The 288,358-nt window shown below is 37.4% G+C and overlaps 8 protein-coding genes and 3 long non-coding RNA genes across 25 annotated transcripts; 4 read left to right on the top strand and 7 right to left on the bottom strand.

Annotated features, from left to right (window-relative positions):
• Nucleotides 1-27,194: 27,194 nt before the first annotated feature.
• LOC141380924 (uncharacterized) lies at nucleotides 27,195-34,051 on the bottom strand. Of its 2 annotated transcripts, XR_015526324.1 has the most exons (5): nucleotides 34,007-34,051; nucleotides 32,356-32,436; nucleotides 31,707-31,791; nucleotides 27,571-30,742; nucleotides 27,195-27,301 (listed from the first exon to the last, which is right to left on the bottom strand). It is a non-coding gene; the product is annotated as an uncharacterized LOC141380924 (long non-coding RNA). The 2 variants fall into 2 exon arrangements; XR_015526323.1 differs by lacking the exon at nucleotides 27,195-27,301 and having other exon boundaries at nucleotides 27,444-30,742.
• A 32,996-nt stretch (nucleotides 34,052-67,047) lies between these two features.
• On the bottom strand, nucleotides 67,048-73,904 carry LOC141380922 (uncharacterized). Of its 2 annotated transcripts, XR_015526326.1 has the most exons (5): nucleotides 73,860-73,904; nucleotides 72,209-72,289; nucleotides 71,560-71,644; nucleotides 67,424-70,595; nucleotides 67,048-67,154 (listed from the first exon to the last, which is right to left on the bottom strand). It is a non-coding gene; the product is annotated as an uncharacterized LOC141380922 (long non-coding RNA). The 2 variants fall into 2 exon arrangements; XR_015526325.1 differs by lacking the exon at nucleotides 67,048-67,154 and having other exon boundaries at nucleotides 67,297-70,595.
• Nucleotides 73,905-114,207: 40,303 nt separating this feature from the next.
• Nucleotides 114,208-130,940, top strand: LOC147837662 (uncharacterized). Its single transcript, XR_015526339.1, has 3 exons — nucleotides 114,208-114,463; nucleotides 114,862-118,568; nucleotides 130,109-130,940. It is a non-coding gene; the product is annotated as an uncharacterized LOC147837662 (long non-coding RNA).
• A 1,051-nt stretch (nucleotides 130,941-131,991) lies between these two features.
• LOC147830827 (olfactomedin-4-like) lies at nucleotides 131,992-134,024 on the bottom strand. Its single transcript, XM_087312754.1, has 4 exons — nucleotides 134,011-134,024; nucleotides 133,479-133,656; nucleotides 133,017-133,170; nucleotides 131,992-132,936 (listed from the first exon to the last, which is right to left on the bottom strand). Exons 1-4 carry the CDS (start codon nucleotides 134,022-134,024, stop codon nucleotides 132,098-132,100), a joined length of 1,185 nt encoding a protein of 394 aa, XP_087168880.1. The 3' UTR covers nucleotides 131,992-132,097.
• On the bottom strand, nucleotides 133,961-139,916 carry LOC101883900 (olfactomedin-4-like). 3 transcript variants are annotated; one of them, XM_087310281.1, is made up of 6 exons: nucleotides 139,824-139,916; nucleotides 136,074-136,231; nucleotides 135,824-135,946; nucleotides 135,448-135,666; nucleotides 134,986-135,139; nucleotides 133,961-134,905 (listed from the first exon to the last, which is right to left on the bottom strand). In XM_087310281.1, the coding sequence occupies exons 1-6, from the start codon at nucleotides 139,897-139,899 to the stop codon at nucleotides 134,067-134,069; spliced, it is 1,569 nt and encodes a 522-aa protein (XP_087166407.1). In that variant the 5' UTR covers nucleotides 139,900-139,916; the 3' UTR covers nucleotides 133,961-134,066. The 3 variants fall into 3 exon arrangements, with proteins under 3 accessions (XP_087166407.1, XP_087166408.1, NP_001430394.1); XM_087310282.1 differs by lacking the exon at nucleotides 136,074-136,231; NM_001443465.1 differs by lacking the exon at nucleotides 139,824-139,916 and having other exon boundaries at nucleotides 133,968-134,905; nucleotides 136,074-136,169.
• On the top strand, nucleotides 138,917-143,553 carry si:ch211-194m7.4. The gene is made up of 5 exons (XM_087311960.1): nucleotides 138,917-139,884; nucleotides 139,994-140,152; nucleotides 140,285-140,497; nucleotides 140,608-140,740; nucleotides 142,529-143,553. The coding sequence occupies exons 1-5, from the start codon at nucleotides 139,852-139,854 to the stop codon at nucleotides 143,338-143,340; spliced, it is 1,350 nt and encodes a 449-aa protein (XP_087168086.1). The 5' UTR covers nucleotides 138,917-139,851; the 3' UTR covers nucleotides 143,341-143,553.
• A 3,789-nt stretch (nucleotides 143,554-147,342) lies between these two features.
• Nucleotides 147,343-150,626, bottom strand: olmf4l1 (olfactomedin 4-like 1). Its single transcript, XM_087311958.1, has 5 exons — nucleotides 150,522-150,626; nucleotides 150,280-150,402; nucleotides 149,930-150,148; nucleotides 148,417-148,570; nucleotides 147,343-148,330 (listed from the first exon to the last, which is right to left on the bottom strand). Exons 1-5 carry the CDS (start codon nucleotides 150,576-150,578, stop codon nucleotides 147,495-147,497), a joined length of 1,389 nt encoding a protein of 462 aa, XP_087168084.1. The 5' UTR covers nucleotides 150,579-150,626; the 3' UTR covers nucleotides 147,343-147,494.
• Nucleotides 150,627-153,362: 2,736 nt separating this feature from the next.
• On the top strand, nucleotides 153,363-158,532 carry olfm4l2 (olfactomedin 4-like 2). The gene is made up of 5 exons (XM_087311957.1): nucleotides 153,363-153,408; nucleotides 153,537-153,695; nucleotides 153,774-153,986; nucleotides 154,300-154,432; nucleotides 157,664-158,532. The coding sequence occupies exons 1-5, from the start codon at nucleotides 153,376-153,378 to the stop codon at nucleotides 158,473-158,475; spliced, it is 1,350 nt and encodes a 449-aa protein (XP_087168083.1). The 5' UTR covers nucleotides 153,363-153,375; the 3' UTR covers nucleotides 158,476-158,532.
• Nucleotides 158,533-158,539: 7 nt separating this feature from the next.
• On the bottom strand, nucleotides 158,540-184,807 carry si:dkeyp-50b9.1. Of its 3 annotated transcripts, none has more exons than XR_015526309.1 (13): nucleotides 184,734-184,807; nucleotides 183,340-183,476; nucleotides 176,142-176,277; nucleotides 175,852-176,038; nucleotides 172,659-172,823; nucleotides 167,717-167,804; nucleotides 167,102-167,226; nucleotides 164,650-164,711; nucleotides 164,506-164,572; nucleotides 164,053-164,331; nucleotides 161,860-163,411; nucleotides 161,330-161,398; nucleotides 158,540-158,875 (listed from the first exon to the last, which is right to left on the bottom strand). XR_015526309.1 is itself a non-coding variant. In XM_087311963.1 (13 exons), exons 2-13 carry the CDS (start codon nucleotides 183,457-183,459, stop codon nucleotides 158,778-158,780), a joined length of 1,278 nt encoding a protein of 425 aa, XP_087168089.1. In that variant the 5' UTR covers nucleotides 183,460-183,476; nucleotides 184,734-184,807; the 3' UTR covers nucleotides 158,540-158,777. The 3 variants fall into 3 exon arrangements, 2 of the variants coding, with proteins under 2 accessions (XP_087168089.1, XP_087168090.1); XM_087311963.1 differs by having other exon boundaries at nucleotides 161,860-161,935; nucleotides 164,247-164,331; XM_087311964.1 differs by lacking the exon at nucleotides 161,330-161,398 and having other exon boundaries at nucleotides 161,860-161,935; nucleotides 164,247-164,331.
• Nucleotides 172,661-277,940, top strand: smpd3 (sphingomyelin phosphodiesterase 3). Of its 5 annotated transcripts, none has more exons than XM_087311044.1 (9): nucleotides 172,661-172,843; nucleotides 221,865-221,923; nucleotides 236,482-238,179; nucleotides 256,884-256,959; nucleotides 264,935-265,096; nucleotides 266,437-266,526; nucleotides 269,223-269,286; nucleotides 272,121-272,283; nucleotides 274,025-277,940. In XM_087311044.1, the coding sequence occupies exons 3-9, from the start codon at nucleotides 236,782-236,784 to the stop codon at nucleotides 274,124-274,126; spliced, it is 2,055 nt and encodes a 684-aa protein (XP_087167170.1). In that variant the 5' UTR covers nucleotides 172,661-172,843; nucleotides 221,865-221,923; nucleotides 236,482-236,781; the 3' UTR covers nucleotides 274,127-277,940. The 5 variants fall into 5 exon arrangements, with proteins under 5 accessions (XP_087167170.1, XP_087167169.1, XP_087167167.1 ...); XM_087311043.1 differs by lacking the exon at nucleotides 172,661-172,843 and adding an exon at nucleotides 187,632-187,784; XM_087311041.1 differs by lacking the exons at nucleotides 172,661-172,843; nucleotides 221,865-221,923 and adding an exon at nucleotides 187,632-187,780.
• Nucleotides 223,297-230,119, bottom strand: LOC147830826 (uncharacterized). 5 transcript variants are annotated; one of them, XR_015526308.1, is made up of 5 exons: nucleotides 226,143-230,119; nucleotides 225,815-226,051; nucleotides 225,179-225,433; nucleotides 223,959-224,907; nucleotides 223,297-223,878 (listed from the first exon to the last, which is right to left on the bottom strand). XR_015526308.1 is itself a non-coding variant. In XM_087311947.1 (4 exons), exons 1-4 carry the CDS (start codon nucleotides 227,205-227,207, stop codon nucleotides 224,155-224,157), a joined length of 2,310 nt encoding a protein of 769 aa, XP_087168073.1. In that variant the 5' UTR covers nucleotides 227,208-230,119; the 3' UTR covers nucleotides 223,297-224,154. The 5 variants fall into 5 exon arrangements, 4 of the variants coding, with proteins under 4 accessions (XP_087168073.1, XP_087168074.1, XP_087168072.1 ...); XM_087311947.1 differs by having other exon boundaries at nucleotides 223,297-224,907; XM_087311948.1 differs by lacking the exon at nucleotides 225,815-226,051 and having other exon boundaries at nucleotides 223,297-224,853; nucleotides 225,098-225,641; nucleotides 226,351-230,119.
• Nucleotides 277,941-288,358: the final 10,418 nt, after the last annotated feature.

The following is a 288,358-nucleotide window of genomic DNA, read 5'->3' as shown; positions in this document are numbered from 1 at the left end:
GTTACAGCGCCACCTGCTGGCCACAGGAAATGACATGATTTACGGACTTATAAACTCCTCCCACAAATTTTATCGTATCAACACCAAAATTGAGTGGTGTTATCTGAAAGCTCTAGTGATGATATATTGTGAAGATCTAGAGTTTTCGCAGAGGGGCGTGTCCGTGGCGGTATGACAAACCTCAACGCTTCGCCATGGAACAGGAAGTCCTTATAACACAACCACACAATGTCCGATCTGCCTGAAACTTCACATGGTTGATAAACGTCATCTCTTGAACACATCCACATAACAATATTGAAGTGGGCGTGGCAAAATGACTCGACAGCGCCACCTAGAAAAATTAAACGGACGAGCCCCCGATCTACGAATCACACACATGCACAAAAATTGGCACACACCTCAAACATGGCAAAACATACGAAAAAGTCTCCTGGAGCCATATCTCAAACCCAACAGGAAGTCGGATATTTTTAACTTCCTGTGGCGAAAAAGTTGCGCTTTTGCCATTTTCAGGCGTTGTATTTTAACAAACTCCTCCTAGGGATTTTATCAGATAAACACCAAAATTGGGTTTTGTCATCTTAAAGCCTTGGTGATGTTAAATTGCGAAGCTTTAGAGTTTTCATCGATGGGCGTGTCCGTGGCGGCCTCGCAAACTTTGATGATTCGCCACAAAACAGGAAGTCTTTATAACTCAGGGATGCATTATTCAATCTGCCTCAAAATTCACTCATTTAATAACAGTCCTGACCTGATCAGGTTTACGTGCCGATATCCAGTTACAGTTATAGCGCCACCTGCTGGCCACAGGAAATGACATGTTTGACACTGTAACAAACTCCTCCCACAAACTCTCCCGTATCAGCACCAAAATAGAGTGGTGTCATCTGAAAGCTCTAGCGATGATATATTGTGAAGATCTAGAGTTTTTGCAGAAGGGCGTGTCTGTGGTGGCATGACAAACCTCAACGCTTCGCCATGGAACAGGAATTTCTTATAACTCAACCACACAATGTTTGATCTGCCTGAAACTTCACATGATTGATAAAATTCCTCTCCTGAACACATCCACATAACAATATTGAGTCATTCATAGTGCCACCTGCTGGCAGAAGGTAGTTTGGCTTGTAACTCTGCCACACAATGTCCGATCTGCCTGAAACTTCACATGGTTGATGAAAGTCCTCTCTTGAGCACATCTACATAGTAATATTGAGTCAGAGTCATAGCGCCACCTGCTGGCAGAAGGAATTTTGGCTTGTAACTCGGCCACACAATGTCAGATCTGCCTAAAATGTCACATGGTTGATGAAAGTCCTCTTCTAAACACATCTACATAATAATATTGAGTCTTTCATAGCGTGCTGGCAGAATGTAGTTTGTCTTAAAACACAATCTCCACACAATCTCTGATCTGCCTGAAACTTCACATGGTTAATAAAAGTCCGCTCCTGAACACATCCACATGACAATATTGAGTCAGTCATAACGCCACCTGCTGGCAGAAGGTAGTTTGGCTTATAACTCAGCCACACAATGTCCCATGTGCCTGAAACTTCACATGGTTGATAAGATTCCTCTCCGGAAGACATCTACATGCCAATCTTAAGTCACAGTTATAGCGCCACCTGCTGACAGGAGGAAGTTTGGCATAAATCTGTGATTTTCTTAGATTTTTTTTATATATTGGCTTAAATTATTATTGTTCGCTGTTCTCTGTCATCGTAAGGTCACCGGGCGGCGGTGAGCCCGGGTGCGAGGTCCCTATCATCGCTGCTTGCAGCTTTAATTAGGGACCGAGCACCGAAACGGTGCGTAGGCCCTATTGGAATTGCTCCGTTTATTATTATTATTATTATTATTATTATTATTATTATTATTCTCCTCCGGAATGAATCGCGGTTTTGAGGGGCTAAACATGCCCGAAAACTCACGCAACTTTGCACACGCCTCAGAAGTGGCGAAAATTTACGTTTATTATGGGCTTCGGAAAGGGGTGTGGCAAAATGACTCGACAGCGCCACCTAGAAAAATTAAACGGACGAGCCCCCGATCCACGAATCACGCACATGCACGAAAATTGGCACACATCTCAAACATGCCAAAACATACGAAAAAGTCTCTTGGAGCCATATCTCAAACCCAACAGGAAGTCGGATATTTTTAACTTCCTGCGGCGAAAAAGTGGCGTTTTTGCCATTTCCAGGCGTTGTATTTTAACGAACTCCTCCTAGGGATTTTATCCGATCGACACCAAAATTGGGTTTTGTCATCTAAAGGCCTTGGCGATGTTAAATTGCGAAGCTTTAGAGTTTTCATCGATGGGCGTGTCCGTGGCGGCCTCGCAAACTTTGACGATTCGCCACAAAAGAGGAAGTCGTTATAACTCAGGCATGCATTATCAGATCTGCCTCAAAATTCACACGCTTGATAAGCGTCCTGACCTGAACACGTTTACATGCCGATATCCAGATACAGTTACAGCGCCACCTGCTGGCCACAGGAAATGACATGATTTACGGAGTTATAAACTCCTCCCACAAATTTTATCGTATCAACACCAAAATTGAGTGGTGTCCTCTGAAAGCTCTAGCGATATTATATTGTGAAGATCTAGAGTTTTCGCAGAGGGGTGTGTCCATGGCGGTATGACAAACCTCAACGCTTCGCCATGGAACAGGAAGTCCTCATAACTCAACCACACAATGTCCGATCTGCCTGAAACTTCACATGGTTGATAAACGTCATCTCTTGAACACATCCACATAACAATATTGAAGTAGGCGTGGCAAAATGACTCGACAGCGCCACCTAGAAAAATTAAACAAACGAGCCCCCGACCTACGAATCACGCACATGCACGAAAATTGGCACACACCTCAAACATGGCAAAACATACGAAAAAGTCTCTTGGAGCCATATCTCAAACCCAACAGGAAGTCGGATATTTTTAACTTCCTGTGGCGAAAAAGTGGCCCTTTTGCCATTTCCAGGCGTTGTATTTTAACGAACTCCTCCTAGGGATTTTATCTGATAAACACCAAAATTGGGTTTTGTCATCTTAAAGCCTTGGTGATGTTAAATTGCGAAGCTTTAGAGTTTTCATCGATGGGTGTGTCCGTGGCGGCCTCGCAAACTTTGATGATTCGCCACAAAACAGGAAGTCTTTATAACTCTGGCATGCAATATTCGATCTGCCTCAAAATTCACACATTTAATAACAGTCCTGACCTGATCAGGTTTACGTGCCGATATCCAGTTACAGTTATAGCGCCACCTGCTGGCCACAGGAAATGACATGTTTGACACTGTAACAAACTCCTTCCACAAACTTTCCTGTATCAGCACCAAAATAGAGTGGTGTCATCTGAAAGCTCTAGCGATGATATATTGTAAAGATCTAGAGTTTTTGCAGAGGGGCGTGTCTGTGGTGGCATGACAAACCTCAACGCTTCGCCATGGAACAGGAAATGCTTATAACTCAACCACACAATGTCTGATCTGCCTGAAACTTCACATGGTTGATGAAAGTCCTCTCCTGAGCACTTCTACATAATAATATTGAGTCAGAGTCATAGCGCCACCTGCTGGCAGAATAAATTTTGGCTTGTAACTCGGCCACACAATGTCAGATCTGCCTAAAATGTCACATGGTTGATGAAAGTCCTCTCCTAAACACATCTACATAATAATATTGAGTCTTTCATAGCGCCACCTGCTGGCAGAAGGTAGTTTGGCTTATAACTCAGCCACACAATGTCCCATGTGCCTGAAACTTCACATGGTTGATAAGATTCCTCTCCGGAAGACATCTACATGCCAATCTTAAGTCACAGTTATAGCGCCACCTGCTGACAGAAGGAAGTTTGGCATAAATCTGTGATTTTCTTAGATCTTTTTTTATATATTGGCTTAAATTATTATTGTTCGCTGTTCTCTGTCATCGTAAGGTCACCGGGCGGCGGTGAGCCCGGGTGCGAGGTCCCTATCATCGCTGCTTGCAGCTTTAATTATTATTATTATTATTATTCTCCTCCGGAATGAATCGCGGTTTTGAGGGGCTAAACATGCCCGAAAACTCACGCAACTTTGCACACGCCTCAGAAGTGGCGAAAATTTACGTTTATTATGGGCTTCGGAAAGGGGTGTGGCAAAATGACTCGACAGCGCCACCTAGAAAAATTAAACGGACGAGCCCCCGATCCACGAATCACGCACATGCACGAAAATTGGCACACATCTCAAACATGCCAAAACATACGAAAAAGTCTCTTGGAGCCATATCTCAAACCCAACAGGAAGTCGGATATTTTTAACTTCCTGCGGCGAAAAAGTGGCGTTTTTGCCATTTCCAGGCGTTGTATTTTAACGAACTCCTCCTAGGGATTTTATCCGATCGACACCAAAATTGGGTTTTGTCATCTAAAGGCCTTGGCGATGTTAAATTGCGAAGCTTTAGAGTTTTCATCGATGGGCGTGTCCGTGGCGGCCTCGCAAACTTTGACGATTCGCCACAAAAGAGGAAGTCGTTATAACTCAGGCATGCATTATCAGATCTGCCTCAAAATTCACACGCTTGATAAGCGTCCTGACCTGAACACGTTTACATGCCGATATCCAGATACAGTTACAGCGCCACCTGCTGGCCACAGGAAATGACATGATTTACGGAGTTATAAACTCCTCCCACAAATTTTATCGTATCAACACCAAAATTGAGTGGTGTCCTCTGAAAGCTCTAGCGATATTATATTGTGAAGATCTAGAGTTTTCGCAGAGGGGTGTGTCCATGGCGGTATGACAAACCTCAACGCTTCGCCATGGAACAGGAAGTCCTCATAACTCAACCACACAATGTCCGATCTGCCTGAAACTTCACATGGTTGATAAACGTCATCTCTTGAACACATCCACATAACAATATTGAAGTAGGCGTGGCAAAATGACTCGACAGCGCCACCTAGAAAAATTAAACAAACGAGCCCCCGACCTACGAATCACGCACATGCACGAAAATTGGCACACACCTCAAACATGGCAAAACATACGAAAAAGTCTCTTGGAGCCATATCTCAAACCCAACAGGAAGTCGGATATTTTTAACTTCCTGTGGCGAAAAAGTGGCCCTTTTGCCATTTCCAGGCGTTGTATTTTAACGAACTCCTCCTAGGGATTTTATCTGATAAACACCAAAATTGGGTTTTGTCATCTTAAAGCCTTGGTGATGTTAAATTGCGAAGCTTTAGAGTTTTCATCGATGGGTGTGTCCGTGGCGGCCTCGCAAACTTTGATGATTCGCCACAAAACAGGAAGTCTTTATAACTCTGGCATGCAATATTCGATCTGCCTCAAAATTCACACATTTAATAACAGTCCTGACCTGATCAGGTTTACGTGCCGATATCCAGTTACAGTTATAGCGCCACCTGCTGGCCACAGGAAATGACATGTTTGACACTGTAACAAACTCCTTCCACAAACTTTCCTGTATCAGCACCAAAATAGAGTGGTGTCATCTGAAAGCTCTAGCGATGATATATTGTAAAGATCTAGAGTTTTTGCAGAGGGGCGTGTCTGTGGTGGCATGACAAACCTCAACGCTTCGCCATGGAACAGGAAATGCTTATAACTCAACCACACAATGTCTGATCTGCCTGAAACTTCACATGGTTGATGAAAGTCCTCTCCTGAGCACTTCTACATAATAATATTGAGTCAGAGTCATAGCGCCACCTGCTGGCAGAATAAATTTTGGCTTGTAACTCGGCCACACAATGTCAGATCTGCCTAAAATGTCACATGGTTGATGAAAGTCCTCTCCTAAACACATCTACATAATAATATTGAGTCTTTCATAGCGCCACCTGCTGGCAGAAGGTAGTTTGGCTTATAACTCAGCCACACAATGTCCCATGTGCCTGAAACTTCACATGGTTGATAAGATTCCTCTCCGGAAGACATCTACATGCCAATCTTAAGTCACAGTTATAGCGCCACCTGCTGACAGATGGTAGTTTGCAGTATAACTCAACCACACAAAGTCAGATCTGGCTGTAACTTCACAAGTTTGATAAAAGTCCTCTCCTGAACACATCTACATAACAACATTGAGTCTGTCATAGCGCCACCTGCTGACAAAAGGCAGTTTGGCTTATAACTCAGCCAAACAATGTCCGATCTGCCTGAAACTTTACATGATTGATAAGTTTCCTCTCCTGAAGACATCTACATGCCAATCTTGAGTCACAGTCATAGCGCCACCTGCTGACAGGAGGAAATTTGGCATAAATCTGTTATTTTCTCAGATTTTTTAAATATATCGGCTTAAATTATTACTGTTCGCTGTTCTCTGTCATCCTGAGGCCACCGGGCGGCGGTGAGCCCGGGTGCGAGGTCCCTATCATCGCTGCTTGCAGCTTTAATTATTATTATTATTATTCTCCTCCGGAATGAATCGCGATTTTGAGGGGCTAAACATGCCCGAAAACTCACGGAACTTTGCACACGCCTCAGAAGTGGCGAAAATTTATGTTTATTATGGGTCTCGGTAGTGGGTGTGGCAAAATGACTCGACAGCGCCACCTAGAAAAATTAAACGGACGAGCCCCCGATCTACGAATCACGCACATGCACGAAAAATGGCACACACCTCAAACATGCCAAAACATACGAAAAAGTCTCTTGGAGCCATATCTCAAACCCAACAGGAAGTCGGATATTTTTGACTTCCTGCGGCGAAAAAGTGGCGTTTTTGCCATTTCCAGGCGTTGTATTTTAACGAACTCCTCCTAGGGATTTTATCCGATCGACACCAAAATTGGTTTTTGTCATCTAAAGGCCTTGGCGATGTTAAATTGCGAAGCTTTAGAGTTTTCATCGATGGGCGTGTCCGTGGCGGCCTCGCAAAGTTTGACGATTCGCCACAAAACAGGAAGTCGATATAACTCAGGCATGCATTATCAGATCTGCCTCAAAATTCACACGCTTGATAAGAGTCCTGACCTGAACACGTTTACATGCCGATATCTATATACAGATATAGCGCCACCTGCTGGCCACAGGAAATGAAATGATTTACAGAGTAATAAACTCCTACCACAAATTTTTTCGTATCAGCACCAAATTTGGGTTGTGTTATCTGAAAGCTCTAGCGATGATATATTGTGAAGATCTACAGTTTTGGCAGAGGGGCGTGTCCGTGGCGGCATGACAAACCTCAACGCTTCGCCATGGAATAAGAAGACCTTATAACTCAACCACACAAAGTCCGATCTGCCTGAAACTTCACATGGTTGATAAAAGTCCTCTCCTGAACACATCCCCATAACAATAATGAAGTGGGCATGGCAAAATGACTCGACAGCGCCACCTAGAAAAATTAAACGGACAAGCCCCTGATCTACGAATCACGCACATGCACGAAAATTGTCACACACCTCAAACACGGCAAAACATACGAAAAAGTCTCTTGGAGCCATATCTCAAACCCAACAGGAAGTCGGATATTTTTAACTTCCTGCGGCAAATAAGTGGCATTTTTGCCATTTCCAGGCGTTGCATCTTAACGAACTCCTCCTAGGGATTTTATGCTATCGACACCAAAATTGGGTTTTGTCATCTAAAGGCATTGGCGATGTTAAATTGCGAAGCTTTAGAGTTTTTGTCGATGGGCGTGTCCGTGGCGGCCTCGCAAACTTTGATGATTCGCCACAAAACCGGAAGTCATTATAACTCAGGCATGCATTATCCGATCTGCCTTAAAATCCACAAGCTTAATAAGAGTCCAGACCAGAACACGTTCACATGCCAATATCCAGATACAGTTATAGCGCCACCTGCTGGCCACAGGAAATTACATGATTTACAGAGTAATAAACTCCTCCCACAAATTTTTTTCGTATCAGCACTAAATTTAATTGGTTTTTATCTGAAAGCTCAAGCGATGATATATATTGTGAAGATCTAGAGTTTTTGCGGAGGGGCGTGTATGTAGTGGCATGACAAACCTCAACGCTTCGCTATGAAACAGGAAGTCCTTATACCTCAACCACACAATGTCCGATCTGCCTGAAACTTCACATGGTTGATTAAATTCCCCTCTTGAACATATCCCCATACCTATATTGAGTCACAGTCATAGCGCCACCTGCTGACAGAAGGAATTTTACCTTATAACTTAACCACACAATGTCTGATCTGCCTGAAACTACACATGGTTGATTAAATTCCTCTTCTGAAGACATTTAAAAGCCAATATTGAATCTGTCATAGTGCCACCTGCTGGCAGATGGTAGTTTGGCTTATAACTCAGCCACACAATCTCTGATCTGCCTGAAACTTCAAATGGTTGATTAAATTCCTCTCCTGAACACATCCACATAACATAATTGAGTCAGTCATAGCGCCACCTGCTGGCAGAAGGTAGTTTGGCTTATAACTCAGCCAAACAATGTCCGATCTGCCTGAAAAATCACACGGTTGATAAGACTCTTTTACTGAAGGCATCTACATAACAATCTTTAGTCACAATTATAGCGCCACCTGCTGACAGGAGGACGTTCAGCATAAATCTGTAATTTTCTCTGGTTATTTATATATATCGGCTTAAATTAATGTTGTTCGCTGTTCTCTGTCATCCTGAGGCCACCGAGCGGCGGTGAGCCCGGGTGCGAGGTCCCTATCATCGCTGCTTGCAGCTTTAATTATTATTATTATTAGGGACCGAGCACCGAAACGGTGCGTAGGCCCTATTGGAATTGCTCCGTTTATTATTATTATTATTATTATTATTATTAGGGACCGAGCACCGAAACGGTGCGTAGGCCCTATTGGAATTGCTCCGTTTTTTATTATTATTATTATTATTATTATTATTATTATTATTATTATTCCGCCCCCTATCGGGGCACTTTTGAGGGTCTAAACATGCCCGAAAACTCATGAAAATTTGCACACACACCAAACCCGGTGTAAATAGCAGGTTGATATGGGTCTCGGAAGTGGGCGTGGCAAAATGACTCGACAGCGCCACCTAGAAAAATTAAACGGACGAGCCCCCGATCCACGAATCACACACATGCACGAAAATTGGCACACACCTCAAACACGCCAAAACATACGAAAAAGTCTCTTGGAGCCATATCTCAAACCCAACAGGAAGTCGGATATTTTTGACTTCCTGCGGCGAAAAAGTGGCATTTTTGCCATTTCCAGGCGTTGTATTTTAACGAACTCCTCCTAGGGATTTTATCCGATCAACACCAAAATTGGGTTTTGTCATCTAAAGGCCTTGGCGATGTTAAATTGCGAAGCTTTTGAGTTTTCGTTGATGGGCGTGTCCGTGGCGGCCTCGCAAACTTTGACGATTCGCCACAAAACAGGAAGTCGTTATAACTCAGGCATGCATTATCCGATCTGCCTCAAAATTCACACGTTTGATAAGAGTCCAGACCAGAACACGTTTACATGCCAATATCCAGATACAGAAATAGCGCCACCTACTGGCCACAGGAAATGACATGTTTTACACTGTAACAAACTCCTCCCACAAATTTTATGGCATCAGCACCAAAATTGAGTGGTGTCATCTGAAAGCTCTAGCGATGATATTTTGTAAAGATCTAGAGTTTTCGCAGAGGGGCGTGTCTGTGGCGGCATGACAAACCTCAACGCTTCGCCAAGGAACGGGAAGTCCTCATAACTCAACCACACAAAGTCTGATCAGCCTGAAACTTCATATGATTGATATACGTCATCTCTTGAACACATCCACATAACAATATTGAAGTGGGCGTGGCAAAATGACTCGACAGCGCCACCTAGAAAAATATAACGGACGAGCCCCTGATCTACGAATCACGCACATGCGTGAAAATTGGCACACACCTCAAACACGCCAAAACATACGAAAAAGTCTCTTGAAGCCATATCTCAAACCCAACAGGAAGTCGGATATTTTTAACTTCCTGCTGCAAATAAGTGGCATTTTTGCCATTTCCAGGCGTTGTATCTTAACGAACTCCTCCTAGGGATTTTATGCTATCGACACCAAAATAAGGTTTTGTCATCTAAAGGCCTTGGCGATGTTAAATTGCGGAGCTTTATAGTTTTTGTCGATGGGCGTGACCATGGCGGCCCCGCAAACTTTGACGATTCGCCACAAAACCGGAAGTCATTATAACTTAGGCATGCATTATCCGATCTGCCTCAAAATTCACATGTTTAATAAGAGTCCAGACCAGAACACGTTTACATGCCAATATCCAGATACAGTTATAGCGCCACCTGCTGGCCACAGGAAATGTCATGATTTACAGAGTAATAAACTCCTCCCACTATTTTTTTTTGTATCAGCACCAAGTTTGGTGGGTTGTTATCTGAAAGCTTAAGTGATGATATATTGTCAAGATCTAGAGTTTTTGCAGAGGGGCGTGTCTGTGGCGGCATGACAAACCTCAACACTTCGCCGTGGAACAGGAAGTCCTTATATCTCAACCACACAAAGTCAGATCAGCCTGAAACTTCACATGGCTCATAAAAGTCCTCTTCTGAACACATCCCCAAAACAGTAATGAGTCAGTCATAACGCCACCTGCTGGCAGAAGGTAGATAGGCTTATAACTCAGCCAAACAACATCCGATCTGCCTGAAACTTCACATGGTTGATTAAATTCCATTACTGAAGGCATCTACATGCCAATCTTAAGTCACAGTTATAGCGCCACCTGCTGGCAGATGGTAGTTTGCAATATAACTCAACCACACAAAGTCCGATCTGCCTGAAAGTTCACATGGTTGATAAAAGTCCTCTCCTGAACACATCTACATAACAACATTGAGTCACAGTCATAGCGCCACCTGCTGAGAGGAGGAGGTTTGGCATAAATCTGTGATTTTCTCCGATTTTTTTAAACATATCGGCTTAAATTATTACTGTTCGCTGTTCTCTGTCATCCTGAGGCCACCGGGTGGCGGTGAGCCCGGGTGCGAGGTCCCTATCATCGCTGCTTGCAGCTTTAATTATTATTATTATTCTTCTCTCCAATGAATCGCGATTTAGAGGGGCTAAACATGCCCGAAAACTCACGCAACTTTGCACACACCTCAGAAGTGGCGAAAATTTACGTTTGTTATGGGCTTCGGAAGTGGGCGTGGCAAAATGACTCGACAGCGCCACCTAGAAAATTGAAATGGACGAGCCCCCGATCCACGAATCACGCACACGCACGAAAATTGGCACACACCTCAAACATGCCAAAACAGACGAAAAAGTCTCTTGGAGCCATATCTCAAACCCAACAGGAAGTCGGATATTTTTGACTTCCTGCGGCGAAAAAGTGGCGTTTTTGCCATTTCCAGGCGTTGTATTTTAACGAACTCCTCTTAGGGATTTTATCCGATCGTCACCAGAATTGGGTTTTATCATCTAAAGGCCTTGGCGATGTTAAATTGCGAAGCTTTAGAGTTTTCGTCGATTGGCGTGTCCGTAGCGGCCTCGCAAACTTTGACGACTCGCCAGAAAACAGGAAGTCATTATAACTCAGACATGCATTATATGATCTGCCTCAAAATTCATAAGTTTGATAAGAGTCCTGACCTAAACACGTTTACATGCTCATATCCAGTTACAGTTATAGCGCCACCAACTGGCCACAGGAAATGACATGTTTTACAGAGTAACAAACTCCTCCCACAAATTTTATCGTATCAGCACCAAAATTGGGTAGTGTTATCTGAAAGCTCTAGCCATAATATATTGTGAAGATCTACAGTTTTCGGAGAGGGGCGTGTCCGTGGCGGCATGACAAACCTCAACGCTTCGCCATTGACCAGGAAGGCTTTATAACTCAACCAAACAATGTCTGATCTGCCTGAAACTTCACATGGTGGATAAAAGTCCTTTTCTGAACACATCTACATAACAATATTGAAGTGGGCGTGGCAAATAGACTCGACAGCGCCACCTACCAAAATTAATCGGACGAGCCCCTGATATACGAATCAAACACATGCACGAAAATTGGCACACACCTCAAACACACCAAAACATAGGAAAAAGTCTCTTGGAGCCATATCTCAAACTCAACAGGAAGTCAGATATTTTTAACTTCCTGCTGTAAAAAAGTGGTGTTTTTGCCATTCCCAGGCGTTGTATTTTAACAAACTCCTCCTATGGACTTTATCCGATCAACACCAAAATTTGGTTATGTCATCTAAAGGCCTTGGCGATGTTAAATTGCGAAGATTTAGAGTTTTCGTAGAGGGGCGTATCCGTGGTGGCATGACAAACCTCAACGCTTCGCCATTGACCAGGAAGTCCTTATAACTCAACCACACAATGTCCGATCTGCCTGAAACTACACATGATTGATAAAAGTCCTCTCCTAAACACATCCACATAACAATATTGAGTCAGTCATAGCGCCACCTGCTGGCAACCGGATATTTGGCTTATAACTCAGCCACACAATGTTTGACCTGCCTGAAAATTCACATGGTTTATTAAAATCCTCTCCTGAAGACATCTACAAGCCAATATTGAGTCACAGTCATAGCGCCACCTGCTGGCAATAGGAATTTACTTATAACTCAGCCAAACAATGTTCGATCTGCCTGAAAATTTACATGGTTGACAAGATTCCTTTACTGAAGGCATCTACATGCCAATATTGACTCACAGTCTTAGCGCAACCTGCTGACAGGAGGAAGTTTGGCATAAATCTGTGATTTTCTCAGGTTTTTTACATATACATTGGCTTAAATTAATATTGTTCGCTGTTCTCTGTCATCCTGAGGCCACCGGTCGGCGGTGAGCCCGGGTGCGAGGTCCCTATCATCGCTGCTTGCAGCTTTAATTAGGGACCGAGCACCGAACGGTGCAAGGCCCTATTGGAATTGCTCCGTTTCTTATTATTATTCTTTTCCGGAATGAATCGCGGTTTTGAGGGGCTAAACAGGCCCGAAAACTCATGCAACTTTCCACACGCCTCAGAAGTGGCGAAAATTTACGTTTGTTATGGGCTTCAGGAGGGGGCGTAGCAAAATGACTCGACAGCGCCACCTAGAAAAATTAAACGGACGAGCCCCCGATCCACAAATCACGCACATGCACGAAAATTGGCACACACCTCAAACATGCCAAAACATACGAAAAAGTCTCTTAGAGCCATATCTCAAACCCAACAGGAAGTCGAAAAATTTTGAATTCCTGCGGCAAAAAAGTTGCGTTTTTGCCATTTCCAGGCGTTGTATTTTAACGAACTCCTCCTAGGGATTTTATCCGATCAACACCAAAATTGGGTTTTGTCATCTAAAGGCCTTGGCGATGTTAAATTGCGAAGCTTTTGAGTTTTCGTCGATGGGCGTGTCCATGGCAGCCTCGCAAACTTTGATGATTCGCCACAAAACAGGAAGTCGTTATAACTCAGGCATGCATGATCAGATCTGCCTCAAAATTCACACGTTTGATAAGCGTCCTGACCTGAACATTTTTACATGCCAATATCCAGATACAGTTACAGCGCCACCTTCTGGCCACAGGAAATGACATGATTTACGGAGTAACAAACTCCTCCCACAAATTTTATCGAATCAGCACCAAAATTGTGTAGTGTTATCTGAAAGCTCTATCGGTGATATATTGTGAAGATCTAGAGTGTTCGCAAAGGGGCGTGTCCGTGGCGGTATGACAAACCTCAACGCTTCGCCATGGAACAGGAAGTCCTTATAACTCAACCACACAATGTCCGATCTACCTGAAACTTCACATGGTTGATAAAAGTCCCCTCCTGAACACATCCACATAACAATATTAAAGTGGGCGTGGCAAAACAACTCGACAGCGCCACCTAGAAAAATTAAACGGACAAGCCCCTGATCTACGAATCACGCACATGCACAAAAATTAGCACACACCTCAAACATGACAAAACATACGAAAAAGTCTCTTGGAGTCATATCTCAAACCCAACAGGAAGTCGGATATTTTTAACTTCCTGAGGCGAAAAAGTGGCGTTTTTGCCATTTTCAGGCGTTGTATCTTAACGAACTCCTCCTAGAGATTTTATCCGATCGACACCAAAATTGGGTTTTGTCATCTTAAAGCCTTGGTGATGTTGAATTGCGAAGCTTTAAAGTTTTCATCGATGGGCGTGTCCGTGGCGACCTCGCAAACTTTGATGATTCGCCACAAAACAGGAAGTCGTTATAACTCAGGCATACAATATTCGATCTGCCTCAAAACTCACACATTTAATAACAGTCCTGACCTGAACACGTTTATGTGCCGATATCCAGTTACAGTTATAGCGCCACCTGCTGGCCACAGGAAATGACATGTTTGACACTGTAACAAACTCCTTTCACAAACTTTCCCGTATCAGCACCAAAATAGAGTGGTGTCATCCGAAAGCTCTAGCGATGATATATTGTGAAGATTTAGAGTTTTCCCAGAGGGGCGTGTCCGTGGTGGCATGACAAACCTCAACGCTTCGCCATGGAACAGGAAGTTCTTATAACTCAACCACACATTGTCTGATCTGCCTAAAACTTCACGATTGATAAAAGACCTCTCCTGAGCACATCTACATAATAATATTAGGTCAGTCATAGCGCCACCTGCTGGCAGAATGTAGTTTGGCTTATAACTCAGCCAAACAACATCCAATCTGCCTGAAACTTCACATGGTTGATAAAAGTCCTCTCTTGAACTCATCCACATGACAATATTGAGTCAGTCATAGCGCCACCTGCTGGCAGAAGGTAGTTTGGCTTATAACTCAACCACACAAAGTCCGATCTGCCTGAAACTTCACATGGTTGATAAAAGTCCTCTCCTGAACACATCTACATAACAACATTGAGTCTGTCATAGCGCCACCTGCTGACAAAAGGCAGTTTGGCTTATAACTCAGCCAAACAATGTCCGATCTGCCTGAAACTTCACATGGTTGATAAGATTCCTCTCCTGGTGACATCTACATGCCAATCTTGAGTCACAGTTATAGCGCCACCTGCTGAGAGGAGGAGGTTTGGCATAAATCTGTGATTTTCTCAGATTTTTTAAATATATCGGCTTAAATTATTACTGTTCGCTGTTCTCTGTCATCCTGAGGCCCCCGGGCGGCGGTGAGCCCGGGTGCGAGGTCCCTATCATCGCTGCTTGCAGCTTTAATTAGGGACCGAGCACCGAAACGGTGCGTAGGCCCTATTGGAATTGCTCCGTTTTTTATTATTATTATTATTAGGGACCGAGCACCGAAACGGTGCGTAGGCCCTATTGGAATTGCTCCGTTTTTTATTATTATTATTATTATTATTATTATTCCGCCCCCAACCGGGGCACTTTTGAGGGTCTAAACATGCCCGAAAACTCACGAAAATTTGCACACACACCAAACGCGGTGTAAATGGCTGGGTTTTAGGGGTTTCGGAAGTGGGCGTGGCAAAATGACTCGACAGCGCCACCTAGAAAAATTAAACGGACGAGCCCCCGATCCACGAATCACGCACATGCACGAAAATTGGCACACACCTCAAACATGCCAAAACATACGAAAAAGTCTCTTGGAGCCATATCTCAAACCCAACAGGAAGTCGGATATTTTTGACTTCCTGCGGCGAAAAAGTGGCGTTTTTGCCATTTCCAGGCGTTGTATTTTAACGAACTCCTCCTAGGGATTTTATTCGATCGACACCAAAATTGGGTTTTGTCATCTAAAGGCCTTGGCGATGTTAAATTGCGAAGCTTTAGAGTTTTCGTCGATGGGCGTGTCCGTGGCGGCCTCGCAAACTTTGACGATTCGCCACAAAACAGGAAGTAGTTATAAGTCAGGCATGCATTATCAGATCTGCTTCAAATTTCACACGTTTGATAAGAGTCCTGCCCTGAACACGTTTACATGCCGATATCCAGATACAGTTATAGCGCCACCTGCTGGCCACAGGAAATGACATGTTTTACACTGTAACAAACTCCTCCCACAGATTTTATGGTATCAGCACCAAATTTGAGTGGTGTCATCTGAAAGCTCTATCGGTGATATATTGTGAAGATCTAGAGTTTTTGCAGAGGGGCGTGTCCGTGGCGGCATGACAAACCTCAACGCTTCGCCATGGAACAGGAAGTCCTCATAACTCAACCACACAAAGTCCGATCAGCCTGAAACTTCATATGGTTGATAAAAGTCCGTCCCTGAACACATCCACATAACAATATTGAAGTGGGCGTGGCAAAATGACTCGACAGCGCCACCTAGAAAAATTAAATGGATGAGCCCCCGATCCACGAATCACGCACATACTCGAAAATTGGCACGCACCTCAAACATGCCAAAACATACGAAAAAGTCTCTTGGAGCCATATCTCAAACCCAACAGGAAGTCGGATATTTTTAACTTCCTGCGGCAAAAAAGTGGCGATTTTGCCATTTCCAGGCGTTGTATTTTAACGAACTCCTCCTAGGGATTTTATCCGATCGACACCAAAATTGGGTTTTGTCATCTAAAGGCCTTGGCAATGTTAAATTGCGAAGCTTTGGAGTTTTCATCGATGGGCGTGTCCGTGGCGGCCTCGCAAACTTTGACGATTCGCCACAAAACAGGAAGTCGTTATAACTCAGGCATGCATTATCTGATCTGCTTCAAATTTCACACGTTTGATAAGAGTCCTGACCTGAACAGGTTTACATGCCGATATCCAGATATAGTTATAGCGCCACCTGCTGGCCTCAGGAAATGACATGATTTACAGAGTAACAAACTCCTCCCACAAATTTTATGGTATCAGCACCAAATTTGAGTTTTGTTATCTGAAAGCTCTAGCGATGATATATTGTGAAGATCTAGAGTTTTCGCGGAGGGGCGTGTCCGTGGCGGCATGACAAACCTCAACGCTTCGCCATGGAACAGGAAGTCCTCATAACTCAACCACACAAAGTTCGATCAGCCTGAAACTTCATATGGTTGATAAAAGTCCTCCCCTGAATACATCCACATAACAATATTGAAGTGGGCGTGGCAAAATGACTCGACAGCGCCACCTATAAAAATTAAACGGACGAGCCCCTGATCTACGAATCACGCACATGCATGAAAATTGGCACACACCTCAAACACGCCAAAACATACGAAAAAGTCTCTTGGAGCCATATCTCAAAACCAACAGGAAGTCGGATATTTTTAACTTCCTGCTGCAAAAAAAGTGGCTTTTTTGCCATTTCCAGGCGTTGTATTGTAACAAACTCCTCCTAGGGATTTTATGCTATCGACACCAAAATTGGGTTTTGTCATCTAAAGGCCTTGGCGATGTTAAATTGCGAAGCTTTATAGTTTTTGTTGATGGGCGTGTCCATGGCGGCCCCACAAACTTTGACGATTCGCCACAAAACAGGAAGTCATTATAACTCAGGCATGCATTATCAGATCTGCCTCAAAATTCACACGTTTGATAAGAGTCCTGACCTGAACTCCTTTACATGTTAATATCCAGTTACAGTTATAGTGCCACCTGCTGGCCACAGGAAATGACATGTTTTACACTGTAAAAAAACTCTTCTCACACATTTTTTCGTATCATCACCAAATTTGGGTGGTGTTATCTGACAGCTCTGGCGATTATATATTGTGATTATCTACAGTTTTTGCAGAAGGGCGTGTCCGTGGCAGCATTACAAATCTCAATGCTTCGCCATGGAACAGGAAGTCCTTAAAACTCAACCACACAATGTCCGATCTGCCTGAAACTTCACATGGTTGATAAAAGTCCACTCTTGAACACATCCACATAATAATATTGATTCAGTCATAGCGCCACCTGCTGGCAGATAGTAGTTTGGCTTACAATTCAGCCCCACAATGTCTGATCTGCCTGAAACTTCACATGGTTGATAAAAGTCCTCTCCTGAACACATATACATGCCAACATTGAGTCAGTCATAGCGCCACCTAGTGACAGAAGGAATTTGGGATAATAACTCAACCACACAATTTCCGATCAGCCTGAAACTTAACATTTTGGATAAAAGTCCTCTCCTGAACACATCTACATAAAAATATTGGGTCTGTTATAGCGCCACCTGCTGGAAAAAGGTAGTTTGGCTTAAAACTCAACCATACAATGTCCGATCAGCCTGAAACTTTACATGGTTGATAAAAGTCCTCTCCTGATCACATCTACATAATTATATTAAGTATGTCATTGCGCCACCTGCTGGCAGAAGGTTGTTTGGCTTATAACTCAGCCACACAATGTCTGAACAGCTTTAAACTTCACATGGTTGATTAAAAACCTCTCCTGAAGACATCTACATGCCAACATTGAATCACAGTCATAGCGCCACCTGCTGCCAGAAGGCAGTTTGGCTTATAACTCAGCCACACAATGTGACCTGCCTGAAACTTCACATGGTTGATTAAAGTCCTCTCTTGAACACATCTACATGCCAATATTGACTCGCAGTCGTAGCACCACCTGCTGGCAACAGGAAGTCACTTATAACTCATCCAAACAATGTCTAATCTGCCTGAAAATTTACAGGTTAGATAAGAGTCCACTCCTGAAGACATCTACATGCCAATATTGTGTCAGCCATAGCGCCACCTGCTGATAGAAGAAATTTTTGCTTATAACTCAGCCACACAATGTCCAATCTGCCCAAAACTTCACATGGTTGATAAAAATCCTCTCCTGAACACATATACATGCCAATATTGAGTCTGTCATAGCCCCACCTGCTGACAGAAGGAAGTTTGTCATAAATCTGTGATTTACTCATGGTTTATTTATATATATATATATATATATATATATATATATATATATATATATATATATATATATATATATATATATATATATATATATATATATTAAGGGTGGAGCCGAACCCGAATACGGTATTCGGAAAGGCACGAATAGCGTGTTTTTATGAATACTTATTTCGAACAAATACTTGAAAAATTATTTGTATTCGGGAGCAAGAAAAACATTATATCAAAAAGCAGCGTTTCCTCATGAGACCACAGTGCATGCCCGCGTGAGTGAGTGAGTGAGTGAGTGAGTGAGTGAGTGAGTGAGTGAGTGAGTGAGTGAGTGAGTGAGTGAGAGAGAGAGAGAGAGAGAGAGAGAGAGAGAGAGAGACGCTCAGTCAGAAGTCGGAGGGCGGGGCGGAGGTCTGGCACAAGCTTCTCCACAGATACAGACAGAGAAGGCTCGGCTGAGCGAAAAAAATACTTCACTGCATTACTATTTTTGTTAAATAGATTTTTGTACCTTAATTGGGTTCCAGATGCAGTTTATAAACTTGTAGCGGAGTTTGTTCGGGATTTTCCATTACGCTGCATTTTTGAAGTTTGCAATCGGGTGCTCTGTTTACGCAACATTAGCTCTGTTAGTGCGGTAATTTAGACAATAGACTGTTGACAGAGTAACAATAACATTCTTTTATAAAGGTTAAAACGATGCTATTGTGTCGAATAGTATGCCCTTATGGGAGTTATATGGTACGTCTACATTACTGTCTTTTGCAGACAGCAAGATATATGCTATAGGCTAGTTAACCTTAGCATAGCTTCCCGTCACTTTTTATTAACTTGAAACTCCTCAAATACATTTGGGCACCCGAATAGAAAAAGAGTGAGACTGCTTCTGAGCCATTTCTTGGTCCAACACCAGTCAAAAAAAAACAACAAAACTTGATGTTCTTTGTGGAAGAATTTTACAGTCAGTGGAGCTGCAGATAAAACAAACTGATACTGTATAATGTGTGCAAAAGTGAAATCAGCAGAGATATTAAACATCTGTCAACATCTTCTATGCATAATCATTCATTTCTTTTCGGCTACGTCCCTTTATCAATCTGGGGTTGCCACAGTGGAATGAACCACCAATTTATCCAGCATATGTTTTACGCAGTGGCTGCCCTTCCAGCTGCTACCCAGCACTGGGAAACATCCATACACTCTCTTTCACACACATACAATAGGGACAATTTAGCTTACCCAATTCACCTGTATTGCATGTGTTTGGACTGTGGGGGAAACCAGAGCACCCGGAGGAAACCCACGCCAACATGGGGAGAACCCAGTCAGGGCTCGAACCAGCAACCTTCTTGCTGTGAGGCGACAGTGCTACTCACTGTGCCACCGTGCAACCTTCTATGTAATGTATTATCACATGCACTAAAAGCATCCTCTCCTGATACTGTCTGTGAACCCCCCACAAGCATCAATCCCCTCAATCAGCACAGCTATGTTCTGCTAAATCCTCCACAAGCACCAAACCATCAACACAGCCACATTCTGCCCCAGCAAGTCAGTTTCAAACATAAAAACAAAACAAAAAAAAAACTTTGTGTCTGTTTTGTGGCTGGCAGATGACAATAGCAGGGCTGTATCTTTTAGTATTATATAGAATACTTTTGTTCTGCCAGATCTCCCGGGCAGGGTTTTATTTAGATTTATTTAGTTAATTTTAGTTTTTGGAATTCTAATAATAATAATAATAGAATGCATGTAGTTTTTATGACAAGCAAGGACACTGTAGGGAATTGAACCCCATCCCAGTAAACCAGGAGTACCATTACCAGTGTCTTTTGCTTTTTGAAACTACATATATGGTAAAGCAAAACCTGCATTAGCAACAACATTGCATTTGATACATTAACAATTTTTAGAGGAAAACTGTGACCTAAAAGGATGAATTTCAAAGCAAATTAATGATTAGATTAATGCTGAATTGTATTTGCAATTTTCTATTTCAGCTAAAATTCTGTAAGAAATAACACATTTCTTGTTTTTGCTGCAAAATAATGTTCATAAAAATGTATAGATATAATGCTATATTAAAATATAGAATATTTATTTGTATATTCAAAAGTAATTTATTTTAGACGTTTTGGTGCTAAATAACAATAACTAATATATATATATATATATATATATATATATATATATATATATATATATATATATATATATATATATATATATATAATTAATATAATAATTATTATTTTGTATAATATTATAGTCAATTGTTGATTATTTTATGTAAAGATTCATTTAAATCTTAGAAAAAGTATTTCCTATGTCTGTCAAGTTAGTGCTATCAAGTAATTATCTTTCATTTTTAGGTGCAAAATATCTACAACTAAATCTATTTCATAATATTTTGTGTCAAATGTCTGACAAACTAGTGCTCTATTTTTTTTTTTTTTTTTTTTTTTTTTTACTTTTAAGGGCAAAATATTGTGTGTGTAATTTTATATTCAAATGTTGGTTATGTTCCATATTTTTATTCTGAGAATTTAAAAGTCAAGGTGCCTTATGTAAATCATACACTGGACTTTTAGTCTCAAATATGTTTGAGTGCTAGGCTGTATTTCATACTGAATAAATCATATATATATTTTTTGAAGTAATAATACTAGTAGTGCAATTTAGAATAAGTACTAATTGAGACAAGTGAGACAATGATTAAACATTAAAATTTTAACATGTTGTTGCAATGCAGGAAAAAAAAACCATTACTGTAAAAGCTAAAGTTGTACTTCTAACATGTAAATTTCTGTTTACTTTCTATGTCTAATAAATGAGTTTAACTTGTCACATTTCTACCTTGCAGTGAAGAAAGCACTGCAATACCTGCAATATTTAGCTCGGCAGAGTCAACTCTGTATGCACTTTCTGCCTTATCTGCTTAATAAAGCAGAACAGCTAATCCAACAAGTGATCAAATTCTCCCTCATCAACATTAAAAGTATTAGGTGTAAACGAACATAAAATACCCTCATGATCACTAAAATGTGTCGGAAGCACAATTGCTTCAACATTGTAATGTGCTGTTTTTACATATACATGATCAATTAATGTGTCTTTTTCTGTTGTGGTTTGTGTGACATGTTGAACAAACCCTCTTTCTGTCATAAATTTGCAAATAGTTGAAGATTTAAATATGTTGTCATTGAAATCTCCCAAGACAACAATTGTACTGTTTATGAGTTCCAGAAAGTCCAGTAATTTGCCAAGATTTTCTTTAAACAGAGACATGGGATATGTTGGTGGCCGATAAATAACTGCTGTTAATATGTTGTATTTAATACAGTTACAGACTACACATTCCAAATTCACATTTGGTATCTGGATGATATTAAACAACAACTTGTTTGATGCATAAATACCAACACCACCATGTTGTTGAGTTTGTAATCCTGTTAATATTGGGTTAGTGGTATGATAAGACAAACTTCGCGGTTGACTATGAAAACTGTACTCATCAATGTGTACAGCTTCTGATAAGGTATCTGCAGGTAACCATGTTTCAGTTACAGCAATGCAATCAGGCTGCAAATGCTGAGTACGAAAAATCAAATCTGCTAAATGTTGTTTTAAATTTTGTACATTCATTAGAAATATGCTGAATGCTTGGGTATTCACTTTAGGGTATGATATATTTCTAATAAAGAATTTAGACATGCTTTGAATTGCATCCTTAATGCTATCTTTACAGTATATAGCCTTTTCTTCAAAATCTTCAATGATCAAACCTGACAAAGATCTAACACGGCTTAAAGCAACATATGCCTGTCCAGGTGCAAATATCTTTTTAAGACAGACTACTGCATTATCAACACTAATTCCTTGTACTTTATGTACTGTACAAGCCCAAGCAAGTTTTAGAGGAAATTGTCGTCGTAATGCACCTTTATTGTTTACTCTTTCCTCTTCTGGTTTGATACCTACAGAACCTATTTCAACTGCAGAAGCATATCCGGGGCATTTTCTCCTTTGTGCGCCAACCTGAATGTCATCAAACTTTACATAAACTGTTTGAGGGAACTTGTTGTCATTGCTCGGAAAAACTACATGTGTTACTGTGCCACACACCCCATTAACCAGGCCGTCCATTACATCTACATTTTTACTTAGCATAACACGAGCACCATCTCCTAAAAACAGTGTTTCTTCTAAGCATGTATTAAACGATTTGGCATGATGGCCATTTTTCAGCTCAAGTTTACCTGTCTTGTTATTATGTACAAAATCTTGAGCATCTATCTCAAAATGTTCAGGACAAGATTTAAATAGCTGCTGAAGATTATGTTCATTTACTTGTTTGTTTGTAGGATAAATATGCAGAGCTGTGCTGACTTCGCCTGTTTCACATTTTTTCAAAATATCAATGTCAGTCTTTAACATTGGAGTCATTTTTGTTCTAATTCGTATTCTATTTAATAACTTTGCAAATTTTTCATCTTTTTGTCTAACTATAGTTTTCAATTCTACAATTGAAAAAAGAGAAGACCACAGGTTAATACCTAGCATGTCATCAACATACAGGGGTTTCCCTCTCACTGGCGGTAACTGAAAAAAATCTCCAACAGCAATGATGCTTGTGTTCCCAAATGGGGAGAAGTCGCCAGTTTGTTTAATCTGCCTAAGTCTGCCATGAATATAAGCTAATAAATTGTGATCAACCATTGATATTTCATCAATTATTAAAATCTGTAGATCACAATATTTAGCACGCAGACAATTAAGCTTCTCTTCACCTAAAGGGGTGTATGGTAATCGAACATCTTTCCCAATGCTAAATGTGTTGTGAATGGTTGCTGCATGCAAATTATATGCTGCAATTCCAGTTGGAGCAGTTAACAAAACACTAATATTATCAGGATGACGACACACTGTAGACAGTATCCTCATTGCTTCATACTGAATAGCTTTAATTAAGTGGCTTTTTCCTGTCCCTGCACCACCAGTAATAAATAAATGCACTGGGCTTGGATTTTTGCCCATTACCTTATCTAAACACCATTGTCTTATTTCATAAAAAATAGATAACTGTGTATCGTTTAAAGATCTTATGAGGGCCAAGCCATCTCTTCTACACATTATGTTATTTTTCTTTTCTAAATGTGCAACCTTCTGATTAGCTTCTGATGCTAAATCTGGAATATGTTCCTCATGTTCTTCCACTTGCTGTAATTTGTCTTTCATTTCATCAATACAAAGTAAACGCTCTAACTCTTGCTCTGGGCACAACTCACACCAGCCATCTTCTATTACACCAGTACTATTAATTACATCTTCTACATCTTCCAGTTCATCTGCCTCCATTTCAAAGTTCTTTCTGTTTAAATCTACAACTGACTTGACTGAATGACTTGAGCCATCATTAAATGTCACATGACCATTTCTGTAAAACTCTTCAAATGTATTACAGTTTGGTGGCTTTAGCTGCAAATCTACACGGTATGGCAAAAACAACTGCAGAATACTTTGAAAAAATGCTTCTGGATTTTTTTCCTCAGAAAAACGCACATAACGAACCACCGCAGGTTGTGTTCGTGTTCTTTTTGTGATAAAACCACAACCATTCTTCAATTTAAGTGGACTTTGGGATTTTTCATTTTTACTTAAAATGCGATATTCTGATGCAAATGTTGCCATACATATATCATTTAAATCATCTGGTCTATTCTTATAGCGATCTAATATGCTTGTCATCCACATGTCTTTTGTTGTTAGGCTATTTGATTTAGCTTTATTCCTTAACACATTTAAAGGAAGGCTCATCTTAATTATATTATCGCCTGTTGGCACAAACACAACTTTCCTGGAACACTCCTTCAGATGCATGTTTGTTAACCTATATACTGATTCTTGAGCACACACATCTCTGTTATGTAAATAAGCACTGCCTAAATTTTTCAGTGCCTCTTTTGCACTAACATTTCCATCTTTACGTGCTTCCCTTTGAGCGTTACTCAACAACAATCCTATTTCTCTTTCTGACTTTGATATATAAGAAATTATATAAACCACACAAGCATATGCATCTACAACATACTGTATGTCTAAATTCGCATTCCAGCATTTTAACAGCGGCTTGCTATATTGATTGACCCACACTTCATTAACCTGTCTTTTCAACACAACTTGTGTATTACGACTATAAGTTTTGTATGCACGCTCAAAAGTTGCTTGATTTATACCCAGATGTTTAAATAAATGTTCCACATTGTTAAAGTTGCAATTCTCATCTGAAAGAGCCTTCTTGATGGCTAATAAAATGTCACCTGCCTGTTCTCGCTTCATTTTAAACTCTACTCTACCTTCATTTGCACATGCACATTCTTTTGTTAAATTATCTACCTTCTTATCTACCTTACACTTACACTTTTTCTTTGTATTAGTTTTACCTCGACATATAAATGTTCGTGAAGATGCTGGCCTAGGAAAATTAAAACGACAAACAGTATTTTTCTTTTTGCACGTTTTGGAATGTCGTTTTGAATGATGTTGCACAGTTTTCACAGTCTCTAATAATGAATCATCCTGTGACGGTAATTCACAAGTTACATATTTATCTATAAATTGAATTACCTCTTCGTCTGTATTTTTATCTATCACTGGGGCATTCTCAATCCAAAATAGGCAATGGACATGAGGTGAACCACGCTGCTGAAATTCAACTCTGTAAAAATAATCCTTAATTTTACCTATTGGATGGGATGCAGACATAAGTACTTCCCTTAAAAAACAATGCCACCGAAAATCAAACATTCTTGCTGCAGTGACAGGATTGCGGCGCAACAGCTCACATCTGTCTGCCCATTGTAATTCTTCAAGGGTCTGTGTTCTACCTTCCTGCTTCAAAATACTATACAGAAGATTGTTCCACCGCATATCAGCAGAAGAAAATGAACAAAACCAAGTAGGGATACCAAGCTGACGAACACAAGCCAAGAGGTCACGTTGTGCTGTCTGCCAAAAAGCTGGGGTACCTCGAATAGGTTTCAGGAAACGAAACCCATCATCAAATTCTAAGAGTTTCTTTAAAGATTCCTCATTGTTTAATAAATCTTCATTAACTTTTTTAGATGTACAACCGCTAATTCCCTTACGCAATGCAATTGATACATTTGACACTACCTGTTCAACCTCAGACATGTACTGGGCAAAAAATATATATTCAACATTTTGTGCAAACCGACCATCAGCATGCAAAATTCGGTTGTTAAAGTACCTGGACAACGTCAAACGTTTGTCTCGACTTTCACGGTATGTGTTACATCCAAGTGGAAATAATACTGGGAAGCATTTGGCTTCATTTGCAAAATCAGAAAGTAATTTAACAGGATTATTCCCTTCTGCTGGCGCCAGATTCACTATATCATCAAAATACTGATCTAGTGCTTCTTGACCAATATCAACAGGCATGAGACATGTGTCCTGAAACATGCAATGTTGTTGTCTGTCATGCAAGAGCTCATCTTCTCCATTATCAAGAGATGCTTCATTACTTTCAGCATGTGTATCACTCTCCTGGACTATAACATCATCGTCCTGTTCCCTACAAAACTCATTTAACCAAACTTCATTAAATTCTACATCTTTATAATGCACATTTATCTGTTTTAAACATTTTAATGCTTGTCTTATGTGCATAGTGTCAACATACTGATATTTATAATGACCTTTATAAGTTAACTTGCGTTTTAATTTTACTGGCAACAAAGATCCTTCCATACTTGAAAGGGGCAGCAAATTTGAAGTTTGCACAATATTTGCAGGAACACAGGTTACTGGACCATGGACACCATTTTGCCCTCCTTTTGGTAATGCTAGCATTTTCATAAACGGTATATGTAATGCAATCAAATGTTGTTCTAAACTATTCAAACATGACAATTCTTCTGGAACAGGATGAACTTTCAACTTGTTTGTTGCACATTCAGGTGGAATCTCACCTTTGTTAATCTTATAATGACATGTGTAACAAATCCACAGCTTGCCTCTAGGTGAATCCAACCACTGACATGGCATTACACAGGTACTATTACATTTGTGTAAATATTCCTCAGTTATACATTTATCATAAATCGAACCTATTGCTTTCCTGTTATAATAATCTCTGTTACAATGTAAAACCTGATGTCGAAACAACAATCGTTGGCAAACACAACACACAAAATCTGGCCCATCTTTTATCAAATCCAAAAAACGCTGCATAACAAAATCAAACTGTTTTGCTTTTTCTTTGATTTGTTCCCTTTTATGCTTCATACCTGCTTTAACACGCTTCTTATGCTCTGCATTTTCATGGTACTTTTTTTTATTAATAGCAATTACATTTTGCCTGTGCAACTGATTTAACTTATATTTTCTTTTACTCATTTCCTTTACTGTTTTCTTGTGTAGCATATTTTGCTGATACTTTAGTCTGCTCATGCACTTTACCTTCTCTTTATGCAAAGCATTCTGTTCATATTTCATTTTGCTCATGTTTTTTACTCTTTCTTTATGCAAAGAATTCTGTTCATATTTCATTTTGCTCATGTTTTTTACTCTTTCTTTATGCAAAGCATTCTGTTCATATTTCCTTTTGCTCATGTTTTTTACTCTTTCTTTATGCAAAGCATTCTGTTCATATTTCCTTTTGCTCATGTTTTTTACTCTTTCTTTATGCAAAGCATTCTGTTCATATTTCCTTTTGCTCATGTTTTTTACTCTTTCTTTATGCAAAGCATTCTGATCATATTTCCTTTTGCTCATGTTTTTTACTTTTTCTTTATGTAAAGCATTCACACAATACTTCGTTATACTAGCATTACGTTTTTTCTTCTTATACAACACATTTTTTTGATATCTTATTTTACAAGCATTGTTTTTCTTTTCTTTATACAAGACATCGAGATACCTACTTTTTCCCATGACCATTTTGCTTGAAGTATGCATATTTAACGTCACTATTCTCTGTCTGTTTGAATTCTTCCTACTCATATATTGTGTGTCAGACAAATTTCCCACTTTACACAAATCAAAACAATCATTCTTATCAACATGGTGGACACAAATTACAGGCTCAAAAATATTATTCTCACACTGTTTTAAATAAATACCTTCACTTCTCTTCATTGTATTAATGCAACTATATTTGACCCATTGTGCTCCATTAAATAGAAAAAGATTGACATCCAAAGCATTTGCTGTACATTGGAATTCTATGTCTGAAGCACACTGTCCAACATATTGCATCTGTGACTTTGAAATATATTCTGACATTGATGCAAATTCATTTCCTACTAAGTGACTGTGTTCTTTACTTTGATTTTCCATATACTTCACAACAGCAAGTCTAATTTTCCGATGGCTCTTTTCAGAACCATTAATAAATCTGGCTACTGCTCTGAAAAAACTATTACCATCCTTTACAACTTTACCTGTCTTACAAACAACACCCAAAGACCCATAAACAGTTGGTACTTGTATATTTTCTTTTTCAAAATTCAAATGTAATTTGTCACATAAAGTTTGTGCAGCTTCTGTAGACAGAGGATTATATGTCATCTGACCTGAATTTTCCACAACTTTAGCATTAGAATCTTCCACCATTCCCAGTTCACAACAAGTGTTATTGTGCATTGCTTTTAACATGCGATGCGATTGTTGTCCGGTCATGAACAGTGTTTCCCTATCAATAAGCTCTTTCTTGTTTTTTAGAGTGAGAACATTATTTTTGTCCATAATCTTTGCTCTAACACTGTATCCTTCAGTGAAACACGTACTGATCTTGCAGTAACCATAGCAACTTTGTACTTCAGGCTCATTAACACAAACTACAGTCTCGTAGTGGTTTTCGTTACAGTTTTCTAAGTAAATGCTATGTTTTGAAATAAGCTTACCACTGCAACTGTATTTCAACCAGTGACCATCATAAAATGTAAATACATCAATTCCTAAATAATCTGCTGTTGCTTGTATTTCAACCTCCGTAGCCCAGCTATTAACAAATCTCATTTTGGACCTGTTAATATACTCTGACACAGATGAATATTCTCTTCGTAAAATATTTCTATATTTTTCACAATTCTTTTCCAAATGCATCACAACAGCAAGCCGAATTTTTCTGTGATACTTTTGTGTACCAATAACTGCTTGGGAAATAGCTCTAAAGAAACAGTTCCCATCAGCCACAATACTCTCATTTTTGCATGGAACTCCTAATAAGCCAACATGGGAAAATACTGGAACATTTACTTTTTCACAATCCACCTTTAAACGGCTACACAAAGTTTGACAAACATGTTGACAAATAGGACTGAACATCATATTGTTCTTTTTTATATCACGAACAAATTCAACATCTGAATTAACTTCACGAACATCAAATCGTTTTACTTTCTTTGAAGAACTATTGCTTGCTGAAATGTTGCGCTTGGGTCTTGCATCATTGTTCACTACTAGATCTCTTCCAGAATCCTCATCAAACTCCATTTCAAATGTTTCGTCAGAGCCTTTACAACTGTCTGCCATTCTTCGAACGGTGACATGAACACCAGCTATTTCAAAAAGTTTTTGCTTCTCACTGAGCCCTTTAGATAAAAGGCAAATGTGACTGAACAAATCTTTAAGAGTGGAAAAGTATAAAACAACACTTTTTCCATTTCCATCAACCATACCAAGAGCACTTCGTGCATGAGAATCAACCAGTGCATACTGTCCATTGTGAGAAATGATTGCACATGTACTGCTACACAATGTCAGAAGACACCTGTCATACTGTGAAAACATGTTTTCCAATCCACTTGAAAGACTGCTGTAAGCACCACTCTCAATAAATTCACCATCAACAACATCTACATCACCACTGACAAAATTACCATATTCAAACAAAAAACTTTCTCCATCAATATTAGACTCCTTTGGCAAATCAGGGACACACAACAGATTTGATGAGTGGCTAATCCTATTGGTCTCTCGCAATCCGGTGTACAACTCATCTCCTAACACTACAACTTTGTCAAGGTCTTTGCTCTGCCATGAGAAGACACTATCCACTGTATGCTTTGCTAGGCTTACTAAAGCTATTGCCATACACTGGACTCCTCTGTATTTAAATTGCTCATTGCCCTGGTGAAATGATCCTCTTAAACTGTTTTCAGTGCTGACAGAAGTGGCATCCTCACACCCAGTTGCATCTTTACATCCAGCACTGACACCTTCGCATCTGACAGAACTGCTTGTCTGTTGATCATGATCATCTTGGGCTGCTTTTACAGAAATGCTACTAACAGCATACCACTGTGCATCTAAAGAGCTTCTAAGATTTCTGATATGAACCATCAGATCATTAAGGCATGTGTTGAAAACAACCACAGGCGTGCCAATATTAGATGCCAATCCAAACATATCTCGGATGCCAAAATCAGCCATCACAAAATAATTGTTGTGATGAATAATGACGCTTATTGCACTATTAAGGTTTAGGAAACACATTCCATCCCTCAACAAATATTCTTGCAGCTTTTCGTACATTACAGCCTCCTCTTCTAACATTTCAAAACCTCTGTACTCTGGCAAACCAATTTCTAATTTCCACTTTCTGCCAAACACATTGTGCTGTTCTATCAAAGTGCACAACTCTTTCTCTCTACAGTCTGTTTTCTGACTTGTCTCAGCTACATATGTGGCTAACTTACTTCCTTCCACACAAATGTCATCAACATCTGTTTGTACCCAAGTACAAACAGGAGCAATCACATGTTTGATTGCAGCCACAGCACAATATCCAGTCAATGAATTCACATCACAACTCAACGGTGCATCTCTTACATCACTACCAACAACAACAGGCCGCTGCAGTGTTTCTGTACATACACAAACTTTAGCATCGCTCTTACTTTTGATGCTTTTTGGTGTGCGCCGCATGCGAAAACCCTTTTTTCTCGGCATCCTGAAAGGAAAAAAACAACAGTAGTTATTAAAGCGTACTTGGTGTTTTCAAGATCATTGAAAATGCTTACGTATATAATTAATAAAATATTCAAATAAACATTATTATATCTTATTATTCAGCCATATATTAAAAGTTACTTTGCATGTTAATAAATGCTTTTTTAGATCAACTTCATCCAGTTTTGTGATCTAATCTAAAGTGAGGACTATGTATGCTTTATAAATTTATTATAAATGACAATTAAAGGTTCAGTTATATTCTAAACAGGAAAAAATAAAATAAACAACTTTATTTGTTTCTATTCATTTCAAAATACACAAATGAAACTGTATCAAATGAATAATAAATCTTTGCAATCTAAAATAAAATCAGTTTACAGTTTAAACATTGCCAAATAAAACTGAAATGTTGTATCATAATATATTGTTAAATTATTATATTGTTTTTCCCAGTAATGGGTTGCAGCTGTAAGAGCATTTGCTGTGTAAAACATTTGCTGATTAAGTTGTCGTTTCATTACCCTGTTGCGACCCCAGATTAATAAAGGGACTAACCCGAAAAGAAAATGAATGAATATTATATTGTTGTTGTAACTAATACTATATCCCTGCATAATAAAAATATACATTTTAATTTGAATAGTTTTCAATTATCTTTAAAAACCACCAACTATTCTTAAATAACTAGTTTGTAAATAATGAAATACTTAATTTGTGTGTTTAATGAAAACTTAAATAACCAACCTATGAAAATAGTCATTAAGCACAATATACATGTTATACATATATATAAGTCAAGAATATTTGTAGTACTGCTTACAAATATCTAATAATGTTAAGTTAATGCTTAACAAATAATGAGTTAACAATTTGCTAATGCTTAACAAATGATTCATAGTTTTCAATTATAATAAAGTGTTACTGCATTTAATTTTCAATGTTATCAACAAATAACAACTTACTTTGCTTCCCACCAAAATTCTTTGCTGAAATTCTCAGAGGGCCTTGCAATATGTAGGTGCCTCGATTGTTTAATTATGTGAAGAACTGTAAATAGAAAAAAACATATATATATAGTTCATTAGTGTCATAGTGTATACAAAAACATGAAAACACAATTACAGCAAAGCTCATGATTTTCAGGTAGTTGCCCTAAAATATTACTTGTTACTTTTATAATTTGCAATTTTATTACTTTTCTTTTATTAAATTTATTTACTGTTTAAAATTCTAATAAATGTTTTAGACAGACATGAACATATACAAAATCTGTAATATAACAGAGAGAAAACAAACAATAAAATAAATTTTAACTGAAAACAACTAGAATAACTAGCATAGTAGATCGTCACCTTGGAATTGTAAGGTTCTATCAATAATTTTAAAATATTGAGCTTTAAAATTTTTGCGTTCCATAGCAAACAGTATGTATGTAACATTTGTTTTTTAAATAAAAAGTCTTAAAAAGTAAAAACTTATCAAAAACATTCCATAATGTAAATAAGTTGTCATTTAATAAGAAAATGTCAATAACTCAATTTTGACAAAAATGTCAGCTAGAACCTTATAATTCTAAGGTGACGAGGTATTAAATAACAATTACAAACTTACTTTGATTCCCACAAAATTCTTTTGTTTTGCTCTGAAATTCTCAGAGAGTCTTAAAGTAATTGCCTTGTTCGTTAAATGATCCTTGAAAAAGAAACACAAAATAACAATGTTCACTTTAATCGTAGTGTGCAAACAAGCATGCATACAACAGAAAACTTGAACAACAGTTTCATATTCTTCATTCCCATTGAAATTACAATGCCCCCTGTTTTATTATTTTGCATTTTATTCATATTATTTACTGTTTAAATAACTATGAAATAATTGTTATCAGACAAACACATTAAGTCACTCCAACAAATATATTTAATTCAATTAACAAATGACAATAAAAACAATAGAAAAAGAACAATATGCAACCTTTAATTACCAACTTAACTGTTTTAATTTAGCAAACCTGTATATTCAAAAACTTTAAAAGTTCAATAATGAGAGTTTAAAATAAAAACAACAATTGCTCATTGACTGACAAGCATTATTCTTCATTCAAGCAGTCACATTCAATGCACAATATCAAACAGGAAAAATCACATCACATCACAAAGTCTTTCATTCAACAGTTTACACTGACCCCTCACAGCCTTTCAAATAATCAAAACCACAAAAATTCTTAAATGTAAAAAAAGCACAAAAGGATCTTACTACCAGTGCATTTTCTGAAACTACATTGGTACTTTGCATTTAAATTTTATCTCAATCTATAATTGATTTATATAAAATCCAATGATCAAGCCTTTTAACCAGCATATTTAAATTCCAAAAAATACACTATTCACACATTGTCAGTCCATCTGACCAATCCCACAATACATACATTATAAGCTACCTACAACAATCTGTATATCAGTAGCTACATTACTCAAAAACAAACCTTTTCCATAAAATAATAAAAAAAAATTACAGCAAAATTATAGACAATTAACAAACGTCAACACAAACAAAAATAATGTCATATTAAATATAATTTAATATAATGCAACAGATTTAGTCTTTTTACCTTTTACAACTTTCTTTATAATTATTCAGTGTTCAACTGAAAAAAAAAATCTTATACTATTTACTTTTAATGTAAAAGTAAATAGTAAGACCATTTACATTTTTTGGTGAACTGCCACTTTAACTTTTTTTACATTTTAAAAATTAACATTTGTAATAACTCTTTCATAATAACTGATTTATTTTGTCTTTAACATGATGACAGTATACATAATATTTGTCTAGTTATTTTGCAAAATACTAATTTTCTACTTAAAGCACTATTTACAGCTTAACTATAGGCTGAAAAAATGTTTGTCTTATAGCCAACAAAGGAAAAAAAAAGGAAATCAATAATACTGATCTAAAACAAAAATGTTTTAAAACTTAAACCTGCACAATGTTTTTTTTCCAACCATAAAGACTTTTTTTCTCCAAACAGATAAAGCTTTGTATAACATTTCTATCATAATGAACTTTCTTTCTTTGTTCAAACAGCCACTCACATCAAAAATCAGCACAACAAACTGTTTATCCACAACTAACCACTCAAGTCTTGAGCATAAAGATAGGCTAGAAATGTGACACTTATTTTACTAACATGTAGGTCTCATGAAACAAAATGTAAAACAATGTACATTCTGCCCACATTCACTGATATAAAAAAAAATCTTACCTGTGTGTGTGCTTAAGCTCCAGTTTAGTGCTCGTGACACAATGTAACACTGTCTATTTACAGTCCAATTTAAATGCCAATAGCACACCTCTCATTCACAGGTCAGCCCATAAGGTCATTCCCGCCCACAAGAAAGCTACTACTGAAAGCCAATGAAAAATAACTAGTCTAATATTATTTACTGTCATCATGACAAAAATAAAATAAATCAGTTATTGAATATTGAAGTAGAAATGAGTTATTAAAACTATTATGATTAGTAATGTGTTGAATCCTTTTCAAATCCTTTAAATTTGTGGAAAACATAAAAAGGGGGGCTAATAATTCAGCAGGGCTAATAATTCTGACTTAAACTGTATATATATATATATATATATATATATATATATATATATATATATATATATATATATATATATATATATATATATATATATATGTGTGTGTGTGTGTATATATATATATATATATATTTAATTTTTGGATTGTAGGGCCAACATTTTACATAATTTTGTTTTCTTAAAAAAATTAAATAACTACTTCTGTACTCAAAAAAAAAAAAAAACGTAATACTCCACATCATAATTTCACAGACATTCAAATTAAATTCCTCAGATTTGACGCAGATTCAGATGTTGCAGTACTACCAGCTAATTATAAATAACCTATTTAAACTGATGTATGAAAGCTCACAGTTTGAATGACAATTACGTATACTGATAAAAGTATACTGTTTTTATTATTACAATGGACAAAGAAATAAAGTAAAATTATATATATCAACTTAAAAAAATGCCCAAAGCATTTATCAAATGACCAAAAAATCAGGTTTACATTCCTTTTGTACATGTTTCAACAACAGTTTACCAAACAGTTGCTTAAAATTAACGAATTAATTAACTCACATGAATAAACAATAATCAATATTTTCATTTGCAAACTTTATTAATGTTAGTTTAACTGCTCTTGAAAATAAATACTTATCTTATGTCCAAATGCAAATACCTTGACATTAAAACTATACAAAATAAGAATTTGGGTAATTCAGGATTCACAATTTGAATGGAAAAGTTACAAAGACATTGTTTGATTCAAACTCAAGTTTTTGTGCTTAATTGGAGAGGTGTGGGAATGGGTTTGATGCACACCACTTTTATCACACCTTTGGTTTTATCTGTGAAAATCCCAGGCCCCATTTACACTGATGTGTTTGAGTTTCAAAACAGCAGGGGTGTGGGGCTGTGGACCCTGCCTAATCTAAAAGAAACTCTGATCAAAGAAACTTTGACAAAAGAAACTCTGACCAAAGAAACTTTTCCATTTAAGGCCCAAACAATAATTTGTTTGATACAATTTTTGCTAACTAAATTTTAAATAAATATGCTTTTATTCTTAAACTGTAAACTGCACATAATATTTTCAAAGACACTCAGTTCCTCGGATGTGACACTGCATAAATATTGCTTTGCTAACAAACTGGTAAAACTAAGCTCTTTAAACTGGATTCTGTATAATAAAAGTTTTTATTCTTTATTTTTAGGTACTGTTATTATTACAACAAAGAATGAATGTAACTGTACTTTAATAGTCATATATTTTTATATCTACTTAAAAATGTGCAGGTCTATGATTGTAACTCACATAAATAAACAACAGTCAATATTTATTCTACAAAGTTTATTAATGTTTGTTTGACTGCCTCTAAAAAATCTTATGTCTAAATGCAGATACATTGACATAAATAATCATACAAAACATCACTCCTGAAAATTTAGTGCATTTTTATTTAACTCTTATAACAACACTAAACATTTCTTAAACACACATTGTTGTCCCAACCCTAGACTAAAATCACACAAACTAAAAGTGGGGGGAAATACTTGAACATAAAAAATAAGTTGTACAAAAAAAACAATACTTGTTTTTCTGTGAAAAAAAAAAAAAAAATATATATATATATATATATATATATATATATATATATATATATATATATATATATATATATATATATATATATATATATATATATATATGAATATATATGAATATATGCATCCCATTTTGAAAATGAACATTTTTCTCCATTTTTTTTTAGTGAATATGGTTAATTTATGCTAGTGCATTTTAACAAAACAGATTTATGAAACAGATGAATTTATTTAAATAATATTTTAGTCACAAAACATCTTTAGAAATGGAAAGATAATACATATAAATTCATGCAAAATATTGCAAACAAATTTACAAACTACAAAATTTCTACTAAATTGTCTATATTTTTTGTTTCTCTTGATTTTTGTTATTTTTTAAAAATATTTGATATTTTTCCCTATCATATAAATTAGAGCTACTAATTTTTGAACCTTTATCATAAGTTATTTTGTTAGATTAGCTCCAGATTTGGCTTCAGGGCTGACTAATCTAATGTATATGCACAAATTTAATAATGTAAAGCGTCTTATAGAAAATATTCATGTAAATGAGAGATTTGTGGGGAGTGTAAAAATTGTATATGTATGTATAATTTTTAAATATTTTTTTATGGTACTAAGTAACCAGTCCAGTAGTCTAAAACCAGCAATGTGACTTTCCACACAACATGAAAAACAGATTAGTATGGATTTTCAATGACATTTGGGGGATGTATTTTAAGTCACATACTCCTCCTACAACAGTTGCAATGAATGCATTTGTTTTTATCATCTTAAATTAGCAGAATGTGCATCTAAACTTAAAATAAATCTTAAATCTTGATAAAATGTCATAATAAGAAATCATAAAATAATAAATGTCAATATATTTCAACAACACAACACTTTAAACAAGTTTTATAGTATAACAACATATAAAATAATAAATATATTGCAACAACACAACACAACACTTTATTTTACACAAAATATTTATTAAAGTTTACAAAACAAAAATCTAAATTTTCTTTATAGTAACCCACTGGTAAATTCACAAGTGCTGGTTGTGTAAACAAGACACAAGAATAGCTCTTTTTTCTCATATTTCCTGCAAGAAAATTTCCATGTCCTCTACTCTCTAAAAATTAACCAGAAGGGAGCCAGAATTTGTTCTCCATCCATTTCACCTTCATAAAACATGGTGTTTACGAACAAATCTTGCATTGTGATAGCCAACAAGGCATATATATATATATATATATATATATATATATATATATATATATATATATATATATATATATATATATATATAAATATAATTTAATTACATTTTTGGATTGTAGGGCCAACATTTACATAATTTTGTTTTCTTAAAAAAATTAAATAAATACTTCTGTACTTAAAAAAAAAAAAAAACGTAATACTCCACATCATAATTTCACAGACATTCAAATTAAATTCCTCAGATTTGACGCAGATTCAGATGTTGCAGTACTACCAGCTAATTATAAATAACCTATTTAAACTGATGTATGAAAGCTCACAGTTTGAATGACAATTAAGTATACTGATAAAAGTATACTGTTTTTATTATTACAATGGACAAAGAAATAAAGTAAAATTATATATATCAACTTAAAAAAATGCCCAAAGCATTTATCAAATGACCAAAAAATCAGGTTTACATTCCTTTTGTACATGTTTCAACAACAGTTTACCAAACAGTTGCTTAAAATTAACGAATTAATTAACTCACATGAATAAACAATAATCAATATTTTCATTTGCAAACTTTATTAATGTTAGTTTAACTGCTCTTGAAAATAAATACTTATCTTATGTCCAAATGCAAATACCTTGACATTAAAACTATACAAAATAAGAATTTGGGTAATTCAGGATTCACAATTTGAATGGAAAAGTTACAAAGACATTGTTTGATTCAAACTCAAGTTTTTGTGCTTAATTGGAGAGGTGTGGGAATGGGTTTGATGCACACCACTTTTATCACACCTTTGGTTTTATCTGTGAAAATCCCAGGCCCCATTTACACTGATGTGTTTGAGTTTCAAAACAGCAGGGGTGTGGGGCTGTGGGACTCTTGACCCGTTTTTCACACCTTTAGATGGCTCATCTTGGACCCCAAACCTGACTGTTTCCATTGATGTAGCACACTTTGATGAGATGCTTTCATCTTCAGTGGGACAGAGATGGGAGCTAAAATCAACCAAACTAAAAGTGGGGGGAAATACTTAAACATAAAAAATAAGTTGTACAAAAAAAAAACAATACTTGTTTTTCTGTGGGAAAAAAAAAAAAAAAAAAAAAAAAAAAAAAAAATATATATATATATATATATATATATATATATATATATATATATATATATATATATATATATATATCCCATTTTGAAAATGAACATTTTTCTCCATTTTTTTGTGAATATGTTTAATTTATGTTAGTGCATTTTAACAAAACATATTTATGAAACAAATACATTTATTTAAATAATATTTTAGTCACAAAACATCTTTAGAAATGGAAAGATAATACATATAAATTCATGCAAATTATTGCAAACAAATTTACAAACTACAAAATTTCAGCTAAATTGTCTATATTTTTTGTTTCTCTTGATTTTTGTTATTTTTAAAAAAATATTTTATATTTTTCCCCTATCACATAAATTTGAGCTACTAATTTTTGAACCTTTATCATAAGTTATTTTGTTAGATTAGCTCCAGGGGGGTATTCCAGAAAGCTGGGTTAACTTACCATCTGCTAAACCCTGAACTCTCGGTTGATTTACCCAAAACCTGCTTACCGCGAGTATGTTGGTTCCAAAACAGGTGACAAGAGTTAGTTAAATCAACCTCATGAAGATAACCGCGGGTTTATGCGCGTGCACGGCCCACACCTGAAGGCATTTTCAGTAGATCGCCGAATTCACGAGTCACCATAAAAAACACGGTGAGAAAAAAAGGGCAACACACTTTACAGAGGCAGAGCTGGAGGTTTTAAACACAGAGATTACAGATCTGCTTCAACGAAGGAAAGAAATATAGAATAAGAAATAGATAAGAAAAGAAAAAATAGATAATAAGAAAGTTTGTTAGTTCATTAAATTACACATGCCACCCTCCATTTTATTCATTGTAATAAACAAATAAACTTCTCTTTAACATCCTTTTGAGTATGTTGTGTAACCATTAATGCATTTATTTTTATTGCCATTAATTTCTTAAGGCCACAATATGTGTGTTGACTAATAAGGCTTATAGAAATTGTAATCTTTCTGGAGCTAGAACTCTGTCCAAAGTCATTAAACACAGAAACATTCTCCTAAAAGGTAATATTTAATTACTGGAGCTCTGTATTTAACACTCTAGAACAGTGGTTCTCAAACTGTGGTACCTATACCACTAGTGGTACGCAGCCTTCCTTCTAGTGGTACGCGGAGGAATGAAATATGTCATGTACATGCCATACACATTTCAAAATTGATCAAAAATGATGTATATAATATGTCAAATATGACATATAGCCTATATTTCTAATGTAATCTGCCATGTTTTTTAACTGCAGAGTTGTAGCTGCTTTACTGGGCCTACTACGCTATTGTATTTCAATACTGCTCATTTTGGTGGTACTTGGAGAGACAATTTTTTTCTGAGGTGGTACTTGATGAAAAACGTTTGAGAACCACTGCTCTAGAATATTCTTTCTGTCATGCAGCAAAAAGAAAGAGGCCTGTCTAACTGCTGTGGTCCACCAGTTAGAGGAGATGCTGTGTCCTATAATAAAGGCTCATCAGTGGTTGAGTTTTTGACTTAAACCACACAATATGTCACTGTTGTAAGTGATTGTTGTTAGGTAGCTTTAGGTTCTTTTTATGCTTTTTATTTTGCATGCAGACAAAGTTCCTTCTGCTTCAACTAACAAGCAGTGTAAGAATTTGTCTGCACTTTTCCATATTTGAATATTACTCTTGGATCACAAAATCTTATATATATATATATATATATATATATATATATATATATATATATATATATATATATATATATATATATATATATATATATATATATACAGTTGAAGTCAGAATTATTAGCCCCCCTGAATTATTAGCACCCCTGTTTATTTTTTTCCCCAATTTCTGTTCTGTTCTGGGAAGATTGTTTCAGCACATTTCTAAGCATAATATTTTTAAAAACTTATTTCTAATAACTGATTTATTTTATCTTTTCCATGATGACAGTAAATAATATTTTACTAGATATTTTTCAAGACACTTCTATTCAGCTTAAAGTGACATTTAAAGGCTTAACTAGGTTAATAAGGTGAACTACACAGGTTAGGGTAATTAGGCAAGTTATTGTACAATGATGGTTTGTTTTGTAGATTATCGAAAAAAATTAGCTTAAAAGGGCTAATAATTTTGACCTTAAAATAGTGTTTAAAAAAATTAATAACTGCTTTTGTTCTAGCCCAAATAAAACAAATAAGACTTACTCCAGAAGAAAAAATATATCAGACATACTGTGAAAATTTCATTGCTCTGTTAACAATCATTTCGGAAATATTTTAAAAAGAAAATTAAAATTAAAAGGGGGCTAATAATTCTGACTTCAACTGTATATGTATATATATATGTATATATATATATATGTATATATATATATATATATATATATATATATATATATATATATATATATATATATATATATATATATATATAAAATTTTAATTCTAAAGTAGCTGTATAAGGTCCATTTTCAAATATAAATAAAGTCACATGAGCATCACCTTAAGGTGAGAAATTTATATGAAAAGTATGTTACACGTTAAACGTGCGTGTATAAAGCAGTGTAAAAAAATCATTTATTTTATTTCAGGAAATTAAGAAATTAACAGACCAAAATATTTGATTAAACATAGTTTTTTGACAAATTATATTTCTAAGCACTCTTCTATCTCTTTTGTCTGCCTGGGTCACTGAGATTTCCTCTGGGTCATGCTGCAGGTAGGGTGTCATCGTATAAGGCAGAAAAGGGTATCTTTTGTCCTCCAGCAAGTAACAATGTAGTGCCTAGTAATGATTCTATTGTATAATACAAATATAATAAAAATAAACATTGTGTAAAGCAACATTTGCTTTATGTTTTTTTTTTTTTTACTATATTTGTGTTATACACTTGAATCATTACTTCCTGAAATTCAGCCATTTAGCCTCAACATATAGTGATGAGGTGGGGTCATTACATATGTGCTGGTAGGATGAAGCAGTAATGAGTTTAATAGTTGAAACACCAAAAGATTGAGGACAGAAAATTAAGTTGTACCTGCACATTTATACTATGGACAGATTTCATATTATCAGTGTCCTTTAGTGACTGATGGAGCTTTAAAATTGGCTGCAAATGCACACAAGCATTTGGAAACCCTGAAAAAAATATTATATTAAAAAATGTAGATGTATGTGCATGAATGTATACATATAAATGACGTCCTACATCTTAAATTATAGGTAGGCCTATATTTTCCTACTAGATTCGAACTCGCTCCGCTGTGAGCTCCGTTGTTCATTAACGACGAATTGTCCACTACACTATTGCCGTGCTCTGAATCAACTGTGCAATGATACGCAGCGATTTATGACCAAGGAACTGTACAAAAGTGTAAAAAACAGTTCAGTGCCAGGCGTACTGTACAGGTGGTCATACTGCCACATTGTACAGTTGCCTAAAATGCCCTGACGCAAATACAAAGAGCTGCACTTAATGTTTTTTATGGTAAGCGCAGACCCGCGGTTTGTCACATTTGATTTCAAAAAGGTTTGTTAAATACATTAACATTATGAATTTGGTTATGAAAAAAACTATGCACTTATAACCCTCTCAACAACGAAAAAACTTGTATCTGTGTGTCCACATCCATAAATATCTCATCAAAAGAGCACGCAATGCTCAGTAAACTCTCTGAAACAGACAAACTCTGGAACACAGCAACTTACTCTCTGAACATAACCTGCTCCGGAGCAGCTCATCTTCAGAGAGTAAGTTGCTATGGCTACTTAACATACCCAGAAGTTACCTCCGATTTTGGAACCAAAGCTGAGGTTATCTACCTACTTACTCTCAAACTTACCCGGGTCTGTCACATAACCTGCTTTCTGGAACAGCCCCCAGATTTGGCTTCAGGGCTGACTAATCTAATGTATATGCACAAATTTAATAATGTAAAGCGTCTTATAGAAAATATTCATTTAAATGAGAGATTTGTGGGGAGTGTAAAAATTGTATATGTATGTATAATTTTTAAATATTTTTTATGGTACTAAGTAACCAGTCCAGTAGTCTAAAACCAGCAATGCGACTTTCCACACTACATGAAAAACAGATTAGTATGGATTTTCAATGACATTTGGGGGATGTATTTTAAGTCACATACTTCTCTGTCCCACAACAGTTGCAATAAATGCTTTTGTTTTTATCATCTTAAATTAGCAGAATGTGCATCTAAACTTAAAATAAATCTTAAATCTTGATAAAATGTCATAATAAGAAATCATAAAATAATAAATGTCAATATATTTCAACAACACAACACTTTAAACAAGTTTTATAGTATAACAACATATAAAATAATAAATATATTGCAACAACACAACACAACACTTTATTTTACACAAAATATTTATTAAAGTTCACAAAACAAAAACCTAAATTTTCTTTATAGTAACCCACTGGTAAATTCACAAGTGCTGGTTGTGTAAACAAGACACAAGAATAGCTCTTTTTTCTCATATTTCCTGCAAGAAAATTTCCATGTCCTCTACTCTCTAAAAATTAACCAGAAGGGAGCCAGAATTTGTTCTCCATCCATTTCACCTTCATAAAACATGGTGTTTACGAACAAATCTTGCATTGTGATAGCCAACAAGGCATATTCCTCCTTCATCCTTAAGATCTTTGGCAGTTGAATCTTCACAGGAAAGTGGTGTTGGTTCTCCACCCAGTTACAGGCCAGGAAAATAATTTTCATCACTGCTCAGTCCTGTTTGCAATATAGAAGTTCCAACAATAATGTAATTAATTAAGTGCTGCTCATAAACACCCTAAACAAAGGTAAATCCATTAACAATTCAAGCATTACATAAACATTCTCTCTACATACGCAGATTCCTGGTGTTGGGGTTGGTTCTGTGGTTGGTTCTAGTGCTGCTGATGCTGATGTTGGGGATTGGGATGGTGGTGGTACTGATGCTGGGAATGGTGGTGCTGTTGATGCTGAGGATTGTAGTGCTGCTAATGCTTGTAATGGTTCCGGTGCTGCTGGGGATGGTGTTGGAGCAGCTGATGTTTCTGATGGTGCTAATACTGGTGATGGTTCAGGTGCTAATGATGCTGGTGATAGTGCGGCTGATGCTAAAGATAAAAGTGGTGCTGTTGATGCTGGGTATAGTGATTGTCCAGATGCAGAATTTGTACAAATTTTAATTAGTCACGTCTAATTACTGATTGATGTACAGTAACAGCAGTAAAAATGTGGTGATGGCCTGCACTAACTCTAATATCCGATCTGCCTGATAATTTACATGGTTGATAAAATTTATCTACTGAAGGCATCTACATAACAATCTTGAGTCACAGTTATAGCGCCACCAGCTGGCCACAGGAAATGACATGTTTTACATTGTAACATACTACTTCACCAAATTTTATTGTATCAGCACCAAAATTGGGTGTTGTCATCTGAAAGCTCTAGCGATGATATATTGTGAAGATCTACAGTTTTTGCAGAGGGGTGTGTCCGTGGCGGCATGACAAACCTCAACGCTTCGCCATGGAACAGGAAGTCCTTATAACTCAACCACACAATGTCCGATCTGCCTGAAACTTCACATGGTTGATAAAATTCCTCTCCTGAACACATCCATATAACAATATTGAGTCAGTCATAGCGCCACCTGCTGGCAGAAGGTAGTTTGGCTCATAACTTAGCCACACAATGTCTGACCTGCCTGAAACGTCACATGGTTGATTAAATTCTTCTACTGAAGGCATCTACATGCCAATCTTGAGTCACAGTTATAGCGCCACTTGCTGGCAGAAGGTAGTTTGCATTATAACTTAACCACATAATATCCGTTCAGCCTGAAACTTCACATGGTTGATGTAAGTACTCTCCCGTGCACATCTACATAATTATATTGAGTCTCTCATAGCGCCACCTGCTGGTAGAAGGTAGTTTGGCTTATAACTCAGCCACACAATGTCTGATCTGCCTGAAACTTCACATGGTTGATTCAATTCCTCTCCTGAAGACATCTACATGCCAATATGGAGTCACAGTCATAGCGCCACCTGCTGGCAACAGGAAATTAAATATAACTCAGCCAAACAATGTCTGATCTGGCTGAAAATTCACATGGTGGATAAGATTCCTCTACTGAAGGCATCTACATGCCAATCTTGAGTCACAGTTAAAGCGCCACCTGCTGGCAGAATGTAGTTTGCATTATAACTCAACCACACAAAATGTGATCAGCCTGAAACTTCACATGGTTGATAAAAGTCTCCTCCTGAACACATCCACATAACAAAATTAAATCATTCATAGCGCCACCTGCTGGCAGAAGGTAGTTTGGCTTATAACTCAGCCACAAAATGACTGATCTGCCTGAAAATTCACATGGTTGATAAGAATTCTCTCCTGAAGACATCTACATGCCAATCTTGAGTCACAGTCATAGCGCCACCTGGTGACAGGAGGAAGTTTGGCATAAATGTGTGATTTTCTCAGGTTCTTTATATACATCGGCTTAAATTAATATTGTTTGCTGTTCTCTGTCATCCTGAGGCCACCAGACGGCGGTGAGCCCGGGTGCGAGGTCCCTATCATCGCTGCTTGCAGCTTTAATTATTATTATTATTCCGCCCCCTATCGGGGCACTTTTGAGGGTCTGAACATGCCCGAAAACTCATGAAAATTTGCACACACACCAAACGCGGTGTAAATAGCAGGTTGATATGGGTCTCGGAAGTGGGCGTGGCAAAATGACTCAACAGCGCCACCTAGAAAAATTAAACGGACGAGCCCCCGATACACGAATCACGCACATGCATGAAAATTGGCACACACCTCAAACATGCCAAACCATACGAAAAAGTCTCTTGGAGCCATATCTCAAACCCAACAGGAAGTCGGATATTTTTAACTTCCTGCGGCGAAAAAGTGGCATTTTTGCCATTTCCAGGCGTTGTATTTTAACGAACTCCTCCTAGGGATTTTATCCGATCAACACCAAAATTGGGTTTTGTCATCTAAAGGCCTTGGCGATGTTAAATTGCGAAGCTTTAGAGTTTTCGTCGATGGGTGTGTCTGTGGCGGCCTCGCAAACTTTGATGATTCGCCACAAAACAGGAAGTCGTTATAACTCAGGCATGCATTATCAGATCTGCCTCAAAATTCACACGCTTGATAAGCGTCCTGACCTGAACACGTTTACATGCCAATATCCAGATATAGTTATAGCGCCACCTGCTGGCCACAGGAAATGACATGATTTACGGAGTAATAAACTCCTCCCACAAATTTTTTCGTATCAGCACCAAAATTGGGTGGTGTTATCTAAAAGCTCTAGCGATAATATATTGTGAAGATCAAGAGTTTTCGCAGAGGGGCGTGTCCGTGGCGGTATGACAAACCTCAACGCTTCGCCATGGAACAGGAAGTCCTTATAACACAACCACACAATGTCCGATCTGCCTGAAACTTCACATGGTTGATAAACGTCATCTCTTGAACATATCCACATAACAATATTGAAGTGGGCGTGGCAAAATGACTCGACAGCGCCACCTAGAAAAATTAAACGGACGAGCCCCCAAGCTACGAATCACGCACATGCACGAAAATTGGCACACACCTCAAACATGCCAAAACATACGAAAAAGTCTCTTGGAGCCATATCTCAAACCTAACAGAAAGTCAGATATTATTAACTTCCTGTGGCGAAAAAGTGGCATTTTTGCCATTTCCAGGCGTTGTATTTTAACGAACTCCTCCTAGGGATTTTATCCGATCGACACCAAAATTGGGTTTTATCATCTAAAGGCCTTGGCGATGTTAAATTGCGAAGCTTTAGAGTTTTCGTCGATGGGCGTGTCCGTGGCGGCCTCGCAAACTTTGATGATTCGCCACAAAACAGGAAGTCTTTATAACTCAGGGATGCATTATTCGATCTGCCTCAAAATTCACACATTTAATAACAGTCCTGACCTGATCAGGTTTACGAGCCGATATCCAGTTACAGTTATAGCGCCACCTGCTGGCCACAGGAAATGACATGTTTGACACTGTAACAAACTCCTCCCACAAACTTTCCCGTATCAGCACCAAAATAGAGTGGTGTCATCTGAAAGCTCTAGCGATGATATATTGTGAAGATCTAGAGTTTTTGCAGAGGGGCGTGTCTGTGGTGGCATGACAAACCTCAACGCTTCGCCATGGAACAGGAATTTCTTATAACTACACCACACAATGTCCGATCTGCCTGAAACTTCACATGATTGATAAAAGTCCTCTCCTGAACACATCCACATAACAATATTGAGTCAGTCATAGCGCCATCTGCTGGCAGGAGGTAGTTTGGCTTGTAACTCGGCCACACAATGTCAGATCTGCCTAAAATGTCACATGGTTTATGAAAGTCCTCTCCTAAACACATCTACATAATAATATTGAGTCTTTCATAGCGCCACCTGCTGGCAGAATGTAGTTTGTCTTAAAACACAATCTCCACACAATCTCTGATCTGCCTGAAACTTCACATGGTTGATAAAAGTCCGCTCCTGAACACATCCACATAACAATATTGAGTCAGTCATAACGCCACCTGCTGGCAGAAGGTAGTTTGGCTTATAACTCAGCCACACAATGTCCCATGTGCCTGAAACTTCACATGGTTGATAACATTCTTCTCCGGAAGACATCTACATGCCAATCTTAAGTCACAGTTATAGCGCCACCTGCTGACAGGAGGAAGTTTGGCATAAATCTGTGATTTTCTTAGATCTTTTTTTATATATTGGCTTAAATTATTATTGTTCGCTGTTCTCTGTCATCGTAACGTCACCGGGCGGCGGTGAGCCCGGGTGCGAGGTCCCTTTCATCGCTGCTTGCAGCTTTAATTATTATTATTATTATTCTCCTGCGGAATGAATCGCGGTTTTGAGGGGCTAAACATGCCCGAAAACTCACGCAACTTTGCACACGCCTCAGAAGTGGCGAAAATTTACGTTTGTTATGGGCTTCGGAAGTGGGCGTGGCAAAATGACTCGACAGCGCCACCTAGAAAAATTAAACGGACGAGCCCCCGATCCACGAATCACGCACATGCACGAAAATTGGCACACACCTCAAACATGCCAAAACATACGAAAAAGTCTCTTGGAGCCATATCTCAAACCCAACAGGAAGTCGGATATTTTTAACTTCCTGCGGCGAAAAAGTGGCGTTTTTGCCATTTCCAGGCATTGTATTTTAACGAACTCCTCCTAGGGATTTTATCCGATCGACACCAAAATTGGGTTTTATCATCTAAAGGCCTTGGCGATGTTAAATTGCGAAGCTTTAGAGTTTTCGTCGATGGGCGTGTCCGTGGCTGCCTCGCAAACTTTGACGATTTGCCACAAAACAGGAAGTCGTAATAACTCAGGCATGCATTATCAGATCTGCCTCAAAATTCACACGCTTGATAAGCGTCCTGACCTGAACACGTTTACATGCCGCTATCCAGATACAGTTACAGCGCCACCTGCTGGCCACAGGAAATGACATGATTTACGGAGTTATAAACTCCTCCCACAAATTTTATGGTATCAGCACCAAAATTGAGTGGTGTTATCTGAAAACTCTAGCGATGATATAGTGTGAAGATCTAGAGTTTTCGCAGAGGGGTGTGTCCGTGGCGGTATGACAAACCTCAACACTTCGCCATGGAACAGGAAGTCCTTATAACTCAACCACACAATGTCCGATCTGCCTGAAACTTCACATGGTTGATAAACGTCATCTCTTGAACACATCCACATAACAATATTGAAGTGGGCGTGGCAAAATGACTCGACAGCGCCACCTAGAAAAATTAAACGGACGAGCCCCCGATCTACGAATCACGCACATGCACAAAAATTGGCACACACCTCAAACATGGCAAAACATACGAAAAAGTCTCTTGGAACCATATCTCAAACCCAACAGGAAGTCGGATATTTTTAACTTCCTTCGGCGAATAAGTGGCATTTTTGCCATTTCCAGGCGTTGTATTTTAACGAACTCCACCTAGGGATTTTATCCTATCGACACCAAAATTGGGTTTTGTCATCTTAAAGCCTTGGCGATGTTAAATTGCGAAGCTTTAGAGTTTTCATCGATGGGCGTGTCCGTGGCGGCCTCGCAAACTTTGATGATTCGCCACAAAACAGGAAGTCTTTATAACTCTGGCATGCAATATTCGATCTGCCTCAAAATTCACACATTTAATAACAGTCCTGACCTGATCAGGTTTACGTGCCGATATCCAGTTACAAATATAGCGCCACCTGCTGGCCACAGGAAATGACATGTTTGACACTGTAACAAACTCCTCCCACAAACTTTCCCGTATCAGCACCAAAATAGATTGGTGTCATCTGAAAGCTCTAGCGATGATATATTGTGAAGATCTAGAGTTTTTGCAGAGGGGCGTGTCTGTGGTGGCATGACAAACCTCAACGCTTCGCCATGGAACAGGAATTTCTTATAACTCAACCACACAATGTCTGATCTGCCTGAAACTTCACATGATTGAAAAAAGTCCTCTCCTGAACACATCCACATAACAATATTGAGTCAGTCATTGCGCCACCTGCTGGCAGAAGGAATTTTGGCTTGTAACTCGGCCACACAATGTCAGATCTGCCTAAAATGTCACATGGTTGATGAAAGTCCTCTCCTGAGCACATCTACATAATAATATTGAGTCTTTCTTAGCGCCAAATGCTGGCAGAATGTAGTTTGTCTTAAAACACAATCTCCACACAATCTCTGATCTGCCTGAAACTTCACATGGTTGATAAAAGTCTGCTCCTGAACACATCCACATAACAATATTGAGTCAGTCATAACGCCACCTGCTGGCAGAAAGTAGTTTGGCTTATAACTCGGCCACACAATGTCCCATGTGCCTGAAACTTCACATGGTTGATAAGATTCCTCTCCGGAAGACATCTACATGCCAATCTTAAGTCACAGTAATAGCGCCACCTGCTGACAGGAGGAAGTTTGGCATAAATCTGTGATTTTCTTAGATTTTTTTTACATATTGGCTTAAATTAATATTGTTAGCTGTTCTCTGTCATCGTAAGGTCACCGGGCGGCGGTGAGCCCGGGTGCGAGGTCCCTATCATCGCTGCTTGCAGCTTTAATTAGGGACCGAGCACCGAAACGGTGCGTAGGCCCTATTGGAATTGCTCCGTTTTTTATTAGGGACCGAGCACCGAAACGGTGCGTAGGCCCTATTGGAATTGCTCCGTTTTTTATTATTATTATTATTAGGGACCGAGCACCGAAACGGTGCGTAGGCCCTATTGGAATTGCTCCGTTTTTTATTATTATTAGGGACCGAGCACCGAAACGGTGCGTAGGCCCTATTGGAATTGCTCTGTTTATTAGGGACCGAGCACCGAAACGGTGCGTAGGCCCTATTGGAATTGCTCCGTTTTTTATTATTATTATTAGGGACCGAGCACCGAAACGGTGCGTAGGCCCTATTGGAATTGCTCCGTTTTTTATTATTATTATTATTATTATTATTATTATTCCGCCCCCTATCGGGGCACTTTTGAGGGTCTAAACATGCCCGAAAACTCATGAAAATTTGCACACACACCAAACCCGGTGTAAATAGCAGGTTGATATGGGTCTCGGAAGTGGGCGTGGCAAAATGACTCGACAGCGCCACCTAGAAAAATTAAACGGACGAGCCCCCGATCCACGAATCACACACATGCACGAAAATTGGCACACACCTCAAACATGCCAAAACATACGAAAAAGTCTCTTGGAGCCATATCTCAAACCCAACAGGAAGTCGGATATTTTTGACTTCCTGCGGCGAAAAAGTGGCGTTTTTGCCATTTCCAGGCGTTGTGTTTTAACGAACTCCTCCTAGGGATTTTATCCGATCGACACCAAAATTGGGTTTTGTCATCTAAAGGCCTTGGCGATGTTAAATTGCGAAGCTTTAGAGTTTTCGTCGATGGGCGTGTCCGTGGCGGCCTCGCAAACTTTGACGATTCGCCACAAAACAGGAAGTCGTTATAACTCAGGCATGCATTATCCGATCTGCGTCAAAATTCACACGTTTGATAAGAGTCCTGACCTGAACACGATTACATGCCAATATCCAGATACAGAAATAGCGCCACCTACTGGCCACAGGAAATGACATGTTTTACACTGTAACAAACTCCTCCCACAAATTTTATGGTATCAGCACCAAAATTGAGTGGTGTCATCTGAAAGCTCTATCGGTGATATTTTGTAAAGATTTAGAGTTTTTGCAGAGGGGCGTGTCCGTGGCGGCATGACAAACCTCAACGCTTCGCCAAGGAACGGGAAGTCCTCATAACTCAACCACACAAAGTCTGATCAGCCTGAAACTTCATATGGTTGATATACGTCATCTCTTGAACACATCCACATAACAATATTGAAGTGGGCGTGGCAAAATGACTCGACAGCGCCACCTAGAAAAATATAACGGACGAGCCCCTGATCTACGAATCACGCACATGCGTGAAAATTGGCACACACCTCAAACACGCCAAAACATACGAAAAAGTCTCTTGGAGCCATATCTCAAACCCAACAGGAAGTCGGATATTTTTAACTTCCTGCTGCAAATAAGTGGCATTTTTGCCATTTCTAGCCGTTGTATTTTAACGAACTCCTCCTAGAGATTTTATCCGATTGACACCAAAATTGGGTTTTGTCATCTAAAGGCCTTGGCGATGTTAAATTGCGAAGCTTTAGAGTTTTTGTCGATGGGCGTGTCCGTGGCGGCCTCGCAAACTTTGACGATTCGCCACAAAACAGGAAGTCGTTATAACTCAGGCATGCATTATCCGATCTGCCTCAAAATTCACACGTTTGATAAGAGTCCAGACCTGAACAAGTTTACATGCCGATATCCAGATACAGTTATAGTGCCACCTGCTGGCCACAGGAAATGACATGTTTTACATCGTAACAAACTCCTCCCACAAATTTTTTCGTATCAGCACCAAATTTGGGTTGTGTTATCTGAAAGCTCTAGCGATGATATATTGTGAAGATCTAGAGTTTTCGGAGAGGGGCGTGTCCGTGGCGGCATGACAAACCTCAACGCTTCGCCATGGAACAGGAAGTCCTTATATCTCAAGCACACAATGTCCGATCTGCCTGAAACTTCACATGGTTGATAAAAGTCCTCTCCTGAACACATCCTCATAACAATAATGAAATGGGTGTGGCAAAATGACTCGACAGCGCCACCTATAAAAATTAAACGGACGAGCCCCTGATCTACGAATCACGCACATGCATGAAAATTGGCACACACCTTAAACACGCCAAAACATACGAAAAAGTCTCTTGGAGCCATATCTCAAACCAAACAGGAAGTCGGATATTTTTAACTTCCTGCGGCAAATAAGTTGCATTTTTGCCATTTCCAGGCTTTGTATCTTAACGAACTCCTCCTAGGGATTTTATCCTATCGACACCAAAATTGGGTTTTGTCATCTAAAGGCCTTGGCGATGTTAAATTGCGAAGCTTTAGAGTTTTCGTTGATGGGCGTGTCCGTGGCGGCCTCGCAAACTTTGACGATTTGCCACAAAACCGGAAGTCATTATAACTCAGGCATGCATTATCCGATCTGCCTCAAAATTCACATGTTTAATATAAGTCCAGACCAGAACAAGTTTACATGCCGATATCCAGATACAGTTATAGCGCCACCCGCTGGCCACAGAAAATGTCATGATTTACAAAGTAAAAAACTCATCCCACAAATTTTTTCATATCAGCGCCAAATTTGGGTGGTTGTGTATCTGAAAGCTCAAGCGATGATATATTGTGAAGATCTAGAGTTTTCGCAGAGGGGCGTGTCTGTGGTGGCATGACAAACCTCAACGCTTCGCCATGAAAAAGGAAGTCCTTATAACTCAACCACACAATGTCTGATATGCCTGAAACTTCACAGGATTGATAAAAGTCCACTCCTGAAGACATCTACATGCCAATATTGAGTCACAGTCATAGCGCCACCTGCTGGCAGAAGGTAGTTTGGCTCATAACTCAGCCACACAATGTCCGATCTGCCTGAAAGTTCACATGGTTGATAAAAGTCTTCTCCTGAACATATCTACATAACAATATTGAGTCAGTTATAGCGCCACCTGCTGGCAGAAGGTAGTTTGTATTATAACTCAGCCAAACAATGTCAGAACTGCTTGAAACTTCACATGGTTGATAAAATTATTCTCCTAAAGACATCTACATGACAATACTGAGTCACAGTCATAGCGCCACCTGCTGATAGGAGGAAGTTTGGCATAAATCTGTGGATTTTTAAAGTTTTTTATATATATCGGCTTAAATTGTTATTGTTCACTGTTCTCTGTCATCCTGAGGCCACCGGGCGGCGGTGAGCCCGGGTGCGAGGTCCCTATCATCGCTGCTTGCAGCTTTAATTATTATTATTCTTCTCTCCAATGAATCGCGATTTAGAGGGGCTAAACATGCCCGAAAACTCACGCAACTTTGCACACGCCTCAGAAGTGGCGAAAATTTACGTTTATTATGGGTCTCGGAAGTGGGTGTGGCAAAATGACTCGACAGCGCCACCTAGAAAAATTAAACGGATGAGCCCCCGATCTACGAATCACGCACATGCACGAAAATTGGCACACACCTCAAACATGCCAAAACATACGAAAAAGTCTCTTGGAGCCATATCTCAAACCCAACAGGAAGTCGGATATTTTTGACTTCCTGCAGCGAAAAAGTGGCGTTTTTGCCATTTCCAGGCGTTGTACTTTAACGAACTCCTCCTAGGGATTTTATCCGATCGACACCAAAATTGGCATTTGTCATCTAAAGGCCTTGGCAATGTTAAATTGCGAAGCTTTAGAGTTTTCGTCGATGGGCGTGTCCGTGGCGGCCTCGCAAAGTTTGACGATTCGCCACAAAACAGGAAGTCGTTATAACTCAGGCATGCATCATCCGATCTGCCTCAAAAATCACACGTTTAATAACAGTCCTGACCTGAACACGTTTACATGCCGATATCCAGATACAGTTACAGCGCCACCTGCTGGCCACAGGAAATGACATGTTTTTACAGAGTAACAAACTCCTCCCACAAATTTTATCGCATCAGCACCAAAATTGGGTAGTGTTATCTAAAAGCTCTAGCGATGATATATTGTGAAGATCTAGAGTTTTCGGAGAGGGGCGTGTCCGTGGCGGCATGACAAACCTCAACGCTTCGCCATTGACCAGGAAGGCTTTATAACTCAACCACACAATGTCCGATCTGCCTGAAACTTCACATGGTTGATAAAAGTCCTCTCCTGAACACATCCACATAACAATATTGAAGTGGGCGTGGCAAATAGACTCGACAGCGCCACCTAGAAAAATTAAACGAACGAGCCCCCGATATATGAATCACGCACATGCACGAAAATCGGCACACACCTCAAACAAGCCAAAACATACGAAAAAGTCTCTTGGAGCCATATCTCAAACCCAACAGGAAGTCTGATATTTTTAACTTCCTGCGGTGAAAAAGTGGCGTTTTTGCCATTTCCAGGCGTTGTATTTTAACGAACTCCTCCTAGGGATTTTATCCGATCGACACCAAAATTGGGTTTTGTCATCTAAAGGCCTTGGCGATGTTAAATTGCGAAGCTTTAGAGGTTTTGTCGATGGGCGTGTCCGTGGCGGCCTCACGAACTTTAACGATTCGCCACAAAACCGGAAGTCATTATAACTCAGGCATGCATTATACGATCTGCCTCAAAATTCAAATGTTTAATAAGAGTCCAGACCAGAACAAGTTTACATGCCGATATCCAGATACAGTTATAGCGCCACCTGCTGACCACAGAAAATGTCATGATTTACAAAGTAATAAACTCATCCCACAAATGTTTTCATATCAGCACCAAATTTGGTTGGTTGTGTATCTGAAAGCTCAAGCGATGATATATTGTGAAGATCTAGAGTTTTCGCGGAGGGGCGTGTATGTGGTGGCATGACAAACCTCAACGCTTCGCCATGAAAAAGGAAGTCCTTATAACTACACCACACAATGTCTGATCTGCCTCAAACTTCACATGGTTGATTAAATTTCTCTCCTGAAGACATCTAAATGCCAATATTGAGTCAGTCATAGCGCCACCTAGTGACAGAAGGTAGTTTTGCTTATAACTCAGCCACACAATGTCCAATCAGCCTGAAACTTCACAGGGTTGATAAAAGTCCTCTCCTGAAGACATCTACATGCCAATATTGAGTCACAGTCATAGCGCCACCTGCTGGAAACAGGTAGTTTGGCTTATAACTCAGCCACACAAAGTCTGACCAGCCTGAAAATTTACATGGTTGATTAAAATCCTCTCCTGAAGACATCTACATGCCAATATCGAGTCACAGTCATAGCGCCACCTGCTGGCAACAGGAAATTACATATAACTCAGCCAAACAATGTCCGATCTGGCTGAAAATTCACATGGTTGATAAGATTCCTCTACTGAAGGCATCTACATGCAAATCTTGAGTCAGAGTCATAACACCACCTGCTGACAAGAGAAAGTTTGGCATGAATGAGTGATTTTCTCAGGTTCTTTATATAAATCGGCTTAAATTAATATTGTTCGCTGTTCTCTGTCATCCTGAGGCCAACGGGCGGCGGTGAGCCCGGGTGCGAGGTCCCTATCATCGCTGCTTGCAGCTTTAATTAGGGACCGAGCACCGAAACGGTGCGTAGGCCCTATTGGAATTGCTCCGTTTTTTATTAGGGACCGAGCACCGAAACGGTGCGTAGGCCCTATTGGAATTGCTCCGTTTTTTATTAGGGACCGAGCACCGAAACGGTGCGTAGGCCCTATTGGAATTGCTCCGTTTTTTATTATTATTATTATTATTATTATTATTCCGCCCCCAACCGGGGCACTTTTGAGGGTCTAAACATGCCCGAAAACTCACGAAAATTTGCACACACACCAAACGCGGTGTAAATGGCTGGGTTTTAGGGGTTTCGGAAGTGGGCGTGGCAAAATGACTCGACAGCGCCACCTAGAAAAATTAAACGGACGAGCCCCCGATCCACGAATCACGCACATGCACGAAAATTGGCACACACCTCAAACATGCCAAAACATACGAAAAAGTCTCTTGGAGCCATATCTCAAACCCAACAGGAAGTCGGATATTTTTGACTTCCTGCGGCGAAAAAGTGGCGTTTTTGCCATTTCCAGGCGTTGTATTTTAACGAACTCCTCCTAGGGATTTTATTCGATCGACACCAAAATTGGGTTTTGTCATCTAAAGGCCTTGGCGATGTTAAATTGCGAAGCTTTAGAGTTTTCGTCGATGGGCGTGTCCGTGGCGGCCTCGCAAACTTTGACGATTCGCCACAAAACAGGAAGTAGTTATAAGTCAGGCATGCATTATCAGATCTGCTTCAAATTTCACACGTTTGATAAGAGTCCTGCCCTGAACACGTTTACATGCCGATATCCAGATACAGTTATAGCGCCACCTGCTGGCCACAGGAAATGACATGTTTTACACTGTAACAAACTCCTCCCACAGATTTTATGGTATCAGCACCAAATTTGAGTGGTGTCATCTGAAAGCTCTATCGGTGATATATTGTGAAGATCTAGAGTTTTTGCAGAGGGGCGTGTCCGTGGCGGCATGACAAACCTCAACGCTTCGCCATGGAACAGGAAGTCCTCATAACTCAACCACACAAAGTCCGATCAGCCTGAAACTTCATATGGTTGATAAAAGTCCGTCCCTGAACACATCCACATAACAATATTGAAGTGGGCGTGGCAAAATGACTCGACAGCGCCACCTAGAAAAATTAAATGGATGAGCCCCCGATCCACGAATCACGCACATACTCGAAAATTGGCACGCACCTCAAACATGCCAAAACATACGAAAAAGTCTCTTGGAGCCATATCTCAAACCCAACAGGAAGTCGGATATTTTTAACTTCCTGCGGCAAAAAAGTGGCGATTTTGCCATTTCCAGGCGTTGTATTTTAACGAACTCCTCCTAGGGATTTTATCCGATCGACACCAAAATTGGGTTTTGTCATCTAAAGGCCTTGGCAATGTTAAATTGCGAAGCTTTGGAGTTTTCATCGATGGGCGTGTCCGTGGCGGCCTCGCAAACTTTGACGATTCGCCACAAAACAGGAAGTCGTTATAACTCAGGCATGCATTATCTGATCTGCTTCAAATTTCACACGTTTGATAAGAGTCCTGACCTGAACAGGTTTACATGCCGATATCCAGATATAGTTATAGCGCCACCTGCTGGCCTCAGGAAATGACATGATTTACAGAGTAACAAACTCCTCCCACAAATTTTATGGTATCAGCACCAAATTTGAGTTTTGTTATCTGAAAGCTCTAGCGATGATATATTGTGAAGATCTAGAGTTTTCGCGGAGGGGCGTGTCCGTGGCGGCATGACAAACCTCAACGCTTCGCCATGGAACAGGAAGTCCTCATAACTCAACCACACAAAGTTCGATCAGCCTGAAACTTCATATGGTTGATAAAAGTCCTCCCCTGAATACATCCACATAACAATATTGAAGTGGGCGTGGCAAAATGACTCGACAGCGCCACCTATAAAAATTAAACGGACGAGCCCCTGATCTACGAATCACGCACATGCATGAAAATTGGCACACACCTCAAACACGCCAAAACATACGAAAAAGTCTCTTGGAGCCATATCTCAAAACCAACAGGAAGTCGGATATTTTTAACTTCCTGCTGCAAAAAAAGTGGCTTTTTTGCCATTTCCAGGCGTTGTATTGTAACAAACTCCTCCTAGGGATTTTATGCTATCGACACCAAAATTGGGTTTTGTCATCTAAAGGCCTTGGCGATGTTAAATTGCGAAGCTTTATAGTTTTTGTTGATGGGCGTGTCCATGGCGGCCCCACAAACTTTGACGATTCGCCACAAAACAGGAAGTCATTATAACTCAGGCATGCATTATCAGATCTGCCTCAAAATTCACACGTTTGATAAGAGTCCTGACCTGAACTCCTTTACATGTTAATATCCAGTTACAGTTATAGTGCCACCTGCTGGCCACAGGAAATGACATGTTTTACACTGTAAAAAAACTCTTCTCACACATTTTTTCGTATCATCACCAAATTTGGGTGGTGTTATCTGACAGCTCTGGCGATTATATATTGTGATTATCTACAGTTTTTGCAGAAGGGCGTGTCCGTGGCAGCATTACAAACCTCAATGCTTCGCCATGGAACAGGAAGTCCTTAAAACTCAACCACACAATGTCCGATCTGCCTGAAACTTCACATGGTTGATAAAAGTCCACTCTTGAACACATCCACATAATAATATTGATTCAGTCATAGCGCCACCTGCTGGCAGATAGTAGTTTGGCTTACAATTCAGCCCCACAATGTCTGATCTGCCTGAAACTTCACATGGTTGATAAAAGTCCTCTCCTGAACACATATACATGCCAACATTGAGTCAGTCATAGCGCCACCTAGTGACAGAAGGAATTTGGGATAATAACTCAACCACACAATTTCCGATCAGCCTGAAACTTAACATTTTGGATAAAAGTCCTCTCCTGAACACATCTACATAAAAATATTGGGTCTGTTATAGCGCCACCTGCTGGAAAAAGGTAGTTTGGCTTAAAACTCAACCATACAATGTCCGATCAGCCTGAAACTTTACATGGTTGATAAAAGTCCTCTCCTGATCACATCTACATAATTATATTAAGTATGTCATTGCGCCACCTGCTGGCAGAAGGTTGTTTGGCTTATAACTCAGCCACACAATGTCTGAACAGCTTTAAACTTCACATGGTTGATTAAAAACCTCTCCTGAAGACATCTACATGCCAACATTGAATCACAGTCATAGCGCCACCTGCTGCCAGAAGGCAGTTTGGCTTATAACTCAGCCACACAATGTGACCTGCCTGAAACTTCACATGGTTGATTAAAGTCCTCTCTTGAACACATCTACATGCCAATATTGACTCGCAGTCGTAGCACCACCTGCTGGCAACAGGAAGTCACTTATAACTCATCCAAACAATGTCTAATCTGCCTGAAAATTTACAGGTTAGATAAGAGTCCACTCCTGAAGACATCTACATGCCAATATTGTGTCAGCCATAGCGCCACCTGCTGATAGAAGAAATTTTTGCTTATAACTCAGCCACACAATGTCCAATCTGCCCAAAACTTCACATGGTTGATAAAAATCCTCTCCTGAACACATATACATGCCAATATTGAGTCTGTCATAGCCCCACCTGCTGACAGAAGGAAGTTTGTCATAAATCTGTGATTTACTCATGGTTTATTTATATATATATATATATATATATATATATATATATATATATATATATATATATATATATATATATATATATATATATATATATATTAAGGGTGGAGCCGAACCCGAATACGGTATTCGGAAAGGCACGAATAGCGTGTTTTTATGAATACTTATTTCGAACAAATACTTGAAAAATTATTTGTATTCGGGAGCAAGAAAAACATTATATCAAAAAGCAGCGTTTCCTCATGAGACCACAGTGCATGCCCGCGTGAGTGAGTGAGTGAGTGAGTGAGTGAGTGAGTGAGTGAGTGAGTGAGTGAGTGAGTGAGTGAGTGAGAGAGAGAGAGAGAGAGAGAGAGAGAGAGAGAGAGACGCTCAGTCAGAAGTCGGAGGGCGGGGCGGAGGTCTGGCACAAGCTTCTCCACAGATACAGACAGAGAAGGCTCGGCTGAGCGAAAAAAATACTTCACTGCATTACTATTTTTGTTAAATAGATTTTTGTACCTTAATTGGGTTCCAGATGCAGTTTATAAACTTGTAGCGGAGTTTGTTCGGGATTTTCCATTACGCTGCATTTTTGAAGTTTGCAATCGGGTGCTCTGTTTACGCAACATTAGCTCTGTTAGTGCGGTAATTTAGACAATAGACTGTTGACAGAGTAACAATAACATTCTTTTATAAAGGTTAAAACGATGCTATTGTGTCGAATAGTATGCCCTTATGGGAGTTATATGGTACGTCTACATTACTGTCTTTTGCAGACAGCAAGATATATGCTATAGGCTAGTTAACCTTAGCATAGCTTCCCGTCACTTTTTATTAACTTGAAACTCCTCAAATACATTTGGGCACCCGAATAGAAAAAGAGTGAGACTGCTTCTGAGCCATTTCTTGGTCCAACACCAGTCAAAAAAAAACAACAAAACTTGATGTTCTTTGTGGAAGAATTTTACAGTCAGTGGAGCTGCAGATAAAACAAACTGATACTGTATAATGTGTGCAAAAGTGAAATCAGCAGAGATATTAAACATCTGTCAACATCTTCTATGCATAATCATTCATTTCTTTTCGGCTACGTCCCTTTATCAATCTGGGGTTGCCACAGTGGAATGAACCACCAATTTATCCAGCATATGTTTTACGCAGTGGCTGCCCTTCCAGCTGCTACCCAGCACTGGGAAACATCCATACACTCTCTTTCACACACATACAATAGGGACAATTTAGCTTACCCAATTCACCTGTATTGCATGTGTTTGGACTGTGGGGGAAACCAGAGCACCCGGAGGAAACCCACGCCAACATGGGGAGAACCCAGTCAGGGCTCGAACCAGCAACCTTCTTGCTGTGAGGCGACAGTGCTACTCACTGTGCCACCGTGCAACCTTCTATGTAATGTATTATCACATGCACTAAAAGCATCCTCTCCTGATACTGTCTGTGAACCCCCCACAAGCATCAATCCCCTCAATCAGCACAGCTATGTTCTGCTAAATCCTCCACAAGCACCAAACCATCAACACAGCCACATTCTGCCCCAGCAAGTCAGTTTCAAACATAAAAACAAAACAAAAAAAAAACTTTGTGTCTGTTTTGTGGCTGGCAGATGACAATAGCAGGGCTGTATCTTTTAGTATTATATAGAATACTTTTGTTCTGCCAGATCTCCCGGGCAGGGTTTTATTTAGATTTATTTAGTTAATTTTAGTTTTTGGAATTCTAATAATAATAATAATAGAATGCATGTAGTTTTTATGACAAGCAAGGACACTGTAGGGAATTGAACCCCATCCCAGTAAACCAGGAGTACCATTACCAGTGTCTTTTGCTTTTTGAAACTACATATATGGTAAAGCAAAACCTGCATTAGCAACAACATTGCATTTGATACATTAACAATTTTTAGAGGAAAACTGTGACCTAAAAGGATGAATTTCAAAGCAAATTAATGATTAGATTAATGCTGAATTGTATTTGCAATTTTCTATTTCAGCTAAAATTCTGTAAGAAATAACACATTTCTTGTTTTTGCTGCAAAATAATGTTCATAAAAATGTATAGATATAATGCTATATTAAAATATAGAATATTTATTTGTATATTCAAAAGTAATTTATTTTAGACGTTTTGGTGCTAAATAACAATAACTAATATATATATATATATATATATATATATATATATATATATATATATATATATATATATATATATATATATATATATAATTAATATAATAATTATTATTTTGTATAATATTATAGTCAATTGTTGATTATTTTATGTAAAGATTCATTTAAATCTTAGAAAAAGTATTTCCTATGTCTGTCAAGTTAGTGCTATCAAGTAATTATCTTTCATTTTTAGGTGCAAAATATCTACAACTAAATCTATTTCATAATATTTTGTGTCAAATGTCTGACAAACTAGTGCTCTATTTTTTTTTTTTTTTTTTTTTTTTACTTTTAAGGGCAAAATATTGTGTGTGTAATTTTATATTCAAATGTTGGTTATGTTCCATATTTTTATTCTGAGAATTTAAAAGTCAAGGTGCCTTATGTAAATCATACACTGGACTTTTAGTCTCAAATATGTTTGAGTGCTAGGCTGTATTTCATACTGAATAAATCATATATATATTTTTTGAAGTAATAATACTAGTAGTGCAATTTAGAATAAGTACTAATTGAGACAAGTGAGACAATGATTAAACATTAAAATTTTAACATGTTGTTGCAATGCAGGAAAAAAAAACCATTACTGTAAAAGCTAAAGTTGTACTTCTAACATGTAAATTTCTGTTTACTTTCTATGTCTAATAAATGAGTTTAACTTGTCACATTTCTACCTTGCAGTGAAGAAAGCACTGCAATACCTGCAATATTTAGCTCGGCAGAGTCAACTCTGTATGCACTTTCTGCCTTATCTGCTTAATAAAGCAGAACAGCTAATCCAACAAGTGATCAAATTCTCCCTCATCAACATTAAAAGTATTAGGTGTAAACGAACATAAAATACCCTCATGATCACTAAAATGTGTCGGAAGCACAATTGCTTCAACATTGTAATGTGCTGTTTTTACATATACATGATCAATTAATGTGTCTTTTTCTGTTGTGGTTTGTGTGACATGTTGAACAAACCCTCTTTCTGTCATAAATTTGCAAATAGTTGAAGATTTAAATATGTTGTCATTGAAATCTCCCAAGACAACAATTGTACTGTTTATGAGTTCCAGAAAGTCCAGTAATTTGCCAAGATTTTCTTTAAACAGAGACATGGGATATGTTGGTGGCCGATAAATAACTGCTGTTAATATGTTGTATTTAATACAGTTACAGACTACACATTCCAAATTCACATTTGGTATCTGGATGATATTAAACAACAACTTGTTTGATGCATAAATACCAACACCACCATGTTGTTGAGTTTGTAATCCTGTTAATATTGGGTTAGTGGTATGATAAGACAAACTTCGCGGTTGACTATGAAAACTGTACTCATCAATGTGTACAGCTTCTGATAAGGTATCTGCAGGTAACCATGTTTCAGTTACAGCAATGCAATCAGGCTGCAAATGCTGAGTACGAAAAATCAAATCTGCTAAATGTTGTTTTAAATTTTGTACATTCATTAGAAATATGCTGAATGCTTGGGTATTCACTTTAGGGTATGATATATTTCTAATAAAGAATTTAGACATGCTTTGAATTGCATCCTTAATGCTATCTTTACAGTATATAGCCTTTTCTTCAAAATCTTCAATGATCAAACCTGACAAAGATCTAACACGGCTTAAAGCAACATATGCCTGTCCAGGTGCAAATATCTTTTTAAGACAGACTACTGCATTATCAACACTAATTCCTTGTACTTTATGTACTGTACAAGCCCAAGCAAGTTTTAGAGGAAATTGTCGTCGTAATGCACCTTTATTGTTTACTCTTTCCTCTTCTGGTTTGATACCTACAGAACCTATTTCAACTGCAGAAGCATATCCGGGGCATTTTCTCCTTTGTGCGCCAACCTGAATGTCATCAAACTTTACATAAACTGTTTGAGGGAACTTGTTGTCATTGCTCGGAAAAACTACATGTGTTACTGTGCCACACACCCCATTAACCAGGCCGTCCATTACATCTACATTTTTACTTAGCATAACACGAGCACCATCTCCTAAAAACAGTGTTTCTTCTAAGCATGTATTAAACGATTTGGCATGATGGCCATTTTTCAGCTCAAGTTTACCTGTCTTGTTATTATGTACAAAATCTTGAGCATCTATCTCAAAATGTTCAGGACAAGATTTAAATAGCTGCTGAAGATTATGTTCATTTACTTGTTTGTTTGTAGGATAAATATGCAGAGCTGTGCTGACTTCGCCTGTTTCACATTTTTTCAAAATATCAATGTCAGTCTTTAACATTGGAGTCATTTTTGTTCTAATTCGTATTCTATTTAATAACTTTGCAAATTTTTCATCTTTTTGTCTAACTATAGTTTTCAATTCTACAATTGAAAAAAGAGAAGACCACAGGTTAATACCTAGCATGTCATCAACATACAGGGGTTTCCCTCTCACTGGCGGTAACTGAAAAAAATCTCCAACAGCAATGATGCTTGTGTTCCCAAATGGGGAGAAGTCGCCAGTTTGTTTAATCTGCCTAAGTCTGCCATGAATATAAGCTAATAAATTGTGATCAACCATTGATATTTCATCAATTATTAAAATCTGTAGATCACAATATTTAGCACGCAGACAATTAAGCTTCTCTTCACCTAAAGGGGTGTATGGTAATCGAACATCTTTCCCAATGCTAAATGTGTTGTGAATGGTTGCTGCATGCAAATTATATGCTGCAATTCCAGTTGGAGCAGTTAACAAAACACTAATATTATCAGGATGACGACACACTGTAGACAGTATCCTCATTGCTTCATACTGAATAGCTTTAATTAAGTGGCTTTTTCCTGTCCCTGCACCACCAGTAATAAATAAATGCACTGGGCTTGGATTTTTGCCCATTACCTTATCTAAACACCATTGTCTTATTTCATAAAAAATAGATAACTGTGTATCGTTTAAAGATCTTATGAGGGCCAAGCCATCTCTTCTACACATTATGTTATTTTTCTTTTCTAAATGTGCAACCTTCTGATTAGCTTCTGATGCTAAATCTGGAATATGTTCCTCATGTTCTTCCACTTGCTGTAATTTGTCTTTCATTTCATCAATACAAAGTAAACGCTCTAACTCTTGCTCTGGGCACAACTCACACCAGCCATCTTCTATTACACCAGTACTATTAATTACATCTTCTACATCTTCCAGTTCATCTGCCTCCATTTCAAAGTTCTTTCTGTTTAAATCTACAACTGACTTGACTGAATGACTTGAGCCATCATTAAATGTCACATGACCATTTCTGTAAAACTCTTCAAATGTATTACAGTTTGGTGGCTTTAGCTGCAAATCTACACGGTATGGCAAAAACAACTGCAGAATACTTTGAAAAAATGCTTCTGGATTTTTTTCCTCAGAAAAACGCACATAACGAACCACCGCAGGTTGTGTTCGTGTTCTTTTTGTGATAAAACCACAACCATTCTTCAATTTAAGTGGACTTTGGGATTTTTCATTTTTACTTAAAATGCGATATTCTGATGCAAATGTTGCCATACATATATCATTTAAATCATCTGGTCTATTCTTATAGCGATCTAATATGCTTGTCATCCACATGTCTTTTGTTGTTAGGCTATTTGATTTAGCTTTATTCCTTAACACATTTAAAGGAAGGCTCATCTTAATTATATTATCGCCTGTTGGCACAAACACAACTTTCCTGGAACACTCCTTCAGATGCATGTTTGTTAACCTATATACTGATTCTTGAGCACACACATCTCTGTTATGTAAATAAGCACTGCCTAAATTTTTCAGTGCCTCTTTTGCACTAACATTTCCATCTTTACGTGCTTCCCTTTGAGCGTTACTCAACAACAATCCTATTTCTCTTTCTGACTTTGATATATAAGAAATTATATAAACCACACAAGCATATGCATCTACAACATACTGTATGTCTAAATTCGCATTCCAGCATTTTAACAGCGGCTTGCTATATTGATTGACCCACACTTCATTAACCTGTCTTTTCAACACAACTTGTGTATTACGACTATAAGTTTTGTATGCACGCTCAAAAGTTGCTTGATTTATACCCAGATGTTTAAATAAATGTTCCACATTGTTAAAGTTGCAATTCTCATCTGAAAGAGCCTTCTTGATGGCTAATAAAATGTCACCTGCCTGTTCTCGCTTCATTTTAAACTCTACTCTACCTTCATTTGCACATGCACATTCTTTTGTTAAATTATCTACCTTCTTATCTACCTTACACTTACACTTTTTCTTTGTATTAGTTTTACCTCGACATATAAATGTTCGTGAAGATGCTGGCCTAGGAAAATTAAAACGACAAACAGTATTTTTCTTTTTGCACGTTTTGGAATGTCGTTTTGAATGATGTTGCACAGTTTTCACAGTCTCTAATAATGAATCATCCTGTGACGGTAATTCACAAGTTACATATTTATCTATAAATTGAATTACCTCTTCGTCTGTATTTTTATCTATCACTGGGGCATTCTCAATCCAAAATAGGCAATGGACATGAGGTGAACCACGCTGCTGAAATTCAACTCTGTAAAAATAATCCTTAATTTTACCTATTGGATGGGATGCAGACATAAGTACTTCCCTTAAAAAACAATGCCACCGAAAATCAAACATTCTTGCTGCAGTGACAGGATTGCGGCGCAACAGCTCACATCTGTCTGCCCATTGTAATTCTTCAAGGGTCTGTGTTCTACCTTCCTGCTTCAAAATACTATACAGAAGATTGTTCCACCGCATATCAGCAGAAGAAAATGAACAAAACCAAGTAGGGATACCAAGCTGACGAACACAAGCCAAGAGGTCACGTTGTGCTGTCTGCCAAAAAGCTGGGGTACCTCGAATAGGTTTCAGGAAACGAAACCCATCATCAAATTCTAAGAGTTTCTTTAAAGATTCCTCATTGTTTAATAAATCTTCATTAACTTTTTTAGATGTACAACCGCTAATTCCCTTACGCAATGCAATTGATACATTTGACACTACCTGTTCAACCTCAGACATGTACTGGGCAAAAAATATATATTCAACATTTTGTGCAAACCGACCATCAGCATGCAAAATTCGGTTGTTAAAGTACCTGGACAACGTCAAACGTTTGTCTCGACTTTCACGGTATGTGTTACATCCAAGTGGAAATAATACTGGGAAGCATTTGGCTTCATTTGCAAAATCAGAAAGTAATTTAACAGGATTATTCCCTTCTGCTGGCGCCAGATTCACTATATCATCAAAATACTGATCTAGTGCTTCTTGACCAATATCAACAGGCATGAGACATGTGTCCTGAAACATGCAATGTTGTTGTCTGTCATGCAAGAGCTCATCTTCTCCATTATCAAGAGATGCTTCATTACTTTCAGCATGTGTATCACTCTCCTGGACTATAACATCATCGTCCTGTTCCCTACAAAACTCATTTAACCAAACTTCATTAAATTCTACATCTTTATAATGCACATTTATCTGTTTTAAACATTTTAATGCTTGTCTTATGTGCATAGTGTCAACATACTGATATTTATAATGACCTTTATAAGTTAACTTGCGTTTTAATTTTACTGGCAACAAAGATCCTTCCATACTTGAAAGGGGCAGCAAATTTGAAGTTTGCACAATATTTGCAGGAACACAGGTTACTGGACCATGGACACCATTTTGCCCTCCTTTTGGTAATGCTAGCATTTTCATAAACGGTATATGTAATGCAATCAAATGTTGTTCTAAACTATTCAAACATGACAATTCTTCTGGAACAGGATGAACTTTCAACTTGTTTGTTGCACATTCAGGTGGAATCTCACCTTTGTTAATCTTATAATGACATGTGTAACAAATCCACAGCTTGCCTCTAGGTGAATCCAACCACTGACATGGCATTACACAGGTACTATTACATTTGTGTAAATATTCCTCAGTTATACATTTATCATAAATCGAACCTATTGCTTTCCTGTTATAATAATCTCTGTTACAATGTAAAACCTGATGTCGAAACAACAATCGTTGGCAAACACAACACACAAAATCTGGCCCATCTTTTATCAAATCCAAAAAACGCTGCATAACAAAATCAAACTGTTTTGCTTTTTCTTTGATTTGTTCCCTTTTATGCTTCATACCTGCTTTAACACGCTTCTTATGCTCTGCATTTTCATGGTACTTTTTTTTATTAATAGCAATTACATTTTGCCTGTGCAACTGATTTAACTTATATTTTCTTTTACTCATTTCCTTTACTGTTTTCTTGTGTAGCATATTTTGCTGATACTTTAGTCTGCTCATGCACTTTACCTTCTCTTTATGCAAAGCATTCTGTTCATATTTCATTTTGCTCATGTTTTTTACTCTTTCTTTATGCAAAGAATTCTGTTCATATTTCATTTTGCTCATGTTTTTTACTCTTTCTTTATGCAAAGCATTCTGTTCATATTTCCTTTTGCTCATGTTTTTTACTCTTTCTTTATGCAAAGCATTCTGTTCATATTTCCTTTTGCTCATGTTTTTTACTCTTTCTTTATGCAAAGCATTCTGTTCATATTTCCTTTTGCTCATGTTTTTTACTCTTTCTTTATGCAAAGCATTCTGATCATATTTCCTTTTGCTCATGTTTTTTACTTTTTCTTTATGTAAAGCATTCACACAATACTTCGTTATACTAGCATTACGTTTTTTCTTCTTATACAACACATTTTTTTGATATCTTATTTTACAAGCATTGTTTTTCTTTTCTTTATACAAGACATCGAGATACCTACTTTTTCCCATGACCATTTTGCTTGAAGTATGCATATTTAACGTCACTATTCTCTGTCTGTTTGAATTCTTCCTACTCATATATTGTGTGTCAGACAAATTTCCCACTTTACACAAATCAAAACAATCATTCTTATCAACATGGTGGACACAAATTACAGGCTCAAAAATATTATTCTCACACTGTTTTAAATAAATACCTTCACTTCTCTTCATTGTATTAATGCAACTATATTTGACCCATTGTGCTCCATTAAATAGAAAAAGATTGACATCCAAAGCATTTGCTGTACATTGGAATTCTATGTCTGAAGCACACTGTCCAACATATTGCATCTGTGACTTTGAAATATATTCTGACATTGATGCAAATTCATTTCCTACTAAGTGACTGTGTTCTTTACTTTGATTTTCCATATACTTCACAACAGCAAGTCTAATTTTCCGATGGCTCTTTTCAGAACCATTAATAAATCTGGCTACTGCTCTGAAAAAACTATTACCATCCTTTACAACTTTACCTGTCTTACAAACAACACCCAAAGACCCATAAACAGTTGGTACTTGTATATTTTCTTTTTCAAAATTCAAATGTAATTTGTCACATAAAGTTTGTGCAGCTTCTGTAGACAGAGGATTATATGTCATCTGACCTGAATTTTCCACAACTTTAGCATTAGAATCTTCCACCATTCCCAGTTCACAACAAGTGTTATTGTGCATTGCTTTTAACATGCGATGCGATTGTTGTCCGGTCATGAACAGTGTTTCCCTATCAATAAGCTCTTTCTTGTTTTTTAGAGTGAGAACATTATTTTTGTCCATAATCTTTGCTCTAACACTGTATCCTTCAGTGAAACACGTACTGATCTTGCAGTAACCATAGCAACTTTGTACTTCAGGCTCATTAACACAAACTACAGTCTCGTAGTGGTTTTCGTTACAGTTTTCTAAGTAAATGCTATGTTTTGAAATAAGCTTACCACTGCAACTGTATTTCAACCAGTGACCATCATAAAATGTAAATACATCAATTCCTAAATAATCTGCTGTTGCTTGTATTTCAACCTCCGTAGCCCAGCTATTAACAAATCTCATTTTGGACCTGTTAATATACTCTGACACAGATGAATATTCTCTTCGTAAAATATTTCTATATTTTTCACAATTCTTTTCCAAATGCATCACAACAGCAAGCCGAATTTTTCTGTGATACTTTTGTGTACCAATAACTGCTTGGGAAATAGCTCTAAAGAAACAGTTCCCATCAGCCACAATACTCTCATTTTTGCATGGAACTCCTAATAAGCCAACATGGGAAAATACTGGAACATTTACTTTTTCACAATCCACCTTTAAACGGCTACACAAAGTTTGACAAACATGTTGACAAATAGGACTGAACATCATATTGTTCTTTTTTATATCACGAACAAATTCAACATCTGAATTAACTTCACGAACATCAAATCGTTTTACTTTCTTTGAAGAACTATTGCTTGCTGAAATGTTGCGCTTGGGTCTTGCATCATTGTTCACTACTAGATCTCTTCCAGAATCCTCATCAAACTCCATTTCAAATGTTTCGTCAGAGCCTTTACAACTGTCTGCCATTCTTCGAACGGTGACATGAACACCAGCTATTTCAAAAAGTTTTTGCTTCTCACTGAGCCCTTTAGATAAAAGGCAAATGTGACTGAACAAATCTTTAAGAGTGGAAAAGTATAAAACAACACTTTTTCCATTTCCATCAACCATACCAAGAGCACTTCGTGCATGAGAATCAACCAGTGCATACTGTCCATTGTGAGAAATGATTGCACATGTACTGCTACACAATGTCAGAAGACACCTGTCATACTGTGAAAACATGTTTTCCAATCCACTTGAAAGACTGCTGTAAGCACCACTCTCAATAAATTCACCATCAACAACATCTACATCACCACTGACAAAATTACCATATTCAAACAAAAAACTTTCTCCATCAATATTAGACTCCTTTGGCAAATCAGGGACACACAACAGATTTGATGAGTGGCTAATCCTATTGGTCTCTCGCAATCCGGTGTACAACTCATCTCCTAACACTACAACTTTGTCAAGGTCTTTGCTCTGCCATGAGAAGACACTATCCACTGTATGCTTTGCTAGGCTTACTAAAGCTATTGCCATACACTGGACTCCTCTGTATTTAAATTGCTCATTGCCCTGGTGAAATGATCCTCTTAAACTGTTTTCAGTGCTGACAGAAGTGGCATCCTCACACCCAGTTGCATCTTTACATCCAGCACTGACACCTTCGCATCTGACAGAACTGCTTGTCTGTTGATCATGATCATCTTGGGCTGCTTTTACAGAAATGCTACTAACAGCATACCACTGTGCATCTAAAGAGCTTCTAAGATTTCTGATATGAACCATCAGATCATTAAGGCATGTGTTGAAAACAACCACAGGCGTGCCAATATTAGATGCCAATCCAAACATATCTCGGATGCCAAAATCAGCCATCACAAAATAATTGTTGTGATGAATAATGACGCTTATTGCACTATTAAGGTTTAGGAAACACATTCCATCCCTCAACAAATATTCTTGCAGCTTTTCGTACATTACAGCCTCCTCTTCTAACATTTCAAAACCTCTGTACTCTGGCAAACCAATTTCTAATTTCCACTTTCTGCCAAACACATTGTGCTGTTCTATCAAAGTGCACAACTCTTTCTCTCTACAGTCTGTTTTCTGACTTGTCTCAGCTACATATGTGGCTAACTTACTTCCTTCCACACAAATGTCATCAACATCTGTTTGTACCCAAGTACAAACAGGAGCAATCACATGTTTGATTGCAGCCACAGCACAATATCCAGTCAATGAATTCACATCACAACTCAACGGTGCATCTCTTACATCACTACCAACAACAACAGGCCGCTGCAGTGTTTCTGTACATACACAAACTTTAGCATCGCTCTTACTTTTGATGCTTTTTGGTGTGCGCCGCATGCGAAAACCCTTTTTTCTCGGCATCCTGAAAGGAAAAAAACAACAGTAGTTATTAAAGCGTACTTGGTGTTTTCAAGATCATTGAAAATGCTTACGTATATAATTAATAAAATATTCAAATAAACATTATTATATCTTATTATTCAGCCATATATTAAAAGTTACTTTGCATGTTAATAAATGCTTTTTTAGATCAACTTCATCCAGTTTTGTGATCTAATCTAAAGTGAGGACTATGTATGCTTTATAAATTTATTATAAATGACAATTAAAGGTTCAGTTATATTCTAAACAGGAAAAAATAAAATAAACAACTTTATTTGTTTCTATTCATTTCAAAATACACAAATGAAACTGTATCAAATGAATAATAAATCTTTGCAATCTAAAATAAAATCAGTTTACAGTTTAAACATTGCCAAATAAAACTGAAATGTTGTATCATAATATATTGTTAAATTATTATATTGTTTTTCCCAGTAATGGGTTGCAGCTGTAAGAGCATTTGCTGTGTAAAACATTTGCTGATTAAGTTGTCGTTTCATTACCCTGTTGCGACCCCAGATTAATAAAGGGACTAACCCGAAAAGAAAATGAATGAATATTATATTGTTGTTGTAACTAATACTATATCCCTGCATAATAAAAATATACATTTTAATTTGAATAGTTTTCAATTATCTTTAAAAACCACCAACTATTCTTAAATAACTAGTTTGTAAATAATGAAATACTTAATTTGTGTGTTTAATGAAAACTTAAATAACCAACCTATGAAAATAGTCATTAAGCACAATATACATGTTATACATATATATAAGTCAAGAATATTTGTAGTACTGCTTACAAATATCTAATAATGTTAAGTTAATGCTTAACAAATAATGAGTTAACAATTTGCTAATGCTTAACAAATGATTCATAGTTTTCAATTATAATAAAGTGTTACTGCATTTAATTTTCAATGTTATCAACAAATAACAACTTACTTTGCTTCCCACCAAAATTCTTTGCTGAAATTCTCAGAGGGCCTTGCAATATGTAGGTGCCTCGATTGTTTAATTATGTGAAGAACTGTAAATAGAAAAAAACATATATATATAGTTCATTAGTGTCATAGTGTATACAAAAACATGAAAACACAATTACAGCAAAGCTCATGATTTTCAGGTAGTTGCCCTAAAATATTACTTGTTACTTTTATAATTTGCAATTTTATTACTTTTCTTTTATTAAATTTATTTACTGTTTAAAATTCTAATAAATGTTTTAGACAGACATGAACATATACAAAATCTGTAATATAACAGAGAGAAAACAAACAATAAAATAAATTTTAACTGAAAACAACTAGAATAACTAGCATAGTAGATCGTCACCTTGGAATTGTAAGGTTCTATCAATAATTTTAAAATATTGAGCTTTAAAATTTTTGCGTTCCATAGCAAACAGTATGTATGTAACATTTGTTTTTTAAATAAAAAGTCTTAAAAAGTAAAAACTTATCAAAAACATTCCATAATGTAAATAAGTTGTCATTTAATAAGAAAATGTCAATAACTCAATTTTGACAAAAATGTCAGCTAGAACCTTATAATTCTAAGGTGACGAGGTATTAAATAACAATTACAAACTTACTTTGATTCCCACAAAATTCTTTTGTTTTGCTCTGAAATTCTCAGAGAGTCTTAAAGTAATTGCCTTGTTCGTTAAATGATCCTTGAAAAAGAAACACAAAATAACAATGTTCACTTTAATCGTAGTGTGCAAACAAGCATGCATACAACAGAAAACTTGAACAACAGTTTCATATTCTTCATTCCCATTGAAATTACAATGCCCCCTGTTTTATTATTTTGCATTTTATTCATATTATTTACTGTTTAAATAACTATGAAATAATTGTTATCAGACAAACACATTAAGTCACTCCAACAAATATATTTAATTCAATTAACAAATGACAATAAAAACAATAGAAAAAGAACAATATGCAACCTTTAATTACCAACTTAACTGTTTTAATTTAGCAAACCTGTATATTCAAAAACTTTAAAAGTTCAATAATGAGAGTTTAAAATAAAAACAACAATTGCTCATTGACTGACAAGCATTATTCTTCATTCAAGCAGTCACATTCAATGCACAATATCAAACAGGAAAAATCACATCACATCACAAAGTCTTTCATTCAACAGTTTACACTGACCCCTCACAGCCTTTCAAATAATCAAAACCACAAAAATTCTTAAATGTAAAAAAAGCACAAAAGGATCTTACTACCAGTGCATTTTCTGAAACTACATTGGTACTTTGCATTTAAATTTTATCTCAATCTATAATTGATTTATATAAAATCCAATGATCAAGCCTTTTAACCAGCATATTTAAATTCCAAAAAATACACTATTCACACATTGTCAGTCCATCTGACCAATCCCACAATACATACATTATAAGCTACCTACAACAATCTGTATATCAGTAGCTACATTACTCAAAAACAAACCTTTTCCATAAAATAATAAAAAAAAATTACAGCAAAATTATAGACAATTAACAAACGTCAACACAAACAAAAATAATGTCATATTAAATATAATTTAATATAATGCAACAGATTTAGTCTTTTTACCTTTTACAACTTTCTTTATAATTATTCAGTGTTCAACTGAAAAAAAAAATCTTATACTATTTACTTTTAATGTAAAAGTAAATAGTAAGACCATTTACATTTTTTGGTGAACTGCCACTTTAACTTTTTTTACATTTTAAAAATTAACATTTGTAATAACTCTTTCATAATAACTGATTTATTTTGTCTTTAACATGATGACAGTATACATAATATTTGTCTAGTTATTTTGCAAAATACTAATTTTCTACTTAAAGCACTATTTACAGCTTAACTATAGGCTGAAAAAATGTTTGTCTTATAGCCAACAAAGGAAAAAAAAAGGAAATCAATAATACTGATCTAAAACAAAAATGTTTTAAAACTTAAACCTGCACAATGTTTTTTTTCCAACCATAAAGACTTTTTTTCTCCAAACAGATAAAGCTTTGTATAACATTTCTATCATAATGAACTTTCTTTCTTTGTTCAAACAGCCACTCACATCAAAAATCAGCACAACAAACTGTTTATCCACAACTAACCACTCAAGTCTTGAGCATAAAGATAGGCTAGAAATGTGACACTTATTTTACTAACATGTAGGTCTCATGAAACAAAATGTAAAACAATGTACATTCTGCCCACATTCACTGATATAAAAAAAAATCTTACCTGTGTGTGTGCTTAAGCTCCAGTTTAGTGCTCGTGACACAATGTAACACTGTCTATTTACAGTCCAATTTAAATGCCAATAGCACACCTCTCATTCACAGGTCAGCCCATAAGGTCATTCCCGCCCACAAGAAAGCTACTACTGAAAGCCAATGAAAAATAACTAGTCTAATATTATTTACTGTCATCATGACAAAAATAAAATAAATCAGTTATTGAATATTGAAGTAGAAATGAGTTATTAAAACTATTATGATTAGTAATGTGTTGAATCCTTTTCAAATCCTTTAAATTTGTGGAAAACATAAAAAGGGGGGCTAATAATTCAGCAGGGCTAATAATTCTGACTTAAACTGTATATATATATATATATATATATATATATATATATATATATATATATATATATATATATATATATATATATATATATATATATATATGTGTGTGTGTGTGTATATATATATATATATATTTAATTTTTGGATTGTAGGGCCAACATTTTACATAATTTTGTTTTCTTAAAAAAATTAAATAACTACTTCTGTACTCAAAAAAAAAAAAAAACGTAATACTCCACATCATAATTTCACAGACATTCAAATTAAATTCCTCAGATTTGACGCAGATTCAGATGTTGCAGTACTACCAGCTAATTATAAATAACCTATTTAAACTGATGTATGAAAGCTCACAGTTTGAATGACAATTACGTATACTGATAAAAGTATACTGTTTTTATTATTACAATGGACAAAGAAATAAAGTAAAATTATATATATCAACTTAAAAAAATGCCCAAAGCATTTATCAAATGACCAAAAAATCAGGTTTACATTCCTTTTGTACATGTTTCAACAACAGTTTACCAAACAGTTGCTTAAAATTAACGAATTAATTAACTCACATGAATAAACAATAATCAATATTTTCATTTGCAAACTTTATTAATGTTAGTTTAACTGCTCTTGAAAATAAATACTTATCTTATGTCCAAATGCAAATACCTTGACATTAAAACTATACAAAATAAGAATTTGGGTAATTCAGGATTCACAATTTGAATGGAAAAGTTACAAAGACATTGTTTGATTCAAACTCAAGTTTTTGTGCTTAATTGGAGAGGTGTGGGAATGGGTTTGATGCACACCACTTTTATCACACCTTTGGTTTTATCTGTGAAAATCCCAGGCCCCATTTACACTGATGTGTTTGAGTTTCAAAACAGCAGGGGTGTGGGGCTGTGGACCCTGCCTAATCTAAAAGAAACTCTGATCAAAGAAACTTTGACAAAAGAAACTCTGACCAAAGAAACTTTTCCATTTAAGGCCCAAACAATAATTTGTTTGATACAATTTTTGCTAACTAAATTTTAAATAAATATGCTTTTATTCTTAAACTGTAAACTGCACATAATATTTTCAAAGACACTCAGTTCCTCGGATGTGACACTGCATAAATATTGCTTTGCTAACAAACTGGTAAAACTAAGCTCTTTAAACTGGATTCTGTATAATAAAAGTTTTTATTCTTTATTTTTAGGTACTGTTATTATTACAACAAAGAATGAATGTAACTGTACTTTAATAGTCATATATTTTTATATCTACTTAAAAATGTGCAGGTCTATGATTGTAACTCACATAAATAAACAACAGTCAATATTTATTCTACAAAGTTTATTAATGTTTGTTTGACTGCCTCTAAAAAATCTTATGTCTAAATGCAGATACATTGACATAAATAATCATACAAAACATCACTCCTGAAAATTTAGTGCATTTTTATTTAACTCTTATAACAACACTAAACATTTCTTAAACACACATTGTTGTCCCAACCCTAGACTAAAATCACACAAACTAAAAGTGGGGGGAAATACTTGAACATAAAAAATAAGTTGTACAAAAAAAACAATACTTGTTTTTCTGTGAAAAAAAAAAAAAAAAAAAATATATATATATATATATATATATATATATATATATATATATATATATATATATATATATATATATATATATATATATATATATATGAATATATATGAATATATGCATCCCATTTTGAAAATGAACATTTTTCTCCATTTTTTTTTAGTGAATATGGTTAATTTATGCTAGTGCATTTTAACAAAACAGATTTATGAAACAGATGAATTTATTTAAATAATATTTTAGTCACAAAACATCTTTAGAAATGGAAAGATAATACATATAAATTCATGCAAAATATTGCAAACAAATTTACAAACTACAAAATTTCTACTAAATTGTCTATATTTTTTGTTTCTCTTGATTTTTGTTATTTTTTAAAAATATTTGATATTTTTCCCTATCATATAAATTAGAGCTACTAATTTTTGAACCTTTATCATAAGTTATTTTGTTAGATTAGCTCCAGATTTGGCTTCAGGGCTGACTAATCTAATGTATATGCACAAATTTAATAATGTAAAGCGTCTTATAGAAAATATTCATGTAAATGAGAGATTTGTGGGGAGTGTAAAAATTGTATATGTATGTATAATTTTTAAATATTTTTTTATGGTACTAAGTAACCAGTCCAGTAGTCTAAAACCAGCAATGTGACTTTCCACACAACATGAAAAACAGATTAGTATGGATTTTCAATGACATTTGGGGGATGTATTTTAAGTCACATACTCCTCCTACAACAGTTGCAATGAATGCATTTGTTTTTATCATCTTAAATTAGCAGAATGTGCATCTAAACTTAAAATAAATCTTAAATCTTGATAAAATGTCATAATAAGAAATCATAAAATAATAAATGTCAATATATTTCAACAACACAACACTTTAAACAAGTTTTATAGTATAACAACATATAAAATAATAAATATATTGCAACAACACAACACAACACTTTATTTTACACAAAATATTTATTAAAGTTTACAAAACAAAAATCTAAATTTTCTTTATAGTAACCCACTGGTAAATTCACAAGTGCTGGTTGTGTAAACAAGACACAAGAATAGCTCTTTTTTCTCATATTTCCTGCAAGAAAATTTCCATGTCCTCTACTCTCTAAAAATTAACCAGAAGGGAGCCAGAATTTGTTCTCCATCCATTTCACCTTCATAAAACATGGTGTTTACGAACAAATCTTGCATTGTGATAGCCAACAAGGCATATATATATATATATATATATATATATATATATATATATATATATATATATATATATATATATATATAAATATAATTTAATTACATTTTTGGATTGTAGGGCCAACATTTACATAATTTTGTTTTCTTAAAAAAATTAAATAAATACTTCTGTACTTAAAAAAAAAAAAAAACGTAATACTCCACATCATAATTTCACAGACATTCAAATTAAATTCCTCAGATTTGACGCAGATTCAGATGTTGCAGTACTACCAGCTAATTATAAATAACCTATTTAAACTGATGTATGAAAGCTCACAGTTTGAATGACAATTAAGTATACTGATAAAAGTATACTGTTTTTATTATTACAATGGACAAAGAAATAAAGTAAAATTATATATATCAACTTAAAAAAATGCCCAAAGCATTTATCAAATGACCAAAAAATCAGGTTTACATTCCTTTTGTACATGTTTCAACAACAGTTTACCAAACAGTTGCTTAAAATTAACGAATTAATTAACTCACATGAATAAACAATAATCAATATTTTCATTTGCAAACTTTATTAATGTTAGTTTAACTGCTCTTGAAAATAAATACTTATCTTATGTCCAAATGCAAATACCTTGACATTAAAACTATACAAAATAAGAATTTGGGTAATTCAGGATTCACAATTTGAATGGAAAAGTTACAAAGACATTGTTTGATTCAAACTCAAGTTTTTGTGCTTAATTGGAGAGGTGTGGGAATGGGTTTGATGCACACCACTTTTATCACACCTTTGGTTTTATCTGTGAAAATCCCAGGCCCCATTTACACTGATGTGTTTGAGTTTCAAAACAGCAGGGGTGTGGGGCTGTGGGACTCTTGACCCGTTTTTCACACCTTTAGATGGCTCATCTTGGACCCCAAACCTGACTGTTTCCATTGATGTAGCACACTTTGATGAGATGCTTTCATCTTCAGTGGGACAGAGATGGGAGCTAAAATCAACCAAACTAAAAGTGGGGGGAAATACTTAAACATAAAAAATAAGTTGTACAAAAAAAAAACAATACTTGTTTTTCTGTGGGAAAAAAAAAAAAAAAAAAAAAAAAAAAATATATATATATATATATATATATATATATATATATATATATATATATATATATATATATCCCATTTTGAAAATGAACATTTTTCTCCATTTTTTTGTGAATATGTTTAATTTATGTTAGTGCATTTTAACAAAACATATTTATGAAACAAATACATTTATTTAAATAATATTTTAGTCACAAAACATCTTTAGAAATGGAAAGATAATACATATAAATTCATGCAAATTATTGCAAACAAATTTACAAACTACAAAATTTCAGCTAAATTGTCTATATTTTTTGTTTCTCTTGATTTTTGTTATTTTTAAAAAAATATTTTATATTTTTCCCCTATCACATAAATTTGAGCTACTAATTTTTGAACCTTTATCATAAGTTATTTTGTTAGATTAGCTCCAGGGGGGTATTCCAGAAAGCTGGGTTAACTTACCATCTGCTAAACCCTGAACTCTCGGTTGATTTACCCAAAACCTGCTTACCGCGAGTATGTTGGTTCCAAAACAGGTGACAAGAGTTAGTTAAATCAACCTCATGAAGATAACCGCGGGTTTATGCGCGTGCACGGCCCACACCTGAAGGCATTTTCAGTAGATCGCCGAATTCACGAGTCACCATAAAAAACACGGTGAGAAAAAAAGGGCAACACACTTTACAGAGGCAGAGCTGGAGGTTTTAAACACAGAGATTACAGATCTGCTTCAACGAAGGAAAGAAATATAGAATAAGAAATAGATAAGAAAAGAAAAAATAGATAATAAGAAAGTTTGTTAGTTCATTAAATTACACATGCCACCCTCCATTTTATTCATTGTAATAAACAAATAAACTTCTCTTTAACATCCTTTTGAGTATGTTGTGTAACCATTAATGCATTTATTTTTATTGCCATTAATTTCTTAAGGCCACAATATGTGTGTTGACTAATAAGGCTTATAGAAATTGTAATCTTTCTGGAGCTAGAACTCTGTCCAAAGTCATTAAACACAGAAACATTCTCCTAAAAGGTAATATTTAATTACTGGAGCTCTGTATTTAACACTCTAGAACAGTGGTTCTCAAACTGTGGTACCTATACCACTAGTGGTACGCAGCCTTCCTTCTAGTGGTACGCGGAGGAATGAAATATGTCATGTACATGCCATACACATTTCAAAATTGATCAAAAATGATGTATATAATATGTCAAATATGACATATAGCCTATATTTCTAATGTAATCTGCCATGTTTTTTAACTGCAGAGTTGTAGCTGCTTTACTGGGCCTACTACGCTATTGTATTTCAATACTGCTCATTTTGGTGGTACTTGGAGAGACAATTTTTTTCTGAGGTGGTACTTGATGAAAAACGTTTGAGAACCACTGCTCTAGAATATTCTTTCTGTCATGCAGCAAAAAGAAAGAGGCCTGTCTAACTGCTGTGGTCCACCAGTTAGAGGAGATGCTGTGTCCTATAATAAAGGCTCATCAGTGGTTGAGTTTTTGACTTAAACCACACAATATGTCACTGTTGTAAGTGATTGTTGTTAGGTAGCTTTAGGTTCTTTTTATGCTTTTTATTTTGCATGCAGACAAAGTTCCTTCTGCTTCAACTAACAAGCAGTGTAAGAATTTGTCTGCACTTTTCCATATTTGAATATTACTCTTGGATCACAAAATCTTATATATATATATATATATATATATATATATATATATATATATATATATATATATATATATATATATATATATATATATATATATATACAGTTGAAGTCAGAATTATTAGCCCCCCTGAATTATTAGCACCCCTGTTTATTTTTTTCCCCAATTTCTGTTCTGTTCTGGGAAGATTGTTTCAGCACATTTCTAAGCATAATATTTTTAAAAACTTATTTCTAATAACTGATTTATTTTATCTTTTCCATGATGACAGTAAATAATATTTTACTAGATATTTTTCAAGACACTTCTATTCAGCTTAAAGTGACATTTAAAGGCTTAACTAGGTTAATAAGGTGAACTACACAGGTTAGGGTAATTAGGCAAGTTATTGTACAATGATGGTTTGTTTTGTAGATTATCGAAAAAAATTAGCTTAAAAGGGCTAATAATTTTGACCTTAAAATAGTGTTTAAAAAAATTAATAACTGCTTTTGTTCTAGCCCAAATAAAACAAATAAGACTTACTCCAGAAGAAAAAATATATCAGACATACTGTGAAAATTTCATTGCTCTGTTAACAATCATTTCGGAAATATTTTAAAAAGAAAATTAAAATTAAAAGGGGGCTAATAATTCTGACTTCAACTGTATATGTATATATATATGTATATATATATATATGTATATATATATATATATATATATATATATATATATATATATATATATATATATATATATATATATATATATATATATATATATATATATAAAATTTTAATTCTAAAGTAGCTGTATAAGGTCCATTTTCAAATATAAATAAAGTCACATGAGCATCACCTTAAGGTGAGAAATTTATATGAAAAGTATGTTACACGTTAAACGTGCGTGTATAAAGCAGTGTAAAAAAATCATTTATTTTATTTCAGGAAATTAAGAAATTAACAGACCAAAATATTTGATTAAACATAGTTTTTTGACAAATTATATTTCTAAGCACTCTTCTATCTCTTTTGTCTGCCTGGGTCACTGAGATTTCCTCTGGGTCATGCTGCAGGTAGGGTGTCATCGTATAAGGCAGAAAAGGGTATCTTTTGTCCTCCAGCAAGTAACAATGTAGTGCCTAGTAATGATTCTATTGTATAATACAAATATAATAAAAATAAACATTGTGTAAAGCAACATTTGCTTTATGTTTTTTTTTTTTTTACTATATTTGTGTTATACACTTGAATCATTACTTCCTGAAATTCAGCCATTTAGCCTCAACATATAGTGATGAGGTGGGGTCATTACATATGTGCTGGTAGGATGAAGCAGTAATGAGTTTAATAGTTGAAACACCAAAAGATTGAGGACAGAAAATTAAGTTGTACCTGCACATTTATACTATGGACAGATTTCATATTATCAGTGTCCTTTAGTGACTGATGGAGCTTTAAAATTGGCTGCAAATGCACACAAGCATTTGGAAACCCTGAAAAAAATATTATATTAAAAAATGTAGATGTATGTGCATGAATGTATACATATAAATGACGTCCTACATCTTAAATTATAGGTAGGCCTATATTTTCCTACTAGATTCGAACTCGCTCCGCTGTGAGCTCCGTTGTTCATTAACGACGAATTGTCCACTACACTATTGCCGTGCTCTGAATCAACTGTGCAATGATACGCAGCGATTTATGACCAAGGAACTGTACAAAAGTGTAAAAAACAGTTCAGTGCCAGGCGTACTGTACAGGTGGTCATACTGCCACATTGTACAGTTGCCTAAAATGCCCTGACGCAAATACAAAGAGCTGCACTTAATGTTTTTTATGGTAAGCGCAGACCCGCGGTTTGTCACATTTGATTTCAAAAAGGTTTGTTAAATACATTAACATTATGAATTTGGTTATGAAAAAAACTATGCACTTATAACCCTCTCAACAACGAAAAAACTTGTATCTGTGTGTCCACATCCATAAATATCTCATCAAAAGAGCACGCAATGCTCAGTAAACTCTCTGAAACAGACAAACTCTGGAACACAGCAACTTACTCTCTGAACATAACCTGCTCCGGAGCAGCTCATCTTCAGAGAGTAAGTTGCTATGGCTACTTAACATACCCAGAAGTTACCTCCGATTTTGGAACCAAAGCTGAGGTTATCTACCTACTTACTCTCAAACTTACCCGGGTCTGTCACATAACCTGCTTTCTGGAACAGCCCCCAGATTTGGCTTCAGGGCTGACTAATCTAATGTATATGCACAAATTTAATAATGTAAAGCGTCTTATAGAAAATATTCATTTAAATGAGAGATTTGTGGGGAGTGTAAAAATTGTATATGTATGTATAATTTTTAAATATTTTTTATGGTACTAAGTAACCAGTCCAGTAGTCTAAAACCAGCAATGCGACTTTCCACACTACATGAAAAACAGATTAGTATGGATTTTCAATGACATTTGGGGGATGTATTTTAAGTCACATACTTCTCTGTCCCACAACAGTTGCAATAAATGCTTTTGTTTTTATCATCTTAAATTAGCAGAATGTGCATCTAAACTTAAAATAAATCTTAAATCTTGATAAAATGTCATAATAAGAAATCATAAAATAATAAATGTCAATATATTTCAACAACACAACACTTTAAACAAGTTTTATAGTATAACAACATATAAAATAATAAATATATTGCAACAACACAACACAACACTTTATTTTACACAAAATATTTATTAAAGTTCACAAAACAAAAACCTAAATTTTCTTTATAGTAACCCACTGGTAAATTCACAAGTGCTGGTTGTGTAAACAAGACACAAGAATAGCTCTTTTTTCTCATATTTCCTGCAAGAAAATTTCCATGTCCTCTACTCTCTAAAAATTAACCAGAAGGGAGCCAGAATTTGTTCTCCATCCATTTCACCTTCATAAAACATGGTGTTTACGAACAAATCTTGCATTGTGATAGCCAACAAGGCATATTCCTCCTTCATCCTTAAGATCTTTGGCAGTTGAATCTTCACAGGAAAGTGGTGTTGGTTCTCCACCCAGTTACAGGCCAGGAAAATAATTTTCATCACTGCTCAGTCCTGTTTGCAATATAGAAGTTCCAACAATAATGTAATTAATTAAGTGCTGCTCATAAACACCCTAAACAAAGGTAAATCCATTAACAATTCAAGCATTACATAAACATTCTCTCTACATACGCAGATTCCTGGTGTTGGGGTTGGTTCTGTGGTTGGTTCTAGTGCTGCTGATGCTGATGTTGGGGATTGGGATGGTGGTGGTACTGATGCTGGGAATGGTGGTGCTGTTGATGCTGAGGATTGTAGTGCTGCTAATGCTTGTAATGGTTCCGGTGCTGCTGGGGATGGTGTTGGAGCAGCTGATGTTTCTGATGGTGCTAATACTGGTGATGGTTCAGGTGCTAATGATGCTGGTGATAGTGCGGCTGATGCTAAAGATAAAAGTGGTGCTGTTGATGCTGGGTATAGTGATTGTCCAGATGCAGAATTTGTACAAATTTTAATTAGTCACGTCTAATTACTGATTGATGTACAGTAACAGCAGTAAAAATGTGGTGATGGCCTGCACTAACTCTAATATCCGATCTGCCTGATAATTTACATGGTTGATAAAATTTATCTACTGAAGGCATCTACATAACAATCTTGAGTCACAGTTATAGCGCCACCAGCTGGCCACAGGAAATGACATGTTTTACATTGTAACATACTACTTCACCAAATTTTATTGTATCAGCACCAAAATTGGGTGTTGTCATCTGAAAGCTCTAGCGATGATATATTGTGAAGATCTACAGTTTTTGCAGAGGGGTGTGTCCGTGGCGGCATGACAAACCTCAACGCTTCGCCATGGAACAGGAAGTCCTTATAACTCAACCACACAATGTCCGATCTGCCTGAAACTTCACATGGTTGATAAAATTCCTCTCCTGAACACATCCATATAACAATATTGAGTCAGTCATAGCGCCACCTGCTGGCAGAAGGTAGTTTGGCTCATAACTTAGCCACACAATGTCTGACCTGCCTGAAACGTCACATGGTTGATTAAATTCTTCTACTGAAGGCATCTACATGCCAATCTTGAGTCACAGTTATAGCGCCACTTGCTGGCAGAAGGTAGTTTGCATTATAACTTAACCACATAATATCCGTTCAGCCTGAAACTTCACATGGTTGATGTAAGTACTCTCCCGTGCACATCTACATAATTATATTGAGTCTCTCATAGCGCCACCTGCTGGTAGAAGGTAGTTTGGCTTATAACTCAGCCACACAATGTCTGATCTGCCTGAAACTTCACATGGTTGATTCAATTCCTCTCCTGAAGACATCTACATGCCAATATGGAGTCACAGTCATAGCGCCACCTGCTGGCAACAGGAAATTAAATATAACTCAGCCAAACAATGTCTGATCTGGCTGAAAATTCACATGGTGGATAAGATTCCTCTACTGAAGGCATCTACATGCCAATCTTGAGTCACAGTTAAAGCGCCACCTGCTGGCAGAATGTAGTTTGCATTATAACTCAACCACACAAAATGTGATCAGCCTGAAACTTCACATGGTTGATAAAAGTCTCCTCCTGAACACATCCACATAACAAAATTAAATCATTCATAGCGCCACCTGCTGGCAGAAGGTAGTTTGGCTTATAACTCAGCCACAAAATGACTGATCTGCCTGAAAATTCACATGGTTGATAAGAATTCTCTCCTGAAGACATCTACATGCCAATCTTGAGTCACAGTCATAGCGCCACCTGGTGACAGGAGGAAGTTTGGCATAAATGTGTGATTTTCTCAGGTTCTTTATATACATCGGCTTAAATTAATATTGTTTGCTGTTCTCTGTCATCCTGAGGCCACCAGACGGCGGTGAGCCCGGGTGCGAGGTCCCTATCATCGCTGCTTGCAGCTTTAATTATTATTATTATTATTATTCCGCCCCCTATCGGGGCACTTTTGAGGGTCTAAACATGCCCGAAAACTCATGAAAATTTGCACACACACCAAACCCGGTGTAAATAGCAGGTTGATATGGGTCTCGGCAGTGGGCGTGGCAAAATGACTCGACAGCGCCACCTAGAAAAATTAAACGGATGAGCCCCCGATATATGAATCACGCACATGCACGAAAATCGGCACACACCTCAAACATGCCAAAACATACGAAAAAGTCTCTTGGAGCCATATCTCAAACCCAACAGGAAGTCAGATATTTTTAACTTCCTGCGGCGAAAAAGTGGCGTTTTTGCCATTTCCAGGCGTTGTATTTTAACGAACTCCTCCTAGGGATTTTATCCGATCGACACCAAAATTGGGTTTTGTCATCTAAAGGCCTTGGCGATGTTAAATTGCGAAGCTTTAGAGTTTTCGTCGATGGGCGTGTCCGTGGCGGCCTCGCAAACTTTGACGATTCGCCACAAAACAGGAAGTCGTTATAACTCAGGCATGCATTATCAGATCTGCCTTAAAATTCACACGCTTGATAAGCGTCCTGACCTGAACACGTTTACATGCCACTATCCAGATACAGTTACAGCGCCACCTGCTGGCCACAGGAAATGACATGATTTACGGAGTTATAAACTCCTCCCACAAATTTTATCGTATCAACACCAAAATTGAGTGGTGTTATCTGAAAGCTCTAGCGATGTTATATTGTGAAGATCTAGAGTTTTCGGAGAGGGGTGTGTCCGTGGCGGTATGACAAACCTCAACGCTTCGCCATGAAACATGAACTCCTTATAACACAACCACACAATGTCCGATCTGCCTGAAACTTCACATGGTTGATAAACGTCATCTCTTGAACACATCCACATAACAATATTGAAGTGGGCGTGGCAAAATGACTCGACAGCGCCACCTAGAAAAATTAAACGGACGAGCCCCCGATCTACGAATCACGCACATGCACAAAAATTGGCACACACCTCAAACATGGCAAAACATACGAAAAAGTCTCTTGGAGCCATATCTCAAACCCAACAGGAAGTCGGATATTTTTAACTTCCTGTGGCGAAAAAGTGGCGCTTTTGCCATTTTCAGGCGTTGTATTTTAACGAACTCCTCCTAAGGATTTTTTCTGATAAACACCAAAATTGGGTTTTGTCATCTTAAAGCCTTGGTGATGTTAAATTGCGAAGCTTTAGAGATTTCATAGATGGACGTGTCCGTGGCGGCCTCGCAAACTTTGATGAATCGCCACAAAACAGGAAGTCTTTATAACTCAGGGATGCATTATCCGATCTGCCTCAAAATTCACACATTTAATAACAGTCCTGACCTGATCAGGTTTACGTGCCGATATCCAGTTACAGTTATAGCGCCACCTGCTGGCCACAGGAAATGACATGTTTGACACTGTAACAAACTCCTCCCACAAACTTTCCCGTATCAGCACCAAAATAGAGTGGTGTCATCTGAAAGCTCTAGCGATGATATATTGTAAAGATCTAGAGATTTTGCAAAGGGGCGTGTCTGTGGTGGCATGACAAACCTCAACGCTTCGCCATGGAACAGGAATTTCTTATAACACAACCACACAATGTCTGATCTGCCTGAAACTTCACATGATTGATAAAAGTCCTCTCCTGAACACATCCACATAACAATATTGAGTCAGTCATAGCGCCACCTGCTGGCAGAATATAGTTTGGCTTGTAACTCGGCCACACAATGTCTGATCTGCCTGAAACTTCACATGGTTGATGAAAGTCCTCTCTTGAGCACATCTACATAGTAATATTAAGTCAGAGTCATAGCGCCACCTGCTGGCAGAAGGAATTTTGGCTTGTAACTCGGCCAAACAATGTCAGATCTGCCTAAAATGTCACATGGTGGATGAAAGTCCTCTCCTAAACACATCTACATAATAATATTGAGTCTTTCATAGCGCCACCTGCTGGCAGAATGTAGTTTGTCTTAAAACACAATCTCCACACAATCTCTGATCTGCCTGAAACTTCACATGGTTGATAAAAGTCCACTCCTGAACACATCCACATAACAATATTGAGTCAGTCATAACGCCACCTGCTGGCAAAAGGTATTTTGGCTTATAACTCAGCCACACAATGTCCCATGTGCCTAAAACTTCACATGGTTGATAAGATTCCTCTCCGGAAGACATCTACATGCCAATCTTAAGTCAGAGTTATAGCGCCACCTGCTGACAGGAGGAAGTTTGGCATAAATCTGTGATTTTCTTAGATTTTTTTAATATATTGGCTTAAATTAATATTGTTCGCTGTTCTCTGTCATTGTAAGGTCACCGGGCGGCGGTGAGCCCGGGTGCGAGGTCCCTATCATCGCTGCTTGCAGCTTTAATTATTATTATTATTATTCCGCCCCCTATCGGGGCACTTTTGAGGGTCTAAACATGCCCGAAAACTCATGAAAATTTGCACACACACCAAACCCGGTGTAAATAGCAGGTTGATATGGGTCTCGGAAATGGGCGTGGCAAAATGACTCGACAGCGCCACCTAGAAAAATTAAACGGACGAGCCCCCAATCCACGAATCACACACATGCACGAAAATTGGCACACACCTCAAACACGCCAAAACATACGAAAAAGTCTCTTGGAGCCATATCTCAAACCCAACAGGAAGTCGGATATTTTTGACTTCCTGCGGCGAAAAAGTGGCGTTTTTGCCATTTCCAGGCGTTGTATTTTAACGAACTCCACCCAGGGATTTTATCCGATCGACACCAAAATTGGGTTTTGTCATCTAAAGGCCTTGGCGATGTTAAATTGCGAAGCTTTAGAGTTTTTGTCGATGGGCGTGTCCATGGCGGCCTCGCAAACTTTGACAATTCGCCACAAAACAGGAAGTCGTTATAACTCAGTCATGCATTATCCGATCTGCCTCAAAATTCACACGCTTGATAAGAGTCCTGACCTGAACACGTTTACATGCCAATATCCAGATACAGTTATAGCGCCACCTGCTGGCCACAGGAAATGACATGTTTTACACTCTAACAAACTCCTCCCACAAATTTTTTCGAATCAGCACCAAATTTTGGTTGTGTTATCTGAAAGCTCTAGCAATGATATATTGTGAAGATCTAGAGTTTTCGGAGAGGGGCGTGTCCGTTGCGCCATGACAAACCTCAACGCTTCGCCATGGAAAAGGAAGTCCTCATAACTCAACCACACAAAGTCCGGTCAGCCTGAAACTTCACATGGTTGATAAAAGTCCTCCCCTGAACACATCCACATAACAATATTGAAGTGGGCGTGGCAAAATGACTCGACAGCGCCACCTAGAAAAATTAAACGGACGAGCCCCCGATCTACGAATCACGCACATGCGCGAAAATTGGCACACACCTCAAACACGCCAAAACATACGAAAAAGTCTCTTGGAGCCATATCTCAAACCCAACAGGAAGTCGGATATTTTTAACTTCCTGCTGCAAATAAGTTGGATTTTTTGCCATTTCCAGGCGTTGTATCTTAACGAACTCCTCCTAGGGATTTTATGCTATCGACACCAAAATTGGGTTTTGTCATCTAAAGGCCTTGGCGATGTTAAATTGCGGAGCTTTATAGTTTTTGTCGATGGGCGTGTCCGTGGCGGCCCCGCAAACTTTGACGATTCGCCACAAAACCGGAAGTCATTATAACTTAGGCATGCATTATCCAATCTGCCTCAAAATTCACATGTTTAATAAGAGTCCAGACCAGAACACGTTTACATGCCAATATCCAGGTACAGTTATAGCGCCACCTGCTGGCCACAGGAAATGTCATGATTTACAGAGTAATAAACTCCTCCCACTATTTTTTTTGTATCAGCACCAAGTTTGGTGGGTTGTTATCTGAAAGCTTAAGTGATGATATATTGTCAAGATCTAGAGTTTTTGCAGAGGGGCGTGTCCGTGGCGGCATGACAAACCTCAACACTTCGCCGTGGAACAGGAAGTCCTTATATCTCAACCACACAAAGTCAGATCAGCCTGAAACTTCACATGATTGATAAAAGTCCTCTTCTGAACACATCCCCAAAACAGTAATGAGTCAGTCATAACGCCACCTGCTGGCAGAAGGTTGATAGGCTTATAACTCAGCCAAACAACATCCGATCTGCCTGAAACTTCACATGGTTGATTAAATTCCATTACTGAAGGCATCTACATGCCAATCTTAAGTCACAGTTATAGCGCCACTTGCTGGCAGATGGTAGTTTGCATTATAACTCAACCACACAAAGTCCGATCTGCCTGAAACTTCACATGGTTGATAAAAGTCCTCTCCTGAACACATCTACATAACAACATTGAGTCTGTCATAGCGCCACCTGCTGACAAAAGGCAGTTTGGCTTATAACTCAGCTAAAAAATGTTCGATCTGCCTGAAACTTCACATGGTTGATAAGATTCCTCTCCTGGTGACATCTACATGCCAATCTTGAGTCACAGTCATAGCGCCACCTGCTGAGAGGAGGAAGTTTGGCATGAATCGGTGATTTTCTCAGATGTTTTAAATATATTGGCTTAAATTATTACTGTTCGCTGTTCTCTGTCATCCTGAGGCCACCGGGCGGCGGTGAGCCCGGGTGCGAGGTCCCTATCATCGCTGCTTGCAGCTTTAATTAGGGACCGAGCACCGAAACGGTGCGTAGGCCCTATTGAAATTGCTCCGTTTATTATTATTATTATTATTATTATTCTCCTGCGAAATGAATCGCGGTTTTGAGGGGCTAAACATGCCCGAAAACTCACGCAACTTTGCACACGCCTCAGAAGTGGCGAAAATTTACGTTTGTTATGGGCTTCGGAAGTGGGCGTGGCAAAATGACTCGACAGCGCCACCTAGAAAAATTAAACGGACGAGCCCCCCATCCACGAATCACGCACATGCACGAAAATTGGCACACACCTCAAACATGCCAAAACATACGAAAAAGTCTCTTGGAGCCATATCTCAAACCCAACAGGAAGTCGGATATTTTTAACTTCCTGCGGCGAAAAATTGGCGCTTTTGCCATTTCCAGGCGTTGTATTTTAACGAACTCCTCCTAGGGATTTTATCCGATCGACACCAAAATTGGGTTTTGTCATCTAAAGGCCTTGGCGATGTTAAATTGCGAAGCTTTAGAGTTTTCATCGATGGGCGTGTCCGTGGCGGCCTCGCAAATTTTGACGATTCGCCACAAAAGAGGAAGTCGTTATAACTCAGGCATGCATTATCCGATCTGCCTCAAAATTCACACGCTTGATAAGCGTCCTGACCTGAACACGTTTACATGCCAATATCCAGATATAGTTATAGCGCCACCTGCTGGCCACAGGAAATTACATGATTTACGGAGTTACAAACTCCTCCCACAAATTTTATCGTATCAACACCAAAATTGAGTGGTGTTATCTGAAAGCTCTAGCGATGATATATTGTGAAGATCTAGTGTTTTCGCAGAGGGGCGTGTCCATGGCGGTATGACAAACCTCAACGCTTCACCATGGAACAGGAAGTCCTTATAACACAACCACACAATGTCCGATCAGCCTGAAACTTCACATGGTTGATAAACGTCATCTCTTGAACACATCCACATAACAATATTGAAGTGGGTGTGGCAAAATGACTCGACAGCGCCACCTAGAAAAATTAAACGGACGAGCCCCCGATCTACGAATCACGCACATGCACAAAAATTGGCACACACCTCAAACATGGCAAAAAATATGAAAAAGTCTCTTGGAGCTATATCTCAAACCCAACAGGAAGTCGGATATTTTTAACTTCCTGTGGCGAAAAAGTGGCGCTTTTGCCATTTTCAGACGTTGTATTTTAACGAACTCCTCCTAGGGATTTTATCTGATAAACACCAAAATTGGGTTTTGTCATCTTGAAGCCTTGGCGATGTTAAATTGCGAAGCTTTAGAGTTTTCATCGATGGGTGTGTCCGTGGCGGCCTTGCAAACTTTGATGATTCGCCACAAAACAGGAAGTCTTTATAACTCTGGCATGCATTATCAGATCTGCCTCAAAATTCACACATTTAATAACAGTCCTGACCTGATCAGGTTTATGTGCCGATATCCAGTTACAGTTATAGCGCCACCTGCTGGCCACAGGTAATGACATGTTTGACACTGTAACAAACTCCTCCCACAAACTTTCCCGTATCAGCACCAAAATAGAGTGGTGTCATCTGAAAGCTCTAGCGATGATATATTGTAAAGATCTAGAGTTTTTGCAGAGGGGCGTGTCTGTGGTGGCATGACAAACCTCAACGCTTCGCCATGGAACAGGAATTTCTTATAACTCAACCACACAATGTCTGATCTGCCTGAAACTTCACATGATTGATAAAAGTCCTCTCCTGAACAAATCTACATAACAATACTGAGTCAGTCATAGCGCCACCTGCTGGCGGAATGTAGTTTGTCTTAAAACACAATCTCCACACAATCTCTGATCTGCCTGAAACTTCACATGGTTGATAAAAGTCCGCTCCTGAACACATCCACATAACAATATTAAGTCAGTCATAACGCCATCTGCTGGCAGAAGGTAGTTTGGCTTATAAGTCAGCCACACAATGTCCCATGTGCCTGAAACTTCACATGGTTGATAAGATTCCTCTCCTTAAGACATCCACATGCCAATCTTAAGTCACAGTTATAGCGCCACCTGCTGACAGGAGGAAGTTTGGCATAAATCTGTGATTTTCTTAGATTTTTTTTATATATTGGCTTAAATTATTACTGTTCGCTGTTCTCTGTCATCGTAAGGTCACCGGGCGGCGGTGAGCCCGGGTGCGAGGTCCCTTTCATCGCTGCTTGCAGCTTTAATTATTATTATTATTATTATTCCGCCCCCTATCGGGGCACTTTTGAGGGTCTAAACATGCCCGAAAACTCATGAAAATTTGCACACACACCAAACGCGGTGTAAATAGCAGGTTGATATGGGTCTCGGAAGTGGGCGTGGCAAAATGACTCGACAGCGCCACCTAGAAAAATTAAACGGACGAGCCCCCGATACACGAATCACGCACATGCACGAAAATTGGCACACACCTTAAACATGCCAAAACATACGAAAAAGTCTCTTGGAGGCATATCTCAAACCCAATAGGAAGTCAGATATTTTGTACTTCCTGCGGCGAAAAAGTGTCGATTTTGCCATTTCCAGGCGTTGTATTTTAACGAACTCCTCCTAGGGATTTTATACGATCGACACCAAAATTGGGTTTTGTCATCTAAAGGCCTTGGCGATGTTAAATTGCGAAGCTTTAGAGTTTTTGTCGATGGGCGTGTCCGTGGCGGCCTCGCAAACTTTGACTATTCGCCACAAAACAGGAAGTCGTTATAACTCAGGCATGCATTATCTGATCTGCATTAAATTTCACATGTTTGATAAGAGTCCTGACCTGAACACGTTTACATGCCGATATCCAGATATAGTTATAGCGCCACCTTCTGGCCACAGGAAATTACATGTTTTACATTGTAACAAACTCCTCCCACAAATTTTATGGTATCAGCACCAAATTTCGGTAGTGTTATCTGAAAGCCCTAGCAATAATATATTGTGAAGATCTAGAGTTTTTGCAGAGGGGCGTGTCCGTGGCGGCATGACAAACCTCAACGCTTCGCCATGGAACAGGAAGTCCTTATAACTCAACCACACAATGTCTGATCTGCCTGAAACTTCACAGGGTTGATAAAAGTCCTCTCCTGAACACATCCACATAACAATATTGAAGTGGGCGTGGCAAAATGACTCGACAGCGCCACCTAGAAAAATTAAACGGACGAGCCCCTGATCTACGAATCACGCACATGCACAAAAATTGGCACACACCTCAAACACGCCAAAACATACGAAAAAGTCTCTTGGAGCCATATCTCAAACCCAACAGGAAGTCGGATATTTTTAACTTCCTGCTGCAAAAAAGTGGCGTTTTTGCCATTTTCAGGCGTTGTATTTTAACGAACTCCTCCTAGGGATTTTATCCGATCAACACCAAAATTGGGTTTTGTCATCTTAAAGCCTTGGTGATGTTAAATTGCGAAGCTTTAGAGTTTTCATCGATGGGCGTGTCCATGGCGGCCTCGCAAACTTTGATGATTCGCCACAAAACAGGAAGTCTTTATAACTCTGGCATGCAATATTCGATCTGCCTCAAAATTCACACATTTAATAACAGTCCTGACCTGATCAGGTTTACGTGCCAATATCCAGATACAGTTATAGCGCCACCTGCTGGCCACAGGAAATGATATGTTTTACGGAGTAACAAACTCCTTCCACAAATTTTATCGTATCAGCACCAAAATTGGGTAGTGTTATCTGAAAGCTCTAGCGATGATATATTGTGAAGATCTAGAGTTTTCAGAGAGGGGCGTGTCCGTGGCGGCATGACAAACCTCACTGCTTCGCCATGGAACAGGAAGTCCTTATAACTCAACCACACAATGTCCGATCAGCCTGAAACTTCACAGGGTTTATAAAAGTCCTCTCCTGAATACATCTACATAGTAATATTGAGTCAGAGTCATAGCACCACCTGCTGGCAGAAGGAAGTTTGGCTTGTAACTCGGCCACACAATCTCTGATCAGCCTGAAACTTCACATGGTTGATAAAAGTCCACTCCTGAACACATCCACATAACAATATTGAGTCAGTTATAACGCCACCTGCTGGCAGAGGGTAGTTTGGCTTATAACTCAGCCACACAATGTCCCATGTGCCTGAAACTTCACACGGTTGATAAGATTCCTCTCCGGAAGACATCTACATGCCAATTGTGAGTCAAAGTTATAGCGCCACCTGCTGACAGGAGGAAGTTTGGCATAAATGTGTGATTTTCTTAGATTTTTAAAAATATATTGGCTTAAATTATTATTGTTCGCTGTTCTCTGTCAATTGTAAGGCCACCGGGCGGCGGTGAGCCCGGGTGCGAGGTCCCTATCATCGCTGCTTGCAGCTTTAATTATTATTATTATTATTATTCCGCCCCCTATCGGGGCACTTTTGAGGGTCTAAACATGCCCGAAAACTCATGAAAATTTGCACACACACCAAACCCGGTGTAAATAGCAGGTTGATATGGGTCTCGGAAGTGGGCGTGGCAAAATGACTCGACAGCGCCACCTAGAAAAATTAAACGGACGAGCCCCCGATCCACGAATCACACACATGCACGAAAATTGGCACACACCTCAAACATGCCAAAACATACGAAAAAGTCTCTTGGAGCCATATCTCAAACCCAACAGGAAGTCGGATATTTTTGACTTCCTGCGGCGAAAAAGTGGCGTTTTTGCCATTTCCAGGCGTTGTGTTTTAACGAACTCCTCCTAGGGATTTTATCCGATCGACACCAAAATTGGGTTTTGTCATCTAAAGGCCTTGGCGATGTTAAATTGCGAAGCTTTAGAGTTTTCGTCGATGGGCGTGTCCGTGGCGGCCTCGCAAACTTTGACGATTCGCCACAAAACAGGAAGTCGTTATAACTCAGGCATGCATTATCCGATCTGCGTCAAAATTCACACGTTTGATAAGAGTCCTGACCTGAACACGATTACATGCCAATATCCAGATACAGAAATAGCGCCACCTACTGGCCACAGGAAATGACATGTTTTACACTGTAACAAACTCCTCCCACAAATTTTATGGTATCAGCACCAAAATTGAGTGGTGTCATCTGAAAGCTCTATCGGTGATATTTTGTAAAGATTTAGAGTTTTTGCAGAGGGGCGTGTCCGTGGCGGCATGACAAACCTCAACGCTTCGCCAAGGAACGGGAAGTCCTCATAACTCAACCACACAAAGTCTGATCAGCCTGAAACTTCATATGGTTGATATACGTCATCTCTTGAACACATCCACATAACAATATTGAAGTGGGCGTGGCAAAATGACTCGACAGCGCCACCTAGAAAAATATAACGGACGAGCCCCTGATCTACGAATCACGCACATGCGTGAAAATTGGCACACACCTCAAACACGCCAAAACATACGAAAAAGTCTCTTGGAGCCATATCTCAAACCCAACAGGAAGTCGGATATTTTTAACTTCCTGCTGCAAATAAGTGGCATTTTTGCCATTTCTAGCCGTTGTATTTTAACGAACTCCTCCTAGAGATTTTATCCGATTGACACCAAAATTGGGTTTTGTCATCTAAAGGCCTTGGCGATGTTAAATTGCGAAGCTTTAGAGTTTTTGTCGATGGGCGTGTCCGTGGCGGCCTCGCAAACTTTGACGATTCGCCACAAAACAGGAAGTCGTTATAACTCAGGCATGCATTATCCGATCTGCCTCAAAATTCACACGTTTGATAAGAGTCCAGACCTGAACAAGTTTACATGCCGATATCCAGATACAGTTATAGTGCCACCTGCTGGCCACAGGAAATGACATGTTTTACATCGTAACAAACTCCTCCCACAAATTTTTTCGTATCAGCACCAAATTTGGGTTGTGTTATCTGAAAGCTCTAGCGATGATATATTGTGAAGATCTAGAGTTTTCGGAGAGGGGCGTGTCCGTGGCGGCATGACAAACCTCAACGCTTCGCCATGGAACAGGAAGTCCTTATATCTCAAGCACACAATGTCCGATCTGCCTGAAACTTCACATGGTTGATAAAAGTCCTCTCCTGAACACATCCTCATAACAATAATGAAATGGGTGTGGCAAAATGACTCGACAGCGCCACCTATAAAAATTAAACGGACGAGCCCCTGATCTACGAATCACGCACATGCATGAAAATTGGCACACACCTTAAACACGCCAAAACATACGAAAAAGTCTCTTGGAGCCATATCTCAAACCAAACAGGAAGTCGGATATTTTTAACTTCCTGCGGCAAATAAGTTGCATTTTTGCCATTTCCAGGCTTTGTATCTTAACGAACTCCTCCTAGGGATTTTATCCTATCGACACCAAAATTGGGTTTTGTCATCTAAAGGCCTTGGCGATGTTAAATTGCGAAGCTTTAGAGTTTTCGTTGATGGGCGTGTCCGTGGCGGCCTCGCAAACTTTGACGATTTGCCACAAAACCGGAAGTCATTATAACTCAGGCATGCATTATCCGATCTGCCTCAAAATTCACATGTTTAATATAAGTCCAGACCAGAACAAGTTTACATGCCGATATCCAGATACAGTTATAGCGCCACCCGCTGGCCACAGAAAATGTCATGATTTACAAAGTAAAAAACTCATCCCACAAATTTTTTCATATCAGCGCCAAATTTGGGTGGTTGTGTATCTGAAAGCTCAAGCGATGATATATTGTGAAGATCTAGAGTTTTCGCAGAGGGGCGTGTCTGTGGTGGCATGACAAACCTCAACGCTTCGCCATGAAAAAGGAAGTCCTTATAACTCAACCACACAATGTCTGATATGCCTGAAACTTCACAGGATTGATAAAAGTCCACTCCTGAAGACATCTACATGCCAATATTGAGTCACAGTCATAGCGCCACCTGCTGGCAGAAGGTAGTTTGGCTCATAACTCAGCCACACAATGTCCGATCTGCCTGAAAGTTCACATGGTTGATAAAAGTCTTCTCCTGAACATATCTACATAACAATATTGAGTCAGTTATAGCGCCACCTGCTGGCAGAAGGTAGTTTGTATTATAACTCAGCCAAACAATGTCAGAACTGCTTGAAACTTCACATGGTTGATAAAATTATTCTCCTAAAGACATCTACATGACAATACTGAGTCACAGTCATAGCGCCACCTGCTGATAGGAGGAAGTTTGGCATAAATCTGTGGATTTTTAAAGTTTTTTATATATATCGGCTTAAATTGTTATTGTTCACTGTTCTCTGTCATCCTGAGGCCACCGGGCGGCGGTGAGCCCGGGTGCGAGGTCCCTATCATCGCTGCTTGCAGCTTTAATTATTCTTCTTCTTCTTCTTCTTCTTCTTCCGCGGAATGAATCGCGGTTTTGAGGGGCTAAACATGCCCGAAAACTCACGAAACTTTGCACACGCCTCAGAAGTGGCGAAAATTTACGTTTGTTATGGGCTTCAGAAGTGGGCGTGGCAAAATGACTCGACAGCGCCACCTAGAAAAATTAAACGGACGAGCCCCCGATATACGAATCACGCACATGCATGAAAATTGGCACACACCTCAAACATGCCAAAACATACGAAAAAGTCTCTTGGAGCCATATCTCAAACCCAACAGGAAGTCGGATATTTTTAACTTCCTGCTGCGAAAAAGTGGCGTTTTTGCCATTTCCAGGCGTTGTATTTTAACGAACTCCTCCTAGGGATTTTATCCGATCGACACCAAAATTGGGTTTTGTCATCTAAAGGCCTTGGCGATGTTAAATTGCAAAGCTTTAGAGTTTTCGTCGATGGGCGTGTCCGTGGCGGCCTTGCAAACTTTGATGATTCGCCACAAAACAGGAAGTCGTTATAACTCAGGCATGCATTACCCGATCTGCCTCAAAATTCACACGCTTGATAAGCGTCCTGACCTGAACACGTTTACATGCCAATATCCAGATACAGTTACAGCGCCACCTGCTGGCCACAGGAAATGACATGATTTACGGAGTAACAAACTCCTCCCACAAATTTTATCGTATCAGCACCAAATTTGAGTAGTGTCATCTGAAAGCTCTAGCGATTATATATTGTAGAGATCTAGAGTTTTCGGAGAGGGGCGTATCTGTGGCGGTATGACAAACCTCAACGCTTCGCCATGGAACAGGAAGTCCTTATAACACAACCACACAATGTCCGATCTGCCTGAAACTTCACATGGTTGATAAACGTCCTCTCTTGAACACATCCACATAACATTATTGAAGTGGGCGTGGCAAAATGACTCGACAGCGCCACCTAGAAAAATTAAACGGACGAGCCCCCGATCTACGAATCACGCACATGCACAAAAATTGGCACACACCTCAAACATGGCAAAACATACGAAAAAGTCTCTTGGAGCCATATCTCAAACCCAACAGGAAGTCGGATATTTTTAACTTCCTATGGCGAAAAAGTGGCGCTTTTGCCATTTTCAGGTGTTGTATTTTAACGAACTCCTCCTAGGGATTTTATCTGATAAACACCAAAATTGGGTTTTGTCATCTTAAAGCCTTGGTGATGTTAAATTGCAAAGCTTTAGAGTTTTCATCGATGGGCGTGTCCGTGGCGGCCTCGCAAACTATGATGATTCGCCACAATTCAGGAAGTCTTTATAACTCAGGCATGCATTATTCGATCTGCCTCAAAATTCACACATTTAATAACAGCCCTGACCTGAACAGGTTTACGTGCCGATATCCAGTTACAAATATAGCGCCGCCTGCTGGCCACAGGAAATGACATGTTTGACACTGTAACAAACTCCTCCCACAAACTTTCCCGTATCAGCACCAAAATAGAGTGGTGTCATCTGAAAGCTCTAGCGATTATATATTGTAAAGATCTAGAGTTTTTGCAGAGGGGCGTGTCTGTGGTGGCATGACAAACCTCAACGCTTCGCCATTTAACAGGAATTTCTTATAACTCAACCACACAATGTCTGATCTGCCTGAAACTTCACATGATTGATAAAAGTCCTCTCCTGAACACATCCACATAACAATATTGAGTTAGTCATAGCGCCACCTGCTGGCAGAAGATAGTTTGGCTTGTAACTCGGCCACACAATGTCCGATCTGCCTGAAACTTCACATGGTTGATGAAAGTCCTCTCTTGAGCACATCTACATAGTAATATTAAGTCAGAGTCATAGCGCCACCTGCTGGCAGAAGGAATTTTGGCTTGTAACTCGGCCAAACAATGTCAGATCTGCCTAAAATGTCACATGATTGATGAAAGTCCTCTCCTGAACACATCCACATAACAATATTGAGTCAGTCATAGTGCCACCTGCTGGCAGAAGATAGTTTGGCTTATAACTCAGCCACACAATGTCCCATGTGCCTGAAACTTCACATGGTTGATAAGATTCCTCTCCGGAAGACATCTACATGCCAATCTTAAGTCAGAGTTATAGCGCCACCTGCTGACAGGAGGAAGTTTGGCATAAATCTGTGATTTTCTTAGATTTTTTTTATATATTGGCTTAAATTAATATTGTTCACTGTTCTCTGTCATTGTAAGGTCACCGGACGGCGGTGAGCCCGGGTGCGAGGTCCCTATCATCGCTGCTTGCAGCTTTAATTATTATTATTATTATTCCGCCCCCTATCGGGGCACTTTTGAGGGTCTAAACATGCCCGAAAACTCATGAAAATTTGCACACACACCAAACGCGGTGTAAATAGCAGGTTGATATGGTTCTCGGAAGTGGGCGTGGCAAAATGACTCGACAGCGCCACCTAGAAAAATTAAACGGACGAGCCCCCGATACACGAATCACGCACATGCACGAAAATTGGCACACACCTCAAACATGCCAAACCATACGAAAAAGTCTCTTGGAGCCATATCTCAAACCCAACAGGAAGTCGGATATTTTTAACTTCCTGTGGCGAAAAAGTGGCGTTTTTGCCATTTCCAGGCGTTGTATTTTAACGAACTCCTCCTAGGGATTTTATCCGATCGACACCAAAATTGGGTTTTGTCATCTAAAGACCTTGGCGATGTTAAATTGCGAAGCTTTAGAGTTTTCATCGATGGGCGTGTCCGTGGCGGCCTCGCAAACTTTGACGATTCGCCACAAAAGAGGAAGTCATTATAACTCAGGCATGCATTATCCGATCTGCCTCAAAATCCACTCGCTTGATAAGCGTCCTGACCTGAACACGTTTACATGCCAATATCCAGATACAGTTACAGCGCCACCTGCTGGCCACAGGAAATGACATGATTTACGGAGTAACAAACTCCTCCCACAAATTTTATCGTATCAGCACCAAAATTGAGTGGTGTCATCTGAAAGCTGTAGCGATGTTATATTGTAGAGATCTAGAGTTTTCACAGAGGGGTGTGTCCGTGGCGGTATGACAAACCTCAACGCTTCGCCATGGAACAGGAAGTCCTTATAACTCAACCACACAATGTCCGATCTGCCTGAAACTTCACATGGTTGATAAACGACATCTCTTGAACACATCCACATAACAATATTGAAGTGGGCGTGGCAAAATGACTCGACAGCGCCACCTAGAAAAATTAAACGGACGAGCCCCCGATCTACAAATTACGCACATGCACAAAAATTGGCACACACCTCAAACATGGCAAAACATACGAAAAAGTCTCTTGGAGCCATATCTCAAACCCAACAGGAAGTTGGATATTTTTAACTTCCTATGGCGAAAAAGTGGCGTTTTTGCCATTTCCAGGCGTTGTATTTTAACGAACTCCTCCTAGGGATTTTATCTGATAAACACCAAAATTGGGTTTTGTCATCTTAAAGCCTTGGTGATGTTAAATTGCGAAGCTTTAGAGTTTTCATCGATGGGCGTGTCCGTGGCGGCCTCGCAAACTTTGATGATTCGCCACAAAACAGGAAGTCTTTATAACTCTGGCATGCAATATTCGATCTGCCTCAAAATTCACACATTTAATAACAGTCCAGACCTGAACAGGTTTACGTGCCGATATCCAGTTACAGTTATAGCGCCACCTGCTGGCCACAGGAAATGACATGTTTGACACTGTAACAAACTCCTTCCACAAACTTTCCCATATCAGCACCAAAATAGAGTGGTGTCATCTGAAAGCTCTAGTGATGATATATTGTAAAGATCTAGAGTTTTTGCAGAGGGGCGTGTCTGTGGTGGCATGACAAACCTCAACGCTTCGCCATGGAACAGGAATTTCTTATAACTCAACCACACAATGTCTGATCTGCCTGAAACTTCACATGATTGATAAAAGTCCTCTCCTGAACACATCCACATAACAATATTGAGTTAGTCATAGCGCCACCTGCTGGCAGAAGGTAGTTTGGCTTGTAACTCGGCCACACAATGTCCGATCTGCCTGAAACTTCACATGGTTGATGAAAGTCCTCTCTTGAGCACATCTACATGATAATATTGAGTCAGAGTCATAGCGCCACCTGCTGGCAGAAGGAATTTTGGCTTGTAACTCGGCCACACAATGTCAGATCTGCCTAAAATTTCACATGGTTGATGAAAGTCCTCTCCTAAACACATCTACATAATAATATTGAGTCTTTCATAGCGCCACCTGCTGGCAGAATGTAGTTTGTCTTTAAACACAATCTCCACACAATCTCTGATCTGCCTGAAACTTCACATGGTTGATAAAAGTCCGCTTCTGAACACATCCACATAACAATATTGAGTCAGTCATAACGCCACCTGCTGGCAGAAGGTAGTTTGGCTTATAACTCAGCCACACAATGTCCCATGTGCCTGAAACTTCACATGGTTGATTAAATTCCTCTCCTGAAGACATCTACATGCCAATCTTAAGTCACAGTTATAGCGCCACCTGCTGACAGGAGGAAGTTTGGCATAAATCTGTGATTTTCTTAGATTTTTTTATATATTGGCTTAAATTAATATTGTTCGCTGTTCTCTGTCATCGTAAGGTCACCGGGCGGCGGTGAGCCCGGGTGCGAGGTCCCTATCATCGCTGCTTGCAGCTTTAATTAGGGACCGAGCACCGAAACGGTGCGTAGGCCCTATTGGAATTGCTCCGTTTATTATTATTATTATTATTATTATTATTATTCTCGTCCGGAATGAATCGCGGTTTTGAGGGGCTAAACATGCCCGAAAACTCACGCAACGTTGCACACGCCTCAGAAGTGGTGAAAATTTACGTTTATTATGGGCTTCGGAAGTGGGCGTGGCAAAATGACTCGACAGCGCCACCTAGAAAAATTAAACGGACGAGCCCCCGATCCATGAATCACGCACATGCACGAAAGTTGACACACACCTCAAACATGCCAAAACATACGAAAAAGTCTCTTGGAGCCATATCTCAAACCCAACAGGAAGTCGGATATTTTTAACTTCCTGCGGCGAAAAAGTGGCGTTTTTGCCATTTCCAGGCGTTGTACTTTAACGAACTCCTCCTAGGGATTTTATCCGATCGACACCAAAATTGGGTTTTGTCATCTAAAGGCCTTGGCGATGGTAAATTGCGAAGCTTTAGAGTTTTCATCGATGGGCGTGTCCGTGGCGGCCTCGCAAACTTTGACGATTCGCCACAAAAGAGGAAGTCGTTATAACTCAGGCATGCATTATCTGATCTGCCTCAAAATTCACACGCTTGATAAGCGTCCTGACCTGAACACGTTTACATGCCACTATCCAGATACAGTTACAGCGCCACCTGCTGGCCACAGGAAATGACATGATTTACGGAGTTATAAACTCCTCCCACAAATTTTATCGTATCAACACCAAAATTGAGTGGTGTCCTCTGAAAGCTCTAGCGATGTTATATTGTGAAGATCTAGAGTTTTCGCAGAGGGGTGTGTCTGTGGCGGCATGACAAACCTCAACGCTTCGCCATGGAACAGGAAGTCCTTATAACACAACCACACAATGTCCGATCTGCCTGAAACTTTACATGGTTGATAAACTTCATCTCTTGAACACATCCACATAACATTATTGAAGTGGGCGTGGCAAAATGACTCGACAGCGCCACCTAGAAAAATTAAACAGACGAGCCCCTGATCTACGAATCACGCACATGCACAAAAATTGGCACACACCTCAAACATGGCAAAACATACGAAAAAGTCTCTTGGAGCCATATCTCAAACCCAACAGGAAGTCGGATATTTTTAACTTCCTGTGGCGAAAAAGTGGCGCTTTTGCCATTTTCAGGCGTTGTATTTTAACAAACTCCTCCTAGGGATTTTATCTGATAAACACCAAAATTGGGTTTTGTCATCTTAAAGCCTTGGTGATGTTAAATTGCGAAGCTTTAGAGTTTTCATCGATGGGCGTGTCCGTGGCGGCCTCGCAAACTTTGATGATTCGCCACAAAACAGGAAGTCTTTATAACTCAGGGATGCATTATTCGATCTGCCTCAAAATTCACACTTTTAATAACAGTCCTGACCTGAACAGGTTTACGTGCTGATAATATTGAGTCTTTCATAGCGCCACCTGCTGGCAGAATGTAGTTTGTCTTAAAACACAATCTCCACACAATCTCTGATCTGCCTGAAACTTCACATGATTGATAAAAGTCCTCTCCTGAACACATCCACATAACAATATTGAGTCAGTCATAACGCCACCTGCTGGCAGAAGGTAGTTTGGCTTATAACTCAGCCACACAATGTCCCATGTGCCTGAAACTTCACATGGTTGATAAGATTCCTCTCCGGAAGATATCTACATGCCAATCTTAAGTCACAATTATATCGCCACCTGCTGACAGGAGGAAGTTTGGCATAAATCTGTGATTTTCTTAGATTTTTTTTAATATATTGGCTTAAATTATTATTGTTCGCTGTTCTCTGTCATCGTAAGGTCACCGGGTGGCGGTGAGCCCGGGTGCGAGGTCCCTATCATCGCTGCTTGCAGCTTTAATTAGGGACCGAGCACCGAAACGGTGCGTAGGCCCTATTGGAATTGCTCCGTTTATTATTATTATTATTATTATTATTATTATTATTATTATTATTCTCCTCCGGAATGAATCGCGATTTTGAGGGGCTAAACATGCCCGAAAACTCACGCAACTTTGCACACGCCTCAGAAGTGGCGAAAATTTACGTTTGTTAAGGGCTTCGGAAGTGGGCGTGGCAAAATGACTCGACAGCGCCACCTAGAAAAATTAAACGGACGAGCCCCCGATCCACGAATCACGCACATGCACAAAAATTGGCACACACCTCAAACATGCCAAAACATACGAAAAAGTCTCTTGGAGCCATATCTCAAACCCAACAGGAAGTCGGATATTTTTTACTTCCTGCGGCGAAAAAGTGGCGTTTTTGCCATTTCCAGGCGTTGTACTTTAACGAACTCCTCCTAGGGATTTTATCCGATCGACACCAAAATTGGGTTTTGTCATCTAAAGGCCTTGGCGATGGTAAATTGCGAAGCTTTAGAGTTTTCATCGATGGGCGTGTCCGTGGCGGCCTCGCAAACTTTGACGATTCGCCACAAAACAGGAAGTCGTTATAACTCAGGCATGCATTATCCGATCTGCCTCAAAATTCATACGATTGATAAGCGTCCTAACCTGAACACGTTTACATGCCAATATCCAGATACAGTTACAGCGCCACCTGCTGGCCACAGGAAATGACATGATTTACGGAATCATAAACTCCTCCCACAAATTTTATCGTATCAACACCAAAATTGAGTGGTGTCATCTGAAAGCTCTAGCGATGATATATTGTGAAGATCTAGAGTTTTCGGAGAGGGGCGTGTCCGTGGCGGTATGACAAACCTCAACGCTTCGCCATGGAACAGGAAGTCCTTATAACACAACCACACAATGTCCGATCTGCCTGAAACTTCACATGGTTGATAAACGTCATCTCTTGAACACATCCACATAACAATATTGAAGTGGGCGTGGCAAAATGACTCGACAGCGCCACCTAGAAAAATTAAATGGACGAGCCCCCGATCTACGAATCACACACATGCACAAAAATTGGCACACACCTCAAACATGGCAAAACATACGAAAAAGTCTCTTGGAGCCATATCTCAAACCCAACAGGAAGTCGGATATTTTTAACTTCCTCTGGCGAAAAAGTGGCGCTTTTGCCATTTCCAGGCGTTGTATTTTAACAAACTCCTCCTAGGGATTTTATCTGATAAACACCAAAATTGAGTTTTGTCATCTTAAAGCCTTGGTGATGTTAGATTGCGAAGCTTTAGAGTTTTCATCGATGAGCGTGTCCGTGGCGGCCTCGCAAACTTTGATGATTCGCCACAAAACAGGAAGTCATTATAACTCTGGCATGCAATATTCGATCTGCCTCAGAATTCACACATTTAATAACAGTCCTGACCTGATCAGGTTTACGTGCCGACATCCAGGTACAGTTATAGCGCCACCTGCTGGCCACAGGAAATGACATGTTTGACACTCTAACAAACTCCTCCCACAAACTTTCCCGTATCAGCACCAAAATAGAGTGAAGTCATCTGAAAGCTCTAGCGATGATATATTGTGAAGATCTAGAGTTTTTGCAAGAGGGGCGTGTCTGTGGTGGCATGACAAACCTCAACGCTTCGCCATGGAACAGGAATTCCTTATAACTCAACCACACAATGTCTGATCTGCCTGAAACTTCACATGATTGTTAAAAGTCCTCTCCTGAACACATCCACATAACAATATTGAGTCAGTCATAGCGCCACCTGCTGGCAGAAGGTAGTTTGGCTTGTAACTCGGCCACACAATGTCAGATCTGCCTAAAATGTCACATGGTTGATGAAAGTCCTCTCCAAAACACATCTACATAATAATATTGAGTCAATCATAACGCCACCTGCTGGCAGACGGTAGTTTGGCTTATAACTCAGCCACACAATGTCCCATGTGCCTGAAACTTTACATGGTTGATAAGATTCCTCTCCGGAAGACATCTACATGCCAATCTTAAGTCACAGTTATAGCGCCACCTGCTGACAGATGGTAGTTTGCAGTATAACTCAACCACACAAAGTCCGATCTGGCTGAAACTTCACAAGTTTGATAAAAGTCCTCTCCTGAACACATCTACATAACAACATTGAGTCTGTCATAGCGCCACCTGCTGACAAAAGGCAGTTTGGCTTATAACTCAGCCAAACAATGTCCGATCTGCCTGAAACTTCACATGATTGATTAAATTCCTCTCCTGAAGACATCTACATGCCAATCGTGACTCACAGTTATAGCGCCACCTGCTGACAGGAGGAAATTTGGCATAAATCTGTTATTTTCTCAGATTTTTTTATTATATCGGCTTAAATTATTACTGTTCGCTGTTCTCTGTCATCCTGAGGCCACCGGGCGGCGGTGAGCCCGAGTGCGAGGTCCCTATCATCGCTGCTTGCAGCTTTAATTAGGGACCGAGCACCGAAACGGTGCGTAGGCCCTATTGGAATTGCTCCGTTTTTTATTATTATTATTATTATTATTATTATTCCGCCCCCTATCGGGGCACTTTTGAGGGTCTAAACATGCCCGAAAACTCATGAAAATTTGCACACACACCAAACGCGGTGTAAATAGCAGGTTGATATGGGTCTCGGAAGTGGGCGTGGCAAAATGACTCGACAGCGCCACCTAGAAAAATTAAACGGACGAGCCCCCGATACACGAATCACGCACATGCATGAAAATTGGCACACACCTCAAACATGCCAAACCATACGAAAAAGTCTCTTGGAGCCATATCTCAAACCCAACAGGAAGTCGGATATTTTTAACTTCCTGTGGCGAAAAAGTGGCGTTTTTGCCATTTCCAGGCGTTGTATTTTAACGAACTCCTCCTAGGGATTTTATCCGATCGACACCAAAATTGGGTTTTGTCATCTAAAGGCCTTGGCGATGTTAAATTGCGAAGCTTTAGAGTTTTCGTCGATGGGCGTGTCCGTGGCGCCCTCGCAAACTTTGATGATTCGCCACAAAACAGGAAGTCGTTATAACTCAGGCATGCATTATCAGATCTGCCTCAAAATTCACACGCTTGATAAGCGTCCTGACCTGAACACGTTTACATGCCAATATCCAGATATAGTTATAGCGCCACTTGCTGGCCACAGGAAATGACATGATTTACGGAGTAATAAACTCCTCCCACAAATTTTTTCGTATCAGCACCAAAATTGGGTGGTGTTATCTGAAAGCTCTAGCGATGATATATTGTGAAGATCTAGAGTTTTTGCAGAGGGGTGTGTCCGTGGCGGTATGACAAACCTCAACGCTTCGCCATGGAACAGGAAGTCCTTATAACTCAACCAAACAATGTCCGATCTGCCTGAAACTTCACATGGTTGATAAACGTCATCTCTTGAACACATTCACATAACAATATTGAAGTGGGCGTGGCAAAATGACTCGACAGCGCCACCTAGAAAAATTAAACGGACGAGCCCCCGAGCTACGAATCACGCACATGCACGAAAATTGGCACACACCTTAAACATGCCAGAACATACGAAAAAGTCTCTTGGAGCCATATCTCAAACCCAACAGGAAGTCAGATATTATTAACTTCCTGCGGCGAAAAAGTGGCATTTTTGCCATTTCCAGGCGTTGTATTTTAACGAACTCCTCCTAGGGATTTTATCCGATTGACACCAAAATTGGGTTTTATCATCTAAAGGCCTTGGCGATGTTAAATTGCGAAGCTTTAGAGTTTTTGTCGATGGGCGTGTCCATGGCGGCCTCGCAAACTTTGATGATTCGCCACAAAACAGGAAGTCGTTATAACTCAGGCTTGCAATATCAGATCTGCCTCAAAATTCACACATTTAATAACAGTCCTGACCTGAACAGGTTTACGTGCCGATATCCAGTTACAGTAATAGCGCCACCTGCTGGCCACAGGAAATGACATGTTTGACACTATAACAAACTCCTACCACAAACTTTCCTGTATCAGCACCAAAATAGAGTGGTGTCATCTGAAAGCTCTAGCGATGATATATTGTGAAGATCTAGAATTTTTGCAGAGGGGCGTGTCTGTGGTGGCATGACAAACCTCAACGCTTCGCCATGGAACAGGAAGTCCTTATAACTCTACCACACAATGTCCGATCTGCCTGAAACTTCACATGATTGATAAAAGTCCTCTCCTGAACACATCTACATAACAATATTGAGTCAGTAATAGCGCCATCTGCTGGCAGAAGGTAGTTTGGCTTGTAACTCGGCCACACAATGTCCGATCTGCCTGAAACTTCACATGGTTGATGAAAGTCCTCCCCTGAGCACATCTACATAATAATATTGAGTTTTTATTAGCGCCACCTGCTGGCAGAATGTAGTTTGTCTTATAACAAAATCTTCACACAATCTCTGATCTGCCTGAAACTTCACATGTTTGATAAAAGTCCACTCCTGAACACATCCCCATAACAATATTGAGTCAGTCATAACGCCACCTGCTGGCAAAAGGTAGTTTGGCTTATAACTCAGCCACAAAATGTCCCATGTGCCTGAAACTTCACATGGTTGATAAGATTCCTCTCCGGAAGACATCTACATGCCAATCTTGAGTCACAGGTATAGCGCCACCTGCTGACAGGAGGAAGTTTGGCATAAATCTGTATTTTTCTTAGGTTTTTTATATATATGTCGGCTTATATTATTATTGTTCGCTGTTCTCTGTCATCGTGAGGTCACCGGGCGGCGGTGAGCCCGGGTGCGAGGTCCCTATCATCGCTGCTTGCAGCTTTAATTATTATTATTATTATTCTCGTCCGGAATGAATCGCGGTTTTGAGGGGCTAAACATGCCCGAAAACTCACGCAACTTTGCACACGCCTCAGAAGTGGCGAAAATTTACGTTTATTATGGGCTTCGGAAGTGGGCGTGGCAAAATGACTCGACAGCGCCACCTAGAAAAATTAAACGGACGAGCCCCCGATATACAAATCATGCACATGCACGAAAATTGGCACACACCTCAAACACACCAAAACATACGAAAAAGTCTCTTGGAGCCATATCTCAAACCCAACAGGAAGTCGGATATTTTTGACTTCCTGCGGCGAAAAAGTGGCGTTTTTGCCATTTCCAGGCGTTGTATTTTAACGAACTCCTCCTAGGGATTTTATCCGATCAACACCAAAATTGGGTTTTATCATCTAAAGGCCTTGGCGATGTTAAATTGCAAAGCTTTAGAGTTTTCATCGATGGGCGTGTCCGTGGCGGCCTCACAAACTTTGACGATTCGCCACAAAAGAGGAAGTCGTTATAACTCAGGCATGCATTATCAGATCTGCCTCAAAATTCATACGCTTGATAAGCGTCCTGACCTGAACACGTTTACATGCCGATATCCAGATACAGTTATAGCGCCACCTGCTGGTCACAGGAAATGACATGATTTACGGAGTTATAAACTCCTCCCACAAATTTTATCGTATCAACACCAAAATTGAGTGGTGTTATCTGAAAGCTCTAGCGATGATATATTGTGAAGATCTAGAGTTTTCGCAGAGGGGCGTGTCCATGGCGGTATGACAAACCTCAACGCTTCGCCATGGAACAGAAAGTCCTTATAACTCAACCACACAATGTTCGATCTGCCTGAAACTTCACATGGTTGATAAACGTCATCTCTTGAACACATCCACATAACAATATTGAAGTGGGCGTGGCAAAATGACTCGACAGCGCCACCTAGAAAAATTAAACGGACGAGCCCCCGATCTACGAATCACGCAAATGCACAAAAATTGGCACACACCTTAAACATGGCAAAACATACGAAAAAGTCTCTTGGAGCCATATCTCAAACCCAACAGGAAGTCGGATATTTTTAACTTCCTGTGTCGAAAAAGTGGCGCTTTTGCCATTTTCAGGCATTGTATTTTAACGAACTCCTCCTAGGGATTTTATCTGATAAACACCAAAATTGGGTTTTGTCATCTTAAAGCCTTGGTGATGTTAAATTGCGAAGCTTTAGAGTTTTCATCGATGGGCGTGTCCGTGGCGGCCTCGCGAACTTTGATGACTCGCCAAAAAACAGGAAGTCTTTATAACTCAGGCATGCAATATTCGATCTGCCTCAAAATTCACACATTTAATAACAGTCCTGACCTGATCAGGTTTACGTGCCGATATCCAGTTACAGTTATAGCGCCACCTGCTGGCCACAGGAAATGACATGTTTGACACTGTAACAAACTCCTCCCACAAACTTTCCCGTATCAGCACCAAAATAGAGTGGTGTCATCTGAAAGCTCTAGCGATGATATATTGTGAAGATCTAGAGTTTTTGCAGAGGGGCGTGTATGTGGTGGCATGACAAACCTCAACGCTTCGCCATGGAACAGGAATTTCTTATAACTCAACCACACAATGTCTGATCTGCCTGAAACTTCACATGGTTGATGAAAGTCCTCTCTTGAGCACATCTACATAATAATATTGAGTCAGAGTCATAGCGCCACCTGCTGGCAGAAGAAATTTTGGCTTGTAACTCGGCCACACAATGTCAGATCTGCCTAAAATGTCACATGGTTGATGAAAGTCCTCTCCTAAACACATCTACATAATAATATTGAGTCTTTCATAGCGCCACCTGCTGGCAGAATGTAGTTTGTCTTAAAACACAATCTCCACACAATCTCTGATCTGCCTGAAACTTCACATGGTTGATAAAAGTCCGCTCCTGAACACATCCACATAACAATATTGAGTCAGTCATAACGCCACCTGCTGGCAGAAGGTAGTTTGGCTTATAACTCAGCCACACAATGTCCCATGTGCCTGAAACTTCACATGGTTGATAAGATTCCTCTCCGGAAGACATCTACATGCCAATCTTAAGTCACAGTTATAGCGCCACCTGCTGACAGGAGGAAGTTTGGCATAAATCTGTGATTCTCTTAGATCTTTTTTTTATATATTGGCTTAAATTATTATTGTTCGCTGTTCTCTGTCATCGTAAGGTCACCGGGCGGCGGTGAGCCCGGGTGCGAGGTCCCTATCATCGCTGCTTGCAGCTTTAATTATTATTATTATTATTATTCCGCCCCCTATCGGGGCACTTTTGAGGGTCTAAACATGCCCGAAAACTCATGAAAATTTGCACACACACCAAACCCGGTGTAAATAGCAGGTTGATATGGGTCTCGGCAGTGGGCGTGGCAAAATGACTCGACAGCGCCACCTAGAAAAATTAAACGGACGAGCCCCCAATATATGAATCACGCACATGCACGAAAATCGGCACACACCTCAAACATGCCAAAACATACGAAAAAGTCTCTTGGAGCCATATCTCAAACCCAACAGGAAGTCAGATATTTTTAACTTCCTGCGGCGAAAAAGTGGCGTTTTTGCCATTTCCAGGTGTTGTATTTTAACGAACTCCTCCTAGGGATTTTATCCGATCGACACCAAAATTGGGTTTTGTCATCTAAAGGCCTTGGCGATGTTAAATTGCGAAGCTTTAGAGTTTTCGTCGATGGGCGTGTCCGTGGCGGCCTCGCAAACTTTGACGATTCGCCACAAAACAGGAAGTCGTTATAACTCAGGCATGCATTATCTGATCTGCCTCAAAATTCACATGTTTGATGAGAGTCCTGACCTGAACACGTTTACATGCCGATATCCAGTTAAAGTTATAGCGCCACCTGCTGGCCACAGGAAATGACATGATTTACATCGTAACAAACTCCTCCCACAAATTTTTTCGTATCAGCACCAAATTTGGGTTGTGTTATTTGGAAGCCCTAGCGATGATATATTGTGAAGATCTAGAGTTTTCGCAGAGGGGCGTGTCCGTGGCGGCATGACAAACCTCAACGCTTCGCCATGGAACAGGAAGTCCTTATAACTCAACCACACAATGTCCGATCTGCCTGAAACTTCAGATGGTTGATAAAAGTCCTCTCCTGAACACATCCTCATAACAATAATGAAGTGGGCGTGGCAAAATTACTCGACAGCGCCACCTATAAAAATTAAACGGACGAGCCCCCGATCTACGAATCACGCACATGCACGAAAATTGGCAAACACCTCAAACACGCCAAAACATACGAAAAAGTATCTTGGAGCCATATCTCAAACCCAACAGGAAGTCGGATATTTTTAACTTCCTGCGGCGAATAAGTGGCGTTTTTGCTATTTCCAGGCGTTGTATTTTAACGAACTCCTCCTAGGGATTTTATCCAATCGACACCAAAATTGGGTTTTATCATCTAAAGAACTTGGCGATGTTAAATTGCGAAGCTTTAGAGTTTTCGTCGATGGGTGTGTCCATGGCGGCCTCGCAAACCTTGACGATTCGCCACAAAACAGGAAGTCATTATAATTCAGGCATGCATCACCCGATCTGCCTCAAAATTCACACGTTTAATAAGAGTCCTGACCTGAACACGTTTACATGCCGATATCCAGTTACAGTTATAGCGCCACCTGCTGGCCACAGGAAATGACATGTTTTACACTGTAATGAACTCCTCTCACAAATGTTATAGTATCAGCACCAAATTTGGGTGGTGTCATCTGAAAGCTCTAGCGATGATATATTGTGAATATCTAGAGTTTTCGCAGAAAGGCGTGTCCGTTGTGGCATGACAAACCTCAACGCTTCGCCATGGAACAGGAAATGCTTATAACTCAACCACACAATTTCCGATCAGCCTGAAACTTCACATGCTTGATAAAAGTCCTCTCCTGAACACATATGCATGCCAATATTGAGTCAGTCATAGCGCCACCTAGTGACGGAAGGAATTTTGCCTTATAACTCAACCACACAATGTCCGATCAGCGTGAAACTTAACATGGTGAATAAAAGTCCTCTCCTGAATACATCCACATAACAATATTGAGTCTGTCGTAGCGCCACCTGCTGGCAGAAGGTAGTTTTGCTTACAACTCAGCCCCACAATGTCTAATCTGCCTGAAACTTCACATGGTTGATTAAAATCCTCTTCTGAAGACATCAACATATCAACATTAACACAGTCAAAGCGCCACCTGCTGGCAACAGGAAGTTTGGCTTATAACTCAGCCAAACAACGTCCGACCTGCCTGAAAATTCACATGGTTGATAAGATTCCTCTACTGAAGGCATCTACATACCTTACATATCTTGAGTCACAGTCATAGCGCCACCTGCTGACAGGAGGAAGTTTGGCATAAATGTGTGATTTTCTCGGCTTCTTTATATGTATCGGCTTAAATATTATTGTTCGCTGTTCTCTGTCGTCCTGAGGCCACCGGGCGGTGGTGAGCCCGGGTGCGAGGTCCCTATCATCGCTGCTTGCAGCTTTAATTATTAGGGACCGAGCACCGAAACGGTGCGTAGGCCCTATTGGAATTGCTCCGTTTATTATTATTATTATTATTCTTCTCTCCAATGAATCGCGATTTTGAGGGGCTAAACAAGCCCGAAAACTCACGCAACTTTGCACACGCCTCAGAAGTGGCGAAAATTTACGTTTTTTATGGCCTTCGGAAGTGGGCGTGGCAAAATGACTCGACAGCGCCACCTAGAAAAATTAAACGGACGAGCCCCCGATATACGAATCACGCACATGCACGAAAATTGGCACACACCTCAAACAAACCAAAACATACGAAAAAGTCTCTTGGAGCCATATCTCAAACCCAACAGGAAGTCGGATATTTTTAACTTCCTGCGGCGAAAAAGTGGCGTTTTTGCCATTTTCAGGCGTTGTATTTTAACGAACTCCTCCTAGGGATTTTATCCGATCAACACCAAAATTAGGTTTTGTCATCTAAAGGCCTTGGTGATGTTAAATTGCGAAGCTTTTGAGTTTTCGTCGATGGGCGTGTCTGTGGCGGCCTCGCAAACTTTGATGATTCGCCACAAAACAGAAAGTTGTTATAACTCAGGCATGCATTATCCGATCTGCCTCAAAATTCACACGTTTAATAACAGTCCTGACCTGAACACGTTTACATGCCAATATCCAGATACAGTTACAGCGCCACCTGCTGGCCACAGGAAATGACATGTTTTACGGTGTAACAAACTCCTCCCACAAATTTTATCGTATCAGCACCAAAATTGGGTGGTGTTATCTGAAAGCCCTAGCAATGATATATTGTGGAGATCTAGAGTTTTCGCAGAGGGGCGTGTCCGTGGCGGCATGACAAACCTCAACGCTTCGCCATGGAACAGGAAGTCCTTATAACTCAACCACACAATGTCCGATCTGCCTAAAACTTCACATGGTTGATAAAAGTCTTCTCCTGAACACATCCACATAACAATAATGAAGTGGGCGTGGCAAAATGACTCGACAGCGCCACCTATAAAAATTAAACGGACGAGCCCCTGATCTACGAATCACGCACATGCACGAAAATTGGCACACACCTCAAACACGCCAAAACATACGAAAAAGTCTCTTGGAGCCATATCTCAAACCCAACAGGAAGTTGGATATTTTTGACTTCCTGCGGTGAAAAAGTGGCGTTTTTGCCATTTTCAGGCGTTGTATTTTAACGAACTCCTCCTAGGGATTTTATCCGATCGACACCAAAATTAGGTTTTGTCATCTAAAGGCCTTGGCGATGTTAAATTGCGAAGCTTTAGAGTTTTCGTCGATGGGCGTGTCCGTGGCGGCCTCGCAAACTTTGACGATTCGCCACAAAACAGGAAGTCGTTATAACTCAGGCATGCTTTATCCGATCTGCCTCAAAATTCACACATTTGATAACAGTCCTGACCTGAATACGTTTGTATAATGATATCCGGATAGAGTTATAGCGCCACCTGCTGGCCACAGGAAATGACGTTTTACATTGTAATATACTCCTTCCGCAAACTTTATTATATCAGCACCAAATTTGAGCTATGTTATTTGAAAGCTCTAGCAATGATATATTGTGAAGATCTAGAGATTTTGCAGAAGGGCGTGTCCGTGGCGGCATGACAAACCTCAACGCTTCGCCATGGAACAGGAATTCCTTATAACTCAAACACACAATGTCTGATCTGCCTAAAACTTCAAATGATTGATAAAAGTCCTCTCCTGAACACATCCACATAACAATATTGAGTCAGTCATAGCGCCACCTGCTGGCAGAAGGTAGTTTGGCTTGTAACTCGGCCACACAATGTCTGATCTGCCTGAAACTTCACATGGTTGATGAAAGTCCTCTCTTGAGCACATCTACATAATAATATTGAGTCAGAGTCATAGCGCCACCTGCTGGCAGAAGAAATTTTGGCTTGTAACTCGGCCACACAATGTCAGATCTGCCTAAAATGTCACATGGTTGATGAAAGTCCTCTCCTAAACACATCTACATAATAATATTGAGTCTTTCATAGCGCCACCTGCTGGCAGAATGTAGTTTGTCTTAAAACACAGTCTCCACACAATCTCTGATCTGCCTGAAACTTCACATGGTTGATAAAAGTCCGCTCCTGAACACATCCACATAACAATATTGAGTCAGTCATAACGCCACCTGCTGGCAGAAGGTAGTTTGGCTTATAACTCAGCCACACAATGTCCCATGTGCCTGAAACTTCACATGGTTGATAAGATTCCTCTCCGGAAGACATCTACATGCCAATCTTAAGTCACAGTTATAGCGCCACCTGCTGACAGGAGGAAGTTTGGCATAAATCTGTGATTCTCTTAGATCTTTTTTTTATATATTGGCTTAAATTAATATTGTTCGCTGTTCTCTGTCATCGTAAGGTCACCAGGCGGCGGTGAGCCCGGGTGCGAGGTCCCTATCATCGCTGCTTGCAGCTTTAATTAGGGACCGAGCACCGAAACGGTGCGTAGGCCCTATTGGAATTGCTCCGTTTTTTATTATTATTATTATTATTATTATTATTATTATTATTCCGCCCCCTATCGGGGCACTTTTGAGGGTCTAAACATGCCCGAAAACTCATGAAAATTTGCACACACACCAAACCCGGTGTAAATAGCAGGTTGATATGGGTCTCGGAAGTGGGCGTGGCAAAATGACTCGACAGCGCCACCTAGGAAAATTAAACGGACGAGCCCCCGATCCACGAATCACACACATGCACGAAAATTGGCACACACCTCAAACACGCCAAAACATACGAAAAAGTCTCTTGGAGCCATATCTCAAACCCAACAGGAAGTCAGATATTTTTGACTTCCTGCGGCGAAAAAGTGGCGTTTTTGCCATTTCCAGGCGTTGTATTTTAACGAACTCCTCCTAGGGATTTTATCCGATCGACACCAAAATTGGGTTTTGTCATCTAAAGGCCTTGGCGATGTTAAATTGCGAAGCTTTAGAGTTTTCGTCGATGGGCGTGTCCGTGGCGGCCTCGCAAACTTTGACGATTCGCCACAAAACAGGAAGTCGTTATAACTCAGGCATGCATTACCCGATCTGCCTCAAAAATCACACGTTTGATAAGAGTCCTGACCTGAACACGTTTACATGCCAATATCCAGATACAGAAATAGCGCCACCTACTGGCCACAGGAAATGACATGTTTTACACTGTAACAAACTCCTCCCACAAATTTTATGGTATCAGCACCAAAATTGAGTGGTGTCATCTGAAAGCTCTATCGGTGATATATTGTAAAGATCTAGAGTTTTTGCAGAGGGGTGTGTCCGTGGCGGCATGACAAACCTCAACGCTTCGCCAAGGAACAGGAAGTCCTCATAACTCAACCACACAAAGTCTGATCAGCCTGAAACTTCATATGGTTGATATACGTCATCTCTTGAACACATCCACATAACAATATTGAAGTGGGCGTGGCAAAATGACTCGACAGCGCCACCTAGAAAAATTAAACGGACGAGCCCCTGATCTACGAATCACGCACATGCGCGAAAATTGGCACACACCTCAAACACTCCAAAACATACAAAAAAGTCTCTTGGAGCCATATCTCAAACCCAACAGGAAGTCGGATATTTTTAACTTCCTGCTGCAAAAAAGTGGCATTTTTGCCATTTCCAGGCGTTGTATCTTAACGAACTCCTCCTAGGGATTTTATGCTATCGACACCAAAATTGGGTTTTGTCATCTAAAGGCCTTGGCGATGTTAAATTGCGGAGCTTTATAGTTTTTGTCGATGGGCGTGTCCGTGGCGGCCCCGCAAACTTTGACGATTCGCCACAAAACCGGAAGTCATTATAACTTAGGCATGCATTATCCGATCTGCCTCAAAATTCACATGTTTAATAAGAGTCCAGACCAGAACACGTTTACATGCCAATATCCAGATACAGTTATAGCGCCACCTGCTGGCCACAGGAAATGTCATGATTTACAGAGTAATAAACTCCTCCCACTATTTTTTTTTGTATCAGCACCAAGTTTGGTGGGTTGTTATCTGAAAGCTTAAGTGATGACATATTGTCAAGATCTAGAGTCTTTGCAGAGGGGCGTGTCCGTGGCGGCATAACAAACCTCAACACTTCGCCGTGGAACAGGAAGTCCTTATCTCAACCACACAAAGTCAGATCAGCCTGAAACTTCACATGGCTCATAAAAGTCCTCTTCTGAACACATCACCAAAACAGTAATGAGTCAGTCATAACGCCACCTGCTGGCAGAAGGTAGAGAGGCTTATAACTCAGCCAAACAACATCCGATCTGCCTGAAACTTCACATGGTTGATTAAATTCCATTACTGAAGGCATCTACATGCCAATCTTAAGTCACAGTTATAGCGCCACCTGCTGGCAGATGGTAGTTTGCATTATAACTCAACCACACAAAGTCCGATCTGCCTGAAAGTTCACATGGTTGATAAAAGTCCTCTCCTGAACACATCTACATAACAACATTGAGTCTGTCGTAGCGCCACCTGCTGACAAAAGGCAGTTTGGCTTATAACTCAGCTAAACAATGTTCGATCTGCCTGAAACTTCACATGGTTGATAAGATTCCTCTCCTGGTGACATCTACATGCCAATCTTGAGTTACAGTCATAGCGCCACCTGCTGAGAGGAGGAGGTTTGGCATAAATTGTGATTTTCTTAGATTTTTTTAATTTATTGGCTTAAATTAATATTGTTCGCTGTTCTCTGTCATCGTAAGGTCACCGGGCGGCGGTGAGCCCGGGTGCGAGGTCCCTATCATCGCTGCTTGCAGCTTTAATTATTATTATTATTATTATTCCGCCCCCTATCGGGGCACTTTTGAGGGTCTAAACATGCCCGAAAACTCATGAAAATTTGCACACACACCAAACGCGGTGTAAATAGCAGGTTGATATGGGTCTCGGAAGTGGGCGTGGCAAAATGACTCGACAGCGCCACCTAGAAAAATTAAACGGACGAGCCCCCGATACACAAATCACGCACATGCACAAAAATTGGCACACACCTCAAACATGCCAAACCATACGAAAAAGTCTCTTGGAGCCATATCTCAAACCCAACAGGAAGTCGGATATTTTTAACTTCCTGCGGCGAAAAAGTGGTGTTTTTGCCATTTCCAGGCGTTGTATTTTAACGAACTCCTCCTAGGGATTTTATCCGATCGACACCAAAATTGGGTTTTGTCATCTAAAGGCCTTGGCGATGTTAAATTGCGAAGCTTTAGAGTTTTTGTCGATGGGCGTGTCCGTGGCGCCCTCGCAAACTTTAATGATTCACCACAAAACAGGAAGTCGTTATAACTCAGGCATGCATTATCAGATCTGCCTCAAAATTCACACGCTTGATAAGCGTCCTGACCTGAACACGTTTACATGCCAATATCCAGATATAGTTATAGCGCCACCTGCTGGCCACAGGAAATGACATGATTTACGGAGTAATAAACTCCTCCCACAAATTTTTTCGTATCAGCACCAAATTTGGGTGGTGTTATTTGAAAGCTCTAGCAATGATATATTGTGAAGATCTAGAGTTTTCGCAGAGGGGCGTGTCCGTGGCGGTATGACAAACCTCAACGCTTCGCCATGGAACAGGAAGTCCTTATAACTCAACCACACAATGTCCGATCTGCCTGAAACTTCACATGGTTGATAAACGTCATCTCTTGAACACATCCACATAACAATATTGAAGTGGGCGTGGCAAAATGACTCGACAGCGCCACCTACAAAAATTAAACGGACGAGCCCCCGAGCTACGAATCACGCACATGCACGAAAATTGGCACACACCTTAAACATGCCAAAACATACGAAAAAGTCTCTTGGAGCCATATCTCAAACCTAACAGGAAGTCAGATATTATTAACTTCCTGCGGCGAAAAAGTGGCATTTTTGCCATTTCCAGGCGTTGTATTTTAACGAACTCCTCCTAGGGATTTTATCCGATCGACACCAAAATTGGGTTTTATCATCTAAAGGCCTTGGCGATGTTAAATTGCGAAGCTTTAGAGTTTTTGTCGATGGGCGTGTCCGTGGCGGCCTCGCAAACTTTGATGATTCGCCACAAAACAGGAAGTCGTTATAACTCAGGCATGCATTATCAGATCTGCCTCAAAATTCACACATTTAATAACAGTCCTGACCTGATCAGGTTTACGTGCCGATATCCAGTTACAGTTATAGCGCCACCTGCTGGCCACAGGAAATGACATGTTTGACACTGTAACAAACTCCTCCCACAAACTTTCCCGTATCAGCACCAAAATAGAGTCGTGTCATCTGAAAGCTCTAGCGATGATATATTGTAAAGATCTAGAGTTTTTGCAGAGGGACGTGTCTGTGGTGGCATGACAAACCTCAACGCTTCGCCATGGAACAGGAAGTCCTTATAACTCTACCATACAATGTCCGATTTGCCTGAAACTTCACATGATTGATAAAAGTCCTCTCCTGAACACATCTACATAACAATATTGAGTCAGTAATAATGCCATCTGCTGGCAGAAGGTAGTTTGGCTTGTAACTCGGCCATACAATGTCCGATCTGTCTAAATTGTCACACGCTTGATAAGAGTCCTGACCTGAACACGTTTACATATCGATATCCAGATAGAGTTATAGCGCCACCTGCTGGCCACAGGAAATGACATGATTTACAGAGTAACAAACTCCTCCCACAAACTTTATCGTATCAGCACCAAATTTGAGTGGTGTCATCTGAAAGCTGTATCGGTGATATATTGTGAAGATTTCGAGTTTTCACCGAGGGGTGTGTCTGTGGCGGCATGACAAACCTCAACACTTCGCCATGGAACAGGAAGTCCTTCTAACTCAACCACACAATATCTGATCTGCCTGAAACTTCACAAGATTGATAAAAGTCCGCTCCTGAACACATCTACATAACAATATTGAGTCAGTCATAACGCCACCTGCTGGCAGAAGGTAGTTTGGCTTATAACTCAACCACACAATGTCCCATGTGCCTGAAACGTCACATGGTTGATAAGATTCCTCTCCAGAAGACATCTACATGCCAATCTTGAGTCACAGTTATAGTGCCACCTGCTGACAGGAGGAAGTTTGGCATAAATCTGTGATTTTCTTAAATTTTTCAAATAATATTGGCTTAAATTATTATTGTTCGCTGTTCTCTGTCATCGTAAGGTCACCGGGCGGCGGTGAGCCCGGGTGCGAGGTCCCTATCATCGCTGCTTGCAGCTTTAATTATTATTATTATTATTATTCCGCCCCCTATCGGGGCACTTTTGAGGGTCTAAACATGCCCGAAAACTCATGAAAATTTGCACGCACACCAAACGCGGTGTAAATAGCAGGTTGATATGGGTCTCGGAAGTGGGCGTGGCAAAATGGCTCGACAGCGCCACCTAGAAAAATTAAACGGACGAGCCCCCGATACACGAATCACGCACATGCACGAAAATTGGCACACACCTCAAACATGCCAAACCATACGAAAAAGTCTCTTGGAGCCATATCTTAAACCCAACAGGAAGTCAGATATTTTTAACTTCCTGCGGCGAAAAAGTGGCATTTTTGCCATTTCCAGGCGTTGTATTTTAACGAACTCCTCCTAGGGATTTTATCCGATCGACACCAAAATTAGGTTTTGTCATCTAAAGGCCTTGGCGATGTTAAATTGCGAAGCTTTAGAGTTTTCGTCGATGGGCGTGTCCGTGGCGGCCTCGCAAACTTTGACGATTCGTCACAAAACAGGAAGTCGGTATAACTCAGGCATGCATTATCCGATCTGCCTCAAAAGTCACACGCTTCATAAGAGTCCTGACCTGAACACGTTTACATGCCGATATCCAGATATAGTTATAGCGCCACCTGCTGGCCACAGGAAATGACAAGATTTACGGAGTAACAAACTCCTCCCACAAATTTTTTCGCATCAGCACCAAATTTGTTTGGTGTTATCTGAAAGCTCTACCAATGATATATTGTGAAAATCTAGAGTTTTCGCGGAGGGGCGTGTCCGTTGCGGCATGATAAACCTCAACGCTTCGCAATGGAACAGGAAGTCCTTATAACTCAACCACACAATGTCTGATCAGCCTGAAACTTCACATGGTTGATTAAAATCCTCTCCTGAACACATCTACATGCCAATGTTGAGTCACAGTCATAGCGCCACCTACTGGCAACAAGAAATTACTTATAACTCAGCCAAACAATGTCCGATCTGCCTGAAAATTCACATGGTTGATAAGATTCCTCTCCTGAACAGATCTACATGCCAATATTGAGTCTGTCATAGCGCCACCTGCTGGCAAAAGGTAGTTTGGCTTATAACTCAGCCACACAATGCCTGATCTGTCTGAAACTTCACATGGTTGATAAGATTCCTGCATTGAAGGCATCTACATACCAATATTGAGTCACAGTCATAGCGCCACACGCTGACAGGAGGAAGTTTGGCATAAATCTGTGATTTTCTCAGGTTCTTTATATATATCGGCTTAAAATATTATTGTTCGCTGTTTTCTGTCATACTGAGGCCACCGGGCGGTGGTGAGCCCGGGTGCGAGGTCCCTATCATCGCTGCTTGCAGCTTTAATTATTATTCTTCTTCTTCTTCCGCGGAATGAATCGCGGTTTAGAGGGGCTAAACATGCCCGAAAACTCACACAACTTTGCACACGCCTCAGAAGTGGCGAAAATTTACGTTTGTTATGGGCTTCGGAAGTGGGCGTGGCAAAATGACTCGACAGCGCCACCTAGAAAATTTTAACGGACGAGCCCCCGATCCACGAATCACGCACATGCACGAAAATTGGCACACACCTCAAACACACCAAAACATACGAAAAAGTCTCTTGGAACCATATCTCAAACCCAACAGGAAGTCGGATATTTTTAACTTCCTGCGGCGAAAAAGTGGCGTTTTTGCCATTTCCAGGCGTTGTATTTTAACGAACTCCTCCTAGGGATTTTATCTGATAAACACCAAAATTGGGTTTTGTCATCTAAAGGCCTTGGCGATGTTAAATTGCGAAGCTTTAGAGTTTTCGTCGATGGGCGTGTCCATGGCGACCTCGCAAACTTGGACGATTCGCCACAAAACAGGAAGTCGTTATAACTCAGGCATGCGTTATCAGATCTGCCTCAAAATTCACACGATTGATAAGCGTCCTGACCTGAACACGTTTACATGCCACTATTCAGATACAGTTACAGCGCCACCTGCTGGCCACAGGAAATGACATGATTTACGGAGTTATAAACTCCTCCCACAAATTTTATCGTATCAGCACCAAAATTGAGTGGTGTTATCTGAAAGCTCTAGCGATGTTATATTGTGAAGATCTAGAGTTTTCGCAGAGGGGCGTGTCCGTGGCGGTATGACAAACCTCAACGCTTCGTCATGGAACAGGAAGTCCTTATAACACAACCACACAATGTCCGATCTGGCTGAAACTCCACATGGTTGATAAACGTCATCTCTTAAACACATCCACATAACAATATTAAAGTGGGCGTGGCAAAATGACTCGACAGCGCCACCTAGAAAATTTTAACGGACGAGCCCCCGATCCACGAATCACGCACATGCACGAAAATTGGCACACACCTCAAACACACCAAAACATACGAAAAAGTCTCTTGGAACCATATCTCAAACCCAACAGGAAGTCGGATATTTTTAACTTCCTGCGGCGAAAAAGTGGCGTTTTTGCCATTTCCAGGCGTTGTATTTTAACGAACTCCTCCTAGGGATTTTATCTGATAAACACCAAAATTGGGTTTTGTCATCTAAAGGCCTTGGCGATGTTAAATTGCGAAGCTTTAGAGTTTTCGTCGATGGGCGTGTCCATGGCGACCTCGCAAACTTGGACGATTCGCCACAAAACAGGAAGTCGTTATAACTCAGGCATGCGTTATCAGATCTGCCTCAAAATTCACACGCTTGATAAGCGTCCTGACCTGAACACGTTTACATGCCACTATTCAGATACAGTTACAGCGCCACCTGCTGGCCACAGGAAATGACATGATTTACGGAGTTATAAACTCCTCCCACAAATTTTATCGTATCAGCACCAAAATTGAGTGGTGTTATCTGAAAGCTCTAGCGATGTTATATTGTGAAGATCTAGAGTTTTCGCAGAGGGGCGTGTCCGTGGCGGTATGACAAACCTCAACGCTTCGTCATGGAACAGGAAGTCCTTATAACACAACCACACAATGTCCGATCTGGCTGAAACTCCACATGGTTGATAAACGTCATCTCTTAAACACATCCACATAACAATATTAAAGTGGGCGTGGCAAAATGACTCGACAGCGCCACCTAGAAAAATTAAACGGATGAGCCCCCGATCTACGAATCACGCACATGCACAAAAATTGGCACACACCTCAAACATGGCAAAACATACGAAAAAGTCTCTTGGAGCCATATCTCAAACCCAACAGGAAGTCGGATATTTTTAACTTCCTGTGGCGAAAAAGTGGCGCTTTTGCCATTTTCAGGCGCTGTATTTTAACGAACTCCTCCTAGGGATTTTATCTGATAAACACCAAAATTGGGTTTTGTCATCTTAAAGCCTTGGTGATGTTAAATTGCGAAGCTTTAGAGTTTTCATCGATGGGCGTGTCCGTGGCGGCCTCGCAAACTTTGATGATTCGCCACAAAACAGGAAGTCTTTATAACTCAGGGATGCATTATTCGATCTGCCTCAAAATTCACACATTTAATAACAGTCCTGACCTGATCCGGTTTACGTGCCGATATCCAGTTACAGTTATAGCGCCACCTGCTGGCCACAGGAAATGTTATGTTTGACACTGTAACAAACTCCTCCAACAAACTTTCCTGTATCAGCACCAAAATAGATTGGTGTCATCTGAAAGCTCTAGCGATGATATATTGTAAAGATCTAGAGTTTTTGCAAAGGGGCGTGTCTGTGGTGGCATGACAAACCTCAACGCTTCGCCATGGAACAAGAATTTCTTATAACTCAACCACACAATGTCTGATCTGCCTGAAACTTCACATGATTGATAAAAGTCCTCTCCTGAACACATCCACATAACAATATTGAGTCAGTCATAGCGCCACCTGCTGGCAGAAGATAGTTTGGCTTATAACTCAGTCACACAAAGTCTGACCAGCCTGAAAATTTACATGGTTGATTAAAATCCTCTTCTGAAGACATCTACATGCCAATATCGAGTCACAGTCATAGCGCCACCTGCTGGCAACAGGAAATTACATAAAACTCAGCTAAACAATGTCCGATCTGGCTAAAAATTCACATGGTTGATAAGATTCCTCTACTGAAGGCATCTACATGCAAATCTTGAGTCACAGTCATAGCGCCACCTGCTGACAAGAGGAAGTTTGTCATGAATGTTCGATTTTCTCAGGTTCATTATATAAATCGGCTTAAATTATTATTGTTTGCTGTTCTCTGTCATCCTGAGGCCACTGGGCGGCGGTGAGCCCGGGTGCGAGGTCCCTATCATCGCTGCTTGCAGCTTTAATTAGGGACCGAGCACCGAACGGTGCAAGGCCCTATTGGAATTGCTCCGTTTATTATTATTCTTCTTCTTCTTCCGCGGAATGAATCGCGGTTTTGAGGGGCTAAACATGCCCGAAAACTCACGCAACTTTGCACACGCCTCAGAAGTGGCGAAAATTTACGTTTGTTATGGGCTTCGGAAGTGGGTGTGGCAAAATGACTCGACAGCGCCACCTAGAAAAATTAAACGGACGAGCCCCCGATACACAAATCACGCACATGCACGAAAATTGGCACACACCTTAAACATGGCAAAACATACGAAAAAGTCTCTTGGAGCCATATCTCAAACCCAACAGGAAGTCGGATATATTTAACATCCTGCGGCGAAAAAGTGGCATTTTTGCCATTTCCAGGCGTTGTATTTTAACGAACTCCTCCTAGGGATTTTATCCGATCGACACCAAAATTGGGTTTTGTCATCTAAAGGCCTTGGCGATGTTAAATTGCGAAGCTTTAGAGTTTTCATCGATGGGCGTGTCCGTGGCGGCCTCGCAAACTTTGATGATTCGCCACAAAACAGGAAGTCATTATAACTCAGGCATGCATTATCCGATCTGCCTCAAAATTCACAGGTTTGATAAGAGTCCTGACCTGAACACGTTTACATGCCAATATCCAGATACAGAAATAGCGCCACCTGCTGGCCACAGGAAATGACATGTTTTACACTGTACCAAACTAACTCCCACAAATTCTATCGTATCAGCACCAAATTTGGGTTGTGTTATCTGAAAGCTCTAGCGATGATATATTGTGAAGATTTAGAGTTTTCGCAGAGGGGCGTGTCCGTGGCGGCATGACAAACCTCAACGCTTCGCCATGGAACAGAAAGTCCTTATAACTCAACCACACAAAGTCTGATCTGCCTGAAACTTCACATGGTTGATAAAAGTCCTCTCCTGAACACATTCCCATAAAATAATTGAAGTGGGCGTGGCAAAATGACTCAACAGCGCCACCTATAAAAATTTAACGGACGAGCCCCCGATCTACGAATCATGCACATGCACGAAAACTGGCACACACCTCAAACAAGCCAAAACATACGAAAAAGTCTCTTGGAGCCATATCTCAAACCCAACAGGAAGTAGGATATTTTTAACTTCCTGCGCCAAAAAAGTGGCATTTTTGCCATTTCCAGGCGTTGTATCTTAACGAACTCCTCCTAGAGAATTTATCCGATCAACACCAAAATTGGGTTTTTGTCATCTAAAGGTTTTGGCAATGTTAAATTGTGAAGCTTTTGAGTTTTCGTGGATGGGCGTGTCCTTGGCGGCCTCGCAAACTTTGACAATTCGCCACAAAACAGGAAGTCGTTATAACTCAGGCATGCATTATCCGACCTGCCTCAAAATTCACAGGTTTGATGACAGTCCTGACCTGAACACGTTTACATGCCAATATCCAGATACAGTTACAGCGCCACCTGCTGGCCACAGGAAACGACATGATTTACGGAGTTATAAACTCCTCCCACAAATTTTATCGTATCAACACCAAAATTGAGTGGTGTCATCTGAAAGCTCTAGCGATGATATATTGTAAAGATCTAGAGTTTTTGCAGAGGGGCGTGTCTGTGGTGGCATGACAAACCTCAACGCTTCGCCATGGAACAGGAATTTCTTATAACTCAACCACACAATGTCTGATCTGCCTGAAACTTCACATGGTTGATAAAAGTCCTCTCCTGAACACATCCACATAACAATATTGAGTCAGTCATAGCGCCACCTGCTGGCAGAAGGTAGTTTGACTTATAACTCAGCCACACAATGTCCCATGTGCCTGAAACTTCACATGGTTGATGAAAGTCCTCTCTTGAGCACATCTACATAGTAATATTGAGTCAGAGTCATAGCGCCACCTGCTGGCAGAAGGAATTTTGGCTTGTAACTCGGCCACACAATGTCAGATCTGCCTAAAATGTCACATGGTTGATGAAAGTCCTCTCCTGAACACATCCACATAACAATATTGAGTCAGTCATAACGCCACCTGCTGGCAGAAGGTAGTTTGGCTTATAACTCAGCCACACAATGTCCCATGTGCCTGAAACTTCACATGGTTGATAAGATTCCTCTCCGGAAGACATCTACATGCCAATCTTAAGTCACAGTTATAGCGCCACCTGCTGACAGGAGGAAGTTTGGCATAAATCTGTGATTTTCTTAGATTTTTTTTATATATTGGCTTAAATTAATATTGTTCGCTGTTCTCTGTCATCGTAAGGTCAACAGGCGACGGTGAGCCCGGGTGCGAGGTCCCTATCATCGCTGCTTGCAGCTTTAATTAGGGACCGAGCACCGAAACGGTGCGTAGGCCCTATTGGAATTGCTCCGTTTTTTATTATTATTATTATTATTATTATTCCGCCCCCTATCGGGGCACTTTTGAGGGTCTAAACATGCCCGAAAACTCATGAAAAATTGCACACACACCAAACCCGGTGTAAATAGCAGGTTGATATAGGTCTCGGAAGTGGGCGTGGCAAAATGACTCGACAGCGCCACCTAGAAAAATTTAACGGACGAGCCCCCGATCCACGAATAACACACATGCACGAAAATTGGCACACACCTCAAACACGCCAAAACACACGAAAAAGTCTCTTGGAGCCATATCTCAAACCCAACAGGAAGTCGGATATTTTTGACTTCCTGCGGTGAAAAAGTGGCGTTTTTGCCATTTCCAAGCGTTGTATTTTAACGAACTCCTCCCAGGGATTTTATCCGATCGACACCAAAATTGGGTTTTGTCATCTAAAGGCCTTGGCAATGTTAAATTGCGAAGCTTTAGAGTTTTCGTCGATGGGCGTGTCCGTGGCGGCCTCGCAAACTTTGACAATTCGCCACAAAACAGGAAGTCTTTATAACTCAGGCATGCATTATCAGATCTGCCTCAAAATTCACACGCTTGATGAGAGTCCTGACCTGAACACGTTTATATGCCAATATCCAGATAAAGTTATAGCGCCACCTGCTGGCCACAGGAAATGACATGTTTTACAGTGTAACAAACTCCTCCCACAAATTTTTTCTTATCAGCACCAAATTTGAGTGGTGTCATCTGAAAGCTCTATCGGTGATATATTGTGAAGATCTAGAGTTTTTGCAGAGGGGCGTGTCCGTGGCGCCATGACAAACCTCAACGCTTCGCCATGGAACAGGAAGTCCTTATAACTCAACCACACAATGTCCGATCTGCCTGAAACTTCACATGGTTGATAAAAGTCCTCTCCTGAACACATCCACATGACAATATTGAAGTGGGCGTGGCAAATTGACTCAACAGCGCCACCTGCAAAAATTAATCGGACGAGCCCCTGATCTATGAATCACGCACATGCACGAAAATTGGCACACACCTCAAACATGCCAAACCATACGAAAAAGTCTCTTGGAGCCATATCTCAAACCCAACAGGAAGTCGGATATTTTTAACTTCCTGCGGCGAAAAAGTGGCATTTTTGCCATTTCCAGGCGTTGTATTTTAACGAACTCCTCCTAGGGATTTTATCCGATCGACACCAAAATTGGGTTTTGTCATCTACAGGCCTTGGCGATGTTAAATTGCGAAGCTTTAGAGTTTTCGTCGATGGGCGTGTCCGTGGCGGCCTCGCAAATTTTGAAGATTCGCCACAAAACAGGAAGTCGTTATAACTCAGGCATGCATTATCCGATCTGCCTCAAAATTCACACGTTTGATAAGAGTCCTGACCTGAACACGTTTAAATGCCGATATCTATATACAGATATAGCGCCACCTGCTGGCCACAGGAAATTACACGATTTACAGAGTAATAAACTCCTCCCACAAATTTTTTTCGTATCAGCACTAAATTTGGTTGGTTGTTATCTGAAAGCTCTAGCGATGATATATTGTAAAGATCTAGAGTTTTTGCAGAGGGGCGTGTGTGTGGTGGCATGACAAACCTCAACGCTTCGCCATGGAACAGGAAGTACTTATAACTCAACCACACAATGTCTGATCTGCCTGAAACTTCACATGATTGATAAAAGTCCTCTTTTGAACACATCTACATAACAATATTGAGTCAGTCATAGCGCCACCTGCTGGCAGAAGGTAGTTTGGCTTGTAACTCGGCCACACAATGTCCGATCTGTCTGAAACTTCACATGGTTGATGAAAGTCCTCTCTTGAGCACATCTACATAATAATATTGAGTCAGAGTCATAGCGCCACCTGCTGGCAGAAGAAATTTTGGCTTGTAACTCGGCCACACAATGTCAGATCTGCCTAAAATGTCACATGGTTGATGAAAGTCCTCTCCTAAACACATCTACATAATAATATTGAGTCTTTCATAGCGCCACCTGCTGACAGAATGTAGTTTGTCTTAAAACACAATCTCCACACAATCTCTGATCTGCCTAAAACTTCACATGGTTGATAAAAGTCCGCTCCTGAACACATCCATATAACAATATTGAGTCAGTCATAACGCCACCTGCTGGCAGAAGGTAGTTTGGCTTATAACTCAGCCACACAATGTCCTATGTGCCTGAAACTTCACATGGTTGATAAGATTCCTCTCCGGAAGACATCTACATGCCAATCTTAAGTCACAGTTATAGCGCCACCTGCTGACAGGAGGAAGTTTGGCATAAATCTGTGATTTTCTTAGATCTTTTTTTATATAATGGCTTAAATTATTATTGTTCGCTGTTCTCTGTCATCGTAAGGTCACCGGGCGACGGTGAGCCCGGGTGCGAGGTCCCTATCATCGCTGCTTGCAGCTTTAATTATTATTATTATTATTATTCCGCCCCCTATCGGGGCACTTTTGAGGGTCTAAACATGCCCGAAAACTCATGAAAATTTGCACACACACCAAACGCGGTGTAAATAGCAGGTTGATATGGGTCTCGGAAGTGGGCGTGGCAAAATGACTCGACAGCGCCACCTAGAAAAATTAAACGGACGAGCCCCTGATACACGAATCACGCACATGCACGAAAATTGGCACACACCTCAAACATGCCAAACCATACGAAAAAGTCTCTTGGAGCCATATCTCAAACCCAACAGGAAGTCGGATATTTTTAACTTCCTGCGGCGAAAAAGTGGCGTTTTTGCCATTTCCAGGCGTTGTATTTTAACGAACTCCTCCTAGGGATTTTATCCAATCAACACCAAAATTGGGTTTTGTCATCTAAAGGCCTTGGCGATGTTAAATTGCGAAGCTTTAGAGTTTTCGTCGATGGGCGTGTCCGTAGCGCCCTCGCAAACTTTGATGATTCGCCACAAAACAGGAAGTCGTTATAACTCAGGCATGCATTATCAGATCTGCCTCAAAATTCACACGCTTGATAAGCGTCCTGACCTGAACACGTTTACATGCCAATATCCAGATATAGTTATAGCGCCACCTGCTGGCCACAGGAAATCAAATGATTTACGGAATAATAAACTCCTCCCACAAATTTTTTCGTATCAGCACCAAAATTGGGTAGTGTTATCTGAAAGCTCTAGCGGTGATATATTGTGAAGATTTAGAGTTTTCGGAGAGGGGCGTGTCCGTGGCGGTATGACAAACCTCAATGCTTCGCCATGGAACAGGAAGTCCTTATAACTCAACCACACAATGTCCGATCTGCCTGAAACTTCACATGGTTGATAAACGTCATCTCTTGAACACATCCACATAACAATATTGAAGTGGGCGTGGCAAAATGACTCGACAGCGCCACCTAGAAAAATTAAATGGACGAGCCCCCGAGCTACGAATCACGCACATGCACGAAAATTGGCACACACCTTAAACATGCCAAAACATACGAAAAAGTCTCTTGGAGCCATATCTCAAACCTAACAGGAAGTCGGATATTTTTAACTTCCTGCTGCATATAAGTGGCATTTTTGCCATTTCCAGGCGTTGTATCTTAACAAACTCCTCCTAGGGATTTTATGCTATCGACACCAAAATTGGGTTTTGTCATCTAAAGGCCTTGGCGATGTTAAATTGCGGAGCTTTATAGTTTTTGTCGATGGGCGTGTCCGTGGCGGCCCCGCAAACTTTGACGATTCGCCACAAAACCGGAAGTCATTATAACTTAGGCATGCATTATCCGATCTGCCTCAAAATTCACATGTTTAATAAGAGTCCAGACCAGAACACGTTTACATGCCAATATCCAGATACAGTTATAGCGCCACCTGCTGGCCACAGGAAATGTCATGATTTACAGAGTAATTAACTCCTCCCACAATTTTTTTGTGTATCAGCACCAAGTTTGGTGGGTTGGTATCTGAAAGCTTAAGTGATGATATATTGTCAAGATCTAGAGTTTTTGCAGAGGGGCGTGGCCGTGGCGGCATGACAAACCTCAACACTTCGCCGTGGAACAGGAAGTCCTTATATCTCAACCACACAAAGTCAGATCAGCCTGAAACTTCACATGGCTCATAAAAGTCCTCTTCTGAACACATCCCCAAAACAGTTATTAGTCAGTCATAACGCCACCTGCTGGCAGAAGGTAGATAGGCTTATAACTCAGCCAAACAACATCCGATCTGCCTGAAACTTCACATGGTTGATTAAATTCCATTACTGAAGGCATCTACATGCCAATCTTAAGTCACAGTTATAGCGCCACCTGCTGGCAGATGGTAGTTTGCATTATAACTCAACCACACAAAGTCCGATCTGCCTGAAAGTTCACATGGTTGATAAAAGTCCTCTCCTGAACACATCTACATAACAACATTGAGTCTGTCGTAGCGCCACCTGCTGACAAAAAGTAGTTTGGCTTGTAACTCAGCTAAACAATGTTCGATCTGCCTGAAACTTCACATGGTTGATAAGATTCCTCTCCTGGTGACATCTACATGCCAATCTTGAGTCACAGTCATAGCACCACCTGCTGAGAGGAGGAGGTTTGGCATAAATCGGTGATTTTCTTAGATTTTTTTAAACATATCGGCTTAAATTATTACTGTTCGCTGTTCTCTGTCATCCTGAGGCCACCGGGTGGCGGTGAGCCCGGGTGCGAGGTCCCTATCATCGCTGCTTGCAGCTTTAATTGAAGATTTATATCTCAAGATCACTTTGCTATTTATCACTTAGACAAAGTTGATACATGATAAATTTAGTACAAAACAACTAAATTAGTCCTTTTATAGTAGACAATAAAATATACTGCAAATGGGCATTGAAAAATATTGTGAAATGATGAAGACATCTCTTTTGTGCTTTATTTGTATACTTTAAAAGTTATATTCAGCTGTGAGCAATGTGAAATGAATGTGGAAAAAATACAACTGAAATGTTTTATCTTCTTGGACACATTTGGTTGGTGCATGAGCAGTGTTAATCAGTATTTTTTTACAATCTGATAAGCTTTATGTAATGATGTATTGGTGATGTTTTGTCACACAACCCCACCACAAAGTTGCTTAATGAAATCTTTTGTAACACTTGTGTGCAGGTTTAAAATAAGATTAGGACTTTTCATGCTTTTGTAATTGTTAGTTCTGTTACTTTTATTGTCTAAACACATATTATTCCAGCTTATGTTTTTAAATTTGGAAATGTAGAACAGCCCTAAATGAAAAAGGTTTTAAAAGCTAATTTTAAGGATGGCTTGAGAAAACTATTCCATTTCTAAACTATTTTCTCAGGTAAGATTTTTCTTTGTTTTTTGAAATACAGTGACAATAAACTCTGCATACAAAAGAAATCATGAATATTAGCACAGATATTTTTACCATCATTTATTTCGAAATGTGTCATACATTATGATATTCACTTTGCAACAAACATTTTAGCACTTAATATATCATGTTTAATAGTTTTACATACAGTTCAGTAAAGTTCCCCAAACTTGGTTACATAAGTCACAATGTAGGCATCATTGAAAACATACAGCAAATGATCTCTGGGGTTATAATTTATAGACTGAATATTTGTCTGCATCTTCTTGATGTGAATTCTCAAATCATAGCGCTCTTTATTGGTTTTAGTGTCATAGGAGTAAAAGATTTCCTCTGTTTCCTGATCCAGGTATCGAGTCGCATAAAGCACACCACACACCATGAAAGTGTTTGTGACGGTCCTTTTGTGAAGAGAAGTGGACCAAGTTTGGCCCAAAACAGGCGGGTTACTAGTCTCAACTTTACTGATCACCACATTTCCAAAGTTGCTAGTGGTTGCGTATATAACATAGACGCCTGATTCATCTGTGACAAAATCCATGTCTGTGTAGCTGTATGTTGTGCCGAGATGTGCGAATGGAAACTTGCTATTATAACCTGCATCATTGGGTAAAGCCACAGTACTGACAGATTGAGTAGTCAGGTTGAACTGACAGACAGAGTATGTGTTGTAGCAGTTATAGTAGAGAGCATTGCCATACATGACCATGTTTGGACCCTGAATTGTGTTTGTTGTAGGATTTGAGCTTGATATATATGTATCTGTTGGGTCTATACCTAAAATAATAGTACTCAAACTATTGTATTGCCTGATAAAATTTCCATATACATTACTACTTGACAGAACCACCAGCCAGTATTTGTTTTCATCTCCTGGAGCAGGATTTGCATCTCGACCCCAAGCACCAAAAGTGTAGGACGTTCCATACACTGTGAGCGAGTACGTTTTGGGTCCCGATACACCAACCAAATGACCCAGACCACAGTGACCTACAAAGAAAGATTCAGCAATGTTAGTTACTCTTTAGATAGGGAAGTCAATTAATGATTAACAAGTACAGTATACATACCTGGGGAAAGTGTAGGGGGTGGCATTGTACTATTAAGCACATTTTGGCACCAAACCAGTTCCTTCTTAATTAACTCATTCTCACGTTGTTTCACCATCGCCTGTGTGTGGTCCGACATCTCCAGCTCTTCCATCGTTTCTTGCATGTTTCGAAGCTGTTGAAATGAGGGGTTCAATTAGAATTAGATACAGTATAAGTGCACAAAATTCACAAAATAAAATCAAAGAAATAAGAATCAAATTTAAAATATTTTCTGAATTGCAAGTAATGATTTTTTATTGATCTGTCCCATTTTATTCAGATAAATATTTCATTTTGTTAAGTATAATTTATTAAAATGTAATTTATTGATTCTCTCTGTCATTTAAAAATACTTAGGACAGTTAGATCCATGACTGAAATAAACAGAAAGTAATTATATAATTATACAGATGAAAAAAGTGTTGTGTCATATAAGTTCACCTCTTCGGCAGCCTGTATACTGAGTTGCTGGTATGTGCTAGTTGTTTGGTTGAGTTCATCCAGAAGGTCTTGAATCTCGGCTATCTCTAATTCAATAATGCGCAAAGATACAGCTGCGTACAGATTTCCGTTGTCTTCTTTTTCCAGTATGGACACGCTGTCCACAAGCTGCCAGATGCTTAATGAAATCTTTTGTAACACTTGTGTGCAGGTTTAAAATAAGATTAGGACTTTTCATGCTTTTGTAATTGTTAGTTCTGTTACTTTTATTGTCTAAACACATATTATTCCAGCTTATGTTTTTAAATTTGGAAATGTAGAACAGCCCTAAATGAAAAAGGTTTTAAAAGCTAATTTTAAGGATGGCTTGAGAAAACTATTCCATTTCTAAACTATTTTCTCAGGTAAGATTTTTCTTTGTTTTTTGAAATAGAGTGACAATAAACTCTGCATACAAAAGAAATCATGAATATTAGCACAGATATTTTTACCATCATTTATTTCGAAATGTGTCATACATTATGATATTCACTTTGCAACAAACATTTTAGCACTTAATATATCATGTTTAATAGTTTTACATACAGTTCAGTAAAGTTCCCCAAACTTGGTTACATAAGTCACAATGTAGGCATCATTGAAAACATACAGCAAATGATCTCTGGGGTTATAATTTATAGACTGAATATTTGTCTGCATCTTCTTGATGTGAATTCTCAAATCATAGCGCTCTTTATTGGTTTTAGTGTCATAGGAGTAAAAGATTTCCTCTGTTTCCTGATCCAGGTATCGAGTCGCATAAAGCACACCACACACCATGAAAGTGTTTGTGACGGTCCTTTTGTGAAGAGAAGTGGACCAAGTTTGGCCCAAAACAGGCGGGTTACTAGTCTCAACTTTACTGATCACCACATTTCCAAAGTTGCTAGTGGTTGCGTATATAACATAGACGCCTGATTCATCTGTGACAAAATCCATGTCTGTGTAGCTGTATGTTGTGCCGAGATGTGCGAATGGAAACTTGCTATTATAACCTGCATCATTGGGTAAAGCCACAGTACTGACAGATTGAGTAGTCAGGTTGAACTGACAGACAGAGTATGTGTTGTAGCAGTTATAGTAGAGAGCATTGCCATACATGACCATGTTTGGACCCTGAATTGTGTTTGTTGTAGGATTTGAGCTTGATATATATGTATCTGTTGGGTCTATACCTAAAATAATAGTACTCAAACTATTGTATTGCCTGATAAAATTTCCATATACATTACTACTTGACAGAACCACCAGCCAGTATTTGTTTTCATCTCCTGGAGCAGGATTTGCATCTCGACCCCAAGCACCAAAAGTGTAGGACGTTCCATACACTGTGAGCGAGTACGTTTTGGGTCCCGATACACCAACCAAATGACCCAGACCACAGTGACCTACAAAGAAAGATTCAGCAATGTTAGTTACTCTTTAGATAGGGAAGTCAATTAATGATTAACAAGTACAGTATACATACCTGGGGAAAGTGTAGGGGGTGGCATTGTACTATTAAGCACATTTTGGCACCAAACCAGTTCCTTCTTAATTAACTCATTCTCACGTTGTTTCACCATCGCCTGTGTGTGGTCCGACATCTCCAGCTCTTCCATCGTTTCTTGCATGTTTCGAAGCTGTTGAAATGAGGGGTTCAATTAGAATTAGATACAGTATAAGTGCACAAAATTCACAAAATAAAATCAAAGAAATAAGAATCAAATTTAAAATATTTTCTGAATTGCAAGTAATGATTTTTTATTGATCTGTCCCATTTTATTCAGATAAATATTTCATTTTGTTAAGTATAATTTATTAAAATGTAATTTATTGATTCTCTCTGTCATTTAAAAATACTTAGGACAGTTAGATCCATGACTGAAATAAACAGAAAGTAATTATATAATTATACAGATGAAAAAAGTGTTGTGTCATATAAGTTCACCTCTTCGGCAGCCTGTATACTGAGTTGCTGGTATGTGCTAGTTGTTTGGTTGAGTTCATCCAGAAGGTCTTGAATCTCGGCTATCTCTAATTCAATAATGCGCAAAGATACAGCTGCGTACAGATTTCCGTTGTCTTCTTTTTCCAGTATGGACACGCTGTCCACAAGCTGCCAGATGCGGCGTTGCAGACCCAACACAAGCCTGTCGATCTCCGTTATCTAAACATAAGGTGAATTTTAATAAAAAATGCTAAAAAAAAAAAAAATAGAAATAGTTAAAAAAATCTGATTTATTCAGAATTATGCAAAAACCATTTTTATTTTTCATTTTTATGTTTAAAATGCTTAAATATCACAGCAATGACTTTGTTTTTACCTTTTCTGAAGTGATGTTTTCAGTGCATTGTGAAGCAGTGAGCTCAACGTTGTCGAGTTTATATTCAGGGAAGTCAGGATCTGAGTTTTCCAGCTCACACACACAGTCCTTCCCTCTCGCTGACTGTAAAGATAAAAAAAAGCAGGAGTCAGGACTTCAGTAAAACAAGCAAAGTTACTCCTCTTTTTGATGAACATTGATTTGAAACATACATGTACATAATCTTAATTAAAGAGCAATTAAATGTTACCTGTATGAAAATCAGAAGAAATATGACCGTCAAAAAGAATCTTTTTGAGTGACTCATGTTTGAGGTCAGCATCCTGGTGTCTTGAGAATTATGAACAGCGTCGCATGACAGAGGCAGACATTTAAAGCCCAAACTCCAGGAGTGGTCTATTACTGTTTCTGCTGACATTAAAAAATCTTGAAAAATTGAGGAAGATAATCTTCCTGGTTCGGCTGATAATTTTAATGTAATTTTTGTTTAAAATTATACTTTACAGTAAGGTTAATTTACATTAGCTAATTTGAATGTGTTTTCTAACTTGAAAAAACAATGAACAATACAATATACACCTCATTGCATTACAATCAAATTCGGAAAAATTAGGGTTATTAGTTACCATAACTTTATTAGTTACTAATAACTTTAACTAGTTACTATTAGCTTTTAACAGTTAAAATTATTTTAAACAGTGCAAACATAGTTAACCTGTATTGACAGGAAACACAGAATTGTTGACGTACAAAATTGAAATATGATATGGTTCTAAGCATTCAGAGCCTTTGCTCGGTATTTAGTAGAAGCACCCTTTTGATAATACAACCATGAGCCTTTTTGGTAAAGAAGTTTGAAACAAGTTTTTCAAACCTAGATTGGGGGATCCTCTGCCATTCCTCCTTGCAGAGACTTTCATTTTGTCAGGATGGGTTTTAAACGTTGGTGGACAGCCTTTTTTAGGTCCAGAAATGCTCAATTGGGCTTAAGTCAGGGCTCTGGCTGGGCCATTCAAGAACAGTCATGAAGTTGTTATGAAGCCCCTCTGTTATTTTAGCTGTGTGCTTAGGGTCATTGTCTTGTTGGAAGGTAAACCTTCAGCCCAGTCTGAGGTCCTGAGCACTCATCTTTCCCTTGATTGCAACCAGTCGTCCTGCCATAAAGCCCAGACTGGTGGAGGGCTGCAGTGATGGTTGACATTCTACAATGTTCTTCCATCTCCAGAATGCATCTCTAGAGCTCACCTAACAGTGATCTTTGGGTTCTTCTTTACCTCTTTCTTTCTTTCTTTCTTTCTTTCTTTCTTTCTTTCTTTCTTTCTTTCTTTCTTTCTATCTATCTATCTATCTATCTATCTATCTATCTATCTATCTATCTATCTATCTATCTATCTATCTATCTATCTATCTATCTATCTATCTATCTATCTATCTATCTATCTATCTATCTGTTACCTTAATTAAACAATATCTTATTTCTAAGCTAACATGGATTGCATTCCGCTGTAGATACAATCCTGTTGTCAGTCAAATGCATCGACATCAGGTCTTGATTTTGACAGTAGATGAGCCAGTGTACTGTTCTAGTAACTAAATAACTCAGGATATTGGTTTATTTCGAGTCAGAGAGGGTATCCGGTATGTTAGTATTAAAGAAGCAAAATGTTTCATGACAACTTCGCTCAATTTAATAACAAGGCCGGAGACTTGCCTTTTTGCAATTTTTGTTAGTTTGAACTCATCGAAGAAAAGAAGTGGATTGTTGTTAAGTGTAGATTATCTGTAATTAAAACTTTTGACAACTGTAAGAAACACAACATAAAAAAACTAAACTGGATGGAAAGAACTACACCTGCACCCCACATTCAGCTAAACAACAAATGATTAATCATTTCACATTTTTCAGGTAAAACAATTACTTTGACTGAACAAAAATATTGTTATTGCATTTATTGTTGAGGAGGTGCAGCCATGAGGAGGTGCAGCCACTGTCTACTGTAAAAGCGACTAAATAATATAATAAGATTGTTTCTCTTTTGGGAAATGATTTACACTTTTCTTAAGGCCACACAAAGAAATGTATTCACTGTATAAAGCTTAAAGATGTATTTTGATTTGGGGATGTTTTTTATCATCTTACTGCTTTATAACATTTTGTTATCAAACATTTTAAAGGTTTAAAATCTGTTTTTGCCTTAATATAAATAATTTCAACTTAGTACTCTTAGGCTTTATCTCAATGGACAGTGAATTTACTATTAACTAATAACACAAAACATTTAAGGGTAGCTAACACATTATTTGACATGCTTTCCTTAATCTGTATATACAGCATGTATAGCTTTGGCGGTAGAAAGCTCAGATATTATCCTACATTTTCTAAATGAAAATGAAGGTGTAGCTTATATAGGTGGTTGTTAAATGCAGAGCTTCTCTGTAAAAAAAAAAAAAAAAAAACCTGCAAGTTCTGAAGGAGATCAAACGTCAGGCAGGCAAGGAAAAGTAACGCAAAAGTAACTCAAAAGTAATATAACACATTACTTTCCATAAACAAGTAAATAAGTAACACAATTGGTTACTTTTTTGGGGAAGTAATGCATATTGTAATGCATTACTTTCAAAAGTACACTGTAAAAAAAAACCTTAATTTTACAGAAAATATCCCTAAAATTTTGACAGTAATTTATTGTCATTTAAAATGATAAGTAGAACTTAGTAAAATGAAAAACAATCTCTCTAAATTCACAGTTTGACTTTCATTTTAGGTACTTTATCATTAAAGACAAATTACTGACATTTTTGTTTTTTATACAGGGAAATTACAGTATTATTTATACAGTATTTTTCAGTTATTTTAAATTATATTCAAAAATCCGTAAAAATTACAAACAATATCTGTAAATTAACAGCTTGATTGTTATTTTATGTATTATATAAGTAATGACAAATTACAGCAATTTGTCTGTTTTATACAATAAAATTGCCGTATTATTAACACACTGTTTTTTCCTGTTTTTTATGAAGTACATTTAAAATTACGTAAAATTAAAGTAATAAATTGTATAAACTGTGTGTGTGCAATCAGCAGAATCCGGAACAGGTGCATGTGAGCGCACTTAGTGTGTAACTTTATTGAACGGATTTGATCGTAACAATCTGGGAAAAGTCTGTAAAATAACAGTATTTTTCTGTAAAAATTTTAATGCAAATATCTGTAGATTTATTTTTTTTGCACTTTATTTCAACAAAGACATTTTACCGTAATTTTATAGTTTTTGTTTGGCAGCCATAGCTGCCAGTCATTTGACCTTTTTTTACTTTTTTGTTTTTTTGTTTTTTTTTACAGTATATCTTTCCCAACACTGTTGATGCGTGTGTGTATACAGTATGTAAATCTATGGACTATACAGTACAACATCCACTGATAAAGGTGTCCTGTGGTTTCTGGCACCAATTAAAAAGCATTTTTTAGTTACATGTATTATCCTGCCAAAAGAATAACTTTTTGACTCTTATTAAGCTTGTTATTAATTACAATATTATATTTAGGGCTACAGTTATTGATGCAGTTTGTAAAAGTGCAGTTGTCTGCAAAAATTTTAAGATGGTAAAACATTTTGGAACAACCTGTGGTTTAATTTCCTTGCATTTCTCAACAAATTTTCTTCCCGAATTAGTGATTTTAGACATATGTGCAATTTTCACATCCTCTTCCAAAGACCCATAAAACTACAAATTTGAATATCTAAAAAAATCATGTTAGTCACTGTGATAGAAGTGCAGACGCCTGCATAACGTTTACAATAGACTGGGGATGTAAAACTTTTAGGCAGAACTTTTGGTTGAAATTTCCTTCAGATCTCACGTAAATTCCTTCCCGAATTTCTGAAATTATTTATATGTGCAGTTTTCACATCCTCTTGGCTAGACCACTAAAATTGTACATTTAAATATCTAAAATTGCGAAATCTCCTGGTTTGTGTGGTGATTTAAAACAGACCTCTTGTCCTTCTGCACATTCGGTCATCATGTTCTTCAACCTGCTGCTCCTCACAGTCATTGTAAGTTTCTTCCATTCTGACATCCTCTCTGAAAAACACTGATAAGAGAATATGAAAGAACTTAAGTATTGCATGTATTATACAATAATCATATTGTTTTCTACATAAGGTGACTGTCGAGGCTCAAAGAGTTCCAGGTCTACAGAAGACTGATTCGTGTTTGTGTAAAATAAACAGCTCAATCTGGACTTTCCCTGCTGTTCAGTTCATGGAGGTCACAAGACAAGTGCAGGTCTGTGAGGAGATCTTAGATGAGTTTGAGGAGAAGGTGAGAAATCTGTTATGCTTCTTATGGCACTTGCAACTTCTGTTAACGGACAATAATGTTCAGATGTGTGTAATAAAGTTCGGACGATTTTTAAGAAGGTAAAATATGTTAATGTTCTGTCATGACTTCCAGGTGATAAACACAAATGCAGAACTGCCGATGATGGAAGCCACTCTTCAGAACATCACATCACGCCTGAAACCATTTGATTACCTTTATAAAAGTGGACTGTACAGCGCTCTTTACCTTCGCCAGCTGAACCAGGAGCTTGAAGAAATCCATCGATCTGTCAGTGAAACACACATGCAGAACCCCAAAAAAGAGACGCGTACTCTGCTCAGAGAGGTAACCTTTTTTTTATTCAGTCTTTTAAAGCAACCCCAAAATTAAAGGTGCTGTCAGAAATTATGAAAGTGAACAGTTTAATCATGACACCAACTGTATGTTGTCCTCAGTTAAATAAAACAAAGAAAGATGCCCAGAAAATGTACAAAGATGATTTCTTCAACCTGGAGAGTATGAAGAATAGGTTGCGTGACCTCAACAATCGTGCACAGACTTCCAAGACTATGCCAACTGATTTCAGAAGTAAGTACATTATTGGCTACTTGGGGCTGTATACGCCTGGCCACTTCATGTGTATACAGGATTAGACAAACTTTGTAAAAATACTGTGAATTAAACTGCACGACCCCAAAAGAAACAATGATAAAGAATAAGACTTGGCACACTATTGAACAAAAACTATTGATTTTATTTTGTTTGACATTTTGGCATTTATGAGAAAGAAAAAGCTTTGTTGTGGATGTGACATCTCTCCGTTATGGATGTGACATATGTAAAATGTCACTTGTGTGACTTTGGTAAATTAAATATAATTTTTGAAAAACATTGACAGAGAAATTTTTGTCAGTACTGTAAAATACAAGCATATACAAAAAACATAGAAGTATTTTAGTGAAAACTTAAATTTTTTATTGCAAGTTTGACATTTGCATGGAATTGCTCAGAAGTTTCTTCACCATTGAAAGTCAATGGGCAATTGTGGGGCACTCTTGCACCCCAGGAGCACAACTTATACCCCATTTTAAAATGTCACATGTTTCTAAGATTTTCTCTTTCAAAGTTATGATGCATCAAAGTTTTCTGTGTCAGTTTCTGGAAAGCCAAATGCCAAAATCATCTGGAAACAATATAGCGACTCGAGTCAGACTAGTCTAAAGGTCTGGCTGAAGTTTGGCGGTCATAACATTAAAAACCTGGGAGGAGAAGTACATTTTTGGCTGAGAAAAAGTAATATTAATACGTTTAAGTAGCATAACAGTAGGTTGGCTTTCTTAAGCCATAATAATAAGCATCATATACTGCCTATTTTAAGTGAGCTACTGTAAGTTAATTTTGCTCACACTTTATTTTAATGGTCTGTTTGTTGAATTTAAGTTACATTGCATCTAGATGCCAACCAATTCCCATTAGATTATAAGTAGACTGTTAGGATTGGGGTTAGGATTAGGGTTAGTGTAAGTTGATATGTACTTGCAATGTTTCTTATAGTCAGTTAAATGTCTGTTGAAGTCTGTTGAAACATGCCTCTTGTGACTGTCTGAAGCTACATATACTTTTGGGGTGCTTTCACACCTAGACTTTTGTTTCGAAAGCTGTCTCGTTTGTCCAGTTAGCGCGGTTCATTTGGCACATGTGAATCCAGCAATCGTGCTCGGATTCACGCCAAATCAATCGGTCCAAGATCGCTTGTATAAGGTTGTCTTGGCTTGATTGAAACAAACTCTGGTGCGAATCGATTGTACTGAGAAAGCGATACCATCCGAGCCGGCTATATCACAATGTATCATGGATATGTAATAGGCATTTATGGCTATATGAAGAGAGAGTTATGAGTAGGGCGGGAGGTCATTCCTACCTGTAAATATGCGTTTCATGTAAAAACCTATAACGCATAAGCCAACGGGTATGTATACGACTGATTTATATTTGGTGACATGTCTGTGGGTGTCACCATTCAAAATGAAAGCACGGCTTTTCGCTTATGATGTCTTTATTGCTCATCATCATAAATTAAAATAAGGACGCATGACAGCTAAGCGGGACTCTGCAAAATAAACCCTGAAACTCTGACCAATGTGAGAACAGTTTACTACCATGTGACTTGTTTAGCTCTTTTGGTCCATTTAAAACTGCCGTGAGAAAGCGAACCGCACCAAGAAAAAGAGCAACATTGTAGCAATGTTAATCCCTGTTTTGGAACAAATGAATTGATTCACTTGTGTGGAAGCACCCCTAGAGAACCTACTTGCTACTCAAATGCTATTTTCAGAATTATAAAACTCCACAATTATTGAAAGTACATTTTTGCAGGTTCTTGTCATCAGCGCATCATGACCAGAATAAGTTCTCCAGTTGTCACCAAGCTCAATTCCATCAGCAAGTCGTATATTTCTGGTGCCTGGGGCCGCGATGCTCTACTAACGGATAAGGAGCGTTATTGGGAACACTGTCTAGTGAGTGGACACAAGGATGGCCACACTATCAGAATGTACAACTCATATGAAGACTTCATGGCTAACAGGAACTACAAGGATGAACAGATTGCACCATCTTACAGCAGTAAAAATGCAGTTCGAGGTTCTGGCACTATACTCTACAACAATACCGTATATTATCAATGCTACGACAAAGCTGAAATCTGTAGCTTCGATATTACAAGTCAATCAACCAAGCGTATGAAATTGGATGGTGCCGGAATTGACAACAAATTCCCGTTCTGCTACTACAGCTGTCGTGATTGGACAGACATCGACCTGGAGGCTGACAGAGATGCAGTGTGGGTGATTTATGCCACTGAGGAGAATCATGGGAACATCATTTTGAGTCGCTTAGACCCGGTGGAGCTCAATATCACACACACATTTAAGACGCATCTCTTTAAGAGGTCAGTGAGCAGCACGTTTATGGTGTGTGGAGTCCTTTATGCAACACGTTATGTTAATACTTATCAAGAGGAAGTGTTTTATGCTTTCGATACAACCACTGGTCAAGAGATAAACTCTCTTTCTTTGCCTTTCGAGAAGGTTGCTGCTGGAATAGCCAATCTGAACTACAATCCTGTTGACAGGAGGCTTTACATGTATAATGATGGCTATCTGCTAGCATATAACACCTTCAACTGAGGGACTTTAATACGCAGCTAAAAAAAATAAGTATGTAGGGCTGTGAAGTTTATAGTTTTTTAGCCTAAACTGCAGCACATGTAAAATATCTCAAAATAAATAGTAGTTAATCAAAACCCTTATATTTTGTTGTTATGCGACTCTGAAGTGTTGAGTCAGACTAACTTTTGTCTATTTTTGTAATGTTTCATTAAAATAAATGTGCAAATGCAACACTTATGTGAATGTCTTTTATTAAATTTATTTTTTTAGCTTTTTTTTTTTTTTCTAGCCACTGTACCAGATACTGGCAAAAAGACAAAATCCAATATCACCAGTCATGGCATTGTTGCAAATAAATGTATTAATTAGCTACATTAGAATATTACAAGAAATAAAATTAAGCACAACATCAATGGTATTGAATATTGGGTAATAATAATCAACCCTCAGCTTAGCCCTTGATTTATAACGGATTGCCACAGAATATTGAACTGCCAATTACTTTGGTGTATGTTTTATGCAGCGGATGCCTCGTTACTAATAATGTTGTTCAAATGTAAGCAACCATTTTTACAGTCTTTACATCTTTTAAAGTTAACCTTGAGGTTAAATTACAGCACTACCCAACAGAGGGCAGTATCAGCCCACGATACATTACAAAGAAAACCTACTGGATACATTATGAAATGGAAACACACTTCCAGTAAACAGCAATGTTGTTTTATATAATAGGATGCAAAAGTGTTTGCTATTAACTTTCAATCATTTTCTCTCTGTAACTGATGCTTAAGCTCAGTTGACTACATCTTGACGTTTTATTTTTCAAATTCAATCACCTTATGTTATGTAGCATTTTTATAAAATATAGGTCATTCATTATATATTGAAGTTACAATATCGGTTCCTGTCACTAATGGCTTAATGTACCTATAGGAGAAATGCTGAAACACTAAGGTGTTAACATGAAGATCACTGTAACATTGCAAAATACATCTCTTTTGCTCTTTGAATTTTTAGACACTTTACAGTGTAACTGTTGCTATAATTCATAAATAATATATCTGTAGACACTTAGTAGTGCAAAGGAGTAATTCACACATCAAACAGAAAATCTTTGTTATAATAAATCTGTAAATAATTTGCCTCATAATCCCACAACTATTTGTGCAATTTTTGTGACATCAATTGTTTATACAAATTTAAAGCAACCCTGCTTTTGTGGTCATACCGATTAGTCATCACCGTCATATTATAGTGTCAAGATATGGAACAGAAAACTACAATGAGACCATGGATGCTACAAAAAGTGTGCTAGGTTTATTGGAAGATCATCAAGAAGCACAAACAGAGAAGGTGAGTAAAAATTCAACTTAGAATATTTTACAATGATGACTTGAATATTGAAGTGCTGTTTTATTTTACAGGTTACTCAAAATGACTAGGAAGACTGTTAAGACAAGTGGAGGATCTCGATGACTTTGTGTATGTGTTTTTATTTTTATTTTTTATATAGCGCATTTATTGTGTATGGCTATACACCCAGTGTGCTTCACAATAATGGGGGGGGGGGGTCTCTCCACACTACCACCAGTGTGCAGCATCAACTTGGATGATGCGACAGCAGCGCCAGTGCGCTCCCCACACACCAGCCATTGGTGGAGTGGAGAGACAGTGATAGAGAAAATTTGGTGGATGGGGATGATTAGGAGACTATGATTGTAAGGGCCGATGGAGGGACTTTGGCCAGGACACCGGGGTTACACCGCTACTCTTTACGAGAAGTGCCATGGGATATTTTTCTAATAACCACAGAGAGTCAAGACCTCGGTTTAACATCTCATCCAAAAGACGGCGCCCACTGACAGTGTAGTGTCCCCTTTACATTTTTACTGGGGCATTAGGACTCACCCAAACCACAAATTGAGCACCCCTACTAGCCTCACTAACACCACTTGCAACATCATCCTAGTTTCCCCAAATGGTCTCCCGTCAAGGTACTGACCAGGCTCAGCCCTGCTTGGCTTCAGTGAGTAACCAGTCTTAGGCTGCAGGGTGGTGTGGCTGTTGCTTTGATTATGGGAAACTTTGGCAACGGACTTGAACTTAATGAAATTTATGTGCCTATTCAATAGCACAGTACCTGCCATGAACAGACCTTAATGTTTTTAAAAAACAGTGAGTGACTTTGGAAACTTCAGATGGCTCCTCAATCCAGGGGAACAATATTGAAAGAAAGCTAGGTATGTGTTGAAAAGCTGGTCAATTAATATCTGGTGGACAGAGAGAGTTTTGAGAGTACTCAAAGAAACTGGTGCCAGGAGTTCTTGTAGTGATGGCAGAAAGTGCATGGGTAGCAGCTTTTAGCTAGTTTTTTTTTCTCTATTTGTCTTGCCTTTGATTTGAGGGTGTAATCTGAAGAGAGGCTGATCACCACACATACCTGTTGGAGCAAGAATGCTTTTCATTTTTTCAAGAAGAGTTGGGGACCCCAATCTGAACCTGTCCTCAGGGGGGCAGAAGTGCCACAAGACATTGTTGAAAGCTGTTCTCTTTGTATCCATCAATGTGGACCCTTGAGGGAAATCAGAAGCAGGATATACGAAAAGGGCGCATGAGGAACCATCAAAGGTACATCAGTTATGAAGTCTAAACCTATTAATGACAACTGGGAACATGAGTTTGCTTGCCACGTGTTGGCAAGGTGTTGTGGACTTGTTGGATTCCTGTCATTCCTTTTTTATTTAATCTAGGCCACTAAAACCATTCCTGGAGGAGGGAAAGGGGGTTGATTTCTGCTCACAGTTGGTAGCCATTGTCAACACTGTGTCTGTTTCTATATGTGGAATGCACTGTGTGGTCGGACCATAAACGTGTATAGGTAGACAATCCTGCTGAGCTGGCTCATTGTTTGTAGCATCTGCAATATACTCATCCAGGGTTCATATGAGACTGGCAAAGTTGAGTTGAAAGGGAAAGATTTTATATTGTCTGAGGTTTCTTCGGGAAATCCAAGAGATCTGCTCAACATCTGCTTTATACTATTTTTTTGGTCTTCGAGGTTGATTTGCATTCCCCAATCAGTGGCGCCACTCTTCTAGAGCCAATTTATTTCCCGATGTTGTGCTGTAGTTCTGTTTCAGCAGAGTAGTAAAAGTTTGCAAATCTGAGGAAACATCTGAGGTATTTCATTGAAGGTGGTTACAAGACTTGACTGTGTTGGGCTTATCCTTATCCATGAGCCATCAACCCTTCATGATACCTTTATGGTTGATGATCATTCATTCATTTCCCTTGGTCATAGTCCCTGATTTATCAGGGGTCACCACAGCCGAATAAACTGCCAACTATTCCAGCATATGTTTTGTGTAGCGGATGCCTTTCCAATCGCAACCCAGTACTGAGAAACACCCATACACTCTGTAGACACCACTCTTGCATTCACACACACACACACACACACACACACACACACACACACACACACATTGAGTCTTTGGACTGTGGGGGAAACCGGAGCACCTGGAGGAAACCAATGTGAACTTGGGGAGAATATACGACTCCACACCGAAATGCCAACTGGCCCAGGTGGGACTCGAACCAAAACCTTCCTGCTGTGAGGCTACAGTGCTAACAATTGAGCCACAGTGCCACCCAGCACTAATAATATATCTAAGAAACTGGGTGGAGCACTGGTGGAATGAACATTTTTCAGATTTGATATAGAAGTGAGGAATCTTCTGCTTGGCCTGAATGAGCCCCAGATGGTGGCGGTGTTCAACCTTTCTCTGGGAGTCCACTAGGATGTACTACAACTCTGATGAGTGGTCTCATGGTTCATGACACATGGTAAGTCCTTTTCAATACAATGTCTTTTATAAATGTTTGGACATAACCCTTAATCGCCTTCACAAGTAAAACAAGTGAAATTACACACCCAGCAGAGGGCAGCATAAGCATGCATTGAGTTACTACATCGCATTCATGAATATTTAAAAGCAGCATAATGTAAGCACGCAGATGTATCAGTATTTTCACTTTCTCTTTATTTAAAGGACCAAGTTGTGTGATACATATCAAAAAGTTTTTCCATTTGCATTACATATCAACCATAGATACCAAATACGTCAAATCATTACATTTAAAAGAGAATAAAAGGCAGGATATTGTTAATCTTAAACTCTCTCAAACTTGGTTTCATAAGTCACAATGTAGGCATCATTGAAGACATACAGCAAATGATCCCTGGGGTCATAATTCATAAACTTAATATTAGCCTGCATCTTCTTAATTTTAATTCTTAAATCATAGCGCTCTTTGTTGGTTTTGGTGTCATAAGCGTAAAAGATCTCCTCTGTTACTTGATCCAGGTATCGAGTCGCATAAAGCACACCGCACACCATGAAAGTGTTTGTGACGGTCTTTTTGTGAAGAGAAGTGGACCAAGTTTGGCCCAAAACAGGCGGGTTACTAGTCTCAACTTTACTGATCACCACATTTCCAAAGTTGCTAGTGGTTGCGTATATAACATAGACGCCTGATTCATCTGTGACAAAATCCATGTCTGTGTAGCTGTATGTTGTGCCGAGATGTCCGAATGGAAACTTGTTATTAAAACCTGCATCATTGGGTAAAGCCACAGTACTGACAGTTTTAGTGGTCAGGTTGAACTGACAGACAGAGTATATGTTGTAGCAGTTATAGTAGAGAGCATTGCCGTACATGATCATGTTTGGACCCTGAATCGTATTTGTTGTAGGATTTGAGCTTGATATATATGTATCTGTTGGTACTATACCTAATATAAAAGTGCTAAGACTACTATACTGGCGAATAAAGTTCCCAAATACATTACTACTTGACAGCACCACCAGCCAGTATTTGTTCTCGTCTCCTGGAGCGGGATTTGCATCTCGACCCCAAGCACCAAAAGTGTAGGACGTTCCATACACTGTGAGCGAGTAGGTTTTAGGTCCAGATACATTCACCAAGTGACCCAGACCACAGTGACCTACAAAGAAAAAAAAAGTAAGATGGATAGTGTAGCAGTTTAGCTGTGGAAGTCTAATAATGATAAACAAGTATACAAATGCATACCTGGGGAAAGTGTAGGGGGTGGTGATGTACTGTTGAGCACATTTTTGCACCGTTCTAGGTCTCTCCTAATACGCTGGTTCTCACGCTGTTTCACCATTACCTGTGTGTGGTCAAACTTTTCCAGTTCCTCCATAGTTTCCTCCATAACCTGAAGCTGTGTGAAGAACGGATTAAAGAGGAATTAGTTAAATATGCATATTTCAAAAAAAGATATAGATTTTTTGGTGGTATGATGACAAATATAAACATTTGAACCTATAGAAAAGTACTGCATAAAACAATACAAAATAAATTTAATCAATTGAAAACTTCTGTTAAATATTAAAAACACTTATTTTATATTAACATAAAATAATTTAATGTTTTCTTACCATTTTATAATAAAATAAATAATTAAAATTTTGTTTTTTATTGTATATAAGCATAATTGTTGCACAAATTAAAAATTGCTAGGTCTGGGTGATAAAATCGGTATTGGTATTTATTGACCGAACATTATTGTCAATATCGATAATAAAAAAAGTTTGGTGTGTAGTTTCAGTATGAAGTGCTATTGTTTTGTTTTAAATATAGTTGCTGAGCACGCGCGTTGGAAGGAATGCCAATAAGCTTAGGGTAAGTTTGTCATTTCCAAAGGAGGCACGTGACATGCACGACACACACATAATGACGCGCACGTTACATGCGTGCCGTTTTCAGGCTCACCTAGTGTAAAACGTGAACTTTTCCGAAGCATCTGAACTTTTCCAAAAGCCCCGAGCGCACCACTTATGCTTTATCCATAAACTTGCATCGAAGCTGCAGCAATGGTTTGTTTGTTTGTCATCATCTGAAAAAATGGTCACCTAGTAACAAGAGATGCCATAGAAAATGGTGAAGGAAAGCTTGTGCTTGCCACTTCAGGTCAGATTGACAGCACATTTGAAAATGAGTGCCGTATAGCAGCAGTGAGTAGATTGTAAATAAAAAGGATGTAAGGATGTCTTTAGAGTGGCTTTTTGGTTTCTTTTCTTGTGCATCCCAGCCACTAGCTCCCCATCTGAAAGAGTTTTTAGTATAGGGGTAATGTAGTCATTCAACTTAACTATTTGTAATGTTCAGCATGTATTTGAATAATGATAATTAGTTCCTTCAATTGAAAGCTCAGATTTCATTATTATAATTTGTTTTGTTTACAGAGTTTGAGGTTTACTGTATCATTATTATTCACACCTTACAGATGTAGATCTACCTTCACCATTGCACGCAAGTTGTAATATTTTATAAGTTGTATAAGTTTGAGTCTCTTAAACACTTGTCTTTATTTTAATATCAAATAGTTTAATTACTTTTGTTTTTGACTATTAAAACTATTTGCCTTAGTAATGTTGGTAAATTAAAATAAAGTGGTTAAAATATAAAAATCCTAACAATCCTATATGTGTTGTTAAAAAACATCCAATAATTATCAATATCGAATGATATGAAACATGATATTGTGCTCTAAAAAATGCTATGCTGTGCATGAATTCACCTCTGCTGCAGTCTCTACACCGAGCTGCTTATAGTTGTTGGTTGTTTTGTTAAGTTTGTCCAGAAGGTCTTGAATCTCGGCTAACTCTAATTCAATAATGCGCAGAGATACAGCTGCGTACAGATTTCCGTTGTCTTCTTTTTCCAGCATGGAAACGTTGTCCACAAGCTGCCAGATGCGGTGTTGTAGACCCAACACAAGCCTGTCAATCTCCGTCATCTAAACATATTTGAAAAGAAAACAATTTCTTTCAATTACAGATTGTAAAATAAAACTAAGAAAAGTCCAATTTTATCATACAAGCCTGATTTAGATTTATAAAGAGAACAATACTATAAATTTTTTTGTACCTTTTCTGAAGTGATGTTTCCAGTGCATTGTGAAGCAGTGAGCTCAACGTTGTCGAGTTTATTCTCAGGGAAATCAGGATCTGAATATTGTAGATCACACACACAGTCTTTCCCTCTCACTGACTGTGTAGATGAAAAAACAGTTAATTAAATCCAGCGAACATGGAAAAAAACGCCAAAATATTATGCAAGTGTCAGAATTTTTTTAAAATTATGTTTATAGAAGGATGAATAAATATTACCTGTGATAAAATGAGAGGTATGCAGACCAGCAAAATGAAGACGTTTGACTGACTCATGTTTGAGATGAAAATGATCTGGATCCTGTAGTCTTAAGAATAAGGATCAGGTTTGAGTGACAGAAGCAGAGCTTTAAAGGAAAAGCCCCAGGATTGGTCAACAAAAGTTATTGCTGACATGAGTAGAATTACGAAATGGGGAAGGTGATCGCCTGACCTCATAATTCTCTAAATGAGATTGCAAAAATGCTTTGCTCAGCTAAGATTGTCATGTAGACAGATATGTAAATATCAATTTAATGTGGAATACTTGTTTTGCTGACATGAATTTGATGACCCCCCCCAACCCCCATACTGACACTGAGGAGAAGAAACTGTATAAAGTCAGTTTTGATTTATGTGCATTTTATATTCCCACAACTTCTTATCATTACAATTAAACCACTGAAGACATCTTTTTTTTTTTTTTTTACTTTGAATGTGTCTGGACAGTTGCTGTCTATGGAAGATGAGGGTGGTGTGGGGGGTTATGGAAGATTTGTGGTCCAAAGATGAACTAAGGACTCCAGGGTTTTGGAACAAAATGATGTGAGTAAGTAACATTGCTTTAATTTTTGTTTAAACTAACCCTTTAAGAAAATAACCATCAAGTGCCAGATTAACCTCAATTAACTATGGAATGTAAAAGAGTTCTCTAATTTGATTGTTGTGTTGTGGAAAGTAATGCATCAAAATAATGAGTTACTCCCAAAAAAGTAACTAGATGCGTTACTTAGTTACTTTTTATGTTAAGTAATGCGTTACATTACTTTTAAGTTACTTTTTTGGCTACCTTTTCTTACCAGGCTAAGGCTTGATCTCTTGCAGAACTTGCAAGGTTTTTTTCTGAATAGAGGCGCTCTGCAACTCTTAACGCAGAGCTATACATGCCGTATATGCAGAATAACAAAAGTTTAAAGCGAAGTGTTTGCTACTTTTGACCTTGTACTATCTTATTATTTAAGTAAAATCACTGTCCATTGAGACAATCGTCTTTTCCTTTTCTTTGATGCGTTCAAAATATCACAGAAATGTAGGGCTCCTGCCATCTTCATTTCTGTCTGTTCCCTGTGGGGATCGCATTCAATCATTGAGTACGTGATTCAGCGTAACTAGGTCAATTTTAATTCAGCAATTAATTTTTTTAAAAGTGAATTAATTAAACCAAAAAAAGTATGAGCCCCCTATACTGACACTTAGGTGAATAATCATAATCTGATTTGTTGTTAATTACGTTGTTATGGATGATGAAGGTGGTCTCAAATTTTATCTGAAATATATTAATTTAAGTTCCAAAGATGAACTAAGAACTCCGAGATTTGGAACGAAATGATGGTGAATAAGTAATAACATGGTATAGGTAACTAACCCTTTAAACAAATAACCATCAAGTGCCACATTAACAGCAATTAACTGAAGTATCTGAAAGTGTTCTCTAATTTTGATCAGTATTTTTTTTCCAGTGTTGGATAAAGTAATCACAACTATAATGAGTTACTTCCAAAAAAGTAACCAGTCGTGTAACTTTTTATGGTAAGTAATGTGTTACGTTACTTTTGAGTTACTTTTTTCCTTACTTTTTTCTCTCAATGTTTTTTTTTCTTCACTCTCCTATCTGTGTTTTTTTTCCCTCTCTGATGTCGCCTCTGGCTTGCTTGGTTCAGGATCGGTAAAGCTACGCATCGATGAATTTGCTTTTCAGTGTTTGGACTCTCAGTAATGACTTTAAACCACACGGAACTGAGCCAAACTAAACTAAACTAAACTTAAACACTAAAAACTGAACTACCCTGATCCAGTTACTATGACCATTTATGTGAAGCTGCTTTGACACAATCTACATTGTAAAAGCGCTATACAAATAAAGCTGAATTGAACTGAATTGAAAACTTTTTCTTACCTGGCTAAGGCTTGATCTTTTGCATATCTTGCAAGGATTTTTTTTTTTAATAGAGGAGCTCTGCCATTTATAAAGCAGAGCTACTGTATACATGCCGTATATGCACAATAACGAAAGTTTAAAGCAATGTGTTTGCTACTTTTGTACTTTTTGTCTTATTATTTAAGTAAAATCACTGTCCATTGAGACAATCACCTTTTCCTTTTCTTTGATGCGTTCAAAAAAACAAGAATACTTTCATCACAGAAATGTAGGGCTCTGGCCTGCAATCTTCATTTGTCTGTACCTTGTGGGGAGCGCATTCTCTCATTGACTTTGTGATTCAGCGTAACTAGGTTAATTTTAATTTAGCTATTTAATTTTTTAAAAGCGAATTAATTAAACTAAAAATTAACTCTAATATTATTACGTAATTAAATATATATATATTTTTTACTTTATAATGTACTTATAAAAATAACATTATTTAGCTTGCATTACTTGTAATCCGTTACACCAACATTGTCTTTTTGAAACATCTCATTTAAGTTTTACAGTAAATATTATGTATATGCAACTCTTGAAATATGCTTATAAACTGCTTTTTTTTTTTTTTTTACTTGCTATGACTTCAAAATCGTAGTTTTTTTTCTAAGATTCATGTTCTATGGCTTGTTTATGTAATCAAAGTGCAGATGTCAGCACGAACCTCATGATGATCTGGGGTTATAAAGTTTTGGGGGAACTTGTGGTTGACTTTTTCCCATGTTTCTCAACTAAATTTCTTCCTGCATTTCTGAAATGAGCAATAAGTGCAATTTTCACATCCTTTTCAATAGCCCCTGGAAAAGTCATATTTGCATAACTAAAATTGCGACATCTCAGTGTTTATGTGGAGATTTAAAGCTGATCACTAGTCTTTCAACGCATTTGGTCATCATGTTCGTCTACCTGCTGCTCCTCACAGTCATCGTAAGTTTTCTCGTTGTCTTAAATCAGCTCACAAGTGTCTAAAAGTTTGATAGAATTTCTAAAAAATCGATCACTATCAGACAAACCATTTATGAATCAATAATCAGATGTTTTGTTTTCTACATAAGGTGACTGTCAAGGCTGAGAGAGTTCCAGGTCAACAGAAGACTGATTCATGTTTGTGTAAAGTAAACAGCTCAATGTGGACTTTTCCTGCTGTTCAGTTCATGGAGGTCACAAGACAAGTGCAGGTCTGTGAGGAGATCTTAGATGAGTTTGAGGAAAAGGTGAGAAATCTGTTTAGTGACTTATGGCAGTTGCATTCAGTACGATTGAGAAGGTGACATTAGTTAACTATCTTCCAGATACGGACCACAAATGTAGAACTGCCGATGATGGAAGCCACTCTTAAGAACATCACAGCACGTCTGAAAGCGTTTGATTACCTTTATAAAAGTGGACTGTACAGCGCTCTTCACCTTCGCCAGCTAAACCAGGAGCTTGAAGAAATCCATCAATCCGTCATTGAAACACACATGCAGAACCCCAACAAAGAGACGCAAGACCTGCTTAGTGAGGTAAATATCACAAACAAATTAAAGTCTTTGACATAACTATCTAAAATATATATATATATATATATATATATATATATATATATATATATATATATATATAAAATGTTAGCCATTGACTTCATTCATAGTATTATTTACCTACTATGGATGTCAATAGTTAGCGGTTACTATCCTTTTCCAAATGATTAAAGAAGGATCCTCAACAAAGTGTTTGCAACCATTGTGATTAAATGCATTTTTGGGTGAACTGTCACTTTCATATAATTAATAGTAAAGACGACAACAGTTTAATAAGAGCATCTGTTGTTTTTAGTTAAATAAGACAAAACATGATGTCCAGAAGATGTACAAAGATGATTTCTTCAACCTGGAGACCATGAAGAAAAGGTTGCGTGACCTCAACAATCGTGCACAGACTTCCAAGACCATACCAACTGATTTTAGAAGTAAGTGCATTACTGACTCTTTCTTGAAGTAGTCAATGTTAGGTCATTCTAAACTGTAGGTAAACAAAATCACTGTATTTCACAATGGTTAACATTTAATCATGATTAAATGTATTGATACACTGATTTTCACACTAGTTTTGTAACTCAACTTTTAAGTAAATGACAAGTGTGAAACATTCATGCAGGGTTTTGAGTAGCACTTTTCACACTGCACATTGGTTGTCGTTAGGAATGTCCAGATTCGATCTTGTGATCAGAAACTGGGCTTGATCATGGGCTTTCAGACTCGACCAGAATCTGACGTTACCACCTGATCAAGTCTCGAATATATACAGTTGAGGTCAGAATTATTAGGCCCCCTGAATTATTGACCCCCTGTTTATCTTTTCTTCCAATTTCTGTTTAACAGAGAAAATATTTTTTCAACACGTTTCTTAACATAATAGTTTTAATAACTCTATTATTTCTAATAACTGCTTTATTTTATCTTTGTCATGATGACAATAAATAATATTTGACTAGATATTTTTCAAGACGCTTCTATACAGCTTAAAGTGACATTTGTCCTTAAAATGGTGTTTAAAACTTTTAAAACTGCTTTCATTCTTGCTGGAATAAAACAAGTAAGACTTTCTCCAGGAGAAAAAATATTATCAGACATACTGTGAAAATTTCCTTGCTCTGTTAAACATCATTTAGAAAATATTTAAAAAAGAAAAAAAAAAAACTTCAAAGGGGGGCTAATAATTTTGACTTCTGATATATATATACATACATAGGCAAAGAGTAGACCTCTTTCTTTACTTCACACAGAAACAGCAACGTGTGCAGCGAAACATCACCTTGTTGTAGAGGCGCTATTGGTTAAATGCCGGTGTTGTACTAGGAGGTGCAGCCCCTCTAAAATGTGCATCTATTAACTGAAATTTAAAATAATAATAATAATAATAATAATAACAATAATAATAATAATAATAATAATAAAAGAGTTGAATTTTGTTTAAAGTCTACACAGTAAAACCCAATTAAGTTAAGGCGACTCAACCGTTTGAGGAAACCGATTGAGTTAAAGAAACTAGTCTATATGAGTACTGTAAACTTAATCCATTAAAATTTGTAATTAGGTATTTAGGTAATGAGGTATTTAATGAACTCATTATCTTTAACATTGTGTTCAAAACTTTTCAAATGAGTAGAATTAACTTTCAGTCAATTTTGAGTTAACTACACTCATTTCAGTTGAAAAAATTGGTTTTACAGAATGACAAGGTGCATTTTGCGGCAGGGCTTCATTTCTCTGCACAACACCGGCAAACCAGAACACAGAAGCAGCTTGAATCGGAAAGCGCGAGTAAGTCTGCGGTCTGGAGGTATTATAAAGTTGATGAGATTTTTTAGTGCCAATGCAAATGTCCTCGATGAGAACAGAAACAGGCTCAAACCTGACAAGGTAAAGATGTTAGTCTTCATTAAGAAAAACATACATTTTGTTCTCTGAAACTTATTACTCTGATGAAAGCAAGAGTTAAGCCTGTTTCACACCACAAGCATGAGCAGCACATGTATTCTTTGGCAGATAAGAGCTTTCATACTGCACACAGAAGCAGCGCATCAGCGCAAGGCATGAGTGTCACTGAAACAGTTTCGTCACTAGGTCTATTCTTGCCGTGCTGCTCACGCTTAATTAAAATGACAGTGCATTGGTAATGACCAAAAACACATTGAATGACAGTAAAAAGTATCTATTTTATCCAATAAATGCATCGATAATATCCACTGATTTTTATATAGTCAATCAAATGGACTTAAACGATTAAAAACGGCCAAACTACAAAGTGAAGTTTCATAAACTAATTTCGTGATATGCTTCACGAAAAAGCACGTGATATGATTGTGCATCGCTGGCCACTCATCCGTAATCAGTAATAATCTAATCAGAATGATCCTAGCTTAATATAAATGGATCCCTTTCTCCTTATTGCTCTATCTTCGTTTTGGAAGAATCCCCCCTTCCACCCCATCTCCTCCTTTTTTCTCCCCTTCTAAAGGGGGAGCGATCGAGACCTACCTGATCTCGGTTCTCCTGATATGCTTCTAGACCGGGCGGGAGCTCTGGGTTCTCTCCCAGGACAGCATGCCAAACCTGCTATAAGTGCCAGGCATATCTAAGTGGGAACTCTTGAAACTAAATTTAAAACAATTTTAGTATTAGTTTTTCTTAGTAAGTTGCTGACTAGTTTGATTATGTATAAATATCAATATAAAGATATTGTATAAATAACTTTAGGCCTACATCATGCTGACAATCAAAAACAAAATGACATAACATCAGAGACGATTGCCTTCTGACCGAGTGCACCTGAAAAGACATAAATGACTCTCCTCAGAGCTTGAGAAGCATACAGCTCTTTAGGATCTATATAATTTGTAAAATAAAGACTTGCCGGTTAAGGGAACAGCATAAGAGAAAGTTGCCGCAGGCCTTGGTACAGATAAAAAGTGAAAAAAGTGTATTTATAGATAGATATGTAACTAGATAAAATAGACAGAGATAGATTGATCTGTGTAGAAGCTGCCGATGAGCTGCGCGCTGCAAATGCAGTAAGTGTGAAAGTCAAACGCCTGCGCACAGCTTCTGCTCTCCATATGCAATGTGCACATGCTGCTACCTCTGCTTGTGCTTGCGGTGTGAAACAGGCATTAGGAGTGAAGTTCCTAAAAGCACATTACTAAAAGCACACTGTGGCACTTTGATGTTTTATTTTTGTTCACATGCCTGCCGGGTATTTTAAGTTGAGGTGCTATTTGTTTTTATATTCGATTTTTTGAGGAACATCCTGGATGTTTTTCTTTGCTCATCTTTATTCTTTTAAAAATGTATTATAGAAGTATCGGATGCTCAAAATCAAATGACTCGAGGGCAAAAAAACTGATTTCGAAATCCCTAGTTGACGTCATTCTAAACCTTACTATTATGGTCATGGTAAAGAAACTTACTTTTTAAGGCCATGGTAAAGAAAGGTTCACAAATCTGTTTCTGACAAAATATACAGCATTTGAGTGTGAAAATTACAAATGTTGACGAGCCAGTTAGAGTGAATTAAGACTATTTCATTCCAACCTTTATAATTCAGGAAAGCAAATTATTGGCTTTCTTTAGCCTTCATGTTGATAGTGTTTAACACTGGCATTATTTACGTTAAAATGTGTTGCTTAAATTGCTTGCAGGTTCTTGTCATCAACGCATCATGACCAGAATAAGTTCTCCAGTTGTCACCAAGCTCAATTCCATCAGCAAGTCCTATATTTCTGGTGCCTGGGGCCGCGATGCTCTACTAAGAGATAAGGAGCGTTATTGGGAACACTGTCTAGTGAGTGGACACAAGCATGGCCACACTATCAGAATGTACAACTCATATGAAGACTTCATGGCTAACAAGAACTACAAGGATGAACCGATTGCACCGTCTTACAGTGACAAGAATGCTGTTCAGGGTTCTGGCACTATACTGTATGACAATACTGTATTTTACCAATGCTACAGCACCGCTGAAATCTGCAGCTTCAATATTACAACAAAAGCAACCAAGCGTATGAAACTAGATGGTGCTGGAATTGATAACAAGTTCCCGTTCTGCTACTACAGCTGTCGTGATTGGACAGACATCGACCTGGAGGCTGACAGAGATGCCGTGTGGGTGATTTACACCACTGTTGAAAATCATGGTAACATCGTTTTGAGTCGCTTGGACCCGGTGGAGCTCAATATCACACACACATTTAAGACGCATCTCTTTAAGAGGTCAGTCAGCAGCACGTTTATGGTGTGTGGAGTCCTTTATGCAACACGTTATGTTAATACTTATCAAGAGGAAGTGTTTTATGCTTTCGATACAACCACTGGTCAAGAGATAAACTCTCTTTCTTTGCCTTTCGAAAAGGTTTCTGCTGGAATAGCCAATCTGAACTACAATCCTGCCGATGACAGATTGTACTTGTACAATGATGCCTATCTGTTAGCATACGACACCTTCTTCTGAGAGTGTTTCAAGCGCAGCTTCCCAATAAAATATGTGTGGTGTGTTTCAAATTCAAAACTGGTCCTTTGTATTTTTTAAAGCTGGTCCAGAGACGTTTACTACAGGAAATCACTCACGTGACATTCAAAAACTGAGACAGAATTAAAAATAAACATACTAACAAAAGTAAAAACATATGAATATATATTAGCCAATTAACAGTCTTCCTAAAGCCTGCAATAAAAGGTACAAAACTTACAATGAACACAATACATCAGTCAAGACTTAAAATTCAGATTAAAATAAACAAAGAAGCTGTTTCCTCAACAACCTTCAGCGCCCTCTGGTGTTTGGATGAAAGGTTGTTTGGACTGTCCTGTTTCTTGCTCTTGTGTTTCTGCATTTAAATGTTCCTGGTCATCTGTAAAATACAAAGAAGTCCTGTCTATTGATCACACTTTATGCAGAAATGGCTAAAGTACACATCCTTTACTCAAGTAGGAGTACAGATACACTATATGTTTAAAATGACTCGGGTAAAAGTTGAAGTACTGACTACACTTTTATACTCAAATAAAAGTAAAAAAGTACGCCTTAAAATAAGTACTTACTTAAAAAGTAATTATTACTACTACCTGTTTTAGTTTCACAGAGTATATAAACATCATTCAAAAATATTTGTCAAACTTTTGTTGCCAATTTTATGCGCAAACTAGCCAAGCAGCATCACTCTACAATATTGTTCAACAACACTGCTCAAAAAGTTGCCCTGTGTGTATCATCACCTAGAAACAAAACAACTTGAGAACAACAGCTGCCGTACTCATTTATATATTCTAAAGCGAAATTCTTCTGCCTATATACTGATAACTAATAAAGGTCTTAAGTTTAACACTTAATTTTGTCCAAAACATTTTTTTTTCTTTTTATAAAATAAAAAACTAAATATATTTGACTAGCAAACAATTTTTGCATTATGCTAAAGCTGCTTTATTTTCTTCAAACGGCACACTCTTGCAGCTCATATGATTTCACTGTTTGTTTTTTTGTTTTGTTTGTTTTCAGAGTATTGTGCATATTTATTTAACAGATAAAGTTATGGCTGCACGGTGGCACAGTGGGTAGCACGTTCGCCTCACAGCAAGAAGGGTGATGGTTCGAGCCTTGGCTGGGTCAGTTGGTGTTTCTGTGTGGAGTTTGCGTGTTTGTGTGGGTTTCCTCTGGGTCCTCCGGTTTCCCCCACAGTACAAAAACATGCAGTACAGGTGAATTGGGAAGGCTAAATTGTCTGTAGTGTGTGAATGAGTGTGTATGGATGTTTCCAAGGGATGGGTTGGAGCTGGAAGGGCATCCACTGCGTAAAACATATGCTGTATAAGTTGGCGGTTCATTCCACTGTAGTGACCCTGGATTAATAAAGGGACTAAGCCGACAAGAAAATGAATGAATGAAGATAAAGTTATTAATGCTGTTAAGTGTTAATACATTTTTGCATCATTTTTAAAAATAATTAATTTCTGATACTTTGCATTATATTTTAATTCCTAAATTCCCCATTATAAATACTTTTGATGTTCTAAAATATTTATCTAACAATCTATCTAGCAAATAGAAATGAAGTCAACAGTATATAATAAGCTTTAGTACATGTTAAGACTATAAAACAGTAGGAAACATTGCATAACGTGTTCATAGGAATTTAACTGCTGTAGTAATAACTGTACAAACATTGACTAAAAAACACATGATTGATAGTTTTTTTTTTCTAGGATATTAGACTGAAAGATCAGAGAAGTACAGTTTAGGAATATATAGAAAGTGAACAAAAGACTTTAACCCTTTTTAAATGCCAGATTTCAACAGGAATTCGTCTCTTGTTTTACCTGTGATCTGATCAGCCAAAACGCATCTTATTACCCGGCATAAACATGACATCAGACGTGTTTACATCGTGGACTCCTCATCCACGTAAGCCGTTCTTATGGTAAACTTAAATCAACAAGCCTACAGCATGAGGTTGAAAAAACTGCACTGCAACACGCAGGTGTGCAATGACAAAGAATAGATTAACTGTATTAAAAAAGCATTCAAATTGCACAATGACGAGAAATAATATACATCGCACTGTGAAGCACATTAAAACAAAAGGAACAAGACCAATTTAAAAATGTAAGGAGTAAAAATTACAGATACTTGTGTTAAAGGTGAGGAGTAAAAGTAAAAAGTTGTCAGAAAAATGATAAATGAGTGAAGTACTGATACCAAAAAAATCTACTTACAGTAAAGTATTTGTACTTTGTTACTTCCCATCTCTGAGTTTATTCATACAAGCATTTAAAAAGTATTATATTTAATGACTCAAGATCAAACAAAGTAAAACAGTCAACGATCAAGCACTTGTGACATTGGCGCAAGCCATTGGTTACTTTTTGCAAACAACCTACAGTCAAGATAATACACTGCATTAAACTGTGTGTACTTTCCCTTTATGTTGTACCTCTTACTTCAATAAATGTCTTTTTAGTTTTACTGGAGTGAACGGCCATGTGGACCTCTTTATATAGTGAATTTAGTGCACTCATTATTGTTCCGCTTTTGCTCTGTTTTTATAGACTGGATCGATTTTATAGGTTTTTCTTCATTCCTCATGGTTGAGGCAGTACAGCTTTATGACTCATTATGATGCAGTTCTATGAGTCACAGGCTAGAAATCAACTGGCTCTTATAATTGGAGGTACAAGCAGAAGTCAGTCTGAGGCTGTTAGTGGTCAGGTGCTTCCAAAGGATATCATGACTGTCAAAGTTGATATGTGTTTTTTTTCAGCACTGAAAAGAAATGTAAATAGCCATTGCTATATCTAATAAAAATACTCACCTAAGTCTGTGGCAGTACTGTCCAACAGCTTCTGTGCATTCTTCAGCCTGTACATCATAAACCTGTTTTCTGCAGTTAAATAACCATTTGCTTATTAGTGGTTTCGTTTTTTTTTTTTTTTTTTTTTTTGCCAGTACACACCTATCTGTTTTTTAATGTGCAGTCTATCTAAAATACTTATAAAAAATTCTATAAACAAACAAAAAAATGCAGTATTTATCACTGTTAACTATTACCTGCCTCAGAATAAAAAAGATAAATAATAATAAAATTAGAATAAAATGCGATACAAATTAAGCATTATTATTAACTTCTAAGAAAATGTTGTTCAGATGAAAAAAAAAACCTAATAATAATAGTATTAAATAGAATAAATACACTAAAATATAATTAGGAAAAAAGAAACAGGATAATGGGAAAGATCATATCCAGTAATTAATAATATTAAATAACAAATGCTTAGTTTTTTTTCGTCTAAAACTTGCAGACAAATATAAATATGTAATAGATTTGCACTTGCAGAAACATACCTACGTCATGCCGTTTTCGTTTTTCATGTTCCAGCCTGAGATGAAGACAATCTGCTTCTTCACGTACTGTTGAAAGCTGAAAAGCCATAGAAGTGCAATAGTACACAAACATGCAACTAAACATAGAAACAGTGACTATCTCTAATATACAACACCAAACAACAGCTAATAATTAGTAAGATGATTATAAAATCTCTTTTATTACAAGGTTATTGAATGCTTGATTATTATTGGCTGATGAACATTCTGAAGAGTGCAATTATTTTCAAATAAATGCACAGTTAGAGCTAAGTGGCGACACGCAATAGAACGTTCCATTGCAACAGCAGCGCCCAGCAGCAGCCCTGGATTCCACCATTTTGGAAAGAAAGCGATCAGCTGTCCATTGGATCTTATTGCTGTTGCGATGGCAAGCAACTGCTTTGTTTTTTATTTATTTATTTTAAAAGCGCATTAAAGCTGAGATACAACCTGAAATACAACAATACAACACTTACTATCACAATCATCATCACTTTTAATAGTTTTTTTTACAAACTTATAATATGCTGTTGTTCTATTAGAAAATGGCTGCCCCGCCATCTAGTGGCTGTTTCCCAAATTGCACTAGAGATTCGCCTCTAGGTGATTCTATGCTCTTTGGTTAAAGTAGTTCCAGCCAGGTTTTTCATATCACAACACTGAATGATTTCAGCCAATTTTTTTTACAGCGTACAACAGTCAAAATTCAAAACAAAACAAAGGCTTTGGATAACATATATAAGAAACAAGTACTACACATAAGCTGTGTCTCTTTTCAGAGGTAGCATCCTCCGAAAGATGCAATCAAAGGGCTTTGTGTCTACACACCGTCACAAATCTCATTTAAAATGCAGCCTCCAAATGCATACTTGGTTTCCCAGGTTATGAAGGGGACAACTGTTGGATGCTTCACAACCTCGAACATCTCAAGACTCATTGCGCGCTGATAACAGCAAGACGTTTTTTAAAAGAAAACTCCGGATTACAGTTTTAAATGTATGAATTAGGTGATATTTTACTTAGATATCTAAACACATTTAAAACACAAAACAAAAAACATATGAATTGTCTTTCTCGAAAGTGATTTCTATGTGTACATGTATGGATCAAAGGAAAATGAATGGCTTCAGATTGCTTATAATAAGTTGTAAAATCATTTTGGAAAAAGACATTACAAATTCTATTACCGCTTATTAACAGCAACTGTTACAGTTGCAAGTTGATGAAATCCATCTTTTATAAGCTAGAATGGCTCTAGGGATGGGCAATGTTGAACCAATTTGGCATCTACGATGTCTAATGTGAAACATTACGATGGAAGATGACATCATTGTAGGTGGCGGTGAATTAATTGTTTATGAATAATTAATTAATTCAAAAAAAATTATTATTTTTAGACTACCGTTTCAACTACCTGACCCACAAGGTCTTTGTTTTGCCCATAACCAAATCATAAATAAATTAAGTCACACACAAATTACTACCTGTCAATCACTTTATCTGCGGGACTCCGAGAGTGTAGGCAGTGCATCTGTTGTTACAATGGCGTCTACAAACTTGGTTGGTAAAAAAGGTGCACAACCCACAGGAACCAACCAACAGTATCTTAGGTTTTCTCAAAAATTACTACGTACAAGCGTGAAAGCGAAAGATTAAAGCAGCATACTGATGCTGTAACACGTTACCTGATAGATTCAAAAGACAGAAGAGTCGTTAGATAGAAACAAGATTAATTAAATATCCAGTTTAACAACCATAGTGAGATGCGATCTAGCGGTACAACCTTAATAAACTGGTCGACGTGCAGACATGCACATGTGCAGCAAAGCATGACAGAGTGTGTGTGGTCATGTGATGTGCATTTTCAGAAATGCTAGGTTTTTAAACCTAAGATGCATCAGTGTAAACAGGGGCTAAAGTGTGTATTTTTCGCGAGTGGGTTGCTGCTGCAACGGGCACGGGGTGGAGGATTGCGATGCCGGCTCAGCATTGTATTGTCTATCGATCAACTGCGATAAATGATGACATCGTCTATCAAACCAACCCTAATTGGCTTATTTTAAAATGCTCGGTTTGGCCTGTGTGGAATTGAAAGACTTATCTTAGAAGTCTACATCCTTTGGAGGATGCAGCCTCTGAAATGAGACACAGCTATAGAAGCTGTTGGAGGACATCTGAAGAATGACTGTAGGTGTGGTAAACGTAGTATAAGTGAAATAACTTACTCTGGTCTGTTCATTCATGATTTATGAAGAAAACACAATGCGCACTCAAGATGTACATTGCCACCTCAGGTGTACAATAATTTTCGAATAATACAGCAACCTATCATCAGTTGTTTCTTACACATGACACTGCACAATCACCTGTTGGCGTAGGATCTTGACCTCTTTGAGAAGCCTGGTCACACACACCATCTGTTGCTGATACGCACAGAGAGCCTGTGACCTCCTAATAAACAGAAACAGCATTAATCCTACAATCAGAATCACATCTTATACAATTTAGATTGTTACTAGTTGTGCTCAATAACAGCACTGGTCCGGTTTAGAGTTGGGATGAACAGAGCAATAGCCCTGAACACCCTACAACCTCATAGCGACCATTTAGAGAAATGGAACTCACGCAGTTTTCAACTCTATCTCCACCTCTTGTAAACTCAGGGAGAAATCAGGATCTCTCATTGTGAGGTCTAAAGGGAAAGGTGCAGAGTGAAAACAGGAGGTTGTAGTGTGTATTAATGAGCGCGTGTGTGTATATAGGCCTCACCTGTGGTAAAGGGTGGCAGGTAACTCATTATAATACTGTTGGTCCATTCATCTTTCAGCTCTCTGTATATTTTGCCCAAACAAATGGTAATAGTTTGTTAAAAAGCATATTATACAGTAAATTATTATTTTGTCATCAGTGTTATTTTTAGATTCATTATAGATTAATTATAGATTATTATTATCCTATTATAGTGTGTTTTAATACATTGAAGTAGTAGTTTTCATTAAAGTTTTACTATTTGTCATGTTTATTATTTGTTTTTAAAAAATTCTATATAGATTTAGTTCATATTAGGACATAAAACTTATTTATGATTTGTATATTTCCATTGAAATGTTTTATTTTATGTCTTGCATCAACTTTTACATAAATTACATCATCAATTTTGCTTCACTACCAAAAACGTTTATTTTTACACTACTGTATAAATGCAATCATTATAAAGTAGTGTAAAAATAAACGTTTTTGGTAATGAAGCAAAAATTATGTTGCTTTTTAAAATAATTATAATTGGAATACATTTGGATAGTTTTGTAAAATCTCATGTTTTTAATGCATGATAAAATATTTTCCTTTATATTATTTATGAAAATGTATTTACACTCACCAGCCACTTTATTAGGTACACCTGTCCAACTGCTCATAAGCGCAAATTTGTAATCACATGGCAGCAACTCGATAAATTTAAGCATGTAGACATGGTCAAGACAATCTGTTGCAGTTTAAACCGAGCATCAGAATGGGGAAGAAAGGTGATTTTGAACCTGGCTTGGTTGTTGGTGACAGAAAGGCTAAGTATTACAGAATTCGCTGATCTACTGGGATTTTCACGCACAACAATTTCTAGGGTTTACAGAGAATAGTCAGAAAAAGAAAAACTATCCAGTGAGCTTCAGTTCTGTGGGCGCAAATGCCTTGTTGATGCCAGAGATCAGAAGAAAATGGCCAGACTGGTTCGAGCTGATTGAAAGGCAACAGTAACTCAAATAATAACTCATTACTAGGCCCACCCGGGATCTGCGCGCCAAGAATTCAGCAGATTTCTAGCCCATCTTTAAATCTGTTTATTTACTTGAGTAAATGTGTGTAAATCTATATTTATTCAGTTTTTTAAATTAATTTCAGGAATATTTATGACTAATATGAAAATGTTCATCTGATTTATGTAAAATGTAGTTTGTACAATAATATTTTACTAGATATATTATATGACAAAATTGCTTTATTTACCAAAGAAAGTTAATCTAATTGTATTTGCATTTTAAACATTAAATAAAAGTTAAAAATATATATTTTTTATTTCATATTTTAAGGTTTTAGTCTTGGTACTCCCAAAATAATTTAAATAAGAAGAGCATCTCTGAACACACAACACATCCAACCTTAAAGCGGATGGGCTACAGAAGCAGAAGACCACACTGGGTGCCTCTCCTGTCAGCTAAGAACAGGAAACTGAGGCTACAATTCACACAGGCTCACCAAAATTGGAAAATTGAAAAAATTTTGCTTGGTTTGGTATGATGAGTCTCGATTTCTGCGACATTTGGATGGTAGGGTCAGAATTTGGCATCAACACCATGAAAACATGGATCCATCCTGCCTTGTATCATCGGTTTAGTCTGGTGGTGATGGTGTGCGGGATATTTTCTTGGCACACTTTAGGGCCCATTAGTACCAATTGAGCATCTTGTCAACGCCACTGCCTACCTTAGAATTGCTGTTGACCATGTCCATCCCTCTATGACCACAGTGTACCCATCTTTAGATGGCTACTTCCAGCAGGATAATGCACCATGTCATAAAGCGTGAATCATCTCAGACTGGTTTCCTGAACATGACAATGAGTTCACTGTACTCAATGGCCTCCACGACCACCAGATATCAATCCAATAGAGCACCTTTGGGATGTGTTGAAACGGGAGGTTTGCATCACCTTCCGCTGGGCTTCAGGTACACACGCAAGTGAAAGCTGCTCTCTCATTGGCTGTAGGCAATCGCTGATGTTATTTTCAGTCAAAACTCATTTCACACAGCATGATTTGAATCGCCGACAGCTCCAGCTATTTAGCACGCCAATTATCTCACAGGCATCGCGACTCATCTGCGATTCTCTCAGATCGCGTTTTTGATGGTTCATACTGTGTGATTGTCACTCACGTGCATGAGCACCGATTTGTCTGTGATTTCAGGCATTTGTCGGTGATTTCACAAAACTTGTCGGCGAGTCAAAATCTGGGCTAAAATCACGCAGTCTGAACTCGGCATAAGGTGTACTGTACCTAATAAAGTGGCCGATGAGTGTATATGTGTATAAACTCTAAAGCCAAGAGATATGTCTAAGGGAATGTGATTTGTGTGTCAAGACCATCATTTAGGTGTGATTTTATATTTTACATTTAAACATATGTGTAACAGCACAACATGTAATATGAGATGGCATTGTCAGTACTTGAACATGTCGTTGAGCATGAGGTCGTCAGAGAACCCGTTGCTATTGAAGAATGCTGTTGTATCGGTGTCAGCGTGGGCGACAAGTGTGTCATACTGTCCTACTACAGACTGAGACTTCAGAAGCTGAAAAAGTAGAAGAAACAACAGTCAAACTGAAGCACTGAGTTATTTAGCAGTGATAGCAGTATTATGTGCAAACAGTAGAGGGCAGTGTACATGAAAAAATTCTAACTGCCAGGTTGTGTTCATGAATATGCACCTTAAAGGGATAGTTCACCCAAAAATGAAAATTGTCATTTACTCGTCCTCTACTTGTTTCAAACCTGCTTGAGATTCCAATGAACACAAAAAACTTTTGAATAAATGTTGGAAACTGAAAACCACTGACTACTTTGTCTATGGATGTCAGAGGTTACTGGTTTCCAACATTTTGGAAATATTGTTTTTTGTGTTCAACAGAAAAAAATATATACGCATAAGGGTTTATAACGAGGGTGAGTGAATTGTGAATACATTTTCATTTTTGGGTGAACTGTCCCTTTAAGTCATTTGTACAGCCAATGAAGCAATGATGTGCCATTCTATTACAGGAGTAACTTTTGTTTTCGTTTACCTGTACGATGTAGCTGCCAATCCCCTGGTGCCGGTAGTTTTTCCTAACAGCCAAAAGAGACAGCTGAAGCACTTTGTTTCCTGTAAACCTACAATATCATAAACAAAAACACAATACTCATATCATTATATAACATTGTCTTCATTAGATCACCATATTGCTTGGTTAATTTACATTACATGAGAGATGCACAATATTGGATTCAAGGTGATTTTTTTTCAATAATTTTGGCTGAATTCTTTTTTTTTTTTTTTTTTTTTTTTTTTACAAGTGTTTACTATTTTATTTACCCATAAGCAGAGACTTTCTTCCAATAAATCAAATCAGACTTGTGCTTTTCTGACACCAATATACTGTATGCTTACTACCTAAACAGATCTAATTTAGGGGCAACGCAGTGGCACAGTTGGTAGTGCTGTCGCCTCACAGCTGGTTTGAGCCTCTGATGGGTCAGTTGGTCTTTCTGTGTGGAGTTTGCATGTTCTCCCTTTGTTCACATGGGTTTCCTCTGCTCCGGTTTCCACCGCAGTCTAAAGACATGTGGTACAGGTGAATTGGGTAAGCTAAATTGTCCGAAGTGTATGAGTGTCAATGAGTGTGTATGGATGTTTCCCAGAGATGGGTTGTGGCTGGAAGGGCATCCGCTGCGTAAAAATGTGCTGGATAAGTTGGTGGTTCATTCCACTGTGGCTAAGCTGAAAAGAAAATGAATGAGATCTAACTTAATTTTTTTTTTTACTTTAAACTTTAATCATGTAAATTAAATTATTACTATTATTAAAACTGTGGTAACACTTTACAATAAGATTGTATTAGTTAATGCACTTACTAAAATGAACAAATAAACAAATAATAAACAGTACTTATATATAAATAACAATATTTATTACAGTATTTATTCATGTTTGTTAACATTAGGTTATGAAAATAGAGTTGTTCATTGTTAGTTAATTCATAGTTAACTAATGTTAACAAGCATGAAATTGTATATTAGTAATGTATTAGTACATTTTGAACTACGATGAATCAATGATGTACAAGTATTGTTCATTATTAGTTCATGTTAGTAAATACATTAGCTAACATTAACTAATACAACCATATTGTAGAGTGTGACCAAAACTGCTTTATTAGCTCCGGATCAAATCAAATTTCTTAGCATTCAGGCTAATTTCGGAGACTGCTTGGGAATGATACTGTAAAGAAAAGGGATAAACAGAGCAGATACTGAATGAAGCAGTGTATGACTGGTGGCTGCTGGCAGAAACCATTGCATATCATGTCCTTCAAATATTGTCCTGCAGTCTTTGCTCTGGGTTTTGTCTTTTGTTATTCCACTCTGCGTCCTCTGATTACAATTTGTAAGGGAGAGACTGGTGTCATGAAATACGTGCCCATCTTTGTGCATGTGGAATAACGGTTTTTGCTGATTTTCAATATCTAATTTTAAGTTCCGTGAGCCGTTTTTGAGATTTTAGTGTTCCCCCATTTATTTAGATTGGACTTGGACTTGGATGAACAGGCTGGAGGTGTTGCAAATATGGCCGCCTCCACTTTTGCAGTTTCAAGTTGCCAATTTCAAAACTGTATTTTAAATCGCAATACAGTCAAATATTCACTTCAGAAATGAGCAGACTGCTAATCTTGCAGCTAGCACTGTGCAGGCAATCAAGTTATTGCTGGCTCATACTGTACACATCTTCTTAAGCTTGATATTCACCACAAGATAATAGGTCTGATTCTAAGCTGATTTCCTCAATGTCAGTATAGGGGGCACATTCACAAGGTCTCTGTGCTGTTTATGCTCTTCCTCTGATGCGCCTGTGCTTTATTTCAAACAGAGGAATTCTCGCACAGGCACCCAGGGTATAAATCAGTGTATAGTGCTCATTAATGCCCACTCTATACTGACACTGAGAAAAAGAAAATGTTGAATAAAAGTGGTTATTTTCGTTTTTTGTGCTCACAAAAGTATTCTTCTTGCTTAAAAATATTCTCATTGAACCACTGAAGGCATTTAATGTCTGACAAAGTCTTGTCGCCTATTCTATCCAACAACAAACTTGACTTCTAGTTGATCATTTGGTATCGGAAGTGGCTTATTTGAAAGGCTTATGAAGTGGCTTATTTTATCCAAATAAGTATGATCATGCCTTGATTTTTAATTATTTAATTAGGACAGTAAGGTCTGACTTTTGTTTAAACAAATGTCTTGTCACTTAACAGAAATGATGTACAGCATAGATTATAAAGTCATGGTGCAGTTGTAAAATAATTAATATTGTGTATGACTCCCATGAGCTTGGACGACTACATCCATACATGTCTGCAATGACTCAAATAACTTATTAATAAAGTCATCTGGAATGGCAAAAAAAGCGTTCTTGCAGGACTCAAAAGTTCTTTGGAATCATCTAAAATTCCTCCTCCTCCATCTCACCTCTGACCGTCTCAATAATGTTCATGTCTGGTGACTGGGCTGGCCAATCCTGAAGAGGCTTAAGTATGAGAAGGAGCGCTATCCTGCTGAAGAGTTTGCCCTCTCCTGTGGTTTGTAATGTAATGGGCAGCACAAATGTCTTTGTACCTCAGGCTGTTGATGTTGCCATCCATTCTGCAGATCTCTCACACGCCCCTATACTGAATGTAACCCCAAACCACCATTTTCCTTCACCAAACTTGACTAATTTATGTTAGAATCATGGGTCCATGCAGGTTCCAATATGTCTTCTGCAGTATTTTTTGATAATTGGGACGCAGTCCAACAGATGTTTGATCAAAAAAATCTACCTTCTGCCACTTTTACAAATGATCAACTCGAAGATTTGTTGCTCTTACAACCGGAATCTTGACAACAAGACTTTTGTCAAGTCGTGTATAGTCTTTTCTGAGTATTTTTGGTATTTTTCTGGATTTTGAAGTAAATAAGTTGGGATCATGGCTGTCTATGGAGGGTGAAAGAGCTCTCAGATTTCATCTAAAATATCTTATTTCCTGTCCAAAGATAAACAAAGGCCTGAGGGGTTTGGAATACCATAAAGTTTAGTAATAATTACAAAATTTAATTTTTTGAACGAACAACCCCTTAGAGTGAATAAATCTGCTTGAGGAATGACGAATTGTCTTTGCAAACTATAAATATCTAACATGTTGAATTCGATCTGAAGATTATCATGTAAACTAAACAATATCCAAAGTGAGCTGACAGAAAAGGGAAGCATAGGAAATGTCGTAATTGTGCAGCAAAAAAAAAAAAGATTTGGATGGCAGTGATAGTGGATCAGCTTGTTGATTTATGTGTCAAAATACTATCTTTGCAATTTCTTCTTATCATCTACAACGTTTTTGCCACATTGCACAGTAGCACATTAGCACAGTACACACTATATGAGCAAAATCATTAAATCTAGTATTTCTTTATCCTCATGTTTGATGTCACACTCATTTTAAAGATCTAATCTTTCAGCACGCATCCAGTATTATCATTATAATTTTCCATATCGTGCTGATGTTTACATTTCAAACAGCTGTGTTCCTTTTTAATAACATTGTGCATCCCTTTTGCATTTCTAAAATACATCCAGAATGACTCTATAGTACGAGTCTGTATGTGTGTGGCAGACATTCGAGGTTAAACCAAACCACAGGCCATGTGGAAGCCATTGGCACAAATACAGAGTGCAGAAGAGGGAAAGGAGAAGCAGAGGAGGCCATAGTCTCTCATTGAGGGGTAATAACAGCCCACAGCCAGCAGGGCAGGGCAGGTTTCACCGCTCCTCAGCCCCTTTGGCCTGGAAATAGACTCAGGGTGGAGCGACGCCATTCAGTGGGATCTCATAATGACAAGGCTTGTTTCAGTTTGATGATATAAATAAAGTCTTTTTGGAAACCTGGAAGGAATCCACTCGTAAAGGGCTGAAATGCTGACTGAGGCTACAGGGGAAGGACAGTTGGGCGCTTGTTCTTGTTTGACTTGTGGATTGTAGGTAAAAGACGAGTTTGCATGGAAAATATTCTGTTAGATTCCTTTTAATGGAAAAGGCAAGGGGGAAAGTAAGAAGGCTGTCACAATACATTTGGAAACTGATGCATTTCATCACAACCAAGGATTTTTATTTTAAATAAAATATATTTAAATAGATAATAAATATATAATACTAGAGTTAAAATGTCTTGTTTATTGTGAAAATAAGTAACTTTGTTATATTTAAAAATGATTAATAAATTAAACCATTTAAATTCCAATTAAATTCTATTTTATAATCAAAAATATATAAATTGTTGTTTTGATAATCAATATTTTATATTGATAAATTGTACTAAATCATAACTTTTATATATTGAAAACAAATAATTAATGTATATATATATATATATATATATATATATATATATATATATATATATATATATATACATAATTATATATATTTATAATTATGTAATTACATAAAATGCTAAAGTAATATTATAAATGAATAAAATGTATAAATATTAAGCTCTATATTATATTAAAATTACATTAAATTGTTATGAATATAGAAGTCTTTAATTATATGTAAAAATAAAGAACTAAAAATATTAGGAATTGTTTAAACTACCAACATCAAATTAATTAAAAACTACATATTAAACTGCTAAACCCATAATGTCAATATGAAAATATTGCTTATCATCTAAATGTCAACGTTCCCGTGGAAAACAACATCCAAGAAAGTTAGCTAAAAATACTAATTGTGTATTATCCATTGTCTTTGAAACTTCCTCTGTATTGCAAAAACAGATTATAAAATGGGACTGACAACGACTTATGCCCTATGAAGTTATAAGCTACAGAAGTAAAGTATCTTATTTGAAAGCATTAGTGTTTTCTTTCACAGAATAGTATTATATGGCTTTTTCACAGCTGTCTGATTGAATCAGTGCTTGTACTTGTACTTACAGTGTCTTGAGTTCGTAGCAAGCAGCAGCAACGATCAGAGATTCCACTCCAACGGCGGATGTTGGAATCTTTCCATCCTCTCCACGTATTTCTCTTCTTTTCTTTCTATTCCTCGCTCCGTCCACGAGCTCCTGCAGGCCTTCTTTAAATTTCCCCCAAGACCATCTAAAAAAAAGGACAGGTTCGTACATACTTTGCATACACTTTTGCATTTTTGTTTTTTAATTATTGGAACAGTTGCCTAAAGACTTGACTGAATCGGGGCAGCAATTTAGTACAGTTTTTAAAAGAATGATCTGTCAAACCATGCACAAACATTGTCACACTAATTAACCATAATAGGATACGTCTGTCCCTGAAATGGTTGTACTGGCATGGAATAATACTTCTATGATTATAATATTTGGAGATAACTATGTTTATTTTAAAATTGATTAAAGAATTACGTATGGAAATATGAAAATTTTAAGATTTGTTAGAATTAAAATTTTTATTTTAATTAATTAATATAAGTAATTATTAATATATATTAAATTTTATAAGTCTTTTATATTTGATTGTTTAAATTGTCATGATTATAAAATAAGTATTAAATTAAATGTATTAAAATATATATTAATTCATTCAAGTTTATTAAAAATAGTAATGGCGAGGTAGTGGCGCAGTAGGTAGTGCTGTCGCCTCACAGCAAGAAGGTCGCTGGTTCGAACCTCGGCTTAGTTGGCATTTCTGTGTGGAGTTTGCATGTTCTCCCTGCCATTGCGTGGGTTTCCTCCGGGTGCTCCGGTTTCCCCCACAGTCCAAAGACATGTGGTACAGGTGAATTGGGTTGGCTAAATTGTCCATAGTGCATGAGTGTGTTTATGAATGTATGTGTGGATGTTTCCCAGAGATGGGTTGCGGCTAGAAGGGCATCCGCTGCGTAAAAACTTTCTGGATAAGTTGGCGGTTCATTGCGCTGTGGCGACCCTGGATTAATAAAGGGACTAAGCTGACAAGAAAATGAATAAAAACAGTAATAAAAATACCTACATAAGAAACATATTAATTTCACCTTATATTTAGTTAGGTTAAAAATCTCTTGTTTATTGATAGTTTTTATTATTCTAAGTTGGTTTATTAAAATAAAGCATAATTACATGTAAACATAATTACATAATCATACATAAAACATTATCTTTATAATCATTAAAATATTTTATAAAAATAATAAAAACAATTAGTTTAAAAATCTTCAATAATATTAATGATATGGTGTAGTTCCAGGAACTTTCTTCTTCTCTGTTTATCCGTCTGATTTAATTGTCAGTTTCAGTTCCTGTCATTTTAACGAAGATCTTAATAGCGAACACGTCAAGTATAGAAGCCTCATCTGTTTTGTGAAGTGCATGCTCGGTAAGCGGAGGCCCGTGACATGGTGCCAGGCAAAAGTATAAATCAGGCTTAACAGTTTTCAAGTACACAAATTGAATAATCAATCTGCAAAAAAGGCTTTTCTAAATTTAGTTTTTGCTTCATTTCTCGACCAAATATGTACATATAAATATATTTAATAACTATTTAAATCAAGTAAAACTATTGCTTTCACTTTCAAAAGACAAAATTTAGTGAATTTTTCTTTAAAACAAGCAAAATAATCAGCAAATAATCTTGTTTTCAGTTTAATTTTTTTAAAATATTTTGACTAGAAGACAAAAATTCTAAGAAACAAAAGTGTTTTTTGTGTGTGTAATTTTTTTTTGCAATTTTCTGTGCCCAAATGTTTTAAAAAAAGGGGTGTCCAAACTTGGTCCTGGAGGGCCGATGTCCTGCATAGTTTAGCTCCAGCTTCCTTCAACACAACTCCCTGGAAGTTTCTAGAATACCTAGAAAGAGCTTGGTTAGCTGGTTCAGGTGTGTTTAATTGGGTTTGGAACTAAAATATGCAGGACATCAGCCCTCCATGAATGAGTTTGTCCTGTTTTAAATTCTCTTGAAATGCTAACAATAACAAGCCTTTAAACGCTTAAAAAATGATCGATTTTAACTCTTTTGTGGTTTAACTCTACAAATCAAATACGTTCTGTTTCTCCTGGTCAAGTATAATTATGACTCCACAATGCAGATCTATTGATGTGACTATTGTGAATGTGCACATTGCGATAACATTGCTAAAACAATATATTATTCAGCCCTAAATTGAATACATTGTAATACTCAAAGTTAAGGTAACTTAAATCATTTCAGGAAACCGATTGCAACAAACCAATTAAGCTCCAAAACTGATCCTAATGAGTACTGTGAACTTAATACATTTGAGTAAACGAAGCAGTTGAGCACAGCAAAACCCAATAAATGAAGAGAACTCAAATCAATTGAGTACTGTAAAACCCAATAAGTTAAGGTAACTCAAACCGTTTGAGGAAACTGATTGCTACAAACCATTTGAGTTAAAAAACCTAATCCTAATGAGTACTGTGAACTTCATTAATTTAAGTTAAAGTAATGAGTTATTTAATTAACTCATTAACCTCAACACTGACTTTAAAACTCTTTTCAAATGAGTAGAATTAACTTAGTTAACTTTTGAGTTAACTACATTTATTTCATTTGATAAAGATGACTGTTGGGTTTTAATAAAATAAGCTACATATTTCAATCCATAAAGAAAACAAGTTACTAAAATAAAATGTATTTATATTAAATATACACAAAAATACACAATTTGAATATATTTAAAATATTTAAATACAAGGTAGAACAAAATAAAATGGATTCCTATTTATATGACTGGATTTTGTCAATGAAAATTCATGTTTTGTGCAGATGTGGCTACACTTTATAAGCCCAAGGCATTCTTCAGTTTTTATGCATTCACAACAAGGTATGTGTGCAGTGGCTGTGCCGCAAATATCAACACCAGAATAGTTTGCACATACTGTCTGCTCACTATATGACTTTTTACAACCTCAGTGGTTGTTTTTGTATGTTCTATTGTTTTATTATTAGACAAAACAATAATAAACATGCTACTGAAGACAACAAAAATCCTGTGGGTGACAATTAAAAGATATGTCATTTTGTTTCATAATTTTAAAAGAGATAAATCTTTCTAGCGTGCACAAGCAATGTAGTATACTTGCTGTGTGCTGAACTACGTAAAGTACACTTGAAATAAACTTTAGACTATAGAGTTGGTCTTTGGAAAACTGACCTGCTACTTGCTTCTTCTGCTAACATCTCCTCTGAACTTTCCTCCTCTGAACTTTCCTCAGAGTCGCTGTATAGCTCAGAAAGCAGCTTATGTGTGGGATCAACACTGTTAGATGTTTCACGGGGCACTGGGCTCAGTGTTGCCTCCTTTTTTCGGAATGGTCTTCCAGTATATTCCACTAAAGCATCTGTAAAGAGAAGCCAGAATAAAACAGCCTGATGGAATCACGTTGGATTTTCTGTCTCTAGCATATTTTATGCTCTTTTGCTTAAACAAGGTGAATTACATACCATCATGGTCTCGTGTCATAATGATAGTATGTACCCCAGGGTAATGCACTGTTGCGTGAATATCTTTAGGGCCGACATCAGGCAAGGACATGTCCAATAGAGCCACCACAGCACGAGCAACATCCTCGTTCTTTATCTGAAAGAACCAGAGAGATCGCTGAGCACACGTAATTGAACAAACGACATGAGATCAATATTAAAGAACCTACATTCTTAAATGTCAAGTTTAGTTCTATTTGAAGATAAGCTAATGGCAGTAAAAGATCAGTTTCTAAGCACATTTTATGAGTTACCCATGTTATGAAGAACTACATGATCTAAATTATACATTTGACCCTGCACCACAAAACCAATTTAAGTGTCATTTTCTCTTAGATGAGGTATGGTTTGTTTTGGAGCAGAGGACAATATTTGTTTGAGACATAACTATTTGAGAAGAAAATTTCTTTTTAGTTTCTAGACAAATTAAAGTCTTAGTTATGTACATTGCTAATAAAATTTTTTTTTGGACATATTTACAGAATAATATTTATAGAATAATACTTCTATGATTATAATATTTGGAGATAATTATATGTGTTTTAAAATCCATCCAAAAATGGCGTCTTGCTAATATTTTATGGTATATTAGTAAGTTTTTAATTATTCATATATTTTGCCATCTTTTTATATTCAATTAAGTTTAAAATGTCCTGGTTATAATATGCGTGGTTAAATGATATGAATTTAAATTTACATTGAATTCAATTAGGAAAATAAGTAAGATATCTAAAATTAATTAAAATGAACAATTAATCCACCTTATATTCAGTTTGGATCAAAATCACATGTTCATTGTTAATTACGATTTAGTTTAATAAAATACAGAATGATTATCCTTTATGTAAACATATATAGACCCTGAACCACAAAACCAATCATAAGTGTTATTTTTTCTTAGATGAGGTATGGTTTGGCTGAGAAACAACTTTGTGAAAATCTGGGATTGAGGGTTCAAAAAATCTAAATACTGAGAAAATTACCTTTAAAGTTGTACAAATTAAATTCTTATCATTGTATATTACTAATCAAAATATGAGTTATGATACATTTACAATTGAAAATTGACTAAGTGTTTTGATAATCTTTATTCAATACTCTAATGATTTTTGACATAAAATTAAAAAATATAATTTTGACGGGTGACACAGTGCTCATATTAAATTCACCTATACACTGTAAAAAAATAGTTGAGTTGACTTATCATTTTAAAGCAACTGGCTGCAAAGAAATTTTGAGTTTATTAAGCTTCGGTTGTTGAAGTTGTGGCAAATTATTCAGTAGAGTATACTTGACCTAAACCAGCTTTTTCATTCAACTTAAAAAAATAATTTGGCTCAACGTCAACCACTGAAGCTTAACAAACTTGCTTTAAAATTTTAGGGCAACTCAACTTTTTATTTTTTACAGTGTATAGGTGAATTAAATAAACTAAATTGACCGTGTTGTATAAGTGTGTATGGATGTTTTGCAGCTGGAAGGGCATCCGCTGTGTAAAACATGTGCTGGACAAGTTGGCGGTTCATTCTGCCGTGGTGACCCCTGATCAATAAAGGGACTAAGCCGAAGGACAATTAATGAATGAATAAATAATTTTGACCCATACAATGTACTTTTGACTATTGTGAAAAACACACCCATGCAACAAACAGTAAGACTGGTTTTGTGTTCCAGGGTCACACATTTGAAAAAAGAACACTTACTATGTGTTGTCATCACCCTTCATGCTACATTAATTGATGTTCTCTAAAAGGTGCTTTTCCACTATCAGGCCAAATGGTTCTTTTTGCTTAAAGAATTTATTTCAGGCCATTCTGGTACAGTCAGTGCTCTTTCACTTGTGGAGAATCGGTAACCAAACAACAAAGAGGAGAATATAACACTCTACTAAAAGGTTCAGCACAGTTTTTTAACTGTGAGTAGAATTCTGGGCAGAGAATAGTTTGTAATATTGCTGTGCTGTACCAGACTTACATGGAAATAGCAGGAATACAGCAGGAACCAGGAAGGAACCATGCCTGACTGTTCTTAGGGCCAGAAGTGGTAAAACCCTTTTGGTTTTTTCCCTATATTTTCCACAAAATTGGATATTTCAAAAACTGTTCTTACAGTACAGCATTAGTCACAACCAAAATTCCTTTACATTTTAAATGATGTAGATCACATTAGCCCTGAAATGATCAAGCGCTTACAAATTATTCTCTAATTTTGATCTCCATTGTATACATGTGTGTATTGCAGCACCAAAAAAGTCAGAGCATCTGCCTTAGGTTATAGAAAAGAGCAGCAGGAGGATTTTTGTCTGCAGCGTGACGCCAACCCCCCACACCAGTGTTTGCAAAGCTCTGGCTGGAAAAAAAATCCATTCAATTAAGACTGGGAGTTCCTGGACAACACTAGTGGAGGCTGAAATGTGACCTATATTCCTGGTCGCGCTGGCTCAATTATTTCATATTTTGTGGACTAAGAGCAATAAAAGGCAGGATAATATTTCAAAAACAAGAATGGAGTTAACATGCGGAAAGGAAGTGGAATGCAGAGCTCAATAATCAATAAACATCAATGAGGGGAGGGCAAGCAAGACAATAAGAGAGGCTAAGTGGGATGGAAATGAATTAGAGTGTGGGTGCGAGTAAGTGTATGGGCGTGTATGAGGCAATTTTGCACATTCATGCCATTCCAAAACCAAACAAGCTGCCTATGGAGGGGCATTTTAAGGCAATCCTGATGCAAAGACTCTAGCAAAATGCACGCCTTAATTATGAGGCCTACTAAGATATCTTTTTTTGGCCAATTATAAATGTAAAAATTGTAATCCAAAGATGTATTGCAACAATCTAAGTGAAAAAAGAATCCAATGGCAAAAGAGGTGAGAGTGAGGATTTACACTCAAAGTACTGTACATCTGTATAAATACCATTAAGTAACTGTGGTGATATGCTAGTGAAGAGACCTAGAATTGTAATATATTACTGATTGTATATATATATATATATATACATATCTTATATACATATACATATATCTTACACATTTATGGCTATGTAATCAGACTACTTTTGATTTACAGTTGCATTACTTTTGTGTTAACTCATTAATTTTCTTGTCAGCTTAGTCACTTTATTAATCCAGGGTCACCACAGCAGAATGAACCACAAACTTATGCTGCAAGTTTTTATGCAGCGGATGCTCTTCCAGCCACAACCTATCTCTGGGAAACATCCACACACACATTTACACACACACACTCATACACTATGGACAATTTAGCCTACCCAATTCACCTGTACCACATGTCTTTGGACAGTGGGGGAAACCAGAGCACCCAGAGGAAGCCCATGCGAATGCAGGGAGAACATGCAAACTCCATAAAGAAACACCAACTAAGCAGAGGCTCGAACTAGCAACCCAGCGACCTTTTTGCTGTGAGGCAACAGCACTACCTACTGCACTACTGCTTCGCCCTGTTGTGTTAACTCTGTTTTTGAAATATTTATTAGAGATAATCTTATACTATTTTGACAGATACAAAGAAATAAATATTCATTTTAAATTACAATGAATGAGCAGCAGTACAGTCAGAATACTAACACTAAAAAATATTTCTGTTTGTGTTTGCTGATAGTAACACCAAAAAACAATGACATGATATGATATGACAAAATGACATGATATGATTTTAAATATATGCTTAAAAATTAAGTCAATCTAGAAAAGAGCAACTCAAAAAAATATTATTAATAGATCAAATATCACTGCTACAGTGCATCCAATATTCACTCATAAAAACACTAAGTGCATATGGTAATATCAAAGTCATATAACCTCTTTCAAAAACATTTATTCATTCTTTTTCTTTTCGGCTTATTCCCTTTATTATTCTGGGGTCACCACGGCTGAATGAACTGCCAACTTATCCAGCATATGTTTTAAGCAGCGGATGCCCTTCCAGCTGCAACCCATCACTGGGAAACATTCATACACACTCATTCCCACACATACACTACGGCCAATTTTAGCATATCCAATTCACCTATATCACATGTCTTTGGACTTGTGGAGAAAACCGGAGCACCCGGAGGAAACCCGCGCGAACACTGGGAGAACATGCAAACTCCACACAGAAAATGCCAATTGACCAGGCAGAGGCTCAAACCAGCGAACTTCTTGCTGTGAGGCAATCGTGCAACCCATTGCGCCACCGCTACACCAAAAATAATCACAAACATGTAGTAGAAGGGTAATTATAAGAAAAAAAAATGAAATTAATAAAAATACAGAGAATTACTTAATTGAGAAAAAATCTTTGTGCTAATAAAATGTTAAAAGTAGTTTACTCTAATTACAAGAACTTGAAGTTTGGAATCTAAAACCTAATTATAAAATTTCTAATAACTGATTTATTTGATCTTTGCCATGAGAACACAAAATAATATTTGACTAGATATTTTTAAGACACTTCTGTACAGCTTAAAGTGAAATTTAAAGGCTTAACTAGGTCAATTAGGTTAACTAGGCAGGTTAGGGTAATTAGGCAAGTTATTGTATAACGATTGTTTGTTGTGTAGACAATAAAAAAAGTATATAGCTTAAAAGGGCTAATAATTTTGACCTTAAATGATTTTTTTTTTTACAGAATTCATTCATTCATTCATTTTCTTTTCGACTTAGTCACTTTATTATTCTGGGGTTGCCACAGCAGAATGAACTGCCTTTACAAAATAAAAACAGCTTTTATTCTAGCCGAAATAAAACAAACAAGACTTTCTCCGGAAGACAAAATATTATTAGACATACTGTAAAAACTACAACTATTTGGAGATGAACCAAAGGTAAAACCTTTCCAGATTTATATAGAGTATGTACAGGAATCAGAGAGTGTGATTCAATACTTTTTAAGACCATTTAAAAAAAGTTTTTCCATACATTTTAAGACCTTAAAACCATTTTAAGTTTCAACTGGAAACACTGGCGAGATTTTAACTTACAGAGTATTTACTAAATATTAATGTAAAGAAACTAATCAAAAACTAAAACATTATTCATTTACTGAATAAAATCTATTAAATATAGCTAGTTCAGGAGGTTGGCTTATTTAGAACTGCAGAAATAATGCTGTTGCCTTGGTTGCTGCAGTAAACAAAGCAGCATGATGTCAAATTTAGTAGGAATTCATTCATTTCATTAACTACACAGCATCCTGATATCCGCAGATTTAATCCAGGCAAACTTCAGCATACAACCATACATTGCATATGTATTGCAAAATGATATCAAATTTAATACATTACAAAAAATTATTTAGGACTTTTTAATACTTTTAAGAGCCTTAAATTTCTCTACATTGATTTATCAACCTTCAATACTTCTTGATACCACGCCGACAGCCTGTTATAATAGCACCAACATGAAGATATAAAGCAAAAGAAAACACAGCAAATGCCTTTTTATATTTGTATTGTGGAGGGATGCTTGTGACCTGTATTTCCATCTCAGTGCATATTATGTTTACAGACCCCCTACAGTTGGGTATCCCACCCAGTTATAATTATAATGTGAACCTATAATTACAGTTATAATTATCCCACTTAATTATAAATGATAACCTGTGTGGAAAACAAACATTATATTGGATTTACATATAAGTGCTGTTAATCTAGTTATTTGGTAAGACATTTAACATAAAATAAAAAAGTGTTTGTATACCATACTGTTATACAGTTAAAGAAAATAAGCTATTATTATTACGCTTGTACCATTAAGAATATATATATATATATATATATATATATATATATATATATATATATATATATATATATATATATATATATATATATATAAATATATATCACTTGTTGTCACAATTACCTTGTTTTTCATAAATGCTGTTTCATATTGCAGTTTTAAAAAAATAGAATTACTTTTGCTGAAAACAAAGGTTCAAAATCATTACATTACCATTGTGACAAATTACTACCACATTTTTGTCACAAATCATACCTACCTCCCCCCCAAACATACAAAAACAACTTACATCAACCCAAAATGACAACAAACTCCTTAATCTTTGTTCAGAGCAGTTAAATTGTATATTCTATCAAATGATAGAATACATAGCAAACATTAGAGAATACTGAAAATAAAATAAAAGGTTTAGCCTATTAAAAGTTTATTCACTGTATTTAAATATCGATTAAAGTTAGGCTACTGTTGTTATTTAGTGAAAAGCAGCGAATCTCTTATTTTAATCCACTGTTTTGTTTGATAACAGAGGTGTCGCTTTAAGAATCTACAGATCTAATGAAAGCATTCAATTACTTCCTTAACATTTAATGCTCATTTAAGACAAATAGTTTGGGTTTAAAATAAAACATGCCAAGACGGACATGTTTGCATATTATTAAGTGTTTTTTTTCTGTTTAAAAATCCCAAAGTGTCCATTTTTGCGCTTTTTTTTAAATTGCACACACACGCTAATTTTGGAAGAACATTCTTTATCACAGCGGGGCGCGTCTGTCAGTCAGCACCATTACATGAATTGAATGATTCAGTGGTTGTGAAGGGCGATGGCCGACACAGCTTTAATCGAAATGAACTAAATGCATTTTAATAATAATTTAAACATGCTTTCAAGCCAATATAAAGCGAAATCATAATTCTCTTGAACAGCTCTGGCAATTATATTGAGATCGGCTCTTTGATGATACTTTTAGTTTTCATAGAAAAATCACAAATGAGGGAGAAATACAGAAAAAAAAATGGGAGGGTTTAGAGGTATGTCACAAATTTGTGGGGAAATAAAATTACTATATTTTTTCTTTCTCCAGACTTAGATGCCATGTCGCATACACTTGAAGTCAGAATTATTAGCCCTCCTGTACAGTATATATTTTTTCATTGTATAACAATGTTTTTTTCTGAAGACAATTTAAAATAAATATTGCATAAGTGGAATAATAATATTGTCCTTAAAATAGTCTAAAAAATTTAAAACTGCTTTTAAAATAAAACAAATAAGACTTTCTACAGAAGAAAAAATATTACAAGAAATACTGTGAAAAATTCCTTGTTCTGTGGAAATCTGTGGAAAATATTTACTATAGTGTGTCAAATAATTCCGTTTGTTGAAAATAAAATAAGAAAAGTGTCTGTCTACCGTAGGCAGAATTGCAGGAGCATCTCTAGTTTTGAAGAGTTGGTTGAAGTTGATTATGATGAGTTGAGTATTTAAACCATTGAACATAACTCCGTGAAGACGAACCACGCATCCCTCCATCTTTCAATGTAGATCAACTAAGAAAAGTGCAGTGTTATAAAACATAAAGGAAATGAAACATTATGGTACTTGACACTGCTATAAGAAAGTTTTGTACATTCTATAATAAGATTGTTCTTTAAAAACAGTAATAATTTTATTTAAAGTCCTAAAGAACTCTTGTTTTAGTTTTTTAAGCTGTCACAGCACTGATTTTCTAGAGCTTAAACAAACAACTACTCTCTAAATAATTGGTTATTTAGAGGTTAAATAACAGTTCTATTTACAACTTTGTCATTGTGAAAAACAATTTCATATTATGCTGTGGAAAGGTGCCAATACTGTCTATTTTTGCTATGCTTGGTTTTCATAATCTTGCTTATTTTACACATAATTTTGGAAGAGATACTTAAACTCGACTGTCAATTTTAGACCCTGTCATATAGGCTATGCTTTTCATCTGAACTGAGAAACTGCCGCTTATGTGTACTAAAATACAAACATAATTATGGCTCTAAGACATCATAGATGATTCATGTATAAAGATATTTCGCTGGAACTTTGGTATTCATTACAGTATGTTTTGTGTTTTACCTCTTTATTTATGTTCATTGTCAATGATAATTTATTAATGTATTCAGCTACGGACTATTGTTCTTCATTTTAATAATAATAAATAAATAAATAAATAAATAAATAAATAAATAAATAAATAAATAAATAAATAAATAAATAAACAAAATGACCTCTAACTGCCAAGTCCTGTTATGTATTTTTTTAAATGTTTTTCTTTATTTATTTTGCTTTAAGCCCTAACTTATCCTACAAGATATAAAAGATGCCAGATAAACAAATACAAAGCTGATAAAATAAAATAACATCAATACTAATCATGGTAATAACACTGAAATAAATATACCGTTATACTATTAATGAAAATAAGCTATTATAGTTACGTATGTAAAATAACGTTAACACCAAATATTCAGTTGAATCCCTCTCAGGAAAGTCCTTTTCATAAATGCTGTTTTATTGCAGTTTTAAAAAAACATATTAAAATGACATTATGTGACCATTAATTGTGACAACTTACTGCAATATTGCACCATATTTTTCCTTTCTCTACACTTAGATTTCGTGTAACGCACATAGGCTATGTTGACGTTCAAAAACAAAACAACCTGTTTTAATATTAACTGAATGAGACAACTAACCCCGTTTGTTAGAGGTAAACACAAACTATCTTCAACAAATATCCAAATGCCTTTCTTTAAATATATTAATAAGCTAAATACCTCTTATACTCGCTTCAGAAACGTTGTCAGTTTCGCACCTTCCTTCGCAAACTTGGCTGCGCTCACTTCACTGTGCTGTTAGGCACTTGGACAGTGAATGTAACTATGGTAACGGCTGAGCTGGAAATCAATCGCGGTGTCTCCTGGGACTTGGAGTCCCCAATAATGAACAAGCGATGATCACGGATGATGTTAGAGCGCGGCGGTTTCTTTCCCTCGTGGTGGTAAACTAAACTTTATCCACTATGAAAAATATATTAATACACATGGCATAAATCCTAGTGGGCTTTTGGGCGTAATGAGTCTCTGTTACCATTCACTATTTATAAAAAGAAAGTTCCGTGAAAATGTTCACAAACAGCAACGAAGATATGTTTCGTTGGTGAATGAATCTTGTAAGTGAACGAATCATTTCAACTGATTCTATCCATTGTGAAGGGTAAGCGTGTTATTAGGCAAGCTTGTGAACGAGTATATTAATTAATATTTATTATAGGTAACTTGATAAGTTTCCCAGTGCTGGGTTGTAGCTGGGCATCCGCTGCATAAAACATGGATAAGTTGGCGGTTCATTCCACTGTGGTGACCCCTGATAATAAAAGGACAAAGCCGAAAAGAAAATGAATAAGAATGAATGGCGTAATTTAAAATACCCCTAAATAGTTGCTTTTTATGTGTGAAAAAACTAAAATTAAAAGTCGCTGTAACTCTTTTAAAGAAATGGTCAAACATGATATCTTCATTGAAATAAATTATTAAATTTGGTTCAGGTAATGATGAAAGAACAGTGTTCTTGACTAAATAAGTGAGAAAAGAATCTGAAATGAAATATTAATAAGTATGCCTATATGTCTCAGTTCACACTAGAAGTGGCTTGAAACTCTTGAGTGCAATCTGGTGAAGCGTAAAAGCATTATAGCTAGGCGACATGCAAACATCCAGTCTACTTCCGAATGAACTTAGCAAATGTATTATACAGTAAGTTTAGGAGCATGTTAGTGAGCAATAATGAATAAAACATGCAACGTAAATGGGGAATCAACTCAAACTCCAGTAGCAACATATACTGGTATAAATTAGCAGTTAACCTTGCATAATTACAAAGAAACAACAAATAAAAAAAACATAAACATACAGATTATTCCATATCATCAACATTTTGGTCCTCATTTGGTTCCCTTTATGTTATTTTTTTAGGAACCAAATAAGAATCATCTGGGATTGTTATCTGCCATTTTTATTTATTTTTGATTTATTATTATTATTATTATTATTATTTTTTTTTTTGGATAATCAAAACAACCTTTCCAGAACTTTGGAGATTTCTCTTTTTTTGTAACAACTTGAAGAGAACCTTAATATGTAATTCTCCTATCTGATGGTGGATATTCTATTTATATAATTCAGAACTTTTTAAAATAGTATTTAGATTTTATTAACTTGTATGGTGTGAAAAAAAATTAATCTTTCAGCATGTATGATGATTCAGTGATATGGAACTGTAATGCAGTCAAACCCGGTCCTTAATTTCCTTATTGCTGTGCCTTTCTTTAGATTTGCCTGAAAAGCAGATCAGAATCAGCTAACCAGAATGAAGCATTTAACAGTCACGTATATGAGGATTTGTTTTGTCAGTAATTCTAATTCTTTGGCAGTCCTCATCTTATGATATCATTCACTGTATTAATGTGCATACTGTAGAAAGTACTTCATTTGCTTTATGACATACTGTAACTGTAGTATGAAGGTGCAGTCCAAATGAAATTTAATGAACACTAGCCATGTTTTCAATGCCACCACAATATTTTTCAAATGATGAATTAATAAATAAACTTGATTGGCCAATCAGAGTCCTCACAACTTTAAAGTTTAAATAGTGGCAGGTGGAATATTTGCAACACATTTATAAAAAAATAAAAGAAAAAAAGAAACATCATGGTGTGAATGGTGTTTGTCTATACAGGCATTAAAATTGTAATTTCTTTTACAGCCACAAATCAGTCCCAGCATATAGAGTGGTAGACTGCATATAGCTGTGACCCACATACATAATAAACAAATTTGATTTTCTTTTGCTGTGAATGTTTATGTTTATCATTTAATAAACATGATAAACATTAAAAAAAAAAACTCAAAAATTGTATTGTTTCAGCTAATTTTTAAAAAGTAGTTTGATCAAACAGCAAACAACATTTTTTTGGAGTGTTTATAGGTTACCACAACTATTTAAATCATACTTGTAAATATCAAAGAAATTGATATTTGTACAACAGTTCTACTAGCTAGCACAATGCAATGACAACAATTTTGGAGGTAAATGGTTGCAAACAATTTGTATGGGCTAAATTTAAACAAGCAAATTAAGTTGAGCATCACTAAATTTAATATGTTTGTTTATATTCAGCCCAAATAGACATTGTTTGCAAACACTTACCCTAAAAAAGAAGTAAAACCAATGAATTTTTTTAAGTGTGGATAATTTCCAATAGACCTACATATGACCATTTTGAGGGATGTAAACAAAAACTATAGTCCCAATATGTTTCATGTTGTAAATTTTTTTATTTATACAGCTTCTGAGAATCCAAAAAGAGCCACATATTGATAAATAATGTCATAATAGCTGTTTTGAAGTTATGATTGAATTGCCTCTTGTTACAGTTATGAAATAGTTTGATAACAAGCAGGAAATGTTCATGGACCAATGAAATTATCACATTGAAATGGTCTATCAGATACAGTCACTGAAACAAATCTTATATTCTCATATTCGAATCAAAATTGCCAACCACTAGCGTGTGTGTGTGTGTGTGTGTGTGTCGGGTGGGGTCTCCGGCTGTTATTTTAAAGGCGTGGCGTCGTTGGGCTTCGCGGGCAGTGACGTCAGCGGAGCTGTTCAAAGCGCGCTGGTGCTGGAAAGAAGAAACTCGGCGTCGTCGTCAGCAGTTGCAACGCGGGGCGGAGAGGCGGAACGCGGCGACGGAAAGCAGATATATCTTTAAACTAGCAAGGAAATAACGCCAAAGGAAACGCTCACCTGTTAAATCGTGAGTATTGAAACGTCCAATTCGAGTCGTTTGAAAGGAAAAGTTGGGGAAAGAACTGAAACGGGTTTGTCTGTGAGTCTGTAAGCAGCATCACCTACCACGCTTCTTTGTGCGCCTGGAAAAGGGTTTTGCTCTATTTAACTGTTCATTGATTACTTCTTCCACTGCAATTCCCTGCCTCTGGCTTTAAAGGCTTAATTTCGTGGCACTACTGGAGGGGTGAGATTTGAATAATGTTTGCATGTGCACGAGGCTGTTTTATGGACTCGTTTGGTTGAGCACTTATCCTGCTTCCCTGCTCACCAATGCAGTTGCCTCCAACAGACGCCAGTTTGAGGCAAGGCATGCATTTAGAGACCGGTATGATTTATTGCATCTATTTTTAGAGGTTTATGACAGTGTTTACCGCTTGCTTGGTAAAAAATGAAAGGTGCGTTTTCAACTAGACTATCGTGAAATGTAATATTTGTAGGTTGAGGTCTTGTTTTCATATGTGAATTGAGAATTATGGTGTGATGGGTTGATTTTAATCTTTAATTGTAAGAATGGGTAAAGGTGTGGCAGCTACAGCATTTGCTTGTATTTAAATATTTGTGTTTACTCCTTTATATAAACAAGGGAATGTTAAGGCTAAATCTATGTTGTTTTTGGTGGCAAGGTGGTGATTGTTGTAGCATTTAACAGCATACTCTGAAAATAGCTGTAAAAGTTGGTATAATCATGTAAATTCTTCCCTTTCCAACTTCCACAAACAGTAATGATCCAAAAATGTATAATAAGGTTGCCATCAAAGTCAAAGATGTTCCTTAAAATAAACATTTCATGCTATTTTTGGATTTTTTTTTTTTGCATTATTTAATCACCTACATATGATTCCAGACCTCTTTTATTTTATCCTTCATTCAAAAAGCACATCATTTTAAAGAGTTAAGCACTTTAAAACATTCATATTTAATAAAATGTTACATAATAACAAATCAGCATTACAAAAGTGGCTTATTTGGCTTGTGGTTTATATTGAAAGCCTATTTTTTAGTTCTGCATCTTTGGAAAAACACAAGGTAAGCAGTAAGAATAATAAACAGTAAGAATCTTAATTTTTTTCATTTTTTAAACATAATTGTTGGTAGATATCTTTGCCTAAGGCTTTAAACTAACAAGTTGTTTCCAGTTTTAATTTATAACCATTTATATTGAAGCAACAATTATAAACAAAACAAAAATGTGACTTTTTAAGAAAGCTTTTGGCCATAGTGATTAGAGCTGCACGATATATCGTTTCAGCATCGATTTTGCAATGTGCACATTCACAATAGGTACATTCACAATAGTCAGAATTATAGTTGACCTGGAGCTTGTAAAGTCACTGCTTAACCATATTCTGTAGAGTGAATGGTTATCATTAGCTTGTGTTTTTAAGGCCTGTGACTACGTGTAAGATATTTGGATGAAAAAAAAATGATGTTTGAAGGTACAACAAAGATGTATTTACACAATTTATCTGAAAAAAATAAGTTTTTTCTTACTTGGAAGTTTTTGTCTTGTTTCTAGTCCAAATATCTACATTTCACAGTGAAAATAAGATTATTTTATTCACCCCATTTTCAGATAATTGTGCTTTGTTTTAAAGAAACCCCCTTAATTCTGACTTTTTTTTCTGAAGTTGAAAACAAAACAATATTTTTACTTAAAATAAGTCTTAAAATAAGTAGTCGGATATTTAGACTAGAATTGAGACAAACCAAAGTAAGAAAAGCATTGTTTTTTTGCATTGTGATATTTTTTATTTCTGTACTTGAATACCAATAGACTCCCCATAGAAATGTCAAATAGAGCTATTCAAACATCTTGTAAAACTGTATTCATAACTCAATATTTATCGCAGAAAAATAAAAAATAAAATAGATTTTTCCAATATCGGGCAGCCCTAATTTGGATATTTTGAAATGACACTTTTATGGTAGTTTGAAATTTTACAGATTGGCTATGTGAGAGTATAGTTTGAATCCTTTACTGTGTGCATTACACATTGACAGTATAGTGCAGACAGTGGTGGAAAGAGTACTGAAAAATCATACTTAAGTAAAAGTACCATTACTTGCCTAAAAATGTAGCGCAAGTAGAGTAAAAGTATCTGTTGTAAATATTACTCAAAGCATAAGTAAAAAGTAACCCTTTTAAAAATACTCAAGAGTAGTAAGTATTATGCTGTAAAAAGCTGATGCATTTACATGTAATTTGTGGATGTGTGTAAACGTAACATTCTGTAGTGCTTTTAGTTATTGCTTAGCAGGCACACAATGTCATAAGACATTAATATTGGCTTAGATTTACTTTGTGATGTCAGGCGACCACAATTCAATATTTAGCCAGAAGCTAAAGACAATGATATTTTGATGTTCAAAAATGACATCAAATGATATTGATATTTGGTTGATTTTAGGTTGTGTTTGAAAGTGACCAAAATCCAACATTAAGCCAACATCTTAAACCAACATTTTGACGTCAAATACTGATATTTATTCATGATGGCAACCGAAACCCAACATCTGATAGACGTCAAAGTGGTAACATCCACACAATGTCAAGCTGTAACATCAATGTTGATATTTGGCTGATTTTAGGTAGGACAACAAAATGCAACGCCTTCTCTGAGTTATTGCGTGTGAAGATTTTGGACATTTTCTTGGACACCTTTAATGCTTCCAAACAGTTTGCTGCAAATTTAAATCGCCTATGTCTTGAGGTAATTCATTGTGATGCGATTTACCCTCTTTGTGCGATCTGGTCTACCACAGACAACATAAAATAAAGTAGTGACTATAGGCTAAAGGAAAGTAGTGGAGTAAAAGTACCTATACAGCACTAAAAATGTACTCAAGGGAAAGTAAAAGTACATGTTTTCAAAACTACTAGAAAATAAAAGACATGCTCTCACATACTTTTGATTTTTCAGGCAAATAGTTCATAAAAAACAGATTCTACGTTTAAAGTTGAATTTCAAGCTGTTCACACACTGGCATGAAAAAGCAATTAATACAAGACGTTTTTAGTCAGAAATCATAATTATTTGGCTGAACAGTCCCTAAACTGTACTCCACATGCTTGATTTTAAACATCATTAGTGCTAGATAACTTTACCTAAGCCATTAAACCTCCCATGTTGTTTGAAGATTCATAAATGTCCATTTTCCTTCTGTCTGTAGAGAGCCTTTCAAGATAGGCATTAGGCCAAGTCACGACAGTGGGCGAGGGAAATGTGGCCACTGTATTGAAATTAGTGATGACGCAGTACTAATCCGACACAGCGGGTCATTTTCTCACTGCATTTGCTGAAGTTTCTTCATTAGGGCACATTATCTGAATGTGAGACATCAAACAACACCGGCGGATGTCAAATACTCCGGTCAGTGTGCCAAAACGGCCATCAGGAAGTGTACACGTGGGGCTCTCGGGCAGATCGCCATACCTTCTGTAATTATGGCCAAACCATTAGAGGAACAGCTGAGAGGAGCTTGTGTCATCCTAATATGCTTCTTAAGAGCTGAAAAGCATGATACATTTAATCGGCCTGAGCAGGATGTGCTACTGTGGAAGCCGCAAAATAAATAGATGCTCTCAGAGAATGACATAATGCCGTTTTTAAAGTTCAATTTCATTGGTTAGTTCTCTTAACATTTTGTTTTCCGTCTGGATACTATTTAAATCAATCCTAGAGCTTCTTCTTTTTCATCCTTGTGTTTTGTTTTTGTCCTCATGTAAACCATACTCTATGTGGGTGGCACTTCAGTTCGATGCGCTTTTGGCTATTTAAGAAAAATAAACTGTAAATACTTCAGTGGATTTTGGTAGATTTGTGGATTAAAACATTTGCCTACATTTGCGAAACACAAGATATGTTGCTCTTAGCGCGTTTCATTGCACGTTTCAGATTAGTGGTCCTCAACCATTTTATCACCGCTGACCGGTCAACGCTTGACAATTTGGGGGGTTTTGTTGGTTGTAGGCTGCTAGACGACCATCAAACGTTTTCTCAGAGCATGATAAGCTGATTTATATATAAGCTCAATTCTTGTCACATCACTCATTGTGTGCTCACGAGATTCATTCAACTGCGTACGTCTGAAAGACGCGAGTGCATCACGCTGCTGGTGTGCGCACCTCCATTGGAAACAATGAACTTACTGTATGCAAACTCTAGAAAAGATGCAATATGCGATCTGCCCCTAAAAGGCCCCCATCATTTGCAATCTCCAGCAGTTGATCTTCTTGCCAAGGGAGTAGATTTGCTTTTGACATTGGTGGGGACATACAGTCCTAGCGCATGCATTGAACAGCACAAATTCTGGCTTTCAGGAGGCATGAATGATAATTTAGATATGTGTGTGGCACAATTTAACTTGTTTTATCCAGATTATTGTTTTTCATTATCATGGAGGCCTAAATCGAAACTTGATTAATAGTGTCACGGTGAACCTGTAGAGAACTTGACTTTGTGCACATGTAGGTTACTAAGGGTTGATGAAGAATTATTTTATTTTGAACTCGATTAAATTTCTTGGTAGGGACATTTCAGTAATTGGTGGATATTGGTGGGGACACGTCCCCTCTGTCCATGCCATATCTACTCCCTTGCTTGTGCACAGAAATGCTGGATTCACCCGATTTGTTGTCTAAAGGGTTGCGGATCTATTCCTTGGCAGTTCGCTAGTCATTCACTGGGCATTTAGCAAAGAAACTTTTCAAAGACATCTATTTCTTACTATTTTTGCTGCTTTTGGGTTAAATTTGTGCGCTCAGGTGACCAAGATGTAACTGAGAGAATATGGCCATTTTTCAAAATAAAAAACTTTTCAAAATAAAAGATTGTTCAGACTAAGATAATAAATAAAACGGAAATAAGTAATGATTTCTTGTGTGGCCCGCTACCTTTTGATCCATAGACTGGTACCGGTTGGCGGCCCGGTGGTTTTAGATGACAAATCCACTAGAGGGCGTGTCTACATTTTTGCAAATCTGAAATGCGTTTTGCTATATGCACCCTTTATTTTACAGTAAAATGTCCCTGTAAATATCATTAATGTGAAAAAAGAACAAAGTTTGTTGGCGCCATACTACCCTCTAGTGTTCATTTTACCTGAAAACTGCAGTCAAACGTATGCTTTTTGCAGTTTCACAAAAAATAGCGCAAAGCATGTATTTTCAATGAGTCTATGTAGATTTGTTAAGCTAGAATGCAAGTTAAAATAACAAGACATGCACTAGCAGTGTTGAGGTAAAGGACTCTTTTTCTGGAGTACTAGTTTTACTACATATTTTACATTTTTACCATATTTTATACATTTATTATATGATCAACATTACAAAAATGTAATCTGAAGCAAATGTATTTTAAAACTAGACAGACTGTTGACAACAGTTAGCAAATAGCTGCATTCCAGAAACATTGCAAATGATGTAATAACACAGAAATGGCAACTGACCTGGTTGGGACTCAAACCAACGACCTTCTTGCTGTGAAGCGACAGTTGGACTAACCTCTGAGCCATCGTGTCACCCCGGTTATATATATTGACCCATTCAAATTTTTTAAGTATGTTGAGAATGCTGGGATACTGCATCATGGATTCAAAATGGGATTTTCCTTCACTCTCACCCTCACTTTTCTATGTAAAATGATTGTTTTCTTCCTATAAAAGCATCTTAGTGACAGATGTCTTTCTTCAATTAAAGATTCGTCCATATATAGTGCGTTTGATGGCCATCTGTTTTTCTGTTACTCTTTTATTTTGTGTTTTAGCTCGATCGTGAATGTAAAGTGTGACAGTCATTTCTGGCATTGCTGGACTCAGTGATTCAGCGACACGGGCTGGATTTGCCCAGATCTTGTGTCAGATGGCTTGTGTTCGAGAACAACTAGTCACTGAATTTGCCAAAGCTTGCATGGATCACACCAGAGAATCTTGGTAGTATTCTAGAGATTTGTTTGGCACTTTGCATCAATTGAATGAGGCTGGTTTGTTACTGTTTTGATGTCGGCTTATGCCGGTTTTACCCCAAATGTCACATTAAAATGGCCAATTATCGGCATGAAAAAAACAAATGTGATTTTATTCAGCGTAACATAATATGCTTATTCTGACATGCAATTATTAAGATATATAAAAGAATAAATGATCTTACTTAACATTTATTATATTTCCAATCCTTAAACCTTTTTATTATAAATAAAACTGATATATTTAGTGAATTATTCCTAAAAGCTTTTGATTATGAATATGGTGATAAATCTAATGATTTTACATTGATATAAAAAACCTAATTGATGTAGAATGTCAACTCAATTTTAAGAATAACATTATAAATAAAAAAGTATTATTCTAAAATTCATATTTTATTATTTAAAAATTTATATTTACATTATTTTATAATTTATATATTTTATTTTATTAATTTAAAGATATATTATAATTTTTTACATTTTATATTTATATTTATAACTTTGAATATTATTACATTTATAATAAATTTAAATATAATCAATTTGTTAATTGATCTTATAACCTTACAATTTAAAAACATTATTTTATATTTTATTATTTCATAATTTATATTAGATTTAAATAATTTTAATTTATATTAATCTTTTCCATTTGTTTAATTTATATTTATAAATTTATATTATTACATTTATAATAAACTTAAATGTATTAAATTTACTAATTAATCTTATAGTTTATAATGAAAAAACTGTATTTTTTTATTTATATTTACATTATATTTATATGATAATTTATTAATTTAAATTTGTATTACTCTTTTTAATTTTTATATTTATATTTATAAAATTATGTTATTACATTTATAACACATTTAAACATATTAAATTTATTAATTAATCTTATGAGCTTATAATAAATAAAACATTATTTAAAAATTGATATTTTATATTTATTTTTTATTATTATTTTAGTTTATATTTACATTATGTTATAATTCATATTTTATTTTATTAATTTAAATTCATATTATTATTATTTTCATTTATTTTTATACATTTATATTATTACGTTTATACTATATTTAAATATATTAATATTTATTATCTTATAACCTTAAAATTTAAAAATATAATTTAAAAAATGATATATTTTAGTATTTTTTATTTATATTTACATTATTTTATATATAACATTTTAAGAATTTAAAGTTATATTATCATTTTTGTGTATATTTATATTTATAAATGTATATTATTATATTTATAGTATATTTAAATTTATTACATTTTTAATTAATCTTTTAACCTTATAATTAAGTTTTTTTATTTATATTTATTTTTTATTATTTTATATTCATATTTACACTATTTTATACTTTGTATTTTATTAATGTAAATTTATATTTTTATTTTTAATTTCTATTTCTATTTATAAAATTATAATATAGCATTTATAATATATATATATGTATGTTACATTTATTAATTAATCTTACAACTTTATAATTAAAAAACTTTATTTTAGAATTTATATTTAATTTTATTCATTTAAATGTATATATATATAATAATAATAATAATAGTAATTATAATTATTATAATAATAATTATTATTATTATTTTGTATTTGTTTATACATTTATATTATTACATTTATAATATATTCAATTTATTATTATCATTCAGTGCAGCAGACATATTTTTACAAAAATAAAAACTGGATTAAAACATTTAATATGACCTATGCTTTTGTAAAAAAATAAGAAATTGTCAGTTTTTAATAATATATATTAAATCTAAAAATGCCTTGCTGATATAAGAGTAAAATCAAAGAAAAATATTAATTAATTAGTGTATTGTGTTTTCAAATTAGGAAAATGCCTGGCAATGTTTTGTACGTATAAAAACTAAAAATATACTGTATAAAAACAAGATATTATTAATGCATGAAAAAAAAGGCAAATTTTTAATGCATGGGGAATACTTTTCTTTATACTTTTATTGTTTTGATGCTTGAAAAACCTTTTCGTCTGTGACCTACATACCAAAAAATAAAAAATAAACTGCCAACATTAACATCTCATTGATATGAAATTGTATAGTTTTTTATACGCACATTCATTTTTTTGACATTATTATTTATTTTGGGGAGTTATTAAATGTTTTTAATCTTTAAAGCAGTTTGAGTAACATTTTCTCAGATTTACATATACCCATAAATTCACCTTCAAATGCATGCCCGCCCACACCACCACTATTTTTTACCCAAGAATAACAATATGGTGTAGGACAGCAGGGTTTTAAGTGCAGAATACAGCACATTTCATCATGTTATTTCCTTCAATCTTGTCTGTAAATGGGAAAACGGAATCCATCAACAGCAATCCCTTGTAGCAGCAGGGTGGATTGTGATAGTGACGTGGCTGTCTATTTTTAGGACATCTTTAGTTTTGCTACAGGTCAACAGACGGTACACTAGGGGAGCGCTGGGCCAGAAATAGGGCAGGTAAAGCACAAGCGTGTGTGTGTGTGAAAGTGTGAGTTTTGGGCACAGCTTGTTCAGGCTCATTCAAACACTGTACTGAATTTCAAGGATGCTTTTGAGTGCTGAATGACACGATGAGAACAGTGAATTTACTCTATAAGAGGTTTGCTTGTATTTTTCCTCCTGCTGTGAGTGTGTTAAAGCTGTGTTTGCACATGGAAATTTAAAGGGCAAAAATATTCGAAAATACATGCCTAATGTCCTAGATTGACCCATGATTGTAAAGGGATAGTTCATTCATGCAGATGTTTGTTTATTTTTTATTTTTTGATCATCATTTGCTCAGCCCATTGTTGTTTTAAACCTGTATGATTTTCTTGGCCTTAAAAGGAGAGTGTGCAGGTCACTTTTTGTGCAATTACTGATTCTTTAAAGCTTTATGTTGGGTGCAAACAAATTATAAATATTGTGAATGTGCTCTGTTCATTATGAAGTCAGACAATAGTGCTTAATGATGAATGTGCCAAATTTAGAGATAGTAATCAAGTAGCTAGTCTGATGAATCACTGAAGAGTCAACTGAAGATTCTCATAAATTGGTAAATATTTTTTGAGACAATGCCCATAGTGGCAAATTCTGTCACTAATTTATGCATATGCTATGATATTGACAAGAAATAATACAATATGTTTTTGTGCAAGTATTTTGACTAAGCGGTGGCAAGTACCTTTATGAATAAGTGATTCACTTTATTCAATAGAGTCATTGAAAAAGGCTGATTCATTTAGAAAGAATGCAAGTAGTGGTCAACTGTTTTATCGCCATAGCCGATGTTTGTTATTGTTCAAATATCGGCTCCGGCTGATAAGTTTTCCTATTTAGCTGATGAGTTTAAGATGAGACTTTTATTTTGACACCACTGAGTGCAGCACTCTGAGCACACTGAGCTCACATTTTCCCTTTTTAGTATACAAAAGTATTAATGCAATACCCTCAGGTATATATTTGTTAATGAAAAGTTTCCAATCTTATTCAAAAATTACTCCAATCTTTCCCTTATTATATATTAGTGAGATGGAAATAGATAATAAACTTTGCACAAATAAACATATAAAATAAATTGCTATCCAATCTTCCTTCCCCTGTCAAGGAAATAAAGTATTTCATTCATTGGATAAAAATACTGTTAAACATTTTAGAAAGACATATTTTAAATTTCCAATTCTCCCCAAGGCGAAAGAAGTATTATTTAATATATGAAATGATATATACCCTTCTAATAGTTATTTACACATTCACCATGTCATTTATGTAAACACTTAATTAAAGACACAGAACGCAAATACATATTTTTTTTTACTTGCAGCTCTGTTTAGTCTTTTTGGAAATGACTGGTTGATAATAAAGAATGTGGATGCCGAAGGTTTGGCACATTACAAGATATCCCTGCTGAAAAATCCTGCTTAAACCAGCCTAGGCTGGTTGGCTGGTTTTAGAGGGGTTTGGCCATTTCCAGGCTGGTTTCCAGCCATTTCCAGCCTGGTCTTAGTTGGTTAGGCTGGAAAATGACCAGCTAAATCCAGCTAAAACCAGCAAAAAGCTGGTTTTAGCTGGTCATCTCCTATCCATTTTTGGATACCTTTTTCTGCTAAAGATACTGTTGTCCTTTAATTTTTGGCAGTTTTAAATCCTTGTTTTTTCCAAACCGCAGTATACCTTGAAAATGGTTATCGTCCCATGCCTAGTATACACACTGTAAAAAATGCTTGGCTCCACACAATCAATTTGTGTTGGGACAAAGTGATGGAATAAAGCAACAGGCTCATTGAAAACGTAGCCCTATTTACATTTCTGGAGATCGCAAATTATGTAGCCAGAAGTATGTATAGCTGGATTACATTTTCACGCTTACCAGCTGACTGCTTACCTCCATATGGACGTCTTTCCCGCTCTTACCAGTTTGTCCAGTTAGCTCGCCGTGCACATTGGTGGACTAAAGACACAGAGAGGAGATGACCACAACGACAAGGGTTTGAGTCTGGTGAGGAACAGTTTCAGAAAGACAGAATTCAAAAAAGAGAAGATAGAAGAGAGAAAATTAAGATCTGAAATGACATACACAGGGTCCTCTGGTGGATTTGCGAAAACAAAAAGTGCAAAAAAAAAAAAAAAAAAAACCTGCACTCCTGGGATGTATTTGACACTCTCCAGAAATGTATATAGCGGTACATATTTAGAATGATCCAGGGTTGGAATAAAGTTAACTTATTAATTTTTACAAACTGAAGTGAAAAGCGAAATAAGTAGAGAATCAACAGTTAAACCAACAGCAAATGTCATTTTTGAGAGCATTTGCATTCTGTATGATCACATGTACTCTTCGTGACGGTCAAATGATTGATTGTCTATTTCAGATTGGCCAACAAAAATAGCAAAGTCATTTTACAACTTTTTTAAATGATCAATGTCCTTTGCAATTGCATGCATTGTTTTTTTTTTTTTTTTTGCAAAAGTAAGTGTCACCTAATTGAAACTAAGTCTGTACAACCAAACGTCGTAAGACTTTTTTTTAGGTGAACTATCCCTTTAAATCCCTCTGAAAAACAATATTTACCTTAGCCTTTGCGAGGCCCACTTGTCTCCTGTGTGTCTGCATGTGTGTGTTTGTGCGGTGTGCTGGCTGATGTTGGCAGTGCTCTGTGAACAGACTGCATTAACATGGAGAGATTAGATGTCCTCCGCCGGTACACAGGGAAATATGAATGCAACCAGAGAGAAGGATTTGGTTTTTGTTCAGTTAATCTGCCAGAGCGGCCATGATACGATTGTGTGTGTGTGTGGGTGCCCTTGTAGGTCATTTATAGAACATCGGCTCTGGTTTTAACATTACCTGGCCATCCATCCATTAATGGATTGACAAGCATTTGGTGAAGTGATATGTTATTTTGATATAGGATCACTTGAGCTGTGCAATAATGATAATCATGATAAAAGCAACAATAACTGGAAAACGTGAAAAAAAAAGCCCCAGTGCCTGATGGGAACACCAATATCAGGAAGTTTAGTTGATTTGACTTGATTTTATTTCTTTGATATTTTTCCAAATAGTCATTGTAAACATTAAACATGCACTAGCAATTTAAGTTTTAGCTTTAATTTCTAAAATCCTAACTAAGCATGAATAAAAAGATTTACAGTGTTTTACCTGTACTAAATTAATGTAAAATGCACTTATTTATTTTCACTGTAGTATTTTCTTCATCACATCATTTTAGGTCCTCTCCCTTTCTCTCTTTATCTGCTCCTCATTGGCGCAATAATCAGGAAGTATGGTTTGTCATTCCATTGTTATGCAGATGATAGTCAGATCTGTGTGCCCTTAGAAAAAATTACTCTGTCAACTAGCTCCTTGGTTGTCTTAGTAAATTTAAAGCTTGCATTGCTTTTAATTTTTTATGTTTTAATAAAAACAAAAACAGATGTATTGGTTTTTGAAGGTACTGCTAGGACTCAATTTGGGTTCGTTAGCTCAGCATATTAAGCCTACAATAACTAATTAAGATGTGAGATTTGACTCAGATAAGTTTAAATATGACAATCAGATTAAAGCTAGTAGTTAAATCTAGCTTCTTTCAATTAAGGCAACTAGCTAAAATGAAGCAATGCTGTACATATCCATGCTTTTGTGACCACAAGGTTAGATTACTCTAATGCACTGTAGCATGCCTGTTCAAGTCCCCATGAACCGGAAGCTGCTACTATTATTGTTTTCATATTGTGAAACAGTTCCTTGAGAAGCTGAATATTAAATGGCACAACAGTGGACGTGGCTTGTTTTTTCTATCGCAAGCTGAATGGATGTAGTCAACCCGGGCTCATTCTGAAAACATAGTCCCCCAGATATTATGTACCACAAATTACTGCAAATTATGTAGCCAGAAGTAAGTATGGCTGTATTTTATTTTTAATCAAACGCTACGGGGCGGTATGACATCGTTCCTTTTGTGGCTTACTGGCTGACCGCTTACCACCAATTGGAGGGCTTTCCCGCTGCAATCATTTTGTCCAGTTAGCTCGTCGTGTCGAGGTGCAGAGAGGAGTTAACCACAACAACAATGAATGGGTTTGAGTCCAGGGAAGAGCGGTTCAAGAAATCAGGTAAGACAAAAACTGAATGCAATAAATAAAATGAACGAGTGAACAACAGGGTGAGAATGTGGTAAAATCTGAAAACATGGTAAAAATCAGACGAGGGCTTTTCTTTCTCTGGACGGCTTTTGTCAATCGTTGGTTAGGTTTAGGGAAGTAAGTGGGTGGGTGGGCGGGTCAATCTGTAAAATTGATTGGGTTTATAAAAGATGGAGGGTGGGTCAGTCGATGGGTCAGTCGATTGGCCAGTTGCCCAGTCAATCATTCAGTCGGTCGACAACGGCCTCTGGTGGGTTTACGCGAGAACAGTGTGGGCGCGAACAGCGCTCGTGAGAGACATTTGAAATATAAAAAAGCATACACAGTGGCCTCTTATGGATTCGCGAAAACAAAAGCTGCAAAAATAGGTACCTCCCGGGTCGTATTTCGAGGTTTCCAGTAAGTCCGCGGGACTACGTTTTCAGAATGAGTCTGGGTTTGATATAGTAAAGTAGGCATTTCATTCCGAAAGATCAGGAAAAGTGTTTGGGGAGAGCTATTACAACCTAACAGACACTTCCTTCTCACCATATCTGTTTGTTCTGTTTGTAAAGCAGCGCGATTAGCCCTTTTGCTAAGATATACGTAATCTGACATTGTAACTGAAAAAAAGAAAACAGGAAGTGCATTTTCCGATTTTAAAGAGCCCATATTATGGGTTTTTGAAAATTCCCCTCCATGTAGTGTGTAACACAGCTCTAAGTGAAGTGAAGTATCCAGCTAAGGCTTAAATCTGTAAGAATACAGTGTTTAAAACTGTTGATTCATCTATAAAAGAGTCGAATCATAGTGCTTCAAACGAGTCGCCTTGATACCGACTCATTAGGTGTTTCGCCATGACGTACGAACGAAACAAAGTTTTTCACGTGCACGCGCAAACCCGGGAGATTTCAAACCTGAGGCCCCGCCCTCTGACGCAGTAACCCAGACACACACACACACACACACACACACCCACAAACACACGCACACCCACAAACACACGCACACAAACATGCCGGTCGATTGAAGTCACACTGCAGATGGATATATTGAGTCTCTACCCAAAGATGAAACATCAGCATTATAACCAAGCAGTTGGAAACTTCTGGAAGCTACATGCTACAAAGAATACTTCATCTGAGTTTGTTAAAGGAAGGATCAGTAAAGAGTAACTGATGGACGTCAGGATGGGTTTCTTCCTACATTTCTCAAGTGTAAGTACGTGCGGTTAAAGTTGTTGCCTCGTTTACTCTAGCTTGCAAATGTATTTAGTTGTGATTTGTTACTTGTAACCGCGTGTACTGTATCAGGTTAACTGGATATATTATCTTATCGCGTGCAAAGTCACGTTAAAAACGCGACGCGTGCTGTTTGTTTATGGAGCTCCGTGCTAGAGTTCTGCTCCCGCGATTTATTCGGAAATGTATTCCCGCGCCGCAGAAATCTGGCGCGGGGAGAGAGAGAGAGAGAGAGAGAGAGAGAGAGCGAGAGAGAGAGCGAACGAACGAACGAGCTCTGTGTACTTTGTGCTGTGTGTGTACAGACAGCTTGGCTGTCTGGACTGTATACTGGGTGATATTTGGTTGTGTTCTCCGCTCTAGCGGGACCGGGCGCGGCGGGCAGAAAACGGAGCGGGTTCTCAGGCTAAAACCTGGCGGGTGCGGGCTGAAGCGGGAGCGTTGTCATCCGGAGGTGTGTGTGTGTTTTTGTGTGTGTGTGGTATGGCGAGTACACGACTGTCTCCTTCGTTCGGTTATCCGTGGCACTATCCACTCGCCATAGTGTGGCAGCTAAAGTCCACGCCTACACTATCGAGCGTGTATGAACTGTGATTACTTTTTAAATTGCTGATTAGCTATTGGCCATTTCCCTCTCTGACTGAAGGCAGTCGACCAATCGCGACAGACTGTCATCGGTCCAATCAGCGCAGATTAGCTCCGCGCTAAGGAGGGGTTTGGGAACAAATGAATCACTGGACGATTCATACAGGAGTCGCTGGGATAATTAGATAAAAATAAATGCAGATTATAAGACCATGAAAGTGTTTTTTGACCTTGCATGCATATTAGACTGTTGTTGGAGACCCTTACAACCAAGATATGACCTTATTTCATGTATAATATGGGCTCTTTAAATAAAGATTACAAAGGCACACAATTTTTTGGAGCCCCACTCTTTATTTTTGAGCTGACACACCCCTATAAGCCCACTCGTTCTCTCAGGTCAGCTATTCAGCTTCTCCTGATTCTGCCAAAAACAAAGCATAAGATTAGAGGGAATCATGCTTTCGCTGTGGTAGGTCTAGAATTTTTTTAGCGCTATTTTTTATTTATTTTTTGTTGGTGCCCATTAGACAGGCCTTTTCTGTGTTTTCATTTAAATCAGCTCTTAAAACTCTTTGTTTTAGCTGAGCTATTCTTTATCTTGTATTTTATGTACTATTATGCTTATTTTTTTGTATATTTTCTGTACAGCACTTTGGCTCACTTTGTATTTTTAAAGTACTCTATAAATAACGTTTGACTTTACTATTTTTTTAAGTGCATGCTTTTATGACCTCATTTTATTGTGTTTATTTTTTTCAAAGAAAGTTACCCATATGTCCCATCATCAGGGCTGCATAAATTATGTCAAAATTGTTTTTTTTTTTAGGTGTGTGGTCCTTATAGGTCATTTATATCAGAACATTGCAACCCAGTCTCATTCTAAAAACGTACTTCTACATTTCTGGAGATCGACAAATACGTCCAAGGAGCTACGTTTTTTTTTTTTTTTTGCAGTTTTTTCACAAATTTACCAGAGGCCACTATGTACGCTTTTTAAGATCTTAAATTTCTCTCGCGAGTGCAATTTAAGGCTGCTGTTCTCATGTAAATCTACCAGAGGCCGCTGTGTACGCTTTTTGAGATCTTAAATTTCTCTCGCGAGTGCCATTCAAGCTTTCTGTTCTCACATAAATCTACCAGAGGCCGCTGTCGACTGTTTAACTGACTGACTTAATGACTGACTGATCCTTCCCTAAACCCAACCAATAGTGTTTTTAAAAGCACTGATCATAAGCGTGAAAAGAAAGGGCGTCATACCACTCTGTAGCGTTCATTTTAAAGACAAAAAGTATATGGGCTTCATTTTCAGAAAGAGCCTATGTTGGAACATTGGCTCTACTTGGCCATCCATCCATTAATAGATTGACAGGAATTTGGTTAAGTGATGTGTTCTTTTGATATAGGATCGCTTGGGCTGTGCAATAATGATAATCATGATAATTGTGGGAGGCTCTTGTATGGATGGAGCTGTTGGCTCAGACTCTATTTTAGGCTGTGGCTGGAGACTCAGCATGGCTTAGAGGCGCTGGCTGTGGGTGTTTTTTGCTCAAGGCTGTGGCTGGTAGATTATAGAGGATGCTTGGGCTCAGATCCGCCCTAATGCGCCCTGCTCTTTTTGAGAGGGGCTGCTCGACATGGGGACGAGGTCTGTCATTACCTGCAGGATATGAGCTGACCTCCAAACAGATGAGAGGCTTTTCTGGAGAAGTGTGCAGGTCGGATTGGAAATGGGTATTTATTGAATAGCTTTTTGGGAATCCAGGTTTTTGGGGGGGATGGACAACATCCCTAGTGTCTAAAAAATGTGTATTTTGTAGGTTCTGTGTATTTTTGGGCTTCTTATTTGTAATTTAATTGTTGTTTCCCTCAAAAGTTGTTAGCAAATTATAAAAAAAAAGGTAAAGAAATTTACTTTGAAGATAAATGACTGAAATAGCATTCATTCATTTATTCTCTTTTCGGCTTAGTTCGCCACAGCGGAATGAACTGCCAGCTTATCCAACTCATGGGCAAAACTGAAGCACCCGGAGGAAACCCACACGAACATGGGGAGAACGTTCAAACTCCACACAGAAATGCCAACTGACCAAGCTGAGGTTTGAATCAGCGATCTTCTTGCTGTGAGGCAAACATGCTACCCACTGCGCCACCGTGTCGCCCACTGAAATAACATTTTCTTGTCAAATAAAATATACTTGATCTCTGTTTTGTTTAAAACTATGATTTTCATTTCATTTTTGAAATGTTGTAACATTTTTTTTCAGTTTGCATTCTATACAAAGCCATGTGATATGTAAAATGTAATGTTAATGGATTTTTATTTTTTTTTGTAATTTCCTATAGCTTATCTTTATTATAAAATAATAATATTAAAAGTGATAATAATAAGGATAATAATAACTATAATAATAATGCTACTTCTACTGATACTACTATTACTACTACTAATAACTATAATACTACTGGCGATGCAGTGGTGCAGTAGGTAGTGCTGTTGCCTCACAGCAAGAAGGTCGTTGGTTCGAGCCTCAGCTGGGTCAGTTGGCTTTTCTGTGTGGAGTTTGCATGTTCTCCCTGTGTTCACGTGAATAACATGCAGGGTGCTCTGGTTTCCCCCACAGTCCAAAGACATGCGGTACAGTGCTACAGGTGAATTGGGTTGGCTTAATTGTCTGTAGTGAATGAGGGTAGTGAATGCATCATCAGTGCTACAACACTTAAGCAATGTTTCTGAATTGTATTATTACAAATTTTTCTTACCATTTTTATCTGTTTTATCTGTTTTCTTTTTGAAAAGCTGCTTCTGACTATTACATGAATGCAACATCCTTAATTTATTATCTTAGGTAAGGTGAAATATTATGCTTAAAGGGTAATTGTGCTTATGCAATGGCAAAATTGTATGAAGCTTGAAGAATCTGAATCGTTACTCAGTATTGGCCGATCACCATGACAAGGAATCAGTATCGGCTGTAAAAATCTTGATCAACACATCACTAATTATAATAATAATAATACTAATAATAATAATTCATTCATTCATTTTCTTGTCGGCTTAGTCCCTTTATTAATCTGGGGTTGCCACAGCGGAATGAACCGCCAACTTATCCAGCAAGTTTTTACGCAGCGGATGCCCTTCCAGCTGCAACCCATCTCTGGGAAATATCCATACATACACACACTCATACCCTACGGACAATTTAGCCTATTCAATTCACCTGTACCGCATGTCTTTGTACTGTGGGGGAAACCGGAGTACCTGGAGGAAACCCACGCGAATGCAGGGAGAACATGCAAACACCACACAGAAACGCCAACTGAGCCGAGGATCGAACCTGTGACCCAGCGATCTTCTTGCTGCGTCGCCCCCTAATAATAATAATAATTGGTTTTATTATTATAATTATAATTTTACATCATAATAATATTACAGAAAATAATAATAATAATAATAATAATAATAATAATAATATAAATAACCATAATAATTGTATTAATAATAATATAAATAATAATAATTATATTAATAATAATGACTATAATAATAATAATGAAATAACTATAATAATATTAATATTAATAATAATAATAATAATAATAATAATAAAACAACAACAACAATAATAATAATAATAATAATAAGGGCCGTCATTGCATTTAGATTAATATTTATGCAAGTTTGAGATGAAATTTAAAATGCAAACTTATCTGTACCCTACCTTTGTTAATTTAGTTTGAAAATACATCAGCTTCGACAAGCAGAACAGGTTGCAAACAAAAGTTTAATAAAATTAGGATGTCTGGTTATTTTTTCCTTTCCAGCAAATAACATTTACTTTGACATTTTAACGTAATGTAATGATTCAGGCACTTTTATACATATCTGAAGACAAACTGTCTTTGTCCCTCTGTGTGCGGATGTGTGGTGTGTGTGTGTGTCTGTGTGTAATTAAGCCTGATAGTCTCCTGCTATTTTAAACGCACATGCAGCTTCACACATCTCAGGCATACGGATAGTACTGCGGTGCCAGGCAGCAGGAGAGGGTTGTCTTAGGTGCTGAAATGCTGTCACACAACTTGTTCAGATCAGCAGGAGAGCCGAAAAGAACATGTGCACCATCTCTGCCCTGCCGCGATGCCGTCTCGCTCTTTTCCTGCTCATGTGACCCGCTGTTCACCTCTGCTTCCTCTGCTGCTTGGCTTTTAAAGTTCTCCTGAAATCAAATCAAATCTGTTTTTTGGGGTAGGGGCACTGTTGCCGCACAGTAAGGAGGTCGCTGGTTCAAGTTCAGGCTGGGGCAGTTGGCATTTCTGCGTGGAATTTGCATGGTCTCCCCGTGTTCGCGTATTGTTTCTCTGGGTGCTTTGGGTGCCCCCTCCCCCTGAGTACGTGTGAAAATGTGAGAGCATATGGGTGTTTCCCAGTACTGGGTTGTAGCTGGAAGGGCATCCGTGGCAAAAAAACATATGCATGAATAGTTGGTGGTTCATTTTCGTTGGGGCGACCCCAAATAAATAAGAGACTAAGCCAAAGGAAAATGAATGAATGATTTTTTGGGGTGTTAGTATAAATATGTTAGCCTTAAGGTTGTCTACATGTATAAGCTAATATGCTAACACAGTTTGCATTTAGAAGAAGAAAAATAAGTCAAAATTAAGAATTATTAAGAAACTAAGAGTTCTTTATGATACCATGGTACAGTTTAGATTCTTATCAGATCTTCTGACCAATGAAATGTCCCACATCCTTTAACACTTGATTGAAATCAGTCACTTATTCACACGTAATGGGGTTTCATACTGAGGATTTGTGTAAACACTAGCATATATAAAAAAACACAAACAAATAATAAGATAAGAAATAAGAAAACAGCGTTGATCCTACACTCCATGTTTACTGGTCATAATGCGAGAAGGAACAGCAAAAGGCAGTGATGCTGATACATGTGTGCATCTACGATACTCTCATCTAAGCAAAGAAAACCAGAGAAACCATCTAAAACCAGAGAAAATTGCATTGCGCACACAGTCAGCAAGCAAAATAATCACTTCCTAATGAACTGGCATCAAATATAAAAATGAAAAATGCAATTTGCTGGGGTAGAATGTGGAATAATAAGATTTTTCCTATATAATAAATTTCTTGTGCCTCAGAAGACGAAGACGCAAGGCAACAAATATTCTTTTGTATGTGCAAGATTGTAAATTATTGAGTATAAGTAAAAACACAGAAAATTTTAGATATAGATATATCAGTTATAGCTAACAAAATTTAAACCAAATATAAAATAATTACAATTTTAGATATGAATATATAGCTATTGTAAATATAACTAATAAAAAAATGTTAGCTATAAAACAAATGTAAAAAACATAGTAGTGTTTTCAAGTGCATGGTGCTTATAGAGGAAAGAGCAACCCAGGCTCATTCTGAAAACGTACTTCTATATACATTTCTGGAGGGCGCCAAATGCGTCCCAGGAGTGCAGTTGTTTTGCAGTTTTTATTTTTGCGAATCCACCAAATGCTGATGTGTATGCTTTTTCAGATCTCAAATTACTCTGACGAGTGCCATTCGCGCCAGCTGTTCTTTCATAAATCCACCAGAGGCCGCTGTTGACAGACTGTTTTATTGACTGAATGACTAACTGACCAATTGACTGACCCACCCTCCTCCTTCCCTAAACCCAACCAATAACATTTTAAAAAGCACAGATTGACCAGCCCACCCACTTCCTTAAACCCAACCAACAAATTTAAAGAAGCAAATCAGAAAAACAAAAACCCTCGCTTGACATTTTTACCACATTTTACCACATTCTCACCCAGTTTTTTTTTTTTTTTGGATTCTCTTTTTGTCTTATCTGCTTTCTGAAACCGTTCTTTACCAGATTTGAATTTCGTCGTTGTAGTCATCTCCTCTCTGCATCTCAAGTCTATTGACGTACATGGCAAGCTAACTGGACAAACTGGTAACAGCGGGAAAGCCGTCCATATGTAGTTAAGCGGTCAGCTGGTAATCGCGAAAAGATACAACGTCATACCACCTCGTAGCGTTTGTTTTAAAGACAAAATGAAGCCATATGTACTTCTGGCTACATAATTTGCGATCTCCAGAAATGTATGTAGGGTTATGTTTTCAGAATGAGCCTATGTTGGGAAAGAGTGTATCCTACAGGTGGTTTGTCAAGCCCACTCACCTGCATGGAGCACACTCATATAAGTTTTTTCAGCCTGATCTGACGAGGAAACTTAACTACTTTACTTTTTTGTCAGTTTAGTGGCTAATTTGTATAAATTCGTACAAGTTCAGTCGTACTTGCACCCAACCCTATCCCTAAACCCAACCGGCAAATCTTACTAAATTGCACAAACAAGATCGTACGAATTCACAAGAATTAGCCACTAGTTTAAACGTTATGAATTACCATGAGAAAAAAGTTACGAATGGCCACCATTTAAATAGTCCTCTGCACTTCGATAACTGGTTTAGCTCAGATACCAAATGTGACCTCCAAAGACTAAGTTGAAGAGCTCGGAGTGAATCACTGGTATAACCCTCCATTCTTTTGTGTGGGCGCCACTGCTCACATTGGTCCCTTTCTGCAAGGATCGTATGTCAGAAGCACTTCAATAATTACGCACACGTTATTAATATGAGCTTAAGAAGTTCGTTATTTCAAATGTAGACGTGCGGCAAGCTCTCTGGAGAAAGTGAAACTGCTCACACTTTTAGATAGGCTCGTAAAACAACAACATGACACAGCAGATTTTGTTCTTCTTGGCTCTGTGGCTATTAATCAAGACGACAACAAGGTTTGTTTGAGCTCGGGTCGACCATGGCTTGTTATTATATGTATATATTTTTACCACGTCATGTCTTAGCTGTGTATTTAAAAATGGCAGTTCCTTTGTTTTCATTCTCCTGCTTCTGTGAGTGACGTATCTCTGTTAACCAATAGCATCCAGTTGCGCGTCTAGCTCTGCCTTTTGGTACCCTTTGGAGAGGGTACCCAAAAAGTGTTACTGTACGGTTTGCTTTTAGGTATCCTTTGACAGAGGAAACAATAACAGCATACCGAACTGTACCGTACTGTACCATACCACTCAGTGGACATGGGCCATTAGTAAAAATATGCTTTCCATTGTTGTTGAATAAAAATAGTTAATGTTAGTGTCATGTGAACTGTCTGCTCTGGTCCAGAGACATGACAGCAAAGAGTGCATCATAAGCATAAGTCGCAGAGACTACAAAACATAGCGTCAGATTTGACTTGCACCAAATGCTGTATTTTAAAGTGTAGAAAAGGTTATCCAGATTCAACATTACCATTATAAGAATGTCATAAGTCAGATACACTTTCCTTAAACATCTCTGTCTGACCAAGCTGTTATATAATGAAGCACTATTATCTATTTAAAAAAAAAAGGGGGGGGGGGGGGCTACTAAATGTTTCCGGCCATCTCTTCACGTTTCTGTTTAAATGATGACACACATTGAACAAAGCTGCGCATTTGAAGGTACTTTAGGAGACCTTTAAGGCGGTTTCCCTGGCAGCTGTGTTCATGTATGTTTAGTTTGGCTCCTCATTCCACCCCTCCCGTCATGTGCTGGGCTGCTTCTGTCTCGCTCTGTTCATCTGCTGTATTCGTGATGTAATAATAAGACATGAAAGATCAGGTGCTCTCAGCAAGACACATCAAACCGCATGATGGACTCACTGAGACACTGAGAAACCACAGAGGAGTTCTAGACCAGTATTTCAGCCTTGGAAGATTATAGTCATGCTATTTTCAGATTAATGTCTCTGCCCGATTTACAGTCTGGTTTCTGTTACAAAATATACCAACATTCTTCATGATGGATAGTTATTTAATGTAGAATTTGTTTTATATTTTTTTATATTTTGATCAGCTTTTTTATTAGATGCACTGTAGCATTTTTGTTTTGTTTTGTTAAAATTTATTTTGTTTATTTTTTATGTTGTTTTTTATTTAATTTTTAAAATTTTATTTAGTTAAATTTAATATAATATAATTTAATATTATTTTATTATTTATTTTGTTTTATTATTTAAAAAATATTTCATTTTTAATTTATTTTATTTATTTTTACGTAGTTTTTATTTTAGTTTTTATTTATTTTTTTTATTATTTTTTATTTTATTCAAATTTTTATTTAGTTATTAAATTGTATTATTTTATCATTTTAATTATTTTTAATTTAACTTAATTTATTTTTATTTAGTTTTTTATTTTATTTAGATTAATTTCATTTTCATATTTGTATTTTATTTTAATATTTGTTATTTTATTTTATCTTATTTTATTTAGCAGGTACTGTGTTCTTTTGACATGCACCATGTCAATGAGATTTTATATTTATTTGGTTTTATTATATTCATTTTATTTTATTTTACTTTTTAAGGTACCATGGCAAGACTACCATGTTGTTTTTTTTACATGTACCATGTCAATGTTATTTTATGAATACCATGATATAATTACATCAGTTATGTACTGTATGTGCAGAATTATTTGTGTGCTATCATCATTGATATTCCATAATATATGTACTTTTTAATTTTTAAATTTAATTTAATTTAATTTAATTTAATTTAATTTAATTTAATTTAATTTAATTTTATTTTATTTTATTTTATTTTATTTTATTTTATTTTATTTTATTTTAATTTATTCTAGGCCTGTATTATGACTATACTATAAGTAAAAATACTGTGACATCAGAATCAAGGTAGATATATATTCTAATATATATTATTCACAGTACACAAATATAAATATGTACATATCGAATTCCTTTATTACATCACGACACTTATTCCTGTGATAATTTATGTAGATACAAAGAAATTATAGTATCAGCCAATATACTTTATTCTTGGCTTCTTTTAATTGTAATTAATTTGGAAGCAAATAATAATAGGGTGTGCTTTTTATGCCAGCTTACTTTGGCTGTATATATACAATTCTAGATTGGATATTTAACAGTTTTTTTCCACTACAGCCGAAGCAGTATTAATATACTGTATAATAATGTTATCAAACTAGTTATTACTCATAGAAATAATTGGCTGTTGGCTTTCAGTCAGAGTACCATGTGTATGTTAGCTTCTCATTTTGTGGAAAAAATATTGGAAGAACAAAGTAAGCAAATGACTCATTTGCATCAGAGCTGGGGATCATTTGGATGACAGGTTTGATTGTGGCTTGTTTTCCTTCCTGTTCATGTTTGGATGATACTGTGCTGACTGTACACAATTTTCAATCTGTCTTCAAAATGCCTATGACCACATTAAAAGGACAGAAAATGAAAATGATCTGTTAATTTACTCACTCTCGGGCTTTCCAAGATGCTGGCGACTTTATATTAAAGAAGATTCGGGGTGAAACTGGGCTTCTTGGTCTTTCATAAAATGCAATTCAACAGCTGCCAGCACTTTGAGAGTCAAAAAACATAAAGAGGATACCCCTGAAGGTAGACTGAGATCATGTCTGTGCAAGAAATTGGATATTGTTTAAACAATAGTACATTCTGCTGGATTAAAGGGCCATGATATCCCCTTCTTTCGGTTCAAGTGTCTGTACCTTTAAATCCACTGGAAATATACTAAAAAGAAATATTAGTGGTCAACCTAAGCAATATAGAGCAAATCGATCCATATCATAGCTATACAGTACATTTGTACCTCGAGTGAGTATAGATTTGAAATTGTGATACATTTGTATTTGTGTGTGTGTGTGTGTTTGTTTGCACATGCATGCTTTGTTTTCATTTGCTGACATGTGTGCGTCCGCAGGCAGATCAGTCTGGGTTTATTGATTTGCAAGTTGTCTTTGTGTTGAGCCACAGCAATCTGAAAAGCAATTTGTTTGGGTTTGGGTCACTTCAGGTCATGTATTCACATGGGGAAAGTCACCGTCAGATGTAAATGACCACTGAGTAAATGTCATGGAGGAATTGAATGGCTCCTTTGGTAGACACAGTATGAATCGTGTAGTCGTGGAAAGTGTGTGTAGTGGAGTATTGATCCAGCGTGATCTAGATTTGAGTGTATATTTAGAGCAAACGCCCTGTAGAGACGGGGGGCCCATATGGGCCGTTGCCCGAGAGCATGATGGGTAATACTGAATCATCGTCATAATCCTCTGCTGTCATTACACAAACCAGAGGATCTGTGCATAGCAGCTTTAATTCATTGAAAGACAAATGCAACAGTACAATGAAAAAAAAAATATGTTGATGTTCATTTGTTTGTTTTTTATTTGGTAGTTTTTAATGATCACTTTTACTGAAAATGTAATTTAAGAATTTGATTTATGAATGAAAGTATTAGTGCTGGGCAAAAATGCATCATGTATAAATGTATAATTTATATAATTTTTATTTAGATATTTTTACGTATTTTAGTTAATAATACACTTTTTGTAATTATATTGAAACCACATTTTTTTATTCAATAAAATAATAATTCTAAAAGAAATTTCATCATATTAACATTTATTTTACTGAAATATATCCCATTAATATAATTATTATTTTTGTTAATGTATTTCATAATGTTATATTTTATTTAAAAAAACAACAACTTTGAAGTCATATATCTAGCCAATATTAAGCCCAGGCGACACAGTGGCACAGTAGCTAGTGCTGTCACCTTACAGCAGGAAGGTCGCTGGTTCGAGCCTCGGCTGGGTCTGTTGGCGTTTCTGTGTGGAGTTTGCATGTTCTCCCTGCGTTTGCGTGGGTTTCCTCCAGGTGCTTCGGTTTCCCCCACAGTTCAAAGACATATACGGTACGGGTGAATTAGGTATGCTAAAATTGCAACCCAGGCTCATTCTAAAAACATAGTCCCATGGACGTTCTGTTTTCATGAATCCGCGAGAGGCCGCTGTGCAAGCTTTTTCGCATCTCGAACGTCTCTCACGAGCGCCGTCCACGCCCGCGACATTCTCGCGTAAACCCACAAGAGGCCGCTGTCGAACGACCGTCCGTCAGACTGGCTGAATGATTGACTGGGCAACCGGCCAATCGGCCAACCCACCCTCCTATAGTTGAATTTTCAACATCCCATAGAGATCAACATCCCATAATGCAATTAACAATCATAAATAAACAGAAAACACTTGTCAATGACAAAATACAGAAACGAATATAAAGATTGTCTTACAGTGTAGATTAACATTATAAGTGTATTATATATTCATATAATTTGTATAAAAACCTGTTTTCCACCACAATTTAAGAACATCTAAGAGGATCTGCGCTCTGGCTTTGACCTTTTGTACAAACGACTTACCATAGTCAAACTCAATCAAATCTGCTTACATTTTCAATCAAGACCTATAAATAGTTCATAATCTTAAAAATGTCCTCATCAGTTCACAAGTTCTCTCTCTCTCTCTCTTTCTCTTTCTTTCTCTCTTTTATCTCCTTCAATGTTCTCAAATACAGTTTATATTGAGGTGTAAATGTTAATCAGTTTTGCGTGTGGTCCTGGACTCCCGTGTGCAGTACATATAAAGAAATGAACAGTGCGAGGAATTGAGCACATGCAGCCGTATCTAATGGCACCTTTTCCTCAGCAAACCCACGCACTTCTTCAGTCAAACCCTTACTGTCTGTCTTGCCCCTGATGCCACTCAATCTCTCGTTCGCCCACACACACGCACACACAGTAAAGCACCAGTCACCTTGTGTGTGCAGGTGTCAGAAACCCTCACTGGAGGACAGATAATCGTCATGATCGCTCCTCTAATGGCTGTAATTCAGCTCAGTCGAAGACTTCTTTACATTTAGATGCTTTAAAGATCTGCCATGATGAGGTAAAGCTCATTAATCAACTCGGCCAGTGCTTTTTATATAGTTATTTAATATTTAATTTAATATTTGAACTATTTTTATTACAATATAATAATAAAAAATTTATATAAGGACATTATTATTTATATGTTGTTTTATATGATGTTTTTATTGTGATGCTATTAGTGCTGGGTTAATAATTGCATCCAAAATAAAAGTTTGCTTTGACATAATAGCTCCTTTCACACCGGAATAAATATCTGGAAAATTACCGGAATGACTTTACAAGTAAATAAAAAAAGCAATGTTTACACAGGCACAGACGTTACGGAATTTTTCCAGAAAATACTATTCACAGATGTATTCCAGGATACCAGTAAATTCTGACATCATTAACCAGAAATGAGCTCTGAACGGCTGCCCTTGTATTTGTAAACATTTGACTACATTACAAACTCTGTAGATGGATAAGTACTGTAAACAACTTTGAATAAAACATACAGAGAAACGCTTTCGCATGGTGAGAAGTTCATAATATTTGTGTGTGCTGGTGCTCACCAGGTGCTTCATGTGCACATGCGTCAGGCAACTGAAGCAGAGCTAAACAAACAACGGTTTATCAATCGGTTTTATCAATAGTTTATTAAACATTTGGCATTAAGAAGGAACATAGAAACGTCTGACTAACATCTAGCAGCTAAATGTGTCTGGCTAAAATATTCAAAGGTTTATTTTCATAATCAGCGCTTATTAGGATGTAAATGTTTCTGAGTGTTCTGATTGGCTGGAGTAGACGTCTCATGTCAGCGTGTTCTAAAAGCTGATTTATACTTCTGCGTCAAGCGCACGCATATGCTACGGCGCTGATGCATAGCCCTACGCCGTGGCCGTCGGCGTCGCTGAAGTGCGCCTCTCAAAAAATGTAATCACACGGCGCAACGATGCGTAGTGCAAGCTCTGTGATTGGTTGGCTTGGTAGCGCTGACGAGTCTGGGCGGAAATGAGAGCCGTGCTAGCGGCGCGAACCCAATGGAGCGATTGTTTACAAGTGTGGAGTGCCGCGAAGGAGCTCCGGAAGCAAAGTTTTGTTTTGTGTTTACCTCAAAGTTAAAGTTTTTGCACGTCCGCTGGTTCCTGCCTTAAAACGAGTGAGTTTGTGCCACTTGTACATCCCGGAAGCGTTCAGAAAGAACAAAACACATGCGAAGAAACTTGACACAGAGGAACATTAACACCTCACTGCCAACTAGCGTTTCGGAAGTGTTAATGCAGACCAACAGAGAGAGTGCAGAAGTATAAATGCACAGCTACGCGCGTTGCATGCGCTATGGGTTACGCCGGTCACTTGACGCAGAAGTATAAATCAGGCTTAAACGTGAACGCGCTCTTTTCGGCAATCTGTGTTCACAAAGCACAGCGTTGTGGCAATTTACTGGTAATGTTACAACTTTTCTTTCTGGAAAATAGCTGGAACGAATTTACTGGTATTTTCAAAAAGGGCCTGTTCACTCAACACAATTGCCGGTAATTTTTCGGAAAGGTCTGTATGTGTGAATGGGGGCTATTGAATGTGTGTGTGTGTGTGTGTGTGTGTGTGTGTGTATTAGATATAATTATTATGTATATTTGATTCACATACATACACAAAAACAAAACCATACAAAACTTTTTTTTTGCAAAGATATTTAAATTTATATATAATTTATACCATATAGATATGTATTTTATATCTAAATATAAATAAAGACAGGGCTGTGTGATTTAGGGAAAATATCTTATTGCGATTTATTTTTAACAGATATTTTGATTTGATTTGCGATTTAATTTTTTAGTTAAGCTTTAGCTCAATATACTGTATCGTAGCTTCTTACTGCTAAATGATTTTAGCTAAAAAAAGGAACTGAAGAGATATTAACTAACTCCAACTTTTATTCAAATTTGTTAGAATATTATTTTATTTTATTTTTATTTAAATTAATGAAATTTTATTTTGTTTTCATTTATTTTATTTTATTTAAATAAGTGATATAAAAATAAGAACATACCCTGTGTTTTAATAGTTTAAAATTTTTAAATATTTTGGTCCTTTATAAAATAATATAAATATGTATTTTATATAGTTTTATATTATATGGGTTTATTAAAATAGGTTCGTAACGATTCATAAAAAATAAGAAAAATATTATATTAATCGTATAAAAAATCTAAAATATTATAGTTACAATAAAAGTTACAGTAAACGTCTGTAATATAATTGTGATTGTGTAATATATGTAAGTAATCTTAAAAATTATTTAAAAATCATACATGTATTAACATTAAAGTTAGATTGTTTATCGTCACATTTCATAATTCTGGAATATTACAATAAGTTAAGATGCCTTATTCTCCGCTATTTATCATGGATGAAAAAATCCTTGATAATAATTAATAAATAAATAATAAAAATATACATTGTGTGTTTGTATATTTGAATAATTACAGTCAAATAGTATTATTTATGTATAATTTATGTCTGTAAAAACATTCATTATTACAGTGCTTAAGAACATCTTTTTAAAACCTGTAAAAAAAAAAAAAAAAAAAAAATATATATATATATATATATATATATAATAATAACCTAATTGTTGGTTGCCAGATTGGTCAGGATTACACCTGCATTGATCAATGACACATTATTGATGCTCTGAAAGTCATAATCCGTCCGCCAAAGCATCACATTGATTATCATCTGAAAACGAACCTCATCAAGGCTGCAGAGCGATGCAGTTTTGATCTGTTGACGGATTAAATTATATCACAGACATTTTGCCTCTGCAATTACCTCATATTTGATAGTCATTCAGCAAATCCTCGAGAGAGAGGCCGGATCTCCTGGTCTCATTTCAGTGGTGTAATATATTGAGCGGGCGCGTTCATTAACACCTTACACAGCAAGTGTTGTTATCATGGGCTTTAAGACACTTGTCTGCTGATTGCTGTCCCTCGACGCTCCTGCGTGGTTTTCAATTATAGTAAGTGTAGGCCAGAAAACTACACACTCCGAGCACAGTTTAGCAGCTCCAGTGAGGGCGTATTGGTGTTACTGCAATATTCAGAGGGTTTAAGGTTTATTGCAGGAGTAATGCTCAAATATTACACCACATCTAATATATGATTTAGATTTTGTTTATTTATTTACTTGTTTATTTATGTGTGTGCGTGTGTATTGATGGGTGTGTGGGTATTAATGTATGGATTTATGTTTGTACCACGGTGATAGTGTCTTGCTTATTGGACATGCACTATAGTGACTATTTTATTTTGTTTTTATTTATTTTATTAGATTTTATCTTATTATATTATTTTATTACATTTTTTATTTTATTTTGTTTTATTTTGCAGGTACTATGGTGGAAGTACCATGTTTTTTAATAGTAATAGTTTTTTAAAAAATTGTATGAACACCATGGTAAAATTGCGTCCGTTATAGTAGACTTGTTTCTGTGCCATTATTATTGTTATTCAATAAGTTCATTCATTCATTTTCTTGTCGGCTTAGTCCCTTTATTAATCCGGGGTCGCCACAGCAGAATGAACCACCAACTTATCCAGCAAGTTTTTACGCAGCGCATGCCCTTCCAGCCACAACCCATTTCTGGGAAACATCCACACACATATTCACAACGGACAATTTAGCCTACCCAATTCACCTGTCCACATGTCTTTGGACTGTGGGGGAAACCGGAGCACCCGGAGGAAACCCACGCGAAGGCAGTGGGAGAACATGCACAGAACTCCACACAGAAACGCCAACTACAGCAACTTCTTGCTGTGAGGCGACAGCACTACTTACTGCACCACTGCCTCGCCCCTTTATTCAATAAGTTATGTTTGGTATTTTATTTTATTTTATTTTTTTAATAATATTTTTATTTTTTTATTTTATTTTGTTGATTATTTAATTATTTTATTTTTGTATTTTTAATGTTATTTAATGTTATTATTATTATTATTATTATTTTATTTCATTTCATTTTATTAATTTTTTAATTAAATTAAATTTTATTTTGCAGGCACTATGGTGAACGTACAATGTTTTCTAAATAGTATTTTATGAATACCATGGTAAAATTGCATCAATTATAGTAGACTTGTTTGTGTGCCATCATTATTGATATTCCATAATTCATGTTTGGTATTTTATATTATTATTTATTTATTTTTATTTTATTTTATTATTTGTATTTTTTTTAATTTTATATAATAATTTTTTTAAAATTTAATTTACATTACCTTTCTTTTATTGTATGAAGGTATTAAATTTACTCTATTTAGACTGTAGGATTAGATAGATTAATTAGGATTGATTTAATACTGTGTGTGTGTGTGTGTGTGCGTGCGTGCGTGCGTGCGTGCGTGCGTGCGTGCGTGCGCGTGTGTATGTGTGTAAAGGGGCATTGACCAGACTGATAGACAACAGCAGTTCTGTTCATGAGTGAGTGCAGCGTCGCTATAGCAACAAACTCCCTTGAGTGTGTTCAGTGCAGTGTCACTCGCCTGCTCTGCTGCACGCACACACACACACACACACACACACACCAGCTGAAGTTCCACAGGAAATTAAAAGATGGGATAGATAAACCTGACATAAAAGTAATATGAGCACCTCAGGGGCTGCGCGTTTGTCACAATATTTTGTATTAAGGTATCCTTTTTGATTCTGTGAAAGAGCGAAGTCAAATATGTGTATGGATCATGTTTCCAGCAGTTTCTTCCTGCCTTTATCTTTCTCCTGTACTCAACTCCATTAATAATGAAGCAATAGAAAAGTGGCACAGCTCTGCTGATGAGTTCACTTCCATCTCTGAAGTTACGATAAAGAAAACCAGCACCTCACGCACACTTACAGTATCAGTCTCTTCATCACACGCACACAAACACAAGCGAGTGAATCAGTGTCAGAGTTCATAGAGAGGCCGTTCATACATACACATTCATTCAGCAGTTTTCTCTGGAAGATTTTTCTGCCATGTAAAGTAAAAGGTAATTGGGATTTTTTATATTGCATTTCCTTTTCCTTTTTTTGTGTATTTCACAATGGACCCTTTTCACGACACTGTAATGACACCTTTAATGGTTATTAGCACCTTAATCCTTGAAAGTTTTTAATATTTCCATTTTTTAAACGTATGTGTGTTTATAGCTATTAATTTATGTATTCTATTATCTTTGCATCAAATTACAAAAATGGAATTACCACTTGTGCGAGACGTTTGAAATGCAGTTCTGCATCCCAATTCACATACTTATTTATTCATTCATTCATTCATTTATTTATTCATTCATTCACTCATTTTCTTTTTGGCTTAGTCCATTTATTAATCTGGGGTCACCACAGCAGAATGAACCGCCAACTTATCCAGCACAAGTTTTACACAGCGGATGCCCAACCCATCACTGGGAAACATCCATACACACTCATCCACGCACATACACCACGGACAACTTAGCTTACCCAATTCACCTGTATCTTGTCTTTGGATTTGTGGGGAAACCGGAGCAGAGAAAACAACCTACGAGAACACGGGACGAACATGCAAACTTCACACAAACGCCAACTTAGCCGAGGCTCGAACCAGCAACCTTCTTGCTGTGAGTCGACAGCTCTACCTACTGCACCACTGTGTCGACCCTCACATACTTATACTGTGCCCTATTGGTCCATTTCCACTGAGGGGTACGGGATGGTACGGTACAGTTCGGTAGCTTTTATGGCCCTTTCCACTGTCAACAATACCAAAAAGCGAATCATACAGTACCACTTTTTGTGACCCTTTCGAAGGGCTACTTCGCACAACAAAAAGGTACCAAAAGGTGGAGCGAGACACACAGATGAACGCTATTGGTGTACAGAGATACATCACTCGCTCGTGCACAAGCTAGGAGAATAAAAATAAAGGAAGCACCTTTTTTAAATACACAGCCGAGACATTAAACCTTAATAATATATACATATAATAACAATCCATGTTTGACCCAAGCTTAAACAAATTCTGTCTTCTTCTTGAACAGCCACAAAGCCAAGAAGAAGAGCAGAATCTACCATGTGCCCTGTAGTTGTTTACAAGGCCGTCTAAAGCGGTTTTCTTGTTTGCGCTTGCAGCGGATCTATATTTTAAATAACAAACTTTTTGAGCTGATGTTAATAACATGCACGTGATTTTGACACCCGATCCTTTCAGAAACGGACAAACGTGAGAGTGAAGCGCGAAAAAACAGAGAAGCCGAAAAAACAAAGAAGCAAATTATACTTTCAGCAGCCTAAAAGATAAACAAACTACCATGTTTAATTATTATTGGTACTCTTTTGGGAGTGAAAATGTAAGCCTGATGAAGGTGAAACAGACCATAAAGGTATGTACTTTTTTTGGTAAATAGTTTTGAGTGTGTAACAGAAAAGTATGCCAGCTTTCAGACCTACTACTTCCTCATTAACAGATGGTTTTGTTGCTTAGTTATGTCACCTGTCAATCTTCTCGACACATCATCCACATTTCTGTCATATTTAATTACCTACCTTATTGGAGATTCAGCTGTCTCTTAATCTGTAACTTGCGAGTCTTTCATGCAGAGAAATCTCTTCAGGTCTTTAATAATAATTTGCATTCAGTAGTTAATGTCCAAACATATCTTTATTTAAGTTCACATTGTTGTTGCAGATGACATAAAACACCGAAAATGCAGTTTAAATATGTTCAAGTTGGCTAGATATTGATTAATAGTCATTCAAACAACTTTACACTTGACGGGTTTGTCTCGCATGTTCGCCATGTTCGTAGTTTGTTTGACACTTTTTACCCGAGTTTGTAGTTGTAATCAAATTCATGTCCAACCTGCAATGAAATGTGGGCAATATCAGCAATTAGAGTATCCGCTTGTTAAGTGGTGACGTGTTTGTGACGTACGTAATACTGTTTCCGGGTCCAAGCCGCCATTCACTTGAGTGGAGAAATCATTCGTTTATTATCACTTTTTATTCATATCACACATTAAAGTTAATTTTACATAAAGTCATAGTGTACACAACAATCTCTGGGCTTGCTGCATAACAAATACCAACATTTTAACAATTTATAAAAATGACTCACTTTCTGGCCATCGAATATTGGGCATGGACATATATATTGCGATCGTGACTTTCGAAAGTGATAAATCGCTTTGTAAACGTTTATTATTACCATTTAATGAATCTCCCCATTCAGTTGAATAGAGCGCTTGGACCCAGAAGCCACTTTGCATAACGTCACACTTAACAAGCGGATAGACGGTTCTACACTTCAAATTTTTTTGCGGAAATAGAAAACCATCCAGGAAACTTGGGGATACTCTTTTTAGCATACTCTTGTTTGGGACATACTAATTCTATTTTCGAATACAATTTAGGATGGATAGTATGCGAATTGGAACGCAGCAAGTGTCTATGGGGCAGTACAGTAAATTTGACTTTGTTCTCTCTTCTGGCTGTCGTTATCAGTCACAGACAATTTTTCTCCTTTTCTGAAAGTCTTGATAACACCATTGTGGACTTTTTCTTTTATTACTTTAACTAATAGGATTGTAATATATATATATATATATATATATATATATATATATATATATATATATATATATATATATATATATATATATATATATATATATATATATATATATATATATATATATATATATATATATATATATATATATATATATATATATATATTACTCTCACATTTACTGTAATTTAGGACATTTACGACTTCCGCTACTGAGAAACCCAGAAAAGTGGACTTTACATCTCAGAATTGTGATTTGATATAGATATAAAGACACAACTGTGAGTTAACAATATACTTTTTTTTTCTTAAAAATTAAAATTAAAAATTATGAGCGCAATTGCAAGTTTATAGTTTATACAAAGTACAATTTGTAAATTCAAAATGGGAAAATATTTGTGAGGGAAAAAATCTGAAAAGTTTGGAATTAATTTTTTTAAATTTATTTATTTATTTGTTTGTTTGTTTGTGTATTTATTAATAGTAAAAAGGCCTTCCATACTTTTCAGACAAATTCGCATTATGTTGTTATGTTATTGGTTTAAGTTTATTTCATTTAGTTTAATTGTTGAAGAATCTAACTACGGATCTGAGAATCCTTGTAGCAAACTTATGTGTGTGTGGTTTCAAGAAAGCAACCCTTCATTTGTGTTGTGTTGTGTTTTATTTTCATTTGTTTATATTCATTTATTTTTTTATTTAAATATATAATCATTAGTCATTTTTATGATTATCATTATATCCTTTTTTGATCATTAATTAATGATTTGATTATTATTAATTATTATTTGTCCATTGATTTTGTTTTTATATTTTATTATTATTATTGTTCTATAATTAATGCTATATCCTTATTTCCATTTTTTCATATTGTTATAATCTTATGACTCTAGATTCAAGCAACACTTGTTTTTAAGAGATAAGATAATGTCTCCATTTCAAGGTTTGTATTGTCTCTGGACAATGTGAAGCAGTAAATTTCCATGTGGCATATCAACACTTGTTGGATTTATCCTGGTCACACGAAGATTATTCAATAAACTCACTTTCTTTAACACTTCATCTCATTTTTCTGATCCTCTTGAGTTTTCTCAGTCAACTCCTATATTGATAGGAGACTGTTAATTCAGTTGAATACTGGTTAACAGGTTTGGGTATTGGAAACTCTACTGACTGGTTGTCCAGAAACCTGGAGAAATGGACATTTTCTGGCGTCTGGGGCTGGTTCTTACTCATCTGGCGTGGAGATGCTGATCTAACATTGTCTTGTTTAAATTATTTCAATTCATTAATTTAAATTAATTATTTTATATGTACAAAAAACATTTTTTAGGCGATGCGGTGGCTCAGTGGTTAGCACTGTCACCTTACAACAAGGTCACTGGTTCAGTGTTTGCATGTTTTCTCCCTGTTCGTGTGGGTTTCCTACATGCACTATAGGTGACTTGAAAATTATAAAAAGGATGTTTCCCAGTACTGGGTTGCAGCTGGAAGGGCATTCACTGTGTAAAACATACGCTGGATAAATTGGCGGTTCATTCCGCCGAAGAAAAATGAATGCATATCTCTGAATTAATCTCATTTTGTCACGGTCGGAGAGGGAAAAAAAGGAGTGCAGACCCAATTGCAGAAAAATGAAGGAATATTTATTATAAACTACAAATAAAAATAAAAGGCAAAACAAAACTACCCCGAAGGGGAAAACATGAATTAAAAAGGCAAAAACAAACTTGACAGGGCTGGCAGGACAAAACAGGACTGGAGACAACAAGACAAGGTAATATCGACGACGAACTGACAAAGGACTGAAAACATGAGGGGGATTATAAAGCAAAAAAGTAAATTGAAACACAGGTGAACACAATTAACTAAATATGGGTTAACAAGGAGGGTGGGACTAGACAATAGACGGGAGAGCGCATGACACAGAGAGACAATACAAGCCATGCGCTCACATAACGCAACACTGAAGCACACGACAAAAGCACGTGACCACAATGTAAACACCAAGCCACGTGCTTTGACAAGAGACGCAAGACACGAGCACACGATAGATAAATACCTTACCGTGCGCTCACACATAAGCAACGCGCATGCTTCATCTCAGCGCCAACCAAAACTGAAACCAACTAGACGGAGGCGCCGAGAATAAAGCAGCGCGCTGCTGACAGAACAAACACAAACACTAGTACAAGAGCGCGCGCGTCTGAGGGACGCAGAGCGTGCGCGGCCACATCAAGTGGCAGCGCGCACACTCTGCGTACACCCACGACAGCGCGCGCGCACACACAGAGACAGAAACAGGACCAGACGTGGAGTAGTGTCAGAGCTCTGCCACCAAAACAAGAATTTACAAGACCAAAGTGGCAGAACCCTGACACTAGCCCCCCCCAAAAGGGACGCCACCTGGCGTCCCTAAAGGGAACATCCAACAAGGTACAAGACAGACAAAAAACAATACAAGACAACAAAACAGGCAACATCAACAGACACAAGACAGGGGGGTGAACAGGCAAGACGACATGAAGGGGGGGAGGGAGGGAAGCCAAGCCGGACTCAACAAGACAAACAAGGGAGGGATGGGAGGGCAAGACCAGGGAGGATCAGGAGGGACAGTCAAGGGTGGATTCAGTGGGTCGGGGGCCCCGGCAGGGAGCCAGGGTGGAGCCGGAGGGTCCGTCCAGGGTGCAGGGAGGGAACACCAGGGAGGAGCAGGAGGGACGACCCAGGGAGAGTCTATCAGGGGAGACAAGGCAGGAGGTTGGTGGGGAGCCGGCTGGGCTGGAGACCAGAGGGGAGCCGGCAGGGCTGGAGACCAGAGGGGAGCCGGCAGGGCTGGAGACCAGAGGGGAGCCGGCAGGGCGAGGCGCCGGGCTGGGACCGGCAGGGCGAGACGTCTGGGTGGCGCCGGCAGGGCAGGGAGCCGAGCTGGGGCCGGCTGGGCGAGACGTCTGGGTGGCGCCGGCTGGGCGAGACGTCTGGGTGGCGCCGGCTGGGCGAGACGTCTGGGTGGCGCCGGCTGGGCGAGACGTCTGGGTGGCGCCGGCTGGGCGAGACGTCTGGGTGGCGCCGGCTGGGCGAGACGTCTGGGTGGCGCCGGCTGGGCGAGACGTCTGGGTGGCGCCGGCTGGGCGAGACGTCTGGGTGGCGCCGGCTGGGCGAGACGTCTGGGTGGCGCCGGCTGGGCGAGACGTCTGGGTGGCGCCGGCTGGGCGAGACGTCTGGGTGGCGCCGGCTGGGCGAGACGTCTGGGTGGCGCCGGCAGGGCGAGACGTCTGGGTGGCGCCGGCAGGGCGAGACGTCTGGGTGGCGCCGGCAGGGCGAGACGTCTGGGTGGCGCCGGCAGGGCAAGGAGCCGGGCTGGTGCCGGCAGGGCAAGGAGCCGGGCTGGTGCCGGCAGGGCAAGGAGCCGGGCTGGTGCCGGCAGGGCAAGGAGCCGGGCTGGTGCCGGCAGGGCAAGGAGCCGGGCTGGTGCCGGCTGGGCAAGACGTCTGGGTGGTGCCGGCAGGGCAAGGAGCCGGGCTGGGGCCGGCAGGGCAAGACGTCTGGGTGGTGCCGGCAGGGCAAGGGACCGGGCTGGGGCCGGCTGGGCAAGACGTCTGGGTGGCGCCGGAAGGGCGAGACGTCTGGGTGGCGCCGGCAGGGCAAGGAGCCGGGCTGGGGCCGGCTGGGCGAGACGTCTGGGTGGCGCCGGCAGGGCAAGGAGCCGGGCTGGTGCCGGCAGGGCGAGACGTCTGGGTGGCGCCGGCAGGGCGAGACGTCTGGGTGGCGCCGGCAGGGCGAGACGTCTGGGTGGCGCCGGCAGGGCGAGACGTCTGGGTGGCGCCGGCAGGGCGAGACGTCTGGGTGGCGCCGGCAGGGCAAGGAGCCGGGCTGGGGCCGGCTGGGCAAGACGTCTGGGTGGCGCCGGCAGGGCAAGGAGCCGGGCTGGGGCCGGCTGGGCAAGACAAGGAGCCGGGCTGGGGCCGGCTGGGCAAGACGTCTGGGTGGCGCCGGCAGGGCAAGGAGCCGGGCTGGGGCCGGCTGGGCAAGACGTCTGGGTGGCGCCGGCAGGGCAAGGAGCCGGGCTGGGGCCGGCTGGGCAAGACGTCTGGGTGGCGCCGGCAGGGCAAGGAGCCGGGCTGGGGCCGGCTGGGCAAGACGTCTGGGTGGCGCCGGCAGGGCAAGGAGCCGGGCTGGGGCCGGCTGGGCAAGACGTCTGGGTGGCGCCGGCAGGGCAAGGAGCCGGGCTGGGGCCGGCTGGGCAAGACGTCTGGGTGGCGCCGGCAGGGCAAGGAGCCGGGCTGGGGCCGGCTGGGCAAGACGTCTGGGTGGCGCCGGCAGGGCAAGGAGCCGGACTGGGACCGGCACTGAGGGACGCTCAGGGGCAGGAGCCGACACTGGAGGGCGCTCAGGGGCAGGAGCCGACACTGGAGGGCGCTCAGGGGCTGGAGCCGACACTGGAGGGCGCTCAGGGGCTGGAGCCGACACTGGAGGGCGCTCAGGGGCTGGAGCCGACACTGGAGGGCGCTCAGGGGCTGGAGCCGACACTGGAGGGCGCTCAGGGGCTGGAGCCGACACTGGAGGGCGCTCAGGGGCTGGAGCCGACACTGGAGGGCGCTCAGGGGCTGGAGCCGACACTGGAGGGCGCTCAGGGGCTGGAGCCGACACTGGAGGGCGCTCAGGGGCTGGAGCCGACACTGGAGGGCGCTCAGGGGCTGGAGCCGACACTGGAGGGCGCTCAGGGGCTGGAGCCGACACTGGAGGGCGCTCAGGGGCTGGAGCCGACACTGGAGGGCGCTCAGGGGCTGGAGCCGACACTGGAGGGCGCTCAGGGGCTGGAGCCGACACTGGAGGGCGCTCAGGGGCTGGAGCCGACACTGGAGGGCGCTCAGGGGCTGGAGCCGACACTGGAGGGCGCTCAGGGGCTGGAGCCGACACTGGAGGGCGCTCAGGGGCTGGAGCCGTTGTGGTGGAGGAGCCCTTTCTCCTCCGACGCTTCCTTGGTCTGGGTGGCGGGAAGCTGGCCCCCTCTTCAGACACTGCAGCATACTCCACTGCCTGCTGGACTGATGCAGTGTCTGTTGCGGGTGCTTCACTGGGTGATGCTGCAGCCAGTGTTGTAGCTGGGTGGGCTGCAGCAGGTTCCGTCACCAATAGAGGGGTAACAATAGAGGAAGACCTGTTCCTCCTCCTCAGTTTCCTCTTCTCTGTGGGAGGCAGCAGTGAGCTGGGTTCAGGTTGGTCTGTTGGTGGAAGAACAGAGCAGATTCTCTCCTGACGACATTCATGGGCAACTTGATTAACCATATGGTCCACAAACTGTTTGTACGAGTAGCCCACCAATCTCTGTATCTGCAGAGGATAGAGGGGTTTATCAAGAGCGAAGTTCAGGAGATTCAAAAGAGCCCAGTCATTGAACCCAAGCCCCTCTGCTGCCATACGGAACCTCTCCGCAAACTCCTTTAGCTCAGAGCCATGTTGCCGCAGCGCATGCAGACGGAGAAGCTGTGGCATGTGTCTGAGGAAGGAGTCATCCTTCTGCTGGGTCCTCATTTTGGTCAGTTCGTACTGTCACGGTCGGAGAGGGAAAAAAAGGAGTGCAGACCCAATTGCAGAAAAATGAAGGAATATTTATTATAAACTACAAATAAAAATAAAAGGCAAAACAAAACTACCCCGAAGGGGAAAACATGAATTAAAAAGGCAAAAACAAACTTGACAGGGCTGGCAGGACAAAACAGGACTGGAGACAACAAGACAAGGTAATATCGACGACGAACTGACAAAGGACTGAAAACATGAGGGGGATTATAAAGCAAAAAAGTAAATTGAAACACAGGTGAACACAATTAACTAAATATGGGTTAACAAGGAGGGTGGGACTAGACAATAGACGGGAGAGCGCATGACACAGAGAGACAATACAAGCCATGCGCTCACATAACGCAACACTGAAGCACACGACAAAAGCACGTGACCACAATGTAAACACCAAGCCACGTGCTTTGACAAGAGACGCAAGACACGAGCACACGATAGATAAATACCTTACCGTGCGCTCACACATAAGCAACGCGCATGCTTCATCTCAGCGCCAACCAAAACTGAAACCAACTAGACGGAGGCGCCGAGAATAAAGCAGCGCGCTGCTGACAGAACAAACACAAACACTAGTACAAGAGCGCGCGCGTCTGAGGGACGCAGAGCGTGCGCGGCCACATCAAGTGGCAGCGCGCACACTCTGCGTACACCCACGACGGCGCGCGCGCGCACACAGAGACAGAAACAGGACCAGACGTGGAGTAGTGTCAGAGCTCTGCCACCAAAACAAGAATTTACAAGACCAAAGTGGCAGAACCCTGACACATTTTAATTTCAGAATTTGTATTTAGTGTAATACATTTTTTGACCTCTGCATTTGTGAGCTTCACCTGCATAAAATAAACCAAATCAAATATTTAAATACCTAAAACATAAGCTCAGTGTCCACAAAACTGATTCTTTGATTATACTTTAATACTGGCTGGTAAACAGTCCCAGTCATCGACGTGACATTTCTCAGTGTCTCTTTGTTTTCTCTTGGGGAAAGTTGTGATCAGTATCGATTAGGCGGTGAAGCATTGGAGTTTAAACAGATCTATAGCTGAGGCTTTTCTGAACAAACAGACTTCCTGTTGGTGTTCGCTTTCGTTTGCTTTATTGCCTTGATTATCAGGCTTCTGGTTTGTACTGGAGCAATATTGACTCTGGGAGGGAAGTTATTGAAGGCACACGTTTAGCATTTAAGCACATTCTCTTAAAGGAAACAGACGGAGCAGAGGCTGGTTGTTGAAGACATCAGATAAAGTCTCCTGAAAACATTGACGACTGTTTCAACACTTTAGAAAGAGGCGAAAAGGTGAAACAAATATTGAATGTGAAAGTAAAAACCCTTTATGAACCAGTGTTGATGTCGGTCATTAAAACATAGCTTAAAGTAATATAAGAAAAAAGCTTAAACTTTACATTGTTGTTGACTTGATTAGAAATTAGATTTAGACATGTTGCCCTGTGGCAACATGGTGGCTCAGGGGTTAGCACTGTCATCTCACAGCAAGAAGGTTGCTGGTTTGAGTCTTGGCTGGGTCAGTGGGCGTTTTTGTGTGGAGTTTGCATGTTTGCATCTGCTGCGTAAAACATATGCTGGATTAGTTGGCGGTTTATTCCACTGAGATTAATTTCAATAAAAAGCAGTAATGAATACAAATGAATAAAAAAAAAGCAAATAAATCAATAAAAACAAAAATCTAGTTTACTAAAATTTAAATGAAAACCAATTAATATAATTATACATTTTAAAGTATGATTAAAAAAAATAAATAAAAAATACACTCACCGGCCACTTTATTAGGTACACCTGTCCAACTGCTTGCTAACGCAATTTTTAATCAGCTGGTCACATGGCAGCAAATCAATGCATTTAGGCATGTAGACATGTTCAAGACGATCTGCTGCAGTTAAAACCAAGCATCAGAATGGGGAAGAAAGGTGATTTAAGTGATTTTGAACGTGGCATGGTTGATGGTCTGAGTATTTCAGAAACTGCTGATCTATTGTGATTTTCACGCACAACACTCTCTAGGGTTTACAGAGAATCCATCCTGCATTGTATCAATTTTTGGCCATTATTACCGCCTACCTGAGTTTTTAGGGGTGTGCCACACAGTTCATTTTTTTCTGTTTGTGCCCATATTCGGAATCAGGAATGATTTTAGTCGAGGTAGGTGGAGATTTAAAATTAATGGGCGTGTCTAACAGTCCCAAAGCTGCTAATATCATTTACTCCACCGTTAAATAAAGCATTAAAGTGGATCTAATGTCTCCTAAGGTGTTAAACAGCTATTTTTGAGCAATAAAAGTTTTTTCTGGGCTCGCCCAGATCATCAAACCTGAGACTGATTCAGTTATGATAAAGTTTACAGTTTTGCAGGAAAATATGTGTGATTACTGCACCATAATAACAATAGAAACACACACACAAACCATCAAATTTTAATCAGAATATTTTAACCGTCTCTAGTGTGTTTTAAGGACAAACTCCATTTGGATTTATTGATTTTTACATGCCACCAATAGAAGGCAAAGAATTACCATTGTTGACCAACAGGGCCATTACAGTTTCCATTAAACCCAATGTAATTTTCATTATAACCATTCAAACTATTACGGATTCTATTATGTTGCTATTTTTTTCAGCATTGTCATCATGTCTTTATGACGATGAAATAACAGCAGGATCATTTTGCAAGCTTTATGTGATTGTGTGTGTGTTTGTGTGTGTGTGTTATTGTGCGACCTGAAAGCTGCTCAGCAATATGCAAGCTTAACCTAAAGACACGCTCGCCTAACCCCCAGTCACACATGTGTGTTTGTGTGGTAATGCGCATGTATACAGCATGCACAGCTGCAAACTACCACACGTCGACCTGCTATGCTCTTCCTTTTCCTGTTCTTGAGCGCCGACGGCCTTGTCTTTCACTCTAAATGTCGGATGGCACAAACGACAACTCTCAACTCTCAAAGAAAGAAAAAAATGATTTTATTTCCTCTCGCTGAAGCCACTATGCAGGCGGCTGAGCACAGATTAAGCAGCAGTGATGGATAAAACCCTGAAAATTATTGTCATACAGATTGGGTGTGTGTGTGCGGATGAGGTGAGTGTGGATGCAGAGGGGATTATTGGATGCGATGCTTGTGTTATGCTTATATTGGTAAACTGATGTGCTCTTTATGGGGTAAAATACATGACAGGCATTGGGTTTAATTTGTGCTTTAGCAGGACTTAGTGTGAAAAAAAGTCATGGGTAAATGTGTGAAAGGTCACCTTGCTAATCTATGTGCATGTTGTTGTTTTGTAATGTGCCATATTTCTGATTTATAATGGATGTTTATTAGAAAAATGTGGGATGGTATTGTAGATAAATTGAATAAGGATTGGATTTTAAAGGAATGGGTCTCTTAGAACATTCGGTGTTAAATTACTCACCCCTAGGACATCCAAAATGTAATGTTACATGTTTTTTTCTTTTCTTCAGTAGAATTGCTTTTGTTTTAGCTGATGCTGTTGTCCTGCGTGATTCATAAAATGCAACTTAATGCCTACCAGCACTTTGAGAGTCTACATAAAAACATATACAGGGAACACAAAATTAATACTTGTGTCTTCTGATGATACCAGGGTTCCCATGCTTCTTGAAAGTGTTGAATTCAATGACTGACATTTCACGCATATGATCACACCGGTGTGATCAGCTTTGAATGGTCCCTCAAAGTGCACGATCACACCGGTGTGATTAGAACGTTCAGAACGCACGTCATCAACTGCTAAAATTCAAATCTAATGGCATGCTGAGACACAGAAAGAGACAATTTATTTGTGCTTTTAAACAAATGAATAATAATAGCAATAATAGATATTTTTCAATATAACTGAACAATGTGCTTTGTTCCTGTAAGATACACACTAGAATACTAGAAAATTTTCCTACCTTCATGTATTTCGGCAGATTTAAAAATCTTAAAGTTTAATCTTATAAGAGAACTATGACAAATTAGTCATAGCTCGATTAACATCATTACGCCAACATTTAACGCTAGTTTCTTCACGCAACAACAGTTTGAGTTCGTCATTGCACCATATGTGATTTTGGAAATTAAATGTTTAATTTTGCACAAGTACAACTGCAGTTCATATCTCACACTTTGCATGCAAACAGATGATGATGGATGTAAATTTTTCTAGCAACAGGCCACCTGTACTATTTCATTCACTTTTCATTCATGTCCTATGACAAACTCAGAAGTGTTGGAAAAGAGCATGGTCATCGCTTTCCTGCTCGCGCCAAAAATCTGCTCTCTTACTTGAAGCCATTCTCATTTATTTGTTGTCAAATGCCTGACAACTGCTGCGTGTGTGTCCTATCGCAAAATGAGGTGAAAAGTACTACAAAACGGTAATAGTTTGATTGCGGTGTTTACATGTCTGTACTGAACTTCAATAATGCGACTGAAATAGAAATCCTCCATGTCCTAATTCATTTTTTGTTCAGTTCGATGATGACCTTAGATTAAAGTTATCGAAAAAATTTATGTTTACATGGTCCACTCTTAATGAAAGTATTATCTTAATGGTATTAAAATCGTTAAAATCGTTAAAAATTAAAAGTATTGTTGTCCACTTAAATGTTCTCTCTGTTTGATTTCTGTTATTACGAGGCTTTTGTTTTTAGACTTTTCATATTAAACGTAAGAATTCTGTTTGTTTCTTGCGCAGAACAATTATTTCACTTCACAAGACCTTAATGTATTATGAGGTAGCCATTGCTAATCAATTGTATGATGCCTGCCTGTAAATGCATATTTTTTGACTCTCAAACTTGACTATTTTCTTATGAATCACCAAGGTCCGCATTTTCAGCAAAAATCCTTTTTACATACATCTTGGGTGACCTGAGGGTGAGTAAGTTGCAGCAATTTTCTGTGTGAAATATCATTTTAAAAGGGTCACTCTTCATGTCTTTTCAACCCCATTAGACCTTTGTTCATCTTTGCAACACAAATGAAGATGTTTTAATGAAACCTGAGAGATTTCTGCCTCTCTAATGAAACTTTAGGTCTTTTTGGATGGTAATTGTTTCTCAGGAGGATCTAAGGGATTTTCACCATTTACAGGGAGTAGTTGGTGGCTTTATTCAGTAGCTATCTGAATCCAGAATGTACATTTTAATCTATGTCATGTGAAAATCCCCAGATGAATTACCTTTTTTTATAAACATCGATGTCATGTGGTGATTTAATTGCTGTCTGAATCCATATCTCTGAGTTTCTAATCGAGATCAATCAAGCAGACATTTTGTAGTCGATTTTGGCTGCTGAAATGCATTGTACAGATGCACTATATGGTAATTTGCATCAGAAAATTGGCATCTCATGTATTAAAAATGGACACTTGCATTACCGAAATGCTAGAGATGAAGTGTGTGTGTACTTGGTTTATTATCAACTAACTGCCAAAACCCACCTTTTTTTAGTTATATTGTGGTCCAATTGGGTGTTGTCAAGACAATCACACTGATGTCGATGCCCCGTGTGAATCTAGCATGAGTTTGATCAGCGTTAGAGCTAAACTCTGCAGGAAAGTGGATCTCACAGTCCATGCAGTAATTGAGGATCCTGTATAAATACTAGCATCTGACTGAGCATATGAATGATCATGACCGGGTTTGTGGGATTATGAACCTAAACACTCACTGTGAAATTGTATTCGTCTGACAGCCGTGTTTAATCAAGAAGCTATGGAGATTTTTATTTTACAGCCTTTCCCCGTGAGAAACAATTGCTTTTTCGAACAGGGTCAGACATTTTAAGCTTTAAAATGCAATAAAAGCAGCATATAATGTGACTCCAGTGGATAAAGGCCAAAAATCTCTCAGCTTTCAATAAAGAAGCATTTTCATTTTTGTTTCAAAGTGTTTTGTGTTTGGAATAACACGAGGGTGAGTATGTGATGACCAGTGTTGTGCTAGTTACTAAAAAATAGTAACTAGTTACAGTTACTAGTTATTTCATTCAAAAAGTAACTTAATTACTTTATGGAAAAAGTAATTCATTACTGTTAAAAATAATTTTTAATATTTCTTTTTTTTCTAAAGAACTTTTTTAATGCTCCATTAATGCTCTTCCAACGTCATGGAAAATATAGTGTTGATCAGCTTCACAGTTTTAATTAATTTGCAGTTTCACAACTAAAACACTAGACAGACTTAAACAAAAAGTCATTTTTAAACACTAATTTATTTAGGTCACACCAGCAGCACAAAAAATGCAAGGTGATAAATCAACTAAATAATATATTCAGAGACAAAAAAGTCAAAATTAAAGTTGCTTCAGCATCATAAAAGTTGTTGTATTTAACTCTTAAACATGTTCTTTCACAGCTTGAGTATGAAAACTAGCAACAAAATACAGCAAATACAAAACCCTTATAAAATAAATAAATGAAAGTCATCTAAATTATCATTCAGAATCAATTTGATGAAACTCAGCACCAAAAAAAAACAAAAAAACTTATTATTGACTACCATAGATTTTATGCATTTCAAACAAGACAAAAACATAGCAGCTGCTCAACAATGAAATCTATGAGCAATGTTCAAAGTAACCACAAATTAAATGTGGTATGTCAGCAACTTATGGAAAGTAAGCTGTGTATATTGTGCAAAATCTGCTGTTGTATAACAGCTATAAAAAAAAAATGTATACCTGTTCTAAAATATAACAGAAATGTGTCACTGTGTACTAAACTAATAAATTTTGTTAAACAAATAACAAATGTGTGCTTATTTATTTGAAACAGCAAACATAGTAGTATTAGTAACGTTAATAGTCTTTCGGTCTCTCTCCAGAGCACACTTGGGCCCAATCCCAATTCTATTTTTGTACCTCTACCCCTTCCCCTTGGCCCTTAAAACAGACTGTGAAGGGGAAGGGCTTCAAAATTAACCCTAAGAATTGGGACAGCCCTACATCACCTGCACACGTCATCATATGTCATCTTGATCTCATGCTTCAAATGGGATCAGACGAGCGCGACTGATATAGTTATTACAGTTGTGTTATTTTATTTTATTTTTTACAGAAAATCACTGAAGGCATATATTATGTTATCATAATGATATATTGTGACAATAAGATCGTAAAACTGTGCATTTAACACAGTGGCCATATTTATTTATGTAAACACACCATTAACATTATAGCAGACACCGTAAAAAGCCCATTCCCAGCAACTAGACTTTTCTGACAGGGTATTCAAGGTTCAACGAGTGTCAGAATGTTGTGGAAATGCTATACAGGAGTTATGATTATGGATTATAGATTGCAAAATTTTTAGCGGTTTTTATTTTACCTATTTTTAAACAAACACGGTTATTAATATATTAAAACATGTGTTTGTTTGTTGTAAAAATTCATAATAATGACAAAAAAATACTAATTTGTGGCTCTCCTTACTTCCGGTTGTAACTATTTGTCGTTGTGGCAGGTGTATTCTGGGAAATTTTTGTACCCCTTGGTTTCGAGTGTGGGCCTAAAAAAATCTTAGTTCGAAGGGGTATTCACCCCTTCCCCTTAGCCTTACTCCTTCAAGCTAAAGAGAATTGGGACACCACTACCCCTTGACATGAACGTGCAAAACGAGGGGTAGGGGTAAGGGGAAGGGCTAAGGGGTAGAATTGGGATTGGGTCTTTGCCTTTTTTGCGTGCCCCTGGTTTCTCTCGCACGGACACTTGGTGTACCTCGGGCACATTCAATGTCTGCTTTTGCTTGTCTTTTGTCCAGTCTGGCACCTCATACACAACATGTCTTCTTAACAGTGGTTGGTTGGCATCCACCAATCCCACAATGCGTCAGAGCTGTAAACAGGAAGATGTTGGCTAGACTGCAGTCAAAATTATTTAACTAACCAAGTAACGGACAAATGCATCATATTGTAACAATAATGGAAGTACTTTATTTAAAAAGTAATGCTTTACAATATTAGTTACTGTCAAAAGTAGTGCGTTATAGAAACGGCTTACTAGTTATTGCGTTATTGCCCAACACTGGTGAAGACAAAATGTTTACTTTTGTGTCCACTATCTCTTTAAGATACAACGTGTAAACAGTAGGTTGTAACTGATTGTATGCAATCTAGATTATGCAGTTATCTTGCAAAAATTAAGTTCTTACAACAATTAGGGTCTTTCTGTTTTTATTAATCTTTTTGTTGACTTTAGCTTCAACTGCCAACTGGGTAAGATGACCACATTTGTAACAATACATTTCCTGGTTGCACTGTCGTCGATTGACCTTCCCTCTTTGATCTGTATTGAATCTTTTGATGATTTAGGTCAGGGTTTCAACTATAGGAACATCTGCTGCAAAACGACAATCATCAACTCAACATAAAAGTCAATGGTTGCTTTTAAAACAAAGGCTTTTGTGCATAATATTTGTTTATGCCATCACCATTACATGCTGTTTTCAGTTATATTTATGTTAATAACAGTTAACAATCCTAAATCGCAGTGAATAAAGGGTTTAAAGTAAAGAACCATCCCCTTATTGAGGTCTTTGTTTCAGAACAAGGCAAATTTAATTGGTTCTACCTTGAAACAAAGCCAGAGAATATCTTTCTGTTTCTTTTCTTACAAGTAATCACTGTAATTGTCTTGCAGTCTAATCTTACTCAGAATCTATTCCTTTTTTGCGTGTGCCTGTGTCGGCCTATTTCACCAGCCCTCTACAAAGAGACTTAGTTAGCATATTTTATAGTGACACCTGTGTAGTCATAGCTTTTTAAATGGTAATTATACAAATTTTCCCTTTGTTAATATCAGAAGGTCATTGGGGATAATAAGCCACATCTGGTACACTTGTTCGTTAAAATATGAATATAAAAAAATCACAATGTGTTTATACAAATATAACTAAGAAGCTTTTATAAGGTCAGGGACGTCTTATATGAGCTTTTATTTACAAACTATGAACTGCTTTAAATTACATATTGGAAAATTTTAAATATAGATGCAAATTGAGCACTTTTATCAGCTACATTCCCACACAGCAGGCTGCATTTGGTGACCTGACACTTTGCTTTCTGTGAAAAAGCTATTATTATTTATACTTCATCATGATTTCTAAAATGTTAGAATTTTAACTGCCATCCAATTTGTTGATTGCACATTATCCTCCACTTTCATCTGATTGCCTGTGTATTCTGTTCCCCCTCCCTTTGATTGTCTGCAGGCTCTGCGCTGACAAGGCCTTCCCTTTCTGTCCCTGGAATATTCTGGATCCCTGGAGGATTTTTGCTGTCATCATGATTAGATTCTTCAGGAGACTCTAGCCTTGCAAACCCTCATTAAAGGAGGGAATTGGTTGGGTGTGGAGCCACGTATACCCAACGTCAATTATAGCGGAGGACCCAAGAACCATGTAGTGTACCTCTTCCATCCACAGGGGGGCGGGTTAACTTTGTAGTTGTTTTTTGTACAGTTTTTTTTTTTTTTTTTTTTGCTGGGAGTTGGTCTACAAGGTGAGCCAGAAATGGTCTTGCACACCTCTCCCTACCCCAGTGCCTTCCTCAGCTTTCTGAGTGGTCTGTCTTGGGCCTTTGTTTTCCCTTGCTACTGGCTATTGGATCGCTTATTGGCCTCTTGTGTAGCAACATCACTAGAGAAACGCAGACGCTCTCAGGATCCCTGCTCTTTCCTGGCACTTGGGGTTCTGATCTCTACACCACTTTACCTGGTGCTGCTACTAGCATCCTTACCCTTTGCCTTCATTGGTTTTCTCTTGTGGGCACCACTGCAGAGCATCAGGAAACCTTATATCTACTCTCACCAGAAACCAGACAAGCATGGTGTGGAGCAGGGCTCTGCGGCTGGAACTGGGGCAGCACTTGCTGAGTGGCGTCCACAAGGACGCAGCTTTTGCTTTGGCAGTGCCAACGTTTGCTTGCTGCCAGACTCACTTGCACGCTTTAACAACCTAGCGGACACTCAACGCCGGGCTAGGGAAGTGGGCAAGCGAATTCGGAACGGTGCCAGCAGACCCCAAATCAAGATATACATCGACTCGCCCACAAATACTTCAATCAGTGCTGTATCCTTCTGCAGCTTGTCTACCCAGGGCTTCCGCCGGACCTCTTCTTTGGACCATCGTCCCGATCCTGTAGTCACCACTGAAAATGAGACTGAGGCCTTAACCGAGTGTCCCATTCACACCTCAGGAGGTACAAGTTCAGATTGCCCCATCCACAGCACTGGAGTCCAGAATTCCTCAGAGTGCCCTCTCCATCCTAATGAAGAAGAGCATGCTCCTGATTGTGCCATGCACCAGTCTTCAGATTCAGAGTGTCCAGTACATAGCAACATAATGCAGAACTCAGAAGATTGTCCACTCCATCCATCTGGAGTGCAAATCAGCATCACCTCTCCTGATTCTGAGCCGGCTGAGGCTGAAAAAGGAAACCATCAAACCGGGGACGGGGACACAGGTAGTCTAGACAGCCGCACAGCCTCGCGAGAATCCCTGGTTCGCTTCCATGCAGCCGATGGAGGGATATCTCCCAACAACACCCTTTCACAACACCGCACCTCAGTCTTCAAAAGACCAATAGGACGCAAACGTCGTCATGGAGACGATGGCTTTGACCACGAGATATCTGCCTTCTTCCCAGCCAACCTTGACTTCCTCTGTCTTCAGGAAGTCTTTGACAGGCGGGCCGCCGATAGGCTCAGGAGGCAGTTGCACCGCTATTTTCCCTTTGTACTGAGCGATGTAGGACGCTACGGCTGGAAAGGCTGTTGCTCCAGATTCAAGTTCTTAAACAGCGGTCTCCTGTTGGCCAGTCGCTACCCTATATTGGATGCTCATTATGAATGCTTCCCCAATGGGCGCAGCGAAGATGCTCTGGCTGCTAAAGGAGTACTTTTTGCCAAGGTAAGAGCTCAATATTCTTCTTACTAATGGGTTTGTTTATACTTGTATGTATGCCAGCATATAAGCCATTACTCTTGATTGGATTCCTATTGTTTATATATCTATGCATTGGTTTATGCTACACCTTTGGAGTAAATTGCAGCATTTAGCTTGATTAACTGCATCCCAACAGTTATTCTTCATAATTATCTGATGCATTCTGCGTATTAATGTTTGCTTAAGCTGTATATTTGCTGCACATCATTAGCACTTGTTCCAGTTTCTGAGCGTTTCATGGCACAAGTTGGGAGTTAAAGTTGGACTGGTGGTTTGAGTGTACACAAACATGCTGAATATTTTATAACTAGCCCTTTGTAGCCCAGAGGGTCTGTTTGAAACACTCATCTGCCATGCCTTTAGAAATGGTCTTTCTCTCTTTGTTGAAGCATGGTTACATGCACGGTTCCTGTTGCATTATATATGTTCTTAATGGGGCTGTGCACTTATGCTGAGTAGATATTACAATTTAAAAAGTAGTTTCACTCTGAAATATTTTCACTGTGCTTATTTGAGTGGATATTGTAAAGAGAGAGCCATTAGTCTTCCAGCAGTTGTTGCTAGTGTTATACATAAAGTTTATATAAGATGTAGTGAATGCGTGCACTAACATATAATGGATTTCGAACTAAAGTGGTGCTTAATTACTATGAGGAACGTCTATGCTAGTGTTTCCATAGAACCTCATGTATTTTGGGACTTTGGTAAACTAAATAGGAGGCGTAGGTTTTATTTAAACCAGGGGTCACCAAACTTGTTCCTGGAGGGCAGGAGTCCTGCAGATTTTAGCTACAACCCTAATCAAACACACCTGAATGAGCTAATTAAGGTCTTACTAGGTATACTTGGAACACCCAGGCAGGTGTGTAGAGGCAAGTTGGAGCTAAACCCTGCAGGGACACCGGCCCTCCAGGAACAAGATTGGTGACCCCAGATTTAAACATTGGGCCTTGGCCAGCAACATGGATATGTTTAGACAATTTTAACAAAAATGATTCCTAATAATTCAGACATGAATTAACTGATACACATATAATCACACATAACAATGCATGTTTTCATGCTAGCATATGGGTATGTGTTTACGTTGATCATTGTACTATTGGTTGAACATTTTGTTTATAATGACTTAAACTGATACTTGGTGATATTTGCTAATGTTAGCATGTTATGTTGGATGATTAGCATGTGTGAACTAGTGTCTGTAGTTGTGCATGATATTAGCTTGTGTTTTTGTTTGCGTAGTCCTCATTTAGAGTGATTATGAGCACAGGCTTTTAGGGTTGAGATATCATTACTCTCTCAGCGCTGTATCCAATTCTGGCCAAATTCCAGACCTAATCTCTTTTTCCCCTCCAAAAGGGCAAGAGGCCAGCCATCATTGTGTGTCAGACAGAGCTGCTAAATACTAACTCTGAATGTGTGTGTTCGCAAGAGAGAGAGAGAGAGCAGGCTGTTAAATATTGAGCACTGTATGCAGAAAAAAAAAAAACTGAAGGTCGATGCCTTTGCCCTGTACTTGTACTTACTGAAGATATTCTTATTCGATTTGACTTTCAATCTTTCATGGGGGTGTAAGTTTAACCAAGTGCTCCCAAAAGTTATTGAAGCACTTTAAAACTCCTCCAAGGACACAGCCTTAGTTTTATCCTATTAAACCACAGGATATGTCAATCATGCAGTGCTGGGTGTTTCAAAAAAATATTAGGTTAATTATTACAAATTTCATGAGGTTATAACTAACAACAAATGATTTGTCCATCCACAGAACTTGATCCACGGCCAATTTGAAATATTTGTTACCTTAGGCTACAAAACCAATTATAAGTGTAAATTTAAATATATATATATTTGTAAATAACATCAAATTACCTATTTGGAAATCTGGAATCTGGGGTTCAAAAAAATTAAATGCTGAGAAAATCCCACTCAAAGATGTGCATATGAAGTGCTAAGCAATGTGCATTACTAATTAATAATAAAGTTTTTATATACTCTCACTGACCACTTTATTAGGTACACCTGTCCAACTGCTCGTTAACGCAGATTTGTAATCACATGGCAGCAACTTAATTCATTTAGGCATGTAGACATGGTCAAGATGGTCTGCTGCAGTTTAAACTGAGCATCAGAATGGGGAAGAAAGGTGATTTAAGGGACTTTAAACGAGGCATGGAAGTTGGTGCCAGATGGACTGGTCTGAGTGTTTCAGAAACTGCTGATCTACTGGGATTTTTACACACAACCATCTTTAGGGTTTACAGAGAATGGTCCAAAAAAGAAAAAATATACAGTAAGCGGCAGTTCTAAGGGTGCATATACCTTGTTGATGCCAGAGGTCAGAAGAGAATGGCCAGAATGGTTCGAGTTGATAGAAAGGCAACAGTAACTCAAATAACCACATGTCCAACCTTGAGGCGGATGAGCTACAGCAGCAGAAGACCACACCGGGTGCCACTCCTATCAACTAAGAACAGGAAACCGAGGCTACAATTTGCACAAGCTCACCAAAATTGGACAATAGAGGATTGGAAAAATGTTGGTCTGATGAATCTCGCTTTCTGCTGCGACATTCGGATGGTAGGGTCAGAATTTGGCATCAGCAACATGAAAGCATGGATCCATCCTGTTTTGTATCAACAGTTCAGGCTGCTGGTGGTGGGGTGTATTGGTTTGGGGATATATTCTTGGCACACTTTGGCCCCATTAGTACCAATTGAGCATTATGTCAATGCCACAGCCTACCTGAGTATTATTGCTGACCATGTCCATCCCTTTATGACCACAATGTCTCCATCTTCTGATGGATACTTCCAGCAGGATAACACGCCATGTCATAAAGCGCGAATCATTTCAGACTGGTTTCCTGAACATGACAATGAGTTCACTGTACTCAAATGGCCTGCACAGTCACCGGAACTTAATCCAATAGAGCACCTTTGGGATGTAATGGAATGGGAGTTTCACATCATGGATGTGCAGCCGACAAATCTGCTGCAACTGCATGAAGCTATTATGTCAATATGGACCAAAATCTTTAAGGAATTATTCCTGTACCTTGTTGAATTTATGCCATGAAGTACTCAGGCGGTTCTGAAGGCTAAAGAAGGACCTACCCGGTACTAGTAAGGTGTACCTTATAAAGTGGCTGGTGAGTGTATATAATATATGAAATTTACGAAATGTAAAGCATGATGTTTACTTATTTTTCTAATGATTGTCATAAAAATGAACAAAAAAGTATTTTTGCTTTTGCCAAAAATTTTACCCATGCAACAGAAGACAGATTTAAATACTTAATGAGTTTAAAGACCAATCAGATTTCAAAGTGGGCAAAGGCACCCACATTTACAGTGTTTGATCAGGATTAGAGCCTGTTTAAATTTTAAGGAAAACTTTGCACAGTTATGGCAGAGATAATTGCGGAAAAGAGCTGATACGGAAATCCCACGAGAGCCTGTCAACTGAAGCAAAACCTCAAATAATTAGTTTGAAAGCTCACACTTCAGTGCTTTTAAGGAAAATGCATTTTTAGTTTAATTAACACACTCAGATGGAACGGGATGTAAAAGGTCAGCCACTGCCTCTTTTGTGCTACCCTGAAGACACCTTTTCTAAATTGCGGAAGCTACTTTATTTTTTATGTCATAATTTTTTCTTAATAATTTGCCATTGTATTATTTAATCAAAACAGATTAGCCTCCCTTTTTCAACAACATCGCTTATTAGATGTGGAGATGCGTAATATTCAGTGAGGATCTTACACTTGACTTTTCTGCTGACTGTGTTTCTGCGCTAACACCCTGGCTGTTTTAGGCCTGTCATGGATAAATAATTATGACACTAAAACTGCCAGTAGGTGCGTGACAAGTGACAGGTCCCTGTCTTAGTGTGCTTTCACATTTAGTTCGATCGCCTTGTTCGATTGACCCCTCTCCCCTCCCCCACTGCACTGTGTTCACATGCTGGTTTTTGGTTCTGAATTCCAGTGTGTTTGCTACATTACAATGGCAGATGTTGCTAGGCAGGGGCACTGCTAGACCCCGTTTACTGGGGAACGTGCCATAGTAATGTATGTAATTTTATGTGTATTGGTACTGTGTATTTATATAACACATTTATTGTGTATGGCCATACACCCAAAGCGCTTCACAATCCTGAGGGGGGGGGGGGGGGGTGTTGTCTCTCCACACCTCCACCAGTGGGCAGCATCCACTTGGATGATGTGACGGCAGCCATATTACAACGGCGCCAGTGCGCTCACCACACACCAGCTATTGGTGGAGTGGAGAGACAGTGATAGAGCCAATTCGGTGGAAGGGGATGATTGGGAGGCCATGATTGTAAGGGCCAATAGAGGGACTTTGGCCAGGACACCGGGGTTACACCCCTGCTCTTTCATAAAAAGTGCCATGGGATTTTTTAATGACCACAGAGAGTCAGGACCTCGGTTTAACATCTCATCTGAAAGACGGTGCCCACTGACAGTGTAGTGTCCCCTTCACTTTTACTGGGGCATTAGGACTCACACAGACCACAGGTTGAGCACCCCCTGCTGACCTCACTAACACCACTTCCAACAGCAACCTAGCGTTCCCTAGTGGTCTCCCATCCAGGTACTGACCAGGCTCAGCCCTGCTTGGCTTCAGTAAGTAACCGGTCTTGGGCTGCAGGGTGAAATGGCTGTGGTAAAAGCTTTGAGGTACAAATTACTTTATATTCAAGCTGCACGATATTAAAATACAATTAATGTGACGCAGAAGGCCCCTCCTGGCCCATATCTGTCAGCTGATAACCACTGATAACGCCCAGTCAATTAATTGATAAAATTTGAATCGGCTGCTTATTGTGATTAAACATGGCTCCAGTAGATTAGCATTTTTTGTATGGAGCACAATAGAGAGATGAAGTGTCAGGAAAGTAGGCTTAATAAACTTAATTTCTGCCCTCAGACAACAAATAATAAAACCTTTTTTTATCTGTTTGTCTAATGAAATTTATTCTCATATGCAAAAAGTTACTTAGAAAAACACAAAATGGTTGCATACTACTGCTTGCGTGCCTCAAATTTCAACTTTGTACTTTAATAATGTAGTTTCATTTCAGAAGGCCAACACTGAGAGGCACATACAGTACATCTACATCTGTTTACCATGAATGCAATGCAAAAGTTCAAATTTGCATTCGTGCATTTTCTGCAATCATGCAAAAATTAGAGTTGCATTCTCTCTGATTGCAGCATTACAGTTAGTGAACGGGTCAGTAAATGCATAAATACACTGTTTGATCCATTATATACCTATATAATTGGTATATATTAATTTCCAATGAACAAAATCATAACCTGGATCTCTTTTATTCAGATTTTTGTCAAAATTGGGAAGAAAAAACTATAGAAAAGTATTTGAATACTTTAAAGAGTCAGTGTTTAAATAATCAAAAGATGATAATTTTTTATGTAATAGGAGAGTTGCTTGCCTGGGTACATTTACACAAAATGCAGCAAAAAAAATGTTGGAAAAAGTGAAAAACTAAACTCAAAATTACATGAAAACAAAAATGCAATTAAATTAGTAATGTTGGCAATGTTAGGTCATTACTCTTCGACACTGCCTTTCATGCTCAGGGCGTTTTGGGTAATAAAAGGTCAGTTTTTGATAAACAACGACAGACAAATGAGTTTTGGGAGGGGGGAAAGGCGTGCAAAATGAACAGGCAATGAAAAGAGGGAGGGATGTGTGTGGAGTGGAGATATTAATTAAAAATGCTTCCCGTAGGACTGAGCGGCCCTTTAATTAAGGCCTTTCAGCATGTATGTTCAGCCCTCGTATTGTTATTATTTTTCAAGAGCTCTCAACGCTCAACGTCAATGGAGAGATGCTCCTTTAGGGTTCACATGATCGCTAGCAGATCTTTGATGTGTGTTTAATGCATTCAGTAGTATAGAGGAATGTTTAAATGTTGTGAATGTGAGAAATCAGGGCCTAAAATTGACAAGCTATGCTACAGTGCTTTTCAAATTGTTTTTTTTTTTTTAAATTACAGCTTGAGCATTTTGGAAAACATTTGCATACAGATAACAGTGTTGTCAAAATATTGTCAAGAAAGACTAAAAATGCTATATTACATATTCTTGAGGGGTCATGAAACACCAAAACACATTTTTAAGATATTGACAGTCACTAATAGGACACATATATTTCACAAAAATGTATTTTTTGCGTTATTTCTAGGTAATTTGTTCTGTTTTTTTTACAGTGTTCAGAGAGACTTGTTCAGAGACATGTGTCGTTAGTGTTTGTAAATGTGCCGCAAAAAATGTTTTTTTTACCCAAGAGCTTTTCGCATCTGAAAATAATGAAATCCGGATTTGCCACTCTTCTCCTTTTGAAAAAGACTCAGCTCCAGTTTGTGTTGATTGTCCTGTCACTACGGATTTGGAGAGCGATCAGTGTTCTTTGTATATGTTTATTCAGATGGCAAAGTTAATTAGTATCATCAGCAGTACTATTTCAGTTTTTAAAGACATACCTTTGTCAAAATTATTTAGTTTCTCAGTTTGCAGTACGTTGATATCACTACAGTATTATGGACTGACAGATCTGCTGTAAATGCTGCTCTCCGAATGTAAACATGTAAACACCTTAATCAAACTTGTATCGTCGTGTAGGATTTTTGCCACATTTTGTGACAGGATAGTCTATACACACATGGCACTTAAAGAGTCTTTGCATCTACTGAGAAATTCAGAGGTTTTTTTTTCCGCTGTATTAAAATTCTATTAAATTCTATTAAATTCCATTAAAACTACACTCTTCCTGCAGTTCCTCACATTCAATATCTCTCCACCATGCATGAAATGTCCCTTAATTGAAGTTGAAAGTGCCAACTTGCAGTTAAAGTCGACAAATTAAAAATAAAACACCCAAAATTACATAAAACTCTGGAGGAAGAGTGGATAGCGTGGTGACACAATGACGTTAATTGTATTATGTGCCATAACATGTAAAATGGGATCCTGAAAGGAACATTCAAAAAGCAACTCATGTAAACCCCTTGATCATATTATTGTTTTATTCAAATTAAGGCAAATAATTCAATGACTGATGTACATTTAAACATAGTCACTGTCTGTGTAGTCCCCTGCGTCAGTGTTGCCGCTGTGAAAATCAGCACCTGCATTTACTGAGACTCCCATTTTCATGCAAACCCTTCCCTCTTTCCCCACTCGCCACTCCCACCTAAACAAAGCTAGACAAAGCTGAACTTTTCTGACTTTTTTCTAACTAGAGAAAACATCCTGATGAAACAAGGGGGGTTCATGGCCCTTTAAAGACATCAATGAGAAATTTTTTTGTAGCACACATGCGTCACATGGATTAAAACTCTAAAACAGAGCCTAAACTGATTTTAAAGTGTTTGCTTTTTTCCTGTAAAAATCCTGATGTTCACTTTGTTTAGAATGTTTTGGATTATGCCAAAAAAACACTGCATGTTTAAACAAACACACTAGGAACTGCTCAGAACACTCTCAGAACTACCTAACAACCCATAAGAAACTTTTCAGCAACCACTCAGAACATTCATTCATTCATTTTCTTTTTGCCTTTATTAATCAGTGGTCGCCACAGCAAAATGAACAGCCAACTTATCAGCATACGTGCATATATATGTTTTTTTTGCAGCGGATGCCCTTCAAGCTGCAACCCAACTCTGGGAAACACCCATTCACACTCCGTCATTCACACACATGCACTACGGCCAATTTAGCTAACCCAATTCACCTGAAACCGGAGCACTCAGAGGAAATCCATGCCAACACGGGGAGAAATTGCAAACTCCACACAGAAATGCCAGCTGACCCAGCCAGGGCTCGAACCAGCGACCTTCTTGCTGTGAGGCAATCGTGCTACCCACTGCGCCACCGTGACACCCCACATAGAACACTCCATTGATTTTTATTTAGTGATTTATATTAAAGAAGTGTTAACAACATTATCACATAAATGATTATTCTATATGCCATGTGTTTCCTGTGCTACTGTAATAGAATATCTCTAATGTGCACTGTGAGATTAATTGAAACATAAAATATGAATGAACAACAAAATGAACAGTAGAAGTAACAGAAGCTCATACAAGATGTTAACCTGCATAATTAACCCTCTACTGCACGCCGTAACCATATGGCAACATGATAGTTACGTTCATTTCCCTGCCACTGTTTCTTTAAGACCAACATCCGGAGAAAACCCTCGCAAACACAGGAAGAACATGCAAACTCAACACAGATATGCCAACTGGCCCAGCCAAAGCTTGAACGAGTGATTTTCTTGCTGTGAGGCGATCGTGCTACCACCGCATCACCTTCTCTTTACAATACTTTTGTATAATTCTATTTCTATTTTAAAATTAAGTAAATTCAATTACAAAGCTATTGTGTGAAAATAGGAGAAAAATGTTTTACATTGTAGATGGGAGAATGTGTTTCTCTAACATTTTCAAGAGTTCATACTTAGCTGATAATCAATAAAGCGTATTTGGCATGCTGTCCCGGGAGAGAGCCCTGAGCTCGTAATATCCTCGAGCCCGGGGCTCCCTCCCGTTAGAAGGGCGAGAGGGGAATTCGAGGTTAGGTAGGTCTCGAGAACTCCTCTGCTTGTCACCGTGAGAAGTGTAAACAGGTTGTATTGGGTGATAATTTGTTTTAGTCGATTGGCTATGGTTTATGTTTTTAGACGGTGCGAGGAAACCGGGGAACCCGGGGAAAACCCACGCGAACACGGGGAGAACATGCAAACTCCACACAGAAACACCAACCGGCCCGATGGGTTGGACTGGCGGTGTTCTTGCTGTGAGGCAACAGTGCTAGCCACTGGGCCACCGTGTCGCCCGATCAGAAAAAGTGGGAGGATGTAGGGGTGGAAAGGGGGGAGCTTCAAGACGAAGATAACTGGAGTGAAAAACTCAGGTTATTTATACTGCTTCCGTGATCATCTAATAGGGCTGATTATGAAGCTAACAAGGAGCCAGCCGTGTTGATTATAAGCACGTGATCCTCTCGAAATTAGTTTATGAATAAACCACACTTTGTGAAAATTGTTCAGAAATGATTAGCAAAAATAGATCTTTGTTTGATTTGAAAGTATTTTTTATACTTTATTGTAAATGGGAAAGTTGCATTCACACAAAAAAAACCTTTAAAAAATGTTGTTTAAAATGTATTTGATGTATTATATTTACTAAATAAATTGACCCATGATTTTGGATATTGCAAAATGCCTCTAAATAGTCCTTGAAGGAATACATTTGACACTGTTAAAGTACAAAGTGTCTTGTCACTGTAGTGGTACCTTTATGGATCAGATTTGTACCTTTGTACAATATTGCATCTGCAAGGTACATTTTAGTTTCCCACATTACAAATCGTGTCCTTAAAGATACAAAAGGCTTTTGTCTTAAGGTACAATTCTGTTCAATAAAAAGGTACTGCTCTAGTGGCTAGGGTTTGTACCTGCTTTGGTACAACATTGTACCATTTTTTTCTGAGAGTGCAGTAGTTGCTTTAGGACAAAGCCTGTTAGAGAGTGAGACCTTGCAAGCATGAAATATTGCACATAATGACAAGTTTTGCTTGCTAACTACACAACTGAAAACTGCTTTTCGTTCGGAATTGTAGTATTATAAAGTAATATGAAGTTTTCTAAATGGTGAATGACATGATCTAGTTGTGGGTCTTTGACGTGTGCACGTTCACGTGAATTCAGGAGGCATGGATTTGGACTGCAAGAGAGGGACTGTGTTTCAAAGATATTATGCTTAATGGTTAGCATTTAGGCAGATCACTTACTGCATTTTTAAATAAGTGAAGAGCGTGAGAAGTTGTTGGGTTGAACATCCTATTAAGTATATGCGTAATTTGAAAAAGAAATCTAAATATTTTGTAGTTTACACATTTTTTTGTAGAGACTATAGTGTTATTGTTTTCAAAAAATACTTAACTCCCATATAAATGAACAACTACATTTATGGCCACCAAAAATTGTCAGCCAAAAATGGTATTTTTTCAGTTCTTAAAGCCCATTTATTTTAATGGTTTGCGCTGTGATTACTATAAAATATTTGACTATTTATTACTCTAATTTTGGCCAAAAAATGCAGACTTGGTTTAGTTAACTGATTTATTATTATTATTCATTTAGACACATTTCAAGACTTTGAAATTTCTTTTGAAGCAAATACTTCATGCGTCAAAACTGAAAATGCGGAACTACCCAGTTTATGGAAACCATGCTGCAAAATTAATCCGTCTATAAATAGAAGTGTTCCAAAGTTCTATTTGTAAAGGTCACTCATCAGACAAACCTGTTTTGCATGAATAATTACATTGAATTTAATAAGAAAACAATTCACTTGTGTTTGCGTTTTATGAATGAAGCCTTAGAATGGTTTAGGGTGTAAAACTAAATTACTGTTTTCAGTGCAAGGAAATGCGACCGCTGACATACATAGCCTTCAAGGGGAAATTGAAATGCTGAAGGGCTGCAAAATTGTTGCCTTAATACGTGGAGATTGTGGAGCAATCAGAGCAGTTTTTCAGTGCTAAAGAGTGTGACCTGCTGCTCCTGCTGTGGTCAGCTCAATTTGCAAAGCTTTGTTGGTGTGAAGCACAAGCCGACTTTGGTCGTTGTGTGTGTGTGTTTGTGTGTATGTGTGTTATCAGCTCAGCATTCAAGCCGCCAGTAGGAGTGTATTAGAAGAACAGGAGGAAGTTTATTAGGCTGCCTGCCGTGTGTGTACATGTGTGAGTGCATGTGAGTGGGCATGTGTGTGTGTGTGTGTTGGACTGTTTTTCTTTTGGGTGAATAATTTTTAACCTTATATGAGATCCCACAAGCAGCAGACACATTCCAATTAGCACACTGATCATTAAAACTTTGCATGTATGCACACACACACAGAGTAGCAACACAAACTTTGTGTGCACTTTAGCTCAGATTAAACATGCTGCAAGTATAATCAGTACCACATATTCATAACACAGCAACATTTGCAGCATTTCTGTAATATAAAGGTACAGGAGCTGTCACTGGGGCAGTACCATTTTAAAAGATACATATTTGTACCCAAATAGTCCACAGTGGTACCTAAAAGGTCCATACTAGTTCCCAAATATACCTAAAAAGTAACTTTGTGGTACCATTATGGACCCTTCAGGGACAAATATACCCTTTGAAAAAATACTGCCCCAGTGACAGCTCCTGTACCTTTATTTCTTACAGTGTACCAATGTGAAATTTGACATCAATATGACAGCTGTTAAATACATTCCCTCATTTTAAATTTATTATTAAAGGTATTTTAGAGTCTACCGTGATTTGTTTACATCTATCCAAGGTCAAAAAACACCAGCTTGTTTCTTAGAGTGTTAGAAATGATTAATTTATGGATCTGTTGTCTGTTAGTTTTCAGATGATTTAATCTTATCATGATATAATCAGTGGCTGTTCTAGTTTAAATGGCACCCTGAGCGAACCACCCCATATACAACCATATATATAGACATGAAGCCCCCTAATAAAAAATATAGTTGTTTTCAATAAATATAACTATTTATTTATATTTATTGAATATAAATCTAATTATAATAATAATTATTATTCATTTATTAATTTTCTTTTCAGCTTAGTTCATTTATCAATCTGGGGCTGCCACAGTGGAATGAATATGCATATGTTTTATGCAGCAGATGCCCTTCCAGCTGCAACCCATCACTGGGAAACACTCCCATTCACAAACATACACAACGGTCAATTTAGCTTACCCAATTGACCTAAATGTAACTGAAAAACTACGTAAAGACACAACTGGAGTGATATTGTTAGATCATTTAAGAAATCTATTGCATGAATATTAATTATTACAATTCTATAGAATGCAGCAAAAATGTTTTGTTTTAGACCCGACTCATGGCCAAGAATTAATATTATCATGTCACGTCCCTGACTCATTTCTGCTTCATAGCCATGCTTAGTCAAAATAAGATCATCATCATCATATTTCATACACTTGAAATCAGAATTGCTAAACCCCCTTAATTTTTTTTTCTTTTTAAATATATCCCAAATGATGCATAACAGAACAATGAAATGTTCACAGTATTTCTGATAATATTTTTTTCTTCATTTTTATTTGTCCCTTTAAGCAATTTTTTTCAATAGTCTACAGAACAAACCATAGTTATACAATAACTTGCCTAATTACCCTAACCTGCTTAGTTAACCTAATTAACTTAGTTAAGTCTTTAAATGTCACTTTAAGCTGTATACAGTTGAAGTCAGAATTATTAGCCCCCCTTCTTCTTCTTTTTTTTTTTTTTCCGAAGTGATGGTTAACAGTATATCTGATGATATTTTCTCTTCTGGAGAAAGTCTTAATAATAAAAACAGTTTAAATTTTTTAAGACATTTTAAGGTCAAATTATTAGCCCCTTTAAGCATTTTTTTCTGATAGTCTACTGAACAAACTATTATGTTTAGAAATGTGTTGAAAAAATATCCTTTTCGTTAAACAGAAATTGGGGAAAAAAATAAACAGGGGGCTAATAATTCAGGGGGTTTAATAATTTTGACTTCAACTGTATCTCTGCATAAAAGGCTGTTACTCCAGTTTCGGTTTAGTTTATTAGTGGCACATATTTTATCAGCGTGAATTTTAACAACCGGAATTCATACCGGAAGCTAGAACATCCCCCTGGGCGATAACCCGTATTGTCCATGCCTAAATCCACCACTGATATAATAAAGATAACGTTATATGTATTTTTCAGTCATGTATAAATGCAAATATTAGCATAGTTTTTTCCAATTAGTTCAAAATTAATTTATTCAAAAAGTTTATTGTTAAAATACATTGATTTTTTAAATAGCTTATCGATTTTTTATTTACATGTACACTACCTGACAAAATCCTGTCGTATGGATGCAGTCGTCCAAGCTCATGGGCTCGTGAGCTAATATTAAATATTTTTCCACTGCACCATGACTAGTTTTGTCTAAGCAAAGTCAGACCTTACTGTCCCAATTAAAAGGCATAATCATACTCATTTAGGTAAAATAAGCGTAATCTAGAAGCCTTCATATAAGCCACATCTGATACTAAATGATCATTATTTGAGCCATTATTTGCTGTTATTAAAACTTGGATAGGCAACAAGACTTTTGTCAGGTAGTGTATTACTATTACCTTTAATATCCATATGTTGTCTATACATATTTTGTGTATGTATGTATTTATTGTTTGTTATTTCATTCTGTGATATTGAATTACAAACTTTTGACATCAATACATAGACAAAAGTTTTTTGGGCTATTAAAAATTAACTATTGGCTCAGTATTACTTTTTAGTTTAAATTAAATTTTAATCATTTATTTTATTTAAACATATTTTTTTCTTTTAATTTTTACATTTAATTCTAACATTTATTTAATTAAATTTTATTTAATTTGAACTAATTTTATATAATTTTAATTAAATTTATTTGATTTTATTACATTTGATTTTATTTTGTTTTAATTAATTTTTTTTATTTAATACATTTTATTTTATTTTAATACATTTTATTTATTTTATGTGAATTAATATTATTTTATTTTAATTTATTTTAGTACATTTTATTTAAATTGATTGTATTTTATTTTATTTTAATTCATTTTATTTTATTCTATTTAATTTTTACAAATTCCTTTTGCTGTTCCTATCCGCTTGTTAAGTGTGACGTCACCCGAAGCAGCTTCCGGGTCCAAGCGCTCTATTCAACTGAATGGGGAGATAGATGAAATGGTAATAATAAACGTTTACAAAGCGATTTAATACTTTCGAAAGTCACGATTGCAATATATATGTCCATGCCTAATATTCGATGGCCAGAAAGTGAGTCATTTTTATAAATTGTTAAAATGTTGGTATTTGTTATGCAGCAAGCCCAGAGATTGTTGTGTACACTATGACTTTATGTAAAATTAACTTTAATATTTGATAGGAAGGGCGAGGCAGTGGCGCAGGTGTTTCTGTGTGGAGTTTGCATGTTCTCCCTGCCTTTGCGTGGATTTCCTCCGGGTGCTCCGGTTTCCCCCACAGTCCAAAGACATACGGTACAGGTGAATTGGGTAGGCTAAATTGTCCATAGTGTATGAGTGTGTGTGTGGATGTTTCTCAGAGATGGGTTGCTGCTGGAAGGGCATCCGCTGCGTAAAAACTTGCTGGATAAGTTGGTGGTTCATTCCACTGTGGCGACCCCGGATTAATAAAAGGACTAAGCCGACAAGAAAATGAATGAATGACTGAATGAATGTATGATAGGAATAAAAAGTGATCATAAATGAATGATTTCTCCACTCAAGTGAATGGCGGCTTGGACCCGGAAACAGTATTACATACGTCACAAACACATCACCACTTAACAAACGGATAGATACATTTTTAACATTGGCTCAGTATTTTTTAAGTATTTCTTTATTGTTATGTAATTATATGTTATTGTATACCTTTCTCATTTTATTACCTATTACCTTTGCTCTCCCCGTAGACATACAAATCATCCCCACCCATCTGACTTTCCAGCCTCCACCAAAGGCTGTCAGTGAAAGCCCACACACACATATACACACACCTAGCCAAGCATGGATAAACGGTTAAAATATTCATACGTAAGAACACAGAAAGAGAAAGAGAGAGCATACAACCATGCAACAGAGCAAAGCAATGAAGCTGAGAGAGAAAGGAAAGCGTATCAGCCCTGTTTGATCCAGTACAGGCCACATGGTCCAACTCTCATTAGTGTAATTAAATCCACAAATCACCTCAGAAAAATACATTGACATTCATTATTGCCCACCACTGAGATGGAGAACTGCCACTTTTGTGGAGGCTTACAGAGTTTGGAGCGGTGCTGAAGCCCTCAGCATTTTCGATACGAGTCCTCCCTGACAAAAAGACGATGAAAGTCACTGAATGATTTACAGTGACTGAGGAAAAGAGGACAGTGAGATGCTAACACTGAAAGTAGCACACAAAGTCTGCATAGAGCCAGACACACACAAACACGCACAAACTGTTGACTCTAACATTATCTCTCTTGTTCATTACATTAGTTTTATTATTTCTAATCGTTATTAGGTTTTATTACCTATTTTAGGTTTCATTTTTTGCGATATTATTTATTTGTTTTGACATAGACATCACAATTACACTGGACAACCAAATGCGTTTGTTTAAGTGGTTTAGCAGACTTGCTAATTCTGTCCAAGGAACACTTGACATAAATTGAACATAAAATAAATACATATAGAGAGAAAACACATTGATCAATAGAGGTCTTACTCTTTGGAATAAGACAGTCACGATTAGCAGTTGCTTGTGTAACTCTGCGAGAGGTTTGATGCCTACATGATTATTTAAACATTTAAAAAACAATTTTATAAATACAACTTTATTAAACTATCAAAACTAAAAGGTTATGTTTACATAAAACCTCACAATTATGCCATCGCATAGGTTTTAAGTCCATACTTTTACTGCTTGTTTATATATCGTGTCAATAGGCTTCAGTGTGGTTACAGAGGTTTGTTACCATGATGTAATGCAATATGACAAGTGTGAGAATATCATTGTGTGCATGTTTAATTTTGCAGTTTGATATGTTACAAATTTTCTAATAAAACAAAAAAAATTAGACTTGGATTGACCTTCTTACACATATTTTTAGCATGAGTATCAAATGTTTCATTTATGTCTAGAGTTATGCCAAGATACTTGATTAAAACTGTACATGTTGAAATTGAAACTCCAAACTGCAATAAAAATTTATATCTTCCAATTCTGTATTATTTATTTATTTATTGCTGTTTTGAGAATTCAAAACTATTTTTTTAATTCAAATTAAATTCATTGGTTGACTTTATATAGTGTAAAAACTATAATAATAATAATAATAATAATAATAATAATAATAATAATTGACAGTTCATTCCACTGTGAAGACCTCCGATAATTTAGAGAGTAAACTGAAGAAAAATTAATGAATGTATACAATAATAATATTAATAATAATAATAATATTAATAATAATAGACTGGAGTGACCCCTGATAATAAGGAACTAACTCAAAGAAAAATGAATGAATTTTAATACAATAATAATAATAATAATAATAACAACAACAACAACAACAACAACAATAATAATAATAATAATAAAAATAGGTGGTTCATATAACTGTAATGACCCCTGATAATAAAGGGACTAACTCAAAGAAAAAATGATGAATATATTTTAATAATAATAATAATAATAATAATATAAATAATAATAATAATAATAATAACAACAACAACAATAACAACAACAACAACAACAACAACAATAATAACAATAATAATGTTTTGGAAAAAGTTTACAGTACAGTACAGTATTAGTACAGTATCAGTACAGTAGAGATATCGGGTTCTAATTTACAGTATGTGGAAACAGCTGTGTGTGTTATTTATCTTTTTTATTGGCTCCACAATTTTTTTTATTTTTCTAATGCAGTTTTTTTTTTTTTTTTTGGCTTAATTTGTCACATTTGTATATAATTCTGCTGCTATTACTCACCTAAAATTGGCACCAATAATTAAATTAAAAAATATTTAATTATTAACAACGCTCAACATTTTAAAAAATTTTTTGTATGAACACATATAAAATGTAATTTTATATTTGCGTGCGTGTGTGTGTGTCTGAGTATAAAAAAGTCTGATCTGAAATAGCATGTGCTGACTGTGCAGCATTTTAGTGTTGTTAAACCTGCTCTCACATACTAATCAATTTGTCTTTTTGAAGCATTCAGGCCGTGTCAGATCACTACTGAGCTAATATTATGCAGAAACATGAATATAAAGTGATGATGTGCGCAGTGTTTAGATAAGACTGAATTCTAGAAAGATGAGAAAGTATTATTGTCACAAGTTTTTAACTTTAATAAACTTTAATGGCACAGCTCCATTTTCAGTATCACAGGGAAATATTGCTTTATTTATTATTATATTATATTATAATAAACATTTATAAATATTTAAAATGACTGTTTTTATGCACATCTTCTTTTGATAAATTCAAGTCAGATTGGCTTATTTATAATGATAAAGAATTAGTACATTAATCAGTCAACGAAGAATGAATGAATGAATGAATGAATGAATGATTTGATTATTTAATATTTGTTGTTTTTGTTACTTTGAATTAAAACATTCTAATGAATTGTGCTATTTAGCATTCAAATAAGTTTCCACTATTCTTAGTTGCAGATTTAGTTTTAGATCAGAAACCACTAGTCAGAACTGTACATATGTTGTCACAGTGTTTTTATGAAAGTCAAATGAACCTTAGCTCTTAAACCAGTAAGCAATCTACAATCAATAACACAAACAAATAAATGAAAACAATGTTTTATTTTCTTTAGGTGGTTCTAAAATGTTTTTGGGCCCTTTATACACCCGACATAAGACATGTTTGCACAATTTTTTGCTATTTTCAGACCAGCGCAACACAAATTTTTAAGTTGTTTAAATACAAGAGCGCATTAGTTATGCATCTATGCAGGTACAAAAGCTTAATACACGGAATGTACAGCAATATACAAATATCTTTAAATATGAAAAAATAAAGGATTAAAATGCTACAAGAATTCTTTTTACTACATAAATACAAAAATCATACCTGCATACCTCCTCTTAGGAGGCTTTTTCTGTTTATTCATGACAATTTGCTTTTGTATAATATTATTATTTTTAGTAGTAGTATTTATTATGTGCGTATTTATTTTAATAAAAACAACTTTTTGATTTTCACCATATGGGCAGTTTTTTATTATTGTTAATTTATTCATTTGCTGGAAATTAGAACTGAATTTAGAAATAGTTTTGAAGCAATTAGATTTAAAAAAAATTAAATATGTAGGCTTATAGAAGTCTTCAGTGGTGTGCGCTCAACAACATTTCCTCATCCAAGAAAGAAAAGGAGTAAAGTAAAAAGTAAAAGTAAAAAGAAAGTAAAGAGGCTGAATGGAGGAGGCTCACTCTTTATCCTCGCGCTGCAGATGGTCTTTTTAGATTTTTTCTTGCTAGTAAAGAGCTCAGTTTTTACTCTTACAAAGTCTGCCATGTAAATATTAAATGCGCCATGGCGCCATGCAACTGACTCGTAGAGTGTATTTTTCCGTCTTTAAAATAACAAAAGTGGATTCGGACATGCCCTTAATACGTTTGGGCCACGCACTTTAGAATTTGCGCCTAGATAGTTAAAATAGAGCCCTTTGTCTTTTGTTATAGGTTATTTTCACTTTACATTGTGTTATAAATGTAGGCATTGTGTTTTAAAGACTGGTATGTTGATGTTATCATATATTTTGCCTTTTAGAGCGCAAGAAATTGTGTGTATCGATGCTGCTGAAAATACTGTTGATTTTGTATTATTTTAAAAAAGTCAGTATAAACACATATCGAAATATCAATAGAATACGTTTGATAACACTATGAGTGTGTGCTTTATAACAGCAGATGCTCAGCTGAGAGTATGTCGAGTCTGTGTTTCTCTGACTTTGACGTCTGTCTTTTGTTGTTTTGTGCAGGTGCAGGTGGGAAGCTCCGCTCAGGACCAGCGTGTTGTTGGATACATCACCTGTACTCATCTGCATGCTATTGAAGGCAAGTGTTCAGACATACAAAACAAAGGCTGAGTCATATTATTGTGACTCCTTGAATGAGAATCACCTAGCAACCAGTTAGGGGTGGTTTTCCCCAAAACCTTGTTAGATAGCTATGGTCAAAATTATTCGCCCTTCTGTGAATTTCTTTTTCTTTTTCAAATATTTCCCAAATGATGTTTAATAGAGCAAGAATGTTTTCACAGTATTTCCTATAATATTTTTTTTTCTGGAGAAAGCCTTATTAGTTTTATTATATTTTCTAGAATAAAAGCAGTTTTTAACTTTTTAAAAACCATTTTAAGGTTAAAATTATTAGCCCCTTTAACCTATATATTTTTTGATTGACAGAACAAACCATCCTTATACAACGGCTTGTCTAATTACCCTAACCTGCTGAGTTAACCTAATTAATCTAGTTAAGCCTTTAAATTGTATTTTAAACTGAATACTAGTATACTAGTATTAAAAAAATATCTAGTAAAATATTATTTACTGTCATCATGGCAAAGACACAAGAATTATTAGAAACTAGTTAATAAAACTATTATGTTTAGAAATGTGTTAAGGCAGGGGTGTCAAGCTCAAATCCTGGAGGGCCGAAGCCCTGCACAGTTTAGTTCCAACCCTGCTCCAACACACTTACCTGTAGGATTCAAACAAGCCTGAAGGACTCAATTAGTTTGATCAGGTGTGTTTAATTAGGGTTGGAACTAAACTGTGCAGAGCTGCGGCCCTTTTGGAACTGAGTTTGACACCTGTGTGTTAGGGGGACTAATAATTCAGGATGGCTTAATATTCTTCAACTGCATAAACTTGGGGTGGGAATATTTACGGACTTTAGAATCTGTTGCGATTCCAGTTATGGATGTCATGATCTGATTTCAAAACGATTCTTGACCGACATTTTTTTCTATTTCTTAAGCTGTGAAAAAAAATCTTTCCAACTTTACATTTGTAGCGATAATTGAGTTCCTATGTATTTGCTTATGATTGGAATCTATGTATGACTGTACTGCCATGTTAAAAATTATTTATTTTTATTAACAAAATTATATTCACAATATACATCATAAGTCCTGAATGTAATACTAAAACAAAGCATAGTTTCAGCCTAATGTGATAAGTGGAACTAAGTAAAAATTTAGTTTTAAATCTGTATATTTAGTTCAATAATTATAATTGTATTTTTATTGTGATATTAATAATTATTGTATTATACACTCTCAGAAATAAAGGTACGTGATCTGTTACTGGGGTGGTATCTTTTCGAAAGGTACAAATTTGTACCTAAAAAGTCCATATTGATACCTCAAGGAAACATATTAGAACCTAAAAATTTTAAGAAGAAAACTTTTGTATTTTTTAGGTAGTAATTCGTACCCTTGAGGTATTAATATAGACCTTTTAGGAACAAATTTGTACCTTTTGAAAAGGTACTACCCAGTGACCAATCTCTTACCTTTATTTCTGAGAGTGTATTATATTAATATTGTTTGCCAAAATTAACAAATATAAAGTATATAAGGGTGAAGAGGCTGTACGAGTGCTGTTATTGCAGAATATTGCACGGCTATCTGCCAATCAGATTTGAGAACCAGACAGAACTGTTGTCTAAATATATATGTAGTTGTTATGTATATGTATAAATATAAATAAAGTTGTAGATGTTATTGGTATTTTTCCATTTAAATTTTTATTAATTACTTTATGGATGTTATTTCACATTGTTTCACTTTCTTGTATACATTATTAATGAAACATCTTTTACATAACATAAATTTTATTATGCAGCCATATTTTCTCCTCAGGACCATAATGTTTGCACCATGTCGCCTGTTCATGTTTAAGCCCCACACATCCATTCATGACCCCCAGTGCTGCTGCTTTGCTCAGACCGTCGCTCTGATCCTGAGCGATCCTGACAGGTTTGTCCGGACCTCGCTGCTCGTCTCCCGAACATCCAGTAGATTTCCATGTCTCTCGTATGTGAGGCTGTACAATCTCCTCTACTCTGCTTTTTCATCTCAGTATCCTGTGTCATCGCTGCGTGTTGTTGACCCCTGTTCTCCGCTCCGATTAATCACAGCACTTCCCGCTCGCCCACCGGCTCCCGTTTCCATGACGACAGGTGCTCGGCGGGCCCTGGCGTCAGCCCTATTTAAAGCCCGCGCTCATTTTTTACAAAGACACTCGTGCTATTCTGGGCTCCACCTACGCATGCGTGTGTCTGCCGCCAGGGCTAATTATAGAGCGCCACTATTTCAGGAGCAGAAATGAAGCATGAGGGAGAAACCTGATTATGCTGGAGATGATGCTGGACAGGGTCTGGGCTTTCTCAAACACTTGTTTTCCCCTGTCACACTCTGTTTGTGTGTGTGTGTACAGTACAGTGTGGTAGAGTATAGGTTTTGACAGTGCAGAGGCAGATTGGAGTTATTCTCCTGACACACACACACACACACACACACACACACACACACACACACACACACACACACGTGTACAGTATGTCAGGTTACCTGCCTTGTGGTTTCGTGTTCAGTTTTGAGATTTCAGGAAAATGTATTGCTCACTAGTTGCTTGTGTCAGGTGGAGTTAATCTTATGTTTGTACTATCATGTATCAAAATATGATTTATTGTTATTTTAAAATGTATGATACGATTGTAACATTATTGGTTTTATCATTCATTCATTCATTTTCTTTTCGGCTTGATCCCTTTATAAATCTGGGGTTGCCACAGCGGAATGAACCGACAACTTACGACAACAGCTGGAACCCATCACTGGGAAACATCCATCTCATTCACACACATACACTACCAACAATTTAGCTGACCCAATTGACCTATACCACGTTTTTGGACTCGTGGGGAAAACCAGAGCACCCAGAGGAAACCAACACAAATAAGGGGAGAACATGCTAACCCAGCCTGGGCTCGAACCAGTAACCTTCTTGCTGTGAGGCGATTTTGTAACCCACTGCACCACTGGTTTTATCATTTAAAACATAATATATTCATATTATTTATAATTAGGGCTTGACATTAACTTTTTTTGATCACCAGCCACTAGTAGTTTTCCAACATTATTTCCTACACTAGTAGTTTTATACATTAGCCACTCGCCATTTTTACTAGCCACAAATTTGTTGTTGGGAAATATATTTTATATGCAGAAAATTGACTTTGGCATGCTAAGATTACTTGATTTAGAGTTTGTGTTATGTCCCAGCCTGATTTCACGAGGAAACGTAAGTATTTTACGTTTTGTCAGTTTAGTGGCTAGTTCAGTTGTATTAAAATGTACAATTTTAAAAAGGAGACGTGGCACCCAAACCCCAACCCTAAACCCAACCGTCATTGGGTGATGAGCAAATCGTACTAAATTGTACGAGTTAGATCGTACGAATTCATACGAATTAGCCACAAAATCAAAAAGTTATGATTTGCCGCGAGAATGTGTTGTATGTCCACACGCTTTCTCATTCAACTTTTTTGTGTGCTATGTATGACCTGCTCAAATGGGTTGTGGTTTCATTTGTGTTACATTGCAATTCATTTTTATTTTAGACTTTTCAGGGCTTAACATTAGGGATTTACCAATTTTTTCACTGGCCACATCAAAAAAATAGATAAATAAATAAACAAATAACTAATTATTTCATTCATTCATTTTCTTTTTGGCTTAGTCTTAATCTGGGGTCGCCACAGCGGAATGAACCGCCAACTTATCCAGCACGTTTTTAGGCAGCGGATGCCCGTCCAGCCGCAGCCCATCCCTGGGAAACAACCATACACACTCATTCACTACGGACAATTTATCCTACCCAGTTCACATGTACCACATGTATTTGGATTGTGGGGGAAACAGGAGCATCTGGAGGAAACCCACGTGAACGCAGGGAGAACATGCAAACTCCACACAAAAGCGCCAACTGACCCAGCCGAGGCTCGAACCAGTGACCTTCTTGCTGTGAGGCAAAAGCACTACCTACTGCGCCACTGTGTTGCCCTAATTATTTCTTAACTACAAATTTTAACTAGTTAAAAATTTTTAAAACAAGCTAAATATAGCTATGTACATGCACTTTTTATTCCATAAAACCTTTCCTTAAAAAAATTGCATTTAAAAAATAACTATTTTCATCTAAAACTATGCACAGTGATCTGTCCAGGCTAAAGGTCCCAGATCACCAGTTAACTGTAGATAAATGGGAAGTTAATCTTCTATTAAAGCAATGTTATTGTAATGGTTGATAATTTAACCATAAAATTATCATAAAAAACAGCGCAAAAGAAAGCAGGTGAAAAACATGCTGTGTGCAATAATAAAAGATGATGATCACGTGTACATGGTTAACATTAAGTCCTTTAATAATCTGTTCAAAGAATGGTTAAAGAGCCCCTATAATACATTAAAAAGGGTCATATTTTGGTTTTAAGGGTCTCCAACAACAGTCTGATATGCATGCAAGGTCAAAAAACACTTTTATTGTTTTATAATATGCATCTATTTTTACCTAATTATCCCAGCGACTCCCAAATGAATCGTTCAGTGATTCATTTGTACCCAAATCCTACCTTAGCGCGAAGCTAATCTGCGCTGATTGAACCGATGATAGTCTGTTGCGAATGGTCAACAGCATTTAGCACGAGACAGACGTTGTAAGCGTGTAGATTACTGAAGCACTCGTCAGAAAAATGAGGGCTATAATGCTGTGGTATTTTTGCTAAATTAAACCTCACCACTGACTCGTCACAGTTTCATCTTTGGGTTGAGAAAATAACAATAACTTTTGCTCACATTTCCAATAATATCCAGCTGAGCACAGCGTCTTCATGAATTGATTCAACCGGATTTTGCTACAGTGTTTGTCTTTCTCTTTTTCTTTGCTACTGTTTGTAGGCAGAGTCGCAAGTTTAAATTTTCCCAGGTTTGCACACGTAGCAATTTAGCGGGGCTTAAGTTTCGTATCGTCATGCCGAAATGGCTTATTAAAATTATTCATTTGAAGCACTATAAGTAGACTTTTATAAATGAATCAATATTTTTAAACACTAAACACTTTCAGATTTAAGTCTTAGCTGGATATTTCACTTCACTTAGAGCTGTGTTACACACTACATAGAAGCTCATATTCAAAAACCCATAATAGAGGCTCTTTAAAGCGAAAGCGGACCGCTGCTGCTTACAAACAAAAACAAAAAAACGTTTAAAAAAAAAAAAAAAAACTGGAGCTCTTGAATGCAGCTGGACTGTGAGTGCATGAACATTACTTTTTCATCAAGTATATTTAGGCACAGTTGCTTCACGCAAGGAAACGGGATCACGCAAACTTTATAAACACTCACGCGCCTCACATCAGCCATGCGCGCAATACTAAAGTCCTCATCAGTAAGTGAAGAAAGCTTGCGTCTATTTTGTCACTCGTGCTGCTTCTCGATGAACTACAGTCTAAAAATGATTTTCAGCCAGCCAAAGTGGCTAGCGAGAGCGGCTCTCCAACCCACCAAGCTGAAATCTACCCGCATTTGGTGGGTTGGTGGGTGTTAATGTCAAGCCCTGTTTATAATATATCTATAAAAATATAATACCTTTAAATCTATAATTTTTCTACAATAAGTTTAGTTATTTTAGTTTTTAGTTATTAGTTTTAGTTTTTATTGATTTTGTAATTGTCTGTGTGATGAACATATTGTGGTAAAACACAATAATGTAGTCTTTAATAATGGTGACAACTAATCCAAACAGAGAAAAAAATAAACATTACATATAATCATAGATACTGTAACGACGGGGTGGAAGTGACAGATACAACTGAGGTAAGATCCAATATGCAGGTTTATTCAGCGTCAAGCAAGCAGTGGTCAAATCAGGTACAATCGGGTATATGCAGACAAATCCAAAATCGTAGTCGTAAATCAGGCAATAGGTCACAAGGCAGGCGGCTAAACAGGAGAACAGGGAATACAGGGCTAGGTTCTAACACGGAGAAAACAAGACAGGGAAATGCGTTGTAATGTCACAAAAAGTAAACAAGACTCGGTAAACCAGATGGGTGCAAGAGTGGCTTATGAATAATGTGTATTCAGTTTCTGACAGGGTTCAGCTGGTGAGTGTAATCAAGTTAGATGAATGAGCAGGTGTGCGTGTCTGGGAGAAGTGCATGTATGAATATGTAGTCCTGGGAAATGGGGAAGTGTAGTTCTGGTGTTCGTGTGAATACCAGCGAGCTCTGGAGAGCGATTGCTGGTTGTGTGACAGATACAAATGAACAGTAAGATGGAGAAAGTCTCAAATACTCAAATACTATGGGGGAATCACTTAATTAATTAACTAATATGATGATGAGAAAACTGAACAAAGGGAACCAACAAAACAAACAGACGTGTTACATTTCTCCCCCATTCTGGAAGGCTTGACCTCAGTTCTATTAATGTTTTAATATTGCCCACTTCTATTTTCGAATGAAGGACAGGGGCTTTGGAGGAGGATGTGAAGCAGGTGATGACTGTTAGAAACAGGGTGTTGATAAAAAGGTTGAAGGCACTGGCCCTCCAGGAACAAGTTTGGTGACCACTGATGTATAGTGTCCCCGTCATTATACTGAGGTAATGTGACTAGGGTAAGGGTTAGATTAGGTTCATCTTCAATTAACATCAGTTAACTTTAGCTGCTTGTTCAAACTACTTCTTCATAATGGGTTAAGACAACACAGTTCTTAAGTTTTTTTTTTTTCATTTCATTGTTTTATGTTCACTTAAATTATTCATTTGTTCATTCATTTTCCTTTGGCTTAGTCCCTGATTTATCAGGGGTCACCAATGTGGAATGAACCGACAACTTATGCGGCACTTGTTTTACACAGTGGATGCCCTTCCAACCGTAACCCAGTGGGAAACACCCATGCATTCACACATACACTCATATGTTAAGGCCAATATAGTTAATCAAATTTATCTATAGCACATGTCTTTGGACTGTGGGGGAATCCGGAGCACCTGGAGGAAATCCAAGTGAACATGGACATGCAAACTCCACACAGAAACGCCAACTGGTCCCGTCAGGACACGAACCAGCGACCTTCTTGCTGAGAGGGAACAGTGCTAATCACTGAGCCACAGTGCCGTCCCACTTAATTTTGTAAAAATGATTAAGTTAACTAAATCGTTTTGTTTCGGGACAACATGAAGGAATTGTCTGGAACCCAATATTTTTTACAGTGTGGGGCTGGAATTGAGGAGTTGGCTGAAACAAGAAATAAGGAATCAAAGCAACATTTAAAGCAAAAATCTCAGACTCCTGTTATAGCTCACCCTGAGTGTAAAAGTGTGGGCAGGGTTTCCATTCATGTCCTTGAACTCCACAAAGACTCGCTTGGGAACTGGCAGTTTTTTTGGCTTACGCACCAATTTTTTGAAAAGAAAACCAGTTCCTGAAAAATGACATAAATCGAACACACACACACACACACACACACACACACACACACACACACACACACACACACACACACACACACACACACACACACACACACACACACACACACACACACACACACACACACACACACACACACAACCCCTTTTAGACAATTTCAAAGAACATTTTTAGCAGCATCACACACACTTCAAACTGTTTGAGCAATTAATCTGCTGTTTTTCTTTCCCCTCAGTTTTCCTCTCCTCCACTTTCTCTGGAGTAGAAATGTTGCAGATCGTCTGCTCTTTCAGTCTGCTCCACTGCTCATTCACTCTCTCGCTGGCCTCATTAAATCTCTACATCTGCCACAACCATGAGTCGTGAAAATGTGATAAAGTCAAGGCGCCTCAGTGTGACGCTTTTTCATTACACTACATCCAAATCAAATGCTGTTTTGCACAACACTCCACATGCTCCTTACTGAATGAAGGCATCCGTCAGATTCAGTCGTGACTTTTGATTATTTGGTTTTGGTATGTATTTTAGGCGATGCGGCGGTGCGCTGCGAGCAGTTGGACATGTTGTTGGAGTGGGGCGCAGAGTTTCGAAGGGTCACCTCGTGTCCCGCAGATGAGGAGAAGGTGCTGGAGGATCAGGTGGCCTTCGATGTGATCCTCGGAGACCTCAACTTCGACAACTGTTCCTCAGGTATAACAGTGCTGATGATTTACAGATCAACTGGGGCTTTTAATTATAAACCAGTGTTGTATAACTTTAGTTGAATTCTGATAAGGTTCATTCAAAAACACTCTTAAACCTTTCACGCATGCTATCACACTTGTGTGATCAGCCTTGGCTGTTCCCTAAAGCATACTATTATACCGGTGTGATTAGAATGTTCAGAGTGCACGTCATCAACTGCTATAAATCTTTTACAAATAATAGGTGATCCAAATTTTGTTCAGAAAGCTTCAGAGCCAGTACTATGCATCTTATAACAATTATATATAGCATTTATATTTTGGTAAAGTTTTTATATAGTAAATAATATTTCTTCACAGTTGTATTTACTTATTTAAATAAAAAGCAAGACCTATTCAGTATGAGAAAAATATAAACAATAATCTAGTGTTTAGTTAAGTTTTATTTTTATTATTAGATGATTTAGAAGTGTTTTGTTTGCGTTCAATAAAAAGTTTGACTAAAAATCATTTCAATTATAATTCTTAAAAGTTTTTTCAAAATTTATTTTATTTTTAAGGGAACTATCTTTTTAAGAACTGTGAGATCTAAAATATTCATTATAATAATACATATTCTTCTTTTTGTAAAACCCAGCAGACAACTTTATCAAATGGAATGAGTGTAGTTAACTTAAAATTACTGAAAGTTAATTTTACTCATTTAAAGAGTTTTGAACTCAGTGAAAGTAACTCATTACTTCAACTTAAATGGAGTAAGTTCACAGTACTTATATAGATACATTTTTTAATCAAATGGTTTGTAGCAATAAGTTTCCTGAAATGGTTTGAGTTACCTTAACCTTTTGGGTTTTACAGTGTTTATATATATTTCACAACAAGGGAAAATGTACATTAGTTAGCATTCCCTGAGAATGTAAATGTACCCAAATTAGCCTATTGACTAGTTTTCATTGGTGGTCCCTTAGCTAAATGTTAAAGGCCAAACCAATAAACATACAAATTCAAACTCAAACAATTAAAAAAAAAATAGTGTTTACAATTATTATTGTTATTATTAAGAAGCAATTTCTTCAAATTATACTTACAGTAAATGACTTAACATACACATTCTTTAACAGATTTCAAATTCCACTGATGCGATGCTTTAAAAGAAAAACAAGCTTGACCAAAAGAGTTTTTCTTAGTGCAATAATGCAATCAGCTTTATTTATACTATTCATAGTAATAAAATGCTGATGTTCAGCTCACTTGCTAACTATTTTAGATCTTTAATAATTAGATGGCTGTTTATGACCAGAAGGAGGCATTGTAACCCTATCTGTCATGTGTTTTCTGTCCCTTTAGAGGATAAGTTGGAGCAGCAGCATTCGCTCTTCACTCATTATAAAGACCCGTGTCGTCTGGGACCAGGAGAGGACAAACCCTGGGCTCTAGGTCAGTTATCAAAACAGTTTACAAACACACAAAGTCTCAGTCTCAAAGGTGCGGGCAAATGGCTGAAGATTTGCCACTTCTGCACTTGTTGTGGTTCACCAACATGGGGTTTTTCAAGAGCTAATGCAAATGGAACTTTCTAGAGATCAATGTAATGATGAAACATATGTACAACACAGAAATGTTTATCATATTTATCCTAAATACATTTAGATTTTTAGATGACACAAAATAAATTGTTTTGAATGTTACACTATGTTATGATTAACATTTAATATAGTTATGATATTTTATAAACATATATGTATAAAACAATTTAGTTTTTTATTATTATTTTTATTATTATAAATGTTATTATTGTTTTTATTTCTATTATACTGTTAATTTTTTAATTAAAATAATATTTTTAGTATAATAATGTGTTCATATATATATATATATATATATATATATATATATATATATATATATATATATATATATATATATATATATATATATATATATATATATATATATATATATATATATACAGTTGAAGTTTGAAGTCAGAATTATTAGCCCCCTTTTGATTTTTTTATTCTTTTTTAAATATTTCCCAAATGGTATTTAAAAGAGCAAGGAAATTTTCACGGTATGTCTGATAATATTTTTTCTTCTGGAAAAAGTCTTATTTGTTTTATTTCGACCAGAATAAAAGCAATTTTGAATTTTTAATAAAATATTTTTGGGACAAAATTATCAGCCTCTTTAAGGTAATTTTTTTTTACGATAGTGTAAAGAACAAACTATTATGCTTAAAAATGTGTTGAAACAATCTTCCCTCCATTAAACAGAAATTGGGGGAAAAAATAAATAGGTATGATAATAATTCAGGGAGGCTAATAATTCTGTCTTCAACTGTATGTATATATATATATAGACATGGCAAAATTCAATTGTATAACTTTTTTTCAGTGAGTTTAATATTTATATATTATAATGTCTTTAATTATAATAATATAACAGTATATTTTAAAACTAAAATATTTCATAAGAATAAAGTATCTTATAATTATATATGTATTTTTCATTAAATAGTGTATCAGCATATTTTATTTTAATTTAATATTCATATTTTTGTTACATATTATTTTAAAAAGTTTCAAATTTTGGTCTTTTAACCTTTTTCCATCTTCAAAAATATTTTTTAGCACATAAAAAATCCCCCAGGTGTCTAAATTGAGTGAGTTTCTGAGGTATTACTGACACATGCAGATGGTGCAGTGGATGAGCTGGCGGTTGACCAGGGCAGAGACGCTGATGTCCAGTCCTGGTTCTGAAATAGATCTGATGGAGAGCAGGCCTTTAATGACTCATCTGGCTTTAGTAAACTCTACTTCTCTTTTATAGCACAGCTACTTTTTGCTCTTCTCTGAGCCTCAAGGCCTGATGAAGGTCTGAGCTCTGACAATATTTAAGACGGTTTGAAAAGATGATCATTTTATTTCCAAGTTCTCAACTTTTTTTTTTTCTCTTTTGGTTACAGTATTAAACTATTAAGTTATATTTAAAATGCAATTTATTAACATTATTTATTTATATATACAGTTGAAGTCAAGATTATTAGCCCTCCTAACTATTTAATTTTTTAAAATATTTTCTCAAATGACGTTTAGCATAGTAAGGAAATTTGTCACAGTGTTTCCTATAATATTTTTTCTTCTGGAGAAATTCATAATAGTTTTATTTAGGCTAGAATAAAAGCAGTTTTTAATTTTTTGTTAGCTTTTTTAAGGTCAATAATTATTAGCCCTCTAAGCAATATTTTTATTGTCTACAGAACAAACCACTGTTATACAGTGACTTGCCTAGTTAAGTTAAGCCTTTAAATTCCACTTTAAGCTGATACTAGTAGTGCCTATGGAAAATCATCATACCCTGTGAAAATCTATACCTTACATTATACCCTGCTTTCAAAGGATCTTCGGGATACAGTTGTAGGATAGACACATATACATACACATACATATATCATTTGTTTTAAAAGTAATTTATATTAATAACATCTTGAAGGTAAACAATTTAACTTTTTTTACTATAAGATATTATAAGTATTTTATTATAAATATTGCAGTATACATAATATGTTATACAATATAAACATTATCATGTTTTTATTAGGGAAATAATTTATATATATATATATATATATATATATATATATATATATATATATATATATATATATATATATATATATACTAAGTGTGTATATGAAATTTGTATAACTTTGTTAAAAATTCTAAGGATGTGTCATTTTTGCAGGCATTGTGAATCCTATCCTCGGTTAACTCTCAGAACAATTAAAGAAGTTGCTAGAAACCCTTTGCACCGTAATGGAAAGTACTGGAACTATCAGTCTGTCTATGCTAGAATCAGCGATGTGTTAAGAGCAAAAAAGAGAAGATAGAAACGCTTTAGTGGAGAGGGGAGGTTAGAAGCACACAGTCGTGACTCACACAGATTTCCCTTGAGCTCATTTTAATGCCGGTGTTACCCCGCTCTGGTCCAGTGGGGCTTGTGGGTCTAGAGAGACTTTAAATGTCAAATATCTGCCACTTGAACGATTTAAGGATCAGGATATAAATATGTCCAAATCTCCTGTTCAACTGTAACCTGTATGTTGTGCGTGTTTGCATGTGTTTATTACACAGGTACATATTTGGACACAAGTGGGATCTATGATGAGGAAGTCAGTTCACCAGAGAGCCTACAAAAGTAAGCTAACCACAATGGATATGTTTTAAGCATGATATCTCTCAAAATAGCTGACAGACAAAAGCAGAGCGGTATACTTGTTGTATATTTAGTTGTATACTAATGGCTCATTTCTACTGAGTGGTATGGTTTGGTGCAGTACAGTAAGGAACTTGCATTTATTTCTACGTCCACTGTCAGAATAGGGTATATGCCGAGCTGACTTTTGAAGAAAACTGACCTTAAACGGGCAGATTTTTGCATTGGCATACAGTTCACAGGACTGCGCTTAACCCAGGTTACTGGAAAATTAAAAATTCTATTAGCATGCTTCGGCATATACCCAATTACCAAAAAACCAAACTGTATTATACCATTTTTTTGTGAACATGGGTACTTAGGACAGTACTGTGCTAAAAGGGTGAAGATACATTCACTTCTAACTGGTTTACAGAGAATCGTCATTTACATGTGCAATAAGCCAGGAAAACATCAATACAAGAAGCCATTTTTTAATGCACAGCTGATAAACAACACCATAATAATACAATGATGGTGCGAAGCAATGAACCTTGCTCAACCCGATCACAAACAAGCCTTGTTGTTTTCAAGCAGCTAAGATGCCAAGAAGCAAAAACAAGATCTGCTGTATGTCCATATTGTTGTTTAAGGGGCAGTTTATATACCGTCTAAACATGTGGAAAGCTTATTTGTGCACACTTTGTTCAATTAGAAAAATTGAGTGCACTAAAGATGCGACAGCTTTCTTCTTTAAATGTGATTGACGTTGATCGCAACATTCTGGCGAACAGAAAGGTTTGTAGGTTGTTAGGCAACCATTAACTGTTTTCAGAGGATGACAAGCTGACAAAACATTGCTGTCACTCTGATACAAGGTTTATTTACGGAGAAAATTTCAAAGCACTGCTTTGTTGCACGAGTGTGTCACGACACTTACGGGCACAAGCCTCACGCCTTCATTGAAAAAACTTGATGAACACTAAAAAAGGCGCACTATGAGAACGGCCCCTAAAAGGCCGTCGTCATTTGTGATCTTCTGCAGTTGATCTTCTTGCACAGACATGCTGAAATTACCTGATTTGTTGACCAATGGGTAGTGGATCTATTCCTTGGCTGTTCGCGGGTCGTTCACTAGGCATTTCCCCTTACCAAGAAACTTTACAAAGACTTCTGTTTCTTACTCGTTTTGTTGCTTTAGTGACCAAAATGAACCAAGAGAAAACAGTCATTTTTCTAAATAAAAGATCATTCAGACTCAAATAGTTTTAAAAAATGTAAATTAATGATTTTTTGCGCGGTTCGGGACCAGTTCAAAAACCGGACTGGTACCGATCCATGCCACAATGGTGGACGACCACTGCTTTAGAGAATCTGTTTTGCTACTTTAGTGCAATTAGACACTTGCTTCTACCCATAAATATTCAAGTACACTGCATGTAAGATACTATGCTGCATAAACAGCAAACTCATTGCAGATTTTAGACAGGTGGTGATGGGGGATGTGGAGGATTTCAAAGAATCTCTGATGAACCAAATTTCTCAAGTTATAATTGGTCACTTTTGTACTTTTTTGACATTTCCTGAATCGGTTGGACTTTTTCTGATATTTTGATCTAATTTTATGTTACCAGGTCACAAAATTGACATGATTAGCAATAGGCAATGTAAAACAATACAGAAAGCAGCTGTTTATGGTTCATTTTGAGGTCTTTTGTTGATATTGTTTCCTCCTAAGAAAGTGGTTAATAGTGTGAATTGTTACTTAAGCTAAAGTATTGCCATATATATTTATTTTTTGTTATTTATTTAGAGGTACAAGTTCAGATGGCAGCATTTCTGGCAAGCATGCTTTAAAACCACTTTACAGTCTTTAATTTTTCATATTCAGTTCAGTTGGATGGAGAACCTGTGTTTGTTTTGAAAGCATTTGGCCACATGAAAGCTTAAACTATGAAAGCTACATTTTCAACTAAACCTGGTAGTGGTCAAAATATACAAACATACATAATCAGATACAAACAAATTCTGGAGATTTAGACAGGTGTTGCTGGTGAAGGCAAGAGATTTCTTATATGAAAACTATTTTACATATGTGAAGTTTATTTATAAACTAATTTTGAGAGGATCACGTGCTTATGATTGCTTGCAGCCGGCCCCACATTATTCAATTTATGATTCACCAATCAGATGATTCCTAAGCCATTATAAGTTACATATAACCTATTCGTTTTGAAGAATCCCCGCTTCCACCCCTGCTCCTCCATCTTTACTAGACGGATGGCACGGTGGCCCGGTGGTTAGCACTGTTGCCTCACAGCAAGAACTTTCTAGCCCTTACCGAGCCAGCCGATGTTTCTGTGCAGAGTTTACACATTTTCCCCATGCTCAGGTGGGTTCCCCCATCCACAACCCCCCCCCCACCCCCCATCCCCACCCCTCCCCCCAGGTTTCCTCCCAACATCCAAAAACATGCAACTGATGTTAATTGTGTCATCCAAATCAGCACCATAGACATACTAGTAAATAGTTATCTCTTAAGAGCATTTACTATCTGTTCATTAGCTTCTAGAACAGGGGAATTATCGAGATCTACCTGAGCTCAAACTCCCCTCTAGCCTTGCAAATGGGAGGGAGCCCCGGGCTCGAGGATCTGATGAGCTCAGGGCTCTCTCCTGGGACAGCATGCCAAACAAGCTTTATAATCTATCATCAGCTAAGTGTGAACTCTTGAAATGCTATATAGATATATTATAAACATATGTTTTATCCTATACAATCATGTGATCATCAGTCAACTGTGGATTCATGGCAGTCACATTGCATTACTCTGACAGGGTGATGGAGAATGAAGAGGGCAGAAAAGAGTATTTGGTGTTCCCCACAAGCAAGAACCATTGTCCCAGTCAGAAGGGGCGCAAAATACCCCTGAAGGGAAACGGCAGGAGAATCGATTACATCCTTTATAAAGAGGAAGGCCTTCACCAGGACTGGAAAGTGGTGAGTTCTGATTAATAAATCGACTTCCCTTTTATGAAGAACATTATGCAAAACATGACTAAACACATACTGTGAGTAAACATCACAGCGCACACAGAAACATGGGACTACCTGTGGGAAGTAAATACACCAGATGACTTCTGTTTTGCACATTCATGACTGTGTTTGGACATGTTTCTATTTGTAGTGTATTGAATATATTGTGTGTGTTTTACTTAATGCAAGAGTCAACTGGACACATATTGTGGATTAAACATTTTGTAGAACACTTGGGTATCCATTATGAATAATAAAAATATCCTAATAATATGAGGAGTAAACACAAGGGCAATGAATCAAAATTTGATCCAAAATGCAAAATAAGTTTTTGAAATGGTAACCTGATGCCGCTGTGCACTGTGTAAGATGTGTCATACTGTAAATAGGTTGTACTGTATGTAAACTCGTCACCTTGGAATTACAAGGTTCTATCTGCATTCTGAATGATTTTGAGATAAGCTTTAAAGTTTTTGGATTCCATAGCAAACAGTATGTGAGTAACATTTGTTTTTTAAATAAAAATTCTAAAAATGTAAACAACGTATATAAAAACATTCCATAATGTAAATAAGATGTAATTTAATAAAAATGTCAATAACTCAATTTTGACAAAAATGTCATATAGAATCTTATTATTCTAAGGTGACAAACTGTATAGCTTACTAATGTATGATTCAAAATGGCTATATTTCAAATGCAATTTTAGAATACCATCAAGTGCAAATTGTGTATTTCTTGTTGTTATTGTTAACTGTACATAAACTGTTTATTCAAATAAAATATATATATATAGAACTATATACAAATATTTAAAAAGAATTATTTAAAATAAATCTAAAATATGAAAAATACAAATTTATTAAAAAGAATATTACAAAATGTTTAAAAAAATGTTGACTAAACAGTTAACTGAAATAGGTATGCTGAATGTTAAAGCTAATTAGAAATTTTTTTAAAAACAAAACAAAAAAATATATATTATTAAATAAATAAGATAATCAAATGAAAATCAATTATGAATTATAAAATAATCAAATTAAACTTTTATTTTTTTAAAACACTGTAATATTAACACCAAGCAATAAACTGATGTTTTTAGTTATATTTACTCCAGCAGGCACAGATAGACATCGTATCCTAACGTCGTGGGACATTGCATTTGTAAATAAAAATCGGGTTCACGTCAGAATCCAGTGTCAGCCTAATGTCAATGTCCAATGTCAAACAGATGTTGCATTTTGGTCTAAAAACAACAAAATATCTAATCATGTTACAGTTTGACATTGGGTGGATGTTACCAATATGATGTCTGTCAGACGTTGGAATTTTGTTACGAAAAACCTGACCAATAAATGTTAGTATTTGACGTTAATATGATGTTGGTTCAAGATATTGGCTCGATGTTGGATTTTGGTCGCTTTCCAGCACAACCTAAAATCATCAAATTATCAACGTCGTTTCACATCGTTGTTGGATGTCAAATAATCATTGTACTTAGATGCTGGTGACAGAAATCTAACGTAATATCAAACCTCTTATGATGTTGAGTGTGCACTTGGATCTAACACCATAGTGCCCTCCTATGGAGCAGTATAAGTATAGCCTCCAAAAAGATCAATAGCATCTGACATGAGGTATAAATTGCTATATAATTAATTTATTTTAATAGTTCTTAAGGACTTGATCTATCGCCCCTTCACAGGATATAGAGGAGTTCAGCTTCATCACTCAACTGGCTGGATTGACTGACCATCTCTCAGTGGCTGCAAGATTGGTTGTGTCAACTGGAGAAGAGGAGACTTAGAACCCGGCCGTAATTGAGAAAAATCAATGCCACGGAGAGAGAGGAGAGAGAGGCAAAGAGAGAAGTGAATGAAAGGAAAAGCAGCAGGAGGAGGCATTTCGTCCAGCTTCCTGACAGATGAGGCAAGGGTGATTGAGAAGGTTGGTAAATCGTAAAAAACAACAACAACGGATGACATAAACTAGAGAGGGGGGTGAGGGAAGCTGAGAATACCGACATCGACTGAAAACAGGTGCATGTTGTTCTCTGTCCACCCCTGGACTCTGCTTGTTTACATCAAAACTGATAAACAAAAGATTTAACTCACCTTTGCACTTCTGAAGCTTCTCTGGGGCCCTAAAGGGGCGGAGGCCATTTTCTGGTGCCATGACCCAGATTTTTGAAGGAAGGCTGTTTCAAGATTGACTGTTCTGGTCGCCTTTGTACGTCGAACATGTGTTTCAAGTTAGATCTATCCCTCAGCGTTCTTCAAAAGACCTCAGCAAGTGTCTTTCTTTTCTAACGTCTTTTTAAGGTTTCTATGGCCTCGCGCCATCTTTTTAGGGAGTTTATATACTGATATACAATGATGGCATTGTATGGCCTCATCTAACACTACGTTAAACAATGTTTCAGATACAGTGACCAACTACCGGATGTGACCCCCAAACCATTGGTAGATGCATGCTTCGCAGTGCACCGCCATGTTTGTCATGGCCTGCATGTTTGACGTGAACGCCCAGATGCTATTTTTCACTAAAATCCCCAATCCCTGAACACCGTCTTTTTCTTCTTGCAGTATTGCTGTGGCTCCATCACAGGAATAAAGGTGTCATTGAAAGGCGCCGCAGTGTTCACTGTTTACATATTTGAGCCAAGATTGTCGTCCCCTGCAAATGTTTACACACAGTTCCCCAAGAACTACCCCAAGTTAGACCCACCTAAGCTCGCTGTTCATGTGTTAACACAACTGCTTTTATACTCTCTGAAAGTTTCTGTTATAAGTTGTTATTATTATTGTTATCATTATTCTTATGATTATTATGGTTCGTAGATTTGACATTTATGTGCTTTTTACAAATGACTACATTATTCCCCATGATGCATTTTATCTGCTTTTTTGCTGTAGTAGAGGTTTACAGCAGCCTAGTGTAGAGCTCCGCCCTGTTTTGACTGAAAAATTAATTGGCCAATCAGTATGCCTGTAGACGTGTTTAGCTTTGCTGTAACAGATGCTGTGTTCTATTCAGTTCTGAATGTGGATACTAAAATACTGGAGCCGTTTGAGATTCAGTGGCAATAACGTATTTCGCATGGAATGACAACGTGAAAGTAATGCATGTTAAACTACTCTGACTGAAAGTGTTTTACCAAAGTTAATCAAAATCAAAAACATACAAAACCAACATAGGCTTATTCTGAAAACATTAGTAGAGATCGTAATTATGTAGCCAGAAGTACATCTTTAAAATGAACGCTACAGAACAATATCTGCTGACTACTTACCTCCATATGGACGGCTTTCTTGCTGTTAACAGTTTGTCCAGTAGCTACCATGTACATTGGCGGACTTAAGATGCAGTGAGGAGTTGACCACAATGATGGTGTTCGAGTCTGATAAAGAATGGTTATAGAATGCGGGCAAAACAGAAGCCAAAAAATATGATAAGTAAATAATGGTGAGAATGTGGTAAAATCTGAAAATTTTATCAAATTCTTTTTCTGGATTGATTTTTAAAACTGTTGGTTGGGTTTATAGAAGTTTATAGAAGGTTAATCTGTGTTTCTGAAAACACTATTGGTTGGGTTAAGGGATGGAGGATGGTAAGCCAGTGATTCAGTCAGTCAAACAGTCAGTTGACAACGGCCTCTGCACTGCAAAAACACTGCACTGTTTCTAGTCCAAATATCTAAAAAATCTTAAATGAAGAATTATTTAGACAAGCAAAACATATTGTTTTGTTTTAAGAAATAATATGCCAAAATGAAGTGATTTTTTCCTTAAAACAAGCAAAATAATCTGCCAATGGGGTAAGCAAAACAATGTTATATAAAAAGGAAAAACAAGATTATTTTACTCAATAAAAAAAGATGTGTATAAGCTACGATAGAAACACTTTTACCGAACAAATTTCAGTATGCACATTAAAAAAAAAGTTGTTTTTTTTTAGGTCATTTGGTGATCAAAATGTGCGTGAATGGATAATCCAGCAGGCTGAGCACATTGTAAAACATCTGAAATGTTGTTTTGGTCATTGTAATACGTCTAATCATTTCAATATTAATGTTATTATATTATGAAATACCTCCAGAATAGTCAAGAGCGTCTGTGCTCTGCATCTCATGCCTTCAAACGCCACCATGCATACATTGCATGTCGACAGAGGCGCAAGTAATGTATTAAATAAAAAAAAAGATTCACGCAGCTTCTCCTACTGCAGCAAATTATATTTTCATATTTGATATTTGGCGCCAGTTAATCAGGAAGTGATGATTTTGTTTTCTTTGACTACTTGGATGGAAACGCTGCTTTATTTGCAAATCTTTTTTGCGATATTACAGTTTTGCGCTTAAATTTATTACGCATCTTTGAATGGAAATATAGCTATTTAAGTCAGATTGTAGAATAAATGATCTTTTTGGTGAATCATAAACATACTGTAGTAAAACTATAATAGTCAGATTCATAAATAAATAATTCTTTGAATCTAATAAATAAAATGCAGTATGACAATGGAAGTGTATTTTCAATATGAATAATTATTATGATTCAAATCTTTTTGGAAACATGTCAAAGTCTCTTTAAGACAAGTCATTTCACTCGACAACCATCTTTGAAACACCACTCGGAATCCTCAGTCTATAGCTATAGCTGATTGGCTCCTTTACTAGTAGACAGGGCTTCATTCGCCATATTGACCGTTACATTTTTCCCCATTCAAAACTAGATGAGTGACACGTCTTGTGTCTTCTATAGTCGTTGAACTCGCTTTCTAAATGAATTACTTATTTAAGTGAAATAGTTTTTTGTGGATCAAAAACATATAATACAGCCATGTTTAATCTAAGATGAATGACCCTAACCCTAATGTTTTTATTTGATTATTTTGGTCAAATTAAAAACACATAGCCCACTGTAAGTATTAGATTGATTTCAGTTTATAGCAGTTGCTCATTAGACAATGTGTAGGTAAAATGACAAGTTCTGAGTTTCGGAGTATAGTTTTTTGAAGTAGTGTTTGTGGTTGTGGTTGGAAGGCAGAAATAGGAACATCCCATTAAAAGTTTGAATAGAACACAGCATCAATCCAGTGCCGATTCACCCACCCCGCCACTAATGTTAATCTAGCGTATCGTTCTTTAATCAGGTCAGTGTGCCATAATAATGAACCCTATCCAGATTCACAGTACTTATGCTTATAAGGGAGCACAGGGTGCAGTTCAGAGTTTCTCATGGTAGTGAAAACCCTTGTTCTCAATCTGAACTCTTTCTATTGTAACTAAACTGCCATTGTTTTCCAAGGTCAGTGTTTCAGGGTCAAGCAGGAGAGCTGTAGTACAGATGCATGCAGTGAAATAGTGAAGCTTCACCATTTCTCACTCTCATCGCTGTCCATTAAGATCTTACTGTTCTCTATATTGTTTTTTTTGAGACTGTATGCGTTTTTTGTTGTTGTTTCTCTTTTCTTTTTTTAATTTCGAGGAATTTGGCTTGCTATAAGCTTTCGGCTGGTCAGGTTTTCAAGAGGAAAATGGAAAGGGAAAAGCTTTCTCAGTGTCAGCTCTTTATAAATGCATTTTGGTTCTGCTTTTTATTAAAAAAATCCCTCTTTGATTCAAAGTGTGCGTGTGTTTTGATTATTTGGTAAAAAATAGTATTGTTCACAATGTTTCCAGTGAAATTAGCATAAATCTTATTGGGGTCAGTAATGATTTGACCTTTTTATGTTCTCAAAACTGTATTAAATATTTGATAAAAAATAATAATGTAATAAAGTGAAATCTTATTACATTTTAGAACAAATTGCATCACATATTTAGGAATTTTCATTCTAATAGCTTAAAGGTGCAGCATGTAAGTTTGACACCCAGTGGCTGAACTAGGTATTGCACTCCTGCTTCAAAACGCATGCAAGCGCAGGTTGCCAGATTGATCAGAGTGTACCTGCCTATCGAGCCTAAACTTCATTGTTCTGTTATAAAATGATTTGCTTATGTTTTTACTGTAATAAGTTTATAATAAAATGTTGAAAATGGTACTGTGTTAGTTAAAAGAATTTAAAACTACATTATTATATTATTACCAAATATTTAAGGAAATTCCCCTTGGCAAATTTTATGTAATACTGTTTGGTATGTTTTTGGCCCACAGCCCTCAATCAAGTTTGTTTTTTTGGCACTTTATATGATAAAGTTTGAGCACCCCTGATATATACGATTCATAAACAAGGTGGTTTTACAAGTCTTCAATGTGGACACCTCCAAATGCCATTGAAAGAGTCAGCATATTGTATCTATGAGGTAAAAAACAGAATGTGCACGCCGATGAAATTTTACTAGTGACAAAAAAATAGTCAAATACTGATGAAAGTCTGATTTAAGTCGTGTTCTAAATAAAACCAACAGCACATGACAGAAGGAATATTTTCATATTAAAAGCACTTTTTTCCTAACCAATACCTGGAATTTATTTTTTAGAATCGGTTTCTTTTTTCTTTTTTTGCAGCTGGACAACAAAAAAATTGATGACATGATCACCTCAGGGACACCTCATGAGCTTTATTCATTGTTAAATGCTAACAATGTGGGTTTGAATGTCATTTTACACAACATTTGTTGCCATACTACTGAAAGCTGCAGCAGATAGTTTCACCTTAGATCTTGAAAATAAAATAAAAGTTTGAAATTTAACTTTAGAACTGTGAAGTAATGCAAACCAATACATATCAGTTTAATATGTTTTAATTAGATAATAAACCATTTTGTGAGTGAGTGCACGTTCTGTGCTTCTAAATAGCTATATTTAAATTTCTGTCATGTTTCGTCTAGTGCAAACAGCCAAATTGCTTATCACTGCAAATGTTGTCACGTAGCGTGTTGTTTGGACACGGGGTTACAATGTAATTTGCTCACCCAATGTTCAGAATATTTATATTATCTGCTAATTAATAACCTCTTGCAGGAACTCTGAATCTGCGTCTCATTTTGGAGTCTGCTACTGTCCACCGAAGATCCCATTTTGGTCACGGGCGCATACCTTTGAAAGTCTTCCTGACTGAATGAATGAAATAGCCAGTTTTCCTGCAAGACAACCCCTGATTGATGAAATATTATTTGCTAAAGTGGCAGTGGGTGGGTTGAAAGAACCAAAACAAAGACAACCGTTCGGGCATGTAACAGATATTTTCAAAGCAGAATATCTGACTACAGCATTGTTTTTCAGATAAACAAGACTTAGCATGTTTCTTATATATCTGCAAACTCACTATGGTATTTTTATACTTTAGAAGAGTAACAAAACTTGCATACAGCAGCTTTAAGTGACTGCAAAAGGATTTCAAAACTACAAACACTTGTTTTGAGTAAGTTTGAACTTCAATGCTAAACACTACAGTAAATTGCAAGGAAAATGATTTTTTTTTTTCTGGATGTCCTTTAGAATAGTGTACTGTACAAAACTCTGCACACATTCGGTGTATCTCCAAAATATTTTACAGGAAGCAGTTTTAAGTAAAGTAAATAAAAAAGTGATTTAGGAAGTATCTATTGTTATCTATTTCTCCAAAAGCAGATTGTTAGGTCAACAATAAACAACAAGATCATTTAATTTAGGATGGCTGTTTGAGTGCTTTAACATATATTTACAGTAATAAAAAAAAACATTTCTGAAATACATTTGAATTTAAATATATGCCAGTCAAATAAATAGGGCTACACGATTAATGGAAAAAAGATTGTGATCTCGATTCAACCCCTCACATGATCCTAATCCAACATCTACCAGAGATGCCTAAAGAAGGGCCCGCGGGCCAAAGTTGGCCCATGGTAACCTTTGATTTGGCCCACCATCCTATCAGAAAAGAGAGAAAGAATGATGGATAGGTAGTTGGGGCGAATGCCTTTGACATAAATCGTCATTTCGAATTGAACGAAACCTTTTGTTTCTTTGTTTTATTACTAAGCTACAAAAAAGCCAACTGAAATTAAATGAGTCAGTTAAATGTTGTAAAGGATTCAGACTGTTGTAATGTAAACTCTGTCACTTGACAGATAGAGGACAATGCACAAGTCATCTGTGAGCAAATCAAGCTAAAGGCAAGAGCAGCTGGACTACAGTATTCAGCATTAAACTCCATTATTCTGTTAAAAATGATTTGCTTATGCTTTTACTTTATTAAGTTTATTATAAAATGTTGAAATTGGTACTGTGTTAGTTAATAGGATTTAAAGCTACACTTTTTATATTACCAAATAAATTAGGAAATTCCCCTTGGCAAATTTAATATAATACTGCTTGTTATGTTTTCCGCCCACAGCCCTCAATCAAGTTTGGTTTTTGGCCCTTTATAGGATAAAGTTTGAGCACCCCTAAAATATATGATTCATATACAAGGTGGTTTCACAAGTCTTCAATGTGGACATCTCCAAATGCGTTGAAAGAGTCAGCATATTCTATCTATGAGGTAAAATTCACTAAAAAAATGTCATTCCTGTCTTTATGTAATGACATATTCGCAGCCTCCAAATCACACATGAGCTGACGCACTGTTTGTTTACAACAGAATGTGCGCGCCCATGAAATTTTACCAGTGACAAATAAATAGTCAAATAATATTGTCAACGACAGATTTCAAGCATATGTCTTAAACAATAATTCAGAATTACGGATAGTTGTATTCTAATGCCGTCACTTTACTGTGAATTAGCAACCAGGACAAATTCAAAGCCTATTCAAGTCCACCGTTCCATGTCTATACAAAACTGAGCATTTTAACCAACAGTAGACACATTGACCTAAAATAATAATTTTTTTACCATATGTGTGAAAAATAACAATAAAAGCCTACTCATATTAACCTTTATTTTACATCTACCGAATTGTGAGAAAGTCGTGATCTTTATAAAGCAAAAAAAAAAAAATCATGATTCTCACTTTAGCCAGAATCATGCAGTCATACAAACAAATGAACGTAATACATGTCAGTAATATGTCTAACTATGTCATTTAGATGGTTATGTTTATCAATTAATTTTGTATCAAGCACAGGCTTTCATAGTTGAACATAGTTGCAGCAAGTTTGTAGATCCTGTGAAAAATGCTTGTTGTTTGGTTAGAGCAAGGTCTCTGTAATCTGAATGATGTCACTTGTGTTGGTCAGAATGGTAGACCGAAAGAGGATGTGATACCAAGCGGGACATTTTTTAAGGCCTAAACTTAACCTAATGTATGATCTAAATGCAGTAACTAAAAAAAAAGAAAAGCAAGGGGGAAAAAAACACTGCGTCTCACAAACGGCTCGGAAATGTAAAGTTTGTAGCGTATTTAGTCATAATATTTCTGATTTGTAATTATTCAAATATTTGCAGGCTTAATTCAGTCATTTGAAAAAAAATATTTAAGTGCAAACATACTACTTACTGGGTTTGCCCATCTAAAATGTACTTATAGTCCATGTAGTCCAAATTACAAGCTAATTGATATGTGCTGGTTCTTTTTCATGAACATACAGCATAAGCACAGCATAAAATGCAAATGTAATGTGGGATTCACAAACAAATCTGCAACCACAAACTTGTGGTTAAAACAGACCTTGACCTGTGGTAAGAAGCTGATATTCCCCCTAATATGACATATGAACTTTTATTGAACTTATGGAAGTATCTATTACTTGTGGTGTGGTGTTTTTTGTTTTCAATATTAATAACTACTGCATCTGTAAATTTATTTCTTGTGTAATTAAAATTGAGAAAACTGTTTAAGGGACACTCTACCAGAAACGCACAATTTCACTTATAAAAAATATGACAGGGCCTGATTTAAGCTTGTCGTCCTCAAAAAAAAAAAAAAAAAAAAAAAAAATCACACAAACACAAGCATAAAATCATAGAAATTCAATGATAAAACGCATCCTTGATCACGGTCAACTTCTCTGTCAAATTATGTCACTTCCAAGTCATAGCCTTAAAGGTGTATTGCACACATTTTATGATAATTTATTGCAAATGTGACAGGACTGACAGAAACATGAGGATAACTGTACATTTATTTGTATTATATTTTTTGAGTATATATTTTTAGAATGTATTCATAATTTCATGTTTTTCACAATTGATGTGAATGATAACAACTTAAACTTGTTATTTCTAAAGTATTTGTTTCTAAATAACAGTTTTCAGCACAACAAAATTATTAAAGCTGTAGTGTTAATTGGACTGAGGACAAGGACGATGACAGAGTTTGCAAAGTCTTTTTAAGAAAGAACAAAAATCTGAGAAATAAATGAATGACAGTCCTTTACAGAACAACTCACAGACATCAACCATCAGTCCATTTTAGAAAAGTTTGGATGACATGCTTTTTATTCACTGTATATTTGTTTTTATTTCAGGGACAGATAATGTTAGTTTCTGTTAGAATATCCCTTAAATGAAGCATATTATATCCTGAGTAGTATATTTAAAGCTAAAGAGGTTTTAGCAAAATCACATTTGTTAAAGATTTATTTGTTTTTTGGGAACCATATAGGGATGTTGTTTGTAGACAAAACCATAATCTAATCAAAATGCTGGTGGGAGGTATTTTGTAACAACTTAAAGAGAACCTATAAGAGAACCTAAATGTTCAGGGAATGCTCTAACCTAAACATTCTGTTCATGCAGAGAAAACTTTCCTTACTAACACAACACGCTCAGTAAATTATTTGGGAAGGGAGTGTTTTTAAGACGTGTCATGCATCAGCCATGTTGGAGAGCAGAGCATAAACTATGCCATTAAATTATAATAAATCAAGCAGAAGAGTCTTTTTTAATTAGCTTGTTTATTGTGACAACATATATGTATAATATAACTATATATATGTGTGCGTTTGTTTATTATTACTTATATTTATTTGTCTATTTGAATGTTCTGTGTTCTGTGTTAATTGCTTTGGCAACATTGTGATTTGTTTTACAGTCATGCCAATAAAGCTCTTTGAATTTGAGTCTAAGGCACATTCCCAATTCTAGCCCTTAGCCCTTCCTCTTACCCTTACCCCTGGGTTTTTTTTGTGCGAATTTTAAACATAATTTGTGCAAATTTGAAACGTAACTTTTATATGCAACTTATACAACAAAACATAACTGTGTGCTCATTATTCATTTAGTTAGTAGTGACTAGTGCATAACGCAAACCGCGTGGGCCCACCCGCAAGATGAGATGAAGCAAAGTTGTATCAAGGTCTAACTCATCAAGCAGCGTCTGCTGTTAAACTCACAACAGTTTATCATGACACTTTTATCGATCATTTTTTTTCACAGCTAGAACAAACATAGAAGTGTTGTCTTATTGACAAGCAGCACCTAATTATGTTTAAAAGAATTTTAAACGCCACATGGGATGAATTAATTTCGAAAGGAAAACATACTCCAACATTAAGTTAAATTAGCCTAGTTAATTAATTTCTTAACTAAAACTATATTGGGTTAGTTGTGTCTTTGAAAAACGCACCTCTGAAGTATTCTTTTTCTGAATGAGTTTCTCTGAGAGGACTGACATAAAGTCACTGGCTTTATCCGTGACAGGAACGCATATTGTTTCACGGGGAAGAAATGGGATTAATTTCAGGTAGGTTTCTAATATATTTGCTTTATACAAGCATTACTGCAAGCAAATGAAATGGAAGTATTGCATATTTTACACTTTTACAGCATGGTTATGATTTTAACACGTTTGTTTCACGTGTGAGAAGCTGTCGTTTCCTCTCTCCATGATGTTGTTTGACGTCAGCTACGTTACGTTTTCCTGTTTTGCTGTTGCAATATTTTCCTTTTTCTGTTCTGTACGCAGCCCTCACCACATTAAATAGTACCCACATAATACCAAATATGCCAAAGGTTAAAGGAACCAAAACTAATATTTTAGGCTGTCTTAATTCCTTCAGATATGAAATCAAGTAGCCTAAAGTTACCAGGGCTGAAGATGAATATGACTCATAAAAACAGATATGATACGGCCTACAATAACCTACAACAACTTTTGTATCATCTTACATATCAAAATATGTGATTTTATGGGCACCATTGCATTACTTTTCTATTTGTGGAGGTGATTGATTTTGTATATATTAAATACTAGCAGTCATTTCTCTTTTTGACCACATCTGTAATTTCTCATGTAAAATACATATAAAAGGGTTACATGATGAATTGATTTAATATGATGTCCCAAACATATATTTCATTTTTATTTATATATTGCAACATAGTATTATGAACATGTTTGGAATCTTAATGTAACATTATGCCTTATTTGTCAGTTTTACGATCAAACCCAACCATCATAATAATTAATTCTGCCAAAGCTAAAAAGAAATTTTGTTATTTTACTATTTAATCTATAAAACCAGAGATTCCTTTAAACAAAAGAGACTATTCATTATTTTCAGCTGGATAGAACATTTTTATTCATACACAATGAGATGCTAGCTAATGTTTTTTGAATAACAAATATATTTTCAATAAAAGGTTGACAACAATAATAATAATAATAATAATAATAATAATAATAATAATAATACTCAAATAGTTAATAATAATTAGGGGTGCTCCAATCAGGATTTTTGCAGCCAATTCCGAGTACTGATTTTTTGTCATGGTGATCGGCTGATACCAAGTATTGATTATGATGCTTTAAGCTTTATAATGCATTAAGAATAGTTTCCCTCTTAGTATGATACTTAATCTCTCCTTACCTAAAAGAATAAATTAAGGATGCTCCATATAATACCTTAAACATGTCTCTTTTAACCATTTAGAGTGGACATGTCATGGCCAGATCAGCATTACAGGAAATAATATAATACACATAAAAATTGGTCATTCTAAAAAAAAGTTCAACATGTCTCAATCAAGAAAACATTTGGAGTGCATATTTTAAGCATAAGAAGTTAAAATACATACCTATAAATATTTTTTTTTACTGAAAGGAAATAGGCCTAAACTATGAATATAAATATAGCCTCTTGAGGGTGGGCCTTTCAGAGGAACTAGCTATGCTAGCTGAATAGCTGTATAAAATTAAAGTGGGAAATGAACAAAAAAACATGATTTTCTACAAATGAAGCATGAGCACATATTGCTTTGCACTATAAACGCAACTTAGCCTTTAAGATACACACACAAAAAAAGATACACTCTGGACCACCCCTTTAACAATGTATACAATTTTTTTTAAAGTTTTATTTATCTATTATTCCAGCCAGCTTTTAGTGAACTTGCATTTTCAAAAACACAGAACGTTCAGTTGTTTTATGTAAAAAGGCCTAAATACATGCAAGACCATTCAAATATTTTCAAATACAATAGTTGCACTTGCAACAAAGTGACCATTACTCACACGAGTCGTGCCAATAGACTGTATAAACAGAGGTCGCACCGCATCTCTATATATTTTAGCTGTTGTGACGCAAGCACATCGATCGCTCACGCCTCCACACATCATTTACCTCCTTACATGTTGTGGCTGCTGTAGGCTATGCATAATATATGGGAACGCATGTTCGTTTTCCTCTGCTTTTAAACTCATAAACAAACCCCTGCAATTGGTTCATGAGATCAGCCAGATTGGCGTGTACTGAGTCATAAATGTGATTATCGGTCGATGCCGATGAATAGGACCATCTTTTTATATGATGTAAATGTACTTTTTTTTTTTTTTTGAATACTGCAATTTTATTAAATGTTTATGGTTCATGCCAATTATTGATAAAAACAACAGCAATAAAATAAAAAAAATAACGAAATGTAAAGTATACTTCACCCTTCAATCATTTATTATGATTATTTATTAATAATAAGGCAAAAAAGTAAAAAATTAAAGAACTGATAAAACAAAGATAAATATTTGTAATATATTAACACATATTAACACTATTTCACCTGTTTATGTTTCTTCATTTTATTATAATGCTTATATAATGTTTAATGCTTGAAGTTAATGTTTATGTTATATTATACTGCTTCACATATAATACAAATTTAAAAACCTTTTTTTATATATGTATTATATTTTATTTTTACAGCATAAATACATTAATATTATTTTTTAACATTGCAAATGCATTTACATAAACCCTTTACATTACAAATACATTTACTTAGTATTTTTACATTTACAAATACATTTAAATAATTTATTATTTTGGCTGTATAGTATATAATTTAATAATATATAATGAGACAAATCATAAAAAAATAAAAGATAGGACTAATAAAACAAAGATAAATAATTAATAATTAATAAACACATACAGTTGAAGTCAGAATTATTAACCCCCTTTAGATTTTTTTTCTTGTTTAAATATTTTCCAAATGGTGTTTAACAGAGCCAGGAAATTTTCACAGTATGTCTGATAATGTTTTTCTTCTGGAGAAAGTCTTGTTTGTTTTATTTTTGCCAGAATAAAAGCAGTTTTTAATTTTTTTAAACATTATTTTAAGGTCAAAATTATTAGCCCCTTCAAGCTTTATTTTTTTTTCGATAGTCTGCTGAACAAACCATTGTTTTACAATAACTTGCCTAATTACCCTATCCTGTCTAGTTTACCTAATTAACCTAGTTAAAAGTATCTTGAAAAACATTTAGTCAAATATTATTTACTGTCATCATGGCAAAGATCAAATAAATCAGTTATTAGAAATGAGTTATTAAAACTCATATGTTTAGAAATGTGTTGAAAAAAAATCTACTCTCTGTTAAACAGAAAATGCGGAAAAAATAAACAGGCACAGTTAATAATTCAGGGGGCTAATAATTCTGACTTCAACTGTAAATTTACATTTTACATTTATATTTTTACTTTATAAATAAATACATTTTTCCATTACAAAAACATTTGCATTACATTTTTACATAAAAAATACATTTACATCATTAGTTTCTATTTATTTATTTGTTTAAAAGAATTATTATTTAAAAGAAATTTTTATTTAAAAGAATTTTGTTTATTTGTCTTTTTGTTTGTATGGTAATGATACTGTCAGATCCAGTACATCATCATTTGCAGTATAACTACACTTACATTACATTTTTACATTATAAACACATTTACTTTGTTTGCATTTTTACACTACAAATACATTTACATTATATTTTTACATAAAAAATACATTTACATCATTAGTTTTTATTTATTTGCTTATTTATTTGTTTGTTTGTTAGTTTGTTTGTATGGTAATGTACTATCAGATCCAGTACAACATCATATACATTACATTTTTACAGTAAAAATACATTTATGTTACATTTTTACAATATAAACAAATTTACTTCGCAGTTTTACATTACAAACACGTTTACTTTGTTTGCATTTTTACACCACAGATACATTTACATTATATTTTTACATTACAAGCACAAATACTTTACATCACAGATTTTTTTGTTTGTTTGTTTGTTTGTTTGTTTGTTTGTTTGTTTGTTTGTTTGTTTGTTTGTTTGTTTGTTTTTTGGCATGTTAATGATACTACCAGATTCAGTATGAAAAAAATAAAAATACTCAAATAATTCCCCTGTATTCTCCAACACAACTTTCAAGTTATTAACAAGATTGAAACTTGAAATCAAACAATGTTGTCTTTGTTGCACTGGACAATCTGAAAAACTCCAACGGCAGTCAGGATAAAATGAGTAATCCAAACTAAACAAAAAAAAGTTCTTTCCCTTCTGTAAGAAATGTTTTACAAGTCAAATGCACTGAACATCAGCTTTCTGCAGAATCAACTCAGTGAATCATCAGGAATGCACCTGAACTTACTTCACCCATTTATGGAGATATGCTGGTATTGAACTATGCGGCTATAAAACAAATCTACATGATGAAATCAAAAATGAGCAAAGTTACTGAAGCGTGTTTTCTCAAACAGGTTTCACAATGTAAATGTGTATGAAAGTACAGTATAACTCATCATAATCATCCAGGTGTATGAGAGATGTGCAGGATTCATATCAGTTTTAGAGTTTAATTCCTTTTCGTTTTGTCAGCTTGGTTAAAA

The sequence above is a fragment of the Danio rerio genome, chromosome 25 (genome assembly GCF_052040795.2).
Source record: "Danio rerio strain M-AB ecotype USA chromosome 25, GRCz13ab, whole genome shotgun sequence".
NCBI lineage: Eukaryota > Metazoa > Chordata > Actinopteri > Cypriniformes > Danionidae > Danio > Danio rerio.
The sequence above is the reverse complement of the archived record's forward strand: the minus strand, read 5'-3'. Positions and strand labels throughout refer to the sequence as shown.

Coding starts and splice junctions, on each gene's coding strand:
- LOC147830827 (XM_087312754.1), bottom strand. Junction 133,171..133,478: donor GTATACAGGCTGCCGAAGAG/GTGAACTTATAT, acceptor TCATTTCAACAG/CTTCGAAACATGCAAGAAAC. Junction 132,937..133,016: donor ACCCCCTACACTTTCCCCAG/GTATGTATACTG, acceptor CTTTCTTTGTAG/GTCACTGTGGTCTGGGTCAT.
- si:ch211-194m7.4 (XM_087311960.1), top strand. CDS start 139,852: ATGTTCTTCAACCTGCTGCTCCTCACAGTCATT. Junction 139,885..139,993: donor TGCTGCTCCTCACAGTCATT/GTAAGTTTCTTC, acceptor TTTCTACATAAG/GTGACTGTCGAGGCTCAAAG. Junction 140,498..140,607: donor CGCGTACTCTGCTCAGAGAG/GTAACCTTTTTT, acceptor TGTTGTCCTCAG/TTAAATAAAACAAAGAAAGA.
- LOC101883900 (XM_087310281.1), bottom strand. CDS start 139,899: ATGGAAGAAACTTACAATGACTGTGAGGAGCAGCAGGTTGAAGAACAT. Junction 135,140..135,447: donor GTATACAGGCTGCCGAAGAG/GTGAACTTATAT, acceptor TCATTTCAACAG/CTTCGAAACATGCAAGAAAC. Junction 134,906..134,985: donor ACCCCCTACACTTTCCCCAG/GTATGTATACTG, acceptor CTTTCTTTGTAG/GTCACTGTGGTCTGGGTCAT.
- olmf4l1 (XM_087311958.1), bottom strand. CDS start 150,578: ATGAGTCAGTCAAACGTCTTCATTTTGCTGGTCTGCATACCTCTCATT. Junction 150,403..150,521: donor TACCTCTCATTTTATCACAG/GTAATATTTATT, acceptor TCATCTACACAG/TCAGTGAGAGGGAAAGACTG. Junction 150,149..150,279: donor GAAACATCACTTCAGAAAAG/GTACAAAAAAAT, acceptor AAATATGTTTAG/ATGACGGAGATTGACAGGCT.
- olfm4l2 (XM_087311957.1), top strand. CDS start 153,376: ATGTTCGTCTACCTGCTGCTCCTCACAGTCATC. Junction 153,987..154,299: donor CGCAAGACCTGCTTAGTGAG/GTAAATATCACA, acceptor TGTTGTTTTTAG/TTAAATAAGACAAAACATGA. Junction 154,433..157,663: donor CATACCAACTGATTTTAGAA/GTAAGTGCATTA, acceptor AATTGCTTGCAG/GTTCTTGTCATCAACGCATC.
- si:dkeyp-50b9.1 (XM_087311963.1), bottom strand. CDS start 183,459: ATGGAGGGATGCGTGGTTCGTCTTCACGGAGTTATGTTCAATGGTTTA. Junction 172,824..175,851: donor GCAGAAGAAGCAAGTAGCAG/GTCAGTTTTCCA, acceptor CCTTTTTTTTAG/ATGGTCTTGGGGGAAATTTA. Junction 164,332..164,505: donor GAGATAGAGTTGAAAACTGC/GTGAGTTCCATT, acceptor TCTGTTTATTAG/GAGGTCACAGGCTCTCTGTG.
- LOC147830826 (XM_087311946.1), bottom strand. CDS start 227,207: ATGAGGACCCAGCAGAAGGATGACTCCTTCCTCAGACACATGCCACAG. Junction 225,804..226,170: donor GCCCCTGAGCGCCCTCCAGT/GTCGGCTCCAGC, acceptor CGTCTTGCCCAG/CCGGCCCCAGCCCGGCTCCT.
- smpd3 (XM_087311044.1), top strand. CDS start 236,782: ATGGTCTTGCACACCTCTCCCTACCCCAGTGCCTTCCTCAGCTTTCTG. Junction 238,180..256,883: donor AAGGAGTACTTTTTGCCAAG/GTAAGAGCTCAA, acceptor TGTTTTGTGCAG/GTGCAGGTGGGAAGCTCCGC. Junction 269,287..272,120: donor TCACCAGAGAGCCTACAAAA/GTAAGCTAACCA, acceptor TTACTCTGACAG/GGTGATGGAGAATGAAGAGG.